The 243,793-nt window shown below is 40.1% G+C and overlaps 9 protein-coding genes and 1 long non-coding RNA gene across 30 annotated transcripts; 7 read left to right on the top strand and 3 right to left on the bottom strand.

Annotated features, from left to right (window-relative positions):
* Positions 1-1,364: 1,364 nt before the first annotated feature.
* Positions 1,365-12,107, bottom strand: ing3 (inhibitor of growth family, member 3). Of its 2 annotated transcripts, none has more exons than XM_028451634.1 (12): positions 11,957-12,107; positions 11,753-11,824; positions 8,040-8,140; positions 7,711-7,776; positions 4,820-4,916; positions 4,669-4,740; positions 4,475-4,591; positions 3,697-3,863; positions 2,885-3,081; positions 2,634-2,811; positions 2,455-2,493; positions 1,365-1,683 (listed from the first exon to the last, which is right to left on the bottom strand). In XM_028451634.1, exons 1-12 carry the CDS (start codon positions 11,982-11,984, stop codon positions 1,567-1,569), a joined length of 1,251 nt encoding a protein of 416 aa, XP_028307435.1. In that variant the 5' UTR covers positions 11,985-12,107; the 3' UTR covers positions 1,365-1,566. The 2 variants fall into 2 exon arrangements, with proteins under 2 accessions (XP_028307435.1, XP_028307436.1); XM_028451635.1 differs by having other exon boundaries at positions 3,697-3,860.
* A 4,018-nt stretch (positions 12,108-16,125) lies between these two features.
* tspan12 (tetraspanin 12) lies at positions 16,126-32,720 on the top strand. Of its 5 annotated transcripts, XM_028451648.1 has the most exons (9): positions 16,359-16,482; positions 16,626-16,854; positions 18,330-18,412; positions 23,703-23,838; positions 28,847-28,912; positions 29,332-29,439; positions 30,665-30,808; positions 30,887-31,149; positions 32,609-32,720. In XM_028451648.1, exons 2-8 carry the CDS (start codon positions 16,789-16,791, stop codon positions 31,121-31,123), a joined length of 840 nt encoding a protein of 279 aa, XP_028307449.1. In that variant the 5' UTR covers positions 16,359-16,482; positions 16,626-16,788; the 3' UTR covers positions 31,124-31,149; positions 32,609-32,720. The 5 variants fall into 5 exon arrangements, with proteins under 5 accessions (XP_028307448.1, XP_028307449.1, XP_028307451.1 ...); XM_028451647.1 differs by lacking the exons at positions 16,359-16,482; positions 32,609-32,720 and adding an exon at positions 16,126-16,146 and having other exon boundaries at positions 30,887-32,322; XM_028451650.1 differs by lacking the exon at positions 32,609-32,720 and having other exon boundaries at positions 18,371-18,412; positions 30,887-32,322.
* On the top strand, positions 32,683-53,172 carry ncaph2 (non-SMC condensin II complex, subunit H2). 7 transcript variants are annotated; one of them, XM_028451629.1, is made up of 22 exons: positions 32,683-32,820; positions 32,903-32,938; positions 33,101-33,142; positions 35,276-35,394; positions 40,636-40,737; positions 40,829-40,890; positions 40,959-41,031; positions 42,385-42,441; positions 42,514-42,593; positions 42,712-42,866; positions 42,940-43,022; positions 43,093-43,176; positions 44,083-44,149; positions 44,214-44,315; positions 44,384-44,428; positions 44,730-44,800; positions 44,866-44,959; positions 45,018-45,098; positions 46,425-46,474; positions 46,547-46,648; positions 46,711-46,860; positions 52,982-53,172. In XM_028451629.1, the coding sequence occupies exons 4-22, from the start codon at positions 35,278-35,280 to the stop codon at positions 53,108-53,110; spliced, it is 1,704 nt and encodes a 567-aa protein (XP_028307430.1). In that variant the 5' UTR covers positions 32,683-32,820; positions 32,903-32,938; positions 33,101-33,142; positions 35,276-35,277; the 3' UTR covers positions 53,111-53,172. The 7 variants fall into 7 exon arrangements, with proteins under 7 accessions (XP_028307430.1, XP_028307425.1, XP_028307429.1 ...); XM_028451624.1 differs by having other exon boundaries at positions 32,903-33,010; positions 33,101-33,181; XM_028451625.1 differs by having other exon boundaries at positions 32,720-32,820; positions 32,888-33,010; positions 33,101-33,181.
* Positions 53,173-53,232: 60 nt separating this feature from the next.
* On the bottom strand, positions 53,233-56,194 carry sco2 (synthesis of cytochrome C oxidase 2). Of its 2 annotated transcripts, none has more exons than XM_028451652.1 (2): positions 56,152-56,194; positions 53,233-54,207 (listed from the first exon to the last, which is right to left on the bottom strand). In XM_028451652.1, the coding sequence occupies exon 2, from the start codon at positions 54,195-54,197 to the stop codon at positions 53,406-53,408; it is 792 nt and encodes a 263-aa protein (XP_028307453.1). In that variant the 5' UTR covers positions 54,198-54,207; positions 56,152-56,194; the 3' UTR covers positions 53,233-53,405. The 2 variants fall into 2 exon arrangements, with proteins under 2 accessions (XP_028307453.1, XP_028307452.1); XM_028451651.1 differs by having other exon boundaries at positions 56,019-56,152.
* Positions 56,195-58,406: 2,212 nt separating this feature from the next.
* ccdc136b (coiled-coil domain containing 136b) lies at positions 58,407-73,586 on the top strand. Of its 3 annotated transcripts, XM_028451640.1 has the most exons (10): positions 58,407-58,598; positions 59,228-59,399; positions 59,489-59,659; positions 59,795-59,869; positions 61,389-61,670; positions 61,741-61,828; positions 62,909-63,059; positions 63,167-63,280; positions 68,035-68,145; positions 70,160-73,586. In XM_028451640.1, exons 2-9 carry the CDS (start codon positions 59,348-59,350, stop codon positions 68,134-68,136), a joined length of 1,035 nt encoding a protein of 344 aa, XP_028307441.1. In that variant the 5' UTR covers positions 58,407-58,598; positions 59,228-59,347; the 3' UTR covers positions 68,137-68,145; positions 70,160-73,586. The 3 variants fall into 3 exon arrangements, with proteins under 3 accessions (XP_028307441.1, XP_028307442.1, XP_028307443.1); XM_028451641.1 differs by lacking the exon at positions 68,035-68,145; XM_028451642.1 differs by lacking the exons at positions 58,407-58,598; positions 59,228-59,399; positions 59,489-59,659; positions 59,795-59,869 and having other exon boundaries at positions 60,843-61,670.
* Positions 73,587-77,391: 3,805 nt separating this feature from the next.
* On the top strand, positions 77,392-137,558 carry flncb (filamin C, gamma b (actin binding protein 280)). Its single transcript, XM_028451584.1, has 47 exons — positions 77,392-77,917; positions 90,200-90,448; positions 91,917-92,014; positions 92,688-92,838; positions 98,682-98,800; positions 98,870-98,947; positions 99,195-99,357; positions 99,525-99,725; positions 99,795-99,932; positions 103,435-103,561; positions 104,312-104,448; positions 105,568-105,761; positions 106,003-106,116; positions 106,180-106,323; positions 107,398-107,521; positions 107,598-107,758; positions 107,841-107,931; positions 108,016-108,185; positions 108,354-108,471; positions 108,588-108,850; positions 108,925-109,522; positions 109,817-109,990; positions 110,798-110,960; positions 112,380-112,540; positions 112,621-112,788; positions 112,896-113,019; positions 113,094-113,250; positions 116,097-116,286; positions 116,361-116,384; positions 116,899-117,146; positions 117,271-117,370; positions 120,785-120,925; positions 121,215-121,343; positions 121,864-122,037; positions 124,441-124,602; positions 126,857-127,060; positions 127,129-127,281; positions 127,378-127,500; positions 127,691-127,945; positions 129,352-129,621; positions 129,841-129,978; positions 130,154-130,269; positions 130,481-130,613; positions 131,082-131,258; positions 131,338-131,556; positions 136,433-136,642; positions 136,730-137,558. Exons 1-47 carry the CDS (start codon positions 77,596-77,598, stop codon positions 136,915-136,917), a joined length of 8,061 nt encoding a protein of 2,686 aa, XP_028307385.1. The 5' UTR covers positions 77,392-77,595; the 3' UTR covers positions 136,918-137,558.
* A 1,887-nt stretch (positions 137,559-139,445) lies between these two features.
* On the top strand, positions 139,446-144,364 carry cradd (CARD and death domain containing adaptor protein). Its single transcript, XM_028451653.1, has 2 exons — positions 139,446-139,881; positions 142,975-144,364. Exons 1-2 carry the CDS (start codon positions 139,554-139,556, stop codon positions 143,274-143,276), a joined length of 630 nt encoding a protein of 209 aa, XP_028307454.1. The 5' UTR covers positions 139,446-139,553; the 3' UTR covers positions 143,277-144,364.
* Positions 144,365-148,690: 4,326 nt separating this feature from the next.
* Positions 148,691-191,206, top strand: ptpro (protein tyrosine phosphatase receptor type O). 5 transcript variants are annotated; one of them, XR_003674385.1, is made up of 27 exons: positions 148,691-148,981; positions 152,902-153,151; positions 159,096-159,251; positions 160,822-160,974; positions 161,806-162,267; positions 162,407-162,568; positions 162,633-162,829; positions 164,510-164,630; positions 168,119-168,312; positions 168,387-168,498; positions 170,826-170,986; positions 171,159-171,279; positions 172,801-172,922; positions 173,012-173,147; positions 177,151-177,271; positions 178,160-178,228; positions 181,507-181,590; positions 182,799-182,834; positions 183,513-183,594; positions 185,366-185,456; positions 185,550-185,626; positions 185,821-185,955; positions 187,048-187,170; positions 187,248-187,402; positions 188,360-188,495; positions 188,581-188,745; positions 190,549-191,206. XR_003674385.1 is itself a non-coding variant. In XM_028451595.1 (27 exons), exons 1-27 carry the CDS (start codon positions 148,931-148,933, stop codon positions 190,553-190,555), a joined length of 3,615 nt encoding a protein of 1,204 aa, XP_028307396.1. In that variant the 5' UTR covers positions 148,691-148,930; the 3' UTR covers positions 190,556-191,206. The 5 variants fall into 5 exon arrangements, 4 of the variants coding, with proteins under 4 accessions (XP_028307396.1, XP_028307397.1, XP_028307398.1 ...); XM_028451595.1 differs by having other exon boundaries at positions 188,581-188,681; XM_028451596.1 differs by having other exon boundaries at positions 188,581-188,700.
* An 8,073-nt stretch (positions 191,207-199,279) lies between these two features.
* On the bottom strand, positions 199,280-235,669 carry eps8a (EGFR pathway substrate 8a, signaling adaptor). 3 transcript variants are annotated; one of them, XM_028451620.1, is made up of 23 exons: positions 235,566-235,669; positions 217,331-217,387; positions 216,934-217,001; positions 216,114-216,181; positions 215,881-216,042; positions 215,530-215,679; positions 214,329-214,411; positions 214,126-214,244; positions 213,523-213,590; positions 213,214-213,340; positions 212,408-212,496; positions 212,171-212,245; positions 211,957-212,105; positions 210,089-210,251; positions 209,906-210,009; positions 209,212-209,317; positions 209,000-209,140; positions 207,925-207,960; positions 207,677-207,700; positions 207,435-207,597; positions 205,013-205,190; positions 203,184-203,316; positions 199,280-200,572 (listed from the first exon to the last, which is right to left on the bottom strand). In XM_028451620.1, the coding sequence occupies exons 2-23, from the start codon at positions 217,384-217,386 to the stop codon at positions 200,483-200,485; spliced, it is 2,352 nt and encodes a 783-aa protein (XP_028307421.1). In that variant the 5' UTR covers position 217,387; positions 235,566-235,669; the 3' UTR covers positions 199,280-200,482. The 3 variants fall into 3 exon arrangements, with proteins under 3 accessions (XP_028307421.1, XP_028307422.1, XP_028307423.1); XM_028451621.1 differs by having other exon boundaries at positions 209,906-210,006; XM_028451622.1 differs by lacking the exon at positions 207,925-207,960.
* LOC114466137 (uncharacterized) lies at positions 227,437-229,897 on the top strand. The gene is made up of 3 exons (XR_003674387.1): positions 227,437-227,448; positions 229,665-229,669; positions 229,789-229,897. It is a non-coding gene; the product is annotated as an uncharacterized LOC114466137 (long non-coding RNA).
* Positions 235,670-243,793: the final 8,124 nt, after the last annotated feature.

The raw sequence follows: 243,793 nt of genomic DNA, 5'->3' as shown, positions 1-243,793 counted from the left end.
CAGAGATCCCTCTGATCAAGAACTCTATTGGTGCTCGTATGTGAAAACCAGCCTCAGAAACCTTTGGGTTGTGTTTGAACAGTTAATTTTTTTGAAGGGTCTCTGTCGTCAACTGACCAAAAACAGGTTTTATCACCTTAGAAATATTTCTAAAGTAAGGAACTTGTTATCAAAATCAGATCTCGAATTGATCACTCACGCGCTCATATCATCTTGCATTGATTACTGTAATTCTGTTTTCACTTGTTTTAATAAGTCGATCCTAAACAGACTTCAGGTCGTACAGAATGCTGCTGCCAAACTTTTGACTGGTGCCCCCAGAACATCCCCCATTACCCTCATTCTTTCTACTCTGCACTGGCTTCCAGTCAAATTTCGAATACAGTATAAAATCTTAGTTCTGATTTTCCGAGCTTTACATGGTCAGGCCCCTCAATACAGTATATCACGGACTTCTTGTGCCCCCGATACACTTCAAGGCACAGCCTTCGGCCTTCAGACCAGGGTCTCCTAAATAACCCTAAAACTAACTTTAAAACCCAAGGAGACCTGGCGTTCCAGGCTGAAGGCCCCAGACTCTGGAATAACCTGCACCAGTCTCTCCGGGAGCTCAACTGTGTGGACATTTTTCAGAAACATTTGAAGACTTCACTCTTCAGAAAAGCTTTTAAATTCTTTTTTTATTATTTAATGATGCTGCTCCTGATGTTTTAATTTTTCCTGTTCTACACAGCACTTTGTGATTTTATCTGCAAATAGCACTTTATAAATAAATTACTTACTTATACATTATTTCTTATCAATATCATTGGCATGGTCACCTGATCTATAGTGTACTACGGTTCTTCTCAGTGTGGCGCGCCCACTGGTGGGGAATGGAGACACAACAGGTGCAGTGCTTATACAAACAGGATATTTTCAATTTCATTCCGATCACACCTAATCTTGTATAAGTTCAGTAGTTTTGGGGTGTACTTACACTGTAAATGCATTTCTTCATTGACAATAAAGATCATTAACACTAAAAACGTTTAAATAAAAAAAGTTGTTTGTCAGGATTATTTGGGGATCAATGGATGCAGGTGGGGTTTGAAAGTTGATCTTTGTTCAAAAAACAGAACTGAGAACTACTGGTGTACTAGCAGTCACTAGATAGATATCCGTGTGCGTAATATATATATATATATATATATACATATACACACACACATACATACAATTCGTTAATTCTGTCTGGAAGGAGCAATATTTCTGTTGTGTGATGTTCCAAAATCTTTTGTATTCTCACTTTGTTGATGATCAAATTTTGCACTTTATACATCATTGCTTCAGTAAATTGAAAACATTCAATAAAGAGATAGACATTTCTTGTTTAAAAAAAACCCCCAAAGATCTTTATTCACACACACACACAGACAGACAAACAGAAAATAATTGAGTCCACTGAGGTCAGCTGACCAATAGAGTCTGAATGCAGTGAGCCTGATCAGATCAATACTCAGGACCAGTGAGTATAGGTAAACAAGAGCCTAGTTACTGGTCCTCTTCAGCACCAGCTCTTCAGGTCTACTTATGACGGCTGCCGCGCCTCTTCATGGCAGCTGTGCACTGAGGACAGAACCACTTTCCTTTGGGAGCCTCGGTCAGACCAACACAGCCATAATGGAACCACTCGATGGGACACTGCACACACGCACGCACACACCTGATTATGTGTGTGTATCTAACAAATGCATACATATAAGGAACACACAATAAACACACAAACATTTGAACACAGCAGCATTGAATATAAACATGGTTAGAAACACACATTTACATATACACTACCGGTCAAAAGTTTTAAAACACCTTAATTTTCCAGTTATTTGTTGCATTTCAAGTCGTGCAAGTCCAATAAATAGCTTGAAATGGTACAAAGGTAAATACTGAACAGTCAGCGGTTAAAAAAAGGTTTGGTTTCCCAAAACTGAAAAATAATGTACATTTCAGAATTATACAAATAGGCCTTTTTCAGGGAACACAAAGTGGGTTAACAATTTAAAGCTGTTCTGCAGCAATGAAGGTGAATCAGCTTTGAAAGCTGGTGCTACTAATTCCTACAGGTGTTTCCTACAGGTGTTTCTTGGTTACCCCCCCCGTCTGTATAAAAGCAGTGTTGGAGCACAATGTGGTACCAGACCCTCATGAGCATCAGCTGAACAGTATTGTTCATGGATTCCATCATTTCTTTATCAACTCAAATTGCTTATTTGTTCTATGCTTTCATGTCAGAGTGCAATAACACAATAAACTGAATAATTTTCAGTAAAAAACTGGAAAAAGTGTGGTGTTCTAAAACTTTTCACCAGTAGTGGATATAAAATAAGGAACACACTAAAGTACACATTCATCTAGAATAGATAAATACAAACACATTGTTAAACAAGCATAATTAGAAAGATAAAAACTCACATCTGTGTTGTCACAGCCCACCATCTCACCGTAGGACACCTGCAGAATCAGAGAACTGATCAGTGACATCACAGACTTTTCATTGGTCATTCATCACGTCACACAAGTACAATTAAACATGAGTTCCAAAATACTGTGCAATGATACCATAATGTGCGTGTGTGTGTGTGTGTGTTGACCTGGTTACAGATGCAGTAGCGAGGCTCGTTGGGGTCATAGGTCCAGTCCACCTGACTGGCGGTCTCGGCCTCGGGCAGAGCCGCCTGCTGAGACAGTTCCTGAGCGAGAGCAGAGGAGGAAGAGCAGGACGAGAGTGAAGAGGATGACGATGATGAAGAGGAGGACTTGATGCTGCTCCTGGAACAGAGGAAGGGAAGTCAGACATGCAGGATAAAGACCACACACCAGGCAGGTTAGGGATTGGCCTCACTTGGACTTGCGTCCCCGGGAGTCAGAGGTGGTGCTGGGGGCGAGACTCTGGGTGAGGGTGGAAGCCAGAGCAGAGGAAGAGGAAGAGTATCCAGCACCGTCACGTGACAGAGAAAACTCTCTGCCCAGCTGGAAGTCGTTGTTCTTGATGGCTTCGTAGCTGGCCTTCAGGCTGGATGTCCGCCGGCCCTCCTTCATCTACACACAACAGCAGTCAGCACACATACAGGTAGGAGCGTGACAATATCTCCATACGGCGATATATCGTGATATTTTCTCGCACGATCAATTATCGTTATGCTCGCGCTATCGATTTATTCATTTATTTTTAAAAACCTTTTCTGCTTTTTCACTAACATGTGCAGGTACGTCTTCACAGAAATGTTGCTCCTGTTTGTTGAAGGAACCAATATTTTGTTTACTGGAATATTGCACTATAATGGTGTCACTGGTAAAAAAGACCCTATGATTTGTTTACAGAAAGCACTATTGGAGATACTTATTTGTTTACATTGGTATGTTGACACTATTTACAGAAATGTTGCACTAAAATAGTGTCACTGTTCATAGACACTTTCAATTTATTGTCTTTCAGAGATATCAAATAAAAATTTTATTTTTTCACTTAATCTTTTTTTTCTTGTTATGTCAGATTATCGCAGATTGATTTCTGATCAAAATATTGATAATCGCAGTATCATCATACAGTGAGATAATCGTTATTGTGAGCAGTGTATCGTGTATCGTATCGCATCGTGAGGTACCCACCCCTACATACAGGACGTCCATTCATCCATGAGGACTCACACCCACCTGAGCTGTAGCTTGAACTGCTTGTACTGCTGCCATGGTGATGGCCCCCGCCCCCGCCCCAGGGCCAGCAGGAAGTGAGCTCAGGTTGTAGGAGGCCAGGGGCTGAGATGAGTTCATGCTGTACACGCTGTTTGAGGCCGAGGACGTGGTGTTAGCCCGGCAACCTGCTGGAGATGGACGGGGAGGAACAAAGCTAGGAATGAATGCAGATCAGTGCTGTGTGTGTTCAGGGTAAATAACTATTTATTTGGCTATGTCGCCTTATTTTATTTATTTAAAAGTGAGGAAGAGGGTTATGGGGCCGAGTTAATTATGCAGCCACTCAACGACAACATCTGACAAGTTAAAATCTCACTTTTAACTTGTCCCTATTTACTTCTCCCTAGGGTTGGGTTTAATTACATTTTTTAAATTACAATTACATCTAATCATCCATGCTCAATTAGAATTCAATTATGAATATGGTGACATTTACAATTAAAATTACAGTTAATATTTTTCCCTTAAAAGTCAATTACAATTATGTTCTCAATTACTAAAGTTCAAATTCAATTAATTACAATTACTGAGCCTTTAATAAAAAGGTAAATGTAAAGTAAAACTTCCTTTGTGTGTGTTAGCTTTAGGATTCAGTTGTGACCCATGTCTTAAATCAGCTGTAAACACAAAAAATATCATCTCTCATCCAATATGTTTTTCATCTCTTGGTTACCTTGTTAGGCTTCCTAATGTATTCATACACACCTGGAGTCCAGTGTGTGTGATTACAGACAAATACCTGGCACATTCTCCTTGGAGGCGTCTGATGTGAGGGTTGACAGCAGCGCTTCAGACTTGAACTTTTTCTCTGGGACGTGTTCAGTGGCGTGGTGGGCGGGCACGCTATACTTCCTCTCTGTACACAATACGCACAACAACAGTTAGTGGCTCTGAGGAAGGCTGAGGTCAGGTGGAAGACGGCATGCAACATACTTTCTGTGGAGGCATGGGAGTGGACATGGTGGTTGTTGATTGGCTGAGATGGGCTATCCATCTCCAAAGAGCCTGGCAACAACAACAACAAAACAACAGTGTAAGCACAGCCTGTCAAAGACAGAAATACACATTAATCCTGGGCGCTTACGTCTCTCCAGGATCTCAGTGATGCCAGCATTGTCTGCCTCAAGCTCCATCTTGAATTTAGCAAGCTCCTGGTCCAGTTTGCGTAAGTGACGGTCCACCTGAAGACAAACGGACTGCTTTAGGATCTCCATATTGCATGAGAACAGAGAACTTTATTCCCAGAGAATATAATTTTTTTCCCTCAATATTGCGATTTAACATGCAATTATTTTTTTTCAATTGCCTCTTGTCATGTATTTTTCAACGAACAGAAGTAATAAATGAATCTGTTTCATATCAAATAATTTCAGATTTATTTAAACTTTAAATACATATGAACATTTTTAACAATATGGCACACAAAATAAATGAAAAATACAAAATAAATAGTTCTAAATTAAACACTATAAATGTATAAATAAAACAGTAAAAAATACCCTATAAATAACTTTTATATTAACAAAACACTAAACCAACTATCTAAACAATACAAATATTCAAATCAAGCATATCAAACAACTTAACAATGAAAAATTGTGTAAAAGAAGAATTAGTGAGCTGCTCCTCTGATGCTGTGGCTGCACTGGCTCGTGACAACGAGGCTAACAATGGTGATTTATCCATGTTTTGCCATTTTAACTCATAGCGTTTTAGCTGTAAGATAATATATGATCGCGAGTCTCTACTCAAACTAAACGTTGCCCGCAACCTCGGCACGGTAGCGGCCGATGTGCGATGAAACATACGCAGCCTCGGACTGCTACGCCGAGACAACCCAGCGTCCCATGGCGCAGCGGGTTTGCCTGCCACCACTCACCGCCACTGGAGCAGGCAGAGGTGGCGCGACAGATGGCAGAAGGGTGTCTACTAGGGATGGGCGATATGGACTAAAAAATTATCCCGATAATTTCGGGTATTTACCACGATAAATAAAAAACTATAAACAAATAAAACAACTCCTTACAAACACAAAAATCTTAATAAATCAACATTAGACACATTAAAAAAGGCTACAATAACTGCTGACTCAAAGAGCTCATGAGCTGATATTTTATGGTATGTATTTGTGCATGTGGGTCACTATTAGTGTTATTGTATGTAATTAATTTTTATTTCCTCACTTAAAATGAAATAATTTTCCTAAAAAAAAGCACATGAAAAGCAAAAATAACTCCATTAGTGTTTTTACTGCTGCTGAATCTTGTTTCATTTATCTTATGAGTTACATAAAGTTATGATTGATACATATAGCTCTGATTTCCTATAATTAAACCAGTATATCATACAGTATATTTAGGTGTAATAATCTCAATAGTTACATTAGTCTAATGGGACCAGCTTTGTCTGTGAACACGTGAAATATAATTAAAAAATATTGCGTTTCACAAATTGGGATGGATGAATAGTGACATTATTATTTATGCTAACATTTCACACAACGTGTGACATGTTTAGCTTTTATCCTTCCATACAAGTGTTAAATCTGACCATAAACAAATCGACTACTCTCTGTGGTTTTATGACAGTAAGCCGTGTTCTTTTTACTTGGTCTGTTCCTTATATGGATTGGTTAGCGTTAGCTCTTAGCCCAGTCCGTGTGTCGGTGAATTAGCTTAGCATAGTTAGCTTTAGTTGAGTTTCCAGTTCATAATTGTTGCTACAGGTTCATCTCTGTTCCGGAGTTTGTGGAACTTTGGGTGGATCTGACGGAGGAACTTGGATTGGTTCACTTTGTTGGATGGTTGTCTGGTTTTAACCAAGTAGCGGTGATGTATGATGTATTGCATGATGTATTGTATGATGTATTGCAGCGTGGCAGCATCAGGTAGCCATGACGAGCACCACTGTCTGTGTGTGTGTGAGGGCTGGGGGTGGGAGGGGTGGTGCCCACTGTGGAGGCTCTGCTGCGGAGCTGCTGTGAACAGCGCTCCGCTCCAAAGAATAATAAGTTGTCGAAAACAAACTTGTGGGCAATTTTGGACCCTGGCACAAGGTTTTTATGGGCATTCTTGGCTAAATTGAGGAACAAAAGGCCCGTGGCCCTCGCTAATTTCCAATATGGGCATTAATCTTTTCTATCGTGGGATGACATTCTTACCGCTGAGAATGTTTTTGACGATATATCGTGAACAACTGTATATCGCACATTTTTAGTGGCTGCCACGGAAGACTATCGGCTAGGCTAAAGGCTAAGCCGTGGAGAACCCCACTCGGCGCACACACACACACCTCATCTGCTTTTGCTTCTGCTGCGCTGGTTCTGCAGTGGCACACACTTTTCTGACTCAAAATCACAATAGCCGCCTGTTTTACTGTAATGTGCAGTTTTTTGGCTGAAAACAATGTGTAGATGGCGTCTACAGACACGTTTACTCATGAACTGAGGCAGAGAGGCAAGCACTGTCTACAGTAGCCCCTCCCATCAGTAAGCTCCACATGCGAGCTGGTGCTCAGCAGAAGTGAAATATACTATGTTAAATTAAAGTTTACACACAAACTGAGCTTCGTTTGGCACTTTTGTTATCAGATATCAACACAATGTTTTTTAATAGAATACGATTAAGGTAAAAATGTCAAAACTGGTGTTACACACCCTTTAAATGGTAAAACAGCAGGCTTCTGCCTGATTTATCACCAGTGACCAAGTGAGGCAAAACACCAACATATAAAGTACTGTTAACGTCACACCTGGCAAGTTTATACTGTAAGTCCTTAAAACCTGTCTATTGTTCCTTTCTCCTTTGCTCAAAGTATAGCTAGTATAGTAGAACTTAGTTATTATTTTCTTCTCAAAAACAGTTCTCTGTTCTTTTGAAGGATGTAGAAAGTTTAATAAAAACATGTCACCATGCGTGTGTATGTGTTTCAAACATCTCCTGTAAACAGTAATGTGACAAAGGAAGGAAGACTCACCAGGTCATAAATTTGATTGGCCAGCTGGACCTTCTCATCTGCATCTTCTAGAGCTTTGTAGTAATCCTAAAATAGGCAGATAGTCTAGTTCAGGGACAAACAGCTTCACTAATGTTCACATTGGCAGATTTAGCAAAAGGTAATGAACACACATTTCTAATCAAGTAACAAGCAAAGTGTTCAGTTAAAAAAAAAAAAAATCACTGAGGTCAATAATGAGGTGTTTTACACCATGATCAATGATTTCTCTTTAATGTTTACTTAGATTTTAGGCTCTAATGAGAGGCACATGCAGTAGAGATCAGTCTCATGTGCACATGTACACACACCTTCTTGATGCCCTCCATCTGTTCCTCTCTCCACTCAGGTTTGTTCTTTTTGGCATTGATGAAGAATTCAATAACCTTCTTCTCCAGTTGATCGGTAGCATCTGAAGCAGAAACAAGAAAGTCAACAAATGGAGATGTGAAAGGCTTGATGTGGGGGTGGGGGGTGTCAATAATTACCATTATAGTTCAAATACAATTCATCTGACTGAGCAAAGCCTGTTTCAGTCTGCAATAGTTAGGATATATAAATAAGTGATTTATTAAACCACAGTGCACTATTTTATTTAAATGGTGCCACATTTATTTTTTTTAAGACTTGTCACAAACACAAAGAGTACACCAGTACCGGGCGGGACATACACACAATGCACTTCCCTATCACTAATACATTACCCATAAGCCACCACGCTTAAAGGAGCAGGCTCAAGCACAGTTCACATCCACCCATATAGTGATTTCCACGAGTAGTATTTTCTCATTTTTAGTAATCCAGATCACCACCAAAATGTAATCACCTGTTCCTTGTCCCAATATCAACATTTCCTGAAAAATGTATCCAAATTCATTTATATCTTCTCACTTTATCTTGCTAACAGACAGACAAACGCAGGGTAAAACACAAGTACAATGACTCAAACAAATGTATTAGGTAGTACTTCAGCTGACTCGGCACATTGCCTGACGTTTTTGTTCTCTCTTTGTATGATTGGTTTTTGGCATGTTAACATCCACAGGCTTATTTAGAAGTAGAACAGGCAATGTCAACATCAAACATGTTCTAATGTTCTAATATATAGGAGTGTGACAATATCTCGATACAACGATATGTTTTGCCTAGCCAAATGATTTGTGTAGCTAAAAAACTACACAAATCATCACTGACTCCTAAATACAGAGCCCACCAGTGCCTGCTTAACTTTAATGTGCCTCTGAAACTCCATCCGTTTCTCGTGTAGAGCAGCTTCACCTGCTCAGTGTTAACATCTCATCAAAGATGGGAATAGTTTCATGAAACAAGTTCATTCAGCACTGATATGTGTCCATGTTTACAGAAAAGTTGATAATACTAGCACTGAAATTACTATTTTCTGCATTCATTTTGTTTTGAATGATTTTCAGTTAATTCGCGCAAACATCATTACCAATATTTTGTGAACCATTACCATCATTCATGTGAAATAAATTGACAATTTGTCATTCCTGTGAAATGAATTCAGTGCAGTAGATAAATTCTGAATTTCTTAAGTGACAGATATTGTGATGTATCGCGGATGAAATTTCCCGTGATATATCGATTATCGCTGTATCGTCGTAACGCGATACCGTTATCGCGGACAAAATAAATAAATAAATACCGTGACATATCGTATCATGAGGTATCTGGCAATACTGAGCGCTACTAATACACTAGTACAGGGATCTGCAACCTTTACTCTCAAAGGAGCCATTTTGCCTCATCTCACCTGGATTAAAGTCCTCCTGGAGCCAGAAAAAAAACCTTCTCAATGAAGACAATACAGTAAATGAAATTCTATACAGTTAAAATGACATAGAATAATGTTTGATTTCATGATTTGATTTATATTGATCATGTAAATGGCAACTTAAAAACAGACTAAAATAAAATGAAATAAATTAACATCAAGAAATAACAAAACAGTATCTTGCATCTTCAAATTCTTACACATCTCAGTTTACATGAACACAATGTTATATAAAGAAGATTATTTTTAGTTAATGTATTTAAAGGGCCACAAAAAGTAACTTGAAGTTTGATAACACATGATCATGTGATCAACACATTCTAATTTCTCATTTCTTGCCACACATAAAACATGCATATTTAACCTGCACATTGGTGGTTAAATGAATCTGTCCCCACACAATTAAAATCTCTATTTTCTTCCAGAATAGTGTTTTTGTTGGTTTAGTTATCTTACCAGTGATTTAAAACGTAAGGTTAGCCACAGGTGGAGGAAAGTTGATGGTCTGTAGATGTTGCAGGAAGTGAAGTAAGAAGGTGCTGAGTCATTGCACAATGTGATTTATTTTTAGGTTAACAAATTGTTACATCTTGATTTTATTTGTCATTAATCAATAATAGCCTCTGTTGGAAAATAACAACTCTTTATTTCAATAGGTTTTTTTTTTTTAAAGCTATAGGGAGCCATTGCAAAAGAGTCAAAGAGCCGCAGGTTGCAGACCCCTGCACTAGTATATACTAGTATCATTGTATCAATAAAACTGATGACATCATCAACAGTGATGTCAGAATTTGACAGAAGTTCTACAGTGTGGATGGGAAAATGAATGGGATATATATATATATATATATATATATACATTCTTTTGGTAGCCAGAACATCACCAAAATTGTATCACCTGTTCCTTGTCCCATTTATCAATTTTCCTGAAAATATCATCCAAATCCATTCATAACTTTTCAAGTTATCTTGCTAACGCTAAACGCAGGGTAAACCATAACCTTCTGCTCTGCTCTTGGCGGAGGTAATAAGAGAAAATCCAGGTTTTCTGAAATACAGCCCCACAAAATCTGTGTATCATTCGTTTTTCATTATGTAACAAAAACATGAAAAATGAAAAAACACTCATTATTTGATATTTGTTTCAAAACCAAAATGAAAATGGAAAACGCCTTGTTTTTCAAATTCAAGCTCTTTTGCTTCGGTACAGAAAACGAAAAACACCTTTATTCGTTTTCTCCATTATCGATTGGCCAAAGTACGTGACCCGGAAGTGAAGCATTACACATTCCGAGATTACTTTAACTCTGCAACATTTAGGAGTTTCTAAATCCCCCGAAATATCCGCGAGGAGGTTCTGTGCCGAACACCAGCTAAAGCGAAAAGGACACGTTTCGGATGCACAGTTGGAAGCAGCGATCTTGTCATGCCGAACTGCCATTAGCATAGCCGTTAGCGTCGGATGAGAGTACACTTCTGGGTCACGTACTTTGGCCAATCGGTAATGAAGAAAACGAAAAAAGGTGTTCGTTTTCCGTTTTCTGTACCCAAGCAAAAGAGCTTGAATTTGAAAAACAAGGAGTTTTCCGTTTTTCATTTTGGTTTTGGAAACAAACATCAAATAATGAGTGTTTTTTTTTCATTTTTCATGTTTTTGTTACATGATGAAAAACAAATGAACGAATGATACACGGATTCCACAACTTGGTCATGTGTGTATGTTTTTATACATTTTGTGTTACTTGACATTTGTTTATTTAGCAGTGGTGTGCCAGCATAACAGTTAAGGGAGCAGGCTCCTGGGTCATCACTGTAGGATGTCCCTTTACTTGCTCAACTGCTCATGTTGTACGTCGCTTTGAATAAAAGCATCTGTTAAATTTGTAATTTAATTCACTTACCTTCTGTACGTGTTTGTGATGCACAAAAAACATTTTGTTAAAATGTAATTGCTAAAAAAATTTTAAATTTCAATTTATTTATTCTTTATAGCATTAATATTAATTTATACAATTTTATTGCCTTGATTTTAGAGATTTAGTACACAATTATAGGCATAAATGCAATAACTGGCATAATAATTTATTTTTGTGTTTCGATTTTGTTTTCCTTGTATTCGGCCAATAATTTCCATTTCGGTGCATCTTTAGTTTTGGTGTATTTGTTACTGTTTGTTTCATCACTGCACCTGCAAGTACATGTGTGTTAGGGTATTTGTTGTTTACTGACTCTGCACTTGAAGGTCCATCTCCCTCATTTCCGTGAATCTGTCTCGGAGGTCCAGAGGCAGCTGCTCGATCACTGCAGAAGAAGAAGAAGCGGGCTAATGTTAGCAAGGCTAAGCTAAGCTAAGCTAACGGTGCCTAATGACTCAGTTCGGCCAAACTGCGAGGCTTCCACACAAACCCGTCGGCTCTACGGTATCATACTTACTCTCCAGGTAATCCTCGAGGTACAGCATCGTGACAAAATTCAACGTTTGAGCAGATTACAGACTAAAAACTATTGTGTCAATATGGCGCCTCTTCGGCGCTCCAACTCACAAACACACCCGACAGGATGACGTCAGTGATCACAACGTCGGCTGTTTCCAAGGGTCTGATTGGTTAAAATCTAAGTACAACTGTTTGTAGTTTAATTAATGCACAGGCACCACGGGAAATTGAGTTCACAGACGTAACTTTAATATGAGACGCAGTCATGACAGGGTATGATCTACTTGCCACATGGCAATAAATAACTTTATGTCAAAAAGCTTTTACAATGACTAAAAAGGGTATATGCATTATGAGAAAATAAATTTACCAATATAATCTATTAATCAATGTTTTCCTTACATTTTGGCTTATAACGTCATCAACATTTGATTTGTTATTAGCTGCGGTGACGAGAGGCTAACCAAGATCTGACATAGATTTTTTTCCCAAAGATAATGCAAATTACATAATACAAATATAATACTGTATAATACAAAAGTGATGCATTTCCCTTCAATTTCAAAGTTAAAATCAAATCTATTTAAAAAAAAATCTTCTTTATAATAAATTTTAAAAAAATCACTACATTACAATCTATAAACAAAAAACTGTAAAAAATAATACTTTTCTCCCATCAATTATATTTGGTGTCATAGTTTATTCCTGTTAAAAGTGAGTCGTTCCTCTCCACTGTGACTGAATCTCGCTCATGTGGAATTGTTGGGTTTGTTCTTAACAGTTATTTATTTAGTGACTAGTACTATGAGCTACAATTCAATTCAATTCAACTTTATTTGTATAGCACAATTTACAACAAAGTCATCTCAATGCGCTCATCGAAATATACTACAACATGGCTGCTGCTTGGTTCAAGGGTGTGCAACGTCAGATTTGTTTCGACTGCAATGATACCGTTAATGAATTATTTCTATAAATGCTTTACAAATTCCGCAAGCATTGTCCACCGGAGCCACCACAGTCATGTGCTCACCAGAGCCAATCATTGGAGAGCCCACCCCCACGCCAAACCTCCTGAGTCAGACGGACTCATTAATGATGTCATCAGTCCTACCTCCACAGTGATGATGTCATCAGTCCTACCTCCATAGTGATGATTTCATCAGTCCAACCTCTACAGTGACGATGTCATCAGTCCTAGCTCCACTGTGATGATGTCATCAGTCTTACCTCCACAGTGATGATATCATCAGTCCTACCTCTACATGTGATGTCATCAGTCCTACCTACACAGTGATGATGTCATCAGTTCTATCTCCACAGTGATGATATCATCAGTCCTACCTCTACATGTGATGTCATCAGTCCTACCTACACAGTGATGATGTCATCAGTTCTATCTCCACAGTGACGATATCATCAGTCCTACCTCTACATGTGATGTCATCAGTCCTACCTACACAGTGATGATGTCATCAGTTCTATCTCCACAGTGATGATGTCATCAGTCCTACCTCTACATGTGATATCATCAGTCCAACCTCTACATGTGATGATGTCATATACAGTATAACAACATAATAGTTATCACTCTACACATTTCACAACAAGCCTAAATGCCCCTAACGTCCCACCTTCAAACACAACCTCATTTGGCTATCCATGAAAAAACTTCCCACTTTTCTGTAGCAAAACATACTTTCTACGGGCACTGCACCAGTAATAATAATAATATTAGTAAGTCAAGTATACAAGTGTTGTTGTTGTTGTTCTGTTTTCCTTCTTTCTGCTAAAACTAATATATTTGGGTATGAAGTAGTGTTTATTGATCCTAGTCCAACTCTTGATATTTTAGTAAAACTATTTTAATTTTGCATAACATGTTGTAAACATGTAAGAGTTACTACCCTCTATCGGTTGAAACCTGGCTATTATAATCAAATTTTGCTATTGGCTGAGAATGGTGGTTTGTGACGTTTCATATGGCTTGTCACGTCACTGTTAGCCCCGCCCCTTCAATATAAACTATCACTGGCCTCTGGCACATGAATACATTATGTTTAAAAAAAAAACACACAATACCGATTAATATAAACATTAATATAGACACACACAGTTTGCTGAATGCTTGACTGTGGGTGTGTTACACACACACATCAACTAGAAACGTACGTACGCCACCTCGGGACTTGACGTGAAAGACCGATTTTACCGTGGATTATGACGTACACTTGTTTTTGGGCGTACGTACCTTTTGTACACGAGGCCCCAGTACTGTGAAGCTTGAAGCTGCTTGTCATGTTTATATTTGTATGCAGAACGAGTAGCTAGAAAATAAAGCTGAGTTATTTTAGAAACTCGTCTCTGATCATTCTACATGTGAGCACACAGATTTGAATAGTGTCGGGCTGTAAAAAGTTGGGGCTTAAAGAGCGATCGACCTCACTCGGATTCGGACGGGTTGGGGCCATGTTCTGTCATGCTCGGGCGAGATCGGGTCTATTTCTGTGAGCCCGATTAAAGCTCTAACCACAAGTACACAATTATGTTTTTTTGATGACCTGTTGAGAATATAATGGCCCCTAATTTACAGAGCCTTCTTTCTCAAAGTAGCATTTTGCTCCCTGCATTGTTGTGTTTCCCTAAAATCAGGCGAGGTGTCCCCGTGCAGTCCAGTTGGATAACGCGCGACACACAATGCGTTGTCCACTGACTCAGTGTCAGGTGTCGGCATCGGTCTGCAGTCTCTAAGCAAAAGCTTCACCTCTGAGCTGATGTTCACAGATTCAAAATAATACTTCTTGAATAATCTTGTTAGCTTCAACACTTACAATAACAAATCTTCTATTTTACAACGTAAAAAAAAAGGCAACCGATGATGGATCTTCCCTGCTTGAGTCATCGTTGTTGAACCAAGCTACGTACCAGAGTCATGCTAAGTCAGAAAGATACCCACAGACCCACACCAACACCCCACGATTAAAAGAAGAACAATCTACACTTTTTTTTTTCAGCCTTTAGAACTATCATCTAAAGTGTATTAATGTGATGGGTTGCGTATTCCTTTAAATTATCAGTCATTTAGTTATAAAATGTACGTTTGATCTGGTTTTAACCCTATTTTCTACTTTTTACATACATTTTGTTTTTTTGAATTCAAATTTTAAATGATCTTCACTTGTGCGTTGACAGCTAGATAAAAGTATAGGTTTACTAATGAGGTAGCAGAGTGTAGAATTATGGTAAAAGCTATACAGTTATCCAAATATAATATAACAGTGTGACCACATGTTGCTGTTTTGTCCTGAAGTACACTAAGAAGTCATAAAACTCAAAAACACCGGAGCCAGCACGTTCATGACATGGTGTCAGAAGTGGTCTTTCTAGACTGATATTCAGAGTTAAAGTCAAATTAATACATTAATTAATCAGGAATAATTCCAAGTGATTAATTTCAGAATAATGAAGTTGAAAAATTGCAGATCAGTGCTGGTCTTGACAGAAAATCCAGAGTCTGGCCAGCCTGAGACTGAGTAAAAATACTCTAGAGTCTAAGACAAGAGCAAGACCTATAAAATGTGGTCTTGAGACCAAAACCAGTCTTGAGTACTACAACACTAGCAACATCTGTATCAGTTGGGGGAGCATTGAGATTTTGAAACAACCAAAGATGAGCAAATAATAGACAGGATTGTCATGAGTTACAGACGGTGACATTGGAGGAGCCTGATTTAACCTTGAAAAAGGGCCATTTGTACTGTTTGCCAGTCAGAGCAAAATGCAGACAGAGAAGTAAGTGCTGTTACGTGTAAATCAAGCTTGTAGGAGCTGTTGCAACAAAAGACATGGAGTGATAGAAGTGGTGTGTGTTTTTTTCGGAGCTCTTACACAAAATGAGGAAAACTTATTAACAATATCTGCAATTCAGAATTTGCACAGGTGATATATCAGTGCTGTCAGAAAGTGTATCTAAGCCCACCACAATGCCCTCTGCTGAAAGCACAGGAGACCCAAGGCATCGATGAGTAGGATTATCGGTTGCTCGGGCCCCTGAATCCACCAGAGGGCCCCCAAGAGCATGAGATGTATGTTCTGTACATCCATCCATCTGACCTGCTTGCTTTTTTTTTCATGGTCCCAGGGGTCTACTGGTACCTATCCCAGATGTCATCGGGCACTAAGGCAGTGGTAAACACACACACACACACACACACACACACACACACACACACACACACACACACACACACACACACACACACACACACACGCACACACACACACACACACACACACACATGAAAAGAAAAAAAAAAGGTTTTCCAAAATGCAATTTTTTTGGTTCTTTTTTCCTTTCCCTCGAAAATCGTCTCGTATTGTTATCGTGAGCTCAGTATCGTCTAGACTTGTAAACTTTGTATATCGCCCCACCGCTAATTCACACGAAGGCTATATAAAGTAGATGGTGTGTGTGCGCGTGCGTGCGTGTGTGTGGAGGCGGTCTGAATCCTGTTCTCTACCTTGGTTAGTAACAGTGGGGTTTTTTTTGTTGTTCCAGTGTTTTGCTTAAAAAAATACATAAAAAAAAAAAAAATATATCTGCATCGTCAAATATTTAAAAAAAAAAGAAAAAGAAATTGCGTTTATTGCGTCATTGTGACCGATAGGGTGAAGGTGTTCAGCTCGGACAGCCCAACCACTCTCCCGGAGCCCCGCTGGGATCAGGCCGAGCCGCCGGTTCACCCCGGACGAAGGACCGAGTCCCGGTGACATGCTCCCCAGAAGCTGAACCCTGGTGACAGGCTGGTCTGTCCCACAGATCCAGGAGACATGAGCCGGAGGGACGCTGTCCGCTGTGCGCAAGGTCTGCTGTATTCTCTCAATGGAATGTTCTGGGTAAGAATACACATCACTTATAATCATTTGAAACATTTACATCTGAAAAGTTGACATTTAGTGATTTCTTTACACATCACATTTTACACAGCATCCGAACAGCCACACATCACCAAATGTTCACATCTAAATATCCACATAGAGCACATGTGTCAAACTCATGGCCCAGGGGCCAAATCCGGCCCTTTGGAGCATCCAATTCGGCCCGCAGGAGAAAGTCAAAATGACAGAAAAATCATGAATCATTCTATAAATCAGTGGTTCTCAAACTTTTTTTTTGGCTCAAGTGCCTCCTTTATGTTATTTCTGAATCTAAGTACCCCCTTTGTCCGACTACAGCATTTTATTTAGAATACTATGAAAAATAACAAAAAGCATAATGATGGAATGAATTAGTGATGACACATTTAAAGGGGACATATCATGCTAAATCCACTTTTTTAGCCCTTAAATGCATTTTGTTGTTTATTTAGAGTGTTTAGAAAAGTTCAAATTAGTCTCTTCAGGTGCTCCGTTGATATCTTTATATTCTGTTTTGGTCATATTTTTCAATCTGTTTCGATTTTTCGATTCTCTATTACGTTTTTTGAACAATAACGTCTCAGTATTTGCAGCGGAACTGCCAAATTAAGACATCGACTCCAGGCCCAACACTTAGAGCAATCCGCCATTTCTATTTCTCGCTTTTATTTTGTAGTCCAAGCTCCAGGATGCCGAAGTTACGAGAGGATAATATAAAATATAAAATGTTTGGTTGTTGGATGTAGTAACCCACACGCTTCATTACAACGTCTCCCAGCATCAGAACCTTTTCAAAGTGCCTGGTTGAGTTTTATTTTTCATGAAAATGTACCCACAACTGTGGGTAAGATCATTTTTGTGTGCGCGAAGCACTTCAAGGATGACTGCTTTGCCAGTATAAAGAAGGATTTTCCGAAAGACTTTGTCTGATTGAGGGTTCAATTCCTTCTATCTTTGGAGACGACGAACAGAGTACTTCGGTAAGCTGTAAATAACGCTAAAAAGTGTGATGATAAGACGTCCCTGTCATTGTTTTGTTAGCATTAGCAGTTGCACCGTCTTCATATGTTAGCACTGTGTGCTCGTTTTAGATCCTTGATGATATGGCCTACGTGATTTAATTTAAGTCTAAAGTTTTCATTGTTGTTGGGACTGATACCTGTCACTTATTGCTTGGATATTGTCAGTTTTTTTTACATACTTTGTATTCTATGTATACCTAGGAGTACAAACTAAGGCACAATCATGTTGACATTACTTGTTTTCCTGCAAAAAATCTGTGGCCTGCTCCGTGTTGGCCCCTGAACTAATGACATTGACACCCCTGAAATAGAGTATTCACACAATATCTAAACAACGGCCCATAAAACAAACTAAACACCTCAAACAGTTTGCAGTAACAGTTGTGTGTTTAAGTTATTATTTATGATTTGTGTGTGTGTGTTTGTGTGTAGTTAATGTCAGTGTGTGTTCTTGTTGTGGCGTCGTGGATCAGAGACTCCCTGAATGCTGTCCTCACACTGACTGCCCACACTAGGTGAGTCCACACACACACACACACACACACACACACACACACACACACACACACACACACACACACACACACACACACACACACACAATTATTGTGCAGAAGAGTAAAACCTGTAGTATTTACATACATATTTAGATCCCAATGCCCAGTAGTACAAAGAAAAGAGTGAACAGAGGGAGTAGATGTGTGCTTACAAGTGTCACAGAGCTTTTTGCTGGGAGCAAACATTTCTAAGTTATGTCACAATGAGAACTATCCCAAAGCCCCAGGCGTCCCTGTGTCCACAACAGATGTGTGTGTAAGAACCGTTCTTGGATGTCATTGCACCACCATGGACCCACCAGACCAGCCAGGTGGGTGGCCATAGAGGGGACCCGAGGTGGCTCCAACCACGCCCCCATACCCCAGACAACAAAGAGGCACCCACTCAAACCCCCAGCGCGCTTGTGCAAGCCCAGAGGACTAGAGATGTCACAATTACCCATTTTCACGATTAACTGTGCTATTTAATGTAATGATTAGGTAATTGTAACGTTTCGTAAATACCATCAATTTCCATAAAATATTATGCCTGAACTATATTTGTGTTACATCAGCACAACTTGTCCGGAATGAAAACAAAGTTACAAAACATTCACTTGTCACCACCTCTTGATGCTTCGTGCAGTTGCAGACATGCAACCGGTGATACTAAACTCAAAAATATCCGGAGATATTTCCAAGACATACTGGAGACAGAGTAAATTCTGCCCCGTACTGCATGCACAGGGTATAATATTACCAAGTGTATCATTGTACCATTTGTCAGAGCTACTAACTTTACCAGGGAGCAGATCATTATACCTGGTTATTGTTTTCCAGAGTTTTATTGGGCTTTTTTTTCCTGGCGATTAGTTCCTACTGCTCTGAAACACATGGATTTTTGTATTTTTGTTTTTCATTCATTTTGCATTATTATCATTTAAAAGGTTGCCTCATTCAGATGTATTATATGCATATGTTCATAACAGGAACTGTTCACAATAATAAAATAATATTTATTAACTTGTAAATATGCAGTAGGAACTACTCAACAATAAATAAAGCCCTATTGAACTCCGAAAAACAATAACTGAGAATAAATATTTGCTGTAAAGCTAATAGCTCTAACAACTGGTAAAATCATAAACTAGGTGATAATTCAGCCTATGCATGCAGTACGGGGCAGAATTTACTTTGTCTCCGGTAGCGTATGTCTCTGAAATGTTTCCAGGTTTTAGTATCTCCCAGTTTCACCCTCCCAAACAAGCTAGAGTATGGAAGAAGTAGAGCTCTTTCCTCTGAATAAACGGTTGAAGTTTGCCGTGTGGAATTGTAGCCTAAATGTTAAAAATGACTCAAAAAGTTACAGTGAAATCAGTCAATACATTAAAAATGTTACAGTGACCTGGCGTTGTACACCAGAGTAAAAGTAAAGGCTTGTAGTGACTGGGTTAAGTCATGTCAATGTTTACCTAACGTCACAATGAACAGGTAGAAAGTTGTTACTGAGTCATTTGCAATGAATTGTGTGCGACACTTCTCCGACATACAGTGCAATAAGACAAGTTAAGTACGTAATGTTACGTAAAGGCAAAAATGACTGTTTGACAGTTCTAGTTTTGCTGTTCATATGCAAACATGAATGAAACAGTTTGAGGTTCATTCCTTTTAAGTGGTCAAACAATTTCAGTGTCACTGCATTGGTCTGTATAAAAAAAGTCATTGGTCAGTTTAGGTCACGTGAATAAGACTAAACCATATCCTAAACCTAACCCTAAAAAATTTGGCGATATTATGTTATAACCTAACCCTAAGACACTACGTACATGTACTTCGGTAACAGACACTTTCTTTATTTATCCATCCATTTTCAGACCCGCTTGTTTCTGTTTTTCAGGGTCACGGGGACATTCATTTATTACTAATTTATTTTTGGCAATGTAATTTAAACATAAAATCAAAGTACTGTTTTTTTATCGCATATATGACATTCCCCTAGAGGATTAATATTTGGTCCAATAAACGCTTAAAATATTTGCATATAATCTTTTATTCAACTGAATGTTTTATATTGATTTATTTTTCTCTTTTCTTATTCACCCTCACCTTCAATGGGATTATTTTAGTTTTTCTTCTACTTTTTGGTTACTTCACATTGTTGATATATTATTTTCTTACGAGAGCATCCAAACATGGAAATTAATGAAAATTTAAGAAATATAAAAAGTGTTCATTTGATTTGACTTGTTCATGGTAGCGTGAAATAAATAAATGATTATATTGATTACATGATAATCATAAAATCATAATTACTTCTCAGACAATTATTGTACCAAGAAAATCTGTAATCGTGAAATCCCTTCCAATGATCCAGTGTGCCTAGCCACTACCCTGCTACCCACCCCCTCAGTCCCCTGCTCTGTGGGAGATGATATACTTATGGTGGCCTGTGATGTCATGACCCAGTAAGTTTGCCAGCTGATCCATCTTTGTGCTGGTCTGGTTTAGTGTACAGCAGCATAGTTACTTGCTTGCAGAGCTTTGGAAAACCTTGTGAAAGTATTCAATGCAGTCCGAACTCTGGAAATGTGTCAAAGCAGCTGGCCTTGTAAACATATACTAGTTCTATTCTTGAACTCACATGCCTGTCCCTGCCTGACGAGGAGCTCCAAAGAGCATCTTGGAATCACAGCGGTGGTTACTGGTCTGTGTCGCTTCCCCTGAGTAAAAACCAGTGAAAAGTGGCTGCAGAGTCTTCATTCCACCTCAGTAAATGCTCAGTCTATTTCTTGATGTGGATCAGTTGTGTCCTTGGATAAAAATACAAATAGTGTCATACCTGTAACCTTGCCCTCTGCAATGGTTGTAGAGGTTTCATTTTGTCCAGTTCGCTATCGCCAGGCACGACCAGGTCTTTTTCTCAGCACGTGTTCTCTAGTGCTCTGGCCCCTGTTTTGGCAGAGAAAGCGATTTGTATTTTGGACTTCCTCAGTGAAGAGCAGTTGGTCCGGGAAGATCTACCTGACTTCAGCCATGCCCTTCAGAGCTGCAACAGACGCCAACTTCATCCACTTTGCACTGTGTACCTGCTCAAACTCTGCGGCTGCTGACTTTCACCAAGGTTTTTCCCGCTTGTTAGCCTGTGAAGGAGTGGAGAACCTGCAAGTATCACTGTTGTAGCCACAGGGGAATGTCACAGCGCAACATCTGTATGTTTTGATCAATAAAATCCTTACGTCCGCACCTACATCCAGTCCCACCTTCAACAAGTGTTACCCAACACCATTTTTCACATGGTTTTTCACTGGCGTTTATTTATTTATCTGTCTGTTACTAAACAGATTTTGACAAAAATCTAACCAAAGGTAGACCATATGCCACAGAAGATTCCAGAAACTTTGCAGGGGATCAGTTTAAAATATTGAAATTTCCCTTTATCTCTCATCATTGGCAAAATGTAAAAAAAAAAAATAATATCTCGGTTCATATTTGACCGATCTCTATGAAATTTTGTTCAGTTATGTTGGGTAAGTTTCTCAATTACCTCATGAACTTTCAGCCCGACCGGATCTGGATTGGGCATTTTATCGCAGTTTGAAAAAAAAACTTTTGTTTGTGAAAACGAGTGTCATAAACCTTGGCTTTGAGCTAGATGACACCCTCACTTTTCATAGCCAGATCAGAGCTGTTGTCAAATCAAGGTTCTTTCATTTACGACAACTGGTCAAAATCAAACCACTGCTTGAGACAGTGGTCCATGCTTTTATTACCTCTCGACTGGACTACTCTAACTCACTCTATGTGGGGATTAGTAAATCCTCCATCTCTCGTCTTCAGATGGTACAGAACGCTGCTACGTGACTTTTAACTGGTACAAGAACATTTGAGAACATTTACCCTGTCCTGAGCACTCTACACTGGCTGCCAGTTCATTTTAGGATTGATTTTAAACTCCTTTTATTTGTTTTTAAATCATTGCATGGGCTTGCACCCAAATACCTGGCAGACCTTATTCACCTCTATGCCCCTGCTCGGTTACTTAGATCAGCTGACCAGTGACTGCTAAGGGTGCCTGACAGCAGGAAAATCTCAGAGGCGACCGAGCTTTTGCAGATGCGGGTCCGAAGCTGTGGAATGCACTGCCACTTCATATGAGAGAGGCTTCATCTCTGCCTGTTTTTCAATCTCTTTTAAAAATGCATCTTTTTACTTTGACGTATGGTTTTTGCGGCGTCTGCAGTGATGCGGAGTCTGCACCGGTCCGTCATTGTAAAAAGGGAGCTGAGCCAAAAAGCGAAGCTCTCGATTTACAGGTCGGTCTACGTTCCAACCCTCACCTATGGTTATGAGCTTTGGGTCATGACCGAAAGAACAACATCGCTGGTACAAGCGGCCGAAATGAGTTTCCTCCATAGGGTGGCTGGGCTCTCCCTTAGAGATAGGGTGAGAAGCTCAGTCATTCGGGATGGACTCAAAGTAGAGTCGCTGCTCCTCCGCATCGAGAAGAGCCAGATGAGGTGGCTCGGGCACCTAACTAGGATGCCCCCTGGACGCCTCCCTAGTGAGGCGTTCAGGGCACGTCCCTCCGGAAGGAGGCCCCGGGGAAGACCCAGGACATGCTGGAGAGACTATGTCTCTTGGCTGGCCTGGGAACGTCTCGGGGTCCCCCCGGAAGAGCTGGAGGAAGTGGCCGGGGAGAGGGAAGTCTGGGCCTCCCTACTGAGGATGCTGCCCCCACGACTCGGAAACGGCTAAGCGGAAGAAGATGGATGGATGGATGGATGGATGGATGGTTTTTGAATTGCATTGATTTCATGTACACTGTTATTTTATATTTAGTTTTGTTTTATTGTTTGTCTTATAGTGTATGCACTTTTGTCACTTTTGTACTGCTGTTTGTCCCCCTCTTCCTGGGTATCTAGATAGATAGTAGATAGATAGATACTGTTGATAGATACTGTAGATAGATAGATAGATAGATAGATAGATAGATAGATAGATAGATAGATTCTGTTGATAGATACTGTAGATAGATGATAGATAGATAGATATATATATATATATAGATAGATAGATTGATAGATACTGTTGATAGATAGACAGATAGGTCGATAGATAGATAGATAGATAGATAGATAGATACTGTAGATAGATAGATATATAGATAGATACTGTAGATAGATACTGTAGATAGATACTGTAGATAGATAGATATATAGATAGATCGATAGATAGATAGTGTATTCAGCCCTGCCCTCTCTTGCTACAGATTGGAGGAAGCTGCTGTTTGCTCCTACTCTCCGGCTGTTCATCCTGTGCTGATCTCTGCCTCCTGTGTCCTCATCGTCATCGCCGTGGTTGGATTCTGTGGTGCTCTGCGCTGTGACCCTCTGCTGCTCTCTTGGGTATCACGGCACACAAAACACAACACACAACTTCCTGTTTGAGACAGTCAGCTGCTAATTAGAAAAGAGACAATGGATTTTATTTATGTTTACAGGTGATTTATTTCCCCCCATTTGTGTTAATAGGTTATTAATATGCAGTTGTTTTCTGTAATGTTCATAGGCTATGTGTGTTATTTTTTTAATGATGTCCTGTTTGTATTGGCTGGACATTACTGGGACATTCTGAAGAGTTACAATAACGTAGTCTAGCTGTAACATATTGATTGGTGTTGGAGCATCAATTTGAGCTAAGATATTGCTGAAAGGGATGTCCCGATACAACTTTTTTATTTCCCATATGATACCGATATTGCAGCCTTGCGTATCGGCCGATACCGATATTGATCTGATATCAGCATAAATCATACATAGTATTTTTTTTCTGTCTTTTCTCTCTTTTATTTATTAAAAGAATAATAATGACTTATTTTTTAGTGTGGAATCTTAAAAAAGGCGTGATCAAGTGATGTTAGTCAAACAGAGAACAGTAGTAGAAACAGTAGGTATGAGAAAAACTGACCCATTTATTATTAATCATTGGTTACATAATTTTTAACCTTCAACATAATATCTACAGTATTCTACAATTGAATAACATAAGTAAAAAATGAATTGAAAAAAAAATTAAAAATTGGAAAATCTGGAAATTTGAATCCGATATCCGATATTTGTTTTCAGGATAATATTGGGACACCCGTAGTTCCTGATTTTAGAGATATATCCAAGGTGGAAAAGGGCAGTCCTTTAGCCTTGCAGGCAGTGGGTTTCTTTCATGTTCACAAGTAGGGTTTTTCGAAGGCTGCTTTCAAACAGTGATAACCACAGACTGGGCCGAATGGGCAGAGAACGGTTTATCACCTTGAGATTGCATGGTTTGAGTTCCCAGTGTAACTTTTTGAATTGCACCAATCCTTCTTTATAGTCTGAAGTGCTACAAGTTTGAAAAGCACTGCTTAAATACTACATTTTCATGGTTTCACTTTATTTAGGGGGTTCGATAACAAGGAAGGCTATAGCAGTAACTTAAAAAGGTAAGAAATGTTGAGGGTTTTAATATGAAACACTGTATTTCTCCTTATTTAAGCACTGGTTTCATTTTCATACAATTTTATAGAAAATATACCTTGTCTTATATACCGTATATCATAGAAATACCACTGATCATACATCAGATCTGCAACACTTAAAAACATTGGTCACAATGTTTCAGTGACAATAAATATTTAAAGATGGATAATTTAGTATTAAAACTTTATCAGCAGTATTTAACTTTACTAACTGCAAACTACATCATCTGTCATATACTATTTATCTATGCGAGTTTGGTTCCTGGAAAGTAAATCAGATTTTAGATGGAGCTCAATGGTGACGAGAGCTCCTGAGGGCCCCTCACACGGCTCATGCGGGCTTCCTGGTGACCATGGGCACCGTGTTGTTTACCCCTAGTCTAAACTGACAAGGAAACCCCTCTAAGTTACAAGAGCTACTTGTTTTTATTACACTATAACTAAAATTGCAGAGTGGATATGATTTTCAGTATTAAAAAGCCTCACCTCAGCGTGTCACAGAGCCATGTGTTTGATCAGCAGGAGAAGGGGAGCAGGGCTGCATTCGCCTGACATCTGTTCCCAAGTAAACATGGGTGACGGCATTTATTCATGAGGTGTTGGTTAATGTTCATGGGTGGTTGTTTGGGTTGATGTTCACTAGCATTCTTTTCTAAAAAAAAACACAGATGATGGTTTTATTTGTGTGGTTTTCGTGGATGTCTACAGGGAATGGTCTTCTTTGATGTTCACAAGTCATAGTTTTGTTGATGTTTAAAGGCGGGGATTATCTTTTATTTTCACAGACGATAGTTTTTGATAATATCCAAAAGTGTGTTTCGACGCATGGTGAATCACTTCTCAAGTGCTCTTACTGTTTTCTGGAGGCTAATGATTTCCAGTTATCTAATACCAAGAATGTTGGCAAATAAACCTTTTCTCTCACGGTTTATATGATGTTTATTTAAAGGAAAAGTTTGGAGAGCAAGGATTATTTGTTGGAATTTGTGACAGTACATGCCTATTAGTCTCTTATTTAGAATTCATCTAAAGTTGTTTCTTTATCTTACTTTTAAAATGCAATATAAAAGAAAAAATAGATAGTATTCAAAAGCAATGTCTTTCTGTCCCTGGTCAGGGTCAAAGGTCAACTTCTGTGTCAGGAGATCAAACTGTAAACATTGAAATGTGTGAGACACCTGCTGACACACGCACACACACATACACACACACACACACACACACACACACACACACACACACACACACACACACACACACACACACACACAGTGTAACCAGCCGCATTTGTGTGCAATTCAGTTTTAGTTTATTTTAGTGCCAGATACAAATAAGGTAATCTCATGGCACCTACAGACTTTGTAATAAAACAAAAACATTTCAACCTGTAGCAACATAATAACAATAATAATAATATTAATAATAATGACAATAGTAATAACTGGTGCCCTGTCCAGGGTGTACACCCGCTCAGCGCCCAATGAGAGCCGGAAATTGGCACAGCAGACCCCCGCGACCCTGATAAACGGGAATTAGCAGGTTTGAAGATGGATGGTTGGATGGATGATAATAATTTCCCTTTGACGTGACTCCTCATGTGGGAGCGCAGTCTGGTCCCGGGACACACAAGAAGCTAGTGTGAATGTGGGGTCTCCAGGCAGGATATCTGCATGTTATACCAGCACATACTGCAGATGTTTTAGGTGTTGAGCAGTCTTACAGTCATCTCACCACCCTGTCACCCAGGGGTGTACTGAGACAATAATTCAGCCCTGGCATTTCCCATTTTCTATCCAGACCAGCCCACTACATTATCAGTGGAGACCACGTAGAAGCCGTTATTACGGCTCTTTGGGCCAATACTACGAAGCTAGATTTCCTCTTATCGCACTAACTTCCTGGTTTAAATCAGTGTGTGCTGTGTTACGGAGCTGGATAACGCCTTACAGCGCTAAGTCACCATGGTAACTTAGACTGAAGGCCAAACCTGGTCGGTTTTGTTCTGGATCAGATCTGAGCGAGTACTAAAGCCCCGCCTCCTGACCAATCAGTTCTCTTTGAAAATGACCTGTCCAATCAATGGAGGATCATTGTCAACACGTCGCTGTGTGGATGTGACAGCTGACAGGAGAAAGAATATTGATCCTTTCATTTACCGATGACATCCTATAGGAAACATATAGATTTATATCTGATGATCTTTTAAATGCTCTCATTTGGAAATACAAAGTCGGACAAAGGGCGGAGCTACTTACTGTAACATTTCACAGCGGCGGAGCTATTAACTGTAACATAACACAGGGGGTGGAGCTAATAACTCTAACATAACACAAAGGGCGAAGCTATTAACTGTAACATAACATAAGGGGTGGAGCTAATAACTGTAACATAACACGAGGGGCGGTTCACTGACGGGGTTCAAAATTGCTGGAGATCATCTAGAGAAGTACATTACAATGTATCTATAGATTTTTGATAACTTGCATTTTGGCCAAAACCTTTTGAAAATTAAATTTTTTTGAAAATGCTCCCATTTGCACATACAAACTTTGATTTGCGTCAAATGTAAATCGGTTGTTAAACTCTTGGTCTAAACCAGTTCAATGTGGAAATACAGAAATTGTCACATTAGCGCCCCCTACAGAATGAAGACAATTTAATATGGGGGGTAAAAAAACTAAAATGTTTGTAATTTTTCACGAACTTCTGTTTTGGCCTCTCAATCAAAAAAGTAAATGAGATGCATGCTTTATTTTTCATTGTGTTATTCTGTATCGAGATACTCTCCATTTTGTGTTAATAGGAAATTGGCCAAATCTTGAGAATCTTCAGCTCAAACTTCAACACACTCCTACTGGAGCTACTATTACTAACACTACTACTACTACTACCAGTGACATGCCATGAGCACTAGGGTTGGGTAGGCACGTTGCAAATTGAGACCACCAATGACAATTCCATATGTTTCTGCTGGCTAGTGTTTATCTAACAAAATCAACATCGTAAAACACCATTAAAGAAACATAAACCATTATTCAATATAGCCTCCATACTCTCCCAACAAGATATATCTCATGACACAGCAGCGCATTCGTTGTTTGTGTTGGAAACACAGAGAGACGGAGAAAATGACAACAACAACAACTCAGAACAGCCTTGTATTTGTAGGGTAACTGGTTCAAATCCAACCTGGGTCATCACTGTGGGATATTAACCCTAACTGCTCATGTTGTACATCGCTTTGAATAAAATATTATAATTGTAATCTTGTACAAGAAGGTGAAATATTATAAAATGTGTACTCATCCCACATTAGTAGCCCTCAATGCATGAAATTTGTGTTTACAGTGGAGATCAAAACAAACTTTGGAGCTGCAATTTCAAACTTTACATCTTTTTTTCGAGGGAATGGATGGATGGATAGATGATCTTCAATTTATTGATCTATGAGGCCTACATTACGTCTTTATCTGGTAAAAAAAAAAAAAAAAATCATTGTCTCCAGTAGCTTTACATTTAAAGCTCATGTCTCATAAACATGATACATAAATATACAGTATCCCATGTTTATGAGACATTCAGTATCATAAACATCAACTCATTGTTACAGATCCAAGTTAACTGACCACTGTCAGATCCGTCCTTAGAGCTACCACACCAAACTAAGTTTACCTTGTTGTACTGGTGAAAAACATAGACATAAACTGTTCCCACTGACAATGACAGTTTGTGTACTACTTTTAAAAACAACATTTAGTTAAGTAATAGATTTCCTAAAGTCCTAAAACGTTTTATGTTGGCTAATGGCTTTTAAATGTAATTTATATTAGTTTATAAAACCATCATCCATTTGCTGGTGGCTCAGCCCCTCTTATGTGTTTGTCTGCTCTGTGTTTCAGTACCTGTGCAGCCTCCTGGTTCTGTTCTGTGTGGAGCTGTCTAGTGCTGTTTGGACCTACGACCAGGTGAGACACCTGCTTGCTGCTATTTGGTTGTGTGCCATTGTGTTGATCTGTTGTTGTTGTTCTTGTTTTGTTGTGTAGTTGTGTGGTGAGTTTTTAGTTGTTGTGGAATGTTCAGATATTCAGCTGCTCTACCAAGTCCAAGAATAGCCGGTAATGTAATGCTGAAGCAGATCACGTTACACACACACAGGTCCTAACAGTCCTGTGTGTGTGTGTGTGTGTGTGTGTGTGTGTGTGTGTCTCAGTTAAAAACTTAGGCCATAAATAGGTATAATTATTTGACTGGGAACTTCACTGCGCTGCCTGCATGGGGTTGTGGGTGATGTAGTCCAAGAACAGGCGACCCCCTGTACTGCAGTTAACTGGCTTTACTTCTGTGTGTGTTTGTGTTAACCTATCTTCCTATGTCTGTTGTCCAGCCGTCTGTGCATCGTTCTGATATGATCAGCCTGAAGAGTCGTATGCAGAACTATGGACTGCAGCATTATCAGTTCATCACACACAGCTGGGACAGATTCCAGACTCAGGTAACACACACACACACACACACACACACACACACACACACACTGGCTAGGGTTTTTTGTAAGTACATTGGTTGTGTTAACCAGGTAAAAAAGGCAATTAGACATGCTGTTCACATAGTTTATAAGTGTTCTGTTTAATGCTGTGAGGCAGTTGAACTTAAAAACGAATGGCTTTCCACTACTGGTTCTGAAGTCTGCGTTCCAGCAAAAAAAACTTTAAATCTAAAAATGGGATGGGTCTCACCATTAAGAGGGTGTCCCTGATTCATCTGACTCTAGGGTGATGGCTTCTCTGCTTTTGGCCTCCTCCACTATGTGTTCTGTAGAGACAAAAAGGTGATTAAGATTTACACAGGACAATAACACATGGATTCAGCCATATTGTTTAGAACAGGGGTCACCAACAAGGTGCTCGCGGGCACCAGCTAGCCCAGGGGTTCTCAACTGGTCTCACCCTGGGACCCAACATTTTTCCACAGCCATTAAATTGCAACCCACATTTTTCAAAAATTGCTGCTGAAAACAAACATTCTCTTTTTTAAAAACATAAATCTATATATTTTCCTGTGCAACATGCACTTCACAGCATGACTGTCAAAAGAAAAGTTTCTTTCAAAATAAAAGACAAGTCCAACATGAGAGACTTTAAGTATTTATTTATTTTTGACCAGCTGTTCGCGACCCATTTTTGGGTCCCGACCCACCAGTTGAGAATCACTGAGCTAGCACATATGAACCATATGAGGGGCCTTCAGGAGCTCTAGTCACCAATGAACTCCATCTAAAATCTGATGTACTTTCCAGGATTAAAACTCATAAAGATAAATACATATGACAGATGTAATTAGTACTTATTAGAGTTAAATACTGCTGCCCATGATGAAGTTTTAGTATTAAATTACCATCTTTAAATTTTAAATGTGTCAACGCTGCCAGCCTTGCAAACTATCTAAGACAAAAAAAAGCTAACGTGATTTAAAATAAAAATATATTCCAGTGTGTTGGAGCAAGAATACATTGAAAACATGAGGACCGACAGTGAGTTCCCTGTTCTGGAGGATTCTTCTCCAATCAACAGACTTTTTCCTCTCAATTGTCTCCTGTGCTGCTAATGTGGAAATGTTGGCTTTTTTATTTATGTTGTGTTTTTCCATAATATATATGCAATGACTATGTCATACAGGGTGCTATATAAATAAAATATAATTGTCTCTCTGTGTTCCAGTTTCAGTGTTGTGGTGTTATCTACTTCACTGATTGGCTGGAGATGACTGAGAGGGAGTGGCCTCCTGACTCTTGCTGCTCCAATCAATACTCAGGCTGTGCTCGCCACGCCCACTTCCATGACCTCAGCGACCTGTACCAGGAAGTAGGCCCTGCCCACTACATGTTAGTCCAATCATACAGAAACAGGAAGTGACCTCACACCTGCATCTGTGTCTTTCAGGGTTGTGGACCAAAGATCTATGCTTTTATTCGAGGTACCAGCTTGCTGCAGGTGCTGCGTTTCCTAGGCGTATCAGTGGGCGTGGCTCAAATCCTTGCTATGGCGCTTACACTCACACTGCTCTGGGCGCTTTACTATGACAGGAAGTCCTCACACCGTGGGATGGTGTGGGTGGGACCAAAGGATGAAGAGCAGAAGACTGGTGTGGGACAAACTCAGTTCAGAACTGACACCTAAGGGTTGGAATATCTACAGCAGTTTATGTACGAGGTTAAACTGTGCTGGGTCATGTGATCAACTGGTGTCTAATTAGTCTCTTTAAATAAATAGTTATACCTATAACTACTGTTAGAAACACTTCATAGGTAGGTACACATCAGGGAAGTTAGACACACACTTTGCACACACAGTTAATGCAGGAAGGGCAAAAACTTCACTTCACTTACTGCTGTAGAATGAGCCCTAACCACCATCTGACCATAATCATGTCAGGACAGTTTGAATCCTTATTTCTGCTGAGTACTGTAGAATTATTGTGGGACTTCAAACTGGATTTTGTTTTACTTATTCACATATCAAGGCACATCAATGCAACAATAAGAACTGTTACACAAAGCTCAGCAAAGTAGTTTTGCTGATAAAACACTACGTTCAAGTGAGAATGCTGAGTTAACATGCATAACTGTATATTTTATTCATATTTTACGTAATGCAATTTTTCTAATTCTGCTTGATGTTCATGATTGTATGATAAATCAAGAGAAAGTTTTAATGAAAGATGGGAATAAAGTAAGACTACAGATTAAATGGTCTTCATCTGTGTCACAGAGATGAAGAGACTGGTCTAATTCTAAATTTTATTCTATATATTTCAGAGACGTACAGCAAAGCATAAATTGAGTACAGAAGCTTTTATGATTCAGGGAGTTTTTTGTCCATATGTATATAAAATATTTATTTACCCATCATAATCAAGATATTTACCAGGAACTTTGATTCTTTATTCTTACAATTATACCAGTTAAAACATTGCTCAGCGAGTTGCACCATTCGTTTATAAACCACTGTTCCATTTGATCCCCGGTTTGAGGGAGGATACATAACTTATAGAAATGACAAAATCAACATAGATCACACAACTCTAGAGGGATTTAGATTGTTCATCAGTTTAAAGTGTGTTTTGTGACTTTTGGTAAAATTGGAAATTTTACAATAGGTATTGAGGTAATTTTGTGGTAAACGTGTGTTGGGTGACATTTTGCCATATGTTCAACAAATGTAGATAGCTTTTTAAACCAGTTTGATAAGAATAGATGCTTATTTTTGTGGACAGTGTGTAACAGTTATTCCACATTGGAGCGGAATCTGGAGTAAAGTTGTGTTGTATAATCTCCAATAAAAGAAAACTTGTTGGCTGTTGTCCAATTGATTCAAAATCAGATGGCACGGATTTACTTTTTTGACTTAAAGCTGCTGGAGACAGTTAAAAAAATAAATAAAAATCAGATGAAGATATAGTGAAGGCCTGATAGATCAATAAATCAAAGATCATTTGCTCGAAAAAGATGTAAAGGTGAAATTGTCCCATGAAAGTTTGTTTTGATCTCCACCAGACGTGAAAGTAACAGATTACAAGTACTCATGTTACTGTAATATAGCTGTTTTTTTTGGGGTACTTTTATTTTCTAAATCGGTAATTTTACTTGTACTTGAATGTCACAGGAGAGCACAGAGGTGGACCCAAAGGGGAGACGGAGACTGAGGAGTGAGATTGACAGAATGACCGGTTTATTGTAGGAGAGCACAGATAAAGATCCCGAGTGAAGCGATGTAAAAATAATCCTTGGGAAGAAGGAGCAAAGGTGCAGTGGCTAGCAGTGAGGACCAGGAGTTTGGGAAGCACTGGAAGGGAAGAGAAAGATATTCCGGTTAGGGTGAGAAATGAACTTGCACCGATCCAAATACAGAGAACTCAAGAGAGGCGGCCGATATACCACTCAGGTCACCCTCCTGCAGGTCATCACCTTCCTGAAGGTCATCACCCTCCTGCAGGTCATCACCCAGCTGCAGGTCATCACCCTCCTGAAGGTCATCACCCTCCTGAAGGTCATCACCCTGCTGCAGGTCATCACCCAGCTGCAGGTCATCACCCTCCTGAAGGTCATCACCCTGCTGCAGATCATCATCGTCCTGCAGGTCATCACCCTGCTGAAGGTCATCGCCCTGCTGGTGGTCATCATTGCTGATTCCAGGCAGATGTTTTGCAGCAGCCCCACCCCAGATCTTCACACTTAAGTATGTTTTCAAATGAGTAACTTGTTACATTTATACACCCAACCTTCACTGAGTACATTTTTTGTTGTTGTGATTGTTATTTCATTTCCATTTCATGACCTCACATTGAACATAATCCATATGTTTTTAGACGTTCCATCTCTGATCAACGCCCCCAGCCACTTTCTATGGTTCACATTGAAGTTTCTACCTATGTTATGTTGTTGCCCACATGGCACAGTTTTAGAGTTCATAAATGTATCTATAATTAGAGCCTGAGCATTTTTTTAATTTGTATTTTTTTTAATTGAATTCGTTTTGTTATTTTATTTAAGCAAGAATTGTACATTTTGACAAACCTTTTATTTTACACAGATGCCTTTGTGGAAAATAAATTATGTTATGTACGATTTGGTCTCTTCCTTTTTAAGTTTAAACAAGAGATGTTTAGTGTATGAAAGGGAACCGTGGCTAGATTTATTACCAAGAATAAACATAGGGGTGAAAGTAACTAGTAGCTTTTACTTTGAGTACTATTTAATTAAGTTACTTTTTATTTGTACTTGAGTATTTTATGTACTTCTACTAGAGTAGAATATATCAGTACTCTTCTTTACACCTCTGTTCATAACCACATAAGGCGCAGTTTGGTGTCTAAATGTGTGCTACATCGTAATGTACAGTCGGTGGCGCTATGTTTGAAAAGTTGCGGGTGGCCTCCAATAAACCAACGAAGAAGAAGAAAACGAAGCGCAAACAGGAAGTGAGGGGGAAGAACGACTGGGCGCGGGTATTTTGAGTGTTGTGCTAACAGCTAAATGCTAACGGTGAGTTTCAGAGTTTATCTTTCCTTTAAACTAATGCGGTTAGTAATCAAGATAAATGAGGTTAGTGAGGTTTTTTTAAACGCCACTTTTCTCAAAATATTAGTATTTATAGCTAAAAAAAGTCAGTTTACTTGTCATAACAAGAGTTATTTATTTTGTAAACTCCTCATTTAGACAGTGAGTTACTATTACTACTGAACACAGATGTAGCCTAACCCAGGAGATGCTGTAATCATATTCAGCGATAGAAACCTTTTCTCTAAAATTATTTATTTGTAATGATTTATAACACCTTTACACTGTGTGTATACAGAGGTGTAAAGAGTACTGATATATTCTACTCTAGTAGAAGTACTGTTACTTGATTGAAATGTACTCAAGTATAAGTAAGTCATACATAAAATACTCAAGTACAAATAAAAAGTAGCTCAATTAGATACTACTCAAAATAAAAGTTATAGTTACTTTCACCCCACGTTTATTTTTGGTAATGAATATTGGGCTGTGCCTATTCATACGGAAACGATGTGAATAGCCTGTCAGTTCCGTCAGTTTTATTTTAGCTCATATTTATTTTTTAGCTACCCTGCTAACCTTTTTATTTTAGCTGTAGCCTTAACCCAGGAAATATCCTAAAATGTTTATTTATTTATTTTCTGTATATGTATTTTTAAAGGTGAAATTTGCCGTGTTAAATATGTTCAAATGAAAAAATACATATGACAAAAGTGGGATTCGAACCCGTGTTAGTGGAAGGAAGGATCCTTGAGTGCAGCGCCCCCCACTCAGCCATCTTAGCACAGTGAAAAAATACAGGCACATTACACTTATGTAGAAAAGGTCCGGAAAACGTGCGTTTCCGTATCAATAGTACTGGGGGTTGTTGATACGTTTTTGTATCAATAGACACAATATCAATAGACAATTTGTAAATCTTGCTACGGTTCCTTTGCTTACAGTAGATATATTGTATAAAAAGAAAAAGACCAAATCTTGCACATTTGGAATTTGATTTATTGTCAGAAGTCCCTATCTGGTCTGATTGATTGATCGGGTCATTCTATCTAGTTGATCAGAGGGTTCTTGATATATTTTGACTTTGTATCAAACTTCAGTTCAGTGTGCAGCGTCGAGCTGAGAGTAAACTGTATTTTGTTCTAAGATGAACCATCTATTCACCTCTAAAGGTCAGATAATGTCTGGTTCAAACTAAACTTTGTGACATCACTGAGCTACAGCTGAACTGTGTATGTTGGTGTCATCATTCTCTGCTCTTCATCCCTCACAGTGATGATGATGATGGAGTCCACTGAAAGCAGGTTTGCTCACCTGCTGCAGCCAATCAGAGAGCTGACTAAGAACTGGGACATTGATGTGGCGTCAGAGCTAAACGACTACTTAGAGGAGGTGTGTGTATGTTGAACTTTTAGATTTGTATACTAACCTGTAGAGTGGACTCTATTTTAACAACTTGGATTATTAAATCTAGTTTTGTAGTCGTTGGGAACGTAGGGTAGTGAGAGAAATGCAGCATTTCACATTCCAAAATGCATTAGTTGTTGTTGTTGTGGTGTGTTCATATGTGTTTGTGTAAATTAGTATTTGCACTGATTTACATGATTATGATGAAATTATTTCAAATCAGGAAAAACGTCATCACGTGTAACTGTAACCAGATCAAATAAATGAGGCGTCAACAAAATGTTAATAATTTAATATAAAAACATATAATTTAAAGGGGCAAAGCCTGTAATACAGTTTTTATTAGGGGTGTCCCAATCAGATATTAGCCTGAAAACAAATATCGAATTCAAATTTCCGGATTTTCCGATTTCTTATTTTTTACAATTCATTTTTAATTAATTTTATTCAGTTGTAGAATACTGTAATAATAAATTAATTAATAATAAATGATCAGTTTTTCTCATACCTTCTGTTGCTGACTATTGTTCTCTGTTTGAGTAACGTCACTTAATCAATCCTTTTCTAAAATAAGTCATTATTATTTTTTTATTAAAGAAAAGAGAGATTAAAAAAAACTGATATCGGATCAAAATCGGTATTGGCCGATATGCAAGGCTGCAATATCGGTGTCATATCGGAAATGAAATAGTTGTATCGGGACATTCCTATTTCTTATGTACATACACTTCAGTGGTTCCCAACCAGGGGTAGGTGTACCCTTAGGGGTACTTCAACACACCTCAGGGGTACACAGAAACATTTGTACATTTATTTTTCTAAAATTCTGAGATAAATTTCCGCTTGCTCACAAATATTTTCCTCATCCATCAATAATACATTGTGGCACAACTCGAAAACAAAAATACATAAAAAAGGTGAAGATCAACACCTGAAATGGTCAAAACATCAGAAAAATATGAGTGAAGCTTTCAGACGAGCCTTCTGACACAAATTAACAAAATAAAGGGGTACTCGTCTTAAGACAGAAAAGAAAAGGGGTACATTGGACAAAAAGGTTGGGAAACACTGCACTAGAGTATATAATATAGTATTAATACACATTACTAATATTTATTATGATATAAAACCACACAATTTAAAATCTTGTAAAATGATCTATATAGACAACAATCACTGCTTTTGAAGTCATATTAACAATATTAAGTTGCACTATAATCATGTATATGAAGTTACTCGACACTTGTTTTTGTATTTGCTAATGCACTGCTAGTGTCACATATTGTTAAATATCACTCAATCATTTTTAAATGTGATGTTGACAGACATTCTGATTATTGCCATAGACAGAAGCTACTTCCCATGAGTGTTTAGTCCCTGGTAAAATGGTGGAGGAAGTGAAGCTGATCCTATGGGGTGATGTCCATTCTACAGTTTTTTTTCTATAGTTAATACTAGGGATGCACCAGGTTCGATAGCCCTATTTTTATTTTCAAACCAATGTAATAATGACACTTGAATATGAGGACTGCCCGGTACTTGCTTATCCTGAGATACTGGTGAGTTTACCTCCGTACTGAGATTATTCTATAATCTCTGTATGTGACTGCTACGTATTGAGATGTACCCATGCTGAAATTTCCATGCGTAATGTCATACAGAGATTGCTGTAGCGATTTTTAAAAAATGCTTAAAACATCACATCAGTCGACCAGTGATTAAAAAATTGACCAATGATAAAAAAAAAATATGATTGTTATGATCAGATTGCTAATTTATGTGAATACAACATCTTATATTGTAAAGTTCAATCAAGTTTTACTTCTAAAGCAATTTACAACAACCAAAATTGGCCAAAGCGCTGTACATGACTAAAAAATGAAATTTAAAAACAGCATAATATATAATTAAAAACAGACCATTATCACATTTAAAACAAGTGCCACAGAACTATGTACCAAACGCCTTTCTTGCTTTGCTTTGAACAAGGGCAGGTCTTTGATGGCACGTAACTCAAGCGGCAATGACTTCCAGAGTTTTGGACCTGCCACAGCAAAAGCACGACCACTCCACTGTTTGTAACGTGTAAAGTTAAATTAGGTTAACTGTTATTTATTGCAATGTATATTATAATCAAGTTTTTTTGGAGAATAAACTATTCCTATTTGTATTGAGATTGCTGCATGAGACACTATTACTTTACTCAAGTTGCTGACTGAGTTTGTCACTCACTCAGCATGGTGGAAGTAGCAAAAATCACAGCGGAACAAGCAAAAATTAATTTTTCGGTAGTGCTCATAATCGATCTCAGTATGAGGTAAACTCAGTACGTGACACCGGTACTTCTAGGACACACACAAGAAAAATGAAAGAGGCAAAATGTAATGTATTGGAAGATAGGTTTTATTTTTCTGCTCTGCTTGTTACAACAAATGTTGATATATTGGCTGAATACAATTTTAAAAATCACTATAAAACTGACATGGCAAGTTCAAGTGAGAAAGAAACATTGTCTGTGAAACTATTGCAGACAGAGTTTCCACCTTTAAATCTGAAATGTATTTGTAGAAAGCCCTTTGAGATGTATCATCTCCTTTTCGAGGGGAACCAAGTCCAAATCAAACCAAATAAACTTTGTCACTTTAGCTTTCTCATAAACAAAACATTTATCAAACTATTGCAGTGTCCATTTGAATCAAACAAAACCTCAATCCATCCAACTATTTGACACCGTCTCCCCCTGGCGGCCAATCCCGAAAAATACAACATGAACCAGTAAGAATCAGAATCAGAAATGCTTTATTTATCCCAGGGGGAAATGACTTGTGTTATAGAGGCTCAACAAATACAGAGAAAGAAAAAACGTACATATTTAAGTGAAAAACTGTTAATTATATAATGGTTAAGTACAAGTGCACACATTTTAATAGAAAAAAAAATAAGATTAATAATACAAATATTAGTGCAGTGTCGGCCCAATACCAGTATGGGTCCATAGATTTAGAGAGGGAGACCCTGGGACCCACATTTTGCCTCAGTGATCCAATCGCGACCCACTTTTTTTTTTTAAGTTCAACCAACCAAATTTAGTTTTTTTCAAAGATAGCTGTTGAAAACACGCGTATATAATCTTTTTAAAACATGAATCTATATATTTTGCTGTGCAACATGCTTTTCACAGCATGCCTGGCAAAGAAAAGTTTTTTTCAAAATAAGACAAGTCACACATGACAGACATTAGGTTTTTTTGAGAATCGCGGATATAGTATTTGGCCATTGCTCAGACTGGTCGAAAAAGGACACCACATTACTAACTACACATAGTGGCCATGTTCAAATCCATAACATTAAAGACAAAGTTTGTGCCAAATAACAATATATAAAGACTTGAATCATGGCAGTAAATGAAAGCCAAGTGTCTAATTACTTTGTTTATAGTATTAAGAGTGCAATATTTATTTGGCATGAAAAGCGGTGATGTTTACCATGTGACTGTAACTACATTTGTAATCAAAACAATGAAGTGTCACTTACAGGTTAATGAAGCGAGACTGTTCTATAGATCTATCAAAACGGACTATTTTAAAGTGCAATTCATGCAATGCAGAATTTATTCTGTGCTATATGTACTTGTAATGTAGTAACTACTATATTACTATATATGTCATGTTATAATACAATACATTAATAGTATTATATCATGTAATTAATTGCTATATTATTGTTAATATCATGGTTTATCCTCTATAATCGTGGGAGCTCATAAATCACCTTCCAATAGAGGCAGTTTTCCACGATTTGGAAATGATGTTGGTTGTAATGTTTAGATTAAAAAAAGGTTCGATCTGTAATATAATCAGAGTCTAGGTTTTCAGGCCTACGTAGCTTTCTAATATTAGTAACTTTTAGCAGTGGAGATAGGCTGAAGAATTTAGTTTCACTGTGTGCTCCATTGAAAAACCATTGATTATTAAAATCGAATTATGGACGCACCAAAATGAAAATTCTTGGCCAAAAACCAAAATGCTGAAAGAAGTAATGTAAATTATTAGTACCTTTGCATTTATGGCTATGAATGTGTACTAACCTCACTAAAATTGTATCAATTAATATAAATGCTTCAAATAATAAATAAATTACACAAGTGAAAATATTTATTTAGCACTGATATTCCATTAATGCACAATATAAAAATATATTCTTATATATTATTTATGTTCACATTAAATAATAATGCACAGACTTATAACTGACTAGACTGCTGAAAGATAGTCAATTTAAATAAGTTCTCTAATAAAGTGCACTGTATCAATGTAAAATACTAAAAAGATATAATTTACTCTAACTTTAAGAGCTTCACACATGTTTAGGAATTATATTTTAAATGCTCACACAATTAAGCCCCACAATCTCTTTCCAGGCTCATCCAAAATATGACCTTGATAAATTAATAAAATATATTAACTTAATTACAATGTTCCCCAATTTTGCATGTAATTGTCATTGACAATTTAATTGAATTGTCATGGCAATTACAAAGTCAATAATCAGAACTCAATTACAATTATATGGTAAAAATTAGTTCAATTAAAATTACATTTACTCTGTAATTGTAATTAATTATCAAGTATACAATTTTAATTGTAATGACCCCAAGTCTACCCATTGCAAATTGTAGGAGGGATTACAACAAAGTCCTGCACCCTGATTGGTTGTAATATTTCCTGGAATAGTTTTTCCCCGCCCCCTTATTAGCATAAAATACTGGCGACTCTTGTTGCTTCACAAGTAAAGTGTATACTCTCACACTGATATTTCAACTAATATTAAGTACATGTAGTGCAAATGTACAGCCACACTAAAGAAATGAGTCGTATGTTCCGCCCCTAATGAGAGAGAAAGCTGAGATCAGCATGTTATTGTGCTGCTGGTGATTATTAAAAGGGCCTTTGTGGCTTTTTCCATCAATAAGTATCACAATTTATTTTTTTTAAATATCAATATGATTATTTGTCCATATCAACAGGCCCTATGTTGTAATTCTCTACATTTCTTCCCTAAACAAACATTGGTAAACATTTGAATATTGACACACAGTTTTGGAATTTTTAGTTTTCCGTTCCGATAACTAATAATTTCAAACTTCTCTTGCTAATAAAATAATTAAAAAAAAATGTTTTTTTTTCCAATTTCTTACTTTAAAAATGATTGTGATTCTTGTCACAGCTAGATGAGATGTGCATCTCTTTGGATGGAGGAAGAACCAACCTGAACTTTGCTGAGGCTGCTTTGCTCATCCAGGGTTCCACTTGCATTTACAGTAAGAAAGTGAGTTTGACACTGTCTGTGAGCTCTGAACCTGTCTGTCTGTCTGTTTGTCTGTTCCATCTCTCACCTGTCTGTCTGCATATGTTCTCAGGTCGAGATGCTGCACAGTCTTGTCTATCAGACGCTTGACTACATCAATGAGAGGAACCAGAAGTAGGAGGCGGCTTACCATCAGGTGAACTCTGGTCTTTCTGTGTGTAATATTTGGCGTGTGCTTACAGGAAGAACAAACAGGCAGCGGTTACTAAGGACGATGAAGGTGCTGGCAGTTGTGATGATGAGGATGGCTCTGAGGTAATGACAAAGTGTTGGAGGAACAGGAAGTTAAAACGATTTGTTTTCTTTTGTAAGTTTTGGCACTGATGGCTGCACTAAAACACAGTTAATATGGGTTCATTAGTCATGTTGTTTCACCTTGCTTATATCAGCCCCCCAATGTCACAAAGATGACACCTGTACCATGAAGCTAGATTTCCTCTTATTGCATCAACCTCTGGGATTTAATTGGTGTCTGCTGTCCTACGAAGCTCGCTAACGTCGGAGCTAAATCACCATGGTAACTTAGGTTGAACGACTAACCTGGTCGGGACCAGGTTTTTTTCTGGCTAGGATCTGAGCAAATATGAAAGTCCCACCTCCTGACCAATCAATTCTCTTAGAAAATGACCTGTCCAATCAAAGGAGGATCGTTTTTCACATCAGATCCACACGTCGCTGTGGATCTGATGTGATGCTGACAGAGAGAGAATATTTATCCTTTCATTTACTGACGACATCCTGTAGGAAACATAGATTTTTTATCTGATTGCCTGGCCTACATTAGTCAGCTGATGAAGCCTGCATGCATTGGGCACTTTCAGACCGATAAATAAATTAATTCATTGTATTCTATGGTGACGCTGAGAGACTCAGTGCTGTAATATAGGCCCCAAAAGCCCACCAAGAACACAAAAAACACACAAAATGATAGAAATGTTTTTGATTAGAACATGAACTGAAAATACAAGGGTCAGTCTTGGTCCCACATCAGGAGGGAGATGACCAGAAATAATATAAACTATAGAAATAAATCTATTCAGGAGCCACTAAAGCAAAATGTGGTGATCAGACAAAGGCAAATGTATTTGTATAGCACATTTCATACACAAGGCAAATTAATGTGCTTTACATGATCAAAAAAAGCAACAGAAAACATTCAACGGCTTAAAATCAATAAGAACATTTAAAATCATCAGTGAAATCAAAGGGCAATACTTAGATTCAAGTTTGAGAACCACTGACATAGAATATCAACATGTGGTCATTTGATTCATAAAACTCACAGAGACACATTTCATACTGACATTTCAGAAATGTTCAGAGACCCTCCATTGTGCTACTGACAAAAACTTCAAAATAAGAGCCCTGTTTACAAAAGCGTTAAAAACTAATGGAAGACAAGAAGACATGCTTTTGTTTTGAAAGGGGGATGTTTGACTTTTAGCTTGAAGCCACTCGCAATGCTTCATGGGGTGGTTGAGTATGACTAGTGTGCCCACCATGCATACTTTCCTGATGTAGTATTCATATATGCTATTTCGAACACAATGTCTTTGTCCTGTTCTCATAAAGCATGCTGGGTAATGTAGTCCATCCTGTCTCCATCAGTTCACTCAGCTAGATTTGGACAAGCAGGACAAAAGTCAGGCGTCGAATATCATCACGGTGAGTGTGTTCTTCTCAGCCACAAAATCTATTGCATCTGATGTGTTTACACGTGCGCGCGTGTGTGTGTAGTCAGCCACTGTGACACCCCTTCCTCCTGAGAGTCTCATTCCACCTGAAACCCACGAGAAGTACAAACTGCCTATGATCAGGTCAGTGAAACAATTTGTGTTTCTCTCTGTCTGTGCATGTGTGACCATTGTGTGTGTGTGTGTGTGACCATTGTTTGCATGTGCATGACCGTTGTGTGTGTGTGTGTGTGTGTGTCAGTATCAAAGGAGACATCCCGTGCAGTCAGAAAGACTTCAGGATCAATCTCTTTGTTCCTCGTGAGGATCTCATCCTGCTTGCGGTCAGATCAGCTGATCTGCCCATGCTTCACCATCCTCATTCTTTTTCTGGAAACCAGATCCTTCAGCAGCAAGGTTTCTATCACATTTATGTTTTCAGACTCTGTGCTCCTGCATGTCTCTGAGCTTCACCCGGTCTCTCCTGCAGATGCTGATGCAGAAGAAGTTTTTGTTCCCATGGAGGAGAGCCACATGGAGCCGGAGGTGGACGAGCAGACCGAGCGACACCAGGTGATGGTCTCCTTTGCTCTCTGGCGTCTGTGATGTCATGCTCACACTCTCATGTCCCTCAATGTTTCAGGCTCCGACTGAGAGACGAATGATTCGAGAGCGACACATTGTTGAAGCAGACATGCAGAGACGTGAGGCCAAGGCTCCGCCTGCTGTAAGCACACACACTGGTGTGTCATAAAGACATGAGCCCTCATTTATCAACCTTGTGTGAAAACGGGTAAACATTTGGTCGTACGACATGACAAACGTCTGGTTTATGAAATGTTCGTATTTCCCATTTCACAATCCCAGCATATAAACAATGGAGTGTTGATAAATCCGGCCACTAAATTCAACTGTCATTTAACTTCTTATGCCCTTCTTTTTCGGTGGCCCCGCCCACTAAGGTCAAACAAGAAAAGAAACTTTTCCAAGATGAAAATCAGCATCTTCACAGCTGATGTGTAGCACAAAAAGATTGTCCAGCTTTTTGACAGTGAAAACACTGGAATTAAAGAAAATAATTTAAACGCTCTGTGGAAGAGGATCAGCTACTGAGCAGGTGACGTCTGCCCCCCTGTGTGTCTCCTGGAGACACACAGATATTTATATCTGCCTCAGTTTGCATGCATAAATTACCAATGGAAATACTTTAAAAAGCCTTAAAATGACTCAAATTAATAGAAATTTAGGGTAAAAGTTCACACTTCAAAGGGGGACGCAGCAGAAAGAAATTGAGATCCACTGCGTTGTACCAACAGTGCAACCAAAAATGGCTTTTCTCTTCTTTTTGTTGCTCTCCCAAACTCCTTTCCCTTGTATTAACGCCTCCATACACACCCAGGTGTAACACCGCTCTCCCTTTTTTAATGTTATGTATATAAGCCCAAGGAAGAGCTCGTAACGGTCACAGCTAAGCAAAGATGTACAAGTATGCATTCAGAGGATCATATTAGTGTCAGATGATGATTTGACCTTGTGTCCTTTGCAATTTGATTCAGAGCAGCTGTGCTGGTTCTTAACCGACTAGTCGAGACAAGGATGATGTGGATGACAAAGTGTTGCATTTATGTTCCAGCTGAGCGTGTGGAGGACGTTACTCGACCCGTATGAATCAGTGGGAGAGGACCGAGCCTTTAAGCCAGGTGAGCTCTTGGGGAATCCAACCTGTACCTCTCTGACTCAACTGAACTCTACCACTGTCTGTAGGAAAGTGTTACAAGGTTCCTGACGGGGTGGATGACGCAGGGAAGAGGAAACGGAGGCGAGGCGTTGGGCTGCAGGACTTCAGAGCATGGTTCACAGGAATCTGTAAGAACCCAAAGCGTTTGTGTGTGCACGAGCTCACGCGCTTGTGTCACTGATTCTTTGTGTTTTAGATGATCCTCCTGAGCCCAAGCTGAAGACTGGACCCATGTGCACTGGTAACATACTAGACAGTTTGATTTATTAGATCATTGTCATGTTATTGTGAACATTTTATTGACCCATTGTTTTCTAAAGTATCAGTAGTTCATAGATTATAAAGCATCATATTTCACATTTTTATGTTAAAAGGATTTGTAAATACATATCATTGATTTGATTTAAAACGTGAAATAATTAGAAGGGAAAAGAATATGTATTTTTTAAGTTATTGATTAGGAAAAATCCATGCCATTACATAGCTTACACACACCGCAGGAAGTGACTCTGCTCTAATTGATGGTACTTCTTGTCGGACAGAACTGAACTACATCTACTTGAGCAATCTGAAGGAACGTGTAAGGACACAGAGGAGGATCTGCAAGAGAGCGGTGAGTCGCCAAGCTGCTTCTGATTGGCCTACTTCTGTTATGTTACTGACAGCGTGTGATTGCAGGGTCCGCTAATATCTGAGGAAGAGCTGAAGAGGAGCTTCCTGCAGTCGGAGGAACAGGCGGAGCCTGAGGTGCTGAGGGACTGTGGTCTGCCTGGTAAGGACGGTTCCTGGTTTGAATGGTACTAGAATGCTGATTGTCACCGTCTGTGTAGATGATGACACATCTGATGGCGAGATGGAACCGTTCCCTGATGATGTTCCACTGATCGTTGAGGACAACTTCCTGCCAGCAGGTACAGAGACACTCATCAGTTTGTTTCAAGCAGGGGTGGGGAACTCTTTTCATATCAAGGGCCATTTAAAATGTTATATAGTCCTCCATGGGCCATACCATTATAAACACGTACCTAGAGATGCAAAATTAGATTAAGAACGTCATTAGGCACTAAGTGCTACTACTAATCCTCACGATGTCCACCACATTATGTCAACCTGCTGTGTGTGATTAAAGGCAGTTTTGCACATTCAATTAAATTAAATTCAACTTTATTTATAGAGCGCAAATTACAACAAAGTCATCTCAATGCGCTTAATAAAATATAAAGTTCATGGTCAGAAAGAAAGAAACCAACAAGAATTGCATTGTGGGATGTGGAGTCCCGTAGACAGATGGATGCATAGAATTGTTTTTACTTCATTCTTTCAGTCAGTGTTGGGCAAGTTACTCTAAAATTGTAATACATTATATATTACTAGTTACAGGCATAAAAACACAACATACAGTATTTGTATTGCAATATTACCATCTCCAAACTGTAACTGAATTACACTACTTTAAGTTACTTTTAGCTAATCTCACATTTATGTTAAGTGAAGCCATTATACCATTATACATATTCTCATTTAGCAATATAAACATACTGTATAATCAATGCTTTAAAAATGTGCAACCTTTGCTAAACAATGCCTAAACATAGGCTAGCAAAAACATACACTCGGAATACAATCTCCAATCAGTCATCATAAAAGAAATGACTGTAAATGTAAAATGTAACTGTAAATACATTTCTATCTAATATAAATAAGATGTAAAATACACCTTAGAGCTAAAAAGGCAATATACCAAATAACGTCAACCAAAACCTTATGTCTAAATAATAAAATAACTTGGGACCTGATTATAGCCAAATGGATATTATATCACAATACACTTTTGTTGACTTTTTTGTTTTGGTTTTCTTTTTGTTTTCATTGGACTATCAGTGAAATTCATTAAATTCTCCATGTAACTTGCGTTACCGAGATTTTAATGAGTACTATATTGCTGATTTTTGTTTCAGTAATGCCTTATATTACTGCATTGCTGAAAACAGGAATGTATTACTGTAACTTGTTTCTTTTGTAATGCGTTACTCCCAACACTGCTTACATGGTGATTTCTTGTGTTTGCCCTACAATTACTTCTTAAGTGACTTCCCAACACATTTCTGGTGTTTTCAGGGATTGAACGTTGTGGCAAAAAAATGTTTGGGGTTCACACTGAAAGATCCAAAGAAATCACGTAAGAATTAAGTAAAACTATTTAACTCTGTGTGCGTGTTTGTGTTGTGTGCGTACAGATAATCACAGAGATGACCTGAGCTATGAGGACCTGGTGAAGCTGCGTGTGGTAAGAACCAAAATCATATATCATGTGATTAGTGCGGCTGTGTGACTTCCCTCCCGTCTGTGGTGCGTTCAGGAACAGCTGATAGTGAACAGTCGTGGTTACACTCAGGAGACGACTCTGTCCAAGAGGGTCAAAGACTGGGAGGAGAAGATCCGCCCTGTCCTCACCATGAAGGTACCAACACTGCCTGCTACTTCTAGGGGCGGGGCCTGTCGCTGACTCCTGTCTGTTTATAGGAGCAGAGAACTGTGTTTGACATCCACGACTACAGTGAACGCATCGTGCTGGCTTTGGGCAAAGTTGGACATCAAAGGCCATTTTCATCCATTGTTCATGGACTGGACAACTATGAAGTCTGCAAATATTTGCTAGCATCACTGCAGTTGGTAAATACACACACACCTTGAATCTTCTCCATCATACATGTTACTGTTGGTCTAATAATGTTAAAAAAATATCTTTTTTTTTTATTAAATAAATGAAAAATTGCTATTATATATTTTATTATTATTATAAAAACAAAAAAATTATATATACAGTATATCTCAAAATAAATGGCACTTCTCCTTTAAGAATATTCTCATATTTGTAACTTTTGCGACTAGAGCTGTAACGATTCCCTCAGCTCCCGATACGATTCGATTCACGATACTGGGTTCACGATACGATTCTCTCATGATTTAGTTTACCAAATGGGACTGTATATAAATGACTGAAAAATATTCCTTTATTTTTTTTGGGAAAATACTATACTATTTTTCATTGTCAAAAGAATCCCTTGATAAACTATTCAAAACAATGCAATTTAACTAAAAATAAATTTTGAATGAAATAAATAAAGGAATAATACAAATGAAGAAGCTTATTATTTAAATTCTGGTTCTATAGTAAACAATACATAAGTTATTTTTCTTTTTAAAAGTGCAACTGAAAATGTATTTTGTGCCTTAACAATTGTACTTAAAAAAAAAAAAAGAAACAGTAATTTGACTGTAGTGATGTAGTGATGTAGTGATGCAAGATGGCGCCGCGGATGGCTGCTGTGGTGTGTTGGTGCGCACTTTTTTGTCTTGTTTTTGTTATAAAATCCGCAATTGGCTTCTCTTATTCAAGAGAAGAGCTCTTGAATGTCAGGGCAACAACCCCGAGAGATTTATTTCCCACTTTCATCGCTTCCTCTGTGGATTTACTGGACATTTTACTCAAAGGTGCGCTCACCTTTGCTCACGCAGTGAAGCGCCGGAGGAGAGGAAAAAGAGCTGGTGCGCCTCCGCCAGCGCGGCCGGCGCACACCGTTACCGGGGATATTCCTCTCTAACGTGCGCTCACTGTGTAACAAAGTGGACGAACTCCAGCTGCTGTTAGGTAGAAACAGAGACTTCTCCTCATCTTCTGTTCTGTGCTTCACGGAAACGTGGCTGTGTGGAGCGGTACCGGACTCTGCGCTGCAGCTGGCCGGCTTCCAACTTCACAGAGCGGACCGAGACGCGGAGCTCACCGGGAAGAAGAAAGGTGGAGGAATCTGCTTTTATGTTAACAGTAACTGGTGTAACGACGTGACAGTGATCCTCCAGCACTGCTCTCCTCACCTGGAATCCTTTATTATCAACAGCAAACCCTTCTATTCCCCCCGTGAGTTCGCTTCATTCATCCTGGTTGGTGTGTACATCCCACCATCAGCTGATGTGCGCGAGGCACAGCGCACACTCGCCGACCAGATCCTGTGCATGGAGCGGACCTACCCGGACTCTTTTATCATTGTGCTTGGTGACTTTAATAAAGGGGACCTCTCACACCAGCTCCCCAAATATAGACAATTAATTAAATGTCCGACCAGAGAGGAGAAGACACTGGATCACTGTTACACCACACTAAGCAGTGCTTATCACGCTGTTTCCCGTGCTGCACTGGGCCAATCGGACCATTTGATGGTCCATCTGATTCCTTCATACAGACAGAGGCTGAAGCTCTGTAAACCTGTGGTGAAGGAATCTAAACAATGGTCCAGTGAAGCAGTGGAGAAACTCCAGGAGTGTTTGGACTGGACTGACTGGGATGTTTTCAGGTCTGCGAACAGTTCTCTGGATGAGTTTACAGACGCTGTGACGTCCTACATCAGCTTCTGTGAGGACAGCTGCATTCCATCAAAGACCAGGGTGAGTTATAACAATGACAAACCCTGGTTCACAGCTAAGCTCAGAGGGCTGAGGGCAGACAAAGAGGTCGCTTTCAGGAGTGGAGACAGAGCCAGGTACAGAGAGTCGAAGTACACGTTTGAAAAGGAGGTGAGAAGAGCCAAACGTCTGTACTCAGAGAAGCTACAATATCAGTTCTCTGCAAATGACTCGGCTTCTGTCTGGAGAGGGCTCAGGCAAATTACAAACTACAAGCCCAGAGCCCCTGCTGCTGCTAATGACCTCTGCCTGGCCAACAGTCTGAATGAGTTCTATTGTAGATTTGACAGACAATGGGACAGACCTGACTCCAACCCCCCTCACACCTCTGACCAGCCTCACTCCAACACCTTCACCCCCCACATCAAAGCTACAGTTTCACCCCAGCTGCCTACGGAGGCTCTCTCCCCTATCTTCCCCCCCTCCTCCCCCCCTCCTACAGAGACACCTTTCTCCATCAAAGAGAGAGATGTGAATAGACTTTTCAGGAGACAAAACCCCCGTAAAGCTTGTGGACCGGACTCTGTCTCTCCCTCTACCTTGAAGCACTGTGCTGATCAGCTGTCTCCAGTGTTCACAGACATTTTTAACACCTCACTGGAGACATGCACCGTACCAGCCTGTTTTAAGGCCTCCACCATCGTTCCTGTCCCTAAAAAGCTGAGGATCACAGGACTTAATGACTACAGACCCATCGCTCTGACATCTGTGGTCATGAAGTCCTTTGAACGCCTCATGCTCTCCCACATCAAGGACATCACCGACCCCCACCTGGACCCCCTGCAGTTTGCCTATAGATCCAACAGGTCAGTAGACGATGCTGTAAACCTGGCTCTCCACTTCATCCTCCAGCACCTGGACTCCCCAGGCTCCTACGCCAGGATCCTGTTTGTGGACTTCAGCTCTGCTTTTAATACAATAATCCCAGCTCTCCTTCAGGACAAGCTTTCCCAGCTGAACGTGCCAGACTCCACCTGCAGGTGGATCACAGACTTCCTGTCTGACAGGAAGCAGCACGTGAAGCTGGGAAAAACCATCTCTGCTCCCCGTACCATCAGCACTGGATCTCCTCAGGGCTGTGTTCTTTCTCCTCTGCTCTTCTCCCTGTACACCAACAGCTGCACCTCCTCTCACCAGTCGGTCAAACTCCTGAAGTTTGCAGACGACACGACCATCATCGGTCTCATCGCTGATGGAGACGAGTCCGACTACAGGTGGGAGACAGACCGGCTGGTGTCCTGGTGCAGCCAGAACAACCTGGAGCTCAATGCTTTAAAGACAGTGGAGATGATAGCAGACTTCAGGAAGAACCCAGCCCCCCTCACCCCCCTCACCCTGGGAGACTCTACAGTGAGCTCTGTAGAGTACTTCTGCTTCCTGGGGACCATCATCACTCAGGACCTCAAGTGGGAGCTGAACATCAGCTCCCTTATCAAAAAAGCTCAGCAGAGGATGTACTTTCTGCGGCAGCTGAGGAAGTTCAGTCTGCCAACAAAGATGATGGTGAACTTCTACAGCTCCATCATCCAGTCCATCCTCTGCTCCTCCATCACCATCTGGTACGCTGCAGCTACGGCCAAGGACAAGGCCAGACTGCAGCGTATCATCCACTCTGCAGAGAAGGTCATCGGCTGCAATCTGCCCTCCCTCCAGGACCTGTACGCCTCCAGGATTTTGAGGCGTGCAGGAAAGATTGTGGCCGACCCCTCCCACCCCGGTCATAAACTGTTTCAATCTCTCCCTTCTGGAAGGAGGTTTCGGTCCATCAGGACCAGAACCTCCAGACACAAAAACAGCTTCTTTCCCTCTGCCACCATCCACATGAACACACCCCAAGTCCCCCACTGAACCCCCCCCCCCCACCCGATCACCACCTCCACCAGCTTGATACCTGCTGCACTGTATATATATATTTATATTTATCCTATTTATCCTTTATTCTCTATCTATCCTTTATTTATCCCTCATCCTTTATATTTATCATTATTATTATTATTATTATTGTTGCTGGGTTGTTCTTTGTTGTGTTGTTTTTATTTCTTTTATTTATTTCTTTTATTTCTTTTTGTTGCTTGTTTTTGTGCACCAACCACCAAGTCAAATTCCTTGTACTGTCCTCAAAACTGTACCTGGCAAATAAAACATTTCTGATTCTGATTCTGATTCTGATTTAGGACAGATATTTGTTTGAACCAGCAGAGGGCGCTGGTAACCCAGTGGTCGGTTTGCATGCAGATATTTTGCAGTGAAGAAGAGATGCTATGCTAGCAGACAGAGCTAATAGAAAAACGTGACTTTTACAGATATTCACGTAATATTACAGATATTCTTTCGGTGCTAAAGGGGTAATGAATCATTTATTAACATATTTAAGAGTAGAAGGCGGCCAGAAAGAAAGTATGAGCAGATTTCGCTCGCCGCCAACACTTCTGGGTAGTGCCCTCTGCTGGTTAAAAAAAGTACTGTGATTCAATTTTCACAGCATCGATGTGAATCGTTATACCTATGAATCAATTTTTAACTGCCTTACGATTAATCGTTACATCCCTATTTGCTACACATACTGTAGTCACGTGTTCCGATTTGTGTAAATTTGTATGTTGAAATGCCACTAGGGGGTGCAAAAACCAACGATAATGGCCACTGCTATGGTTTTAAACCGTACCTGTAGTGAATTTTACTTGCAGGCTCCATCAAAGATCATATATGATAGTAGAGGTTTTGTTAGGTTATATTATTTAAAAGTCCTTCTACAGCAGCAGGAAAAAAAATTCACTTTTGCACGTTTGCAGCTATTTTGCTTGGAAGAGTCACGTTGGCTGGAGTGACACAGTTTGTAACCAGACTAATTGATGGTTGCGGTTGCTCCGGGGAACTCAATCGGGCCAAAAAAAGCAGCGTTTCCACTCTGCATACAACACTATTTATTTCTGCATCTTTGTTGCGCTAAACTAAACATTTAATGCTCATGTCCGAGCACGGCCCATCCTTGTGTCAAATGATGTAGAATTAGGCTGGATATGACACAGGGTGACATGGTAGCTTCAGTAGGTGATGGTGGCTTACACAAGGTGTACTTACTTCAGTCATGTCAACCTCTAACAGTGCAGTAAACTAGTGTCTGAGTGACGTAAATATGGTACTGCTAAGTAGCAGCGAGTAGATTAGCCTGCTTTATGATATTTTAGCAACAGAGTGGGACCAAGGCCACACACATTCCACTTGCGATATATCGTACGATAGATGTTTATATATCGCACAGCAGGAGTATATACCAGGGTTGGGGTCAATTTAATTTTTCAGTTCCAATTACAATTCAATTACTATTAAAAGTGAACAGCATTTTTTCCAATTCCAATTATTTTGTATCTTCAGAAAGTCAATTACATTTACATTTTCAATTACTAAAGTTCAGTCATAATAAATCACAATTACTGAGCCTGAATTAAACAACCTAATCAAAGTAAACATTTCTGTTGTGTTAGCATCTCTCATGATAGCAGGCCCTAAATCAGCTGTAAAATAAATAAAATATCATCTACTTTATTTCCCATTAATTGTTAGGCTTCCTAATCAATGAAAATATAGGCTATAATATTTTTGGTGTGGACATCCGTGTCACGTGCAGGTGTAGATGCAGGGATGGAGGCGGAGCTGAGGTGTAATTAAAAAAAAAAATTTTTTTGTTTTTTGAGGCATGGTCAGACAAGCAGGGAGGCAGAGGTAATCAAAAACACAAACCAAGAACACAGAGCGAGGGTAAAACAAGAAGAATGTCCAAATGCAGAGGAAAAACCACTTGTCGAGCCAGGAATTACTGGCATGAAACCGAGCTCATACCACAAGTGAGAAACGTAGAATGTCCCAGCAGTGAACTGAGGCAAAGCCTCCCCATTTATACACAGATCAGTTAGTTCATTGATTGACAGCTGGTAACCAATCACCAGCAGCTGGTGCTCAGCAGGAGAAAGCTGCTGGGAGGGAGGCCAAGAGTTCCTGCCTGCCCTACAAAATAAAACTCCATCCTGACAATCTGAGCCTTTTTTGTGTCAGTATACCCCTCGATTTCAATTTATTATTTTTTAATGGTAAAATGTGGGAAAGCTTGATATGGAACATATTTTAATAATTACATACATGTGTGTAGAACTGTACATGGAACTGTAAAGCGGTTCAACATTTTAGTTTGGCGTAAATTTTTATACAAGTTTCATGGCAATTACATTTACAAAGTCAATTATATAAACTCAATTAGAATTTAATTACAACAGATTTTTAAAATTAATTATGATGCTTAATTGTAATTATTTATCAATTACTGCATCCCCTGCAGGCCAATGACTACACGGTGGAGGTTGATCAAGCACCTGGTTTGGAGAGCAGCCTGGACACTCTGAGTCTGACTCTGCTCAGCACACCAAGAGCCACAGACCGCTTCAAAGAGATGTTTGACACCATCTGACCAAGTGTCACCTCCACACAGTTTGTAATCTGATTTAATAAACTATTGTGAATACTCTGTCACCATGACTCTGTGTCTAATAATGAGGGTCACAGTTCTGACTGTCAGAGACGTACACGTGATGTCAACAGGTTGGTTTTATTTTACCCAAAAGGTGAACAATGCAGCATCCTGAGTACCTGAAGAACAACCACAACCTGTTTATTCCCTAACCTAATGGTGACGTTTGATCCAACAGGTCCAAACCAGACCTTAATCTTATTCTGGGTTAACCTGGACCAGGTCCTGGTCTGTTTCATTGCCTGGTGTAGGTCTGCATGTGGTTGCGGATGCTGTGAGCAATCTGGTCCTGGTTTTTTAAGCGGTTGTAGTAGTCCAGAAACAGTCCATCTGGGTTTATCAGGTAGATCAGAATGGTGTGGTCCACTATGTAGTCCCCATCATCGTCTTTAGCTCCTGCGCTGGCGTAGACCCGGTAATCCCGCCCAGCCTCTTTTATCTCCTCTGGCGTTCCTGTAAGACCAATGAGCCGGGGATGGAAGTCCTGGACGTACCTGGCTAGCGCGGGTACGTCGTCTCTGTCAGGGTCAACGGTGATGAAAAGCGGTTGGATTTTTGGTAGTGAGGCGTCGGCATCCAGTGCTGTGACTACGGCGCTGAGCTTCTCCAGCTCGTCGGGGCAGATGTCTGGACAGTGAGTGAAGCCAAAGTACAGAAGAACCCAGCGACCCAAGAAGTCCTGCTTGGAGCGGCGCTTCCCCGTGTGGTCCAGCAGGCTGAAGGTTCCCTGACCCAGTGCCACTTGCTTCAGCTGTTCTGTCCTTTGTTGCTGCCAACGCCGCTGCTTCTCCTTGTGCACCAACCAGAAAGCCCCCAGCATAGCTCCACCTACTGCTGCCGTTACCACCACACGCCTTTGTAGATTGAACCGGGTGCTGGGTTGGCCCGGGCCATCACACCAGGACCGAGTCTGTGTTCTCTGTTTGGGCCGTCCATGTAATAGAATCCGACAGTTGTGGGAGGAACCATATGCTCTCTGAATGTTTCCTATGCCTCGCAGAACACCCACAATGCACTGCACCAACATCTCCAATTCCCTGCAGATGGATAGAGACTTTACATTTCTTTTATTCATGCTTAAACAAAACAGGCAAAATAATTGAAACTGTAGATATGCAAAGAGGGCAAACAATGGAATGCATAGTGTGAAGAACATGTATATCTAATGCAGATACAACTACATAAAACAACTACTGTACATAATGACCCAGGACAGGATAAATGTGGAGAACTGACAATGATATCAAGGAGTAACGTAACCTGCTTGGAGATGAAGAAACACACAGATCAGAGCAGACAGTAGCTGAGTTTCCATTACAGATTTTCACAAAATAAAAGCAATATTTGTAAATGTCGACAAAGTATAAATGTGATTTCAATGTATTCCTTTATTGTTTTACGTCTAATGTGGCAGTAATCATTTTTAAGCCTAATACTAAGAAATGTCCCAGTCTCCTCTTCTGTTTACACAAACCGCGCCATATTTTCTCGGAGAGCAGTGGTCATGTTGTCGTGCCGCGTATTTGCGGAAAGTGTTTCCATAGCACTTTTGCGACAAATTTCAAAATCAAAACATAAAAACCTAAAATACCTCCTTGATAAAGCATAAAAAGCGATATGACGAGATTTTTTTCTTCAGAATTCTGGTGGTTCAATTCTATTTGTTTTAATGATTTTGATTTGGCACATTTCCAAAGGTAATGGAAACAGCTAGTGAAACACTTCACTGTGATAGGCAGAAAAGCTGCTTTTCACCAAGAACTTAAATACACTTTATTTTAATGAGATATTTAATTGGCAGTAGCTATCCGTACAGTTGCCTTATCAATATACCAACATTCTATCCATACGCAGCGCCCCTCAATGGCCAGTTTAGCTCACATGATGGGTCAGTCATTGGCCAGTTTAGGTCACGTGACTTAGACCAATCCTAACACTAAAAATTGTTGCGATAGGATTATAACCTAACCCTAAGACGCTACGTACGCGTACTTCGGTAAATGTACCAATAGCGCCGGTGATGTCTATATGGCAACCATACGAATAGACTCTTTCTATTTAACTGGACTCTTTCAGCAACTCAGTCAGTGATAGGACTGTACAATATTTAATGTACACACAAGTGGGATAAAGTTACACATTGTATTTTATATTGTGCATTGTTTGAATGTCAGTACTGAATATTTTCACTTTTTTAATTTGTTTAATCCTTGAAGCATTATTATTAGATATTAAAATACCTTATTTTAGTGAGGTTGGTACACAGTTTCTTCATTTTCAGCCAAGAGTTTTCATTTCGGTGGATCTCTAATTTTAATTTAACAATACTGATGAGCAGAGTTCAGTGTACAAACATCAAATAATTGATAAATGAACAGAATTTGAATAAATTACGGGTACTTCGAAACCAAAACTATCAGTAATGTCTATCGTTTTAGTGATAATCCTTTCCTGATAGAAAATTCATTAGCGGACAGATATAGTTAAATTTAAGAGATTACCAAAGATTGATCAGAAGGAATCAACAATTATTCTGATAATCAAATCAGGGTTTTTTTTTTTTAAAATGATTTGTTTTTTTGTTTCTATTTACAGAAGGATGTGTGAGATTTGCCATTGAGTCTCATATTATAATGGACATAATCTGTCAGTTATAGTTTTAAAACAATAATATTATTCCATCTTCTTGGAACAGAGCTCTAATCTGTCCATTTTGCGGCTGCGCAGTAAAGGCATAAAACGTCCTCATGAATAAAACGCGTCTGTTTGTAGCGTTATTAATATAAAACGTTTCTGAAGCAACACTAGCAGCTAAACATGTCCGTTCGCTGCAGTACCTGATACTCACCCGGAAGTACGGACGGAGCCGATCAATGTCTGTAGATACCAGCGGTCTGTCTACAGGACGGCTGCACACACGTGCTGACCAGACACCTACTGACCCATTGATATATAAATAAAAAAGTTATGTATGAACTGACCTCTACGGACTACAGACACGTGATCAAGCCCAACCACGTGACCGGAAGCAGGAAGCTTGACTTTTTTTTTTTTACTTGACAATTATTAACAAATGACAACCACGTCAACGAAATATACAAAAACGGATTTCAAATACAATATATAATACTGACATTTAAGAACCAGGTTAAAAATTCTAAAACCGAAATATATCAGATATATATATATATATATATATATATATATATATATATATATATATATATATATATATATATATATATATATATATATATATATATATATATGTAAAGCATACCCACAATTGTTTTTTGTAAAGGGTCATTTCAACAAATTGTAATTTTTTTAGTTTCGTCGGATGAATACTTTTTGGGATATGGCTAATTTAGTGAGGGGGGTATGTGTCCATTTTCATGCTTCCTTATTTTTCTTCCATTTTCAGCTTCCAATATCTCAGGAACTACATCATATAGGAAAGTTAATTTTCACCAAAAGTTAAATTCACCGGAAAGCAAAATTCACCAGTATGCTCCACGTACTCTCTCAGAATATACAAAAAGATCTGCTATATATACTATCTTCCTTCAACTAAACCATGACAAGATGGAGGTGATTGTCTTTGGTAACAAGGAAAAGAGGACTGCTGTCAGCAATTATCTTGAGTCTCGATCTTTAAAAGCTAAAGACCAAGTCAAAAACCTTGGTGTTCTGATTGAGTCAGATCTTACATTCAGCAGTCAGATCAAATCTATCACAAAAACATCTTCTACCACCTAAAGAACATCTCCAGAGTGAAAGGTTTAATGACTCAGAAAGATCAGGAGAAACTGGTCCATGCTTTTATCTCCAGCAGACTGGACTATTGTAATGGTCTTCTGACAGGAATCCCCCAAAAGAGCATCAAACAGCTACAGCTGGTTCAGAACGCTGCAGCTCAGGTCTTAACCAGAACAAAGAGGTCAGAGCACATTACTCCAGTTTTAAAGTCTTTACACTGGCTCCCAGTCAGCCTCAGAATAGACTTTAAAGTTCTGCTGCTGGTGTATAAATCTGTGAATGGGTTTGGTCCAGAATACATCAGTGAGATGTTAGTCAGGTATGAACCCAGCAGGTCTCTCAGATCTATGGACACAGTTCAGATAGTGGAGCCCAGAGCTCACAGTAAACATGGTGATGCTGCTTTTAGTTGTTATGCTGCAAAGAAGTGGAACAAACTGCAGCAGAGCTGAAGTCAGCATCACGTGAACATTTTTAAATCAAAGTTAAAGACACTTTTTTCTCTACTGCATATGATTGAGAGAGAGATTTTTGGTCATGTTGTTGAGGTAATGTTTGTTGATGATTTGAAATGTTTTTTGCTGCTGATTTTAATTTTGTTATTATTTTTAGGCTGTTGAATGTTTTCTGTTGCACTCTTTAATCATGTAAAGCACATTAAGTTGCATTGTGTATGAAATGCACAATACAAATATTTTTGCCTTGCTTTGCCTTGCCTATCTGATGGACATGCCAGCCCTTCAAAATTAGAAAAAAATTTGTTTGGGTTTCGGGCTCGAACAGCTTTGAGCTTCGTACATAAACTGTTCAAATCACTAATGATTAGTCACATACAGTACATGCATTGGTTCTTGGGTGACAGTCTCTTGAAATCTGAAAAAATACTTATTTTAAAAAAAACTATTTTTATTTTCCCATAACTGCATGTGGGATTGTAAGAAAAAATGTGATCTCTGTTTTCATTTATAATATAAGGTTACTCTTCCTTGGGATGTTTAACACATTTTCTTTATGCTACTTCTTCATTTTTATTTAACTTTGAGTTATTTCACCAATCAGGAACATTAAAAAAACCTTTACATGAGGCCATTGTCGCTTGCCTCTGGGTCTCATAATTATTTATTGTTTATTAGTTTTCACTAGTAACATAAACAAATATATATATAAAAAAACAAACAAAAAAACATTGCATCAGAAAAACATTTATTATTTAAAACATAATATTTATTAAGAAACAATAGATGTTTATTATTAGAATAATCCATATTTATCTAAGCTGTAGTCATAATGTAATGGCTGATATTTGATCAGTCTATGTGTCTTGTGTGTCTATCACTGATTAATGTATGTTCCCTAGCAACGGCTAGCAGGAGACATAATGCAGTATTTATACAGTCAGAATGAGGTCTTGCGTGTGTGCGCTTGCGTGCGTACGTGTATGTGCGTGTGTGTTTGCTGACGTCACTGGTGCTGAGTGTCTGCAGTGAGTTGTCTCTGCATCAGGTCATCCGAGCGAAGCAGAGGGCGTGTGTGTGAGAGGAGAGAACAGCAGAGCCTCCATCAGAGGAGCGAGAAGCATCCTTAAAGAGACAGCACCTCCATCATCTTCATCATCTCTATCCCTCCGTGTCCAGCCAGGAGACCCTAAGCCTTCTGTGGTTTGTATAAGGTGTGATGATTCCAGCCTGTTGTTGTTGTTTACACTTAGCAGCTGGCCTCCTTGTTTGTGTTGTTAGCTCTGAGTGGCTCTTGAGTGACTGAATAAAGCACACAGTTTCTGACAGGCTTACACAGTGGAGACTGCTGTCACTGCAGCACAAAGTGACACGAGGAAGGTTCTCATTTGGATGGTCTAAGCGTGATTCTCTCAGAATCAGGTCGTAGATTCTCAGCAGTGAACAGTGACAGCGTCTATCCATCCGCTCAGTCCTGACTTAGACCTTTATATGATGACGTGTTTTCCCTGTTTGATGATTGTCCTCTGTGCTTTCAACGCAGCGTGTTTGACTTTCATCCAAAATATGCTCTGATGTCTGATCTGCCTGAAGTGGATATGATTTTAACTCCTCCTCCTGTGTTTGCACTCCTCCCCTTATTGCACTGATGCAGAATCGTTCACATCACCTTCAAATTTAACTCATCACTATGTCTGACTCTGTCTACGTCACTACACTGCAGGTTTATAATCTGTGTGTGTGTGTGTGTGTGTGTGTGTGTGTGTGTGTGTGTGTGTGTGTGTGTGTGTGTGTGTGTGTGTGTGTGTGTGTGTGTGTGTGACCTCCCCATCTCTAATCTTAGGTCTGCTGCACAATGATCAGACCTTAGTGTGACTTCCAGCCAGGACGTTGAGCAGCTCCCTGTACACACACACACACACACACACACACACACACACACACACACACACAGACCTAAAGCATGGACGGACTGAGGTTGCCCCCCCTCATTGAGGAGGTCCTGGACTCTTCAGGTCTGTGATTCTCAGACTTTAGCCATAAGTGATCTCAGTGATAATGAAGGGTGTAATGACACTAACCTTTGACCTCTGACATTCCACAGATGAGCTAAAGGATTTGGACCCCCCTTTCCGTACAGTTAAAGACAGGAAGGATCCACTGTTTGTTCCAGAGGAGGAGAAAGCAGAGGTTCAGCTGTTGCAGCTTTTGGAGGAACTGAGGGAGAGCAGAGAGGAGTCCAGGAGACAACAGCAGAGCTTCATGGAACTGCAGGGTGAGGAGGTCAGAGGTCACAGGAAGACTGCAGGAGTCCCATCTACTGACTCTGATCAACAGCAGCGGAAAAGAAGAGCTTTCCTCTACCTGTAAATCCTCATCTGACCTCTGCGTTTCCTCCTCATGTTCTCAGGTCTCCTGGAGGAGGAACGTCTGACCTCTGCTGAGCAGGCAGAGAATTTCAGCAGGCAGATCCACAAACTTCAAGGTTCTGGTTGCATCACGTCATCAATTAAAGTTCATCACATCCGGCCTGTACCACAAAGCCTGTTAACTATATCCTAGATTTATCTCTGTTAGCGGGCTTCATCTAACCAAACATTCTCCGTCAGAGATCAGCTGGACTACGAAGCAGGATATGAACTTGGTAACTTAAGCGAGTTGATTTCAGACAGGCTGCATACACGCTCCTGTGACAGGGGTGGAGATTGCAGCGTCAGACCAACCACAAACACGGAAAAACTGCGCAGAGCAATTTATGTCACAATTGAGGAATAATTGTTTTAAAATATGAAGAATTAAAATCCATAATTCAGACCAAAGACAACAGTGTTGCTGCAGAAAAAGCAGGAACTAAGGAACACGGTCAGGATGTTGCTGACACTGTTAATGCGTAAAAGCATGAGATTATACAATATTAATCCATTGGATGATAAATTAACAGCGCTCTGATCAGCAGTGTCACTTTATTACATCACAGACGTGTTTCCAGTTACATAGTCCTCTTCAATTTATCACACACACACTGGGATGAGAGAGCATTGTTTGAGTGTCTTCCTGCTGATGCTGTCAGTGTTACTATAGCTGCGCATATGTACGAATAAATGAAAGAATGAATGATCAGGACGGCTCATTCCTGGGTAGTGCTGACTGGTGGGGCCTGGAAGTCAGTGGTCCCCGCTCAGAGACAGAGTCCCATCAATGGGCCCAGGGACATCTCTGGTGCCCCTGGGCCATGCAGGGTGTCTCATTCCTGGGTTGAGTACTGGCTGGTGGGGCCTAGAAGTCAGTAGTCTGTCCGTATCATTTATCTACAGCTGACTGTAGATCAGTCCATCAGATGTAAATCTATACCTTTCCTAAAAGATGTCATCGGTAAATGAAAAGATTGCATTTATCCATCATTAATCTTTCTTTTCTAAACGCAGCTGCTAGATCTGCACCAACCAGGATCTTCTATCAATGGGCAGGTCATTTTCCAAGAGAACTGATTGGTCAGAAAGCGGGACTTTTGTACTCGCTCAGATCTTATCCTCCTCATAACGTGGTCCTGACCAGGTTATGCTTTCAGCCTAAGTTACCACAGTGATTTAGCCCGGTAATAAGTTATCCAGCGTCGTAGTATAGGACACACCTTTTAAATCTTGGAAGTTAGAGCAAGGAAATCCAAATTCGTTGTACAGGCCCATTATTAGTGAAAGTTAATAAACGAGACGTGTGTAGTTTTTAGTGCTGGTCCGAAGCCTAAGGTCGAAAGTTATGTCAGGAATTGAATCTTACAGTGGCCCTGAAGTGCACAAGCACGAATGCAAAAGAGAGAACGCACACACAAAAAAAAAGCAAAAAACAAACACAAACATACAAAAAAGAAACCGGTAGAGGTAGGCTGGGGGTAACATGAGACATTGCTTATCTGTGGATGAAGAATATTGCCAGATTAGAATTTAGTTATACAAAAAGTCTTTACTTCTATGAATCACTAGTAAAGTACCTCCTTCCTGTGTCAGGTGAGCTGCGGTGCGTTCAGGAGCAGTTGGACACTGTGCAATGTGAGAAGGACCAAGAACTAGAGGAGGCTCAGCAAGAAGTGCTTCTTCTAAATCAGGAAGTGGAGGAAGCTTCCTGTGACGTGGCCTCACTGCAGGAAGAGCTGTGTCGTCTAAGGGCCGGGCAGGAAGTGACATCTCTGAGGGTGGAGCTTCAGCAAGTACTGAAAACTACGGCCGAGTATCAACAGGAACTGTCATCACTGAGGGCGGAACTTAGTTTGAAAAAGACTGCAGAGCAAGGTAAGTCTGTCTGACTGACTAACTACTGTATGATTGACTGACTGCCTCGTTATGGTATCTACTTGTCCAGGTGATGAGACTCACCTTCAGGAGTTCACTGCTCTGACCCCTGACTTATCACAGCTCAGTACTGAGGAGGAGAACCTGCAACCTGAGCAGTGAGTAGTCCAATTAGCTGTCAGTGTCTGCGGTGTCTGTCTGTAAACAGGACTGACAGTCTGTACCTCAAGTCAAGGTCAAGTCAAAAGTCTCTATTTGTCTCTGATTGGAAGGAATTGGATACAAAGGACAGTGCTTCACAGAGCAGAAGAAGCACATAGGTCCATAAATAAAAGGGTTCTAAAGTAAGGTCCATTTTAAACGTCAGTTGATTTTGTTAAAGTCTGGTCCTTAGAATCTTCACATTCCTCCCGTGGCGTAGGTCTTCTTATCTTGGGGGAAGAGTTCCTATGATTGTATAAGAGCAGGAATTGGTGATGGGTACGATGGGTTTTCGGTTCACATAACAGGTCCGTGAGTAGAGATACATTATGATAAAGTCTTGACATTTTTATGACTTAAAGCTGCTGAATCATAATCATTTTGATTATGAAAACAATATTGTTTTTTATCTGATAAAGACATAGTACATCGTGCATGCCTCATAGATCAATAAATGATTTGTTTTGTTAGTGCCCAAAAACTCTGCCAAAGTGACTTCCAAACACATTTCTGGTGTTTTCACGGAATTAAAGTTGCCGCAAAACAATAACGGATGTTTATTTTGGGGCTTACACGGAAAGATCCGAAGCTGGCCAAAATTGAATGTCTAGCAGCATGAGGTGATATCACAGGAAATACTGTGAACAAACGAGAAGAGAAATGGTATAAAGGCCAATCCCTGTTCTCCTTGTCTGGCAAAGAAACACAAGAAATCACGCTATGAATGAAGTAATAACACTTCTATGCATCTGTCAACGGGACTCCACAACAATGTAATGCCCGAAACCAAGACATTGTCAATAAGAGAGTGTTTCCAGGGATCGAAACAAACTTTTGAGTGGTAATTTAAAAAGTTACCATCTCTATCAGCTTCATTTGAATAAGGATGAATGAAAAACTTTTAATGATTGTAGATTCTTGGAGCAGTGCATGTGATAGATAAGTGAATGTTGTTTGTTAGGACAAAACCATGGTGTGCCCCTGATACTACTGGCTAACACCAGTCTTTATCTCAAGTGTTCTCTGTCTGCGAACAGGACTGACGGTCTGTACCTGGCGGTCAGTGGACAGACAGAACCTTATATCAGTGTTTCTGAGTGCGAAGCAGAGCTGCAGGAGCAAGAGATTAGTACACTGAAAGTGAAGCTGAGACGAGCAGAAGAGAAGATCCAAAGGGTCGAGCACATGGTGAGGAGCCCTTCAGCTTTGAATGATGTGAAAGAGATAGGCCTCTCTAAGCTGCTTTGGTGGTGATCAAGTGAGCTATAGTTGATATGGACTGTGTTGTCTTTCAGTGTGATGGTCTTAGGAGACAACTGTCCGACCTACAGACCCTGTACGACAGCAGTCAGCAGGAGAGGGCAGAGCTTCAACAGGAGCTGCAGAGGCAGATTGGTCCCAAGACACAGGTAAGGGCTTAGGTGTCAGTGTAAACCCCACCGAGGCCGTCACAATGTGTGAACCACAGACGGGAGTAATAATATTAATAATAATGGCTTGGATTTATATAGCGCTCAAAGCGCGTACAGAAACCATTATTCATTCACACCAGTCACTCACATCAGTCATACTGGTGGTGGTAAGCTACAATGTAGCCACAGCTGCCTTGGGGCAGACTGACATAAGCGTGATTGCCATTTCGTGCCTACAGCCCCTCTGGTGACCACCAACATCCATGCACAATTTATACCCATTCATTTAGGGCAATGTGGGTAAAGTGCCTTGCCCAAGGACACAACAACAATGACTGGGCTAGAGTGGGATCCCAACCCCCAACCCTTTGGTCAATGGACGACACACTCTACCAGCAACTAAATCAAACTTAGCTAAATTGTGTAAAGATAGATCTTCACCTGTTAAAAAGCATAGTTTTGGTACAGAGTGAGTTGCTGCTGAGGATTGGTTCAGACTAGAGCATTCTGAATTGCTGCTTTTGTTCAGACTTCAGAGAACCCTGGGTTCTGGTCTTCAGTTCTGGATGTATTTGACATTTGTAGAACCTTCAGCAAAGACCACAGGAAAACAAATCAGGTTTGGACTAGTATTTCCCTTAGGTCACAAGTGAAAGACCAGGGCATCTCCTAATTCTGACCCAGAGGTCAATCTGATCTTGGCTTTGTGGACCTGAACCTTGTATACTTGTCTTGAATTCAGACTAGAAACCTCCTGGTCCAGGACTTTGGAATAGAAAACATATTTTTATTTGTCATTCAAAACATACATATTCCAATATGCAATATAAAAGAAATGTTATTGCATTTAGCTTGAGGATCCAGAGAAGCGCACAAAAGAAAGAAAATGAATAATATATACAGTGGTGTGAAAAAGTATTTGCCCCCTTCCTAATTTCTGACTTTTTTTTGCATGTTTTTCACAATTAAATGTTTCAGATCATCAAACAAATTTAAATATTAGTCAAAGATAACACAGGTAAACACAAAATGCAGTTTTTAAATGAAGGGTTTATTAATAGGGAAGAAAAAAATCCAAAGCTACATGGCCCTGTGTGAAAAAGTGTTTGCCCCAAAACCTATTAACTGGTTGGGCCACCCTTAGCAGCAACTACTGCAATCAAGCATTTGCGATAACTTGCAATGAGTCTTTTACGACGCTGTGGAGGAATTTTGGCCCACTCATTTTTGCAGAATTGTTGTAATACAGCCACATTGGAGGGTTTTCAAGAATAAACCACCTTTTTAAGGTCATGCCACAGCATCCAGTAGGATTGAGGTCAGGACTTTGACTTGGCCACTCCAAAGTCTTCAATTTGTTTTTCTTCAGCCATTCAGAGGTGGACATGCTGGTGTGTTTTGGATCATTGTCCTGCTGTAGAACCCAAGTTCGCTTCAGCTTGAGGTCATGAACAGATGGCCGGACATTTTCCTTCAGGATTTTTTGATAGACAGCGGAATTCATGCTTCAATTTATCACAGCAAGTCTTCCAGATCCTGAAGCAGCAAAACAGCCCCAGACCATCACACTATAACCTCCATATTTTACTGTTGTTATGATGTTCTTTTTCTGAAATGCGGTGTTACTTTTACAACAGATTCATTTGGACATAGACCCACAGAATATTTTCTTAAAAGTCTTGGGGATCATTAAGATGTTTTCTGGCAAAAATGTGACATGCCTTAATGTTCTTTTTGCTTAGCAGTGGTTTTTGTCTTAGAATTCTGCCATGCAGGCCATTTTTGTCCAGTCTCTTTCTCATGATGGAGTCATAAACACTGTTCTTTGGGGAATTCCACTCCTTGGACATTCACCTCTGTTCTGTGTTTTCACCATTTGTAGTTTGTGGTTCACAGGAGTCCCAAAGCTTTAGAAATTGCATTATAACCTTTTCCAGACTGATAGATTTCAATTCTCCAATTTTCTCATTTGTTCCTGAGTGTCTTTTTAAGTGATTTCTAGATTAAGAACAGGTGTGCAGTAATCAGGCCTGGGCGTGGCTTACATAAAATCAACTCAGGGGTAATCAACCACAGTTATGTTTTAACAGGAGCTGGGGGCAAACACTTTTTCACACAGGGCCATGTAGCTTTGGATTTTTTTCTTCCTCAATAATTATAACCCTTCATTTAAAAACTGCATTTTGTGTTTACTTGTTTTATCTTTGACTAATGTTTAAATTTGTTTGATGATCTGAAACATTCAAGTGTGGAAAACATGCAAAAAAGGAAAAAATCAGGAAGGGGGCAAATACTTTTTTACACAACTGTATATACAGAAAGTTTGCGTCATAAATAAGTATTTTACGGAAATCTTTCTGGCGGAATATAATAGTCCTAATTGCACTTTACCTAATAGGGCATTTTTTGACTCAATAAAAGTTGTTTGTAGCCTTCATTGTAAGTTTAAGAGCCTGATGGCCTGTGGCAGTGACGTGCTGTGACCACTAGGGTTGGGTAGGCACGTTGCAAATCGAGACCACCAATGACAATTTCATATGTTTCTGCTGGCAAGTGTTAATTCAATTCAAATCAACTTTATTTATATAAAGCAATTTCCAACAAAGTCATCTCAATGCGCTTATCAAAATATAAAATTAATAATAAGAAAGAAAAAACCCAACAAGATCCACATGAACAAGTATTCCATCTAAGAAAATCAACATCATAAACACCATTAAAGAAACATAAACAATTATTTAATATAGCCTCCATACTGTCCCAACAAGATATATCTCATGAACAGCTCATGAACAACTCAGAACATCCTCAGTGAGGACCATCCACAAAGCCAATCCTTCCTTTTGTACCATTCACTGGAGAAAGTATGAAACATTTTCTGACCTCACCTTTGCTGAAGCTCTGGTAGCTCAGGTGTTGGTCTCCCATCTTTTAAAAGCTGTCATTTTTCCTTAAAAAAAAAGTTTCTCTATCATCTCTCGCGCTGTCATCCTGACTGTAGCGTTATCCCGCCCACTAGCAAGAGAACGTAGTAGCAGTGGTCACGTGATATCAATTCACTAATGTACTGTGAACTTATGTATAGCCTTTAGCATTGCGCGGTAACATCCAAAGGCAGCGTAGAGAGCTGCCTTTGGACGCAAATGGTTGTCATCTTGGGGAATTGACTGCACATGCGCAAACACGTAAAACCACGCAATGAGAACGGAGGCAGAGGAGCAACGTGCCTTTGGGAGGGGGCGTGGCCTCCCTCTGCCTTACATCAGAGTGAGATTGTGCAGCTGTTCCAGGAAATAGCGCTGTTTAGTAATTTGGGCAATGAAACGCACAAAATGCGGACACTTTCAAACTTATAGGTACTATAGGCTATTGGAAATGGAAAAATAAATAATTTATAATTATATTATAATCAAAACAAATAATCAAAATATCAATTTACCCTTGAGTAGGCACTGTCTACCTTGTCTACCCTGACGGCACATCACTGGCCTGTGGAATGAAACAGATTGGGTAGTTCTGGTTCTCATGCTGCAGAACGTCTTCCGAGAGGGCAACAGGTTGAATAGTTTGTGGAGGGAATGAGTGGAGTCCTTTGTAATATTCCAGGCTCTGTTTAGACAGTGTCAGCAGTGTCCTCGATCACCACTTTCCGCAGTGGCTTCCTACCTTGGAGTTGCTGAACCAGAAGGTGATGCAGCTACTCAGAATGCTCTCCATCTTTTCTCAGTAGAAATGGTGAGGACACAAGGGGAAAGGTGGGCTCACCTGATCTAGGAAGTGCAGACTGTTGGGCACACTTGACTATAGATGAAGGGTGTAATGTCCAGTCCACATTGTTTGCTAACTACACCCCAAGAAATTTGGTGCCATATTCCACTACCACAGCCCTGTTCTCCTTGGCCTAAGAGACATTTTGGATCAGATTATTTCCACTGCACCAGTCCACCAACCTCTTCACCTCCTCCCTGTAGGAGAGATCTTTATTCTCCCTGATAAGGCCAACCACTGTTGTATCGTATGCATTCTTTATGATTTGGTTAGAAAAAGACTCTGTGCTGTAGCACAGCCCCGAGGGGAGCCAATGAAGACGGAGAGGCGATTTACCACTCTTGGTTTTTCAGTGAGGAAATCCAGCGGCCAGTTGCACATAGGGGTGCTAATTGCAAATGTTGAAGTCAACAAACAGCATTCCTATAGATGAGTTCTTCTCCTCGAGATGGGACAGGCTTAAGTGAAGAGCCGAGGAAATGGCGTCTTCTGTAGAGTGGTTGTGCCGGTAAGCGAACTGGAGCAGGTTAAATCTAGGGGGCAGTGCTGAAACGATGTGGTCCCTTGAAACACTTCAACATTATTGGGGTCATTGAGGCATGTAATGGTGGATTTTTTTGGGCACTGATATAATTGTAGTGGACTTCAAACATGATGGAAAAACAACTTGCTCCAGCGAGATATCAAAGATGTCCGTCAGCACGGATTCCAGCTGGTCAGCACGTTCCCTGAGTAATTTTCCAGGGGTGTTATCCCGGCCTACCGAAGTGTTAACCTTCCTCAAGGTTTTTCTGACATCAAAAACGCTGAGCTTCAGTGTCTCCTTTTCCGTGGTTATTTTTTTTTTTTATTGTAGGAGGGTTGTTGGTGGTTGCAAATCTGCAGAAGAATGTATTTATTATTTCATCGTCTGTTTTATTATTGTCATAGCTCCCATGATTGGAGTTTCTTCTCCAACACTCCTCCCTCTGTATCCTTCCCAGAGCCGCCCTCCATGTGAGCCCCCCGTGGTCTCCGCCTCCTTCATAGGATTGATTGTAATAGTGGCCTTGATATGGTGCTGGTGGGAGGAGTTAGCATCCTAAGTGGACCAGGTATGGCCACACCTTTTTCACTTCCTGATGATGCAGCTTCAGTTTGTTTGAAAGATGAAAGTCTGAGTTTGCCAAAGTGAGCAAATAGAGCTGATTTCTGTGCTGTGATTCGTCACAGTTTTTACAAGATTACGTCTTCACTTAGCAGACGCTTTTATCCAAAGCAACGTATAACGCAAGCAGCATTCCACAGTAATGACCCAGGTTAGATTTGAACCAGTGACCCTACGATAACAAGCCCGTTTCTTTAACCGTAACACCACCACTCTAGTTCTCCCATGAAATGAGCCCTGCTGTATTTGTATGCAGATTATTCAGTGCTAGCTCTGCATGCTAACGTCTAAAACATTTGTTGTGACTATTGTAAAGACTACCTCTGATGGTTTTATACGGTGGCTGGGAAGTGTCAGGTGAATGCATTTACAGAAATGAACACGAATGCAAACAGGTCACAACACGAATGCAAACAGGTCACAACACGAATGCAAACAGGTCACAACACGAATGCAAACAGGTCACAACACGAATGCAAACAGGTCACAACACGAATGCAAACCGGCCACAACGGAAGTGTTTCCGACGGACCGGTATTACAGTTGGACAGTCGGACGGGTATTATGATATGATAGCCTGATATGAAAAATATAAGAGTATCCTAATCAACTTTCACTTACTTTCATACGCGTTTCGATGTCTTCTTCTTGTTCTTAACTGTTCTGGTGGTTTAAAAACATCCGCCAGAAACTTGTCCGTCTGTAATACCGGTCCGTCGGAAACACTTCCGTTGCGGAAACCCGGTGGCCGGGAAGTGTCAGGTGAATGCATTTAAAGAAATGAACACAAATGCAAACAGGTCACAACACGAATGCAAACAGGTCACAACACGAATGCAAACAGGTCACAACACGAATGCAAACAGGTCACAACATGAATGCAAACCGGCCACAACGGAAGTGTTTCCGACGGACCGGTATGACAGTCGGACAGTCGGACGGGTATTATGATATGATAGCCTGATATGAAAAATATAAGAGTATCCTAATCAACTTTCACTTACTTTCATACGCGTTTCGATGTCTTCTTCTTGTTCTTAACTGTTCTGGTGGGTTAAAAACATTCGCCAGAAACGTGTCCGTCTGTAATACCGGTCCGTCGGAAACACTTCCGTTGCGGAAACCCGGTGGCCGGGAAGTGTCAGGTGAATGCATTTAAAGAAATGAACACAAATGCAAAAAGGTCACAACACGAATGCAAAATGGCTACAACGGAAGTGTTTCCGACGGATCATATCATAATACCCGTCCGACTGTCCGACTGTAATACCGGTCCGTCGGAAACACTTCCGTTGTAGCCATTTTGCATTCGTGTTGTGACCTTTTTGCATTCGTGTTGTGACCTGTTTGCATTTGTGTTCATTTCTGTAAATGCATTCACCTGACACTTCCCAGCCACCGTAGTTTTAATGTGTGAAAGCATAAGAAAGCTTTTACTTCTGTCTCACAGAATGGGACTGAGATCAGGAGATGGATTTAATTATTAACACAACTAACCCTAACCCTAAAAATGTGACATTTAGATATAACTGAAATTTTCCACTGATGCTGATTGGTTGTCTCCCTGATGACAGAGGTTCAGGTTGCCTGATTTAGTTATTGGGATTTTCTTTAATGTTTGGTCATGATGGTTTAGACTGCTTAGGTTCTTGCTTCTCATCAGTTGTTTGGTTATTGTGGTTTTCGGCTATAGATGAGTATCATGTTGTGATTCACACTCATACCCCTCTTCCAGGCATAGACATAATATAACATTGGACCCTGTATTGACTGTGAAGAGATGTGCCTGAAGCACAACCAGAAAATGCATGCATGATAAAGAAATAATGATAATAATCAAATACTATTTATAGCCTATAATCAATTTTTTTTTTTTGAATGCAGACTTGTGTACACCTGCTGCTGCAGTCACTCTCCTTCCTGTAGCTGTCTGTTTTAACTGCATGCTTTTGTTTCTGCAGACGGACACTGAGGGCTGGAACTTGGCGGTAGCGGCTGTTGCTGTGGCAGCCATCGCTGTTCTCGTCGTTCCCAGTTTGACCAGAACCTGAAGATGTCAAGGAACGAATCATCAACTGACACGTCAGAGAGCAGGAGACGTTTGAGAGTCAATCAGATACAACTATCAAGACGTGGACACTGACCCACTAGGTGTGGTTTCTCAGATTTCCACCATAAAGATCCAGAGAGCAAGCATAGCACAGAACAGTTTTATACTGACCATATTGTGATTAACCTTCCAGTAATGTTCTGAAGTGAGACTGATGACACATGCCCAGAGCTGTTAAATTTTAGTGCTATAACAAAGTCTCCCATGAATCTAAATTTCTGTTCTAATAGCCTGTTTGAAGCTGCTTATCAGCTAAAACATTATGGCCACCTGCTTCACTGTGTACATGCTCAAGACCTGTGAAGGTGAGCTGTGCTATCTGTAGCAGATTCTGAATGCTCTGAGTATTCTCACACCTTATTATTGGAACCAGCGTCAACTCCTTAAGCAGCTTGTCTGTCAGAAAGAACCATAGGGCCAGCATTCACTACTCATGTGCCTTTGAGCCCTGTCCGTCCATGACCCCGACACCTGTTTAGTGCTCCTACTGATCAATGCAGACCAAGTGACCAAGAACAGAACCCATCGTAGATCCATGGTTCAAATACATACACATGTCCATTTTCATTCACTTTGAGGACAGCTTGATGAAGCAAAGTAGGTGGTAGAAAACACTTAGCCTGTTTACAGTGGAATTACCCACTTTAAGGGCAGCTAACGAGTATGACAACCTGTTCAATGAAGGGAATGTGAAGTTGATAAAAAAATAAGTTTGTTTTAGTCTTCATAGAGTAATTGAAAGTATTGAAAATAAGTCTTTAATTTAGACAACTTTTTGGTCATTCAGGGTACAGCAAGGATATACAGAATGAAAATTGATTGCACAGGATGTACTTATACTGTATGTCTATTAGTTGTCATGCATGGGGAAAAGAGAAAATTGGCGGTCTTGCACCAAATGCTTTAGAGTGAGAAGATGCCTTCTACAGCTTGCACTTAAACCTGATCCCAGAGTCTCTTTTAGGTAGAAACTCTACCTGGATGGAATCATAAAAGTAGGGGGCCACATGCCACAGCTAGAGCTTTGATTGGGCCAAAAAAATAAGACTCGAACCGTGCCTGACTCGTCCAACCCCAATGAAGCCGATATCTCTTTAAGTCCGTACCTGTTTCAACCCGACACTTTTCACATCTGTGCACACAAATGTAGAATGATCAGAGGCAAGTTTGTTTGCTAACTCAGCTTTATTTACTAGTCACTCATTCTGCATACAACTATAAACATGACAAGCAGCTTCATGTGCCGCTATATACAGTACTTACCGGTTTATGTCAATGTGGTAACACTGTTGTAACACACGCAACTCAGCAACCTGCTCTGTGACAGCACACAGCTCCAGAATAAGTCAGCATCCATTTGTACATCTCAATCTGGTGCTAATCGAAACACATCACCTGACCGTTCATTTACCGAGCTTCCACTGCCTCTTGTGGTACTTCTAAAGTAACATTGACCTTGGTTGCTGGCCCCAGAAGGAAGCTAAAAAACACAACATTAGGGTCAGGGCTACTCGTCAACCTAGATGTGAGTAACCAAAAATTTCCCCATTGTATAGGAAACTGGAGCTCCCACTGGATATGATTACGTGCTGGGTGTTTCCAGGGTTGATTCCGGGGTGATACCTTTGCTTTTCTCTCCGTCATCTTTCACCTGAATATATATGTTCTGTGTGGAGAAGGTGATTAGGATTCACACAGGCTGATAACATATGAAAGATTGATTAAATACCATTTGGACAGATGTTGATTTCATCAGGTTCCGGCCAGTCTTTTTTGCTCCAAGGAACAGGAATTTGCAGATCTTTGTACGTTGTAGCAACTTGCTTACAGAACCTTGTTTTACGGCCATAAGATGTTTTGCTTTAGAGGTATTGGCTAAGTCTCTGATGCACTCTCAGTCTTCCAGAACCCCACATGACAATCTCTGCCTGACCAGAAGCTCCAAAGGCTTGAGCATCATAGGTGTGATGCGTATCAGTGCTGGTCTCCCTCGCTTGCCCCAGGTAACAACCCTTGAAAAGAGCCTGCAGAGTTTCTGTTACAACTCACTGAGTACCCATTCTATTTCTGGTTTGAAGTAGATGTGTCCCTTGATGAAAATACAGATAGTGGCATACCCGCATACCTGTGTTGGCTATAGAATATAATTTATGTCAAAGCCACATTTGCCAAGCAGGACTAGGCCTCTGAGAACGTAGTCTCATCCAGTTCGTTGGTACTCTGGTCCCTCATTTGACCAAAGTCGAAAAAAAGTAGAAAGTAATGGAAATCTTGGTTATATTCAGTGAAGAGCAGTAGGAGTGGGATGTTCTACTTGACTTATCATGTCCCTTAGGATATGATATTTGATACTAACTTATTCCACTTTGCACTGTAACACTTCTGAAACGCTGTGGCTCTCTTCACCCACTCTTCATTTTCCAGGATCAAGCCCTCTGAGAGACTTGCTGACTTTTGCCAATGCATTTGGTGTGAGGACTTATAGCTCCACTGATTGGAGGTAGCTGTTCTTAAGTAGGCTCTGCTTGTGAAGCTACTTGTGCAAGGGGACACATTTTGAAAGGCTTGCTTATCCACGGGTGCCTCCTTATGCCGGGCATTCATTTGTCCTACTTTTGAGATACTCCAAGAATCCATCAATTTTCTGACCCGCTTGCTCCTTTTCAGGGTCGTGGGGGTCTGCTGGTGCCTTGTCCTGCTTTCTTTAGGGACTAGGTGATGGTACACCATAGACAGGGTGCCAGTCCATTGCAGGGCAACTATCACAAAGACAGACAACCAACCAAATTCCCATTCACTCCTAAGGGCAATCTAGAGACTCCAATAGACCTATCAGTCATGTATTTGGATTGTTGAAGGAAGCAGAAGTGCCAGGATAAAACACATGCAAGCACGGGGAGAACATGCAAACTCCACACATAAAGGACCCAAGTGTCCAGAACCTTCTTGTTGTGAGGCAGACGTGCTAACGGCTACGCCACCATGCACCCTATTTTCCATTTCATCGCTAGTTGTACACGAAGAATTGAAGAGGATTCCATATCTTGCTCTTGCTTTTCTAAAAACTGCCTATATTTAAACTTATTAATTGTTGTGTTGTCCTTTTTTTTTTTTTTTTTTTAATTCTAACTAATTGTTTGTGGGTTTGTGTACTTACTGCTGTCTGTCTTGGCCAGGTATCTCTTGAAAAAGAGATTTTTAATCTCAATGGGACTGGTTAAATAAAGGTTAAATGAAATTTAAAAAAAAAAAAAAGTAAATAAATAAACAATTAAATGGAATGAAAATAAAAACTTAACCAGTGAAAAATATATAAACTATCTTGAACGCCCTTTTTATTGGGGAGAGAATATAACATGAATGTAAGTGAGAAAAGTAACAAAAAAGTGCAATCAAAAGTAGAAAATCAACAGAAGCTAAGTTGCCAAATTGAGTTCAGTGATTTGGAAGAAGACAGTGTTGGCTTCAAAGGTGATGAAATTGATGAAAAGTGAAAGAAAAAAAGAAAGAAGTTGCTCATTTATGGACTTATTTATTGCCCTTTTTGTCAGTTTAAAGCGCGTGCTACATACCTGAGCTAACATCAGTAAGCTCTTGTAAAAAAAGATGTTTTTATTTAATACAGATGAGTTAATGTGTTAAGATGCTGCTTAAAGGGTATACTCTGCCTCATAACAGCTGCTGGATTTTGTCTGTGGAAAATATCAGATACTGAAACAAATAATTACTTTTTGGGGAATCAATATTTTCAGATAAACAAATTATATCATCACTCAAACATATCTACACTAAAACTGAAATATTTGAAGACTGACTCTGACTCTGTTGTACTTTTTATATACAAAGTGATTCCTAACTTATCTCTCAGACTCATATTATGGTATTGATTTGTTATATTTTTCAGTTCTTCCCGGCCGAAAAAATGTCGCTCAAGTCGCTGTTTTTATAGATGATTGTTCCCTAGTTGTTGTAATTCACACACAGTAAATAAAATGTGTGGCTGGAGTTGTGAGGCAGGCCAAAGCCTGAACTTCGATGTTAAACCTGACTTTGTTTAAATTTTGTTGTTAAAAAACAACACTAAATGTCTTTAATCTGACATTAATATTGTTTGTCTGTTTGTCTGTAAGTAGTTAACTACTTTGATTTTCATGTAACAAAACTAGAAATATTTGTCTAAGCTTTTCAAGTTGACAAACACTGTAAAATCTTACTACAAACTGTACAAATTCTTTATGAACTGACCGACACTGTGCAAACTTTGAACAAACTGAGCATTAACACTACACAAACTGTCTACGAATTGACTAACACTGTACAAACTCCTATGAGCTGTGTATGAACTCTACATCCGTGCGTTAGTACTGTGTGTTGCACTTTTACAAACAAAAAATTATCTTTGCATGAAAATCGTGGATTGGATGCAGCAGCATTATTTGAACTGTGCAATTTATGTGTTTTACTTCATGAGGTGATTTTTGTGTTTCTTCAAGGCTCATTATTAAATATTACAATAATACATTCTTTGAAATAATGTCAATATGAGTGAACATATGAATTAGCCGTAATAAATCACAATACAAATTCATGGTAATTTCATGAAATAATGTTAATTTCATATTACGTGTTTATTGAAAGAATTGACCAAAAGTTCCTGTCTGTGAGTTCCTTTGCTGTGAGCTGACTGTGTGGCTCTGGTGTTTCAATAAAGTTTATTTGATTTAAAAAGAAATAATAAAAATGGATGCATTAGTGCCTAAATGAGCTACACAGCAAGGATTCAGATAGTGTAGGACTGCTTTAGAGAGGAGAGGAATGAAGGTATGCATGAGTAGAACAGATTAGTCCTAAATGTTAGACATGCAGAGAACAGTGAGAAACAGGGGTTACACTTAAATAAAATAAAAATGCAACACTTTTGTCGCTGTCTAATCAGCATCTTGATAAGCCACACCTGTGGGGCAGATGAATTATCTCCATACATGCAAGAACATATCATGTAAAGGCAGTGGTAGGCAGTCAGGGCAAGCAAGGCCTTCTCTGTTGACCTAAACATGATCAGAATATACATTTCATTATATATATGATCGATGTCCGTCGGAAACACTTCCGTTGTAGGCCGGTTTGCATTCGTGTTGTGACCTTTTTGCATTTGTGTTTATTTCTTTAAATGCATTCACCTGACACTTCCTGGCCACCGGGTTTCCGCAACGGAAGTGTTTCCGACGGACCGGTATTACAGACGGACACGTTTCTGGCAGATGTTTTTAACCCACCAGAACAGTTAAGAACAAGAAGAAGACGTATGAAAGTAAGTGAAAGTTGATTAGGATACTCTTATATTTTTCACATCAGGCTATCATATCATAATACCCGTCCATCTGTAATACCGGTCCGTCGGAAACAATTCCGTTGTGTCCGGTTTGCATTCGTGTTGTGACCTGTTTGCATTTGTGTTCGTTTCTGTAAATGCATTCACCTGACACTTCCCAGCCACCGTAGGAAACCCACGCAGCACGGGGAGAACATGCAAACTCCACACAGAAAGGACTCAGGTGTCCACCCCAGGGCTTGAACCCAAAAACTTCTTGCTGTGAGGTGGACGTGCTAACCACTAAGCCACCGTGCGCCCTCATTTTACAACCGAATAAGCAAAATTAAAATACTTTGACTAAAATGTTAAAAGTTGTAATAGGATCAGTCAGCAGCACTACTTAAAACTCAAATACATATGTATTCAGCAGAAAAAAGTCTGGTGGGGGTTTAGTTACTCTTTAACTGAGGTGAAGGGGGGCCGTGGAGGGGCGGGGCCACAGGTCCATCCTGCTGCGTTGCTGTTGCGATTGGTTGATGATGTCTCTGTCAGTCCAGAGCTGCAGAACTGTTGTAACGACATGCATGTGGTCTAAAATAATGGCGTAAAAGTACATACAGTATACTTTCTCACAAATTTACTGGAGTAAGAGTAAAAGTATTCTGTAAAATAAAAGTACAATTTATCAAAAAAATAAATAAAATACTCAAGTACATGTAACGGAGTAAATGTAGCGCGTTATTACCCACCACTGCTTATAGGGCAAACCTTCAGTAGCTGAGAAAGCACCAGAGATGGTTCAGCAGAGCAAACTTTGACTTCATTATAATATTTGTCAATAAAAAATGCTGTTGTGGAGGAGTTTGAGTACCTGAATGTTCCTGGGAGCTATGTTGTCAGGCCTAATGCCCCCTGTAGGGTCTCCCATGGAAAATAAGTCCCAGGTGACAAGTTGGACTAAGAGTGGTTTAAAAAATAAATAAATAAATAATAATAATAATAATCTTGAAAAAAAAAAAAAAAAAGAGAGATTTATTTATTTATTTATTTTTAATAAAAAAGCTTAGAAATGAAAAAAGTGACTAAAAAAGAACAAAAACTCAAAATCCACAAAAACAAAAAGTATTCAAAAAAGACAAAAACACTAAATAAAAACAATGCATGCACATCCAGGACTTTGGTAACAACTACAGCAGAAATTAAATTAATTAAAACCGCAATGTGAGTTTTCTATAAAATTTTATGAAAATGAAACAATTAGGAGATAAATTAGGAGAAATAAAGTGTTTCATGCTGAAGCCTCAACAATTCCCACCTTTTTAATTAGTTTATCCTCTAATTAGAGTGAAATTGTGAAAATGTCGTATTTAGTTCTTTTCTTTGGACAGTACAGTATCTATGAAGTAGCTCATAGTTTCAGAAAGGTTGGTGCCACCTGCCTGAGAGGATCTAAAAGGTGCACCTATCTGAACCCACCCATGGAGAACTCTGGCGCCCCCCCGTGGCGAGCAGGGACCGCTGGTTGAAAGCAACCAGTGTGTAAATGAATGTGTATATTGATAAATGTGTGTATTATATTCATTTAACTGTTGGTCACTGAAGCACTCACAGGTGTGCTGCTTATTTATGTTTACAGTGTGTAATATTCAGCTACTTTTTATGAGTAGTAGCAGTACCCCGTCGCCCCGTCTCGTGCTATAAATACCCGAGGTGTCGCTGAGGCCACGCCCCCTGCCATTCTCCGTCCAATCAGCAGCGGTTATCGGTTCTTTATGGTCACACAGGCTACAGCGGAGTGACGCCTCATACCGACACACTGGACCGTTACTGGGACCGGACCGTAGACCAGGGCTGGGTTGTAGAACTAGACTGGGACTGACTTTGAACCGGGACTGAGCGCGTGCGCAAAGTCCGCCTGCTCCGACCTGCAGTGAGTTCGGCAGGCTGAGGAGGGAGGAAGGGTCAACCCAGCCATGGAGCAGCAGCTGTCTGAGGAGGAAGAGATGCCGCCCACCGAGAAGGACCTGGCTGAGGACGCTCCGTGGAAGAAGATCCAGCAGAACACGTTCACCAGGTGGACAAACGAGCACCTAAAGGCCGTCAACCGGAGGGTCGCGGACCTGCAAAGTGACCTGAGCGACGGCCTGAAGCTCATCGGCCTGCTGGAGGTGCTGAGTCAGAAGAAGATGTACCGAAAGTACCACCTACGGCCCAACTTTCGCCAGATGAAACTGGAGAACGTTTCAGTGGCTCTGGAGTTCCTGGAGAGAGAACACATCAGGCTGGTGTCCATCGGTGAGACAAACTACCACTAAAGTTAGAAACTACTTTGGTGCTAAACTATTTTAACCAAAACAAAAGTCTTTACAAACAATGGTGTTTAGTAGGGGTGGGACACAGAGTTTATTATACGATACGATATGTGATAAAGGGCTCGGGATAGGATACAGTGCTTTTTGAAAGGAAAAAAGAAAATATATGGAAAAATAAACATGCTTTTTAGGACTTTTACTCTTGAAATACTTCCATAATTACTCCGGGTATGACCTTTTTAAGTCATTAGTAATATCGAAAATAAAAAACAAACTTGTATCCTCTATGACAGTGGTTCTCAAACATTTTTGGCTCAAGTACCCCCTTTGTCTGACTATAAAACTATTTAAAAACCAGTTATAGAGCATAATGATGGTATGAACAAGTGAAAACACACATTTTAAAGAATCTCATTTAGTAAATAAGAGGAAATAAACAGTATTCAGTGCAGTGGTTTCCAACAATTTCTGGATTGTGACCCCATTTTGAAATAAAGAATTTCTGGCGACCACAAACACATTTTTTTTTTTCTAGAATTGCTTTTTGATCATGTTTGAGCTCAGATATTTAGCATTTTAGTCGAGCTCGATGTATATTTAACAAAGTAAAAGTATAGAATTATCGTTGTGTTGTGTGTTGTTCTAATTAAATAAATAAAATATTTTTTTCAGAAATTCCAGGAGACCCCACATGGGGTTCCGACCCCAAGTTTGAAAAACACTGATTGAGTGGCCCCTTAATAGATTTATTTCTATAGTTTTTATAATTTCTAGTCGTCTCACGTCTGGGGTGGGGCCAAGACTGTCACTTTTTTTAGTTCATTTTCCACTCCTTTTTCTTAAGTGCCCCCTGTAGTGCCATCACGTACCCCTGCCTAGGGGCACACGTACCCCCATTTGAGAAACACTGCTCTATGACCCATATTTTTAACATTTCCATATCTTGTCATACTTTACATCTTCCTCTCTTTAATGTTAACAGGAATGCAAATGTCCCAAAAGTTTTACCAAGTTTGTAAACAAGTTTCTTAAAGTTACTGAAATATATTTCAAAAAGTTATTTTCTAATAGTTACTGTACTATATAAAGTTAAGTAAAGTTAACTAAACGAATGTCATAAAGCTAGTGTAAGTAATTAAAAGTGGATTTTTATCAGTTGGTAGAAAATGATTTTAGTTGGTATTTTATTTATTTATTAAAGTTTATAACAGTTTTTAACACAAAGATCAATGTCTGGGCTGTGTGGTTGAGCTGCTCACTGACAGCAGCTGAAAATAGAGCAGGGTCAGCTCTACCTGAGCAGGGGCTGGGGGTGGGTGGGTGGGACCCGAGGGGACAAATAGTTTTACTGTTCATAGGACACTTTTTCAGATTATTGTCTTTCAGAGATATAAAATACAAATTATATTTTTTCCCTTAATCTTTTTTTTTCTTATGTCATAGATTAAAGCAGATTGATTTCTGACCAATATATCAATAATCACAGTATCGTCATATCGTGAGATAATCGTTATCGTGAGCGGTGTATCGCGTGTCGTATCGTGCGGTCCCCAAAGGTTCCCACCCCTAATATGCAATATAAAAAATGACAATACTGGCAAAAACAGCAGTTGGCAACCCCTGGCTCTAGAGCAGTGGTTCCCAAACTTTTCACAGTTCTGTTCCCCTTCAGACATTTACCCTTAAATCATGTACTGTACCCCCTACCGCTGCACATGCTGGGGTTTTCAACCTTGGGCTCGCCTGGAATTCAAATGAGGTCCCCTGAAATGTCTAGTAATTTATAGCAATCAAAAAAATTACTGATTAAAGATGTCTTTTTAAATAGTTATAAATATTTTTTTGTAAGTAATCTTAAACAGCTGTATTCTATGCTTTCACTTTCCTAAATATAAATTTAGTTCAAATAAAATGTCACTTTGTGCACTAATTCTGGCAACAACAAAACAAAACGATCAAAAGCTAATTCTTAAAAGAAAGAAAGCGCCAAAAAAACGTGTGGTATTAAAAAGAGGTCACAACCTAAAAAAGGTGGGGAACCACTGAATTTTAATGTCACATACAATGTAACCTTACAGTAAATTTTCTCTGAATTTTACCTATATAAATTGGTAAAGCAATGTCTTGTCATATTTGTACTTTTTTGTTGAGATTGAAATTACAAAATACACATTGGCTAACGTGTAATTTGTAGAGGTGTCCTGATCCAACATTGATATTGCATATTGGTCTGATATCAGCCAGAAAACCAATATCAGATTTTATCGGCCTGCATCTGAAATCACCGATATAAGCTCTCTGATAAAATATTCTGCTCCAGCTCTTCTATCCATAGGTGACTGTGGTTCACACTCCGACAAAGTAACCTACTGTTGCTGACTATTGTTCTCTGTTTGAGTAACATCACATGATCAAGCCTTTTCTAACATTACACACTACAAAATAACTCATAAAAGTAGGTATGATTTGTGCTGATATCGGATCAATATCTGTATATTTTTTATTCATGTACCCTCTATGACAATTTGCGTACCCCTGGGGGTACCCGTACCCCGCGTTGGAAACCCTTTCCACTCCCCTGTGGCTCAGTGACCAGTACGTTAAATCTACACACCTGTGACAGTTTTACTCAGACAACATGATTTACAGAAACAAATGGAAACAATGACACATAAAACATTCATTTGCAACATAGTTGTTATACTTTCAACATAAAACTCAATTGTGATCACAATTTAAAAGAAATAAAAAAAATACGTAATTCAAACTGGAAGTGTGAGTGATCTTGAACAAGTCATAGTGAATAAAAACACTTGTAAAAGTAGTTGCTAACCTGCTTTGAAGCGTGTGGAGGTAATGTGGTTGAAACTAACTAGAGAGTTGGTTTTTACCAAAAACAAATCCTTAAAAGTAACATAATAAATAAATAAATAATCCTTTCTGAGAGTTGGCATGTTTTAAAGTTCAAACTGTCAAACAGAGCTTAGAGCCAACATGGCTAAAGGAAATATACACAGTACAATTAGAATTCAGTGCAGGATCATTTGGTAAATGGTAAATGGACTTGATTTATATAGCACTTTATCACCACACTGAAGCAGTCTCAAAGCCCTTTACATATCAGCTCATTCACCCAATCACTCCCACATTCACACACCAGTGGGACAGGACTGCCATGCAAGGCGCTAGTCGACCACTGGGAGCAACTTAGGGTTCAGTGTCTTGCCCAAGGACACTTCGACACATAGTCAGGTACTGGGATCGAACCCCCAACCTATCGATCAGAAGACGACCCACTACCACCTGAGCCACGGTCGCCCGTAAACACGACCACAGATTAATAAATGTTATATATTTAATATATATAATCATTATATATATATATATAATCCAAATCACACAGTTGGTAATACATAAAAGAGTTTCAGTGTTCTGAATAAATGCTGGTATCAGCAGAAAAAAGGGTTTTTTCAATTGGCTGCGTCAGTAATTCACTGATTATTACAGTATATTACACATAAAATGTGATTACCGCTAATCATGATTTTTATCATTTATGATTATTAAGCGATTCTTAAATTTTGAAAAAATCAATTATTAGCTCATTTAAATTGTACTAAAAACTAGATGATTTCTGTTGCTCAAAAGAGAAGTCAAATAATTCAGCAGCTGACAGTGGTTAAGTGGCAATAATCAAAATCAAATCGATAATCAATAATCGAGATCAGTTTGTAATCAAATCGAGTCTTCTATGATAAATCAAATTAGGAAAATGGGCTGATTAACCACTCTTATGTAAAGACATTTACATTTAGATTTTTGACGCCCTTTCTAAATAAAAAAGAATGGCGATCATTAGGGGTGTCCCGAAACAACTTTTTCACTTCCGATACCAATATTGCAGCCTTGAGTATCGGCCAATACTGACATGTACCCGATACAATGAAAGTATGACTCGTGCATACTTTTATCACTCATTTTGTAGTGTGGAATGTTAGAAAAGATTTGATCAAGTGATGTTAGTCAAACACAGAACAATAGTAGAAACAGTAGGTATGAGAAAGACTGACCCATTTATTAATAATCAATTGGTTACATACATTTTAACCTTCAACATAATATCTGTAGTATTCTATAATTGAATAAATATAATATATATCAGAGATTTTAGATGCAGTCCGATAAAATTCGATATTAGTTTTCTGGCTGACATCGGATCTATATCGGATATCAATATCGGATTGGGACACCTCGCTATCATACTTATCTGACTGTTTGTATTCACAGAGGGAAAAATACCTATTGGTAGTAATGTAGAAAATAGGAGATCAAACATATCATTCTGCATTGTGATGCATCATGGAATCATGTTATACCATGAGATCAGTTAAGATGCACAGCTTCAGATCAGGCTAACACACAGGCTCAGCTTATCCTACTGCTCCTTCAGCTGTGTTTCAGCTGATTCCCCAATGTTTCTTACAGTTTTTAATTCAAAACCCAGTCCCCTAGAGCTGGGAGATATTGACCAAAATTCACATAATTTTTTCTCAAAATATTTTTAACTCAGTAAAGTCCAGAAACAGACAGAAAGACAATTCTGGGTTCAATTTGGTGATGTACAGGCACATTTATTAATAATCATAACAATAATTATAGTAATGCATTGGATTTTATATTTCGCTTTATCATAGACACTCAAAGTCGCTTTACAGAATTAAGGCATTATTTTTTCACTCCACACTTAGTGGTGGTAAGCTACTATTGTAGCCACAGCTGCCCTGGGGCAGACTGACAGAAGCGAGGCTGCCATAGTGCGCCATCGATCCCTCCGACCACCACCAACACTCACTCACACACTACATTCATACTGGGCAACGTGGGTGAAGTGCCTTGCCCAAGGACACAGTGACAATGGCTTGGCTCGAGCGGGATTCAAATCCCTTACCCTTCAGTTATTCGATGACCCACCCTACCACTGAGCCACCCCATATACTGCATCTCTATACAACTCTCCATATATTGCCCAGTCTTACTGGTTTGTGGTAAGTCCACTCTCTCTCCTCCTCACTGTTGTCATGGAGAGCGATCCCCGTGGCATCTCCTATGTAAACATTGCAGCTGTAGCTGCTCTGATGAACAAGAACTCACAATAACAGCATCATACTGCATTTTACCCATTTACTCCAATTACAAGCCCGCTTCCTTAACCACTAGGCCACCACTCCCAGTTGTCCTTAGTAATAAATAAAACTGTATTAAAGAAAATGTGAATACAATAGCAACTTTACGTCCCATCTGGCCAAACATGGCTGCTTCCAATTAAACATGTTTTTGGGGATAAATTTGTGCCAAAAGACATTTTAAGTGCTTGTGAGTGAACATATGTTGTTTATCAGTAATTAAATGAAACACATTTTATCTATTTTATATACAGTACATCACTAGTAGTACAGGCACCCTTTAATTACTGATGTTAGAGAAGTCCAGTGAGCAGGCTATCATAGTGAATTTAGTAAGAAATATCTCATTCCTGACCATAAAGGAATTTCATGATTAGTCTGAATTTAGAAATCAATTTATTAAATCACTTCCAGCTATAAAAAATTATACCATTCTTATTATTGACTTGTTGCAATGTCATTTATCTCGGTCATATATTGTCTAAGTGAAAGTTGTGTATACAAACAATGCATAGTTACTACTTAGCAAACAGATATGTTTCTGATAATAAATCATTCAGTTGTTCTATTTGATAAATGTACCAAATAACATCGACTTCATTATTTATTTAAGTTTCTCCTATAATTTAATTTCAAAGCTGCTGCAGCTTAATGAAATGAGACAACAAGTCTTGTCTCATCCCTTTGTTACTGGTGGAAAAGCCTACAGTATGTGTCTGATCAGTGAATCTGTGATCTACCTCGCAGCCTTCTAACGTGAAGTGGTGAACGCACGTCACACAATTATCCAAAACAGTGACAGCTGAGCTGACTTTAATAAAACAGAGAGAGCCAGGCACATGCATCATCCTGTTATCCTGGATGTACTAATTCCGCCTTTGTGAAATGTCACCGGAGCTTCTGCTATATCCAGTTCTTTGAATCTAGGGAGAAGACTGTGGGTCTGGGTCCAGAGAGGGTTATGGGTTGAGGAGAATCCGTGGCTGTGAAAAATCTCAGGTGATCCTGCTCTGATTCAGATTAAGCAGATAATATAATCTAGCCTCCTGCTCTGTTTTACAGATAGTCAGTGAAAGTTTCACCTGACCGACCATTGAGCTTTCAGATTTGTTATCTGGGGATCACGTCATTGTCTAACCCTGGCCTGGCTGGGCAATATAGACCAAATTAATATATCTGATTTTTTTTTTTCTCAAAATACCAAAAATTATTTAAAACCAGTTATTTTTTTTAATAAGGTCCTACCAGAAAGATGATAGATGTACTATAGTTAATAATCTATCACTAAATATTTTGGAAAAGAATCAGGAAACAAGGTCCTGGTTCTGTAATGGTTCAGTTGTGGTTCTGTAATGGTTCAGTCCTAGTTCTGTAATGGTTCAGTTGTGGTTCTGTAATGGTTCAGTCCTAGTTCTGTAATGGTTCAGTTCTGGTTCTGTAATGGTTCAGTCCTAGTTCTGTAATGGTTCAGTCCTGGTTCTGTAATGGTTCAGTCCTAGTTCTGTAATGGCTGAGTCCTGGTTCTGTAATGGTTCAGTCCTAGTTCTTAAATGGTTCAATCCTGGTTCTGTAATGGTTCAGTCCTAGTTCTGTATTGGTTCAGTTTTGGTTCTGTAATGGTTCAGTCCTAGTTCTGTATTGGTTCAGTTTTGGTTCTGTAATGGTTCAGTCCTAGTTCTGTAATGGTTCAGTTCTGGTTCTGTAATGGTTCAGTCCTAGTTCTGTAATGGCTGAGTCCTGGTTCTGTAATGGCTGAGTCCTGGTTCTGTAATGGTTCAGTCCTAGTTCTGTAATGGTTCAGTCCTAGTTCTGTAATGGTTCAGTCCTGGTTCTTAATGGCTGAGTCCTGGTTCTGTAATGGTTCAGTCCTAGTTCTGTAATGGTTCAGTTCTGGTTCTGTAATGGTTCAGTCCTAGTTCTGTAATGGTTCAGTCCTGGTTCTTAATGGCTGAGTCCTGGTTCTGTAATGGTTCACTCCTAGTTCTGTAATGGTTCAGTTCTGGTTCTGTAATGGTTCAGTCCTATTTCTGTAATGGTTCAGTCCTATTTCTGTAATGGTTCAGTTCTGTAATGGTTCAGTCCTGGTTCTGTAATGGCTGAGTCCTGGTTCTGTAATGGTTCACTCCTAGTTCTGTAATGGTTCAGTCCTAGTTCTGTAATGGTTCAGTTCTGGTTCTGTAATGGTTCATTCCTAGATCTGTAATGGTTCATTCCTAGATCTGTAATGGCTCAGTCCTAGTTCTGTAATGGTTCAGTTCTGGTTTGGTAGTGGATCTGTAATGTTTCAGTCAGCTCCCAGGAATGTCTGACACGCAGCTCTCGAGTTATTTCAGAAGCTGCGTCTTAGTTCCAGCCCTCAGCATTCAGAGGTGGACTCCTGGCTGGTTAGTTACCTGCTTCATGAGCTAGTTATTTATCTGGTTGACCTGGTTTATTAACCAAGCTGCTCAGTGTTGAAGCTCCAAACAGCTAGTCCTCACAGAGACAGACCCTGTGTCTCCAACTGCGTTCCTGTCTGAAGACATGACTCAGGCTCTGTGTCAGAGGTCAGTGTGAGGACAGCTGAGTCTGACAGGGAAACACGGCAGCTGTCAGTTCATCCATGTTTGGTATCTGAACACTAGACCTACTACAGAGTGAGATGGTTTTAGGACCTTTAGAGGCTCACATTTTCCATTTGAAAATTTCCCCTATTCAGTTTGAGTTTACTCATTTTCATGTCCCCTTTTTTGTTTTGTTTCTGTTTCATCAACTCTGACTAATCAAATGTCATTACTGGCTTTTAAACGTCCTGGAATTGAGTCAAACCTGCTGTATACACTTAGTTGAGTTAACTCTTCTTCCTCTTTACCTTTTTCTTGTTCGCTTCAGGGGCTGCACAGTGGATATGTAAGTGATTTAGTTTTAGTTTGGTATAGGTTTTTACGTCAGATGATCTGCCTGGCACAACCCTCTGCATTTGTCCAGGCTTGGGATCCAAATGGTATAAGTCTGCTTCCTTAACCATTAGACCGCTGCTCCTCCACAATGGTTAATTGAGATAGTTATTGATATTACAGGCCAGTGGTGGCCCAATGATTAAAGACGCACACTTTTAATTTATAATCGGAGAGTCATCACTATGGGATGTTGAGCAAGTCCCCTAACCGTAAATCCTATCTGCTCCCCGTCCATCATTAATGTATCCTCTGCCCTATATTTGTATATCCAATAACTGTATTTGTATATTGTACTGATTGATACTCTTTCAAGTTAGGGTTAGGGTTATGGTTAGGCAAGGCTCTCGCCATGAATCAAACAAACCAGCTTTGCTCCAACAGTGTAATAACTGTGATAAAAAGAAACTGCAAAATAAAAGTTTCAAGAAAGCAAAGGGGCACAATGAGATTTGACCCTCTCAGCTCCCGTAGCAGCTTACACAACATTTTGAATTTAAAGCAGCTTAGCCAATGGGCCTGTTTCACTAGAACTCCCACCTCTGTAATAAAGCAGGGAGCTCAGTTGTATCGCAGACACTTGTCTACTTCCTATTATTTGCCTTAAACCTAGTTTAACACACACTCTACAGAGCCGCTTCTCGACAACATGCAGGGTTTAAGGTGCATTCACACCGGACGCAACTTCAGTTACTCTGGTGACTAGATTACATTCAAAATCAATGTAAATGAAGCAACATCAAGCGACATCAAGCAACGCGACTCGCGAGATTCCAACGACTTTGTCACGCGTTCTAAATTGCTGGAAGCTGCTCAAAGTTGAAAAATTTGAACTTTTCAAGTGATTTCAAGTGACAACTTCCAGGCCGTCACTGTCTGTAGAGCCTGAGGCTGCAGTAGGAGGGCTGTACACTTCCTCAACTTACTGGGGCCGCTTGAGTGATGAAGCGATGGAGTGACCAAAAGTCACGACAATGTTCAAGCGATTCATCACGGGAGATTTAAGCGACTCTAGTCGCTGAAGTCGCGTTCTGTGAGCGAAGAGTGTGCACACCTGTGCGCATTTTGACAAATGTCTGCGATCCCGCAGAGCGCCCTGCTTGTACTTGGGCTGCCCTCCCCAAAGGTTCTCATCTCAATCAATGTTTCCAGGTGTCACCATTTGAAGCAATCATATAACTGCTGATTGATAATCATCATTAAATCATTTCTGTTAATTTCGGATCAATGAATGGTGCGGTGGAAAGAGAAGGAATGTTGCAGGTTTATAATATTGTCCATAAAACAAGTAAGGAAGAAATGAAAAACTTTTGTGACAGTAGCAGTTTGAATAGATTTGACAGCTTTGTGGGAGTCTCTTTTGCAATATTATTACTATTATAGATTATTACCGTATCCAAACTTTAAGTGCAATATAATGTTTCACCTTCCTAGGGAGCTGCACTTATTCCAGGTTCAGAAGCGTGTAGGAGGAAATGTGCTTAAGTTTATGGGAGATCAAGTGTAGTGACGCGTAAGGCCAGATATTTCTGGGAACAAGATAGTGATCTACTTGATAATAACAGAATTGTTCTAATTGTTATCCGCGAAGAGATTTGACAAAAGCTTTCAAAACTTTAATGTTTAAGAATTTTAAAAAAACAACTAGTGTGATTGGTGAATTTGTTTTCATTCTTTCTATTCGAAGCAAAACAGTCCCACACACTGGCCCTCATTTATCGATCGTTCGTACGTGCAGATTTTAGTATACGACGTGCGTTCGACCGTATTCATGCAAGCTTTGGTATTTATCAATTTTTGATGTGAGCGTACGCTACGATCAGATTTCATGTCAGGTCTGAGTTTGTATACGCAAATCTGATAGTGTGGACATGTGGTACAGCACCTGATTCATTAATTAATTCATTCATGCTTTTAAATGTAAATAGTTCCTTAAACTTTTACAAATGTGCTGCGGTATTTAATAATACCCCTTGAACCTTTTTTCACCATAGTCCATGGTTTTTTTTTTAACCAATTTGTCATGCCCGTTATTTGCCAGTTTAAACTAATTGTTCCAACTAGTTGTTATAACATTGACACTTTGAAGTCTTTTTATCACTTTTTCTGTCTGTTTTGGCCACTCTAATTTACAACTTTTACCCAATTTCTGTGGTTTTTAAAATCCCATTTGACCACCTTTTCCACCAGATTGTGAACAGATTGCAGGGTTCCTCCTTGTGTATGTTTCTTTTATGTGTTCATTTGTGTAAATGTTTTGTGTGTGTGTGTGTGTGTGTGTGTGTGTGTGTGTGTGTGTGTGTGTGTGTGTGTGTGTGTGTGTGTGTGTGTGTGTGTGTGTGTGTGTGTGTGTGTGTGTGTGTGTGTGTGTGTGTGTGTGTGTGTGTGTGTGTGTGTGTGATCTGCTGACTGTCACACTGCATTTTATCAAATAATGTTCATAATAAAGACTTTACAGTCACTGCTTCTAAACTCCAATCTCACATGATCGTGTCTGTGTCTGTGTCTGTGTGTATGTATGTACAGTGTGTGTGTCTGTACTGTGTGTGTGTCTGTGTGTGTATGTATGTACAGTGTGTGTGTCTGTGTGTCTGTACAGTGTGTGTGTGTCTGTGTGTGTGTATGTATGTACAGTGTGTGTGTGTGTATGTATGTACAGTCTGTGTGTATGTATGTACAGTGTGTGTGTGTGTGTGTGTCTGTGTATGTATGTACAGTGTGTGTCTGTGTGTCTGTACAGTGTGTGTGTGTGTGTGTCTGTGTGTGTGTGTATCTGTGTGTCTGTACAGTGTGTGTGTGTGTCTGTACAGTGTGTGTCTGTGTGTCTCAGCTGTTTTCACAGTTGTTGAGAAGCAGCTGGCAGAGCACAGGTGTGTGTGTGTGTGTGTGTGTGTGTGTGTGTGTGTTCTTCGCCCTCTCTGTTTCTGAGATGTCTCTCTGTTGTCAGAACTTGATTGTTTTCAGCAGGCTGTTGGTGATTGGTTACCATGGTGATAGGAGTGTGGTCTTTGTGGTGTGTGTTTGGGACAGTTTGTAGTGCAACTGTTAATAGTTCAAACAGAGTTAAAGCGTAAGTGTGTCTGAGCTTTAAGGTCAAAGGTCAGAGCTCTGAGAACATGAGCCTAGTTTCCTCTGTAGAGGCCCAGCTCAGGCTAATCTCTAACTTCAGAGCTTCCCAACAGTGATAGGAACATCTGAGGAGGAGGCCTGTCAAAACACAAGCTATTTAGTCAGAAACCAATCAAAAACCATCCCTAGTTTATTCAGAAACTGTTCCCAGACCAGTCAAGTCTCTTAACCTTTCTCAAATCAGTCAATGGTTAATCACTTACCAGTCAGTCTGGTTAAGTTTGTTATGTTTTTCTTGGAAGCTGGCAGAGGTGTACAGAGTACTGATATATCCTACTCAAGTAGAAGTACTGTTACTTCATTGAAATGAGTAAGTCATACATAAAATACTCAAGTACAAGTAAAAAGTAGCTCAATTAAATAGTACATATAGTAAAAGTTACTAATTACTTTCACTCCCCACAGATATTCTTGGTAATACATCTTGCCACGGTTCCCTTGCATACAGTAAACATCTCATGCATAAACTTCAAAAATTAGAGACCAGATCTTGTAAAATTGAAACTTCATTTAATTTCCACAAAGGCAACTGTATAAAATAAAAGGTTTGTGAAAATGTACAGTTCTTTTTAAAATAAAATGACACCAATGAATTCAATAAAAAATAAAATAAAATAATCTGACTAAGTATAGCTACATTTATGGACTCTAAAACTGAGAAAATAACCGGCATTTATTGCTGTTTGGTTGGCTATGATGTGATGCATTTGATTGTTTTCTGGTCAATCCATTTTTTATAGTTTCACAATGTCTGTTGATCATTTTAAAACAAAAATTATTAATTTACTCAGTAACGGTTGGGTGTAGAAACGTAACAAATAACTTTACTTCTTTTAAACGTACTTAAGTACAAGTAAAATTACTGATTTAGAAACATACTCAAAAAAAGTACGAGTACCCATAAAAGCTACTCAGTTACAGTAACGTGAGTACTTGTAATCTGTTACTTTCACCTGAAACTGGAGCTTGTATTTTAGGGAGATGTTTTAAAAAAATGAAGGTTTTTAACCCTCACAGACTCCAAAGCCATTGTCGATGGGAACCTGAAACTGATCCTGGGTCTGATCTGGACGCTGATCCTACACTACTCCATCTCTATGCCTATGTGGGGGGCTGAGGACGACGAGGACGCCAAGAAACTGACACCAAAACAGCGTCTACTGGGCTGGATCCAGAACAAGGTTCCTCAGCTACCCATCACTAACTTCCACCGTGACTGGAGGGACGGGAAGGCACTGGGAGCGCTCGTGGACAACTGTGCCCCTGGTAAAGTTTCATAACTTCCCTAAGTCTGTTGATCAATAGTAAAATCATTTTACTCCGTATAACAATATCAAAAGTCGTAAAGTCCCTTTGTCACTATTTTTCATGTCTTTGCTAATTGAAACTACACACCTTAAATAGTGCTTCCACCAGGCCCCAGACTGTCACCCCTAACTTTACCAGATCAGAATATAATGCTGTAACTTAGTGGAACAACACAGAGGCAGTCAGCTGCTCTCTCCAAGCTGTGAACTGATAGCTTTTAACGTTTTGATAAAGATTCGGCCAATTATGTAAACATGCATATGTTTAGTATATGAAATAACTTAGGCCCACTAATACAGGCTGTAATAAGCTCCCTTTATGTGTAAGTTGAAGATGTAGGTGTGAGTGAGGAAAAGGGATGCTAAAATTCTCACACTTGGTTAGCGTTCAAATCTGAAAAGGCACTGGTACAAAGGCAGGTTGAGCTGTTGGTGTATTAGTTAGTACAAATGGTGATCATTTTACCAGGTGACGCATCACCGCAGAACCATCTACAATCAATTGGCTGCAGGTTTCATGTAAAACGTGAGGGTAATTTGTCGATTGGTGGTAATTAAAGGTTTCAGAAAAAATTAAATTTTCCCCATTCAACATGTGGCTGAGTGTCAAAAGTGCCAAACATTTACAGTTCATTAAGAAACAGGGTTATTTTTATGCCAGTTATGCAAATTTGCCTCTTACAGACATTATTTCTTGTGTCGGCTTTGCACATTAATGGTGTTAATCTTTTTAGTTCTGTGCTTTTCTTTTGTTATGTCTAATACTAAAACAGTTACCCTCATTGGAAAAAGTATTGGGTGTTTGAATTAAATGTGTTTTCCCACAATTACCCACAAGCCTTATTGGCAGCCCCAGTTGGCCAGTTTTGGACCACAGATGTTTCACACCTCTATTGTAGAGCCTGAATTCCTCACATATGTCGATTGTCAGTAGGTGACACTGTAACAGTATCCTGTTTAGGGCTGGACGATATGGACCAAAACTCACATCTCAACGACGATTCAGGGTTAAATTTGCTGATGCAAAATGCCGCACAGGAACAATTATTGACAAACAGCTGCACAATATGTACCACTTTTGGCTTTTTCTCCTATAGAAGGACAGCATGTGTGAGTGACTTCTGTATTGTGGCTTGTTTAGGGGAAGGTGTGGGTTAGGACGCACTCAGAAATCCATCGAGCTGTAGCTTTTCATGTTGTTCTGAGAAGTAGTGAAAACAGCGACTCCTAAAATGAGTATTTTAAAACAAAATAAGTTTAAAAAAAAATATGTATATCAATATAAGAGATATTGTAATTATCTATATCACCAAAATGGGAAACTTGATATATCTTGAATATCGATATATATCACCCAGCACTAATCCAGTTCTGTGCTGGTTTCAGTTTAATGATACTAATGATCTGTCTCTCTGTGCTTCCTTCAGGTCTGTGTCCAGACTGGGAAACATGGGATCCCACTCAGCCGGTGGAAAATGCTCGGGAAGCCATGCAGCAGGCGGATGATTGGCTGGGAGTGCCTCAGGTAACACCCACCAACAGACTAAAGTCTCGCCATCAACCTATTTCCTGTGTTCCGACTCATGGCTGTCAGTGCTTTTAACGCATGCGCGTAGTCTACGTCACTGCCTTCACTCGCAATCTTTATGACAGAGCTCCTGGGACGTGATATTTTAATGTAAAGCGACCATACGATGTAGGTTGAATATTTTAATTGTGCACGTGTTGTGTCAAAACACAACACACAACATTGACAATAAAAAAACAAACAGAAAATAAGATAAAAAACAAAATAAATCGGAATTTACTCAAAACATGAATTTCTTTTTCTAGTTATGCTTTGAAAAGCATTTACAATATACAGCTGACATAACAAAATGTATATACTGTATATATATATATATATATATATATATATATTCTGTTTATGCAGCGTCCTATACAAAAATAATACATTTCTATTTTTTCTTAAATAGCAGGATTTCAACCTTTTAAAAATGTACAAGAACTGCCGTACAATAGGCCGACTGGATGTAGACGCGTTTTACGCATGCATTGAAAGGATCCGAAAGGATCAGCCCTGTGAAAGGATTTGCCGCTGACAATGAACCCTCACCTGATGAATGTCCATAGGGTTTGTTATGGGTTGCTGTTATGTTGCCATATTTTATTGTTTAGTTTGTGTTGCTGTTCTGCAGGTGATTGCTCCAGAGGAAATTGTCGACCCTAATGTGGATGAGCACTCGGTTATGACCTACTTATCCCAGTTCCCCAAAGCCAAATTAAAGCCTGGCGCTCCGCTGAGGACCAAGACTCTGCACCCAAAGCGGGCCAAAGCCTTTGGACTTGGTGAGTCTGCCCAAAGGGAGAGATTATATGATCTAAAGCAGTGTTTTGGGCCACGACACACCAGTGTGCTGTGAAATCCTGTCAGGTGTGCTGTGGGAACTTTCCCAATTTTATTAATTGGTCAACAAATGTTGAAAAAGATGGTCCAGCGGGGGCAATATGTACCACAGTAATATGCTGTCAGATGCGAGATTGCAGCTTATTTTGAGACAGACTTCATTTTATATCTACCTATAAAAGCAAGAAAGGTCTGCTTGCGTGGTGCGTTCGTGTTTGTGGAACGAATATCTCCCTGGCGCGGGGTCTGTTTGACCTGAAACTTTGTCGACTTCCAAATACCCCAAGTGTGTGCATGCATCATTTTGGAGTAATTTGGTAATTTCAAAACGTTTATTTAAATCTTTTTTTTTCGTCCAGACAGCACATTCATGTTTGCCCAGAAGTGAAACCTATTCAGCTTTTGACCTTAGTGTGAGGGGGCGCTAGCGCACCATTTATATCTATTTCACTGCACAGCTCAGAAGTTTCAAACAGTTACCGCGGGTCCGTTTTTTTTCTCTATACATGCATTTCAACAATCTGTGATGGAGTAGGTGCATGCGTTGCGGCTGACGAGCGTGCGTGTGCGTGAGAGAGAACCCACGGAGGACATGGGGAGAGTCCCACACGGCAACCAGGAGGAGGACAGGTAGCGAGTCTCACACAATAGTTATACAAAAAGTACACAAAACTACAACAGAAATGCACAAAAATATACAAAAAGGCTTTAAAAACACACAAAATGACTCCAAAAACCATATGTTACAGAAAAATACACCAATCGACAACAAAAATATGAAAATTACTCAAAATACACAAAACTAAATATTTATACAAAAAATGCACAAAAAGACAACAGAAAGATACGAAAATACACATAATACTCCAAAAAAAAAATTACAGAAAAACACATCAAACAGTCCCGTTGAATTAAACCAGGGAAATCGCACACGCTATTATATTTTGCACCCACAAATAAACACCTTCATAACACTACAGAGTACCGAGTATGTACACCTCTTTGTCCATCCAACCTTCAAACACATACTCATTTGGCCATAATTAACTTTACTTAAGCCCCCACTATATGAATACATACTTCCGACGGGCACTGTACTAGTTATAGTTAAACACAAGCAAAGCATGAATGCTTTAGGTGGTGTTTCAAGTAAACTAGTGCCTCATGTGAACAGATGTAGGTCTGATTCATCAAATAAACCACCTTAATCGATTTATAAAATGAGTCGAAGCAAATTATATGAGCCGATGAATTGTTTTTAGACCACCTGGTCTGGTTTTTGCTCTTTAAAGGGGACATATCATGGTTTTAAATCCTTCCTTTTTAGATATAAATCATACAGTTATGGTATATATATAAAGTGGAACTGCAATGCTTGGGTCTGAATTCCTCATTATTATAGCTCCACAGGCCCCTTTTCTACCCCTTTTCTGATGTGCTTCTGAGAGCAACTCGTTTTGGTGCTGTCTCTTTAAATGCAAATGAGACACTCCATACCCCGCCCCCTCTTCAGGTGACACTCAGTTCAACTCCACCCTGCTCGGCCATTTTTGTAGTTTGATAGAAGAGATACGGTTATGTAGCGGCACATAAAATTTTTATTCTGAGGTTATTTACAAAATGTCAACAAGAGAAGACTTGTCCATCCAGCCTTACATGTTCGAGCCAGAGTTTGACCCGGCGGAGCGAGATGAAAATGAAGATGATGACCCTGCAGAACCCTAACAAGTGAGCTATCACAAGCACCGAGCTAACGCTAGCGCCAAGCTAACGTCACGAAATGCATTTTAATACAGTCTTTTCAAAGACAAAAACGGCAAAATGAAATGACTAATGAAAACTTTAGACTTAAATTAAATCATGTAGTCCATATCATCAGGGATCTAAAACGAGCACACAGTGCTAACATATGAAGACGGTGCAACTGCTAATGCTAACAAAACAATGACAGGGGCGTCTTACCATCACACTTTTTAGCGTTATTTACAGCTTACCGAAGTGCTCTGTTTGTCGTCTCCAAAGATAGAAGGAATTGAACCCTCAATCAGACAAAGTCTTTCGGCAAATCCTTCTTTATACTGGCGGAGGTTGCTGAAGCAGTCATTCTTGAAGTGCTTCGCGCACACAAAAATGACCTTACCCACAGATGTGGGTACATTTCTGTGAAAAATAAACCTCAAGCAGGCACTTCGAAAAGGTTCTGATGCTGGGAGACGGTGTAATGAAGCGTGTGGGTTACTACATCCAGCAACTGAACATTTTGACTTATCCTCTCGTAACTTCGACATCCTTGAGCTTGGACTACAAAATAAAAGCGAGAAATAAAAATGGCGGATTGCTCGAAGTGTTGGACCTGGAGTTGATGTACTAATTTGGCAGTTCCGCTGCAAATACTGTGACGTTATTGTTAAAAAAACGTAATAGAGAATAGAAAAATATGAGCAAAACAGAATATAAAGATATCTACGGAGCACCTGAAGAGACTAATTTGATTTTTTCTGTACTTCTAAGCACTCTAAATATACAACAAAATGCATTTAAGGGCTAAAAAAGTGGATTTAGCATGATATGTCCCCTTTAATACACTGCGTTCTGCCCGCCCGGACTAGCTTTTAATGAGACACCGCTGTCCCACTTCCACTATATACGATACTTCTGCCCACTCTGTGGGCTGCCCCAGGCCTGCAAAATCTGGTGGAAAAAGGCAAAAATCAAAGTTTACTTTAAAAGAAAAAGAAAAAACTTAAATGTTGGATCATTATACGCTGAACAAAAAGGTAGCACTGTGCAGTGTGTTTAATGTAAAGCAGTTTTAGCATTTCATAGCAGCTCGACTGGAGGATCTATTAAACACAGCGGACTTATCAAAGAATGACCACAGGCCAGGTTTATTGTTTATCTTTGCAAAACACTTTTATTTTTAATTAAGACAGATAAACCTGTCAATACGGGTCTAAAACCATACTATTTTCATTTTAATTCCATATAAAACTAAAGCGACCATAAGTACAGACACAAATTCACCTGTACCTTCTTGTAATTTTAAACATTTTAAATTCATATGTTTTATATGTTGATATAGGATAATCAATAGAAACGGAAACAAAATGCATTAAAGGAGCATCGGGCAGGATTTGTGAGTGTTTTAATGCTAATGGATAATGAACCGTTCAAAACCAAAAAGAATGCTCGCACACATATTTCCCTATTGCCTTGAACATGCTGTGTGATGCATTATGTACTACAATTTGTGATCCAAATATGTTGTGTTGCGTTCATGCGTGTTCCAAAGCCGGCTTGGCTAATGGCTGCAGTTACCCTAACAGCCGTCGTGTCACTATTGAGTCCAATTTCAATAACCGCATAGAAATGAACAGCAATATTTAGCTTTGTATTTAGGGTGTTAATTGTTGTAAAATGTAATTTATTTTGCCTTACTTTTTAAGTTACCTCCTAAAATATAAAATGTTATTGTTTTTTGTTGAACTTTGAAGTGTTGTTTTGCATCAACTAGTACAGTGCCCGTCAGGAGTATGTATTCATATAGTGGTAGCTTAAGTAGGCCAAATGTGTATATGCGTTTGAAGGTTAGATGTACAAAGAGGTGTACATACTCTGGGTGCAAAGTAAAATAGCATGTGATTCTATGGGACATGCGTATGATAAATTAATAAATAAAGTTTGCACCAATGTTTGCTGGACTTACTGTGAACTTTTTGACCTAAAGAGTTGACCCATATGAGTTATTTTAACACTAGAAGTCCAATATACAGGCCAATATACAGCGCTTGACAGTATCAATGCTCCGAGCGGGGCATTTCTTGAAATACCGACTATGTAAGTTTGGAGAGTCGGACTATCTTTCACCAGGTCACGTGACCTGGAGAATGCCTGGAGAACGTTTCACTTTACAGCAGTCACGTGACCACAGGCTCGGATATATATAGTTCCCACGTGACGTCACAACATACAAACATTTCCCGACCCGGTGCCATTGCTGTGGGCAGCTGAAACGAGTTCTCTGTTTACAGCCAAAAGAGCATAATATGGTAGTTTTGTGTTGTGGTAATGGTGCACTAATTGCCGTGATAGTTCAGTTAAATGTGGATTCTTTTGTAAGGGAAGTCGGCAAGTCAGATCCGTAATTTCGGGATAAGGATTGTCTCTCAGGGCTGGGATCACGCCGTGGCTACAATCTATGGGCTTGAGGCGGGCCGAGCGCCGGGACTCCAGAGGGCGCCGGTAGCGGCTGCTCCTCCAGCCCATACTCCAGCCCACTGTAGCCGCGGCCCAACTGACTGTTCATTTTTGCAACAGTGCTGAAGCGCTTGTGGCCACTAGGGGCGCTTGCGTGAAAGTTACCAGTCTAGCGCCCTTAGTGGCCAAAAGTTACACAGTGTGCATTTAAGCAAATGGATAATAAATGTCCCGGAGCATCTCCCGTCCTTAGACTTTCCTTCAGCAAGGCAAAACTCAAAAAACCCAGTGGGAAAATAATTACACACAAACATGTCATGTACATCCAACATACTACCATAGAGAAGAGACACAGAAAACAGGCGTGTTTTACACCTAAGGTAGCCTCTCCATTTATCCAGGCTTGGGACTGTCACAAAGGAACACACTTAGTCTTTTTGTGGCTGGATTTGTTTTATACAGAGCAGCAGATTCTTCTCATATTCTGCCTGTGGCGCCAATGGAGCGCGCAATGTTACAGCCTCACGCGCTTCCCCACGTGCTTTTGTTTTGCTTTGCCTTATTTACGTAAGGTGCGCATCAGGCTTTAAACACGTGGTGAAAATATTAGCTTTTATAATGTTGTGTTGGCGGAGAAATGTGCATGTTTCGCTGTTCATTTTAAGCACAGCTGCTGCCTCCTCACCAGCTTCCGGTCTAACGCGTTGATTTAAAAATAAAATGAAAAAAAAAAACATTTTGAAACGTAATCACCAAAAAAGTCAAAAATAATGGATGCACACCCTCAGGCCATGCTCAAGCTGTGTACAACATTTCAGGTCGATCAGACACTGCGTCAGGGAGATATGCGCTCCACACACATGCACACAGACCTTCCTTGTATTTATAGATAGAATTGGATATTAATGCTTTGTTTATTGAAACACTGTCGTTGTGTTTATTTAAGCAATGATGCTTATTAGGCTTTTATTGAAGGAAGGTCATGTAATTTTTATTTGTTCGGTTCTTCTGTTTTTTGTGTGAAATAAGTACAAGAAGCATAAATACTGCAAAACGTGTGATTATTCTCTCACATGATTAATCGATTGAAAAATGAATGGATTAATTGATTACTTAAAGAATTGTTTACTGCTGCTGATATTGAATTTATGACCAACCAGGTCAGGTGTCAATGTAAGTTTCTAAAACCAGTACCAAAATTGCTGTCGTATTTATACCAATAAATAAGTCGGTTTGGGACTAGACGTCACTAGAGATACAGGTTTGGTTCATAACATAAATAGTGCTGGTTTAACATTGCAAAGTTTACGTTTACAATAATAACGTCTGTGTGGTTATCAGACAGAGGGCTGGTGGTAATGCCCGGCAGAGTGATTCCACTCATGTCTCAGCTGCAGGTGTTGGTATCAGCCTGCAGTTTCCAGGCAAAGATTCACCTCTTAGCTGATGTTCACAGATTCCATTTCCTCACATTGATATCTCATGATCACAGTCTCCACCTTTGTGTATTCAGTGTAACACAGACAACACACTACAGAGCTGTTTTCTTCATGAGAGTCCAATATAAATGCTTTGGTGCGTCTCTCAGGTGTTGAGCCTCGGGGTAATGTGGCTATGAAACCAGCTGAGTTTCTGGTGGAGACGGTAGAGGCCGGACTCGGGGAGGTTCTTGTTTATGTGGAGGACCCAGAGGGACACACAGAAGAGGTGAGACCACAGTGAATGTAATAAAAGAGAGTGATTGAAAAAAGCTCCAATGTTGGATGTCCTTAATAGGCTCGAGTCATCGCCAACAATGACAAAAACCGAACCTACTCTGTGGTCTATCTGCCTAAAGTGGAAGGTCTTCATAAGGTGAGAACATTTATTCTATTTACAATATATATATATATATATATATATATATATATATTTATTTATTTCTTTTTTAAATAACCTTTCAAATAATTGTCCTTTTGGCTGTTTATCATTATTCTGTATGAGCAAAAATTACTGCAGGATTTTCTAGTGTCTCCGTATGGCTGTAAACCAGCTGATAGTGGTGGTCTCATCAACTCTTCATATGTCCTGACTCCTGACTGTTTCTGTCCTGATGTTCCAGGTGAAGGTGCTGTTTGCTGGGCAGGACATTGATAGAAGTCCCTTCATGGTCAATGTATCAAAGGCAGTAGGCGACTCAAGCCGGGTTCAGGCTCGAGGACCAGGACTGCAGCCGACCGGGAATGTTGCCAACAAACCAACATACTTTGACATATACATCGCAGGTAACAAAAAGTAAAAGGTAACTGCCTGAAAATCAATGACTTTATGAAACATTTACTTTAAAAGTTACCAAACGGCTGTTTACAATGAAGACAACACCGTGGTGGAAATCAGAACATTGATTTTCACCACTGTTTACTGATCTTGCTGTTCTCCATTCATCCACCAGGAGCTGGGGCTGGAGATGTAGGTGTAATCATCGTGGACTCAAACGGGCGCAGAGACACAGTCGAGATTGTCTTGGAGAACAAGGGCGACAGTATTTTCAGGTGCACCTACATCCCTGTCTTGGAGGGAGCGCATGTAGTCTACGTGACTTTTGCTGGACAGCAGATTCCCAGAAGTCCTTTCACTGTCCACATCTCAGAGCGTACGTCACATGTCAGAGTCTGAGTGTGTTTCTTTGTGTGTGTTCTAAAGTTGTCCCTGACTCTTTCAGCCTGTAGTCCCACCTCCTGCCGGGCGTCTGGTCGAGGTTTGCAGCCTAAAGGTCTGAGAGTGAAGGAAGTGGCCGACTTCAACATTTACACCAAAGGAGGAGGAAGAGGAGAGCTGAGAGTGACTGTGAAGGGTCCGAGTATGTCACACACGAACATACATGCACTCATAAATGCAATGGCAAACATGTATAACTACTGTGAAATTAATATACTGGAACACATAATAGTACACAAAATGTACTGCTGCTGCTTTACTTGCATGGAACATTACATAAAAAACAGGAAGTTAAACCTCAGCCTTTCACAATATAAGATGTTTACTTCATGATTATTGTGGCTAATTACAATAAGTATGCTATTCAAGGTAGGGTAGGTAATTTCCTCCAGATACACTTTTTAAGTTTTTGGTTGAAATTGTCTTTATGTCCTGACGTAAATTAAGATCTTATGTGCTCTGAAAAAGAAATAAAGAAAATCTGTCATCTGTAGCAGCTGTAAACATGTAATAACTTCGACCAATTTATTTATTTTATTTATTTATTTATTCAGTTTATTTCTGACATGGTTGCATTCACAGAAAATTTACATCAAAGTTTGTCTCTCTGGTCAAACAGTCTGTGGTTGTTCTGAACACAATTTCATTTCTTTTTTTTTTTTTTTTTGTCCTTTTTTATGTAGGATGTATTCTCTGTAGTCAGTGTTGTCTTTTTTCATTCCTCTTCCTCTCCATCGTTGTTCAAAAGAAAAGTTCATCTTCTTTACCACTTGGGAATGTCTCTTTTGGACACACTGGTTCGTCTTGTTGTGATCTTCTGTTCGTGAAGATTGAGTCGATTGTGTTAATTGACCAGTTGATAAGTTCCATCTCGTTGATGTGTTGATCTCGTATTCGTGTAAGAATTTGTTCCGAGTTTTTTCTTTATATCTAGTCAAGTTTGCAGCTTGTTTTGTCTCTGCATCAAGGTTATTCCAGCTGATGATAGCTCTATTTACAGTGCTGTATTTTCCAATGTTAGATTTACCCCTTTCTTGTATAAACACATTACTATGTCTTCGGACATAAGCAGTGTGTTTGTATGTGAAACGTTTTTGTATTTGATATGGGAGTGTTTTAAGTGAGGCCCTAAATGCGAGAATTTGTGTGTTGTAGTGTATTATTTCTTACAGTTTTAGGTATTTGGCCTTTTCAAAAAGTTCGTTTGTGTGTGCGTTGTGTGGTGCTTTATATAGAATTCTAATTGCTTTTTTTAAAGTTTCAAGATACGTTTTGTAGGTGTTTCCCCAGATTTCTGAGCAGTAATTTAAATGTGACCCAATAAGGGAAGAATAGATTGTCTTCAGTGATGTGGTATGTAGTATTTGTTGTAATTTCCATAGGATGTAGCTGCTTTTGGCAACTTTGTTTTTAACTACTTGTATGTGCTTTTTCCAGGTCAGTTTCTCATCTATCCACACTCCTAGTGCTCTATATTCTTTTACTTGTTCAATTATGTCTGTGTCTAGTTTCAGTGTAATGTTTTCCATTATTTTTTTATTTCCAAAACTGATGAATTTTGTTTTGCTGACGTTTAGGGCTAGTTTATTTACATTGAGCCATGTTTGGATTTTTGATAGTTCCCCATTCGTCGTTTCTATTAGAGTTTTAATGTCTTTACCTGAACGTGTCTTTACCTGTACAAATGGTTGTGTCGTCTGCAAACAGCGTTAGTTTGAGGCAATTTGAGACTTTGAAAATGTCGTTTATATATGAAAAAACACTGTTCGTTTTTTATTAACCAATCACGTCTCCCTGTCTCCCTGCTCGTCCTCTACCCCTTGCGTGCACGAGCCCACACTCAAAGCACGTCACCGGTGACAGAGTTAAAACTGAGTTTTTAGTCACGTTTTTTAACATACTTGTACAGTGCTCGTCGAAAGAAGTATTCATATAGTGGAAGCTTAAGTAGAGTTGTCAATTATGGCCAAATGAGTATGTGTTTGAAGTTGGAATGTACAAAGAGGTGTACATACTTTGTACTCTGTAGTGATTTATTCATTCATCTATAATCAGCAGTTCAATATAGGTAAGTTTCACACAAAATGCCAGTTTTTGAGCTAAAAGCTGAGAAAAAAGTCACTGACTTTGAAGCAATCTTTTTTTTTGCTTTAAGGACACCTCAGCATTGGTTTCCTTCTACAAAACAACAAAAACAACACTGAGACTGAGCTTTTGATGGCTAAATTATTATTATTTTGCTATCTTGGGTCAGAGTTGTATGGTTCCCTTACAGTATGTTGGCCTTCCTCCAAGTCTCCCCCTCCCCTCAGTTTCCACACACGCAATTTCTTCCTCTTCCCGACATGCCGAGTTGACCTGTTTGGCCCTGTTTGTTGATTGTTTTCTCACGATCGCAACACACTCAGTAGTCCACTTAGGTCTACACATGCTCTGCTCGAGTGTGATACTGTCAATGGCTCTCTTTGTGCCATTTTCTCCCTGATCAACTCTTTTCCTCTTCCTCTGACCTCTGCTCATCACGACTAATCTCCCATCCAAAGGTGCACTGCTGTCACCTACATGGCACCAGTTGGTCACTACATCATAGTACAAGGCTGATATTCCTGAGAGAACTCTGCCACAGTGTCTTCTAGCAACCCCTGTTGAAAAACAAAATTGACAAATATTTACGTCAATGGCAGTGAGTGAGTTAACCATATTGTTGATGTTTAAGAAGAGTTTTTACTAAATGTGTTCAGAGTCATTTACCAGAACACTTTACTGGGGGTTTCCACTGGATATGTCTCCGCTGCGCCATGGCACCGATCCGGTTTTGCCACTCTGTCCGCCGTACGGTAATCCCCACCGGTTGCGTTTTGAGTGCGCCACGGTGCACTCAAAACGGTTGGACGACTGTGACATCACGAGACAGAGGGGTTCTCGCGATATTTATATAATCGCGTGAGAACGCAGTTAAAGGTCTGTGTTATAAACGCAACAATAAACAGATAAACAGGTCAGTGTTCCTAACGAAGGAGTAGAAGAAGGTTGGACTCTGGATTTGTCATAGCCACATTTTTTAGCAACAGCCAACAGAGAAGAGAAAAAAATGCACCAGTAAAACATGAACTAAATCAAAGTTGCTGCAGTTACAGTATGAGAGAAAACAATATAGTGAATGTGATTTTGTTTTTACACAATATGATGTTATGGTGATGTAGTTACCTGAAATGTAATCTGAAGTGTTTTATTTTGAAAAGTAACCCGATATTTTGTTGCGGAGTACGTATTTAATTTCCTGTTTAGCTTCATTTGCTCTGTGCTGAGAAATAGAAGCCCTGCGTATATCTGGTGGAGGGCACCGGCCTGCCGCAGCTGGGAAGGAGCAGACACGCATCGCAGCGGAGCTGGTGGAAATTAACACAGACTTAAGTGGAAACCTATCAGCTCTGGTGGCACGGCGGTGATGTAACGCAGCGGAGCCGCATCCAGTGGAAACTGGGGGTTACACAATTGGAAGAACTTTAACTAAATACCACCAATTTCTATAGGTCAACATATGTTAGATGTGTGTATTTGATGTAGACAGGTTTAATGTGTGGGTTAAAGAAGTGTGTTGAATGTGTGTGTTTGATTGGGGTGTTTATGTGTGTTTGAAACAGAACGACTGGAGGAGCCGGTGAAAGTGCTACAGAAGGACAACGATTTGTTTGAGTGTAACTATTACCCAGTCCACTCGGGTCAGTACCTGGTCACTATCACATGGGGAGGACACAACATCCCTCGCAGGTCAGCGCTCATGTCACACTCATCAGATCACATCTATCAGATCACATTTGTGATCACTATTTAGATATGTTCATCTGGATGTTAACTTCTAATTTCTGCAACTAGGCCAAAAACCTTGTGTTTTTTGTCACCCATAGTCAATATTCATTTACAAGAGAAACATCCATCCAACATCCAATATTATAGGGGTGACGTTCGTTGATAAGGATTTACAACAGAGTGGTTAAACATTTTTATTTTTGCGCTCAAGGAGGTGTGGTGCTTGACCAATGCAGAAGATGGTATTGTCCATGTAGATAGAATTTACTGTGAAAATTGGCAGGGGGGATGACCAAACAACACTGTTCAGTTTCACTTTACCCATACCGCACCAACCACAAGCTCCACAAGCAAGGCATTTTACAACATAAAATCAGCACTTTTAAAGACTGATGTCCACATTTTTAATGTTAATGCTAAATGCAACAACACACCCTCTATAGTGTGTCCACAAAGTCTCTTACACATTAGATCAGGCTAAGCTGGAGGGTGATACTAAAGATGCTGAGGTCTTCTCTCAAGAATACCAGAAGAACAGCTGAGGGGCAGAGCAGGCCAGGCGGAGGAAAGACAATTAACATATAGGAGAGGAAGCTACAGATGGAGCTACGTTTGTGCAAACATTGTAGATATAAAGGTCTGAAGGGTTGTTTTCTATTGAGCCCTTAGATACTCTCACTCCCTCACTCGAACCCCTCTGTTACTTTTCAGCCCGTTCGAGGTCATGGTGAGCGAGGAGGCAGGACCTCAGAAGGTGAGAGCCTGGGGTCCTGGGTTGGAGACTGGAACGGTCGGAAAAAGTGCAGACTTTGTGGTGGAAGCTATTGGAAGTGAAGTGGGAACTCTGGGTAAATGACAGCACACACACACACACTGTTTAAAATTGGAAATGCAAATTATAGTGTATAATGTTACACTTTAACCTACCAATGGCGAGATACAGCCTGCGGCCGAAGCACTGCAGTCTTCTCCAGTCATTTTGCGTCAATGCCTTCACCACATTTGTGTCATTGTTGGTGGAAATACAGACTTGGGATTCTTCCCTGAGGCCCTATGACACCAGCGCATCCTTTAATCCTTCTGCTATTGCCTCACCTGTATGGTCATCAGGGAAATGCAAAGTCCGCAAGCACCTGTTGGCCAGTTATGGAATGAATCGGGGGGTGATATAAGGCTTGTTTTTAAACCCGAACCACGTCAAATCACGGCTGTAGCGCTTTTTTTTGCCAATTCCTCCTTCTCCGCTGTTACTGTGCTTGCAGCCATTTTCACACAGAGGCAGGCGCAAAGACGCCATCGAAGGTATGATGGCAGAGCACAAATTTCTACCGTGGCTAAATTTATATAATTTCTACCGTCATACCGTGGAAACCGCGCAGCCTTATTTCAAACAACGAAATACAATTTAATCCCATGCTTTTAGCGCATATAATGCATCTGTGTCCGCTCAACCTTTGTTATTACACAGAGGGTTTCCCCAATGATCCTCCAGCTTTTTGTCTGTGAGGCTGAGCTCCGGTGCACTCTTTCCTCCACCTGTTGAACAGACGCTCTGCCTATGGAGAATGATACACATTTTCTCCTCTGCTTTTACGTCTGACCATTTCTTTTTCACCTCAGTCACAGTCAAGGCAACGCAACGCCTTTCTGGCATTCATAATGCGCACTGTCACCAAATTACGCTCTCCTGCGTGTGTCCACCTCAACTATTAATACCTCAACCTCGCATTGAATGAAATTTGTTTTATTTGCTCTTTTTCCCCTCGGTCCACTGTGAAATTTGTTTTAGTGAATATTGATTAAAGGCGTTCACCTGACCTTTTAAGGGCGGCGTAAGGTGTTTCCTCACGTGTGACAAATTTTGAGTTGATTGTGATTTAAAAATAGGCGTTGGACTAACGTGCACCTTCGTTTATAAGTCGTAATTGTTCTTGTTTGTTTTTTTTTTTTTTTATTGTATCGTAAAGGTTTCTCCATTGAGGGCCCGTCACAGGCCAAGATCGAGTGCGACGACAAAGGCGACGGATCATGTGACGTTCGATATTGGCCGACTGAACCTGGTGACTACGCTGTCCATGTCATCTGTGATGATGAGGACATCAAAGACAGTCCATTCATGGCTCACATTCTCCCTGCTACTCAAAACAGCTTTCCTGAGAAGGTCCAGGAGAAGTTACCCTGAAATTTGTTTTTCTACTTTTATTGTAGGATATTGCATTGAATACATGATTGAATGTAATTTTTTTTAGTTTTAGAAAAGAAAGTTACAGATTATAAAGACCCATAGATGTAAGCCTACTCTAAGAAAAGGCTGACATCCCTTTGCTTAACTTCTGCTTATTAACATTAAATGATTATTTGTAAATTATCTGCATTTTGCTAACATGTGATCTCGTCCTTAGGTGAGATGTTTTGGTCCTGGTCTAGAAGAGTTTGGTTGCATTGTCAACAAACCAGCTGAGTTCACCATTGACGCTGACAAAGCTGGTCAAGGAGAGCTGAAAATTTACGCTCAGGTAAGACAACGCTACACCCCTCAAACACTGCCAGAGGTTAAAAAGCACTTTTTGTGTTTTCAGGACGTAGACGGCTTCCCCATTGACATCCAGGTCAACGACAATGGAAACGGTTCCTTCTTCTGTGTTTACATTCCCTCCAAACCTGTCAAACACACCATCATCATCACCTGGGCCAAAGTCAACGTAGCTAGCAGCCCCTTCAGGGTAACCAACATCTTACATCACAGAAGGCTTGCTAAAGCTAACCCTACAGCAGCATGAACCTACAAAAACTAAGCCTACAGCAGCATGACCCTACAGAAGACTAAACCAACAGCAGCAAGAACCTACAAAGGACTAAACCTCCAGCAGCATGAACCTACTGTAACCTGAACCTCCAGCAGCATGAACCTATCATAAACTAACCCTACACCAGCATGAACGTACTTAAGACTACTTACACCAACATGGACTTACAAAAAGGACTAAACCTACAACATGTTTCTACTGTAAACCAAATCTACAGCAGCGTGAACCTACAGAAGACTGAACCTGAAGTAGTATAAACCTACAGAAAACGAAGCAGCTTAAACAGGACATGATTATACTGATATCACATCACAATTTGCGATGTATTTGGGCATGAATGCGAGTCATTTTGCTGTGTGTTGTAAAAAATGAGATACACTATTTTTTATAAGTTGCCTCATTGAATGAACATTTAATAATGATAATTGTGGAAAATGAAGATGACAAATCTTGAAAACATGTCAGTTAAACAACTAATCCGAGGTACGGACACAGGATGGACGATAATAATAGGCTTAAGTATCTGAATCAAGTAGGCTAATAATCAACATGCAGCACAAATACTGCTCTGCTGCAGGGTTGCCAGATCTGACTGACACAACGTGAAAAACAAAGCAAAATTTAAGCCAGTTACTGTTTATTATACATTGTTTCAATATACATGCATTTTATTGACTATAATAATTGTTGAAAATAAATGTGAAAATCAATGACTGCTATGCAGTCTTTCATGGTTTAAGTCTTCAAAAGACATAAACCTACAGCAGTAATGTTTGACTGTAAAGTAAACATACAGCAGCATGAACAAACAGAAGACTAAACATACAGCAGCAAGAAACAACAGAAGACTAAACCTACAGCAGTATGAACCTAAAGAAGACTAAAGCTACAGCAGCAGCACTAACAGCAGTGTTAAAGCTGGTCTGCCCCAACAGAATCCTCTTTCAGTGTTTTGTTGGTTGTTCTGATATCTTTGGCTGCCATCGTCAGGTGACGGTTGGCGAGGGCAGCCATCCAGAGAAGGTAAAGGTTTTTGGTCCTGGTGTGGAGAAGACTGGACTCAAAGCCAACGAGCCAACGTATTTCACAGTCGACTGCAGTGAAGCGGGACAGGGTGAGCCGCATGGTTGTGTTGGATTCAGTTAATCATTTCTGACGGCAGTAATATCAGAATTCATTTTTGCTTCCAGGTGACGTCAGCATTGGGATCAAGTGTGCTCCGGGTGTAGTCGCACCAGATGAGGCCGACATTGACTTTGACATTATTAAAAACGACAATGACACATTCACAGTGAAGTACACCCCCCAAGGGCCTGGCCAGTACACCATCATGGTGCTGTTTGCTGACCAGGTGAGAACGTCATTTGGTGAGCACCAGTCTCTTCATTATAGCAGGTCTCTAACAAACTGTTTTTGTGGGGGAAAATAAAAAGGAAATCCCCATCAGCCCTTTTAGAATAAAGGTTGATCCATCATATGATGCAGCTAAGGTCAGAGCAGAGGGACCTGGACTCAACTGGAATGGTAAGATGTTTTGGTTCAAAATATAATGTCTGAGCTGTTATGTGTTAACGTTTTGTGCGTGTGTGTTTCTCTGTGTTGGTACAGGTGTGGAGATGGGTAAACCCACTCACTTCACTATCTACACAAAGGGAGCCGGCAAAGCCACACCTCAGGTCCAGTTTACTGGAACCACACAGCAAGACCCGGTTCGAGACTTTGAGATAATTGACAACCACAACTACTCTTACACTGTCCGCTACACAGCCATACAGCAGGTAACATGACAACCACATCTACCATCACACTGTACAGTAGGTAACGCTAGAATCACATTCACCATCAAAATGCATTGCAGGGAACATGTAAACCACTTTGACTGACACACCATGTCTGGTCAGTGCTGTGTGTTCACCTGTGTTGACTCCATGTTGTGTGTCTCTTAGGATAAACTTTCCATTACTGTGTGTCATGGTGGAGACCCTATCCCTAAGAGTCCGTTCAGCATTATGGTTGCCCCCCCTCTGGACCTGAATCATGTCTCAGTCCAGGGCCTAAGCAGCAGTGAGTTTATGTTACTATGGGCTAGTAGCTCATCTAAGTGGTTGATGATTTCTAAGCGAACTTCTATGTGACAAAGTGAACCCTTTTTATAATAATTTTTTGTCTTCTGATCGGAGCTGTGGATGTTGGAAAAGACCAGGAGTTTGTCATCAGTACTGTCGATGCCGGAGGTTTGGGCAAACTTTGTGTGAAAATCACCTCCCCCTCGGGTCGACCAATCCCCTGCAAGCTTGAGCCAGACGTTGCCAAAGAAATTCACTTGGTAAAATATATTCCTCCTGAGGAGGGTGCATACAGTGTGGACATCAGCTATGACGAGAACCCAGTTCCTGGGAGTCCCTTCAGTATGGAGGGCATAATGCCCCCTGACCCCTCCAAGGTAGTTTTACTCTAAATGATCAAAGCCTCCTGTCTGTTATTGGTATGCTTTTACTTTTTGATTCTCCCTCCCAGGTGCATGCATATGGTCCAGGTCTGCAAGCTGGTGTGGTGGGGAAACTAGCTCCCTTTGCCATTGACACAAAGGGTGCTGGTACTGGTGGTTTGGGTCTGACTGTGGAGGGCCCCTGCGAGGCTAAGATTGAGTGCCAGGACAATGGCGACGGTTCCTGCTCGGTGTCCTACTTACCCACTGAACCGGGAGAGTACACCATCAACATCCTGTTTGCAGACCAGCACATTCCCGGTTCACCTTTCAAATCCCTGGTCCATGCTGTGTTTGATTCGAGCAAAGTCACGGCTAGCGGTCCAGGCCTGGAGCGGGGGAAGGTTCATGAGGCCGGGTCCTTCACCGTGGACTGCTCCAAAGCTGGAGAGGCTGAACTCACCATTGAGATAATCTCAGACTCTGGTGCCAAAGCTCAAGTCCACCTTCAGAACAATGGTGATGGAACCTACTTCATCAGCTACATACCTCAGTCCGCAGGGATCTACACCATCACCATTAAGTACGGTGGCCGAGCTGTGCCTCAGTGCCCCATCCAACTCCATGTGGACCCGGCTGTTGATATCAGTGGGGTGAAGGTTTATGGACCAGGAGTGGAACCAAGGGGTGAGCACAATGGCTGTCCTGGACTCTGCACAACAAAACGAACACAGAGACTATCTGATGAAATAAGAAAAGATTATCTTTTATTGATCCCCACAGTGGAAATGCAGGTGTTGCAGCAGTACAAGGCACAGAATATAAATCAAAAAGATAAATAAATAGATACAGAGTACAGTAAATTGACTATCATACAAATAAAATAAAGTGACCAGATAAAGCGGCAGTTATGACAATAAAAAAATCTACCAAAAGTATGTCACACTGATCTATGTGTGCATCTGTTTTTCACTGTTGAAGGTGTCCTGAAGGAAGTGACCACACACTTTATTGTGGATTCATGTGCTCACTATTCGAGGGGTGGCCGACACATTAAAGCCAACATCTCCAATCCGTCTGGTGCCAGCACGGACACCTACATTAGGGACCTGGAGGACGGGACGTACAGAGTGGGCTACACGCCCTACGAGGAAGGTGAGGGGGGTTGGTTTGGAATGACAGCAGAGATGGTTAATATCTAGAGCACTAGCACAATGCCAGAAATTTGGACAGAAGAATTTTATGTAAATCTGTATTAAGTTGTACATTTTTTATGGTTCTCAGTCATCAGTGTCATGCTGATTTTGGTTGCTCAGTTGATAAAACTGGACTTGAAGTTTTACTTGAAGACATTTTATCTTTCTTCCGTGGTGAGCCATCTGAGGAGTGAACAGATGATTGGATTGATGATGGTGAATAGATTCTGTCACAAGGCCCGTCCCTTGTTCAAAGAGGGCTTTCTTTTCCCTTCTCTCAACTTTATCCTCTTTATCCTCAGTTTCCTTAGATGTAGGTGAAATGGTGGGTCCTGCCCTAAGGTGTGGTCTCTCCTGTGTTGGGCCATGTGTTGGTGTATTTGTTGTTTTGTTTCTCCAATGCACAGATCTGCACACAGTATACTGCAATGGACTGCATAGATCAAATTGTTGGTCTGTTGGTCTTGGTATTTTGTCCTAACTGTTACACCAGATTTTCACTGGATACGTAACTGCTCCGTGCTCCGCTGTACATCTGTGGCAAGGACTCAGTTGATTTTGCTTATTCACGCGTAATCAAGTCAGTTGTTTCAAATAAGTTAGTGAAGTTGACTGAGTCAGTAACCAAAGCAACAAGCATTAGGTCTTCACAGAGCAGATACACCTTGCTTTTTTTATTGTGTAAACTAGATTATAAGTACATGTATTTTCAGGTGGACTCTGCAGGCTTTGTGTGGAAATGTATACTTTACCTGTCCTCCTGCAGGTCTCCATCTGATTGAAGTCCTCTTTGATGATATATTGGTGCCTAAAAGTCCCTTCAAAGTTGCAGTGATCGAAGGCTGCGATCCGACTCGAGTCCGAGCCTTTGGTCCAGGCCTGGAAGGAGGACTGGTGAACAAGTCCAATTGCTTCATCGTAGAAACCAAGTAACTAGTGTTTTCATCCTAATAAGCTAAAGAGTCCTAACCTAAAGAAGTTTATGCTCATTAATGCAGCTTTTTCAGACATACACGCCTTTCTTTAATCGTGATACATTTACAGCTCAAGTTCAAACCTTTTTGTTTCTCAGTGCTCTGAATTGTTTTCCTAGTTGCATTAACTAATTCATTGCCAGCCATTTTCAGGATAGAGCCCCCCCTCACTGCCAGCTATTTTAGAGCATTTTGACTGATTTTTAAAGACCCACAGAATGTTTTGTACTATGACAATCTAAAATCTGATTCTGAGAGAATAGACTCTCTACTTTCACTAGAAATTTTTTTTTGTTTCTCACTTGTTTTGTTCTTCCGTAATCAGCAGTTGAATTTAGGTAGTTTCACACAAAATGGCAGTTTCTGAGCAAAAAGTTGAGAAAGAAGCCTTTTTCTGAAAAATCCTGTCAGTGACTTTGAAACAATTGTTTTTTTTTTTATTTAGTGACACCTCAACATTGGTTTCCTTCTATAAAACTACAAAAACAACACCGAGACCAGGCTTTTGATGGCAAAATTATTATTATTTTGCTATCTGGGTCAGAGCTGTATGGTTTTCTTACTGTATTTAGGCCTTCAAGTCTCTCCCCTCGTCAGTCCTCACACACAACTTCCTCCTCCTCCTGGACATGCCGAGTCTCACGGCTTGCCCCAGTTTGTTGATAGTTTTCTTTCACGATCGCAACACTCTCAGTAGTCCACGTAGGTCCACACATGCTCTGCGCGAGTGTGAGTTGCTGTGAGTTTCTGGTAGCTTCACAAACTTCCCTCATAGCGCCATTTTCTGCCTCGTCTCTAGCTTCTCTCTCCACAGCGATGGTGATAATCATGGCTAATCTCTCATCCAAAAGTGCACTGCTGCCACCTACATTGCACCAATTGGTCACTACGTCATAGTAGAAGTCTGATATTCATGGAAGAGCTCGTCACACCGTCTCCTAGCAACCCCGTTGAGAAACACAATTAACGTAAATATACGTAATTGGCAGCAAGCGTTTGGATTTGAAATGACGTATATTTACATCAATCGCAGTGAATGAATTAAGTGAATCTTACTAAACTCTTTTGCCAGGAAATTATATCAGTTGACAGTCTCTTGCAAAGTGTCCTTGTCATCCTGTGATGTAGGCTCTTTCCATGATTGAGAAGTGTAATTCACGATGCGTACGATTAGTCACACTTATTTAGGGATTAGACCGCCATAAGACATGTTAGTTTTACCCTATTTATGACGTGTTGTTGCAATATCAATGGCTTTGTAGAAGACAATTTCATGGATCCTTCTAGAACAATGACTGGTCTACTTTTTTGGTCTGCACTGCAGTTGTCGGTGCAGTTTACTCCTAATGTTAAAGTTTTCTGTCTGATCTGTAGGGGGGCTGGGACTGGAGGCCTGGGTCTTGCCATTGAAGGTCCATCAGAGGCCAAGATGTTGTGTAAGGATAACAAAGATGGCAGCTGCAGCGTGGAGTACATCCCTTTCACTCCCGGAGATTATGACGTTAACATCACATTTGGGGGCCGACCTATCCCAAGTGAGGACCTGCTGAGGCTTTGAGATTACACCTGCAGGTCTTTCTGCTCTGATCCCATTTTGCCTCCATTGACCTTACAGGAAGTCCGTTCCGTGTCCCAGTTCAAGAGCTGGTAGATCCAAGTAAAGTCTGCTGTACAGGTCCAGGTCTTGGAAGTGCCGTCAGGTGCGACATTCCTCAGACTTTTACTGTGGACAGCAGCAAAGCTGGCGTTGCTCCACTAGAAGTCCAGCTCTATGGGCCGACAGGTCAGCCTCTTGATTGTATTAATTATATCATTGTCACCTATACTCCTTAGAGACAGGATGTGTTTGTATTCAGGGTTTCATAGCAGACCTTTGTTTTTTCAATCCAGGAGTTTCCGAACCTGTCAGCATCATCAATAATGGACACGGTACTCACACGGTAAACTACACACCTTCCAGTGATGGTCCATACACAATCTGTGTCAAGTATGCAGAGCAGGAGGTTCCTCAAAGGTTGGTGTCTTTGTGGACCACAAGTATTGTTTTCTTTTATCTGACATCTGAACTTTCCATGTGTCTCTTTGCAGTCCGTTTAAGATCAAAGCATTGCCAACTTATGATGCCAGTAAAGTCAGAGCCAGCGGTCCAGGTCTGAATGCATCTGGAGTTCCTGCCAGTCTGCCAGTTGAATTCACCATTGATGCCCGAGATGCTGGAGAAGGACTGTTGATGGTCCAGATTGTAGTGAGTTTCACAGAACAGCAGACGTGAGAAACCTTGAAATTATCAGTTTTCTTCCCCAACATCTTTGTTACTTACGATAAACCCGGTTTATAGAGTGGCCGAGTTTTGCGGAGGACTTGGAACCTGACTGTGGGTTTCTATGCAAAGGGTTTTGATGTTAAACCTGTTTGAGGAGGTTTCGGTGCTCTGCTGCCTGCAGGGTCCCAATGGGTGCCAGCGTGAGGCCTCGCTCTCTGTGGAGGACTGGGGCTGGAGGGTCTGGCAGACTTACATAGTAAAGAAAACCATCCCCTTCCGTATTCTGAGGAGAGGCTTTGTAAGACTGCCACTCGTCACTGTCGTCATCATCTCTTACCCCTATCCCTTCCCGTCCTTGACTGTCCACCGCACCATCCCACCCCACAAGAACCCTTCTGTGGTGGTTTTACTGTATCAGCACGACATGCTCATTTTTAACACAGAGAGTTTTCCTTTTAAACGTGCTTCAATCATCTACATTTTCTCTGAAGTCTGTATGATATGACTGAAAAAGTTGAAAGGTTTGCTGCAGGTTTTCCACGTTTACTGACACTAACAGTAGATGGTTCCAAGTGCTGCACTAAAACCTCCATTTTTCACCTGTAGATTTTTCTGTGTGAGTTGACACAGTCACCGTTCTCCAACCATCTGCAGACATCCAAAAGCTTATGTCAAATCTTATTGCAAAACAATACAAGCTGATGCAGTCTTTAAATTTCACTATACTCTATGATAGACACTTTAGATTTTGTTCGTATTCAGTTGCACAAACTGACTGGGAAAGCTCGTAGAGAGAGTAGTAAAGATGGCACCTCTAATGGTTCAAACTCCCACTGGAGAAAATGGAAATTACTGCACTGATATACACATGAGGGTTATTCATGTTTAAATATTTGAATCTAACTTTTTTTTGGAAAGCAAACAAAAAAGTGAAAAATAAAGAACAAAACCAAAAACAGAAGCAAACTCTCTGCTGACGCTGAGGACACTTGGATGATGATGATTATTTTGCTCATATTTGTGTGGTTTTTAAATAGAATACTCTGTGCCCAGGTTTTCACCTTCAGTGGGTAGTGAACCTGTGAAGGATTCACTGGAAAGTGTTTCCTGTGTCTTGATCCTAGTCCCACTCTTCACATTTTAGTTAAAGTATTTAAATTTAACATTTTTAGTTGTGAAATGTCAGAGTGAATGCCCTCTATGAGTAGAATGCCGGCTATTGACATTGAATTTTACAGTTGGCTGAGATGGTTTTTGGTGATGTTTTTGGTTCCCAGTGTCATCACAGACCGTCACTTTTGGCCCCGCCCCTCCTATAAAGGCTGGTAAAAGGGACATGTGCTTCTTCAGTGAGCATTGATTGACATCTCCCTGTAAACTGCGTATAGCTGCGGTGATTGTTCTTGCTCTGTGCTTCTATAAACACCTGGTTCTGGCCTAATCAGATGGTTAATCAAGCTATATATGTATGTACAGCCACATCCTGTGTGTATCCCCATCTGTCTGTGTGTGTGCGCGGACCTGCGTTTACTTCTTGTCGCTGTGTGTCCATTTCACTGGTATAAGTGCGTGACGTGGTTTTTGGGGGCTCATTCCATGGAGACCAGGGTCTGTTTGCCTGTTCTGTGGGGTTGTCTGTATGGGGGGTGGATTGCTTCTAAATTCATGCACACCAGTTTAACGCACGCGTAACTGCCTGCCTAACTTTCACTAAACTTACCTTATTTAAGTAGTTGGGTGTAGTGGCAGGTGTGGCGTGAGTGAAGCTATAGCGATCAGGCGCACTTCACTATGTAGCACCATCTGCGTGACATGTAAACACTTAGAAAAAAAGGCGAGCAGGCGTACACACGTGTGCAAGTCAGTAAGTGTGTGTGAGTGTTGTATCCTGTCCAATCACAGTAACGATCTGACTCAGACGATCTGCAGACGTGTTAACACGTTAACACGTCTGCAAGCACACATGCAGACGTGACTTGTGCATTGTGCCCGTCTACCCATTTTAAGTCTATGGGAAACGTAGATCAGACGTGCAGGCGTAGGGTACGATAGACTGGTGCGCATGAATTTAGAAGCGATCCACCCCCCATAGTCTGTGCAAGGATGAGCGTCATGTTGGGTTTGTGTGTGCCTGTGATTGTAGTAGTTGAGCACATCTCAGCAGTGCACTCATTGTGCAACTTTGTGGGGCCGGCTGCCGTGACTGGGCGTGTCTTATCTGCTCCAGGAGCAACGCCCATAATCAATACATTTTTTGAATTCCCCCCCTAGTGCCCTAGTGGCAGGTCAGCAAAAACCTGGGGGTGTACTTACACTTTAAGGAAATGCTCGGACACTCAATGTCTCACTACTGCAAAGTGCAGCTCAGTTAAGCATGTTACTTCACTGCTTTGGACAGCAATCAATATGTCAATGTCTGTTTCAAAACCACATTATCTACAAAGATGAATCTTGATGATAGTCTTCAATCTCTGCGTGGATTAGCTGTATGTTTTGCCCTCTTATGGTTATGATTATAATGACTCCTGTATTTGAAAAAGTCAGATAAATCCTTGTTTTTGAGCTAGAAAACTGACAATGTCACAATTCCATAGTGGTAATAGATAGTAATGACTTCATCAGTGGAAGTTTGTAACATGTTAGAGAAAATAAAAACATGTTTTTTTCATAGCAGAATTTTTTTTGAGCAAATATATAACTTTTTGACGTAAACCTCAGTTTGACCATTTTGAACCCGTTGTTGGGATTATTGGTGGATGGTTGGAGATTGGCAGTTGTTTGTCTATTTATTAGCTTTAAACCTTCTAACTTCCAGTTTGTGTATCCAGGACCCAGAGGGAACACCCAAGAAGGCAAATATCCGGGACAATCATGATGGAACATATACAGTATCCTATGTCCCCGACATGACGGGGCGGTACACCATCACCATAAAATATGGAGGGGACGAGATCCCTTCCTCTCCTTACCGAATCTATGCGCTGCCTACAGGTGATGCCAGCAAGTGCCTCATCACAGGTAGGCTCCGCCCACTATTCTGATCACCAATCAGCATCCGGTGACTGTGTTTCACTGATTGTGTTTCTCGACAGTGTCAATCGGAGGACATGGAATGGGTAAGATCTTTTTTTTCTTCTCTTCCTTAAGTCAGTCCATATCACAGTTTCACAGTTTGTTTTGTAATTCAACGTATAATAGTCAAAGATAAGGAAATCAGTCTCAAAGGTGAAAAATATCTGAGGTCATTTGGTGGAGCAGGTAAACCTAAGGCATGAGTTTTATCAACAATATAGTCCAAACATTTCAAGCAAAAAAAAAAATCAACCATCTGTTGGCATAAGAATTCCCTCATTTCTCAACTCAACAATCAAACAGGACAGTGTCACAAGCTGTCAGAGGATGAATTTGATTCTGGTGTCCAAAAAGAAGGGTAAGACCAAAGCCATTTTGGTTGCAACGTTGGTTTAATGTGATGCTATTGATTAGAGGAGTGAAAACTGCTGTGCCAGCGTAGTGACCTAAGTGGTGAGAGTATTAGAGGGAGAACATTCATCATTCATACATTCATTGATATCAGAGACTATGAAGATAGATTATTTTGTCTTGCTCACGGAGCATCTATCCTATTAGGTTCGGGAATCAGACCAACCATTCAGATTGGGAAGGAGACTGTCATTACTGTAGATGCCAAAGCAGCCGGTAAAGGTAAAGTGACGTGTAGGGTGTCGACGCCTGATGGAGCGGAGCTGGACGTGGACGTTGTGGAAAATGCAGATGGAACCTTCGACATTTACTACACAGCACCCGAGCCTGGAAAGTACATCATCACCATCCGCTTCGGAGGCGAGAACATCCCAGACAGCCCCTTCCTTGTTCTGGTTAGTGTCCGCCTCCAGCAGGTGTGACGCATGGGGTAAGGGAGGGGGAAGGATTTTGGTTTGGTGATATACAAGCTTCATGACTTATTCTCATTGTGACACTCCACCCTTTGCTGTGCCTCAGGCCACAAATGATCCCATCAGCTCCGGGGAAGAAGCTGAGCCGTTGCTGCGTCCCTTCAGTCTGGTGATTCCTTTCATGGTGCAGAAAGGACAGATAACTGGTCAGAATGCTGCCTTTATCTTCTACTATTTACTACCTAAATGTTTGGTTTGGAATTGTGCTTTAGCTTTACTTTTTGTAAATGCCACGGGCACTGTAAATTTTCATCTGCTTCTTGGTTCACCACTTCCTTAGATATGCTCTTTTTTATATTAAGCTTTAGTTCACCCTAATGAAAAAAGGAAACAACCAGATGTGGCCAAAGTACACAAATCCATGATGAGGTATTTGTGGTAAAATGTCTCATGAAGGGTTAAGTACTGGCTCTTTATAGAAGTAAAAGTAAAGAGGTACATGAAAAATAATACTCAATTTAACAAGTACTGTTATCATACATTGATAACTTGGAAACACAAAAAATATTCACACCTTAGTCTTTTTTTGAAAAATATTAGTGCTTTTACACAAAAGTACAAAAAACAAAACTGGAGTCTATTATCACGGAAGCCCATTTTTAGACAGAATAACTCACAATTTGCTTGTGAGGCAGATTTTATGTTTGAACAAAATATGGTGAAAGGACTTTTTTTAATTGTATTAAAAAGTTAGACAAGTTCTCACATTTGTCTGATACAATCCTTTTTGTGACAATATAACTGTTCTTTGCTCGAGAAAATTGCAGTTCTCTCTCTAATCATTTTCACTAATTTAAGCAACAGTTGAACTTTCCAACAGGATATTTGTGACAGAAAACCCTCAAAAGTGTCACTTTCTAGATACCTATTGTTATCCTGCATGTTCTTCCTCCTTGATTCTTTCTTCTTTCAAGAAAATGTTTCTCTCCATCTGTGAAAGTCCATTCCCATGTCAGATTGCCTCAGCTGAAATAAGAGGCCAAAAGTCCTGATAGTGGAGTAAAAGCTTGTAAACATTAGAATGAAATTCAGTTTTAATACTAAAAAAACTTTGTGCAATGCAAAATTTAAAGTACATCACTGTTTTTCCAAAAACTGTAAAACTTTTAAACCTCCGACAATTTTTGCTTGATTGACCTTTCGCAAAATCCCCGCCCCCCTTATTTACTTTTGGGATGTCCATTATGTTCCTGGTCTCGTCTGTAATGGCTGGAAGAAGACTACCGGTGTGTGTTAGTGACTCTTTTTGGAGCAATACCTGCACGATATCCTCCAGATCCAGGCAAAAGGGGTTACAATATGCTGTGGAGGGATATATTCAACATATTAAAATAAACAATGAAGGGGAGATTACAACTATCAAAACAAAAACTTCCCGGACCAGTCATGCTCCTGCATTGCTGGGTAAGTTTTCTTATAATATATTGTTTGTATCCTCCTTAAACTATAAGAGCGTTGCCACAGCTAATGGGGATCTTAATAAAACAAACTGTTACATTAAGTAGCTAGCTGAACCCACAGGTGACCCAAGGCTAATAGGATAGCAGCTATAAACGCTGCTAAGCGGTAACAAAGCCTGTTAATATAGATTGGGAGACCTGTATGCTTCCGGAGGATGTTGACTGAAATATTGATAGTAATATGGTAATATGATAGTTACTAATAACTGTACCCCAGTTGTCGCTTCATTTCAACTAAATGCGCCAATAATATTACGTGAACACAAATAACCTAAATGTTTAATAAAAGAATGATGAATCAGCATTAAAGAAGCATGGACAATCGCCCGTTAAGGAGCGCATCTGTCTCTCACTCTGAGTGACAGCTGTCAAATCTGCCATGTTTCAGCACCACGGACAGCGCAAAAATAACCACTAATTTAGCCACTCATCACAAAAGGCACTAAACTTTCAAAACACAAAAACCCATAAATACAAAATAGTTACTTTTACAACAACAAGGCCATAACTCCTCTGATGATTCAGCAGCACAGCAGATAATGAAAATAAAACACGTGCTTACCATTTATTTTTAAAAAAAAGCAAAAAAAAATGTTTTTAGATATTTCACAGCTGAGGCCTGCCTTGTCTCGAACTTCAAATACTAACCGAATACAGGTATGAAGAACGGTGAAGAAACTATAGGGTGTCTCTTACACTACAAACGGGATTATACACGGGTGATTGTAGATATAATGTTAGATACTGTATAGGTTTTGGGTGTTTACAGGCATGTTGGGAAGGGGAGCACTGTGTGAATGAATGTATATGAATGCAAACTTGACATTTTGCATTTATATATGTGATTGTGTGTATATCTGATAAATATGTGTGCGTGTGAATATTGTATATGTGTATTGTATTGTATATGAGTATATATGCTTGTATATTTGTATATATAAGTCTTCTATATAAGATAATATTCTTACTGTTATATTTACTTATAAAATACAATTTTTTAATACAGACACAATTATCACATATAACTATTAAATATTAGAGAAAAGGTAGGATTTGATAAGTTTACTTCTTCCTACCCCTTTTCAGGTAATCAGATATGAGATATGTATGTATGTGTGTATTTATGTATGTTGATAAGTATGTGTGGGTCTAATTAAACATAGTTTATATATATTTGTATAACTATATTTTCACAAGATATAATTTATTTTATTTATTAACATCAAATGGTGTATATATTTTTGGATGTGTGTGGGTATATGAATATTTATGTTTATGTACTTTATGTGATTGTACAAAATATATTAAATGTCACATGCCTGAAAAAAAATAAAAAATAATGATAATAATAAGCCAGCTCCTCAATCCAAACTTCCCCAGTCTCAATGTCCATACCAGAACTTTCACCGTTGTCTCTTTCTCTTCTTTCTGTCCCCGAGTCCTCCTCATGTTCCATGGATAGTTCTCTTCCTGTGTCCTGTCATTTTATGTGCTACAGATGCTCCTACTCGCCACGCTAACTGCTGCTGTGCTGCTGCTCTCTTCTGCGATTTCCACAGAAACAACCTTGGACTTATTAACGTCAGGCTTAACTTCACTTTTTAGCTTAAAAAAGCTCTTTAAATTTAACTGCCTTTTTTTTTTGCCATTTTCTACTGCCTTCCATTTTTGCACAAAATCACACTTTAGATATAGCGTGGGCGTGGCCTGACTTCATATCCAAAATATAATACTTAAAAATGTAATCAAAACATCTGAAAGCAAATGAGGTACTGAAAAAAAAAAATTAGTTGCTGGATCCAATCAAATAAATGCCGGTCAAAATCTGGGAAAATTAAGGAAATTAAGCTTTGGTTAGAAGCAAAGATAATGTATCTAAACATGTCAGTAAAAGAAAGAAGTTATCAGAGTTACCTAAAAAACCTTCCTAAAACAAAAAGTTTTGTACTCAGCAATACTTTAACATATGACGGTGAAAAAAGGTTCTTACATACTTAAAACTCACTCATCAAGATTCATCTCAGTTATTTCTGTCTGAAGAAAACTCCTTGCATCACATGTAGGCTTGTTTTGTTTTACTATGTTTATTGTTTGCTCTAGGTAAAATCCGGATGCCGTCTGGTCGAACAGCTGAGCCTCACATCACCGACAACAAGGACGGCACTGTAACGGTTAAATATTCCCCAACAGAACGCGGTTTGCATGAAATGGATATCATGTATGACGGCAGCCACATTCTTGGTGTGTATCAATGTAGCTATACCTTCAACCTACCGCCACCCACCAACCAGTACATACAAGTTATATTTGCTAAAACAGTGGGGTGAAAGTTGCTCTAGTTGTATCTGTCATTGTGTGTTTTGGCCAGACACTTCACCCACATTGCCTCATATGAATGTGGTGTGTGAGTGTTGGTGGTTGTCAAAGGGGCCGATGGCAGCCTTTCCATTTGCTTTGTTTCTATCAAAATGAACATTGCAAAGTCTTTTTTGTCCTGGGCCAACATTTGTTAGTGTTTCATTGGTTACAGGTAGTCCTCTTCAGTTCTATGTTGACGCCATCAATAGTGGCCATGTGACGGCGTATGGATCTGGTTTGAGCCATGGCATCGTCAACACACCGGCAACTTTCACCATCGTCACTAAAGATGCTGGCGAAGGTACACGAAACACAAAAAGATGTGGATATTTATGAGGAACTGTACAAATGGAGGATCCTACATAGTTTACATGTACCAAACAAAAGCTATGGTGCCAAAATCCTTCTCTAAACAGGTCCAATCAAGATCAACTGGTTTTCAAGTTTTGTTGGTGATCTTTGTGGTCTGTAACAAGGACAGGTCTTGATCGCTAAAACAAGTGTGAGGGTGGATTGTGAATTTAGATGGGACAGATGTGGACACAGGTGTCAGAGCGGCCAAACTTTTCAATTTTTGCACCCACGTTCACAACAACCGGCCTGGGTCTCCGAATCCCAGACCGGTCAGTCCGTCCCAAACCCAGCAACCCTAAAGTTTCACACTGTCTCTACTCATTTATCCAAACCGCATAACACCAGGCGCTCCTCTCCCAACTGACGATCTTGGCTGCTCACTGCATATAAATACACAGGCAGAATAATTAACACACGCCCACAACTGCGTCAGTCATACATACATCCCACATTGTTTCTGTCTCCAGGTGGTTTGTCTCTGGCTGTTGAAGGTCCATCCAAAGCTGAAATTAGCTGCAAAGACAACAAAGATGGAACCTGCTCAGTGTCCTTCCTGCCGACCGCACCCGGAGACTACAACATCATTGTGAAGTTTGACGAGCAGCACATACCAGGAAGTCCCTTCACAGCACGGATCACAGGTACTGACCCCCTTCAGAACCAATCCTCTAACTGTCACAACTTGATCATAACATGCAATAATAATAATTATGGAACTGATGGTATCAAAACTAGTTCCACAGCCGCCATTCATTGATGGGCTGCACACAAAATGAGAGTTACCAACGTAACTACGGTTCTATGAACCTTGGATGACCGCCAGAGGTGGTGCTTCAAGCACTGGATGATACCGTCACGTGAAGACACAGGTTGAGTGTAATACCAACAAAGTCACGTGTGACACTGAGGAACCGGTAAGTCTATAACTTCCGGTTCCGTCCGAGGCACTGGCTCTTTAGAATCTACTCGCGAAACTGAGGATTCCGAATGACTGACTGCTCTGGCGGTCATCCAGGGTTCATAGAACCGTCATTAAATTCATAACTCTCATTATATTTCACCCTTCCTGACCGCCAGAGGTGGTGCTTCAAGCATTGGATGAATCATACCAACAAAGTCATGAGTGATCATCATCAACCACCTACCTGTTGTGTAGAGCAATGGGAGTGAACCATGCTCAGGGGATGTGGGACAGCAACGTTCATCCTATAAAATCTTGCAAATGTGTTTGGCGACTTCTATGATGCTACAATTTGCCTCTAGGGGCACCCCTTTCATAGCAGCCCATGACGTGGCTATGCTCCGCGTTGAATAGCTCCTCAATCTTTGTGGTGGGGAAATATGCATGGGTGATGGCATCAACAACCCAGTGGGAAAGTCTTTGTCTTTGTTTGGATAAGGCACGCCCCTTTCTGGGACCGTTGTGACAAACAGTTGGTCTGAACAGCGAAAGTTTGCTGTAGCTGTTGTATAGGTACTTTCAAGCTTTCAAGCTTGGTTTCTCATTACCCACTTCAACTGAGGGTGTAAATCATGCCAGTTGAATAGATTGGTTACTATGGGATCCTGATAAAACTTTGGACAGAAAGGCTGTATTCGGCTACAGAGTAACCCCAGACCCGTCTGGGTTCCACCTCAAGCATGACTCACTGACTGATAATGCATGGAACTCACTCACATGCTTAGCAGAGCTAATCGCCAGCAGGAAATCCACCTTTTTTGACACCCATGCCAACCCCACCTGCGACAAGGGCTCAAAGAGGGGAGAGCACAATCCCTCAAGAACTGAGGGCAGATCCCATGATGGAGCCTTAAAGCCCCTTTCAGAAAGAGTGACACCAGCTTATGAGCCCCCATGGTAGCACCTTCCACTCGCATATGCTGGGAGGATATTGCTGCCACATTCACTTTCAGTGTGGAAGGAGAACGCCCCTTCTCCAAGTGCGACTGAAGAAAATTCAGGATTACCGGAACAGAGAAGTGTGTAGGGTTCGCCCTATTTTTCATACCATACACCAGGCTGAGAACAGCCGCCACCTATTCTCATATTGCGTCCTTGTAGAAGGAGCCCTGGCGTTAAGGAGCTTATAGATTACAGAGTCTGAGCACTCACCTAGTAGCGGTTTGGGCCCTGTAGTGGTCAGACCCACAGCTGTAAGTGATTAGGTTTGGGATGCCAGATCAGACTTCTCTGTTGGGACAGGAGGTCTGGCTTGTTGGGTAGACTCCAAGGTGGAGCACAACAAAGCTGACATCGCAGGGGAAACAGAATCCTGCCTGGCCTGCTGGTATCCAGCCCCAGTGGACTGGTGTCCTCTGTCCAGGGAACCACAGGGAGCAAGAGAGATCTACCTTCGCCCTGCCATACAGGCCTCAGATATTGAGTACTCCCTCTGGGTGGAGCATTCATTCCCCCGATTGAGAACTGCTGCTGGATAGGAAGTCCGCAACCTGATTCATCCAACCCGGCAAGTACAACAAGCTGCCTTCACCTCCGCAAGGTGTGTACCAAACAACTTCCACACAGGAATGGTGCAATCCACCCCCCTACACCCAGGGGGGCCAAACTGTACTCACAACTTACCAGTGCGTCCTTGACCATTGCGGGAGTGAGTTACAGCTTACCAGGACAAGCCGCTGTAGCTCCTGGAGGGCAGAGACTCCGCTACTCCAACAGTAATATGTCACGGAGCTACCAACGAGCGGCTACAAGATAAACCATGAGCTTCCTTTTCAGCAAAGCCACCGACGCTCTCAAAACACAACTTGCGTACGCGAGAAGATTCAAGAGACAGTACCTCGAACAGAACCAGATAGTATTACCGGGTCCTCGGGCTCACAAGTGACTTTTTTGGCATTACACTCGACCTGCGTCTTTACAAGATGGTATCCAGTGCTTGAAGCACCACCTCTGGCAGTCAGAAAGGGTGAAATAGAACGTTATTAGGACTAGTTCAGGTTGCTTTATCATATGATACCAGCCTGACCTGCTTGGACGATTATTCTCACTGATGTTTACTAAAAGTAGTCTTTCTACTGTCCAGGTGAAGATTTTCTAAACATGACTCAGCTCAACGTTGGCACAGCGTCAGACGTGTCTTTGAAGATCACAGAGACCGACCTAACCAGTCTGATGGCGACCATCATGGCGCCGTCTGGACATGAGGAAGCATGTCTTCTGAAGAGGCTACCCAACAGGCACATTGGTTAGTGAGGAAGTTAGTGAGGAAATGCCTTTTAGTGTCACTGCCTCAATGAACCTCCTGCCTGATATAAAAGCCACAGAGCATTCAATAACTCCATCCTATTTGTTTTATAGATTGTCATAACAACCTAGGAGGTAATATTTTCACAGGTGTTTATTTGTTTCTTTGACCATGAGCAGAATTACGTCAAAAGTACTTTACAAATTTTGACAAAATTTTAGCCAATGATAGACCAAGGTTCCATTAAATTTTGGAGGGGATCCATATTAATATACTGAATCTGGATTAGTTTAAAAAGAAAAAAATCGAAAAATCCTGATAATTTATCATTTGTGAAATTTAAAAGATTCATATACTGGTTCGTAATAGATTGATCTTCATGAAATTTGACTCAGTTATGTTGCTTGGTTCCTGAGTTACCCCAGGACCTACTGTAATCAATATTAATGGTGATAGAAATTTCTTCCAAGCTTTTAAAGTGTGAATGGTGCTGGTACCATGATCAGGATCACTGATCAAGATAATATAATAATGATATTTGGCAGAGTGCTCTTTTTATATACTACGTCAGAAGTTTAGAAGCCATGGGTCAGGACCTCGACCCCAGTAAACCCATAAGCCTTGTGGATTAAAGATGGTTGCTCAGGAAATGATTGAACTGGATTGAGGATACACCAGGGAATGAAAAGGTGTTTGAAAGAAAAGAAGGTCAAAGGCCATGCATTGATAAAAAAAATAAAATAAAATCACCTGGGATTGAGTGAAGCACAGGAACTGGATGCACATCATAGCTTTTTATTGCAAATCATTACTAACACAAAATGGAAAATCAAGCAAAAAAATTACAACAGTGAAGCAAACATCGTAGGTTGAACCCACCAACCCCCTCAACCTGTAATTTAAAGGTGACTTTCCAGACATTGACCACTTGTAACTTCACCCAGTGCTGCTGACAAAAAGTTATAAGAAATGGTGAACACTGACCTGACCCACACTCTGGAGCAACTGTAAGGGACATTGGAAGGGAAGTTGGTGAGGGAACATTATCTACCACTATGGGATGGAATGTTTCAGAGTTCAAAAGGTGAAAGATGTAAATAGGCTGTAACTTCACTGGTTTCCTGGAGATAATTGGAAAATAAGCTTCAAGAGAGGTGACGACCAAGGAAATGTTAGGAAAAAAAGCCACTAAAGCAGAAAAGAAGCACCAATAATCTTCAATCTCTCCATAAAGCAGGGTACCTACGGAAAAACGGAAAGAAGAAAAACACACATATTTCATCTTCCTAACGAGTTGCCTCACCAAAGGTGGTGCTGTAAAAACTACTCAGGAGGGTCTGAAGCAGTTTTTAAAAATAACTTATTCTGACCAAAGAAGTTGGAAACATCTGGTCATTCAATTGGACATTCCACCAAATTATTCCCCCGTAAAATCTTTTTGAATCTGGCCCTCCAACCTGAAAAAGGTGCATGGAGAGCACAGTCCATGGGGCGAGAAATGTATCAGCCCCAGGGCCATATGTGTCCCTTCACATTCAATTCACGGGCAACAGCTCTGGTGGACATTCCTGCAGTCAGCATGCCAATTGCACGTTCCCTCAGACCTTACGACATCTGTGGCATTGTGCTGTGTGATTAAACTGAACATTTTTAGAGTGGCCTTTTATTGTGGCCAGCCTAAGGCACACCTGTGCAATAATCATGCTGTCTAATCAGCACCTTGATATGCCACACCTGTGAGGTGGGATGGATTATCTCTGCAAAGGAAAAGATTTAGACAGATTTGTGAACAATATTTGTAAGAAATATGTCTTTAGTGTATATAGAAAGTGTTTTAGAGTCTTTGAGTTCAGCTCACAAAAAATGAAAGCAAAACCAAAACTGTTGAGTTTATATTTTTGTTCAGTATACTTCACTACAGCAGAAATACCACGTAATCTCCAACACTGCTCTGCGTCTGAATTAATGAGTCACGTTTAAGCTGAAATAAGTTCCTAATAAATTAATTTAAGAAGTAAAAATATTTTGCTTGATTTATTGTTGTAGCTGCTACCTGTTTTTATTTGTTAATGGTAGATCACGAAGCAATACCAGTTCAGAACCACCCTAATAAAGTATGCACCACTTATACAGGTTTATGGTTCAGTTCAAAAGAACACAAAATCAAACCTTTCTCAAATTGTTTGGTTTTGTATCAGTAGATGATGCTTAAATACTCAGTTAGTTATATGAATAGCTTTGCTGTTCTCTGCAGGAATCTCCTTTACGCCAAAGGAAGTAGGCGAACACGTGGTGAGTGTGAAGAAGAGTGGTAAGCATGTGACCAACAGCCCCTTCAAGATTATGGTGGGTCAGTCTGAGATCGGAGATGCAGGACGGGTGAAGGTGTTTGGCCAGGGCCTGGTGGAGGGAAACACCTCAGAAATATTGGAATTCACAGTGGACACCAGGAGTGCAGGTCAGAATCTAAGCCTATTGTGACAGACAAACAGCTTGTCCTCAGTCTGACCTGTCTGTCTGCTGCAGGTTATGGAGGTCTTGGTCTGTCAATTGAGGGTCCAAGCAAAGTGGACATCAACTGTGAAGATGTGGATGACGGCACGTGTAAAGTCACCTACTGTCCCACTGAGCCTGGAAATTACATAATTAACATCAAGTTTGCTGACCAGCATGTCCCAGGTATGAGGTGCAGGGTCAAATGAGAGAACAGGTTGGTATCTGCTGCTACTCATGTTGATTAGTTTATTTTCTATGAAATATTCATTTGGAATTCAGGGAGTCCCTTCACAGTGAAGGTGTTTGGAGAGGGTCGCATGAAGGAGAGCATCACAAGGAAGCGTCAGGCACCGTCTATTGCATCCGTGGGCAGCACTTGTGACCTTAATCTCAAGATACCAGGTAAGCCTGTGGACAAGTGTTGCAAATTAGCACAGTTGCTAACACACTTAATACATCTGGGTTGTAACCAATTTAATTGTGATGTCCATATCAAATAAACAGATCATTTAAAACAATTAAAAAGTCCTGACATCAACTCCTCCATCAATGTTTGCCATCTCCTGCTGCTGACTTCCTTTGTGCCCATTAGGAAACTGGTTTCAGACAATATCTGCTCAGGAGCGTTTGTCTCGGACCTTCACACGCAGCAGCCACACCTACACTCGGACAGAGCGCACTGAGATCAGCAAAACTCAAGGAGGAGAGACCAAGAGGGAGGTACGAGTGGAGGAGAGCACGGAGGTAGGGGGCCACCCCTTCAGGGATGTCTTCGGAGACTTTCTGGGACGGGAGAGTCTTGGAGGCTTCAATGGGATTCCAGCTGGCCGGCCAACATTGCAAGATGGTGTGTATGGTGTTCACTGTAAACTGAGCTAAACATTTTATATCACACAGGCTCCACAAACACCCTGCACAGACACAGGAGAGCAGTCCATCCATCACTGACACAAACTGGACCTTTAGTTGTTTATCATCTATTATTGTAGCAGTCTGCTTGATGTTAGGTATACAAATAAAACCATATAGATTGAGTAGAGAGTGGTGGTTAAGGAAGCGGTCTAGTAATTGGAAGGTCACCAGTTTGAATCTCACCCAGGCCAACACTTTTGGGATGTTGAGCGAGTCAATCCAACTGCTATACATTATTATTATTAGAGAAAGACGAGCAGAAGGAGAGTGACATAATGATGACATTCTCTTGGATAAAAGACTTTGCAGTGCTAACTGTTGTAACTGCTTTAAAAAGCTCTTTCATTTGGTTTCCTGTCATTTCATTAGCAAGCTTCATATTCTATGACGCTTTAAATAGCAGACATTCAGTTACTACACATCAATAATAATTTATAAATCAATCAATCAAAAATTATTTGCTTGAGAAAAGAAAAAGATGTAAAAGGTTGAAATTGTGGTTCAAATGTTTGTTTTGATCTCCACTATAAATTTTCAGAAACGTTTCGGGCATTCTATTGTGGGATGTGGAATTCTGTAGACGCCTGCATAAAAGTGTTTTTTTTCTTCATTCTTACCATGATGTTTTGTGTTTCTTCACCACACAAGGAGGACGAAGTTTGGATTGACACAATTTTGTCCTAGTTTGTTCTTGGTATTGCCCCATGATATAACCTCACTCGCCAGATGTTCAATTTCGGCCGGATTTTAATCTGTCCATGTAAGCCTCAAAATCAACATCCGTCATTATTTTGCCATAAATTTCAGTCCATGAAAATAATGCGTTAGGAAGTCACTTTGGCAGTTTTGGGGGCATACCCAAGAATTCATTTACGGTAAGAATGAAGTAAAAACACTTTTATGCACCCGTCTACGGGACTCTACATTCCATAATGCAATGCACGAAACTTTCCCAACAATGTCATTAAACAGAGTTTTTACAGTGGAGATCAAAACAAACTTTTGAATGGCAATTTCAACCTGTTATATTTTTTTCAAGCAAATAATCTTTGATTTATTAATCTATGAAGCCTAGACTATGTCTTTATCTGATAAAAAATATATAATCTCCAACAGCTTTAAGAAAACACTACAAAGATGTGACCAACTGACCAAAGGCCACCTCATTTTATCTTAACTTTTCAAAATTCAATTAAAAGTTGGATTAAATAATTTGGACAAAATCTCAGAGCTGAATGTAACTCACTCAGTACCAGAGATGGTTCAAAAACTCTCCTTTAGAGATGTTGATATGTGTTGAAATGGATTCATGAGAAAAAAAACATTTGCGCTCTCCCACAGGGAAGACAGGTAACCAGGAAATGACAGCTCATGTGACAAGTCCCACTGGAAAAACAGCAGAAGCAGAGATCATTACTGGAGAGGACAGTACGTACAGTGTCCGCTTCGTCCCTCAGGAAATCGGCCCCCATGCTGTAAATGTTAAGTACGGAGGCCAGCATGTTCCTGGGAGCCCTTTCCAGTTCACAGTGGGACCACTGGGTGAAGGGGGGGCGCACAAGGTCCGGGCTGGGGGAACTGGACTGGACCAAGGCGTGGCCGGGATCCCTGGTGGGTTATCATAAAACTTCTGGCTTTCACCTGACAAGTTTTTGTTGAATATTATAACCCTGTACTTGATTTATGTTATCTTTTCATTGCTTTTTTTCAATTTTCCTTAGATCAATGTTGTAAATTACTTCTCTGATATGGTTTCTGAGGTTTTCAATGCTCTTCTGTTGCTCAGTTTTCAGGCTCAACCTCTTTCTGTTTTGTTTTGGGGTTTTTCAGCCGAGTTCAGTATCTGGACTCGAGAGGCCGGGGCTGGAGGTCTTTCAATCGCGGTGGAGGGACCTAGTAAGGCAGAGATCACTTTTGAGGATCGTAAAGATGGATCGTGTGGAGTCACTTATGTGGTGCAAGAACCTGGTGAGGTTTTAACATTTATTTCCTTTATCTTTTTCTTCTTTCAATATTGAACTAATATTGTTGCTGTTGTCCTGCAGAACAGTTTTACTGACAGCTGTTCCTGAGCTCTGCTTTGACAGCATTTCATAAGTGTGTTCTCAAGGTTTCACAGCAGCTCCTGAATGTTTCATTTCAGGTGAATACGAAGTTTCCATTAAGTTTAATGATGAGCACATACCGGACTCTCCCTTCATCGTTCCCATCACAAATCAGTGTACAGACGCTCATCGCCTGACCATCACCAGCCTGCAGGTCAGAGGAGCCTCTACCAAGTTTAACATTTAACCTAGACAAAGTCTGTTATGCAGACCTTTACCTAAGTTTATAAGATAGATCTTTACTATGTTAAACAGAGACACTAGAGGACTTTTGTTACACATCCCAAACAGGCCGAGACTGAGGTGTAGAAGAATAGAGTTTGAGCTCATTCACTAACTCCTGGCTCTGTCATCTGGTCCAACAGGATCAGAGTCTGAAGGTGGGTCAGGAGGCCTCATTTGCTGTGCAACTAAATGGCGCCCGAGGGCAGATTGATGCTAAGATCCACCGGCCATCAGGAGCCACCGAGGAATGTGTAGTCTCTGAGCTCGACACTGGTAAGACAGCATGCCAGGTCTGTTGGGTCTGTGGAGTCCCCCAGGGGTCTTGTTTGGGCCCATTTGGCGTTATGAAAAAAATCACAGGCATTTAAATCAGCTGATAGGACTTTAGTTAATTCAGAGTTGTAATGTTCTGGGTTAAAGTGGGTCTCTATAACTCATGTGTAGGGGAATCATTGATCCAAAAAAGAATGAAATAAATTTAACTGTCATCCAGAGAGCCTGAAAATATCTATTGGCAAAAACATTCAGGGAAATATTTAAATGTGAGACTGGAACGCTTAGAGCTGTTATTCCTGCTCAACATAATAATGAACCTACTAATGGCAATGAGACAGAGTTAATGATAGGAATACGGTAATTAGTTTTTTGTTAAATATAGGGACAGTTCTGGTACAAAGTGCAGACAAAAGAGTTGGTCTGGTTTGAGCATTGACTGGAGCTGGAGTCCCTGTGCCTTTACAGATAAGTACGCCATCAGCTTCATCCCGAAAGAGAATGGGATTCATTCCATTGGTGTCTGTTTCAACGGTAGCCACATCCCTGGCAGCCCCTTTAAGATTCAAATTGGAGAACCAGGTCAGGTTGGAGATCCAGGACTGGTTTCTGCTTTTGGGTTGGGCCTGGAAGGAGGAACCACAGGTACAATGGTCACATGATCAGTTGCTGGAGGAACAAATGAAACCTTCATGAATGTTTCCTGTTTCCTACTCTTGCCCAGGGGTGGCCTCAGAATTCATCGTCAACACGTGTGATGCTGGTCCTGGCGCTCTATCTGTGACCATTGATGGACCATCCAAGGTAAAGATGGATTGTCAGGAGTGTACTGAGGGCTACAAGGTCTCCTACACCCCCACGGCTCCTGGGAACTACTTGATCTCCGTCAAATATGGTGCTTCGCAGCACATCATGGGGAGCCCTTTCAAGGCAAAAGTGTCTGGTGAGAATGAGAATCCACAACATCAATAGTGACTCCTTCTGGTGTATAGACGTATTTCAATGTGGACAAACATGAGACGTGACTGATGTGCGCGCGCATATTAGGTGCAGAAACCATGTGCGTCCAATGTCAAATATCAGTTATTTATATTCACTATCAGTTGTTTACATATGTGATGCTTGAAAAATGGCAATGAATGCACTGCTGTCAAGGCTCAAGGTAGTTCAATGCATGTAGACAGCTTGTCACCTGAGGAAGCGGCTGCTTATTTATGGAAACTCTCTTTAAAGGGGACATATCATGGTTTTAAATCCTTCCTTTTTACATATAAATCATACAGTCGTGGTCTATATAAAGTGGAACTGCACTGCTTGGGTCTGAATTCCTCATTATTATAGCTCCACAGGCCCCTTTTCTACCCCTTTTCTGATGTGCTTCTAAGAGCAACTCGTTTTGGTGTGGTCTCTTTAAATGCAAATGAGACACTTCATACCCCGCCCCCTCTCCAGGTTCAACTCCACCCTGCTCGGCCATTTTTGTAGTTTGATAGAAGAGATATAGCTGTGTAGCGGCGCAGAAAAAGTTTATTCACACGTAATTTACAAGAAGGATTTCCCGAAAGACTTTATCTGATTGAGGGTTCAATTCCTTCTATCTTTGGAGACGACAAACAGAGCACTTCGGTAAGCTGTAAATAACACTAAAAAGTGTGATAAGACGTCCCTGTCATTGTTTTGTTAGCATTAGCAGTTGCACCGTCTTCATATGTTAGCGCTGTGTGCTCGTTTTAGATCCCTGATGATATGGCCTACGTGATTTAATTTAAGTCTAAAGTTTTCATTAGTCATTTCATTTTGCCGTTTTTGTCTTTGAAAAGACTATTAAAATGCATTTCGTGACGCTAGCTTGGCGCTAGCGTTAGCTCGGTGCTTGTGTTAGCTCACTTGTTAGGGTTCTGCAGGTTCATCATCTTCATTTTCATCTCGCTCCGCCGGGTCCGACTCTGGCTCAAACATGTAAGACTGGATGGACAAGTCTTCTGTTGTTGACATTTTGTAAATAATGTGTGAATAAAAAGTTTCTGCGCCGCTAGACAATCGTATCTCTTCTATCAAACTACAAAAATGGCCGAACAGGGTGGAGTTGAACCGAGCGTCACCTCTGCAACCTGGAGAGGGGGCGGGGTATGAAGTGTCTCATTTGCATTTAAAAAGACCGCACCAAAACGAGTTGCTCTCAGAAGCACATCAGAAAAGGGGCCTGTGGAGCTATAATAATGAGGAATTCAGACCCAAGCATTGCAGTTCCGCTTTATATAGACCACAACTGTATGATTTATATGTAAAAAGGAAGGATTTAAAAGCATGATATGTCTCCTTTAAAGGTCAGAATTTTAGAGGTGTTTCTGTACTTACCGAGCATCAGCCATCATTGCAGCGTGTGCCTGCACTCTGTTTCTAACACTGCTGTGTCAGGATGAATAAATCATGTGTTGAGCCAGGCAACCGTGCAAATGAATTTGTCCAGTGCACACAGTAGCTGTAATGGCTCACTAAAGGAACACATCTACAGCACTGCAGAATTGTGTAAATATTATGTGAATTTATAAGTCTGGTTTGCGATTACCGGTACATTAGACATATGAGATTAATCTGGCTTCGTTTCACCACCTCTGAGTCACCACACATCTTTCTGCCCATCTTTCAACCCTCGTGTTGTGTGTGTGTGTGTGTGTGTGTGTGTGTGTGTGTGTGTGTGTGTGTGTGTGTGTGTGTGTGTGTGTGTGTGTGTGTGTGTGTGTGTGTGTGTGTGTGTGTGTGTGTGTGTGTGTGTGTGTGTGTGTGTGTGTGTGTGTGTGTGTGTGTGTGTGTGTGTGTGTGTGCAAGGGTTATAAATGAGGCCTCAGTGTGTTTGAGTTTCCCTTTCAGTAAAACAAAGAGAGAGTGTTTTCACTCGGGTTAAACACCAAGCCAAGACAGACTCTACCAAATTTGGGGATATTTAATTCACATTAAATGAAAACACTGCTCTTGCTTAAACTACTAATCCACAACAGACTCTGCCAAAGCCAGCATTCTCTAAAATATCCTTCTGTCTAAACTTTACATTTACATTCTGTCGGATTAGCTTCATTCTTTTTGCTTTAGATTACGTTAAAACTCTGTGCTTTAATCATTTCATAGTATACTTGAATTACCTCTCTACTTCAGGTTTATTTCCGTGAAATATCGAGTCAGAGGATTCTGATGTTTCTGTTTTAAATCCTACTTCCCATGTGCAAGAAATCACCAAATTGTATTTAGGAGGTCTGTAAACGACTGCACATAGGATAGGAAGGAGGCGAGACAACTCAAAGACTGAGTTCAAAGCTTGCATATGACAAAAAGAGCGTTAACTGCTTGCACTTATACATTTGCTTATAAACAGTCGCAATTTCCTCCTCCACGCCCTGATTACCTTGAGGGATTGAAGAATGAACAAGCGGACTATAAAAGTTCAGAGAACACACTTGACTCACCAACATTTATCCAGGTTTCAGTCACACAGAAAATCCAATCCATGGGACGTGAAGAAGTCCTTGACAATAAAGGTTTTATTCCCAGGCGATGGAGCATTCACCACAGCTATTGTTCGGATCTTTGATTCAAGCCTTCCGAAAAGGCTTGCCAGGCAGCACACAATGTTAGGACTTGTGTTTGCATCTAACAGTCAGTGCAGGGAGCAAAAATGTTTGCTAAGCTAGATGCACGAAAAGGGTTTTGGCAGTGTGACTTAGCCCCAGAGTCCAGACCACTAGCGACGTTCATCACACACAGAGGATGCTACCACTTCAGAAAAGTTCCCTTTGGATTATCGAGTATACCAGAAGCCTACCAGAAACCTATGGACTCTATGTTATGTGGCATGCCTGGTACTGTTTCCTACATGGATGATGTGGTGGTATTCAGAGAAAACGAGGAGCAACTGGAACAGAGACCGAGACAAGTCTTCCAGAGATTCAATTCAACAGAGACAAGTGTATCTTTGGACTACAACAAATGGAGATACTGGGACATGTAATCACTGCTGAAGGAATCAAACCAGATCCAGGAAAGGTTGAGGCCGTCTACAAAGCACCCAGACCTGAGAACGTCCAGCTACTATGCTCATTCTTGGGCACCTGTGAATTTTTTATGAAATTCATACCAAACTACGTGAACTTGTCAGAACCACTATGGAAGATGACTTGAAAAGAGTGGACAAGTGAAACAGAGAGATCATTTCAAGAAATGAAAGCATTGGTGATTGAGCAAGGCCTGGTCTACTTTAAACTAGGTGCACCCACAGTAGTCATTAGTGATGCAAGCCCAGTAGGACTAGGTGCAGTTTTTCTATAGACCCTACTTGTGGGGAGGGACGTTTACTCACACATCCTTCATTTACATGTTCAACCCAGAGAAGGCAACACTGTCACCACCATGAATACAGATACTTGGCATGAGACTGCAAACATATGAATACAAGATAGAACACATTGTCGGAAAGTCCAACTTAGCGGACTCATATTCACGACTTCCTTTACCGGAGACAGAGAATAACGAGTATGTGGAAACATATGTAAACAGAGTTTTGTCAGTGACGATGCATGAGGTACAGGCCATGAGCCTTGAGGACATTAAACAGAAAATAACAGAGGATGACACACTGAAGCAACTAAAGACAATCGTGGAGACAGGAAAATGGCCAAATACGATTCCGGAGGAATTGGAGCCTTATGACGGATGTGCAGGAGAGTTATTCACCTGTGGTGGACTTGTGCTGAGAGGACACAGGATTGTACACTGAGGATTGGACACAAGACTCACCAAGGAGTGATCCGTACAAAGCAATATCTCAGGAGCAAATTCATCTTGCCCAAAATGGATAGATGTGGAGAGATTGATCAGAAACTGCTCCGCCTGTGTGCTCAACCAGCCACTACACGAAGATCAATTCCTTCAACCACTAGAACTACCACCGAGACCATGGACTAAGATAGGCATTGATCTGGTCGGTCCTATCCAAAACCAGTACATACTAACTGTGATAGACTACTATACAGTACTTCATTTCCAGAGGCTGAAGTTATTTCAGATATTTCGTCAGCCACTATAGTTACAGATCTAAGATATTTGCCAGATTTGGCTATCTCGTGGAGGCTGTTAAGGATAATGGTAGGCAGTTTGTGGGATGACTTGAAAGTAGAGGATGGATGGATCAAAAGGGATCAGGAATGTCAAACATCTTCACCACACACCTGTGGTAATGGACTTTGATGTTTCTGAGCTTTCATCAGGCTGCAACGGTCAAGTCAGCAATGACAGGAAATGTGCCGATTGCTAAGACTGCTCCAACTGTACCTGACCCACCTGTGTCTGAGGTAATCACTACCACCAGATACAGAGACTTGAAAAATAATAATAACAAGAGAGATTCCTTTGTTTATGTAAAATGGAAATGATAATGTTTAGATTTGTTGACAAGTTTTGTGGCATTTTCATTAGGATTTATTAGGAAGGAAGCTTTTATGTTACAGACAGCTTTTGTTCTAAAAAAAAAAAAAAAAAGAGGAAAATTTAGTATAGTTGATACTGAGATATCGCGAGAGTACCGAGAGCACAGTGAGAGGAAAAGAAATGAATATGGCTGCTGAACAGAAGTGTTATAAAGACAACATAAAAGGATTGTTCATTTAAACAACAAACAGGTGTGTTAATTGTGAGGCAGTGCTGAATAAAGACTTTGAACTGCAGTGGCATTCTCTTGTGTTTCTGATCAAACACTTTGCAGTAATATTCAGGCCCCCTGTAAATTCAGACGACTTACTCATCGTATTGTGCCTGTTGTCTTTCATTAGGTCCTCATCTATCCAGTGGTCACAGTCTACACGAAACGTCCTCAGTTCTTGTGGAAACTGTCACCAAGTCGTCCTCATCAGTGGGAGGAGCCTTCTCGTCTCTGCCCAAGTTCTCCTCAGATACCAGTAAAGTAGTGTCCCATGGGGCTGGACTGTACAAGGCCTTTATCGGACAGAAGAACACCTTCACGGTGGACTGCAGTAATGCCGGTGGGGACGGTGTCTACTCAAAGTACTATTTGTCAGATTGAAGAAAGTACAAGGTTTCTGTGATTGTCCCACCTCTGTCTCCTACAGGCACCAACATGCTGATGGTTGGCATACATGGGCCAAAGGCGCCATGCGAGGAGGTTTTTGTTAAACACATGGGCAACAGGATTTACAACGTCACCTACACCGTTAAAGAACAGGGAGAGTACATCCTCATCGTCAGGTGGGGTGACAACAACATCCCTGGAAGTCCTTTTAAAGTCAACGTCCAATAAAGCTCAGCTGTGGTTTCTCCACTTTAAGTCTTCGGATTATCCACTGAAACTGCTCACTGCCTCAACACTGCCAACGTTTACGAGATTTCCACACATTCATTTTGCTATTGTTATGAGGTTAGATTCCGCAATTGTTCCCTGGTTACCCAGGTTTAAAGTGAAGATGATCTTGACGTAGGTCTAAAGACGTTTGGTTTGATATCCAGCAGACGAAAGCACATGAATCTTGTTCAGTCTCATCAGCACAATCATTGTCAGCTCATTTTTCTTAGTGTATCATAAACTTTCTTCTTTCTCTTTACATCCAGATGATTAAAAAATTGTGTCCTCACTGGATGCACTATTATCCACATTCAACAAGAAAATATACTGAACTGCAGAAATGTACCTAAGTCCCCTCCCAGTCTGGCAACATCAAAAGGCTTCTTGATTAAACCAGTGGCTTAACATTTGAAACCAATTTTAATGTTGAAAAAAAGTTGACATTAATAACCAAATTGTTGCCATGTCTATGTTAGAAGTGTGCGTTTGCTCACTATGACCACTTTGGTGCAGATTCACAAGTTTGACAACCCCTGATTTAAAAAAGCAAACACTGTGTTGGACAAAAGTAAAGTATTAAATGATTTTTCTTTGTGTGATATCCGTGTGAATTACTATGTTGATTTCTTGAGTGGTTGAATTTACGAGATGCGCTGGGTTTCTGTTAAAGAAACTCAGTTGGTGGCCAATTTGCATCCTCAATGTTCAGGAAGTTTATTTCTGTGGATGAGGCAAGCTCCAGGTTTAATTTGCAAGCTGAGTTGGCCCACGAGCCATAGTTTGGACACCCTTGCCTAAAAAAGAAATTTGGCAACTTCGAGTGTTTGCTAAAAAAAAAAAGTTATTAATTTAAAGTTTACATTAATCTTCATCATTTATAAATAGTTTACTACATTTTTAACAATAGACCCGTGATAAGTTGTGTTAATCACAGAAACAGGATCTCAGCTGGTGATTTTAGCAGGGGAGGACATTTCAATAACAAAAAAAAAACACTAACAATGAAATTATAATTTCGGACTACTACATTTTCAAACACAATGAAACTAGCAAAAAATCCTACCTTAACAGAAATCTGGCAACAGACCTTGGTATTTCATCAAACCCAGCTTAGGGTTATGTTTAATATGGAAGTTTGGCTCAGTTAAACCAGTATGAAACTGGAACGGCTGTTTCATCAAAGAGAAAACACCTGACTTAAGTTGCCATGTGGTTTGTGGTAGGCCTGGTTCTTTAGAGAGCACTATTATTTAATCAAACTCCGCCCAGCGTGAAGAGCAGCAGTTCAGCCAAGCCAGCTGTCACTGTTAAAGCTGCAGAATGTAGAATCGTGAGACTTGTATAGAAAAAACCACGCTCCCCCTCCCCTCCCTGTTTTGAAACGTATCTTCATTCATCAGTTTCCTCGTTGCACACTGGCAACTTTTTTTCTCAGTAGAGACTAGTGACAAATGTAGGGACTTTATCGCGTGTTATTGGAGAGTTTTCGGATGTTTTAGAGACTCTGATATGAATGCACGTACAGTATCTCTCTGTAGTTACTGCCGCGAGCTGCTGTTTTCAGCTCGTCCCCCCACAAGCTCACAGAGATGGCTGTGGTCTCAGCTGCCACTCAGGACAGAGTGACAAACACCAGTCCGCATCCAGACTATAAAATGAATTCACCTTGGATAAGCTTCTCTTAGGTCTACACGTGATGTATCCCGTCTGTTATCCTTCTCCCTCTGAAGCCACTACGTATGTGGGGCAGACCCTGCACAGATCCGTTCTTACCCGAGTATGTTTATGTTTTTAATGTTGCTTCTCCACGTTGATCTTTCTTTTTCCTCTTTTTTGAATAAATTGTAAACACCACAAACAGCATCTGTGCTAATTAGATCTTTTCAATCAACCAAATTCTTATTCCAACATTGTCGGCAAAAACAACACAAAAGTACTTTAGTTGCTCTCAAATGTAGTGAAACAAAACCATTAGAAATGTATACATCAAGTATTTTTACTTTGTGATGCTGGTCATACCTCTTAAATGTATTTTATTGTGAGTTTTTAGCTTATAGCTGTGACTTTTGTATTTCATAATGATGTCTTGTTGTAGTGTAAATGGGCTTCCATAAAAAAAACAAAAACATTGTTTTCATTGACTGTAAAATAAGAGATAAAGTAAGCGCTGATAAATACGAGGCTGATCAGAAACAAGATCTTTATTACTCAGTGACTTTTCATAACACCTTAAAATTCGAAATGCTTCATTATTTCTGTACATTTTTTAAATGTTGGAAACATGTTGATTTTACATACTAAACATGTAAATATATGTTTCACCATAATAAGCAATGAACTATAGAAAACATTTATATGATTTTGTTTTTAACTGAACCTAATACTGTACACGAAAGCTGAATTCTGGTTTATTTGTTTGAAAATTCAGTCTTGACTTTCGTGTGGAACCTTAGTTCCACTTCTTTGTTCCCACCCGAACACAAAAACATTAGGCACGTGTCAAGCCTCATAACTAGAGGATTTCTGGGTGAACTGGTTAAAGGTTAACTAGTATCGGTAGCTGGTTGGGGGTTAACTCGGCTGTTAGGGCCGTAATGGACCTGGCGCACCGTGCGGTGCTGCGGCGCCTCCGCCTGGAACTGTCCGGGCAGCTCCTGGTCCTGGAGTCCATCGTTCCGCATCTCTTCCAGGAGGGAATCTTGTCCGAGGTCCACGTGCAAGACATCGAGTCCCGAACGTCGGACCAGAACCGAACCCTTTATCTGTTAGACCTGCTGCCGAAACGCGGGCCACGTGCCTTTGACGCCTTCCTCCGGGCTTTGGACGACTTCAGCTGGGTCCGAGAGCGGCTACTGCTGGAGCTGGAGAAGACCGAACCACAACAAGAACCAGGGTCAGGACTGGGGCCCAAACAGGGACCAGGTGAGCACGGACCTGGGGCTGGAGAAGAGAAGTGTCCAGTGGGTTAGTGTGAATCCTGCAGAGGACTAATATATCTACTCTACTAGAAATACTCTTACTAAAAGTTACTTTCACCTCTCATGTTTATTTATGGTAATAAATGTTGCCATGGTTACCTTACATACAGTAAACATCTCATGTAGAAACTTAAAAAGGACGAAACCACGATTTCAACTTATTTTTTCCCACAAAGGCATCTGTATAAAATAAAAAGTTTGTCAAAATGTACAATTCTTTTTAAAATAATAACACCAATGATTTCAATTCAAAATAAAAAAATTAAAAATCACAGGCTCTAAATATAGATACATTTATGAACTCTACTGGCATCAATGCTGTGCTGTTTTGGCACCGTGCCTTACGTTTAATGTGATTGGTCGGCTATGATAATAATAATGTAACCTTTATTGATCACCGTAGTGAAATTCTTCCCTGCATTTTTACCCATTTTCCCTGAGGGGTAGTGGTGGGCTGCCAACTGCTGGCACCCAGGGGACCAGATGGATTGGGATTAAGGGACTTGCTCAACATCCCACAGCATTGGCCCAGGGGACTCAAACCCACGATCCTCAGATTACAAACCTGCTGTCCTTAACCACTAGGCCACCATTCCCCTCTGTTCATCATTTTAAAACTAAAAATAATCATTTACTCAGTAACAGTTGGGTGTACAAATGTAACAAATGACATTACTTCTTTTAAAACGTACTTAAGTACAAGTGAAATGACTGCTTTAGAAATATACTCAAAAAAGTACAAGTACCCATTAAAGGAACTCAATTACAGTAACATAAGTACTTGTAATCCGTTACTTTCACCTCTGGACAGCTGTTCTTCTGGGGCAGTGATACAGATGAAGACTATGTCCCTCAGTAAGGTGGTGAGATGAAGCCTCTGAGGCATCAGATCATTGAGAAGAGGTTCATATGTTGATGTTTCACATACACATGAAACCACCAGGTGCGTGCTCACACCCAGCTGCATCTGCACGACTTCATTATGGACGAGCAACTCTGCCATAACTAAAAAATAAATGAATAAATAAGTACCTACAGATATATGCCATAAATAAATAAATAAACAAACAAATTAATAAATAAATTACTCAATACCAATATAGCACATAAATTGTATTCATTTATTGTTGTAATAATAACAAATGTATTATATTATTTATGCACGCCAAATGTTTTGCCTATTGGTTGATTGATGAGCCCAGCAATGACAAACAGAAGCCAGCACAGGCTGCTCTTCATCCACAACTTAAATGCTTAATTTTATTTTGTATTTCATTTTTTATACTGCAGCATTCTTTAACTTTATTTATTCTTTGAAGCGTTCATATTAATTTATGCAATTGCAATGTCTTAATTTTTGGTAAGGTTAGAACACAGTCACGGCCATAAATAGTACTAATAATTGGCATAATGATTTATTTTGGTTTTCGGCCTTGGTTTACTCATTTGTGGTTATTTTAATTTTCTGTGCAGTATTAATATGGACAGTAGGTTGGAGGCTCTGTCCAGTAATCTTTGAAAGTTAATGTAGAGGTAAATGAATGTGTCCTTGTTTTTTCACATGAACAAATAGTACCAACTACTTTATAATAGCTGGCACTAGATATCAAATATAATATATAAATGCTATAGGACGACACATATTTTTTATTCCTCCATGTGTGGCCCCCCAGGTTAGACGGGCTCTTTAGCATTTGCCTCTACCAGTGGTTCTCAAACTTTTCAGCCCGCGATCCCCAAAATAAAGGTCTCAGAGCGGGGACCCCCACTGTATCTGAAGGTGGTTGAACATAGACATGAACATTGAATAACAGTCACGTGGAGACAGGGCCATCTATAAAGGGGAGAGATTTTTGGGGGCCCATCGATAAAGCCAGTAAAACTATGGTCCATTGTTCTATGAAGAATCTGTGATAACCATATTTATTTATTCATCTGAATAATATCCACTGTTATCCAGGAAGTGTATTACTATTTGTGCCGTAGTATATAGTCATCTTAAAGGTGTATATCCTTGTTTTAATCGGAAGTGAAATGGGTCAAACTTAAACGTGACCAAAAATGGTGGAAAAGGTGGTGAAATGGGATTTTAAAAAACACAGAAAGTGGTTCAAACTTGCAAATTAGAGTGGCCAAAAACAGACAGAAATAGTGGTAAAAAGGGTTCAAACTTGTCACGTTGGCTTAAAAGTGGCAACAAAAAAAAAAAAGGAACAGTTAGTTTAACCTGGGAAATAATGGAATGGAGTTAAATTGTTAAGAATGAGCTTGAAATATGGTGAAAAGAGGTTGGGAAAGTGGTGGAAATGGTCAATAAGTGCCAAAAATGTGCAGAAAAGACATTGAAATTTTATGGAGAAGTGGTAGAAATGGGAGTAATGTATCAAAAATGCATTAAAAGGAGGGAAAATATGTTAAAAAAAAAAAAAAAAAAAAAAAAGGTGATGAAAATAGGTTAAAATATGATAAGTTTAGTGTAGATGCAGGAAAAGTGTAAAAATAAGTGGGCTCAAATTGTTCAAAACATATTCTGTTTCTTAAAGGCATCTGGCAACCACTTCCCAGTGTCTCTCGACCCCAAATGGGGTCCCTACCCCATGGTTGGAAACCTGTTGAGAACTGTGCCACTGGCTGATCCAGCACATACATACATCTAAACTCAGATAATTGGTTACTTTTGCTAAAGCTGTCTTTGTGCTATAATGACACAGAGACAATGAGGTCAATGAGGACTGGAAGCTCTCATATAATATATGGTCTCATAATTGACTTTAAATAAATGTTTAAATAATTTAGAAAACAAAACCAAGTCAATAAATCACTTTTTAAGAAGAGTTTTAATTGCGGTGGTCTTAAAATCTTGTTACTGACGTGTATAATATCAAGTGATCAGCTGTATCACCCACAATAAGAAGACATTTCAGGATTAAAAACAAGGATTTGATTGTGAAATATAAAGCACTGCTGGTCCATGTTACACTGTAAACTGGATCTAGTCCATGTTCTGGTCTGACTCTTGGTTCTTTGTACTTTGTAGACCATCACAGCCTCCCTCCATCCGTCCTTGTCAGGGTCCCCACAGACCGGGAACTGGCCCGGCTGGCTGCCCAGCTGGGTTCTCAGTGGGAGGTGGTCCTGCTGGATCTGGGTCTGTCGGTGGAGGACCTGTTCCGGTGTCGGTCAGACCACGCTCAGAGCTTACATGGGGCGGTGCTGGCCGGCCTGCTTCAGTGGAGACGGGCCCAAGGTCGTAGGGCGACCATCCAGCGACTGATGGAGAGTCTGAGCGCTGCAGACATTCATCATTCTGTCCTGGAGAACATTCTGACTGACCTTTGACCTCTGAGAGGACACAGACCCACTGAACAGAAACTAGAGAAAAGCTTGTGTTGTATATTATAATGCTGTAGCATCACTTTTAGATGTGATCATTCTCAGGACTCTAGTGAAGTTAATGAATTTTTAACGAAACACAGAAGATCTTGGTTTAAATTTAAATGTTTCGATTTGTGACCAAAGAACTTTACAACAATCACATTGTTAATGAAAGAGTCATTTTACTGTTCAAGTCCTTCAAATATTGGACTTATGAGGAAATATTCAGTCATGATGTCAGTCTGCAGGGCTTGCACGTATTCACAGATAAAAACATATATGATTTATACATAGTATTCATACGCAGCCTTAACAATCTTAAGTTTTAAAGTGACCGTCTGCATTTGAGGCTCAAAGGAATTGGTAATTATTAAGTATTTATTGCCATGTAATTAATTATTTTTAGAAAAGTTTTATTTATTTTCTACAAGGTATAACATGCATGTTAAATGAGTTTACACTTTTTCTCACTGTCATAATGAGTTGTGGAAAAGTCCCTCAACGTTTAGCTTTGATTGTTCGTTAATATGCACTACCAGTCAAACCTTAGGACACTCCTCATTTCATTAAAATTGGACGGTGTGTCCTAACTTTTGACCATTTATATCATTGCACACAGAGCATGTTCCATCTCTTCGTTGTCGTACACTGATTGTACACTGAATTTTATGACATTAATCATTACTTACAATCTGCTTACAAGCCAAACATCTGAAACATTACTATAGGTTTTACTTCATAATTCCTGTTTAAAGTCTTTTTCTCTTTTCTCTTTGTGTCATTCAAATGTGAATTTTACATCAGTTGAGGATTAAACTCACAATTTCTGGCTAAAGAGGTGAAGCTCCATCTCACCTCACTGTGTTAATTTTACATGTAATTGACTAAGCCAGTCAGCAGCTGTTAGCGTATATGAAGACTATGAAAACTACACAAATTTCATTCAGACAGCATGGAGATGGTAATGTGTATTTAACAATGATTATTGGCTCCATAAGTGAAAAAACTGATTTAAAAATGACATTTTTGCATTGACTCAAATTGTTAGTCTGAGAGAGAAATTCAAAATGCTGTAAAAAGTTTTGTTTTTGTGATAAATTTCTGATATTTTCCACAATGACTGCAAAATTTTTATTTTTTTCAAATAAATGTTGAAAATGTCAGCTGCAAATTTGGAGATATTTGAAAAAGTGTTTTCAAACAAGGCAGATGTTCCATTTTTAAATAAATCTTTGAAGAAAACACAGATGTGATTGTAGGGGAGTTGCATGTTAGAGCAGGTTTCAGTGATGGTAAAATGTTTTCTAAACTAGCACCAGATGTGTAATGTTTTTCTGACGATGGTTTAGTTAAATGTCTGATGGAGACTTAGGTCACACAGTGCTGAGATGTCTCAATGGCAGAAAACCAAAAAACTACTTTTGTGCTGACAAACAATAATGTATAAAATGTGGTTTTCTGGTTGTTTGTAAAGCTTCATATTGTGAACTCAGTGTGTCATCGTCCACCTTAACGTATAAAGTTTGGTAGTCTAAATCCCCCCATCAGTTTAGACAGCTCTAAGAGAGTTTTTTTTAAACTCAGGGATTTATCCAAAATAAATGTAGATTTTCTGCTATCTGTCTGACACATTGATCACATCAAATCTCTCTGTGTATTTACAAACATTAATAATGTCCCATATCAATCTATCATCTATCTCTATCATCTATCTATCTACAGTATCTATCTATCTATCTACCTATCTATTTATCCATCCATCCATCCCTCTCTCTCTATCTATCCATCTATCTACCTATCTCTATCTCTCTATCATCTATCTATCATCTCTCTATCTATCCATCCATCCATCCCTCTCTATCTATCTATATCTATCTACCTATCTCTATCTCTCTACCTATCTATCATCTATCTATCCATCCGCACATCCCTCTCTCTATCTATCTCTATCATCTATCTACCTGTCTATCATCTCTCTATCTATCCATCCCTCCCTCTCTCTCTATCTATCTACCTATCTATTTATCTACAGTATCTATCTACCCTCCGTACCTATCTATCTCTATCATCTATCTATCTACCTATCTATCTCTATCTATCTATCTATCTATCTACCTACCTACCTACCTATCTATCTATCTATCTATCTACCTATCTGTCTACCTATCTATCTACCTATCTATCTATCTATCTACCTACCTATCTATCTACCTATCTATCTACCTACCTATCTATCTATCTACCTATCTATCTATCTATCTATCTACCTATCTATCTATCTATCTACCTATCTATCTACCTATCTATCTCTATCATCTATCTATCTGTCTACCTATCTATCTCTATCATCTATCTATCTACCTATCTATCTATCTACCTATCTATCTCTATCATCTATCTATCTACCTATCTGTCTACCTATCTATCTCTATCATCTATCTATCTATCTATCTACCTATCTATCTACCTATCTGTCTACCTATCTATCTACCTATCTATCTCTATCATCTATCTATCTATCTACCTATCTATCTATCAACCTATCTATCTATCTATCTATGAGGGGACTGGACCACCAGTTTTTTATGTCAAGTTAAAATAATTTAAAACTTATATATTTGTGTGCGTTTCTCATTCGCTTTGGTTCATTTCTGACTGTCTTATTCTTTAGGATCTGCTATGACACTGACATGTTCAGTGACACAAATATTTACTTTTGAAGGATTTTGAACAAGAGAAAGATTTTGCATGTGATCCATGGTGTTTTGATATGAATTGTTTTGAGAAATGCACTTACTGTTGTGCAAATGGTGAGGATGATAAATATATAAGTGAGGAAAAAAACATACCTCAGAGAGAAAGGGACTTTCAGCAGTAGACGGACTGTGGAAGGCAGCAATTTTCAACCTTGGGGTCGGGACCCCATGTGGGGTCACCTGAAATGTCTAGTAATTCATAGTAAAAAAAATGATAATATTACTGATTTTTTAATTCTTTTTCTTTTTTCAAATTAAACAACACACAATCTGTATTCTATACTTTTGTTTTGTCAAATATAAATGTAGTTCTAATTTGATTGAAAAAGCATTGAAAAATAAATAAATAAATATCTGAGCTTGCATAACTTGTCACTAATCCTGGATACTCTGTATTTGTAATAATACAGTATATAAAAACATCATCAAAAACCAATTCTAGAAGGAAAAAAAAAAAAAAAAACGTCTTTAGGGTCACCATAAATTCTTGATCTCAAAATGTGGTCAAGATCCAAAAAAGGTTTGGAACCCGAACCACTGGTGTGAGGGTTTAATTCCCACCTGCAGCCACGACCTGGACAAATGTTCTTAAAAAGGTACACAGGAGGAGAACATGCAAACTCCATACAGCAGGGATGTCTAACTAATTTTGGTTCAAGGGCCAAAATCGAACTAGTTTGATCACAAGTGGGCCACAGATTTTAGGCGGGAAAACAAACAATTTCAACAATAATGTGCCCAAATTTGCACTTCCAGTTATAAATTAGACATTGAAGTCTGTGTCAAGCAGAAATAAACGAGTGTTATGAGTTTGTCACACCACAGAAACATGTCATTGACCACTGAACCAAATTTGAAAGATGAAAAAAATCGCTAAGTATATAAAATTACGTCTCAAATTCATGCAAAAACAAGCACTTCTCTCTGCTCTGAGACGCTGGGGGCGTGTCAGTTAGAGGCACTGGGACCACGCCCACACGTGGGAAGGGCCTATGTGTATAGGAGAGAGCAGTGTGAAAGTGGCTCCAGCGTTGATAGTGCTTCCAAAAGTGCTCGAATCGGGCCAAACGAGGTCTCAGCGGAACGTCGTCTCCGCCCGAGTCCGAATATGTGCATCTCTCCCGGGTAGAGTCAAAGCGCCCACTAGAGGCAAAAAACAAAATTGTGGTTTATAAAAGTGCTCATTTCATAAAAATGTGGCACCAGCGGACACGTTTCATTCCCCTGAGTCCAAATATGTGGTTTGTTTTCGGCTAGGGGCCGAATTATGCCTGCTGGAGGTCGTGGAAGTTTGGTGTGCTTCAGCAGCAGGGGCGAGTTTATGCTAATGAGGGCTCCGTTACGTAACACGGCACTGATTTCTGACCCGCCCATGAAATACTGAACACAGACATTGGAAACAGTGTTTGAAGCCTAGCTCCACAATTACATTATAAATGGTTGAATGGCTTCGTGCATGTTTTAAGGAATACATTTATGACCTATTTCATGTGTTTAGAAGAAAATGTCAGAATTTGCCCTACACGGTCTTTAAGTACAGAAACCATCAACAATGTCTAAGATTAAGTGACAGATACCTAAATGTCTTATTTTTTTTTACTAATTTTTATTTAATTTGGGGGGATTTTGTGGAACATTTTGAGAAAAATTGCAGGATTTTGAAAAGGTTTTTAGTTCTTTCAACAACAATTTATGACTGAATTATTATTATTATTATTATTATTATTATTATTATTATTATTATTATTATTATTTTGTCATTTTCACTTTGTCCAGCGGGCTGAATCAGATGCTCTGAAGGGCCGGATTTGGCACCCGGGCCTCGAGTTTGACACATGTGCCATACAGTAAGTGGCACTTGGCAGAAACAAAGACGAGTGGAGGTCAATTATAATTGTAATCACGTAATTGATAATTAATTACAATTATGGCATAATTATAATTGTAATTTAAAAGCTCTGTTGCTGTCGTAATTGTAATTAGATTGTAATTGAGTTCCGATAATTTACTTTGTAATTTTAATTGCCAGCAAATCTCTATAAACATTTAAATTATAATTTCATGCAAAACTAGGGAACCGTATTACATTTCTATGTACAGTTCTACACATATGTAGGTAACAATTATTAAAATGTGTTTTTTTATCAAACTTTCCAACATTTTACCATTAAAGAAACATGGAAATCAATGGGTAAACTGACACATAAAAAGCTCAGATGCTCACACCAAAAATATTAAAAACCTGTATTTTCATTGTTGAGGAAGAAAACCAATAAATATGAAATAAATGATAGATATTTGTTTTTAATGTATTTTACAGCTGATTTAGGACCCCTTATTATAATAGATGCTAACAGAAGACAAACTTTTATTTGGTTATTTTTTACAAGCTCAGTAATAGTAATTCATTGTAATTGAGAACATAATTGTAATTGACTTTCTGAGGATAAAAAATAATAATTGTAATTTAATTGTATTGGAAAAAATGCTGGCAACTATAATCTTAACTGAATTGTAATTGAACATGAGTAATTGAAAACGTAAATGTAACGGACCCCATCCCTGGATGCTGGTGGTGATGAAGATGATGAAGCTGAGGTCTTAGCGTGTCTGGGCGGGGCCTGGATCCGCAGAGCTCCGTCCCTCCTCCTGATCGTCTCCAGGCCGAGGAATGGACACCTCAGAGCGGGCTGCATCTCCACCAACACTGGGCCCCGGTTCGAGTCGGTGCTGGTAATGATGATGAGGAGGATGGTGATGAAGACGGCGAGGAAAAGGATTCTTTAGCGCGTCACAGAGCGCGTGCACGGCTCACACAATCTTAGCCTTTGTTTGGATGTGAACGTGCGGAGTGGAGCCGCCATGAAGCTCGAGCCTATGCTGCTGTGTTCCCTACTGCTGATCTACGGACCGGTCAGTGTGTGTGTGTGTGTGTGTGTGTGTGTGTGTGTGTGTGTGTGTGTGTGTGTGTGTGTGTGTGTGTGTGTGTGTGTGTGTAACTGTGTGTGTGTGTATGTGTGTGTGTGTGTGTGTGTGTGTGTGTGTGTCTGTGTGTGTGTGTGTGTGTGTGTGTATCTATGTGTGTGTGTCTATCTGTGTGTGTGTGTGTGTGTGTGTGTGTGTGTGTGTGTGTGTGTGTGTGTGTGTGTAACTGTGTAACTGTGTGTGTATCTATGTGTGTGTGTCTATCTGTGTGTGTGTGTGTGTGTGTGTGTGTAACTGTGTGTGTCTGTGTGTGTGTATGTGTCTATCTGTGGGTGTGTGTGTGTGTGTGTGTGTGTGTCTGTGTCTATCTGTTTATTTGTGTGTGTGTGTGCGTGTGTAACTGTGTGTGTTTATGTGTGTGTGTGTGTGTCTGTCTGTGTGTGTGTGTGTGTATGTAACTGCGTGTGTATCTGTGTATATCTGTTTATTTGTGTGTGTGTGTGTGTGTGTGTGTGTGTGTGTGTGTGTGTGTGTGTGTGTGTGTGTATGTAACTGCGTGTGTATCTGTGTATATCTGTTTATTTGTGTGTGTGTGTGTGTGTGTGTGTGTGTGTGTGTGTGTGTGTGTGTAGTGTAGAAAGTGGGTCAGTCTGCAGCATCTCTGTCACAGACACAAACAGAATGTGCTCAGGCTCCAGAACAGAGAAGTATATGTGAATAGACATAGACATATGAATGGATGGGTTATATTACACACACAGACATACTCAGACTTTATTACTATCAGCCCTGAGAATAGGTGGAAAGACAGGGTTGGGGTCAATTACAATTCAATTACGATTACAGTGACCTGCATTTTTTCCAAATTACAATTCAATTACATTTATTTACCCTCAGAAAGTCAATTACAATTACATTCTCAATTAATAAAGTTCAATTACAATTAATCACAATTGCTGTCTGAGCCTGAAATAAATAACCTAATAAAATGTAACCTTCCTCATGTGTTAGCTTTCTGTTAGCATCTCTTATGATGAACGGGTTCTAAATCAGCTGTAAAATACACTAAAAACAAATATCTCTCATATCATTTATTTCCTATCGATTGGTTGCTTTGTTAGGCTTCCTAATCAATGAAAATATAGGTTTTCATATTTTTTGTGTGGGCGTCAGAGACTTTTTTGTGTCACTTTACCCCTTAATTACATTTTTTTTTAAATAGTAAAATGTGAGAAAGCTTGTTCTGAAACATATTTTAATAATTGTTAATAACTACATATGTGTAGAACTGTGCATAGAATCGTATCATGGTTCCCCAGTTTAGCCTTCAATTATAATTGACAATTTTTATATAATTTTCCTGGCAATTACAATTACAAAGTCAATTATCTGAACTCAATTACAATTTGATTACGATTACAACAAAATTATAATTACACCATAATTGTATTTAATGAGGAAAGATGATTAGTATGAGCTCAGTTTGTAAATGTTAGATAATTATTAGGACAAATGCATGACAGACAGACAAGCAACACATTGTGTATTTTAGTGGCCTTAAAACAGACATAGGCTACTGGCGGCCCTGGGGCCCCTCCCTCTAATTTTAAGCAGCCCCTAAAGTAAATACACAAAATGACTTAAAAAAACCCTAGAAAATTACAGAAATATACACAAGAGCAGTGGTTCTCAAACCTTATTTGGCTCAAGTACCCCCTTTATCTTTTTTCTGAGTCCAAGTGCCCCTTGTCTTTGTTCTACTGCAACATTTTGCTCAGAAAACTATTTAAACAACTATAGAGAATAATGATGGAATGAACGAGTGGCAACACACATTTTATAGAATGCCATTTTGTAAAGAAGTGGAAAGAAACAGTATTTAGTGCAGTGGTTCCCAATGTTTATTGGATCATGACCCCATTTTGAGATCAAGAATTTCTGGCGACCTCAAAGACATTTTTTTTTTCTTCTAGAATTTGTTTTTATTCATGTTGTTTTTACTGCATTTTAGTTTAGCTAGATTTATATATCACAAAGTCAAAGTATAGAAATACAGTTGTTTAAGATTGTGTTGTTTTAATTAAAAATAAATAAATAATTTAAAAAAATCAAAACTAGATTTGGATTTTTCAGAAATTTCAGGCAACCCCATATCTGGTCCCGAACCCAAGGTTGAAAAACACACATTTAGTGCCTCTTGAATAGATATATTTTTATAGTTTTTATCATTTCTGGTCTTTTCCCTCCTGATGTAGGACCAAGAATGACACTTGATTTGTTAACGTTCCTCTCTCTCTCTCTCTCTCTCTCTCTCTCTTTCTCTTTCTCTCTCTCTCTCTCTCTCTCTCTCAAATACCGCCTATAGTGCCATCGCGTATCCACAGGGGTACACGTACCCCCATTTCAGAAACACTGCACTAGACAATATAAATACACAAAATAACTCCAAAAACTCACAAAACGGCAAAAAAAATCTGAGGAAAACAAGCTAAGTAGCTAAATGACTTCAAAAACACACAAAGTGACAGTAAAAACACAAGAAAACAACAGAAAGAACAAAATGAGAAAAAAAATACACAAACTGATCACAAAAAAACAAAACAAAACACAACAAAAAAAATACACCGAAAGCCCATGAAATGACAAAACAAACCCATCGTTCTTCCCCGTATAACGTAAAGGTCTTTATTCTAAATGCTGACATAAATGTTGATAATGTGGCCCTCACATCACTAAATCACATTTTTCTGGCCCCGCTGTGGTCAAGGTTTCTCACCTCTGCCTCAAAATATTGTTCAACAAACTGACAATTATCATATTAAACTATGTTTTATTTGTTAAATAACTGAAAATGAAAGCTACCTTGTTCAATATTAGGCATTACTTACATTTTCAGCATTGATCTTCTGTGTTTCAACTCCATGAATGTGATAATAAAGAGAAACACTTGGAACTATTCCTGATTAATGAATGTTCTAGTTTCACTTCAAACATGTAGTGTGAGCTCACTGATTGTTCTGACCTTATGTGTCAGATGTCTGCAAAAACTCAGACTTAAACTTACTTTAGGCCTCATTCACATGACAAATAAACATCTTATTTTCAGATATTTAAAAAAGTAAAAGCTACTGATAAAACTTTGGTATTATCTGTAGCTTTAAAATGCATTCAAAATGTCAAATATTGATGTTTTACAGGAATTTAGTTGAACAAGTTTGTCAAGATTTGACATTTTTGTATGTTGTGCTATGAAAGAGTTGCAGACACCTTGTTTATGTCTGTCAAATGTATTTAACAGAAAATGAACATTAAAGAGAAAATGCTCTTGAACTGTTCAACCATGTCACGCCTTTTAAAATACATTTTAATGGTGTTGGTCTGTCTATCGTCTGTGATTATCCCTGCGTTTTTATGTGTTTTTGTCAGTGATTTTTTTCCTCTGTGTGTGTGTGTGTGTGTGTAGGTGTGTGTGTCTATGATTTACTCTGTTTGTCTGTAAATGTCTGTCGTTGTCTTTCAGTCTTTGTCTGGTTCGTTATTTCACTTTGTCGTAAAAACCTTCCCAGTGTGTGATTCATGTGTGTCACCTGCGACAGCATCAGCATTCATTAAAGCTCTGGCTTGGTTTCCATGGTTACCCTGAACTCCTTCTATTCTTGTTGTCGTGGAGACGAGCAGGAGGGTGGTTTGTGTGTACAGTCTTCATTCCCTGTAACTGAGCCTCAGTGAAGCTCCGCCCCTTCAGTTAGCCAATAGGAAACAACACAGAGAGGAGAACCCATCACCTATTGATAGCAGTTAGTTTGATTATCTGAGTGAGTTTATCAATAGATGGATGGAGTGCGTGTGTGTGCGTCTGTTATATTCTGTGTAAGTTTGTCTCCTGACGTGACTCCTCCTCCCTGCAGGGCTCCTGGGCGTTCCAGGCCCACGTGGACAGTGAGGGAGTAATAATGGCGGTGCTGGACAGCTCCGACCTGCAGGAGAACGTGACGTGGTACGGTGTGCAGATCACCGGGGAGGCGGAGCCAGTCCGCCTTCCCTTTGGAAACATCAGCGAGCCTCTGTTGTTTAACTGCTCCACCCACGGTCAGCGCTACACTGTGGGACTACTACTGGGACAGGCCCCGCCCAGAAACACTGTCACTATCATTACCAGTAAGGAGAATCATTTATTTTAACACCAACCTACCAGTTTTAACTCCACCCACACTTCAGTCATCGAAGCCTATTTTTCATTTAACCCCTGCCTGATCTCAATTTGAGTTTTTGTCAAGCATTGCAGTTTAAACATGTGCTCTTGTTTAGATCGTCTATGCAGACATCATTTATAAAAAATAAAAAGCACTGACTCCTGTATTTTCTCCGTAGTTCATTCTTAAATAATGTTTTATAAATGCCAACTCTATTGCTTATTATAGCACTTTGGTGCATTCATTCATAATCATTTATGAATCACAGTAGCCATCTGTCAGCCCTGAGAATCGCCTAAGTCCTTTTTTTCTTCCTTTTCCGACTTTTTTCTGATGAGTTGACAAGTTTGGCCCAGCGTAGGGAAGCATCTTTATCAGATATTAATAATAATTTGATTGCTGCTGTATTCATAAACATTTCTCATGTTCATTGAGTGTAACTGTATTTACAGTAGGACCTTGGGCTTTGCCTGTTGACATACCATTTAATGTCTTCTGTAGCTTATTGAGTGTCAGCTGTGTTTAACAGATTCCTTTGTTCTAAAGTATTTTCCTTAATGCTCAGCTTGTTAAAAAAAGCCTCACTGTCTATTTTAGAGAAATCAGCTTTTGTTCTTGTTCTGAGGGATTTATCCCTGTTACGCTTTAGTTGATTAGTGAGGAAATTGACCCGATTCGTTGTCTTAAAGTGTCTTAGTTGAATAAGTGATGAATAACTGGGGCTTTATACATCTCACTAAGTTATGGAGTTATTCTATTTGTGGTTTCTGTTTCTTATTATATTATTTTACCACTTAGTACAGGGTTTCCTGCTTCCCACAGTAAGAAAGAATGTATACATTTGGAGAATTTTTAATTGTTTTTACATCTGTGAGATGCCATCCTGAAACACTTTTGGTGGAGCAAATTTTTCTGTAAATTATTTATTATTTGATGGATCTATTGACAAGTTTAAGACTGTATTGAAATCACTTCCAATGATAGTTGGGGGTGATTATTGTGTGCGCATGACCTGTTTTAGCTTGTGGGTGGAGTCCTAGGACCTGATTTATGCAAATGCAGTGGTGGACAAGAACAAAGCTAATTTCCTTAAAGGCACATCGTGGACTTTTTGACCTAAAGAGTTGATCTATATGAGTTATTTTAAATGATTCCTCAGGCCGATATACAGCGCTTGACAGTATCAATGCTCCGAGCATGGCTTCCCTCTTGAAATACCGACTATGTAAGTTTGGAGGAGACGGTCATGTGGCCTGGAGAATGCTTGGCGATCACTTTACGACAGTCACGTGACCACAGGCTCGGTTATATATAGTTCCCATGTGATGTCACAACATACGGGCATTTACCAATCCGGCGCCATTGCTGTGCGCAGCTGAAACAAGTTGGCTTTTGTTTACAGCCAAAAGAGCACAATATGGTAGTTTTGTGTTGGGTTGATGGTGTACTAATCGCCGTGATAGATCAGTTATGGTACGTTCACACCAAATGCGTTTCGGACGTCAAAATCGTGCCTCACGTGCATAGTTGAATGCTTGTACTCATTGAATACAGACGCTTGTCACCAGTGTCGAAGATGCTCGGGGCGCGCGTCCAGCGCGCCGAGGGGAGGGGCTTCTCTGTTGCCGATGGTGTTCATAGAATTGATGATATTGTGGCGATCAGTTACGTTCATAATTCACCCAGTGACTGTGAAGTGGTGGGGAACATTGTGTTGAGAAGGCTGTGTTTCTGGTCTGATGTTTTTTGGTGTGACTCAGTGTGTTCACTGTGATGTTAGAGGACTATAGTGTATGGTTGAATGGGGAATAAAGTTTGAACGCGCCGCCTTCGACTCCCGTTCATCGGTTCTACATTATTGAGCGAGTGGCTTGGCTTTATTCGCACCTCGGCGCCGTTTCTAGATTCACCAGAGCTACGTTCAGACGAGAGTTGCTTTCAGTGTTACATCCGTCTCTCCTATGGCCAGTTTGATGACATGCTCGCATCCCCTACCAGGACCCCAACTACAGGCGCTCTATTCCAGCAGAAGAGCGCCTGCCCATCTGTCTCCGCCTCCAGTTAGTGTTTTTTCTTCTTCTCATTATTCTGAATACGTCACGGTTGGGGAACGCTCCTGATTGGTCGACACGCCGTGATATGCCACAAAAGTTCAACAATCCCAACTCCAGCGTCGGCCGTGTTGAAGGCGCTGGACGCACATCAAAAGCGTCCACAGCGTGAAAAGCTTCAAAACGCACCGCTACAGTCTATGGGCTGGAGGAGCAGCTGCCAACGCCACACTTGGCGACGGGGGCCGATGACTGCGGCGAGGCCAGGGAGTAGGGGGGAGCGCCAGGACTCCGGCGGCGGGAAGAGGAGGGAGGCGGTGGTGGCTGCTTTTCCAGCACATAGACTGTAGCCGCGGCGCAAGGCCAGCCTCGCTTCGCACCCTAGCCCGACCGGCCTAGCCCTTAGAGCCAATCCTTATCCTGAAGTTACAGGTCAACTACTGTCTGCACACACAATCAAAACGCAAGGAAGGCTGGCCCGACTGACTGTTTGTTGATTTTTGCAGCAGTGTTGCGGCGCTTGTGGCCACTTGGGGCGCTTGCGTGAAAGTTACCGGTCTAGTGCCCCTATTGGCCAAAAGTTACACAGTGTGCCTTTAAGTAGTGTTTTTAAGTATCTGTACTTAACTTGAATATTCATTTTTGGGAATAATTCTTACTTTCACGCCACTACATTTGAAAGCTAAATATTGCACTTTATTTATTTATTTATTTGATAGGGACATTGCACATTAATGAACATCAGTGTAAAACAAATGTAAATATGCCGGATTATAGCTACAAAGCTAGGTTTCATCCGTAGTCCCTAGGTAGGCAAATACATAAGAAATGACAACATACTATAGAATACAACACAACACAACGTAACACAACACAACACAATACAGGCAGCACAGGGAAATGTTCAGAGTCTAGTGGTCACATGACTGGTTTCTTTTCAGCCGTAGTTTGATTTGGGTTTTAAAGCTGACCAGTGTAGGACTCTCCCGTATGTGCAGAGGGAGACTGTTCCAGATGTTAGTGGCCCTCACAGAGAGAGAGTTCTGTCCATGGGTAGTTCTTCTGAAGGGGACCTCACAGTCTCCTCTGGAGGAGGCCCTAGTTCTCAGACCACTTGAAGTCTTAGGTTTGAAAAAGGCAGACACAGGAGGTGGGGCTAATCCATGTAGCGCTTTGTAAATGAAGCATACATACTTAAAGTTGATAAAACGTTCAAAATTTAGAAGATTGTACGTGTTTAAAATATTGCATACATGAAATGAATTAGGTTTTTGGTAAAAAAACTTTAAGAGATTTTTTATACAAAGATTCAATTATTTTCAAATTGGTATCAGTGGTGAGAGACCAACTTGTGATGCAATATTCAATATGGGATAAAATCATTGAATGGAGAAACATTCTAGCTGCACTGTGTTAAAAAGGGTCTGATTTGTTTAAAATTTTTAAGGTGAAATTTAACAGTATTGGCAAGTTTTCTTATATGATTTTTGAAAGATAGAGTGGAGTCAAGTGTCAGACCAAGATACTTGAATTCTGTGATGAGTTGTAGTTCTTCTCCTCTCAAGAACACGCCGGAATTTTTCATCACTTTTGATTGCTTGGAGAACATCATACAGACCGTTTTTAGAATTTAGAAGCAAGCATGATTTACATAGCCAGTCATTTACTTGTTCCATGGCTGAGGTCAGAATAAAAGCTACCTCTTTAGGGCTCCTTGCATCGGTATAAATTACAGCGACATCTGCATACATTTGAAAATTCACATTATTACATGTTTTGGGAAGGTCATTTATGTACAGTGAGAATAATAGTGGACCAAGTATTGATCCTTGCGGCACACCGACTGAGACATCCAGGATCGATGACTTTACACTGTCAATATGTATACATTGTTTTCTTGAAGCTAAATATGATTTAATCCATTGAATTGCCTCTGGCGAGAAGTTGAAGTCTGTTAATTTTGTTAGCAAAATTTCATGGCTGACAGAGTCGAATGCCTTTTTAAGATCAAGGAACACTGCACCAACACAGGGGTATATATCCAACTTACTTTTTACATTTTCTATAAAAAAAGCTGTTTGCTGATTCAGTGGAATGTTTGCTCTAAAACCAAATTGCATGGCATGTAAGCCAGAGGGACTACTGTATAAATGTTCATTTATAATATTTGCTACCCATCTCTCAACAACCTTGGAAACAACTGGAAGTATACAGATTGGCCGATAATTGGATATATTCGTTCTGTCACCAGATTTAAAGATTGGGGTGACTGTGGCCAGTTTCCAGGACGATGGAACAACTCTCTGTTTAAGTGATAAATTAACCATGTGTGTTATTGGTGCAATAAAAGACTCTTTGCATAATTTTAGAAGATGAGTGTCCAGTCCATGAATGTCTTTGGCTTTTGAATTTTTTAGTGAACCAATAATTTTGGATACTTTATACTTTATACTTCACTACTTTGTTGTGGATGACGTCATTAATAAATACATCTACTAGACTTACTATTTATTTGTGTCATGTTGAGCCTGTTGAACAGCTCTTTATTAATTCTGTGAATAATGATGATGTAGTTTTATTAAACGCAAACCTAAATGCTATAATAGTTCACAGAGGTGTAAAGAGTGCTGATATATCCTACTCATGTAGAATACTGTTACTAGATTGAAATTGTACTCAAGTACGAGTACAAGTAAGTCATACATAACATACTCAAGTACAAGTAAATAATTCAATGAAAAAGTACTCAAAGTAAAAGTTACTAGTTACTTTCACCCTCCACATTTATTCTTGGTTATAAATCACGGTTCCCTTGCATACAGTAAACATCTCATGTATAAACTTCAAAAGGAAAAGACCAAATCTTTCACAATTTGAACTTTATTTATTTTCCACAAAGGCATCTGTGTAAAATGGAAGGTTTGTTCAAAATGTACAATTATTTTTTTCAAATAAAAAAACAAATGAATTCAATTCAAAATAAAAAAAACAATTATCAGGCTCTAAATATAGACACATTTATGAACTCTAAAACATGTGCCTTCATAAACTGTTTATAAAGAGACCACAAAACGGAAATAAAAAAAATAAACACAAAAAATGATCATTTACTCAGTAACGGTTGGGTGTAGAAATGTAACAAAGTGCTTTACATCTTTTAAAAGGTACTTAAGTACAAATAAAATTACTGTTTTAGAAATGTACTAAAAATGTACAAGTACCCATAAAAGCTACTCATTTACATTAACATTAGTACTTTCATGTTACTTTTACCTCTGGTAGTTCATGAAACACCACACAGTGTATTACTGTACTGTAAGCATGTAACAGATTGTGCATCAGTGTTTTTTTATTTGCAATTATGATGAGGATATTTTAATTACTTTCAATTCTTAAGTATTTTTTTTTTTTTCAAATACTTCATTACTTTCACTTCATAAGTAATATTTAGACTCAGATACTTTTAGTTGTATTTGAGTTGTTTTTGACAAGGAGTGTCTGTACTTTCACTCTAGATATGAGATTAACAACAGACAAATAGGTCACAAATGTTGACAATTTTTTGATTCATTCATTCAAAAAATGTTGAGTCACCAGAAAAAATCCATTCTATCCATTGCCTTTAATATGACCGACATCGCTTCCTCCAAAGAAAACTGCACCCATCTGTGCTAAAGCTGTAACAGTTAGTATTTACCTGCCTGGTAAATAACCACAAAAACAGACACAGCAATCGGTTCCGATTCAGTAAATCACATTTTGTCTCATCCTCCATTATTTTTCCTTCCTCTAGCGTGTGAGCACAAACACCATCTCCTGTGTTAGCAGAGCGCTGACTGCTGTTATCTGTCTCCTCAGAGCCACTTCCTGTTATCAGTGCTCAGATCTCTGACTACAGAGACGCTCCAGAGACTGGAGTGGTTTTCCAGCTCGACCTTCCGCTCCAAAACATCTTCAGCCGCGTCAACATCAGCTTCACAGAGGGGGCGGAGCCTCGTTCCATGCTCTACAAAGGTAGATGGAAAGGGTTGAGTATAATATTGGGCGGATATAGAGAATATGAAGTGCTGGGTAGTGTAAGAGAGAAATAGCTCCATAAGACAGGATACAAGCTGCTTCTCCTGAAAAAAAGAAGATTAATATAACATTAGAGTTGATTTTTAACGCCCAAGTAGGTGTTCACTTAATGATGTCTCTAAAGTTGCCTCAGTTTTTATTAAGGATGCACCGGAATGAAAAAACCAAGGCCGAAAACCGAAACAGAAATGATTATGGACAGGGTTCCTGTTTTAAAAGGCATTAAATTTATGAATCTAAAAATATTGCCTTAATTGTCATTAAAATGTCTTAAATCAGTGTTTCAAAAATCTTCAATTTTAACACATAATAAGTATGATTTTATGATTCTAATTAGTCTCACGTTTCAAACTAAATGGTAATATTTGTTTTCAAAAATATATATAATTTACCGTAACATCACGCCACCACAACAGCGGAACCAACTAGAAAACAGTGAAGAGTTTGCAGCAGATGGGTTTCATGCAACTTATTAGTACCATTTCATTTATGGCTCTGAATGTGTACTAACCTCACTAAAATTAAAACATTGAAATAGTATGAATTAATATCAATACTTCAAAGAATAAATCTATTCAAAAATAGGAAAATATTTATTTTGCACTGACATTCCAACAATGCACAATATAAAATAGAAAAAATAAAATGTACATGACCCCACTCATACATCATACATATTAATGTACAGGCCTTTAACTGACTGACCTGCTGAAAGAGAGTAAATATATGTTCTCTCATGAAAACACAAAGTGTAATAAAGTTCTTGGTGCTGTATTTAATATCTAAGCACACATCTCCAAGATTCACACTGTGTGATAAGATTGTGGCGTGCATCATTTCTAGTGCGCGCTGGTTTAGGGTTAGGGTTAGTTAAGATTAATCCCATCCAAGTAATGATCTTTATAATGCGGGCCAAGTACGGTTGCCAGGGGCGGACTGGCCATCTGGCACACCTCGCTTTTTTTTTTTTTTTTCTACGAGCAAGTGCAGGTAGCCATGGTAACAGGTGGCAAAAAATGGTCCAAAAGTGACAAAAACATAGCGAAAAAAAGAGTGAAAAGTGACTAAAATGGGCCAAAAGCAATCAAGAGTGGTAAAAAAAAAAAAGGTCAAATAAAGAGGAAACATTTTGTATTTAATGGCAAAAGTTAGCTTAAATGGGCAAAATGTGGCAAACAATAATGAAAAAGGGTAAAAATTTGGAACAAAAAGGGAACAAGTGGTATTTATCGGGAAAAGGTAGCATATTTGGATTAAAAGTGGCCAAAAAAAAAAATCAAAACATCCTGTTTCGGTCGGCTTTTTTTAGTTAGAAAAGTGTTTTCAGCCATCAAAAATGGCCTAAAAGTGCTTTTTCGGTTTTCGGCCAAAAAATCTCGGTGACCGGAATTTCTATGCATCACTACGTTTTATGTAAGTAGTTAACAGCCCATAATCAGGAAGTAGTGTTTCCATGAATACCGGTCCCTCTAATGCTCTGACAGCAGATATTTTCTGCATCCTGCAGATTTCCACGGAGGCCATACGGTGTTCAAGCACTGGTTACCAGGAGTGTGTTACCACAACATCACCTTCCAGCTGATCTCAGAGGTCAGCGCTGACCAGAGTGTGATGGTCAGCCGCAGTGACATCACACATATACCTTTACAGCACCGTACAGGTGAGCCCGGCCAGGTAGTCATAGAAACCATCAGTCCTCAGCAGGGTTGGGGTCAATTATAATTGTAATCACGTAGCTGATAATTAATTACAAATATGGCGTAATTATAATTGTAATTGTAACGGGAAAAAACTGTTGATGATGTAATTGTATATTAATTGTGATTGAGTTCAGATAGTTGACTATGTAATTGTAATTGGCATGGTTATTTTATAAAAACTGTCATTTACAATTTAATTAAACGCAAAACTGGGGAAACATGTTACAGTTCTATGGCTTACACATACGTAACTCACAATTATTGAAATATGTTTCATATCAAGTTTGCCAATCAGATCTCTTGAGGATTAATATACCATTACATAAATTGAAACTGAGGAGTTTACTGACAGAAAAAGATATTAATACCAATATTTTCACGGATAAGGAACCCTAACAAGGTAACCAAGAGATGAGAAATAGATTGGATGATAGATAATATTATTTAGTGTATTTTACAGCTTATTTATTAGAGGCTCAGTAATTGTGATTAATTGTAATTGAACTTTGGTAATTGAGAAAGTAATTGTAAATGACTTTCGGGGGAAATATTTAATTGTAATTGGGAAAAATGCTGGTCAATGTAATTGTAATTGAGTCATAATTGAACATGAATAATTGAAGATGTAATTGCAATAAAAAAATATATAATTGAACTCAACACTGGTCATCAGTGTATAGAACACAGATGTGTCACACCTGTGTGTGTTTTCTAAACTCTGTGTATACCTGTGTGTGTGTGTGTGTGTGTGTGTGTGTGTGTGTGTGTGTGTGTGTGTGTGTATCCATCAGTACCGTTACCACCATTCAGCCTCTCCCATAAGATTCTCCGTCTGAGCCCTGAAGCTGCCGAGGGTTCCAGCCCTTTCCATTTGGAGGACACTCACAGCCCCTCCCGTCAGGTGCGTGAGGTTTCGCCCATGAATGAGACAGGAAGCGCTCACGTGAATGACAGCTCGTCAGCTAACCTGACAGGAAGTGCTGCCAGCATGGGTGGGAACAGTAGCCGGATTGTGGAGGTGGAGCCTGACAGCTATTGGCCAGATACAACCATGGTGTCTCCCACTGACGACGATTTTATAAATGGCGTGTTGCCCGAGTACGAAGACGCCAATGAGCCTGGGTCATCCATGGGTTGGGCTGACCCCCCTGTCCTGCCCCCTCCGCTTCCCCCGCTCTTACTGGAGCTGCGTTGGCTGTCCCCTCCTCCTCCCACCAGCTATGATGGATTCAGGATCTACATCTACAGAGATGGTAATCACTGACACACACACTCTGGGCTAAGGAGACGGTAGGAGTTTGCTCTGCCAATCAGGAGACTCATTGGTTCTGCCATTTCGAATGTCTCAGTCCTTGGTTTTATTCAGGTACTGAACCTGCGTTTCCTTCTTAGGTAACCACACAGAATCAGCAACAGTGGACCAAAACACTCACGAATTCTTCTCAGAACTGATGGCGTCAGGAACATATCGAGTCCAGGTGAACACACTCAGTTCCTCTGGAGATTGCGACGCCCGAGAAAATAGTGCTGACTCCGGCTTCTTCTTCTACCTGGGTAAGACCTGCCAGGCAAAATGTACCGTTCACCTCATCCTGATGCATGTGTGTCTTTATCTCAGGACCCAGTGGTGAGGTGCTTGATGAGCTCCGGGAGTCTCCGAAGGCGGTGAGCGTCCGGCTGCTAGACTCCAGCACGGCTGCTGTCTCCTGGGGGCTATCTGCTCAAAGGCACAATGGCAGCATAGTGTCAGTGGTTTCAACCACTTGTCTGAGACCTAGTATGAGCCAGAGGATGGAGAGCAGCTACTGTAGCCAGGTAACACAACTTACCAAAACATTTACACAACGTTTCAGAGTGTTACACATGACAGCGACAAAATGTCAACATGGTACTTTATTATTTCTAAAATTGGGAAATTTGGTCCTTACAGCTGACAATAAAAGCTATAATAAATAGTACAAAAGCAACATGAAGAGATAAAAAATAATCATGAAAGGTATATATTATATATAGGGCTGTCACTTCAATGCATTCATTGCAATTAATTAATTACTGGAAAAAATAATGCACTAAAAAAAAACTGTTAATCACTTCTTTTTTTTCCACCCCAAACAGCGCAGAACCTTTCTCATTTGCGCGTTCCCAGTATACCCATAATACTGATGCATCAGCTACAATGGTAGAACCTGAGGAGAAGTCTTTGTGCGCATTAATTTTAGTTTAAAGAAAAAAACACACCCGATGGAAAACTAAAGCCCAGTTGTGTGCAAATTATGCAAGAAAGAGTAGGCTCTGCTAGCCTCTAGCCTTCCAGCTGAGCTTTTCCACCTCAATGCTAACTATGTAGCAGCTAGCACAGACAGCGATCCTACAAACGGTACATTAGACCGAGCAGACAGTGGCCCATACAATCTACTGTGGACGAGATGACAAGGTTCAGAGCCAAAATGAATAAATCCATAAGTGTCAAATGATAAAGTCAGTGGATAAATGATTGTAGTGTACAGTCGACCACTCTCGGTCGTAAAGGATTTGGGCGGGGCTACTACTACTACTAGAAGTGATTGCTTTATTTTGTGAACAATGTTATTTTAATGTGCTAATTTGCAGCGTTGTGATTGACGGATCCGTTTTATTTATTTTATATTATCTGAAGGAGAGAAAAAGCAACAAGTTTGGTGTTCAATAATAAAAGTGTTGTTAGTGTTTATGATGTGCTAACTTATAGCACTACATATGGACCTGATGTTTTATTTCATTTTTGTTTTCTATTATTTGTAGATTGACTTAAGTACATATCAATATTCCCCTTGATGGTCTAAACTAAAGGTGTCAGCAGCCCTTGGGTCTAGTCTCACATACAGAAGAATAGTCTGTTAAAAACAATAAATTACTTTATAAAGCCACTTTGTGATACATCAATCTGCCACAATGATATAATTTAAATGAAAATACCTCAAGTTGAGGTCGTTTCTCAGCAATTTTTATGTGAGATTAAAGAAGAGATTCATTAGATTAATTAATCACAGGTCATAATTGATTAATCGCACAATATTTTTAATCTATTGACAGCAATAATTATAGATTAGATGAGTGCTGAAAGGATAAACTCTTTCATTTTGCTGGAAGGTCAAGCATTGTCAGTTTTGGATTTGAATGTAGTGGAATCCTGTTGTCCAAAATGGAGTAAAGGAATAATCAATGTGATGGACTTGAGAGAAAAGTGTTTTTTTCCCAGTGTTAAACTGCACTCCCCATAGGGAATTCAGTCTCAGACCTGCCTTTTTCCCCTCACCCCCCCCCCCCTGTTTTTATCACACTTCTCATCTAAACAGTGTTAAATTCCTTGTACTGTTCTAAACTGTACCTGGAAAATAAAAACCTTTCTGATTCTGATTCTGATGTCAGAAGAATATTAAGTGATGTTTGTTCTATGAAGAACCTTAAATTGAGTTATTTGAAGTCTATAGCAGCCTCTCTGTCTAATTTTTCTAGGAGAACTCCACCAGTGACATCATCACCCACCTGACCCCGGGTGCCCAATACCGTGTGGTTGTCTATCACACCAACGGGCCCCTCATTAGTCCACCATCTGAGCCGGTCATTGTTGACATAGGTGAGGTTTGGTGTGTGTTTTTTCACAATTGTGTTGTTAGAACCAGGGTTGGGGTCAATTCTAATTGTAATCGCATCATTAGTAATTAAATACAATTATGATGTAATTGTAATTGAAAAAGTCTGTTGCTGTTGTAATCGTAATTTATTTGTAATTAAGTTCAGACAATTGACTTTGTAATTGTAATTAGCATGAACATTCTATAAAAATGTAATTAAATGCAAACATGTGGAGCTCCTATCAGGAGGTTCGATACCCCCATACTCCCGGAGGACCCCCCTCAGGAATCCCCGAGGGACACGGTCAAATGCCTTTTCCAGGTCCACAAAACACATGTGGACTGGTTGGGCAAATTCCCATGACCCCTCAAGGACCCTGCTGAGGGTGTAGAGCTGGTCCACAGTTCCACGGCCAGGACGAAAACCACATTGCTCCTCCTGAATCCGAGGTTCAACTATCCGGCGGACCCTCCTCTCCAGTACCCCTGAATAGACCTTACCGGGGAGGCTGAGAAGTGTGATCCCTCTATAATTGGAACACACCCTCCGGTCCCTCTTCTTAAAAAGGGGGACCACCACCCCGGTCTGCCAATCCAGAGGCACTGGATTGGCAGTATTGCATCACTGCTTTTTGCAGATGATGTGGTCCTGTTGGCTCCAACATACCGTGACCTTCAACTCTCACTGGATCGGTTCGCAGCCGAGTGTGAAGCGGCCGGAATGAGAATCAGCACCTCCAAATCCGAGTCCATGGTTCTCGACTGGAAAAAGGTGGAGTGCCTTCCCCTGGTTGGAGATGAGGTTCTGCACCAGGTGGAGGAGTTCAAGTACCTCGGGGTCTTGTTCACGAGTGAGGGAAGGATGGAGCGAGAGATCGACAGGCGGATTGGTGCGGCGTCTGCAGTGATGCAGAGTCTGCACCAGTCCGTCATTGTAAAAAGGGAGCTGAGCCAAAAAGCGAAGCTCTCGATTTACAGGTCGGTCTACGTTCCAACCCTCACCTATGGCCATGAACTTTGGGTCATGACCGAAAGAACAAGATCACGGGTACAAGCGGCAAAATGAGTTTCCTCCGTAGGGTGGCTGGGCTCTCCCTTAGAGATAGGGTGAGAAGTTCACTCATTCGGGAGGGGCTCAAAGTAGAGTCGCTGCTCCTCCGCATCGAGAAGAGCCAGATGAGGTGGCTCGGGCACCTAATTAGGATGCCCCCTGAACGCCTCCCGAGTGAGGCGTTCAGGGCACGTCCCTCCGGAAGGAGGCCCCGGGGAAGACCCAGGACACGCTGGAGAGTCTATGTCTCTCGGCTGGCCTGGGAACGTCTCGGGGTACCCCCGGAAGAGCTGGAGGAAGTGGCCGGGGAGAGGGAAGTCTGGGCCTCCCTACTGAGGATGCTGCCCCCGCGACCCGGAAACGGCTAAGCGGGAGAAGATGGATGGATGGATGGCATGTGGAGCTATGTTGCAGTCCTATGGCTTACACATACGTAAAATATGTTTCATATCATCTTCGTCTGTTCTCTTGAGGATAATTTTACCATTTAAAAAAACAATTAAATCAAGTCAAAGTCAAGTCAAAGTCAAAGTGTTTATTGTCATCTGTACAGTTAGAAACACGTTTCCCTGTACAATGAAATTCTTGCTTTGCCGACCGCCAGTGAATGCCTACGTAATAAAGGAATAAATAATAAAGGAATAAATCGAGATAAAAGAACTATAATAAATACAGTGGCATGCAACACTGTTATTCAACAAAACCTGAACATTAAATACAAAACACCTGTACAATTAAAAATACAAATATATTAGCTATACAGAGGAGAGGTGATATATGCAATGGTATGTGCATAAAAGCTGTTTCATAATAGAGAGACATGGTGTTAGCTGTGCATGGGCGCATCTAAAGTGCGAATGCAGGTGGTGTGCAAAGTACAGTGGAGAAGGGGGGGGGGGTGGGGGGGGGTGAATGAATAGTTCATTAGACTCCGATCACTCATTTAGGAGTCTAATGGCCGAGAGGAAGAAGGAGTTTTTGAGTCTGCTGGTCCTGCATTTCACACTTCTGTACCTCCGGCCTGAGGGTAGAAGTGTGAACAGTCCGTGTTGGGGGTGAGTGGAGTCCTTGATGATGGCGGCAGCTCTCCTGTGGACTCTGCGCTTGTAGATGCTCTGCAGAGAGGGCAGCGGAGACCTGGTGATCTTCGTAGCAGTCTTCACTACTCTCTGCAAGCGTTTGCGGTCCATGACAGTGGTGTTGCCGTACCACACGGTGATGCAGCTGGTCAGGATGGGCTCAACAATGCAGCTGTAGAAGTTGCTGAGGATCTTTGAGGACATCCCAAATTTCCTCAGCCTCCTCAGGAAGTACAGCCGCTGTTGAGCTTTCTTCACCAGCTGTGTGGTGTTGAGGGTCCAGGTGAGGTCGTCTCTGATGTGGACCCCAAGATATTTGAAACTGCTCACCCTTTCCACTTCCAGCTCCTGGATAGACAGTGGCTGATGAGGACGCCTCTCCTTCCTCATGTCCACTATCAGCTCCTTCGTCTTTTCCGTGTTGAGGGTGAGGTTGTTGTCTTCACACCACGTCACCAGACTGGTATAGAGACACAAACAAATGCTCTGACTCCCAGACCCAAAATATCTATACCTATTTTCATTGATTAGGAAGCCTAGTAAGGTATCCAAGAGATGAGAAACAAACTGGATGATAGATAATTTTTTGTGTATTTTACAGCTGATTTAAGACATGGGTCAAAACCGACCTATCAAAAGAGATGATAACAGAAAGCTAACACAAGAGGATACTACGTTTTATTTCAGGCTCAGTAATTGTGATTAATTGTAATTGAACTTTAGTAATTGAGAACGTAATTATAATTGACTTACAGAGGAAAAATAATAATTGTAATTTTATTTGTCATTGGAAACATATGTCGGCCACCATAATCGTAATTGAGTTGTAGATAAACATGGATAATTGAAGACGTAATTGTAATTGAAAAATGTAATTGACCCCAACCCACACTGCGGTGTGTCACAGGTGTGCGTTGTGTTAGAACCCACAGGTGTTCTGTGTGTCACAGGTGTGTGTTGTGTTCGAACCCACAGGTGTGCGTTGTGTTAGAACCCACAGGTGTGCTGTGTGTTGTGTTAGAACCCACAGGTGTGTGTTGTGTTAGAACCCACAGGTGTGCTGTGTGTCACAGGTGTGTGTTGTGTTACAACCCACAGGTGTGTGTTGTGTTAGAACCCACAGGTGTGTGTTGTGTTAGAGCCCACAGGTGTGTGTTGTGTTAGAACCCACAGGTGTGCTGTGTGTCACAGGTGTGTGTTGTGTTAGAACCCACAGGTGTGCTGTGTGTTGTGTTAGAACCCACAGGTGTGTGTTGTGTTAGAACCCACAGGTGTGCTGTGTGTCACAGGTGTGTGTTGTGTTAGAACCCACAGGTGTGCTGTGTGTTGTGTTAGAACCCACAGGTGTGTGTTGTGTTAGAACCCACAGGTGTGCGTCAGCTGTCCTTATCGGCTGTGAGTCCTACAGTGGTTCTTCTTAGCTGGCAACGTCCATATCACGTGACATTTAGGAAGTACGTTCTGCAGACCTACTTCTTCAACCCTGTCACGTTGGTCTCTGAGTGGACCACCTACTACGAGATTGCTGCCACCGCCTCTGTTATCGCCTCAGTGGTAGGGTGGGGCCTGGATTTGGGTGGTGGGGTGAGGAGTATCACCTGTGGTAATGAAACCGTTTACTGTTTCAGAGGGTCACTGACCTGCTTCCCGCCTGGTTCTATAACTTCCGTGTTGCCATGGTAACCTGGGGTGATCCTCCACTCAACTGCTGTGACAGCTCAACTGTGAGCATCGTCACAGGTAAGACCACAATATTTTACTCCTCAGCCACATTTAAAGGCAGTCCTGTTTACTACAGTAGGGGGAGTGGGGTAAGAAGAGTCATTATTCATATTTAGGATCACTACATCAATGCACTCATACAGTCACCATCTAATATATCTGCATACATTTCAGGATGTTGTGCCACGGTCATTAAATCGCGTTCCACTTTTTTTTTTAGAATTCAATCAACCAAATTTAGTTTTTAAAAAGATACACACACATATATAATATTTTTTAAACATAAATCTATACATTTTCCTTTGCAAAACTTTCTTGAAAAATAAAAGACAAGTCCAACATGAGACATTTTTGACCAGCTGTCCGCGACCCACCCAGTACAGGTCCGTGACCCACTTTTGGATCTGGACCCACCAGTTGAGAATCACTGTTATGCACAATTCAACAAGGAAGGCAGTGGCCATTGGTAAGAATGTGGACTCTGGTGTCCGCCATGATACATGTTGTTGGTTTTAAATAATATTTTCTTCGTAACATATCAATTGAGTTTAGATGTTCTTAGCTAGCTGGCTGGTTGGCAGTAATTCTGGGAGAGAACCTTGCATATTCAGATAGATCTCTATGTTCAATATCTCTTAGACTACCTGCTTGTTCTTCTCTGACCAGCTGTCCGACACAGAGATGTTGTTTCACTTTGTAAACTTGTAGGAATGTTCTCTGCATTTGAGGGTATTGAGCCCATGAAACTGGTCTGCAAGGTTGTTATTATGTTTGGTAAGTTCAGACTTAATGCATTGGGGAGAATCCTTTTAGCCTCTGCTACTCCATCATAGCCTGTTTTTTTCAAAGATATATTTTCTAGTCTGTCAATGTACCTCTTCAGTGTCATTCTGACTTTGTTTTGAATTCTTTGCTGCTGCTTGAATAGACTTTATTCTCTCACTTCACTGGTGGCTCTTTCAAGACCATCAGTGATGGCTCCTCTGCTTGTTCTGTATACACAAGGCACTATGTCCACTATGTAATCATACAAATGCAGAACCTTAATGTAATATTTAAAACATAATAGGCTACAGTCAAAATACACTTAAAGCTGCTCCGTCGTGGTAGTGGAGATTTTTATAGTGTTGTAGAGACTCTGACAAGAATGCACGTATCACTGAAGTTACTGTCCTGGCAGCCACTTTCAGACTGTAAAATGAATTCCTCTTGAATAAGCTTCTCTTAGGTTTACACACGATTTAGCCAATCTGTTCTCGCTCTTCCTCTGAATTCCGCTTGATTTGCCGTGTAACTGTTGTGCCTAACGCTGTTATGGGGACTACTACTGGAACGTCCGCAAATGCATGTTTACTACCGGTCTGTAAACGTGCCTGACTTCAGTTGAGCAGCCATTAGTAACGCCCAAAACAGCTCATAGAGCACACGTGTCGGTAGAAAGATCTCTGATTGGCTGACATCCAGCATCATGCTCCTGGATTACGAAACTTAATTTACAGGGCCATGAGAAGGAGAAGAGATTCACTGTCCACTCAGAACACTTTAGATTACAATACGCTCATAGATGATTATGGATTTTTGACTGAATTATGCCAAAAAAAAAACTTGCAAACTGCAGCTTTAATAAATGTATAGCGTATTTTACCCCAGAGCAACCATTCTGACTTTATTAGTCCGCACAGCTAAAATAGTGCACTTTTATGCTTGGTTTATTACCTCATGTTGTAGTTCATAGATACCTCAATTGATGTATGAAACAAATTTAAAATGATCTATTTTAATCAAAACACAATTCTCATGAAAGTTATGATCGACATCATTCACTTTCAATCGTGAAAAATGCTAATTTGGAAATAAATGTCTAATCACTTTACCCATGTGGTTCTTACCTTCACAGACTCCAGAAATAATGTCTTCCTCCTAAATACGTGGTCAAATTATCAATGTTTTTTACCGTTTCCGAGCAACAAGGGGTGGCTCAACGTACTCCACACTCCTCTAATGTTAGTTTGTTGTAACAGGCCTTTGTGTCCATCTCTCCTACTATAGTGTCCACCTGGCCATTTAATAATAATAATAATAATAATAATAATAATAATAATAATAATAATACATTTTATTTGTAATGCACTTTACATTTGACACCAAATCTCAAAGTGTTTCATTGGACGACAGAATTAAAACAATACCACACAACATATTATAAAAAGACAGGACTGAAAAACAATCATTAGCTGTTAAAAAAAGCTTGTGTAAGAAGGTGTGTTTTAAGTCCTTTCTTAAATGCATCCATGCATTTGTTCATGTCTCTCTTTGTCCATTTGTCCTCCTGTCTGTCCATACAGCTCCAGAGGCTCCTCATGTCTCAGCGGTTGATTACTCACAGGGCGTTCTTTTTGTGCGTTGGACGTATGGCGAGATTTTTGTTGACCTGTCCCACTCCAAGATGCTTCACTGGCAGGTGGAGGCTATAGGTCGAAGGAGCAGTAGAGTCTTCTCTAAAGATGTGAGTTCCTTCCTGTTCCTCAGGTTCAGATATCGTCCTGTCTGTCAGGCGTTCCTGTACATTTTCATGCGGGAGCCTTTACATAATATGTATTTATGTATTTGTTTATTGGTTCATGGGTTTGGATGAGAGCAGCTGAATGGTTGTTTACTGATTGTTTATTGTCTGTCAGGTGACTCGTAATGTGATGAGGGCCAGCCTTCCTCTGCCTCCAGGAGACATCTACAACCTGACAGTGACAGCGTGCACCGAACGCAGCAGAAACAGCTCAAACCCTCGCATCATTAAACTGGGTGAGACACATACACACACATGCAGGAACAGGTATACAGTAAAAAATAAACTACAATGTTTTATTCAATTAAATTCAACTTTGTTTATATAACGCCAATTAGGGGTGTGTGTTACCTGGCATCTGGTGATACGATTCATATCCCGATGCATACATTGTAGGTCATGATACGATATGATACGATATATCCCGATAGTATAAGGCGATTATTCCGATTTTTTATATATATTTATATATATATATATATATATATGACTTTTAAGAAACAACTAATCTGTAAATGTGTACACCTTCATGAGAACATTATGTATGAAATATATTTTATTGGCATATTGGCTTTAACATGCCATGTGCCAACAACTTTAAATAAAAAAACAACATACAATCTGCCTGTGGCTTTTAAACCAACATGACTTTAGTGCAACTTAACTGAGGTATATGTCTAGAACAATAAATAAATGCAGAAAGTTAGTACTTTCTTTTTAGATTTTATTGAAAAAACACAAGCTGGTCAACCAGGTTTTAGCACTTCTTTCTGCAGTTACAATGACTCCTGTTGTGGGAAAGACTTTCCTGGTTAAATAAAGGTTTAAAAAAAAAAAAAAAAATATATATATATATATATATATTTTTTTTTTTTTTTTTTTTTTTTTAATAAAAAAAAAATTGATATGGCTGCATTTAGAATTGATCTAAGAATTGTGCGACGTAATATCGTGATAGATCACCGAATCGTTTTTTTCAACACCCCTGGTGCCAATTAATACAACAATAAGTCATCATAGCTTTCATCTCAAAGTACAGTGTTTCAATGAAAAGACCCAACATTTCCACATGAGCAGGCATCAGCGATGTTGGAAACTCTGAAAGAAACCTCCAGCAGAACCAGGCTCAGTGGTGGCAGTCTTCTGCTGGGTTATTACCTTTTATCAAAAGTGCTTTGTTATAAAAATAGGACATAACAGATGTGCTTTTGATGAGTTTTACCACTTTTGTAAACCCCCACTTTGTCTTAAAAACTGTGATGTTATAAACATTGTATTTCAAGTTGTGCCACTCCCACTTCTTAAGAACTTCAGACTCAGCTCTCAAACAATTTACACTTTACGTACGTCTTCACAGCTTCCACATCTCCCAGCTCCGAGGCTCTTTTTTGTGCAGCTGCTTTACTTGCATGCAGGCATTGGAAAATGTATATTAATATTATAATTATAAGCTTCTAAAACTGTGTTAGACAGTCAAAGACAGGCTTTCTTACACTAAGAACTTCTCACAGCCTCTTGTTATTAGTGCGGTATTTGATGATTTGGAAAAAATGCCATAGTGTGGATTATTAAGTACCAGGAATGTTCAAGATAAACACATTTTGTAAAGGGACTACAATTAAATCTGTGTGTGTGATCTGAATAATGGGATTGTCTACCAATAATGGTATCACTATCAGCCTGTAATCTGATTATAAAGTACCCATAACCACATTACTATCATACCATTTGCTTTAATCTCATTCAAACACCCTCAGAGCCAGCCCCGCCACGCTCACTGTACGTCGTCAACGCCACGTCGTCCTCGGTCACTCTGCTGTGGAGTGAAGAGGGCGTGGTCGACTACTACCAGGTGGTCTGTAGAGGCAAGGAATTGAAGGTACTGACAAATGAGAAGGATGACGATGACGTTGATGGTGTTGGTGGTGGTGGATGTAATGATGGTGTTCTTGTTGACTTCTTATGCAGCGTGAGCCTCAAACTTCAGCATCGCACATCTTCACAGTCTCTGGTTTGATGCCAGCATCGAGCTACAACTGCAGTGTGACCAGCTTCAGCTTCAGCTCAGCCAGCAAGACGGTGCACATCATGGTCAGCACAGCAGGTACGATTGAATATAAGCAACAAGTGTATTGATAATACATGCTACTAACATCACATTTCAAAATAAAAAAAACATACTGTAACAATATTAATGAAATGTGGAAGAGGGGACAACTTTAGATACAGCCTACCAACACATTGGCCCTCATTTATCAACCGTTCATACGTTCTGATCTGAACGACGTGCGTTCAACCAAATTCACGCAAACTTCGCTATTTATCAATTATGACGTGCTCATACGCTACTACAGATCTCAAGTCAGGTCTGAGCTCGTGTACACAAATCTGAGTGTGTGGATTTGTGATGTAGCAGCAAAATCTGAGTCTGAAAATAATATATTAAACAAACCTCAGCTGTCATTTGAGCAAAAGCAGACACCAGTGACGTGCCGTGAGCACTAGCGTTGGGTAGGCAGGGCCTTGTAAATCGAGACTACCAATGTCAACACCAATGACAGTTTCATATGTTTCTGCTGGCGAGTGTTAATCTAACAAAATAAACGTCGTAAAACACCATTAAAGAAACGTAAACAATTATTCAATATGGCCTCCATACTCTCCCAACAAAATGCATCTCATGACACAGCAGAGCATTCGTTGTTTGTGTTGGAAACACAGAAACACGGAGAAAATGACAACAACTCAGAACAGCCTCAGTGAGGAGCAAACACATATAAACACACTATGGGGCCAGAGGCACAGCAGCAAAGTGCTTTTGAAAGAGGGTGTGGCCTCCTTCTGGCTCCTCCTCCTACCTTACAGCGGAGTGAGACTGCAGCATCTCTGCCGTACCAGGAAATACGTAGCGATGTTTAGTCATTTGGGCCATGAAAAGCACAAAATGCTGACACTTTCAAACTTGTAGGTACTGTAGGTTATTGGAAATTGAAAAATAAATCATTTAGAATTATATTATCATAAACAAATAATCAGAATATAAATTCACCCTTTGGTAGGCACTGCCTACCTTGCCTACCCTGACTGCACATCACTGGCAGACACACATTTAAAACAGATAAAAGCAGATTATTAAACAAAATAAATTGAATTTCCAAAAAGCACACTTTATTACTGATGCCACTTTTTTATTTTTCGTTCCACGGGATGCCTGATACCTGGTAAACTGTCCAAACTGGAGCGTATGGTTCAACAGTGTGCACACACACACACACACACACACGGGAGTGCAGCACCGCTTCTGCTCTGTAATGGACTGGGGGAATGCTGCTGTACCCCAGAGAAAGTGTGTGACATTATTTTCAGGCTGATCAGTAAACTTTCAACAGCATTGCATTTTTTTAATGTGCCAGCCTGTGGAGTAAAGCTCACAAACTTGTCTATCAAAGCCTTCACTGGGATCTAATATGGAGAAAACAAGACCTCATTCCTGATTTTAAAATGTAAAGTAAACCTTAAAGTTTTACAAATGTGCTGTAGGATTTAATCAGTAATGTGATGAATTATAGTTGAAATTGCTGAAAGCATAATAAACATATAAAAGGGACAATATTTTTAAGGCTTTTTTTAATGGATTCGTTGATTTCTTTTAGTGTTATTTATTGCCTTGGTGTGCGGACAGTTGAAGCTGATATAAATGTCATATTTCCTTGTATCTCACCAGGATCTCTGCTGTGAGGTTTATGGGCAGTGCGCACACGGGGGGACATGGCACCTTCACAGAGTGTTTTTCTGAGCTCCTTTTTACGGTGGCCGACAGGGGCAAACTTGCAGCAAACCGCATAATGCTTCAAACACAGGAATGCTGCAAAACCATACCTTTAAGTCCAGCTTTCACACTGTCAAAAAGCACATCTTTGTTTTGCTCCATCTCAGATGTGAGGATTTCCTTTGTTTTCTTGCCGGTGTTATTGTTTGACCTCAGTGGGCGGGGCCTCCGAACCAGAAAGATTTGATGGCGTAACAACTTAATGATGATCCGAATTCAGCCGCTGTATTTATAAACATCTGATCATTGGTATGCTGGGATTGGTCAGATACGAATGTTTCATCACACGTTGGTCCTGTCGTACGACCAAATGTGCACTCAGATTGGCACCCGTTTTCACGCAAGGTTGATAAATGAGAGCCAATGTGACAGAGACAGACGGGGGATACGCACGTGATGATCACTCCCACACATGCCCGATATCAGACGCTCTCATCCACCACCTTAATTTACACACACACACACACACACACACACACACAATAACTCAACCTAACTGAGGAGGAAGAGAGAGGCAGACAGCCAACTAAGTAAGTCAATTTTATTTATAAAGTGCTTTGCACAGATAAAAATCACAAAGTGCTGTACAAAACATTGGTGAATTAAAACAACAGGAGCAACATCATAAAAGGGATAATATAAGTAAAAAAAATCCATTAACCAAAAGCTTTTCTGAAAAGCAAAGTCTTCAAATGCTTTTTAAAATAGTCCACACAGTCAAGCCAATGGAGGGACTGGAACATCAGATCTCCCCGGGTTTTAAAATTAGTTTTGAGGATCTTTAGGATCGAAGGGTGGGCCCTGAGGTGTAGGGGCCCAACAAATCAGCAATATACTGAGGGGCCTGACCATGCAACGCACGGAGAGTTAGGACAAATATTTCAAACTCGATGCAAAATTTGACTGGAAGCCAATGAAGACTTGATATAATGGGGGTAATGTGGGCTATTCTGGGTGCACCGGTCAAAAGTCTGGCAGCAGCATTTTGTACAATCTGAAGTCTGTTTAGAGTCAAGTTGTTGAAACAAGTGAAAACAGAATTACAATAATCAATGCGAAACAAGATGAACGTGTGGATGATCATTTCGAGATCCAATTTAGACAACAATTTCCTCACTTTAGAAATATTTCTCAGGTGATAAAACCTGTTTTTGGTCAGTTGACGACAGTGAACCTCCAAAGACAATAACTGATCAAACACAACCCAAAGGTTTCTGAGGCTGGTTTTCACAGAGGAGCCCAGAGCACCAAGGGAGTTCTTGAGGGGGATCTTTTTATTGGGAGCAATGATCAGAGTTTCCATTTTGTTAGAATTTATCTGAAGGTAATTCAAAGACAACCAGTTTTTGATGCAAGATACACATTCCAAGAATACAGATAAAAAGTGAAACTCTGAGTCATTGAAGGAGGAGTACAACTGAATATCATCTGCATAAAAATGATAAGACACATTTTCAAAACCTTGGATCAACCGACCAGGAGGCATCAGGTACAACAAAAACAAAACAGGCCCCAGAACAGAGCCCTGGGCAACTCCACATGACAGGTTGGACACATGAGACATTACATTGTTGATAGCAACATTAAAAGTGTTTAAATTTATTTATGAAGAAAACCACTGGAGAACAGCCCCAGAAAACCCCTTCTCAGATTTGAGTTGATCAAACAATATAACCTGATCTACAGTGTCAAAGGCAGATGTCAAATCAAGTAAAACCAAAACTGTGTAGCGACCAGAGTCAGCTGCCATCATCACGTCACTGGAAACTTTCACAACAGCAGTTTCAGTGGAGTAGATTGCCCTAAAGCCAGATTGACTAATACACAGTTAAAGTTGGCACATTGACGCATACATCTTGATGTGCACAATAACGTACATAAGATGAGTAACCCTCTGAGTAGACCAGAATCATCAGCTTTTTATAGAAGCACAGGGCCACAAATAACACAGCAGGGGAAAGTAGTCCATTTGGAGCTGTTCAGATCATTGTTGCTCCACATAGACTTAATAAAATATGCCAAATTGAAATACTTTGTATTTAAGGAATCTATCACTAACATTACTTCACACCTAAGTATCTATTCAGCAGTAAGTTAAAACAACTCTAGGGTTTTTTGGGTGTACTTACACATTAATTATCAAAGGCTTGAAGTGACACAATATTACTCTGTGTGTGTGTGTGTGTGTGTGTGTGTGTGTGTGTGTGTGTGTGTGTGTGTGTGTGTGTGTGTGTGTGTGTGTGTGTGTGTGTGTGTGTGTGTGTGCGTGTGTGTGTAGATAAGCAGGTGAACAGTAGTGTAGCTGCTCTCTGGGCTCTGGCCGTCCTCAGCTTTCTCTTGCTCAGCGTTCTCGTCCTGTTCCTGCTCATTCTCAGAAAGAAACACCTGCAGATCTCCAGGTAAAACAACACACACACACTACAGTAACACAAAACACACACACAACGGTAACAAAAAAACAACACTCACCTAAAAATAACACAACACAACAGGGTTGGGGTCAATTACACTTTTCAGTTCAATTACATTTGAATTATGATCACAGTGACCAGCATTTTTTCCAATTACAGTTAAATTACAATTATTATTTACCCAATTACAATTATGTTCTCAATCACTACAGTTCAATTACAATTAATCACAATTACTGAGCATTAAATAAATAACCTAATAAAATTGAACCCTCCTCTTGTGTTAGCTTACTGTTTGCATCTCTAATGATAACAGGTCCTAAATCAGCTATAAAATACATTAAAAACAAACATTTATTGTCTAATTTCTTTCCTATCTATTGGTTACCTTTTTATTCTTCCTAATCAATATTAATAGGTATAATATAGGTTTTAATAGTTTTGGTGTGGGCATCTGAGCCTTTTTATTCTGCTTGTCAGTATACCCCTAGATTTCAATTTTTTTTTTTAAATTTCAAAATGTGCGATAGCCTGATATGAAACATATTTTAATAACTGTTAACTCCATATGTGTAGAACTGTATGTAGAACTGTAACATGGTTCCCTAGTTTAGAGTTAAATTATAATTGACAATTTTTTATAGAGTTTTCATGACAATTACAATTACGAAGTCAATTATCTAAACTCGATTACAATTTCATTACGAGTACGACAGCAACATGAATTACATTGAAATTACAATTGGAATTACACCATAATCAATTACGTGATTACAAATATAATTTACCCCAACCCTGCAACACAATAATGTGCCACATCTAGAACATCATTGTACATGTGATACGACAACACTGGATTTTTTTCTGTTTTTTTAGGGAATGTGGAGCTGAAACCTTCGTTAACTTTTCCTCACTGGAACGTGATGGGAAGCTTCCCTATAACTGGTATGACTCTAGCTGGTACAACTGTAAATGGTTCAATCATAACTGGTACGACTAACTTGTTTGAGTAGAACTTGTGCAACTCTAAATGATATGACTGTAGCTGGTAAGACTGTAACTGGTCTGTATGGTTCCCATAAGTCACTGAGGCAGATCAGGTTCCAGCTGGTCTGAGGTTCAGGTTAACAGTGAAGATGATAAAGACCATATTTAGAATGAGATTGACCATTAAATATCTGGACTTGGTTTAATCAGAGAATGAAAAAGATGATAAAGGCGTATGGTCAGTGTGGTCATGTGATTAATATATCAGCTGAAAGACGGTCAGTGAAGGCGGAGCTTCTGCTTCCATCTATAAACATCTCCATCAGTGTCTCCTTCACTGTGAAGCTTTGGCTGTGCTCAGTGAGCCTTCAGGTCTGGCTATGTTTGAGTTGACTTTAACGGGATATCCTCATCCAGGTTTAATCTAGCTACTTTAGACTTAGTTACCTTTTTAGGGATTTTGTGATGTATCTATAGTTCAGGGTCACATCTTCATTTTAATAAAGGAAAGGATTTCTTGTGTTTCTTCGCCAGACAAAATGACTTGACACCATTTTTGTTCTAGTTTGTTCAGCGTGATATCACTTCGCTCTCCATTTCGGCCAGATTCTGATCTTTCCGTGTAAGCCCCAAAATAAACATCCACCATTGTTTTGCCACAATTTCCAGTCCATGGAAACACCAGAAATGGGTTAACGTCACTTTGGTAGAGTTTTGAAGGGCAAACGCAAAAACACAGTAAGAACTAGAAAAGCACTCAGAGAGCGCAGACCTCCGCCAAGCAGCTCAAACTCAGCTAACACGCTGCGGTCACGGTAGCATGGCAAACTCAGGATTACCTGACTACCTGTCAACATTGAGCTGTGTTACAATGACTACCTGTCAAAATTCAGCTGTTGACTCTGAGAGAACCTCTGACATTGTCAACAAGAAGTTTCACAGTGTGGATGGGAAAATTAATGATATATATATATATTTTTTTTTAATTTTATTTTGGTAGCCAGAAAATCACCAAAATGTAATCACCTGTTCCTTGTCCCTTTTATCATTTTTATGAAAATTTCATCCAAATCTGTTCATAGCTTTTTAAGTTATCTTGCTAACACACTGACAGACTGACTGACAGATAAACAGAGGGTAAAACATAACATTCCGCTCTGTGCTTCACACTTGGCTGAGGTAATGAAATAATAACACTTCTATGCATCCGTCTACAGAAGTGGTTCTCAAACGTTTTTGGCTCAAGTACCCCCTTTTTCTTATTTTTGAATCCAAGTACCCCCTTTGTCTGACTACAACATTTTGCTTACCACATTTTGATATCAAGAATTGCTGGTGACATCAAAGACATTTTTTTCCAGAATTAGTTTTTGATCATTTTTTAGCTCAGATTTTTTAAATTTCTCTTACTGCATTGTAGTTGAACTAAATTTATATTTCACGAAGTGAAAGTATAGAAAAACAGTTTTTTATGATGGTGTATTGTGTTGATCTTATATCTATAAAAGCAAGGAATCTCTGTCTGTCTGTCTGTGTGTCTGTTCCTCAAATATCTCTGCGAATCAGGCTTAGATTGACCTGAGACTTTCAACATGGCTGCTGCTTGGTTCAAGGGTGTGCAACGTTGGATTTGTTTGATCTGCAATGATACCATTCATGAAGTATTTCATTAAATTATCTTAAATGAGGCATTGCAGAGCAGCTCAATGTTGACAAGTAGTCATGGTAACTCAGGATAAGTTAGAACAGCTCAATGTTGACAGGGAGTCATAATAACTCGCATAAGTTGAAAACTGTGTAGGATCTACAGGAGTGACTAAAGTGGGTCTAATATCCTAAAAAAACACCCCGTAAATATTGACCAGCAGATGTCCTCAGGAAGCAACGTTTGTAACTGAGGTGAATAATAATAATAAAAAAATAGTGTGTGTGTGTGTGCGTGTGTGTGATTCAGAATTAAATTTGCATTAGGAATTGAATGTGTACAAGGTCAGTTTACAAGGATTTAACTTTTATTCTGAATTAAAGAGGAATTAAACCTCCCATGTAAACCATCCATGAAAAAGCTACTTAACCTCCCACTTTTCTATAGCAAGACATACTTCCTACGTGCACTGCACTAGTTTAAATTACTAAAAAGTGTCAAAAACCTATCTTAATTTCTCAGAAATTTCAGGCGACCTCAATTAAACTCCTGGCTACCCTACACGGGGTCCTAACCCCAAGGTTGAAAAACACTGATTTAGATGCTCTTTAATAGATTAATTTCTATAGTTTTCATCATTTAGACTGACACTTTATTTGTTAATTCACTCTCTCTCTCAAGTACCCCCAGTAGTGCCATCGCGTACCCCTAGAGGTACACGTTCCCCCGTTTGAGAAACACTGGTCTACAGGACTCCACATCTCACAATGGAAAGCGCAATTTTTTTCCGACACTGTCGATGAAAGCATGTTTGCAGTGGAGATCAAAACACATTTTTTAGTGGCAATTTTTTAACCCTTTACATTTTTTTCCACGCAAATGACCGTCAATTTATAGATGTTCATCTCCAGCAGGTTTAAAGCAATGAAGGGAATCTTCTTAAAGTGACTTATGCATTGATCAGGAAAATTCACGCAGGATCAGATTGTAGGTTGTTGGAGAAGGACAGTGAGAGTGAAGGGCATTTAAATGGTAAATGGACTAGATTTATATAGCGCTTTAGCACCACACTGAAGCAGTCCCAAAGCGCTTTACATATCAGCTCATTCACCCAATCACTCTCACATTCACACACCAGTGGGACAGGACTGCCATGCAAGGTGCTAGTCAACCACTGGGAGCAACTTAGGGTTCAGTGTCTTGCCCAAGGACACTTCGACACATAGTCAGGTACTGGGATCGAACCCCCAACCTCTCGATCTCGACCTGAGCCACGGTCGCCCCTTGGCTCAGGGGCGACCGGGGACTGACCCTAAAGGGTCAGTGATGTAAAAGGCTCTGTGTTTAGGTTGTGGGGGTTGGGCAGTGAGGACATAAGTTTATGGTGGAGGTCCTTGGATGCTGTGGAAATGGTTGTGTGCTCATCACTAATGTGATGCTGTGTGCCTCTGTACTAATGCAGCTCCATGTTTGTTGTTGCCCCCTGGCGTGTGTGTGGGTGTCTGTGTGTATGTATGTTTGTGTGTACCTGTCTGTCTGTGTGTGCGTGTGTGCGTGTGTGTGTGTGTGTGTGTGTGTGTGTTATGACCAGGCGAAGGAGCCTCTTTGCCTTCCTCACCCTGCTGCCATCCTGCCTTTGGACTGACTATCTTTTGGCTTTTTATATTAATCCGTGGTAAGTAATCAGTTCTCAGGATTACTGCTGACCTCTGCCTGTTTCATCAGCTCTTTCTGCTGAGTCATGGTTTCTTGCTGAACACAGTCAGTTGAATGTTGGAATGACTAGACTTCTTTTAGCTACACTAATGATTTGATTTCCTTTATCTCAGATCATTGACTTGATGCTTGGTGTTTTACTCTTTTCTGAACCTCAGTTCTTGCTCAAGTAATCTTGGGTTGGGTTACCCTCCCCTATGCAAACTTTTAAAATGAGTCACAAAAGAATTATTGAGTGCAGATCAGATGCTGTGAAAAATCAAACCTGACTTCACACGGCTAATCTAGACTGAGGATAGCATCCGTTGCAGTCTATGGACTCTTTATAGTGATTCAGGGTTATTTTTTCAGGCTCAGGTTATTGCTCCAATAATTCCTGCACGGTTCATTTTAAATATATGTTAAGTTTTCATTTATTAAAACAAGGTTTTTCAAGAAATGTTATCTCCTGACATGTTTTTACTGTGAACTGCCAATCTTCCTCAGAGGTGATTGCTTTGATGTATCCCCTACGAGTTCTCTCGTAGGAAACATCAAAGCATTTTCTAATGGAGATCAAATTTTGTGAAAAACCTTGTCTAATAAACCTTAACATATAATGCTCCAATAGTTCACAGGAAACAAAGGCTCACAGCTTGAGCTTCTGCAGGGTCTTCAACTCACACTGCGCTAATGTGCTCCTTTCTGTTAGCTTGTTGCTAACTCTGCATTTTTGTTGGCATGCTGCATGTTAGCATGATGCTTGAATTCAAAATGCATGGTGTTTGCATGTTCTCTGACTCTTTAAACACAAACCCGGTCCTGTTTGTTTTTCTTTCTTTCTGCTCAATGTGCCCTCCTCTGATTGGGTAAATATTTTAGATTCTGTGGTATTTTTAGTAACAAGAGCTAATTAAACAATAAAGGTACAAAAATGCCCTAATGAAATCAGATTATGGAAACAAATAGTTTCCGTATGAGCAAGAATGTAATTATTGAAATTCAAAAATTTTCATTGTTCTTATATTTTATATGCATGTCTTTTCTTCCAGCAAAAAGTGTTGTTGTGTATTGCAGTACCATTAGTCCTTTGAAACCGGAACATCCCAGAATAATTTCTTTAGACATCGTATAACGTTTTTGTTTACAGCATCATTTTTCTAAAATGATTTTCTTTTTGGTTTTTAGGAGTAAGATGGCATTGAAGAAGCGGAAACTTAGCAGGTAACTCAAAGACCATATTAAGTGCAAACCATTAAAAATCAAACTGATTTTATCTACTCACTGGATTTAAAGCAGTCTGTGTGTAACTATTTAGATATTCAGTATCACTATCTATTAAAAACTGTCCAGCTAAACTCTAATGTCCCATTTTCTCTGTCTTTGCTTTTCTTTAAATTTCAATGTCTGATATTGTTTTTCCTGTTATTACCTCCACCAAGCACAAAGCGTAGAGCGGTAAGGTTATGTATTACCCTCTGTTTATCTGTCAATCTGTCAGTCAGTCTGTTAGCAAGATAACGGATTTGGATGAAATTTGATAAATGGGACAAGGAACTCGATTACATTTTGGTGATGTTCTGGCTACCAAGAAAATATATAGATATATATCCCATTTATTTTCCCATCCACACTGTGGAACTTCTTGTTGATGATGTCAATGTTGACACTAGGTAGTCATGGTTACACAACTCAATAATGACAGGTAGTCACGGTAATCCTGAGTTTACCATTTTACTGTGACCGGAGCGTGTTAGCTGAGCTTGAGCTGCTTGGCGGAGGTCTGCGCTCTCTGAGTTCTTTTCTGGTTTCATTTGTTTTCATTCTCCTGTATTTTTGTTTGGCGTTGCAATGTTTTTTTTCAACTTATGGTTGTTGTTTGTCTTTTCTGTTTTTTTTCAGCCCTGTGCAGCTCAATGACTTTGATGTGTACTTCAAAGAGATGAGCAAAGACTCGGCATACAAGTTCTCACTGCAGTTTGAGGTACAATTGCGGGATCAGACTATGTTCAGACCCTGTTCCAAGAGGCTGAATTTAAAAAAATCATGTGTATGTTTAGCCTAAGATAGTAAAACGTTACATATTATTAAGATGGCTCAGGATAATTATGAAGCAGTTGCTAAATCACAACTTGTTCTGTTAATAGAAACCTACTCTGACAGGATATGTTCTTGTTAGGGATGCACCAAAAATTTGGCCATCAAAAATTTTCAGAAACAGACTGTTGTAATGACACTAGGAAACCCACGACCAGCGCACAGTGTCTGGATACGAGCCAACGTGTCCGTGGACGTATCTCAACATATCTGATTACTGAAGCCTCTTCTAAGCAGAGGTTGAGACAGAGCACGGAGCGAAAACTATGTATTTTCATTAGAGAACACATTTAATTGTACTATCTTTCAGCAGTTTTGTGAGTTATAGGCCTGTACATTTTTATCCCCCACCACAGAGTGTGGAATGGGGATATAGGTTTGAGCTCCGTCTGTCCGAGTTAATGGGGACAGCTTTTCTCAGAAACCATTTAAGATAGGATAACCAAATTTGGTGTGTGGCTTCAGGGTATCAGTACCTTGATGGAGTTCAAAAATTAGAATTGCGCAAATATTTTTTTTTGGAGTTATTGCCTTTGTGCCGTTTTTTTTTACTCTGTTCGAGGTATCTTCAATGGGGGCAGCTTTTCTTAGACACCGTTTAGGATAGTTAGTCATCTTATATTCTGATGTCATAATATTTTCTTATGTATACATCTAAGTTCTTAGATTTAGGACATTTAGGTAAAGGTTGTGAGTTGTAATGACAGCTAATCTGGCGGGGATGTTGATGACTATGTCTTCTTGTTATTTAATGTAATCATGAGTGGAGTCAAGTTAAACATTTTGTATTGTATTTTATATTATTTATTGTTTAATTAAAATTTTTATACTGTTGCATTGTCTTCATTTTAGTGTGGTTAGTACACAGTCACAGTAATAAATGAAATGGTACTAATAACTAGCATAATAATTTCTTTCAGTGTTTTGGTATTTTCTGTTTCAGCCAGGAATTTTTAATTTGGTGCATCTCTACAATACAATTAAAATCATTTGTTCGAAGAAAGATGTAAAAGGTTGAAATTGCTGCTTCAAAGTTCCTTTGATCTCCACTGTAAACACTGTGTTTAATGTTTATTGACATTATTGGAAAGGTTTTGCTCATTGCATTGCGAGATGGGGAGTCCCATACATTGGACACAGAGAAGTACTTTTACTCAATTCCTTTACACTGTTTCCAGTATTCCCTGTGATATCACCTCACTCTGCAAGACATTCAGTTTCGGCCGGATTCGGATCGTTCCGTGTAAGCCCAAAAATTAACATCCGTCATTGTTTTGCAACAATTTTCAGTCCATGAAAACACTTGAAATGTGTTGGGTCGTCACTTTGGCAGAGTTTTCATGGTAAGAATGAAGTAAAACTATGAATGATTCAACAGGACTCCACTTCCCACAATGCAATGCACGGAATTTCCATCTATGTCTGTAAGAGAGAGTTTATAGTGGATAAAAAAACAAAAACTTTCAAGCTGTAATTTCAGCCTTTTACATCTTTATTTTGTCTGATTTATATATTAAACTATGAGGTCTACATTGTCTTTATCTGTTAAAAAAGAGGAACTTTCACTCTGCCAACACATGGAGCAACTGGAAAGAAGAATTGCAGGGACTGCACAATGTAACACCCAGGTCTTGGTCCTGATCTGCTCTGTCTTTCAGGAGCTGAGGACAGTTGGTCTGGATATTTCCCATGATGCAGCTGACCTGCCCATCAACAGACCCAAGAACAGATATACCAACATCCTCCCCTGTAAGTCACACCAACAGAAATGACCTTGACCCCGCCCCAACTGTCCTGACACACTTATTTTAGATGTTAAAACTTGTATGTCTTCCTTCTTAGACGACTTCAGTCGCGTCAAGTTGATCTCGATGCACAATGATGAGGGTACAGACTACATAAACGCCAACTACATCCCTGTGAGTGTTCAAATATACGCTTGTACACACTATGAAGAAAAATCACAAATGAGCATAATAACTCACACTGGACAAACACATTTATTGAAAGTTTGTATAATAAAATTTGTGGACAGCTGCTGTGTTGGAGTAAACAGGAGCTTTTTCAATAGTTAAATGTAATAAGTGCATTGATCACTGTGACCTTACCACAGGGATACAAACATGCCAAGGAGTACATTGCCACCCAGGGGCCCCTCCCTGAAACACGCAACGACTTCTGGAAGATGGTCCTGCAGACAAGGGCTGCAGTAATTGTCATGCTGACACAGTGCAACGAGCGGCGTAGGGTGAGAGTTGTCTCACAATCATCACTGTTACAGTGTTTGTTACTCTACAGTCCTCACAGTGTCCATGTTGTCTTCATGTTTTTAATTTTACACTGTTTGATTCTAATCTATAATGTCTTAATGTCTCACTTTTAATAATGGAAAGCACTGTGAGTTTCCTTATGTAGGGTTGGGGTCAGTTACATTTTTCACTTACAATTATGTTAACATTTACAATTCAATTGCAATTACAGTGACCAGCATTTTTTTCCCCAATTCCAATTACCGTATCATTCGGACTATAAGGCGCACTTAAAATCCTTTAATTTTCTCAAAAATGGACAGTGCGCCTTATGTATGAAATTAACTACTGTGCTTCAACATCCTCAACTGAAAAAGTGAGTGTGTTGTTCTGTATTTTATGTGTTAAACCTGAACAATGTTGAGAGTTATTGTTAATGAGTTGAATAAAGTTTGACTTATCTGACTATTTTATTTCGCTTAATGCATTTTAATAATAATAATAATAATAATAATAACAAACCGGTGCGCCTTATAGTCCGGTGCACCTTATGTATGAAAATAGACCCAGTCAGACCCATTCATTGATAGTGCGCCTTATAGTCCGAAAAATACGGTAAATTACTTTTATTTACCCTCAGAAAGTCAAATACAATTACGTTCTCACTTACAAAAGTTCAGTTACTATTAATCACAATTACTGAGCATAAAAAAAAGAACCCAATTAAGTTAACCTTCCTCTTGTGTTAGCTTTCTGTTAGCATCTCTAATGATAACGGGTCCCAAATCAGCGGTAAACTACACTAAAAACAAACATCTATCATCTAATGCCTCTCCTATGTATTGGTTCCCTTGTTAGGCTTCCTAATCAATAAAAATATAGGTTGTAATTAACTTTCTGAGAATAAAAAATAATTGTAATTTAATTTTAATTGGAAAAAATGCTGGTCACTGTAATTGTAATTGACTGTAATTGAACATAGGTAAATGAAGACGTAATTGTAACTGAAAAAAGTAATTTGCTACATAATAAAATGTATTTCTGCCTGTTTTGTCCTGCTCTATCTTTATGTCTCTCTGTCTGTCTCTCAGGTGAAGTGTGATCACTACTGGCCATACTCTGATGAGCCGGTGCTGTATGGAGAGATCAGTGTGGAGATGCTGTCAGAGTGTGAGTCTGCAGAATGGATCGTCCGTAACTTCAGACTGGGATACGTGAGTTCCTTCTTCCTGTCTTTGTTTGGTGAAGGTGTTGACGCCACACTCTGATGTTTGTGTTGTCTCCTCCACAGGCTGATGACAGCCTGGACGTCCTCCACCTGAACTACACCTCGTGGCCCGATCACGGCGTTCCTACCGTTAACGCGATCGAAAGCATCCTCCAGTTTGTGCACATCGTCCGTCAACAGGTCAGCAGGAGCAAGGAGCCCATCATCGTCCACTGCAGGTCAGCACCGCTCACATCCAGGAACATGCATCTAATGCAGGGGTGCCAAACTCAGTTTAGTTCAGGGAGCAGTTTGATTTCTAGTGGGCCACAGATTCTACGTGGAGAAAATGAGTAATTTCAATATTATTGTGCCTTAGTTTGTCCTTCAACGTATACATAAAATACAAAATATGTAAGAAACTGACCATATCAAACCAATAAGTGACCGATATCAGTCCCCACAGGGTCCTCACTTTAAATTTCCTAGATTTGTGACCAATTTATATTTAATTTAGAGAAATATTATGTCATAATTTAAGGAAAATGTATGGATTTTGTAAGAATTTTGAGGTTTTTTTTCAACTGTTTAACATAAGAAATGACTGCAAACGTTTGACATAAGCACCGGGAAAACTGTGAGAACCTGCTAATATTGTTGGGTTTCATTTGCACTTGTATGTATACATAAAATACAAAATATGAAAGAAACTATAGGTTATTTACATGCTGTGTAATAACTTGAGGAAAATTAAAAGATTTTGTCAGAATTTTGAGTATTTTCAACAGTTTAACATTAAAAGTGACTGCCATTGTGTGATATATCCATTATCCAAGCAAAAAGTGACAGATATCACTCCCTGCAAGATCTTCACTTAAATTTCCTTTATTTTTTGTGGAATAATTTGAGAAAAATCTCAGGATTTTGGAAAAATTGAGAGTTCTTTCAACAATTTGAGACTAAAAATGACAGCTATCTTCATATAAGCAATGGGAAAACTCAGCCTCTGCAAATATTGTTTCATTTACACAATGATTCATGTTTTTTCTGTCATTTGTACTTTCTCCTGCGGTCTGAATTAGATGCTCCAAAGGGCCGGATTAGGCTCCCAGGCCTTGAGTTTGACATGTGATCTAATATATCTGGGTCACATCTGGGGTGTATTAAGGACGTATCTGTGTGTTTGTGTGTGTCAGTGCTGGAGTGGGTCGAACTGGGACCTTCATTGCTTTGGACCGTCTGATGCAGCACATCAGGGAGCATGAGTTCATTGACATCCTGGGAATGGTTTCAGAGATGAGATCACACCGTCTGTCCATGGTTCAGACCGAGGTGACCAACACACACACACAACACAGACTGACACCCTGAAATTGTGTGTAGATTGCGTGACCTCTGTGGTTGTGTTGTTTTTTAGGAGCAGTATGTGTTCATCCATCAGTGTGTTCTACTGATGTGGCAGAAAAAGAAGCAACAGTCTATAACGTCCGACGTCATCTATGAGAACAGCAGCAAGACGTAAAGACCACAGAAAAGAGTCTGTACATGACGTCACACACTTTCCACAACACTCATCACAAATGTATGTTTTAGTTAGAACACACACATCAGCATGTGAGTGCAATGAGTCGAATGAACGCAATCAGTTTAGTAGGAATGAGTTAAATATTCAATGTATCCTCATTCTATCATTGATGATAATCGATGGACACATTTCCAATAATCCAATATTTGGTAAATTACATGGAATAGAAGGAACAAAACATGCGGAACACTGAAGTACTGGGTGCCAGGGTTGGGGTCAATTACATTTTTAAATTGCAATTATGTCTTTAATTATCCAAGTTCAATTACAACTCATTTATGATTACAGTGACCAGCATTTTAATCTGAATCAGATGTACTTTATTTATCCCAGGGGGAAATTACTTGCGTTACAGACGCTCAAGAAATATTACAGATAAAAAGAATAAACTTTAAAGAAAGAAAAAGAAGAAAAACGTACAAAATTAAGTTAAAGACTTAATTAAACAGGGATTAAATACAAGCGCACACAGTAAAAAATAAAATAAGATAATAATGATAATAATTGTAATCTACAAATATAATCCACCACAATCAAAGCTGACAGGTTACAGTGATGAATTTGTAAAGTTTGATCTCCACAGGCAGGAATGATTTCCTGTGGCATTCTGTTTCCCCTGAAAATTAATTACAATTACCTTCTCAATTACTAAAGTTCAAAGTCAATGAATCACAATTATCGAATCTCAAATAAATAACCCATAAAACGTAACCTTCCTCTCGTGTTAGCGTTCTGTTAGCATCTCTTATAATGGGTCATGGTAAAATATACAAAAGATATGATCTATCATTACGCTACCTTGTTATGCTTCCTTAAAATATTGGTATTAATGTCTTTGGTATGGGCGTCTGAGCCCTTTTTTTCTCAGTTTACGTCTCCAGTTAGATTTTTTTAAATGGTAGTGGGAAAAGTTTAAAGGAAACATATTTTAATAATTGTTAACTAAGTATGTGTAAGCCATAGAGCTGGAACATGGTTCCACAGGTTTGCGTTTCATAATTAATTAATGCGTTTTTATAGAATCTGAACTCAATTACAAATGAATTACAATCACAGTCACGACAGATTTTTTTCCAATTACGATTACAATTATAATCACGTCATAATTGTAATTAATTACTAATTACGTGATTACAATTATAATTGGCCCCACTCCCTATTGCATGCCATTACCACGACCCTTTTAGCAGGAGGTCATTATAAGGCAAACGTGGCCACATGGAAGATCTACCCAGTGCCGTTTGGATTAAAACATCATAATAGCTCAGTTTCAATACATTTGAAGATAGCAAAAAAATTAGAGATGCCTAAATAGCTAGTTATTACTAGTCTGAAGTTTTTTCAGGGCTGTATAGATATGATAGATAATAAATGCATTCATTGCATGATATCTATGGTCACACCTGCACCGGCTGTAAAGGAGTTTTTGTAGACGTAAACAGGAGTTCCGTGAATCAGTGATTGATTGCTCAACCTTGTGTACCGAAAGTGTATCTCCGTGTGGTGAAATTGAATTGCGTGCAGTGAATCGGAATTTTGAATATTGAATTTTTGGAAAGTGTTCAGATGAATTTTTTTCAACAGGAAAAATACAATTTCAAGTTACTAATTCAGTTTCAAAACAGTAAATTCAATTTCAAGTTGTGACTTTCAAATTCAATTTCTAATGGCACAAATCTCACCGCATAGTCCCAAAACATCACATGATATTGTTTAAACAAACATGTTTCTGTAAAACGAAGATTTCTGACCCTAAAGTGTTTAATCATCGCTTGCTCGTTTCTTTTTTTTGTCCCACAGGCAGTAAAGGCATCACTCCGCTGTGCTTTATCATCCTCGTCATCGTCATCCTTGCAGTCAGCTTCCGAACAACTCGTCAAGTCTGTCTTTACGTTGGCGGTCGGCCTGGGCGGAGCTTTTGCCTTAAGCTGCCTTTTGCTCCGCCCCCTGCACAACGCTGGTCTTTGTTGGGGGCTTTTGATCTCAGGAGATGTGGAAATGCCGATGAACGCACCTCTTCTTCTGATTTGTGAGCTCCTCTGAGGCGTTTGTCCTCCGTGTTCTTACAAATGTGTCAAACGGCTGACGCACAGCTGCACTCTAACAGGAGCAAGCACAAACAGCTCACTGTATGACACGCACAGCTGCTGCTTCATCTGGACCCAACCAAAAAATGTGCACACGATCACATGAACACAGAGTCCCTGTAGCCCTGAAACATTTCAGCGTGTGAGATTCACACTCCCGTTTGTCTCCTTTGTTAAAAAGCTGTTTGTGCTTCTTTAGCATTGACACTGACGATGTAGAAGAAGAAGAACGCTCCAATCAGAAGTGGTGGATGACAGAATTTTGCCACCCTTAAAGCTGATATCCAGAGTTTCTGAGAAATTTATGTTTATGTATGATTCTTTTGAAATGTGAAAAAATACCTAACTAGTCTTTTACTATGGTCTACTGTCGGTGGTCATTCATATACATTAATGTATATAAGTCCCTCCTTCGTCCTATAGACCCCTATAGAAAATGAAAAAAAGCGTTGTGATCGCCCAGCCAATAGGCTTCGACTTCCTGTAGTGGATACTGTCAATCAAAGTGAATGCGGAACTGTGCACGGAAACAAGGCAGCAAACAGGTAAAAATGATTTTGGCTCTTACCTCAGAAAATCCATCGCCAAAAGAATAACGATGACCCATAAACTTATATTAATGCGACCCGATGCGACCTTGTTATGTTCCGGGTTGCGCGTGCAGAAAAGTAGAGGCGTGGCTTCTGGTAAATTGGCAGAGGCTGGGGAGGAAGTGGAGCTGTTGAGGGCGGGACATCGAGACGTTTCTCAGAAACTCCCGATATCAGCTTGAATTTTTACTGGCTCTGATAATGAAACAGTTGAGTCATTTTTCTAACAACTTGTGTTTTAAACGCATTTGATGACTTTGAAGTTAATCTAACTTCAAAGTTACCCTGTTAGACTACAATTTCTCAACTTCATTCAAAGCAAAAATATAAACTCCTGGGAAGAAAAACTTTCTTCCGTTTTTGACCCTAAAAGGTTTATTAGTGCTCTAACAACAAAAACTGAATTCAATGTTTAAGTTGAGAAAAAAAATGTGGTTTTCATTTCATAAACAAATTTGTTGATTAACATAAAAGTTTATTAATCAAGCAAACATTTATTTAGACAGCATGTGTCAGCATATGTTGCAGTTGATCTACTAACCGGGCACACCAACGATTAGGTCTGTTAGATGGGCAAATTAACACCAGCATATAGTTGGTTTATTTAGCAGGTTCATCATATAACGCATACATTTAATAACAGTAATATCAACCGTAGTTAGGCTCTACTAGTACTCTATTTTGGAGTACATGTACTGAGAGGTTGGGGGAAAAGCAAATTCAGGTTTACCAATCGATACTTGATTTTCTTATAATTCCTCCTACTTCATTTGCACATTCTGCTTCACTAGTAGTACTAGTAAAGTGTACTTGTGCACTACTAGACCACAATTGAGTACATGTACCCCAAATTTGAGCACAAGTAGAACTTTATAGCTGCAATCACTGATATTAAATTTACGCTTCAACCACTTTTAATTGTTCATTTATCACATGCACGCAATGGGATTTACCAAACCTGGAGCTAATGGTGGAGCCGTTAGTGTGTAATATTTATTCAGCACATCTGACAGGCAGGTCTCAACTGTCACAGCTTTACACTCAGATGGCTTTGGTTATTCTCGGAGGAAGAGACGTAGGCAAAGTGAAAGGCGATTGAGAGAACATATCTTTTCTGCTTAATCAACATTGTTGAATCAAAAATAATGGAGAAATGTATCATTAGCTAAGCTTTCCTCTGTTTTTCTTCTTACATCTGTTCATTTTTTTCTTTTTCTCACACAGCTTCCCATATGGTGTCTCTTTCATTTTTTTTTTTTATTTTTTTTTTGCTATAATTCAAGAATATGTTTATTCATCTTTTCCACTTTTTCAATTCAATAGTTTATTTTGCACTTGCTGCCATTTTCCTCTTCCATGTTCTCCTTGTTGAACAACATAACGTGGACAAAACTCTTGTTTGAATAGTTCGCCACCACTTTTGCACCTGTTATCATCTGTGCAGGAAATCTTAGTAAATTAACAGCAACAGGTGAACAAACAACATGTGCAAACTACTTGCGTCCACAAACAAGCGCTTGTTTGGGAACATCTTGGCTTTTGTTGAAGAGTAATTTGTAGGCACGTCTTTAAACACAGTTTATTCATCCTGAATACCGTGAAGAGCCACCTTCACCACTGTTTCACTTGTTACTTTTATTTATAAAAGCAATGCTGTGCACAAATACAAAACTCTGACATCTGTAAAAACAAATGAAAGGATTGGTCATAGTGCTGAGTCAGCATCAGCTTTTGCTCATCCTTGTTGTACAAATGTGAAGTTTCGAGGTGCATTTTTTTTACCACTTGGAAAAATGATTGTTATAAACACTGAAACCTTTTCTCGTGCTTCTCGTTGGTCAGTCCAACCATTCGTCTCTGGTGCCATTGTGTGTGAATTGTGTCACTAATGTTTTGAAGTCAATGAGTTTTAATGTGTGTGTTGTTGGAAATAAAATGTTGCAGCAACTGTTTGTTGTTTCTTGAGTGACAATGATTTTTGGTGAGATTTATGATTCTTTCTTCACTGAAGTGTGAAAGCACAGTCAATGGGTGATATAGTGACTGTATTGATCTAGTATATGTTGAAGCAGACAAGTCTGACGTATCAGTCTGATTCGTCAAAGTAGAAAGTTAGAGCTGGAGTACCCAGAGAAAACCTTCACAAGCACAGGGAGAACATGCAAACTCCACACAGTAAAGACCCAAGTGTCCACACAACACTGATATGTCATTACTGAGCTCTCTCTCCTGGTCGGCTCTGGTCAGACTGCCCTATGCAGGCCAGATACCATCACACACACCAAGATCCCTGCCTGAGGAGACTCTATCAGCGACATACATAAACAGAGAGCATCTGAACAGCAGCAGATTCATACTCTCAGCTGGTTGGCCTCCGATACCCACTAACCCTTTGACATAATAAAACCAGTGTCTGCATAAGACCATTGTTGGAATATAATCTATTCTTATTCCAGTGTGTTCGTGAATAGGAAGGATCTCAGTTCAAATTCTTACTTGACCTTTTATTTTACCTGTTGTGCAGGAAGCAGTTCAATACGAGATCTCGGGCTCAACCACACCCTTCTAAGAAAAAGGCCCAACACCGAGTCTTGAGCAAAATCAAAGAGGAAGAGCCCCGACTTCATGTCCAGGGCTAATTTATACTTTTCACTTACGTCATCTGTTTCTCAGTCACTGTGATAGTGTGTAATCTGACTCCAATAACTAATAGACATAATGTCATGAGTCTGCTTAGTTAGTTATGGTTTACCTCCTTATTCACGCTCTGTTCCTTGATTTTGCCTGCTCCTGTCCATGTTTTCCTGCCTGCCCAGTTTTCCTGCTCTCCACAGCTGCTCCTCATTCCCTCGTCAAGTTGGAGGAGGTTACTTATACTCCCTCTGTTCTGTCAGTGTCTTGCTAGATGGTCAACCCGTTAAGATAGACTTCAAACTCCTAGAAAGTATTGAGAGTTCTGAGTGTGATTATTAAAGTGGGGTATTGAGAGTTCCTGTTTTTGATTATTAAGTGTGGAATCTGAGTTCTTTATTAAATAACAAATCCGAGTGGGGAATATTTCAGTTGTCTTCCTGGTTTTGTGCGGGGTCCGTTTATTCAATCTTATTTAGATATTTCAGTATCTGTCTACTCCTTCCTGCGTTGCATTTGAGTTGTTCTGTATACCTGTGATATATAAAGTGTGGTTGAACCATTATAATCTTTTCAACATGTTATTCAACGACATCACAATGTTACAGATGACATCTCAAGTAATTCAGAAAGTGAGTTTTTAACTGTTTACACAAAGGTTTCAATAATGCCATATATGGCATTGACCTTGACCATTCCAGGGAAAAAAGTAATATTTATTTATTTTATTTATTTATTCAGTTTATTTCCGACATGGTTACATTCATTTTTTTTTTTTTTTTTTTTGTACATGCCGAAAAAGGAGACAAGAGAAGCAGTTTGCTTATCTGGGTCCTGTCCCCTGTTTTACCATCGCAAATTTACATGGGTTTACATGTCTCTCTGGTCAAACATTCTTGAGTTGTTCTGAACAGTCCTTTTTTGTGTATTCTCATCTGTAGTCAGTGTTGTCTTGTTTTTATTCCTCCTCTCTATCGTTGTTCGTGTTGGCCTTGTTCCCTGCCAGACGTTGTTAGCATTCCTCCAGTTCAAGAATAGTTCCTCTTTCGAAGGTGTTTGGAAGGTTTTTCCCTTTTCATCCAAATATAATAGCTCAGAGTGGAAAATTACAACAAAATGTTGAAACAGGACACGTTTACCTGCTGCACTTGTCTTTGCTTTAAGCAATGATCATACGGTTAGATCAACACCCAATTGATTATTTAAAACCTTCACCATCAACCCTAAAATTTGAATCCGTCTCATCCATCCAAACCACCATAACACCCCAGAGCTTGAACCCAGGACCTTCTTGCTGTACTGCAGCCACTTTCATATGTTTGTAGAAATATACAATACAGTTTAAGTAACTTAACCATGTGCATTTTTTTTTTAAAAAAAAAATCCATTTTATCACCTAAAAAGACACAAAAATTACTCAATTGCCTGAACAGAGGCTGGAACACCATAGTGTTGTGTGTGCGTGGTTGTAGCTCCACGTGGGGATTGTGTGTGTGTGTGTATTACATCACAGATGTTACTGCAGCGCATCGCAGCTGTCAGACTGGGCGTGTCTTACTGCTACAGTAGTAATGCTCATAATCAATGCGGTTTTTAAATTCCCCCCCAGTGCAGAGACGTAACTATCAACGGTGTAACCGGGACGGTAAGGTAAGGTAAGGCTAAGTGGCTCGTATGAGAGGGGGAGGGCGGGAAAATGATCATTTGTTCAATTAATTTGACATTGGCAGCTGTCAGTCATGATGAGTCATTCAGCAAAAAAAAAAAAAAAAAAAAAAGTGGATGAGTCGAAACAAAAAAGAAATTAAAGGAGCAGGATAATGATACTAGGGCTAAAATTACTAAACTACACAAATACTTTACACAGAATATGCAGGCAGCAGCTAGCGATAGCTTAGCTAGCTTCACTGAAGCTCCGGCGGTATCATTGACCTTGATCCTAGCGCCGCATCCCACAGGATACTTCACCGCCATTGCAGCCTCAGAGGACGGAGTTGGCGGACTCTGATGTGCCCGGCACCTGTGGCCCTTATGCAGGGATTATTCAGACCAGCTCCACAGATTGAGGACAATATCATCTGTTTTTTCAAAGTGAACAGACACATGTTTTATTTGTTTATTGAGTTAGGGTTATAATCTCAGTACGGAGATAAACTCAGTACATGACACAGGTTCTGAAAGAACTTCTTGAGCGACCACAAGGTTCTGTAAAATACTTGAGTCCCGCTGTCCAAAACTAAATAATCTGAGAATGTTCATGGACATAATATTTTCATTTAAATGTTCACCTGCACTACTCACCAATGCACTACTATCTTATTATTATTATTGTATTTTTATTTCATTTCATTATCTTATTATTATTATTGCATTTTTATTTCATTTAATTATCTTATTATTATTATTGTATTTTTATTTCATTTCATTATCTTATTATTATTATTGTATTTTTATTTCATTTCATTATTATTATTATTATCTTGTTATTTTATTTAGTTTGCACATATTAGTCTAACTACTCTTTATATTTATGTTTATGCTTCTTTTTTTTAATTTATTTTTCTTTATTCTAGTTGATTATTATTTAATGTTTACACTATCAGAGAGAGCACAGTTCACCAAGACAAATTCCTCGTGTGTATTCAATACATTACTTGGTCAATAAAGTTGATTCTGATTCTGATCTACATTATTGCAAAACTGGTGCAGTGCGATATTCAAGAGTAAATAATCAGTGTTTCGTTTTTCTCTGTTATTATGGACACCGCTCAAGATATTTCCAAAAGACACCAGCTGAGTCAGGTTTGTAGGTATGCGACAATCCAAAGGGATGAAAACATCGCTACAGATATACAGAATAACAGATTTCAACAAGTGTCGGTGCGTAGGATATGACGACGTGTCTAACGTGAGTGGAGTATATTCAGGTGTGCAGGCCAGAATCACGGCGATGGAGCCGCTTGCCAAATATATGTAATGTGCTGCACACAACCAGAATCTGACACTGAGTGACTCTATCAAAAATATAGCAGAAATGCAACGATATTATTACGCTGTTGAGGGCCTTTATACTTTTTCCGGACAAAGTATTAAGAGATGGTCGCTTCCTTTCCGGTATAATTTCATCCAAAATCTCAGAGCATGGTAACTTTGCTCTAAAACGTCTCTGGTGGTCCTCAAGGTATGATGCCTGTGCTGCCCTGAGGGACCGTTATGCAGATGTATTGAAAGCTTTAACTAAAATTACCCTCATCAGCGAAAAAAAGATAGGAACGGGATGAAGCAACAGCTCTAAAAATAACAAATGGAAAAGTTCTGCTTTATTTTCCTGGTCGTACAGCAAACAAAAATACTGGAAAACGTGAATGCAGTGTCAAAGATGTTGCAGGCAGAAGATGTAGAGATCCAAAAAGCCGTCGGTCCTGTTGAAAACATAATTCAAACGCTCTCTGCATACCAACACGACTTTGAGCAGGTGAAGTGCACCGCTCAAAATGGGGAGCACAGAGCAAGTTCATGGAAATGCGCAAAAGAAGAGTGAAACGCCACTTTGACGAACTCTGTGAAGATGAAAGGCTTAATGATGGCGTAAGCTATTTCAGAATAACAGTCTTCACCAGTCTGGACATCATTACTAGGCAGCTTTCACAGAGGTTCATTTCTATGCGTGAAACTAACAAGGTATTCCAGCGCAATATGAGGCACTTCACCAGGACGCACAGCGCCTCGCGGACCACTACAGCAGGGATTTATCCTCAAGTTTCTCTGACCAACTCCTTGCATTTAGAGCCTGCTTTAAAGCTGAACTAAGTAACTTGCGCTTTGCGCTCCCCCTAAAGGTCCCTTTTGGTTATGTCACTGTTGTAAACACTCCGCACCCCCGAGGCAGCAGCTCCATCCTCCCGCTATAGTGAGATATGCAGCGGGAGGCATCCTAAACGTACCGGGTCAAAATTAAAGCGGTTTCCTTCTTGAATAAGCCTACATTCTTTCTGAGTGAACTCATCCTTTAGTAACTCCATAAGTTGATCATTTATACGTATGTGAAGTGATGAGCCAGCTGTCTCCCCTCATCCTGCTGCGCAGACATACACACACACACTTGTTCCCTGGTAATGACGTGGAGCAATGAAGTGATGGAGGGACCAAAAAGCACCACTGCGTTCAAGTGACTCATCACAGGCGATTGAAGTGACTGCAGTCACTACAGTTGCGTTCGGTGTGAACGCACCTTTAGTGTGTATTGGGCTGCCGTAAAGCAGTACGTCTTGCCACCGGGTCGGACATAGACATTATATATGTTGACACCTCACAATGTGCTGGAACGCATCAAATGTCGCCGCCGTATTGGAGAAGTCTCCTCACTCCACGCTAAGGCTGAATGATTAATCGCGGTTGCGATATTCTCGCAATATCATAAAACACAATTTTCTAATCGCAAAGGCTGCGATTTTTTTTGGACCGACAAGCTACATCCTTATCGGCCCTGTTACCGGTGTTTTTAAGGTGCCATTAATCCTTAAGCCTCAGACAAGCATCGCTACTGCCCTTTAAGAACCCACATGCGGAGCTGACTGATGGGAGGGGCTACTGTAGACAGCGCTCGCCTCTTCACCTCGCTTCATGAGTAGATGTGTCTGTTGAAGCTATTAACACATTTATTATTGTTTTCAGCCAAAAAAACTGCACACTACAGTAAAACACATGGCTTTTTAAGCAGCTATTGTGGTTTTGAGTCAGAAAAGTGTGTGATGCTGCAGAACCAGAGCAGCAGAAGCAGATGTGTGGTGTGTGTGTGTGCTGTGTATAGTTTTCCACGGCTTAGCCTTTAGCCGAGCCGATAGTCCTCCACGGCAGCCACGCTTCTGTCATCTGTCGCACCGCCTCAGTCTGCTCCAGTGGCGGCGAGTACTGGCAGGAAAACCCGCTGCTTCGTGGGCCGCTGTGTAGCAGTCGAAGGCTGCGTAGGTTTCCCCGCACATTGGCCGCTACCGTGCCTCAGCTGCCGGCAACGTTTAGTTCGAGTAGAGACTTGCGATCATATATTACCTTAGAGCTAAAACGCTGTGAGTTAAAATGGCAAAACATGGGAAGAGCAACATTGTTAGCCTCGTTGTCACGAGCCAGTGCAGCCGCAGCCATCAGAGGAGCAGCTCACTAATTCTTCTTTTACACAATTTTTCATTGTTAAGTTGTTTGATATGCTTGATTTGAATATTTGTATTGTTTAGATAGATGTTTAATTTATATATTTATAGGTTGTTTTTTGTCAGACATTACAATTGGTTTGATAATCCGGTACAAGTGTAACAAATATGAAAAAAAATAAATCAAATCTAAGGATTTTTCTGTCTGGCCCACCTAACATGAAACTGGGTGGAATGGGTCTCTGAAATGCAATGAGGTTAACACCACTGGACTAATGTTTGAGGTAATTTTCATTTTGAACAAAATCCAAGCCAAACGGGATCATCTAGTGAGCTGGATATGGTCACTGGGCCTTCAATTTGAAATCATTGGTTTTAAAGTAGAATGTTGAACAGAGCATTCAACAGCTCCCAGTTTCAGTACTGGTTCACTCTCACTGCTTTTAAGGCTAGACTTAAGACTTACTTGAAATGCTTTAACTCCATTTTCCACTCTCTCCCTAATTCTGTAGATGATGGGTAGGAGCTGACGGTAACCAATCTGTGGTTCCCAGTATAACCGACTCGGGATCAGCTTCCGTTGGAAGGTTTTGTTTAAAGGGACTGCTCATGTGAAAATGTTTCCTTTAGACAGAACTCTATATGCTGCAGTAAATATCATGAGAGTAAATTAAATCAACCACATACAGTTTGTTTTGTTACATTAGATTTGCTTCTGAAAAAACAACAACAGAGGAATGACAGCCAGTGTTTCTCCTACTCTAAATGCTCAGCATGTAGCAGCGTCATATAACAAATGTGAGACAACCGATGAAAATATGAGGCTAACTATCAGGGAGGAGCTCAAAGAGATATCTACAGGTCAGCGTGGACATTAATTTGTTCATTCTGATCATAAGTGCAAACTCCTTCAAATCTGCTTTGTGCAAAAATGTGTGTGTTTGATGTTCGTGTAGTGTCAGGAAAAACGTCAAGAACATCACATTCTCTTTTCCACCAGAAATGTCACAATGCTGCTCCGATGTCAAGCATTATGAGCAGAGCTTTGTTGATTCGAAAAGATTGGGACTTCCTGTTTCCAAATCCATCAAGAGTCTTTCAGTTTTCACGTCGTCTTGTTTGTTGACTTTCTGTTTTGTGTCTATGGAGACACTTTGAGGACCTCTTGTCGTTGGATGATCTCCACCCTGTGTGCGTGGTCAGTCGGTGTCTGAGAGGCAATATTGGACAGAAATGCAGAAGAAAAATCAGAAGATGTTCAGATCAGAGGAAGCTCTCATCAAGACTCGGCCTCCAGGGTGTTTTTATTGGCTGCTAGCTTCTGCTGTCTACGCCTCATGATCTCCTGCAGCTCATAGCCAGAGGTTTTCTGCAGAAACAACAAAAGAACCACAGAGGATGTCAGTTCAACCCCTAAGTTTACTGTTGTTAACACTGAAAAATTAAAGACAAAAAAATATTGAAGGTGCTCGAGACAATTTAAAAAAAAAATCAGATAAAGACATAGAGGCAAATTCACTAATAAATAAAGGGTGGTAAACCAGGTGCATCCCTAAATCCTTTGGTGGTGCTCTTTCCTCACCTGCTGTGGGAAATTAGCTAACATTGTAACTTTAAAACCTAATGTTATTTTCCCCCCAATTTAATGTGGCTGCTTCATCAGGTCCTGTAACTCAACAGAGTCTGTCATTCATTCAGCACCATTTTAAGATGATCTACTGAGCATCATCCAGCAGGTCTGAGCCTCTGAGTAGCGCTTTGTCACGCACACTCTCAGTTGCTTGGGAACCTTGTGCCATTGCGCAGCTGCTCAGCTGATTCTGGCCTGACACTCCTTGCCATCAACGCGACACAAGAGTTTGAGTCAAAACATGTGGAGGAAGACACAGCTCAGGAGCGTCCAGAGTGACATCCATGGATCTCCATGCGCAGCGACTCTCTGCACCGCAGCGTGCCACACTGGACTCCAGCTGTTTCTCTCCCTCGCTCACTTTACTCTGCATTTTCTTTCAGTGGCTGTTACTATTTACTATTGTTTTATTTAAATTATTTTCTCATACTAGAAAGGTTAACTGGGGCCTTTTTCCGTCTCTGCTGTGTATTGTCTCAACATTTACTGATCTCTGCGTGTGAGTTTGCACCTGCCTGTGAGTCGAACTATTTTCGGCAAATAAACAGTTCCACATTTGATGGATTGCATTGCGCCCACTGCATTAATTATTTTGCATTTCCCCCTCCCATTTTTTTGCTCTCCTTATGTGATTCGCCTACTTTACATATTCATCAGAGGGTAATGCTCTAAATGGATTGTGGCCACATTGTGAACACGCACAGTTCCCTGGGGTTTGCACTTTTATATTCATTTTGTAGCCTACATAAATGAACAAAGTCAGTGTATTCACCAAAATAAATGAGTGAATGTGCAGTTATATGCTCATAGCAGTGAGAGAACATGCACCTGCTGTTCCATTGGACTATCACTGGGAAATAGTATCTCCAAAGTAATGCAAGAGATTTAACGCCCTCTATTTATGATCACAGTAAATCTGCCTCTCTGTCTTTATCTGATAAAAAAAACTGATCATCTCCAGCAGCTTTTATATCTAAGTAATGTCTTCTATGTTCTGTAAACCAACTGCCTCTGGAGGAGGCGGGGTCTGGCAGCACAGGTAATAGCAGGTGTGGAGGGGCGGAGTCTATTAGCAAAGGGAACAACAGGACAGAGTTATGTAATTTAATGAAAGTGGAGAGCAGCAGGCAGAGTGATGCTGGGAAAGTGGCTTTAAGGAGGTATTACTAATACTGCCTTAAAACTCTGCTATGACAAACCTTGTTATGATGGCTGGAAAGTCCCAAACCAAAGCAGAGACCCAAGCAATTCTGATTCCTCCCATTAAGACTAATCTTACCTTCTGATATCAGACAGATGACATCCAGCTCACACATTATCTTTTCAAATTCTAGAAATATTTTCAAAAGTTCGTTTCAGATTGTGGACAGGATTACAGTAAGACATGGGGCAGGTCTGGGATTGAATCCAGCCAACAGAACTAAAGCTTGAATCATAATGACATGAAAACGATACCTGAATGAATGTGATGACCATGAAGTGAAAGGTTCAGGGAAAGGTCAGAAGAAAACCTGCAGAGGAAGATGGACACAAAACACCAAAGACCTCACACAGCCAGAAACACTGCAACATATCTGAAACTTCAAGCTGAATACCTGCAGTTTCCCAATACCAGCCATCAAACCTAAAATGATTTCAACAAGCAGAATATGTGTTTCTCTCCTGATGGTGACTAGATCATTCGAAGATAAGTAAACATTAGTTTTGTGTGAGTTTGGTTTAGCAGTGTGTGCAGACTTGATCTGAGCATGGGCGACTGTGGTTCAGATGGTAGCGGGATCATCTTCTGATCGAGAGGTTGGGGGTTAGATCCTATTGCTACATGTGTCTATGTGTCGAAGTGTCCTTGGACAAGACACTGAATCCTTGGGCAAGACAATGAACCCTAGGTTGCTCCCAATGGTTAACTACAGCCTTGCTTGGAAGCTCTGTCCCATTAGTGTGTGAGTGTGAATGGGTAAATGAGCTGGTGGTTATAAAGCACTATATAAATCTGACACAAGTTTGAAATAAAAGCAGCTCATCAGTAAATGTAATGTCTGTTTGCTAAGTTTTTTTCTCCACCAAGAACAGGAATCACAAGGTAACCCTAACCCTACCAGCTGTTGACAGACTAAAATATCTGTGATGTTCTGAGGTGGAACATTGATAACAGACTCAGTTCTCCTCAGTCCTTCATCTCCAGTCTGATACAGTTTAGGGTCAGAAAGTAAAATGAGAACAGCTCCAGGTCTTGATCTGAAGCTGAGATGAAGAAAAACTCCCTAAAGCCAGTGACACTGTACTGAACCCCAGTTCTTCACTCTTAGGTGCCCCAAATGAACCCAACCATCTTGTGAGAAACACCCACCTCGAGCGCAGCCTTTTGCACGGTCATCTGACTGAAGACTCGGGCCCCGTCGTCGGGACATACTGTCTTCAGCTCCTCTTTGTTCAGAGAGAAAAGCTGAGCACCAGTCAGAACACCCAGGCTGGAGATGGTTCTGTGAGGAAGAACAGAGAGCAGCAGAAGATTAGGAACGCCCTAACCATGGTCTGTTTACTGAGAGGAAACATGGAGGATATCTTTGATATGGGTTGGGTAAAGTTTTTCTGTCACCATTATTGATATGTAAATATGTATGTAAACCAACGATATGACTAAAGCCCAGAAACTGTGTCTAAGGGCCAGTGAAATTACAATGGATTTATAGACCCACAGTATACAGGCATACACACAATATCAGATAACAGCTAACCAAAACAATCAGGACCCTGCATGACAGACGCATTGCCAGAAACATAAAACAATGGGCTAAGTCTGACTCTCAAGGACACTGATCAGGTGGTCTCTTGCTTATCCACATCCACATCACATCGGAAAACACATTTCCAGAGAGAAAATCCCTGGAGGAGGAAGTCGTTATAAGCCACTTTTCTATGTCTTCTGATTTTCCGTTATTCTGGAAAACTTACAGGCAATTTTTAATTCACATACAGGCACTCTCTCTTTAGTTCAAATGTGGCCCCAACGTAACACTCATGTTTTGCGACAATATCATGTATAGACGCTATTTTTCATCGGAAAACTGGTAATTGAATGTATAGAAAATTTGACAAACAAACAAAAATGTCCAGTTCCACTCACAAATCTGTTCAAAATCTTGTGCTACAGGTAACATATCGAGTGGTGATCATGTTATCCTGTGATTGAAAATGCATGCAGAGCTCCAACTGAAGTGTGTTTTTAACTCATTGACTGCCATTGATGTCTAAAGACGTCATTTGGTTTAGTAACGTTGATTGGCAATAACGTCTATAGACGTCAATTGTGTTTTTCAGCTGGGTTTGCTACGAGAGTGTGACGAAGCTCTCCCGTAAATATCAGGCTTGTACAATGATGTAGTGACCAACTGGTGACATGTAGGTGGCAGCAGCACTCCTTTGGATGAGAGAAGTTGCATGTGTGGGAACAGAGGGGGGAGAAACTTGGAGGAAGGCCAAAATACATTAAGCAAACTATTCAACTTTGACCCAGATAGCAAAATAATAATAATTTTGCTACCAAAAGCCCGGTCTCAGTGTTGTTTTTGTAATTTTATAGAAGGAAGCCAATGTTGAAGTGTCCCTAAAGCAAAAAAAAAATTGCTTCTAATTCATTGACAGGTTTTTTTTTTTTACAAAAAAAAAAACGTTTTTCTCAGCGTTTTGTCACAAACTGCCAATTTGTGCGAAACTTGCCTCTATTCAACTGCTGATTACGAAAGAACGAAACAAGCTAGAAACATTTTTGATGAAAGTACAGAGTCTAATCTTTCAGACTGTCAGAGTACAACATATTCTGTGACTTTAAAAATCTCTCAAAATGCTCTAAAATGGCTGGCAGTGAATGAGTTAATGTGTTGTGATAAACTGTGGTTCAGATTATTATGACTGCATTCAAATGAAGGATAAAAAGTGTTTTAATGGACATTGTACGGGTTCTCAAAAGATGCTAAGATTTTAATGGTGCAGACCTAGCAGTAACCTCATATTGCATCATAATCCATTAAGTTTTGGCTCGAAAGCACTAAAGTTATTTCCTTAAAATTCTAACTTATGTTATGATGGACATAATATTTAGAAATACTTAGTGGAAGCACTATTTATTATGTATAGTTTCAATTAGTAACAACATGAAAAATGGTGATATAGACTCACACGGCACTGAAACCTTTGGCCTCCAGCCACGCTCTGACTTCATCAGGCGTGGAGTCGTACGTGATGCTTAGCGACGACACGCCTGCTGCTGGACCTTGAAACTTCTTCTGAGCACTTCGACCCAAAGTCAGTCTATGACTCAGCTCATCCTGGACCTGCTCAATGTTGGACTTTTTATCTGTAGAACCATTAGGAGAACCATCAGAAGAACACAAACACACCCACACACAGTGCCAGCCCTAAGCAATTTGCCTCTCTAGACGAGGTGGACTTTCGAAGTAAACAAATCATAGAGTGGTTAAAACCCTCCAGGTGGTGTTGGTGCATCCTCAGGCACTGCATAAAAGAAAATTTTACAGAAATGAGTAATAACACAACAAATTAGAACTATATTACAAATATTTGTCAAACAGATTCTATTGGTGCATTCTGGGGTCACATTGAAAAACCTGCCCATCCCCCCCAGAGAGCAGATATGGTCAAATTAGTGGGGGGCTAGTTTTTTTTAAAATTTTTTACAGTATTATTTTTAGAAGCTTTGTAATGTAGTGTAGTTAAATCAATGAAGCCTTGTTTTTCAATCTTAAAAAATAGTACCAACTACTTTTAATACAATTTTTTTTCTTCCTCATGGATGTGGCGCCCCCAAATGGACAGTGGCCTTAGTTGTTGCCTATACTGCCTTTGCTACGAGCCAGCCCTGTGTTATCACTAGTGTTGTGCTAGTTACTGAAAAAAAGTAACTCGTTACTGTTACTAGTTACTTCATCCACAAAGTAACTCAGTTACTATTTTAACTACTTACACCAAAAAGTAATGCGTTACTGGAAAAAGTACATTTTGAGTTACTTAGAATTAAAGAATGTATTATTTATTTTGTGTCATTTGTGTCCATAAAGCTTCATATCAGTGCTGTAATAATATAATAATCCACTGTTGATCAACTGCTATAAAACAACCATAAATGATGTGCATATAAAGCACAAAACAGCTGCTCCAAAATTAAAACAGTAATTTTTCAGCCTTAACACAGTAATGTAAAGTAAGCTGTGCATATTCCAGGTTCACATTCTGCTGTAAAAATGCTTATAAAAAATAAATGTGGAAAAACTAATTCACAGCATTTTTCTCAGCTACACAATGCTAAACATATCAGGCTAACGAGCTGCTGTTAGCAGTGACTCAGCAGTAGCGACAGGCTGCATATTTACAACATACCGTGCAATAGTTTGGCTGACCTGTCCCAGTCACAGTCCGTTAAAATCCAGCCGCAGCGTTAGCTTAGCTTCACTGATGCATCTTTTGGAGACAAAAATAATGTGCGTATTTCCATTCTGAGAAGCTTGTCCTGCTCCCGCATTGACTTGCCATGATTGGCGCACGTGATGTAAACAGAAACACGCTGACAATGCTTCGTCTTCTACTGTTTTACCGTGTTTGGCACGGCATCCCGTAAAAATATGTAGCGCCACTGTAAACAGGAAGTACACTGCAGCTTGCAAAGTAACGGACAAATGCACCATATTGTAACGGTAACGGCGTTATTTCTTTAGAAAAATATTGCGATACAGTACTAGTTACTATCAAAAGTGATGTTGGGGCGGTAACGCGTTACAACACTGGTCCTCACTCACACGCAAATACACACACAAAGTAAATACTTTGACCTTCTAGTTTGACATGTTTAATCTTCATTGTTTGGTGAAATATGAATTGTTAGCAGGGAACCGATTAGCAATTGGGCGGGCAGCCTTATTTGCCAGGAACATATTGTTATCCTGCATATTCTTTTTTCCTCTTTATTCAAGAAAATCCTACTACCCATGCGTGAAAAATCATCAAATTTTGCACAAAGTTCCAGTCCCATGCCAGATCGCCTCAGCTGGAAAACCAGGCCAATAGTCCTAAAAGTGGCATTATAGCAAGCTTCTAAATATAAAATAACATTTTGGAGTCATGGTAGTTTTATGCTGTCTGGAAAATAATATTTTTTATAGCATTTTGAATTGAGTCAATAAAAATGGCATTTTTTAACGTCAGTATTTCAATCATGGAGCAAATAAATCATAAAAAACACAAAAAGCACAGCTCCATGCTTTGTAGATGCAATTGAATTCATATTGAATTTTTGACAGCTGTTGGAAATCTGCCTTTAAATGCTAACAGCTGCTGTCTTACACACAGGTGACTGGCTTTCCATTTGTCAGTTAACTAATTAACTCATAGAGCATCATCTCTTGTACCAAAAATTATTAGTTCAAGCCTGATGTAAAATGCACATTGCAATGCCACCTTGTTCTTCTTCCTACACTCTACTTGTTGCTCAGAATTGCCTATATTTCCCTAAAATTGACTGGCCCTGACCACTGTCACGCAGCAACTTTAATTGTTCATTATGGTTCTGATTGGTAGGTAAACTGACCGCCTGCCTCTTTGGGGCTTCTGGACTCTTTTGTGGCGTCACTGGGCGTGATGGTCTCTGTGGTTCCTGATGATTTGGGGGTGTTGAGGCTGGGAGGAGGCAGGGGTGGACTGGAGGCCAGTGCCTGGCTGGGGGGCGTGGCTACATTCCTGGTGGTTTGTTTCTGCAGGAGAAGTGTCAGGGTTACGATGAGGGTGTCTCCTTACAGCAGTGAAAGATGAACCATGCTTTATCACACTCACCTCGTTCAGCTCTCCCAACAGCTGCTGCACTCGTCACATGAAGCACAGACAAAAATCATACAACACTGTTTGAAACATGATTTCAGAGCAGAGAGCATCTGAAAGAAAACACAGCCCACTCTTCTCTTCTTTAAATTTAATCTAAAACATGACACCAATAAATATTACATTTTTTGCTAGATGTCAAAAAATAAACCTACACACCAATGTGTGACAGAGGAAAAGCTGAAACACACACACTGTCCTACCTTAAACAGCTCAAACTCCTTCCTTGGCATCATCAGCTTTTTAGAGGGTGAAAGATGAGCAAGTGAGTGTTAGATGATGATGGTGATGAAGATAATGTCATAGAGGTTGATGGTGATTTATTAAGATTTCAGTGCAGAAATCTCAAGTAATTAGATTGGGAACCTTTATTGTCACACAGAGCAGCTCTTTAACTTTACAATCTTTGAGCCGTTGCTGCTTTAACCACGTTTCTCTCTCTCTGCACTGCTTTCTCCTCTTTCTCCCCATCTATTCTTTTCTCTCTGGGTGTCCTGGCGCTGGATTTGGCAGTCCCTGATCTATGGTTTATGGTTCAAGCAGTCCGTGTCTTTCTCTCTGTCCTATTCTGTGCTCTTCTTCCCGTCCATTAACCCTAACCAGCCCTACAGATAATGCCACCTCTGAGTCTGGGCCTGGAGGTTTTTCCCTGTTCAAAGGGAGTTTGCACCATTGCCTCTGCTGTTCATTGGTCTTTTTTATTAAAACATGTCTTTAACTCATTCAGTGCCATTGACGATAATTCGTCATTTCAAATCCGAACGCTCAGTGCCATTGACAATAAAACTCGTCAACTGTGTTTTATCACAGAGATTACTAGAAAACACCCTGGCGGAGGTCCCTCATCAATATCTAAGCTGTAGTGTGATGTAGTGACCAACTGGTGCCCTGAAGGTGGCAGCAGCGCACCTTTAGATGTAAGATTAGCCACTGATGCTACCATTAACTAATGAAAATGAAGCAGGGACAGGGGAGATTATGGCGCTATGAAGTGATATTGTGAAGTATCAGCTCACAGCACCACATACTAACACAGAACATGTGTGGACCTGAGTGAATTATTGATTATGTTGCGAACGTGAGATAAAAACGGCTGGCACTGAGGGGGGTAGAAAATCTGAAAATGGCTGGCACTGAATGAGTTAACTTTTATCTGATTAGTGCCATGAAATGTGTTATATTTGGTGTGATGGTGGTGGTGGTGGTGTCAGCTATGGTGATGGTAATGATGGTGGTGATGATGATGATAATGACGAGTGATTAAGTTCACTGGCTCACCTGGATGGTGTGGCTGTAAATGGGCTCTCCTCGAGCCGACACCTCCACGGCTCGGCTCACCTCCAGGATGTTGTTTGGCACATAACCAGAAACTCCACAGCCGTTACACACCTTCCACCACTGCTTCCTGCTGTCCAGCACCTGACAGACCGCAGCCAGGGATTAGAAACACATACACATACATACAAACACACAGAGACAAACAGACAGACCTCCAGGACTTCATCTCGAAGAACTGACAGCTCTGTGTTGTTTCGGGCCACAAAGTCGTATTTGGACTTGGCCAGCATTTTGTGGACCCGGCCTTCACCGACAAAACTTCAGAAACAAAAAAAGGTACATGATGAAGACTACTTCCTAATCCTCCATGATCAGATCAACAACTAAATAAGCCTCATCGACGTTAGGGCACGGTGGAGAAATGTTTCCACAGATGGAAAAGATTCGACTGAACACGGAGACAAAATGAGTTTAGATTTAGGCAGTGTTTACATCTCTGGCAGAAACAGGACGAGACACAGCGGAAGAAAAGAAAAAGGATCAAGTCCTAACATTTCTGGTCTTGTGGTTTCAAAGCACTGTGGGTGAAGCAAGGACAGGAAGACACTAAGACCTGCTGGTTCTTTCTCATTTGCAGAACATTTTTTAGCTTTAGTTTATCTCAAACCAACAGTTTGTTCCTCCATGGTTCTTCATTTTCTCTAATGTCTAGTAGTCTTTCTTTATCGTTAAACTGTTCAAACATTGCCTTAGTGCCTTGCTCCACAAAAAGATATTGCAATCCTGTGTGCTCATATGTAAAGAGAGATTGTTAGATTTCTCTCATTGAATTGGTTTTTCAGAGTAAAGTCCTTTCCTCCAAGTTCAATGGCTCTTTTAGCTGTCAATCATGTACTGTCCAGTTACCGGTCAGCACTGACGGCATTTTTTAGAAAAGCCATTGCAGAGTCCTGACCCAACCCAGGAGACGTGAAGGCATCAGCTGCTGGAAACCGCTGCAGCGCCTCCTGCTGTCAAGATAGAGAACACACTCACACATGGTTTTCAACAACAACACGGATGTGTGATGAGAACAACAGAGATTCTCACCTCTTGACTCAGGGGCAACTTGGGGTGAATGCAGTTCAGATTCTCAGACAGATGAAGCACATCATTATGACTCTGTGTTTCCGCCGTGAGTGAGGGCGGCTCCCAACCGTCACGAAACTTCAACTCACAGGGAGGGAAGTAGTGATCCTTTGGCCACTCCAACCTGAGGACAAGAAGAGAACATCAGAGAACAACACAGTGAGGAGAGGACGAAGGCACAAGCTGTTCTTTTAAAGAGAATAGTTAAATAGAAATAGACAGAACTAGAATATTTGCATTTCCTGAAAAAAACGCAGGTGCTGGCCCGTGTCGTACTGCATTAGCTTAGCTATAGCTAGCATTAGCATAAATTAACATTAGCTTGCATTAGCATTAACATTAACATTAACTAGGATTAACACAAACCCAGCATTAGCATTAACTTAGCATTAGCCTAACAATAGCATTAACCTAACATTAGCTAAACATTAACCTAACATTAACCTTGCAATAACACTAACTTAGCATTAACATTTGCCTAGCAATAACATTACCCTATCAATAGCATTTACCTAACAATAGCATTAACCTAGCTTTAGCACTAATCTATCAATAGCATTAACCTAGCATCACCACTAACCTAGCATTAGCATTAATCTAATAATAGCACTAACCTAGCATCAGCATTAGCCTACCAATGGCATTAACCTAACATTAGCACTAACCTAGCATTAGCATTAACCTAACAATTACATTAGCCTAGCATTAACAGTAACCTAGCATTAACAATAGCATTAACCTAATATTACCATTAACCTAACATTAGCCTAGCATTAACAGTAGCCTATCAATAACATTAACCTAGCATTAACCTAATATTACCATTAACCCAACATTAGCCTAGCATTAACAGTAGCCTATCAATAACATTAACCTAGCATTAACCTAATATTACCATTAAGCTAACATTAGCCTAGCATTAACAGTAGCCTATCATTAACATTAACCAAGCATTAACCTAATATTACCATTAACCTAACATTAGCCTAGCATTAACAGTAACCTAGCATTAACAATAGCATTAACCTAATATTATCATTAACCTAACATTAGCCTAGCATTAACAGTAGCCTATCAATAACATTAACCTAGCATTAACCTAATATTACCATTAACCTAACATTAGCCTAGCATTAACAGTAGCCTATCAATAACATTAACCTAGCATTAACCTAATATTACCATTAACCTAACATTAGCCTAGCATTAACAGTAGCCTATCAATAACATTAACCTAGCATTGACCTAATATTACCATTAACCTAACATTAGCCTAGCATTAACAGTAGCCTATCAATAACATTAACCTAGCATTAGCAATAGCATACAAGAACCTTGCAATAACATTAACCTAGCATTAGCTAAGCATTAACCTTTCAGTAGCTTAACATTAGCAATATGGTTGAAATAGGTTAAAAAGGTTGGATTTAGCTAAACATATTAAAGGTTGAATGGTTTGTAATTTGTAAGCAAAGATTTAAATTTAAGAAGCAGCTCCACTCTCGCTTAACAAGCTGTCCACAAAGTCAATGCACAAAAAATTTAGTAACTCAAAATTTTTAAAAAGTTACAAATGATAAAAGTACAAGCATAATTCTCGGGAACTTTCTGAACATTTTGATAGCTTATTTGTCAAAATATAAAAACTATGTAGGAGAAGTTAACTATCGTCAGAAGAGAAAATGAATAACAATACTAAGGATGCAGGAGGCATCTCACTAACTATTCAATAAATACTGAAAACCAATGCATGTAATCCTAACGTCAACGAGAGCATGTTGATTTCTTTTTTCTACTATTCCATTCATATCTATCACAACATGTCTGACCTGCTCTTGGTCCAGCCATCTCCCAGAGTTACCCATAGGTGGCGCTCCTCTGCAGAGCCTACACTATGCAGGAATTCAATGGCATCTCTGGAGAGCAGAGGAACGATGACACTCCGAGCCACATCCACGCTGCCAGATGATTGGATGACCTAAGAAGGAGAGCACTCATTGGTCAGCTCACACCAGGTGAGGTGGGTTAGATCACATAACTCACCATCCTGAGTGGAGTAAAGAGGAAGTGCAGTAGGTCCATGGCACTTGGATTCTGGATGTGGTTCTTCAGTCCAGCCTGTATGTCAGAAAACCAACATGTTGGTTATTTAGTCAATAAGCTATTGTGGCTAGATACTGGTTAACCTGAAGGTGTTGGTTAGTTTATTGTGAGTAGGTACGAGTTAACATAGGTTAGTGTTGATCAGTTAGGTGTTGGTGGATACTGATTAGCAGTTACCAGCTGGTTGAAGGCGTGTTTGAACTTCTGTAGGCAATCGATGAACTCATCAGCTGGAGGAGGTTTAGAGCGCAGTGTCAGGACGCCCTCTAGTGGACAAGAAACACAGCATTCTAAACTTTTAAGAGCCTTCCAGTTTCAAACATCTATTCATGTTCTATTAATGTATCTTCTATATTTTGTGTAAAGCAGCTGGAGGCTAAAAAAGTTATCAGATAAAGACATAGTGGGGGTCTCGTAGATCAATCAATCGAAGATCATTTGCTCGAAAAAACAAAGACACAAAATGTTGAAGATGCTGCTTGACAGTTTATTTTGATCTCCACTGTAAACACAGTCTTATTGACATTGTCGGAAAAGTTTTGCACATTGCATTGTGGGATGTGGACTCGCGTAGATGAATGCTAAGAAGTGTTCTTACTTCATTCTTACCGTGATTTCTTGTGACTTCCCAACATATTTCTGGGGTTTTCACCAACTGAAAGTTGTGGAAAAACAATGGCAGATATTTATTCCCGGGCTTACACGTGTAGTGAGGTGATATCACAGGGAAAACCGGGAACAAACTAGAACAAAAATGGTGTCAAGCAAATTATTGTCTTCCTTGTCTGGCAAGGTTTTTACGGTGGAAATCAAAGCAAACTTTCGAGGGGCAATTTAAACCTTTTACATATTTTTTTCCAAGCAAATGATCTTCAATTTCATTGATCTATTTAGGCCAAGATTGTGTCTTTATCTGATAAAAAAACATTTAATCAAGAACAGGTTTAAGAAGTCTTTAATGTAGTGTAAGAGCATTGCTGCACCTCCTGGTCCTCTCCTCCTGCCCTTCTTGTGTCTCTTTCTGGTGCTCAGCTCACTCTCAGCCTCAGCAGCTTTCTGCAGTTTGCCGATGAAGAACTCGATGTCATCCAGAAGGCGGTTTAGGATTTGCTGTGATGACAGAAATCCTTTGTGTTAACTTAGAGAGTAATGATCAGACAAGCCTTACATAAGAAGATTTTCCTGCTCATCCGCAGAACGATGATTAAAACGTCAGAGGATTAAATCTTGGATCTATTGTGCTGTAAAACTGGAGACCTTGGTCCAAACCTCAGCTTTAGAATCAGACTCACCACGTCTCTGTCCACACGGTCCGCCGTCATCTCCATCGGCTCCTCTAAGACTGGCCTCTGCCGCTCGTCTGCAAAAACAAAAAACATCAGGTCAATGATTATGGCAAAAAGAGATGTACTGTAAACAAGCTCACAGCTGTGCTGTGTTTGAACTAATGTTTCGCTGATACCGATACTAGTATCGGGAGGGGCCCCAATAAGGCTGGCATCGGTATCGGCAAGTACTAACTATTAACACGCCGATGCCATTTACAACATCAAACTCTTCTTCAAACAAAGCACCTTGTGTTTTTCTCTCTCCCGACTTATTGCTGCCCTGACTCCTGTTCACAGAAACACGTAGGGTTCTGTGTTCAGTGCATGCCATGGCAAGCTATATCATTTTCATGTAGCAATATCATTTTCATGTTGCCGAAAAACAAAAAAGAAGAAAAAAAAGTTGAAAAAAAAAACCAACACACATGAGAAACTGACAGCCATTTTAAACATTGCAGTATCGACATGGTATTGCTATTGGCATCAGGACAAAAAGTAAAAGGGTATCGGAACAACACTAGTTTGAACAACTGACTCTTTCTGATTCGTTTTAAGACAATCACTTACAGTCTTGTTGCTGGCTTGTCCAGGCTGACCAGGAAGCCACCTGTTTGGAAGATGGCGGGGGTTCGGGGGCGGGGTCAGTAGGGGGCGGAGGGATGGTAGTCTCGCTCTTTAGAATCATCCTGTGAACAGATAAGCAGGAGGACCCATCAGCCAATCAGCTGCCAGAGCCACAGATAGGCTTCAGCGATAAAAAAAGTTCGCACTTCAGCGTTTCTGGACGTTTCTTCACTTTTCCTCCTTTGGCATCAATCATGGCACTTTCAATGTCAGCGTGGATTAGTGACGCCTGAAAAAACAACAACAACAACAACATCACCAATAGCCTCCATCGCAACAGTAAACCCTGTTTAGACCAGTGGGCGTGCACTGGAGCTGTTCCCATTAAACATTGTTGAAGCCAAAATACGGAGCTGAGGGGAACTGCCATCTTGCAAATTTCACGTCATTTGGAGCCTGAGTCTGCGCAGTAGGGTCCGGTGGGAGGAACCCTGGTAACACGCCCCGCCCATTTAGCGTACTGCCCTGATGATTTACACAGCCCAGCTATGCCAAGAACTTAAGTATCTTTCCCACTGGGAATTCTACCATCTTGTTCAGATCATAGAAGTTATTACTAGTGCTAGTAGCGCAAAAAAGATGAAAAAACTGAGCGGAAAAGTGTACCGACTTTCCTTCACGACGTAACTGTTTATGCTATTCACCAAGAGAGCTACGCAAGACCCACGGCTCATGTTAGATTTGCTTCAGCTCCCACCCCTACAGAAGGGCAGCAGGTGTGGAGATGTAAGGCATGGGTCACAAACAGACAAGTTCTACACAACTAAAACAGCTTGGGGTCAAATTGACCAATATGTGCAATATGTGTTCAGCACATTGAAAGAATGTCATTTTGATGTATTTATGCTTAATCAATTGTACCCATTAAATTAGGCAAAGTCATTAATTCTGAAGCATAAAAACAAAAGTCAGCTATTAATTATTGAATGATAAATGTTGAATGGGGTAAAATTGAGCACAAGGAAAATAGGAGGGTTAAGATGAAACTAAACAATACAACACGATCACTACTTGAATGATAACATGTAGCGCGACCCTTTGTACGGAATTATGGGTAGAATTGGACATATTTGTCACACTTTCAAGATGTCCAAAGTGTGTAAATGTGTGATACTGTCCCAAAGGAATGAATGTGAAGCATTTATGTGTCATTTTGGGGCCCATTTTTAAATAGAGAGAGGAATATAGAAATTGGGTCAGACTGCTTTCTCCATTTTAAATCCTATTTTTTTCTGTCCGCTTTCCATGATTACTGCAAATCGGAGGTCCTATAAACATCCAGGTTATCTGCAGAATCCCATTGAATTAAAAATCAGGGTGTGTTAAATATGCCTCTGATTTACTCACTTTAATGTCATCGCACTGGAACAGGTGAAGGTCTGGTTTGTTCTGACCCGTCTCTTTGCACACCAAAGCCAAGATGGAATCGTAGCTGCAGGCGTTCATCACTGCTTGGCAGAGCTGGATGGAGGAAACTGGGAAGTTTTCCAGCTCATTCTGAAAGAACACGCCCAGGTAACACAACAGAACATCACTTCATGTTCACAGGTCAGAGGTCCTCCCACAGCATTCAGTATTGAATGCATACAGTGTGGACTGTTGGTGTCTGAGCTCAGCCAACACCAACAAGATCTGTGACGGACTGCTTTGTACACCAGTCAGCCGAGATAGAGATTTTCTTCGGTCTCCAGGTCTCACCTTGGTCTCCAGGTCCATGAGGCTGACCGTCTTCTGGTCCACCTGCAGCAGAAGCTCCTGAGTCCACACTTTTCCTTTGGCGTCCAGCAGACGCAGACGTCTGATCCCGTCCTCCACAGTCATCATCCCATCTTTACGCTCCAACACAAATGTGCTCAGATGCTAAATATTGCAGAAGACAAGGTTACTGACAACAAACAGGAAGTGTGTTGGGCTTGTGCACGGACACTGACCTCAACATGGTACTGCGAGGTTTCTGTCAGGCAGTCAATGCTGGTGTTGGTCTGATGTCGCCATTTATCTGACCGGGAAATTCGCACCTTTAAAACCTGACACTTCAATCCTCTAAGTATACCCACCACACTGATGTCCACGCCACCTCATACTCATTTCTCATTCCACTCACACATAGTCTAGCACCAGGTATTTCCATACAGGCAGACCTGCTAATTCTGTATCATGTTTTTCTGCAGTCTGTGCCTTCTCCTCGCCCTTCTCTCTCTTTTCTGTTTCAGATGTCTTGAAGCTGGAGCTGGCACTTCCTGATCTATGGTTCATAGCTCAACTAGTCTGGGACACTCATGTTCTATCTTTCCATCCTGTTCTGTTCTAGTCTTTGTGTCCACTAACCCCAACCAGTCGATGTTCTGCTGGACATTTCTTCCAGTTAAAAGGGAGTTTTTTCTCCCCACTGTAGCTGATGCATGTTCATGTGAATTTGTTGGGTTTTTTCTTCAGGATTTTATATTTTGATAAGAGCTACAATATGACTATTGTTGTAATTTGCGCTATATAAATAAAGATGAATTAAATTGAATTGAGTTAATCGTTACACACAATCAAATGTTTTTAAAGACTGCGTGCACCATCGGGTGCCCTACTCTAAATGCTCTGGAAGAAAACACATCAACACGTGTACACTCACAGTCTCAGGTTGACTCTTCTCTTTTATGTTTGGAGGATAAGCGGAGATAAGAAAAAAATTCATCCGGGAAAACTTCCAGGGGACAAGAAAACACACACAGATGCACACATGCACACACGCACACTCACCGTGCATAGCTTTGGCACTGGACCCGTGTTTGTTCTTTGGAGTTTCAGTCAGATGCAGGCTGTCACCGCTGACACACAAACCAGAGGAAAGTCAGCTGACATTAATCTGTTCCTAACCTGGTGTTAGGTGTGTGCGTGCTTGCATGTGTGTGCCTGTGTGTGTTAGTTATTTAACAGTGAAATAAAAACAGGTTAATTCTTTAAAATTGTATCTCTTATTTTTATATTATTTCACACAAAAAACTCTCATCTACAAAGGAGCTTCTTTCACCAATGGGATTCAGTGCAACTCCAAAGAGAGAAGCACATCATCACAAGAGGCAGTGAGAACTTCTTGGTGCTATTGGAGTATATCTTCTAACACAGTGTGGTTGAGATGATTCTTGTATGTACTCACTTCATGATGGAGTTGAACACAGCAGAAGAGATTAGTGCTGACTCAGCTCCGTCCATCCTTTAAACAAAAGACACAGACAGTAAAATAGTTACGGTAGTTGTCAGTTTTATTTTGTACATAAATTGTCCAAATGCTGATTTGGGCTTTGAAACACCTTTCTTTTTTTCCCCCCATCTTTTCCCACGATTCTTTGTTTAACTAAGAGTGATGTAATATTGGTCGACGTGACATTCAACAGGTTGCCTTGGGAACTGATTATACAATGTGTCTCTGATCCAGATTACATTAGGTCCTGTGTGGTAAAACACAGTTCTCTAGAAACTACCGAAACTGTTTGAGGATAATGTTTGGACCTAAACAAACAAACCCTCCTTTACAGAGTGCTCTGGTCTCCAACCACTGATACTACATTCTACAGGGAAACCATGACCACTGACTGTAGACTCCCTCAGAATAAATGCACCTTTGGATTGGCTAAACAGTTATTTGCAGTGTCCGATTGTGACTGGTTAAAGTTTAATGTCACCATGGATTTTTGATTGCAAATATTAAATGGTGATTGTGACTTTAAAGGGGACATATCATGGTTTTAAATCCTTCCTTTTTACATATAAATCATACAGTTGTGGTCTATATAAAGCGGAACTGCAATGCTTGGGTCTGAATTCTTCATTATTATAGCTCCACAGGCCCCTTTTCTACCCCTTTTCTGATGTGCTTCTGAGAGCAACTCCTTTTGGTGCGGTCTCTTTAAATGCAAATGAGACACTTCATACCCCGCCCCCTCTCGGTTCAACTCCACCCTGCTCGGCCATTTTTGTAGTTTGATAGAAGAGATATGGCTATGTAGCGACGCATAAACTTTTTATTCAGAGGTTATTTACAAAATGTCAACAACAGAAGACTTGTCCATCCAGCTTTACATGTTTGAGCCAGAGTCGGACCCGGCGGAGCGAGATGAAAATGAAGATGATGAACCTGCAGAACTCTAGCAAGTGAGCTAACACAAGCACCAAGCTAACACAAGCACCGAGCTAATGCTAGCGCCAAGCTAACGTCACGAAATTCATTTTAATAGTGTTTTTGGAGACAAAAATGGCAAAATGAAATGACTAATGAAAACTTTAGACTTAAATCAAATCACGTAGGCCATATCATCAAGGATCTAAAACGAGCACACAGCGCTAACCTATGAAGTCTGAAGACGGTGCAACTGCTAATGCTAACAAAACAATGACAGGGACGTCTTATCACACTTTTTAGCGTTATTTACAGCTTACCGAAGTGCTCTGTTCGTCGTCTCCAAAGATGGAAGGAATTGAACCCTCAATCAGACAAAGTCTTTCGGCAAATCCTTCTTTATACTGGCGGAGGTTGCTGAAGCAGTCATCCTTGAAGTGCTTCGCGCACACAAAAATAACCTTACCTACAGATGTGGGTACATTTCCGTGAAAAATAAAACTCAACCAGGCACTTCAAAAAGGTTCTGATGCTGGGAGACGGTGTAATGAAGCGTGTGGGTTACTACATCCAACAACTACAAAATAAAAGCGAGAAATAAAAATGGCGGATTGCTCAAAGTGTTGGGCCTGGAGTCGATGTCTTAATTTGGCAGTTCCGCTGCAAATACTGTGACGTAATAGTTCAAAAAACATAATAGAGAATAGAAAAATCGAAACAGTTTGAAAAATATGACCAAAACAGAATATAAAGATATCTACGGAGCACCTGAAGAGACTAATTTGATTTTTTCTGTACTGCTAAACACTCTAAATATACAACAAAATGCATTTAAGGGCTAAAAAAGTGGATTTTGCATGATATGTCCCCTTTAATGTTTTTGGTTGTTCCTCAGTGTCAATTCAAATAAACTACAGAGGTCACCATGGATGGAAGAGTCCTGAACACCTAGCCGTCATCATGGAAACAGACAGATAATAATACAGTATGTTTTTATTCTAATATATTTTTTCTAAAATATGACAATTGCTAAATTGTACAAATGTTACATGTTTTACGAATAGTTAAACGTAGTTAGTAGCTAGTAAATTAGGAGCATGATTCTTTCTATGAAAAGTAATGGAAATGAAGTAGTTGCATAAATTAGGAGAAATGAAGTGCTGCATATTGAAACTTAAACATCTTTTTTTTAAGTTACTGTTAGTTTTCACTCATTATCTTATCCTCAAATTAAAGTAATATAGTGGGATTGTATTGTATTTAAGAAGTGTTTATCAAACTAGTAGCCCTTCAGTACATTTGAAGTATAGCTCACTGTTCCAGAAAGTTTGTTGACCACTGCTTTATACAAATCCTATTTTTCAACTACTGACATTACATTGAGAAAAATCATTACATTAACAAAAAAATGAGAAGTTGCTTGTATAAAGTTATTATTTGCACTCGCCATTTGTTCAGTGATGACAGACTAAAAAAGATCAATACTTTTTGTAAACAATAAAACGAGCCAAAAGAAAAAATAGGCTACATTCTGAGCCTTTGTGTTTCCACTTCATTCACCAGGATTGAAGGTTGCAGAAGATGTGTCCAGAAGACGTTCAAACAAGGTAAGCATGAGAATAGCTTTCACAGACGTCACCATCTTGTTTTGGGGTTACAAATTCTTCCGCCTTTGTAACAGGAACGCTGATAACTCCACTGTGAAATCATCCCCTGCTCCAACTTCCAAGGTAAATGGAACGCAACATTCGAAACAGCTTTTTCTTGGGCCACATGGACAATTCTACGCAACTAGCAGAGTGATAGGAAGATGGAAAAAGGTGGAATTCTAATGTGCATTTTACATCAGCCGAGTGTCTCAAGATCTAGCACAAGAGACAATGATCTATGTCAGTGGTTCCCAAACTTTTTGCGCCCAAAGTACACCAAAGGACAAGTAAAAATCTGAAGGCACACATATTGTGAAAAATAGCCTTATAACACGTGTTATCACTCATATCATGTACAATGTGAAAAGTACAACTATATTAGTCATGAAATATTTCAAAAATAAAATTAGGTATAGAGTTTACCTCTGTATTATGAAATGAGTGCATACAAAGAAGTAAATTAAAAAAAATATATATTTTTTGTGCAGTTATATTGCAAAATGTATGGTTATCACAAAATCCCACGGCACACCCAGACTTGCCTCGCGGCACACCATTTGTGAACCACTGCTCTATGTCACTAAACTAACTGGCAAATGGAAATGTCACATCTAGCTTCACTAAGTGACTAAGCCAGTCACCTGTGTGCAAGATAGCAGCTGCTAGCGTTCAAAGACTTCAAAACGGCTGTCAGAAATAGGGTTAGGTCAAAAATTTGAACACACACAGAAACAAATTCCCAATACCGCCATGTTGTCTAGATGCAACAACTTATTCCAATTGACTCCAATTGTTAGCATAAGAAAAATTCCATCATCTACCACGATGCCAAACTTTTGTCATTTTTTAAAAATAACATCAAAAAATGTATTTATTTAAGAATTTTCAAGTATATGTTTATATTGCTGTTTACAGTTAAACATTTTTGATGCACTTTTGACTAAATTTTTTATAAATCAAAAATCTGTGGATTTTCTGTGTAGGACAGTCTGAAGATGTAGCATGTGGCTGTAGCAATAGGTTTAAAAATACAAAGCTTTCTTTAGTATTGGGATCACATTTTGGTGAAAATAGCAGATCTGTAGCACCTATGGTTGGTTTGTTGTGAGTTTTTAAAATGTTGAACTTTAGAGGCTTGCTCTAGCGCCACCTGGCAAATGGAAATGTCACATCTAGCTTCACTAAGTGACTAAGATCCTTCTGGGGAAAACCGAACCTGATAGGAAGAGATGGAATCCATCCTACTTTGGCGGGAGCATCTCTACTATCAGAAAACATGGCACAGTCACTGTTATGACATCTCATGAATGAGACCATGTTACAGAGGTGAAGTCCTCCACGCCCCTCTGCGCTTGCCTTAGGACAGTTTCCCTCCCATTGCTATTATGATAGCTGTGTTCATCACCATGACAACTGTTGTGATGGTGATGAATATTATTTTATGGAGACGGTGTCTGTCCCCCGACCAAAATTTCACAATGATTTTAACATAAAATCAAATAAAATTATAAAAATCTGAAAAAAATTAAAATCTCAAATCTAGAAACACCAAAACATAAAACCATTAGATGTGCTCTATTAAATATTAGATCACTGAGATCCAAATCTCTACTAGTAAATGACCTTATCTGAGAAAATAACTTTGATTTATTCTGTTTAACTGAAACATGGCTGTATCAAGATGAATATGTTAGTTTAAATGAAGCCAGTCCTCCCAGTCATTTAAATACTCATATGCCACGAGACATAGGCCGTGGAGGTGGTGTAGCAGCTATTTATCATTCCTCTCTCCTAATCTATCCTAAACCAAAGGCCAGTTACACTTCCTTTGAAAGCCTGGTTCTAAATTTATCTCATACCGAATCAAAAACCTGCCAGCCAGTCTTATTTGCGATAATTTACCGTCCTCCAGGCCCTTATTCTGAATTTCTATCAGAATTCTCTGAGTTTATATCAAACTTAGTCCTCAGTTCTGATAAAATACTGATAGTAGGAGATTTTAATATCCATGTTGACAAAGATAGTGATAGCCTGAGCTCAGCCTTTATGTCCCTTATAGACTCAGTTGGCTTTTTTCAAACTATTAATGAAGCTACTCATCATTTAAATCATACTCTTGATCTTGTTCTAACATATGGCCTTGATATTAATGAACTAAAAGTCTACCCTAAAAATCCTCTGCTATCAGATCACTTTTTAATATCTTTTAACATTATCCTAGAGGATCTCGCACTGTGCAATAAAATAGTTACGAGTAGAAATCTGTCCAATAGTGCTGTGGCTAAATTTAAAGAGGCCATTCCTGCTGCCTTAAACTCAGTGCACCATCCAATAAATAACTATGATATTAATTATAACCCCTCTCAACTGGATCTGCTTGTCGATAGCTCTGCTAGTCTACTAAAATCCACCTTGGACTCAATTGCCCCATTGAGGGAAAAAACTATTAAACGTCAGAGGAAAGCTCCGTGGTTTAGCTCTGAAACTCACACACTCAAACAAACAACCCGTAAATTAGAGAGAATGTGGCGCTCCAATAAAACAGAGGAGTCACGAATACTCTGGCAAGAAAGCCATAGTAAATACATGACAGCCTTACGACATAGTCGATCTACATACTACTCCTCACTAATTGAAGAAAATAAAAATAATCCGAGGTACCTTTTCAGCACTGTAGCCAGGCTAACACAAAGTCAGAGCTCTATTGAGCCCATGATTCCTCTAGCCCTCAGCTGTGAGGACTTTATGACATTTTTTAACGATAAAATTCATAAGATTAGAGATAAAAGTAGCCACTCCCTGCCTTCACCTGGGCCTGCTGTACCATTAAATGTAAATAGGCCTAACCTAAACTGTTTCACACATATAGGACTTCAGGAACTTAACTCTATTATTTCATCCTCCAAACCATCGACCTGCCTTTCAGATCCGATCCCAACTAAGCTGTTTAAAGAAGTTGTTCCCCTGGTCTGCCCATCTTTGTTGGAGACAATAAATATCTCCCTATCAATAGGCTACGTGCCACAGTCCTTTAAAGTAGCTGTAATCAAACCCCTTCTCAAAAAACCTACTCTTGATTCCAGCACTTTAGCAAACTACAGGCCTATATCTAATCTTCCTTTTATTTCAAAGATTCTTGAGAAAGTTGTGGCGGCTCAGCTCTGTGACTTCCTTCAAAACAACAACCTGTTCGAGGACTTCCAGTAAGGTTTTAGAGCTCAACACAGCACAGAGACTGCTTTAGTTAAAGTAACTAATGATCTACTCTGGGCTTCAGATGAAGGACGACTCTCAGTGCTGGTTTTATTAGATCTTAGTGCAGCTTTTGACACTATAGATCACTATATTTCATTATGGATGAAAAGGGAAAAAAAAAAACTTCTAAACAACTTCGAAAGAGGAACTATTCTTGAACTGGAGGAATGCTAACAACATCTGGCAGGGAACAAGGCCAACACGAACAACGATAGAGACGAAGAGGAATAAAAACAAGACAACACTGACTACAGATGAGAATACACAAGAAAGGACTGTTCAGAACAACTCAAGAATGTTTGACCAGAGAGACATGTAAACCCATGTAAATTTGCGATGGTAAAACAGGGGACCGGACCCAGATAAGCAAACTGCTTCTCTCGTCTCCTTTTTCGGCGTGTACAAAAAAATGTAAAAAAAAAAAAAGTGAATGTAACCATGTCGGAAATAAACTGAATAAATAAAATAAATAAAAAAAATAAATATCCTACTAGAGAGATTAGAGGAATTACTTGGAATCACAGGGACTGCCCTAAACTGGTTTAAGTCCTACCTATCTGATAGGTACCAGTTTGTATACGTGAATAATAGGTCTTCTGTGTATACTAAAGTAAGCTACGGGGTTCCTCAGGGCTCTGTGCTCGGTCCAATCCTCTTCTGTATCTATATGATCCCCCTTGGTAATGTTATGAGAAAATACTCTGTTAACTTTCACTGCTATGCTGATGATACCCAACTGTATGTATCAATGAAGCCAGGTGAGACAAATCAGCTATCTAAACTTGAGGCCTGTCTAAAGGACATTAGGGCCTGGATGGACCAAAATTTTCTTCTTCTTAACTCAGACAAGACTGAGGTCATTGTACTGGGCCCACGACACCTTAGAGAAACCTATGCTAGCCTAACTGCCCTAGATGGCATTACTCTGGCATGAAGCACAACTGTTAGAAACCTTGGGGTTCTATTTGATCAGGATTTATCCTTCAACTCTCACATAAAACAAACTTCAAGAACTGCCTTCTTTCATCTCCGTAACATTGCTAAAATCAGACCTATCCTGTCTCAGGGCGACGCTGAAAAGCTAGTCAATGCTTTTGTTACCTCTAGACTGAATTATTGTAATTCTCTTTTAGCAGGCTGCCCGAGCAAGTCGCTTAAGACACTTCAGCTGGTTCAAAATGTTGCAGCATGTGTACTGACTAAAACTAGGAGAAGAGATCACATTACTCCTGTATTAGCCTCTCTGCATTGGCTTCCCATAAAATATAGAATAGAATTCAAGATTCTTCTTCTCACTTATAAAGCCCTAAATGGACAGGCACCAGTCTATCTCAAGGAGCTTGTAGTGCCATACAATCCCCCCAGAACACTACCCTCTCAAAATGCTGGACTAATCGTTCCATTTGTCTCTAGAAGTAGTATAGGAGGAAGAGCTTTCAGTTATCAGGCCCCACTTCTCTGGAACCATCTACCAACCACAGTTCGGGGGGCAGACACCCTCTCTACCTTTAAGGTTAGGCTCAAAACATTCCTCTTTGGTAAAGCTTTTAGTTAGGAACCAGCTCATAGCTCATAGTTAAGATGCAATAGGCATAGACTGCCGGTGGGGGGGGGGGGGGGGGGGGGGGGGTCTGGCATGCTCGGTTGGAGAGAGGTTGGAGAGGGCGTTACGAGAGAGGTCATTTAGGTTAGAGAGGGTCCCATTCCTCTCTCAAACACTCCCTCTATGTCTGCTTCTTCCCTTGTGTGTTTGCTCCTGTACTCCTTCTGGCTTTTGTCTTGCAGGTCCGTGGGATCCTTAGTGTGGAGTTACAGAGTCTCAACAACTCTGTCTCCACCCTTTCCTCTGCACACACCCAACACAGCATAACGTGGATGGCTGTTCATCATAGGAATGGGATCCACACAAGGTTCCTGCTGCTTAACAGAAGGTTTTCCTTGCCGCCATGATGAATTCATGTTGGGTGTGGGATACATATGTATGTGTATATACGTATATATGCATATGTGTGTATCCATAAAATGAAGAGTCCGTCCTTAAGACTGCTCTACTGTAAAGTGTCTTGAGATACCATTGGTTATGATTTGGCGCTATACAAATAAAGATTGATTGATTGATTGATTGACCTTTAGGACAATTAGCCTGTTTTTGCAGCTGAGCCAATCTGGCATGGGACTGTACCTTTGTGCAGTTCCTTATCAGATGATGATGATAAATATGATGATGAAGGATAGCAATAGGTGTCTGGCGGCTTCCCGGCCCCGAATAATCTGGCTCAGAACTTTTGAAATCCACCATTATCTTCAGTGTTTTTAAGTAAAAGCCTCGGACTTATTTAAACTTGGTTACATTTATTTTAGCTTTTAGCTGTGGTGTGTTTTTCTTTTACATTGTTGTGATTTGTTTGTTGTTGTTTTTTATACTGAAATTAGCACAATTTTATTTATTTGTTGCTGTGATGCTAAATATGACCTGCTGTGATTCTCAGATCACACAGCTGACAATAATCCTATTATCCTCAGAGTGCTGAAGTCTGTTCTGTTCAGATTAGTACTGCTCAATACTGCAGAATACTGTACCATAGTAGTTCACAGTGTGTAGAGTACTATACATAGTGCTAACTACACAGTATACTGAGTACTCTAGGGGACAGTGGATGTTGTAATGAAGTAATGTAATGTACTGTACTGTAATGAAGCACATATTCACAGCATTTATTGATCCGACTCACAAACATTGAGTGACACACTTTCATGTGAGCGCTGAGCCAAACCATCAGAGGTCATTTCAAAGTAGTACAGGTTCACTTTGGTCTTCTTTACTCTTTGTTTTCAACCCTTTCATTAACTGGGATGTACATGTGGACAGTCACATGACACAAAGCAACACACAGCTTCTCAGAGAAAAGGAAAAAAAAAAAAAAACAAGAAAAGCTATGATGCTCCTCTCAGAGGACAACTCCCAGTCTCAGCACTGGTTTCCAGCGCTTTGTATAAGATTTTTCTCTTAAAGAAAGCACACAGGGCTGAATCAGGTAATACCCAGCCTTTTTCTAGTTATGCTGCTATAGGTTTAGGCTGCTGGGGAACTAAAACCTTTGCACATTTAAAATAATGTGGAGTAATGTAAAGCAGTGATTCTCAACTGGTGGGCCAGGACCCAAAAGTGGGTCAAGGATCTTTACTGAGTGAGTCGCGAATAGCTGGTAAAAAATAAATAAATACGTGGAGTCTCTCATGTTGGACTTGTTTTTTATTTTGAAAGAAACTTTTCTTTTGACAGGCATGCTGTGAAGTGCATGTTGCACAGGAAAATATATAGATTTATGTTTTAAAAAAAGAGAATGTCTGTTTTCAACAGCTATTTTTGAAAAACGTGGGTCGCGATTTGATGGCCGTGGGAAAATGTGGGTCCCAGGGTTAGACCAGTTAAGAACCCCTGATGTAAAGCTTTAGCCAGGGTTGGGGTCAATTATAATTGTAATTGCGTAATTGATAATAAATTACAATTACGGTGTAATTATATTTGTAATTGTGATTTTAAAAATCTGTTGCTGTCATAATAAAAATTAAATTGTAATTGAGTTAAGATAATTGACTTTATCTAAACTCATTTAATTGAATTTAATTTAATTAAATTAAAATTGTCATGAAAATTCTATGGTCAATTATAATTTAACGCAAAACTGTTGAACCATGTTACAGTTCTATGTACAGTTCTACACATATGTAGTTAACAAATATATTATAAAAAAAATTTATATCAAGCTTTCACACATTTAAACATTAAAAAAAAAATTGAAATCGAGGGGTATAAGCCTAACAAGGTAAACAATAGATAGGAAATAAATTATATAATAGATATGTTTTTAGTGTATTTTACAGTTGATTTAGGACCCGTTATCACAAGAGATGCTAACAGAAAGCTAACACAAGAGGAAGGTTAACTTTGATTAGGTTATTCATTTCAGGCCCAGTAATCGTGTCATTGTAATTGAATTTTAGTAATTGAGAACTTAATTGTAATTTACTTTCTCAGAATAAAAAAAAATTGCAATTTAATTGTATTGGAAAAAATGTCACTCTGATCTAAATTGAATTGTAATTGATCATAGGTAATTGTATGTAAAAAAAATGTAATTAACCCCAACCCTGGCTTTAGCCATGTGCATCTCTTTTCAATCCCCCTCCTCTACCTCTCTCTCTATCTGTAGGTGTCCTCCTGACTTTGGAGTTGATGGGTCCTGATCTGTAGTTCTCTGTTTAACCAGCTTGTGGTATGCTGATGTTCTAGATGGCTCTATCCAGGTTTGTCCTCTCCTTTCTTTAGGATGCTCTTCCCCACTGAGTGAGGATCTGATGGAAGTTTATTTCCATTTAAAACAACTTCTCCCTCTCTTTCATCTGTAATGCTGAGTACAGATCAGAACAATTGTTTAAACAAACAGAACATAAATCCCAGAACATATTTAAATTTGTTCACTGACTGACCGTGGCAGACTGAGTCGTCTTCTAATCAAAAGGTTGGGGGTTCAATCCCAGTGCTATACCGGTCTATGTGTCAAAGTGTCCTTTGGCAAGACACTGAACCTTAAGTTGCATGGCAGCACTGTCCAATTTGTGTGAAGAATGTGAAATTTTCAAGTCAATTTACCGTAGAACAAGCACCCGCTATAAGCAGTTCTTACCTGCCTCAGCAGTCCTCAGGTGAGTCTGAGATGAAATAAAGTTGGAAAGATTGAAAGAATGAAGAGCTGCTGCTCATGTGGCAGATTATCCACTTTCAGCAGGATTTACAGTCTGGACTAAGCTTCTAATTGATGACTAATGAAGGACAGGGGCGGGGCCTAAAGGTGACAGGTGGTTGAACGTCTTAAAGCTATCGGTTCACAGTTTACTGACGATGTGAGAGTGGTTTTGCTAGTCAGACACACTGCAGGAGAACAGAAAACTACTGTGACCTTAACACTGTTAGTCAGCTGTTACAGTAACACAAAATCAACATATGACTGAGACACACACAACACTGATGTTGCATAGCCATACATGCTGATGAATAGTTGACTAAACTGGCGTACCGTAGTTGAAGTAAAGATTGACAATGACTTGAGATATGATATGTGCAAAATGTTTTAGTGTCAATATTAAGTTTTTCTGCAACAAGCAGTGGCTGAAATAACAGGTAATTTCCTTTATATAATATTTAAAGAAGGTGTAACAAAAACGTTTTAAATAACAGCAAAGCATAACAACAGGTTACATGTATTCTGTTTTTATTTTTATTTTGCAGAAATGCTGTACTTGAATTAACTTAGCATCTGCATTGCTTCACCCCATGGAATTAAATTCAGAGGGTCCAGTTCTTCAAATTCTTATGCATCTCAGTTTACATGAACTCAATGTTATATAAAGAATATTTTTTTTAGTTAATGTATTTGAAAGGCTACAAAAAGTAACTTGAATTTGTTAACACATGATCATGTGATAAAAACATGCTAATTTCTCATTTCTTGCCAAATAAAAAACATGCATATTTAACCAGCACATTGGTGGTTAAATGAATCTGTTCCCACACGATTAAAATCTCTATTTTCTTCCAGAATAGTGTTTTTGTTGGTTTAGTTATTTACCAGGGATTTAAAACTTAAGGTTAGCCACAGGTGCAGGAAAGCTGATGGTCTGTAGTTACAGGAGGTGAAGTAGGAAGGTGGCCGAGTCATGCACATGATTTATTTTAGGTTAACAAATTGTTATATCTTTATTTCATTTGTCATTAATCATTGTTAAAAAATTGCTTTATTTTAATAGTTTTTTTTTAAAACTATAGGGAGCCATTGCATAAGAGTCAAAGAGCCACAATAGGCTCCAGAGCCACAGGTTGCAGACCCCTGCTCTGGGAGAACCACAGCTGAACATCTGGCCTGGCATCATAGTCCATCAGTTCTGGACCCTCCATGCTGACTCTGATGAGGTTCTCCTCCTTGGTGTGGAATCATGCACGCACTGTGGGTGTATGCCGCCGCTTGGCGCATTCCCGCCCCCACCCCTACCCAGGTCCAATAAACGCATCCCACATGCGCTCCATCACTATGCTCGGTAAGCTCAGCGCGCTCTACTCCGCCCCACGTCCTCTCGTCGTGCCCCCCATTCACTCTGTTGCTCCGCATGCCTGTCCCCGCTGTGTGTATGTCCCAGTGTCCGTGAAGGCAGCACGGACCGTGTCTCTCCTCAGTGTTGGTGACGCAGCAGCTGTGCGTTTGGGGACATGGCCGCTACGTACAACAGCACTGGCGAGAACGCTGATCACTATCGATTCTCTTTTGTAGGTTACCTGTAAATTTATCTATGTCCCCACGTCTCCGACTAGTGACACAGTCTTTGAAGAAAGCCATGAACACACTTATCCTAAATAGTGACAGCTGGATTGACTGAGCCACTGATTTTTAGCTGAACGGGTGATAGTGAAATAGAAAAAGTCTGTGGGGTCAGAGAGGCCTAAAGAAGGTCTGTTTTTTCCTAGCTCACATGTCAAACTCATGGCCCAGAGGCCAAATCCAGCCCATAGGAGCATCTAATTCATCCTGCAGGAGGAAGTAAAAATGACAGAGAAAACATTAATCATTTTATAAACGAAAGTCAGCAATATTTGCAGCAGCTCACAGTTTTACCAGTGCTTATATTGCATGATTGCAGTCATTTTTAATGCTTAAGAGTTGAAAAAACTAAAATTTATTACAAAATTCTTAAATTTCCTCAAATAAGACCTAATATTTCCCTTAATTAAATAGAAGTTGGTCACAAAATCTAGGAATTTTTTAGTAAAGATCCTGTTGGGACTGATATTTATCAGTTATTACTAGGATATTATCAGTTTCTTACATATTTTGTATTTTATGTATACCTAGAAATGCAAACTAGGGCACAATTATGTTGAAGTTACTAGTTTTCCCTGCATAAAATCTGTGGTCCACTTGAGATCAAACTGCACAGTATTTAGCCCCTGAACTAAAATGAGTTTGACACCCCATAGACTAGTTCAGCTTTTGTAAAATATCTCCTGATATTCCTGACCTGTGCAGGAACCAGCACAGCTCCACCCCTCAGCAGGGCTGAATGATGCCATGGTGTTTTAATTCTGAAAGAAACTCAACTCCTAAGATCCTGTTTCAATCCCATGATGCTTTTCTCAGATCACAGCGACACCTGGCAGGTAAGGTTACCCACCCCACCCCACCCCATGGGGGACCAGACAGCCCGTAATACCGGTATGCGGCGCGGGCAGAACCAAGAGGCTGGTGGTAATCAAAGGTTTTAAAAAATAATCATTTCAAACATTTCCATGATATTTTTCCTATAAAAAAAGTCACTGAAGGACAAAAGTGTCACGTAAGGAATGACCATTGTAAAGCATGTGCATTGTAATCTCGAATGATTTAAGTGTAAAGCTCCCAGATTCCAAAAAATGAACCTTGAAATGGAAAATTTGGGAAAATTTGAAATTGAAAATTGTAGGCCCTACAAGTTTAGCAAAACTAAGCGACAAATGACCCCTGATGTCACCAGCTCCAGGTGCACAATTAGCAAATGGTCTACCACTGATCTCACTTATACACCTGGATAGGAAGTGAAGCCACCAGCTGCCATACTGGTATACTGAAAATTCCTTGGATGGATAAACTATTATGTCTAGGCTTATGGCTGTGTGATGCCCAACGGTAGGGCAGAAACAATTCCTGGAATAATTCAAGTACCTCTATTATAAAAATTTATCGAAGAATTTCCGCCATCTGGAGGAATCATTTAATGAAATTTAATGAAAGCATAGTATTTCGCCCAGACTACTTTTAATGTGACACAACGCGCTGACGTCGCACACACAAAGTTAGAAAAATGGAGGGAGCAGATGCGTTTGTTTTTAGCTTATTATTTAGTTTGTTTTGTTTGCTTAGTTTGTTTTGTTTATTTTGTTTCTGTGTAACGTTAATGGTGTAGCTACGTGTAGCCCTCTGTGTCAACGCAGAACGCTACGCAACCTGATGCGCTCGAGCAGTAAACCTTTGCCCAAACCCAATCTGGCCCCAGGCTTATTTCATGTTTTTTTTAACACGGGCTCAGGCTGGGCCTGGACGCTGTGCAGTAAATGACGGTCAGGTGATTTGTGAAGACACACAAATGGATGCTGAAGAGGTGAATCAAAGGCTGGCCTCTGGCACATGAATCATTTGTGTCAAAAACCCAACAAATGACTCATTATGTGTGCTTTCACATATGTAGAAAGCAAGTCTCTTTGTTGTGTCTAATAAATAAAGTTCAGTTATTAAAGAAACTCACCTCGGATCATTCTTCATGTACGCGCAAGGATTTACATAATGTCTGGCTATAACGAGTTCAGGCTTCAAGAGAGATCAGCTTCACTCGGGTTTGAATGGGTTCAGGCCGTATTCTGTCATGCTCTGGCCAGGTCGGGTCAAATCTTTTGGCCTGATTAAGTAGTTCTATGAGAAAAACAAAACCCCTAGCTATGCATAAAGTAGGCTTTAAAGCCTGTCAGCACAGATCTATTCAGATCCTCAGCTCTTCATAGCAACTGTACTTGATCTGAGTTGTGGAGTACCCGCTTGGAGATATGGAGACGTGCACAATGCAGAAGGATGGTAAATGGTAAATGGACTTGATTTATATAGCGCTTTATCACCACACTGAAGCAGTCTCAAAGCGCTTTACAGCTCATTCACCCATTCACTCTCACATTCACACACCAGTGGGACAGGACTGCCATGCAAGGCGCTAGTCGACCACTGGGAGCAACTTTGGGTTCAGTGTCTTGCCCAAGGACACTTCGACACATAGTCAGGTACTGGGATTGAACCCCCAACCTCTCGATCAGAAGACGACCCTCTACCACCTGAGCCACGGTCGCCCGAGGAGATCAGAGCGATGACAGAGACTCAGCTCAGTGCTGAAGGTCGTGTTCTTATTGAGAAGAAGAACAGACTCCACCGTAATAAAGCACAAAAACTGCTCTTCATCAACAACTTAAAGCTGATATCTGGAGGATTGAAAAGAGAGAGAGAAAATCCCTCCCTGAACAGCTCTACTACCTCCCCCTGCCTCTGCCAATCTACCAGAAGCCACGCCTCTACTTTTGTGCACGTGCATCGTGGAACATAACAACAATGTTTAACACACAAAGACATGTATAGTCTTGTTTTTCACTAATAAAACACTTATGGTAGTTTGATTAAAACATGTTTATTACCTGTCCATGAGAAATGTTGACAAATCAGGGTCCGTTCAGAATCCTTTTAAAAGCCACAAGTTTGAAAAGCAGCTCAGAGATCAATTCTGTTGCGGTCATGAAAACATCTATCCGCAAGCTTTGTACCCAGACTTTTCTTTTTTTTTTTGTAGTAGAAGCTATGGAGTTTTGGAGCTCTCCTCCATGATGCTGTGCTGTTCAGAGTAATACCTATTTGCTGTTGTGACGCACAGCCTTGTTTTTGCGCACAGTTTACGCATGCACATTCACTTTATTGACAGTCTCCGCTACAGGAAGTCGAAGCCTATTGGCTGGGAGATCGTGGTGCAATTTGCAAGTTGTATAGGGGTCTATAGGACAAAGGCAGGACTTATATACATTGACATATGAATGACCACCAGCAATAGACCATAGTAAAAGACTAGTTTGGTATTCTTTCGCTTTTCAAAAGAATCCTACATAAACAGATTTCTCAGAAACTCTGGATATCAACTTTAAATGCACTTTGTATTTTATGAGAGAACAGAATTAATTTCACTATCTTCCAGCAGCCCAGTCAGTTATATGCCTGTACATGAGTGGGGGTCAAGTTAATCATTTTATTTTTAATCTTATTTCATATTGTGCATTGTTGGAATGTCAGTGCTAAATAAACATTATTTTCATTTATTTTTTAACTGTTTATGCTTTGAAGCATTAATAATAATTTATGCAATTGCATTTCTTTGGTAATAATTGGCATCATGTTTTCTTGCGGTGTTTTGGTTTTCAGCTTTAGTTTTCTCATTTTCGGTTTTGGACAAGAATTTTCATTTTGGTGCTCTCAAGAAACAATTGTTGCTTGCAATACTAGGCTTTGAATTTAATCATACTATCAATCCCCGATCTATGATGTATATGTTTATCTCCTACTACCTCTACCTTAGGCCTTAGAGAAGGTGCACTTGATTTGCTAACCCAGCTGTCAAAGAATGATATTTATCTACTATCTATCAATGTATCTATAATGCTAGAAACGTCTGCGCATGTGTGTGTGTAGAAAATTTGTCCTCGACGCAGTGTTTGTTAGACCTGAAACTTTATGAACAGCTTGCACATAGCCCGAGTGTGTGCATGTGTTTTTTTGGACTTATTTGGTCATTTCAAAACATTTATTTACATGTTTGTTTGACCGTTTGCTGTTTAGACCAGACCCGGAAGTTATTGGCGGGCAATGGCCGCAACTGTGGTGAAAGCAAAAAATGCTAATTTCTCCATGGATACGGCATTATAAACGCTGATATAGAGCCGTTTAGAGAGAGAGTTGTGACAACGGAAGAGATCACGAAAGTTTCAAATAGTTCCCGCGGGTCCATTTTTTTTTCTCTACACACGCATTTCAACAACCTTTGATGGAGTATGTGCATGCGCATGGCTAATGCAAGTGCGTGTGTGAGAGAGAACACACGGAGGAGATGGGGAGAGTCCCACATGGTAAGCAGGAGGACAAGTAGCAACACAACACACACACACACACACTTTCTGATAAAACTACACTAAATGAGTAGAATGAAACAAAAAACTAAATATTTATACAAAAAATACACAAAATGAAAACAGAAATGCACAAAATTACACCAAAAAATTCACAAAAATACACAAAATTACTCCAGAATCACACTACAATGGCAACAAAAACAATAATTATACAAAAAAATGCACAAAAAGACAACAGAAAGATACAAAAAAATTACACATCATGACTCCAAAAAAACATACATTACAGAAAAATACACCAAACAAAAACATAAAAACAAGTTTAAAAAAAAAACACATTTATCATGCGCATGTCCCATAGAGTTAAACCAGGGAAATCGCACACGTTAATTTACTTTGCACCCACAAACATACCCCTTTATAACACTACAGAGTACAGAGTATGTACACCTCTTCGTATATCCAACCTTCAAACACATACTCATTTGGCCATAATTGACAACTCTACTTAAGCTCCCACTATATGAATACATATTTCCAAACGGACACTGTACCAGTATTATTACTGTATTATTAATTACTATTTCGTATGTATGTTGTATTTATTTTGAGCGTCATAGCTAATTATTTTTTCTTTTCTGTTTTTACCAGGTCATGTCATGTCTGGGGCTCTTTAAAATAGAGACAAACTAAATCAGAAATGATTGACCTCTTATCAAGTGTTCAGTATACCAAGATGGCACTCTGTGACTGTGCATAGACTTGTTTACCAATATGTAACCCAGTGGTGACACATCAGAGAGGTCTATCAGCACAGAGCAGTGGTCCTTTGACCTTTTGGAACTCAGCACCTGACAGGTGAATAGAATCATATTAAATATAATGTAATATAATATAATATAATATAATATAATATAATATAATGTAATGTAATCACGTTAAACCACCAAACACGTGTACCCAACTAAACATGTTAATCATAACATGTGAGTAAAGTCCCATACTGTGTTCTTCACACATTTAAATTATGAACGTGTCTATTCGTACGGTTGCCGTACGGACTTAAATTATTGACCATACGAAACATAACACGCTCAAACAACATGTCAACATCAACAACAACAACAACAACAACAACAACAACAACAACAAGTGTTATCAGAAACACAGGCCGAACACAGACAATGAACAGCGTTATCTCTGACAGCCGGACACGCACACGCACACGCACAGTAATGTGTGCGCGTCAGAGCGAATAAACCATGAAATAATCAGCAGAAAGAACCTGAGCACAGAGGAGACGAAGAGAAGAGCAGCTTTCACAAGTTGCATTTAAGGATCTTCACACATTTTATAGATCTAGTTCTGAGTCGCATCATTGACATTATTCCTAAAAATCGGTTGTCATATTAAATATCCGTGAGACATTTGACAGTTTGACACAGTTTTTTTTTCCAACGGAGTCTGGTGTGAACCTGCACAGCCTCACAGATATGGCAGGTTTTCAGCTGACACGGTGCAGCCAAGCCAAAGTCCGTTCAAACTACCTAGAACTACTCCACTTCTCCTTTTCCTGTTTATAACGGGCCAAACACGTGCTGTCAGTTTGGTCTTCGTGTCAATAAAGTGGTTTTACCTGCAGCTTAAGCTCCAGTGGAAGGTCCGTGAGGAAGAAACCCATTGCTGTTGCCATAGCACGGACGGGTCCGCACACCACTGTGTCCGCGCGTGCAGTGTGTGTGGATGCTCGGAGGCGGGGCTTAACCAAATGAACACGCCCTAATAAGCCTTTTCACACTCTGGAACGGCGCATGCGCGATCTGGGTCGTGTGTGTGTGTGTGTGTGTGTGTGTGTGTGTGTGTGTGTGTGTGTGTGTGTGTGTGTGTGTGTGTGTGTGCGCGTGTGTGTGTGTGTGTGCGTGTGTGTGTGTGTGTGTGTGTCGACCTCCAACAGATGGCTGCCACCTCTGGACCTGGTTCTGCTGGAGATTTCTTCCTGTTAAAAGGAAGTTTTTTCTTCCCACTGTTGTTAAATGATTGTTCATGTAGATCTTGTTGGGTTTTTTTTCTTTCTTATTATGAATTTAATATTTTGATAAGCGCATTGAGATGACTTTGTTGTAATTTGCGCTATACAAATAAAGTTGAGTTGAATTGATGTTACACATATTTGGGTTTTCCGCTGATGTCACTTTCGACCGATCCGACCAAGTTTAAAAACTGATGGGAGCAGCTCAGCAGCAGTATGGAAGCAAGGCAGTCCCCTCGCTTCCACGGTTACCCCTGATGCACTATAACACAGACCACCTGGGTCTCCAGCAGGCGGAATTTGGACTCTACCCAGTATGATACTGCGGTAACGCCATCAACAGTTTAAAACTAGACTATCCGTTTATATTGCGTATTACGGTAAAGTCGCCAGAAGCCAAAAATTCATCAATATCAAATTGTATTCAGCCTGCACCATATTTTTGTTCTACAGACCCTCAGGTATATCTGTGACAATTCACTGTAGCATTTCTCATAATTATACAAAACACACCCAATACATACAGTACTGTACAGCAGTGTTTCCCAACCAGGGGTACGCGTACCCCTAGGGGTACGTGAGCACATTGCAGGGGGTACGTGGAAAAATTAAGAATTTATTTCCAAGATAAAAAAATAAATAAATATTCTCAGTCATTTTATAATTCCGTCAAAAACGGTCCGTGTGCGCTATGACTTGTTTCCCTGGGGAGAGAATAACCTGTGGCACAATCAAAACAGCGGAACCCTTTTTACCTGCAGCAGGTGTAGATATGGATAGATGGATGAAACGTCCTGTTGCTGTGGATACAGGAGGGGGAGAGGAGCCTGCCGACAAACGCAAGAAAGATGCCAAACCTAAACCAAGGCTGTATAGTGAAAACTATGTTTTATTTGGATTCACTTCTACGTCCGCGGACCCGCCACAGCCTCAGTGCTTCTTTTGCGGTGAAATCCTGGCAAATAACTCCATGAAGCCAGCCCATTTACAGCGACACCAGAGTACCAAACACTCGAAAAGTGTCGGTAAAACTGAGGAATTTTACAAACGTAAATTGTCGGAGTTTAAATCAAGACAGAATGTAATGATGAAGGCTACGAGTGTGTCAAACAAAGCACTGGAGGCATCTTACGCCGTATCCCTGCTCGTGGCGAAATCAAAAAAGCCTCACTCGATTGTTGAAGAGCTCATTCTCCCTGCAGCTGCGGCTATGGCTGAAATTATGATGGACAAGAAAGCAGCCGACACACTCAAGAAAATCCCCTTGTCGAACAACACCGTGTCCCGTCGGATTGATGATATGTCGGTGAATATTATTCAACAAGTAGTGAAAAAAATTAAAAAAGCCGGTCAGTTCGCTTTGCAGCTGGATGAAATGACAGATGTGAGCGGTGATGCTCAGCTCCTGGCCTTCGTTCGTTACAAAGATGTGTCGGACATAAATGAGCACATTTTATTTTGCAAAAAGCTCCCAGGAAAGACAACCGGGGAACAAATGTTCCAAATTATAGACATCTTTTTCAAAGAACACGATTTACAGTGGAAAACCTGCGGTCACATCTGTACTGATGGAGCTGCTGCGATGACGGGGAGTGTGAAGGGACTTTTCGGACACGTAAAAAAGGTAAATCCCGACATTAAATGGCTGCATTGTATTATTCACCGCGAGGCACTGGCAAGTAAGCGAATGAGCCCTGATTTAAGCAATGTTATGGATGATGCTGTGAAGGTGATTAATTTCATCCAATCCCGGCCACTGAATCACAGATTGTTTGAAACTCTTTGTGATGAGAGCGGTACAGAGCACGGACAGCTTTTGCTTCACACGGACGTCCGCTGGCTGTCCCGTGGGAAAACACTACTCAGACTTTATGAACTGCGCAGTGAAGTTTCTGTGTTTCTGACGCAGCATCAGCATCCTCTTGCTTTGGTGTTTGAGGATGCTGAGTGGGTGGGGCGCCTGGCGTATCTCGCCGATATATTTACCAAACTTAACGAGCTCAACCTATCGCTTCAGGGAAAGGAGTCACACATCCTTAAAATGTATGACAAAATTAAAGGATTCACAAAAAAGCTCAAACTATGGGAGAACAAATGTGATGATGGAGATGTCAGCTGTTTTCCACTACTTGATTCCCATCTTGCCACCACTGATGTTGCCAGGGGTCCAGTAGTCAAACTGGTGCAAGCACATCTGTCCAAACTTTGCATGGATTTCAACCAGTATTTTCAGGACATTGAAAAAAAGTCAGAAGAACTGCATTGGGTGAGGAACCCATTTATTGTGAGTGAGAGCTGCAGCAAACTTCCTGCAAGGCTGCAGGAGCATCTGATGGATTTATCATGTGATCAGGGTCTGAAAATGACCTATGATGAGAAGACATTGACTGAGTTCTGGTGTGATGTGGAGAAGGAGTATCCTGAGCTGGGAAAACATGCATTGATTGAACTTTTGCCTTTTGGTTCTACTTATATGTGTGAGGTGACATTCTCAGCTTTGACACACATTAAAACCAAGCAGAGGAACAGACTGGATGTGGAGAACAGCCTGGTAGCAGCTGTTTCCACACTGTCCCCAGAACTATCAAAGCTTATGAAAGACAAGCAAGCTCAAGTGTCTCATTAATTCCCAGATGAAGAAAAGAAAGTACAGCTGATACAGTGAGTTTAAATTACAGTTGTTCAGTGTTTTGTTTCTGATTTTTCAAGTTCAAATGAGACATGTTCAAAGAAGCTCGTTTTGTGGGAAATCTCATAAAAGTTATATATAACACATGCAGGTTAATTATATTTTTGGTATTTATTTATATTTTTTCTAATTTCAACTTTCTAGTTTTTCTTTAATAATAATGTATTAGTATTAATAATACAGTATTAATAATAAAAATGTTTATTATAATATTATTTCTTATATTTATCATTTTTATTGCCCTGAAGGCAACACCATTTTATGTTCAATTTGAGTTGAATAAGATAATGCCTGAATATTATTTGTTCAATTTAAGAATAGGAAATAAAATGACGCTTTGAATATTCAGTTGTGTTGTGTTCTACTTTTGAAGAATCATGCACACACATGAGTGAGGGGGTACTCATGGGATGACAAAACGGCTCAAGGGGTACACAAGACAAAAAAGGTTGGGAACCACTGCTGTACAGGGTTATGGTAAATGTTTTCAGCAAACTGCACCAGTTTCTTGTTTTGTTTAATTACGTAAAAATGCTGCAGTGAATCCAGTTGAAAATTGCCACAAATATACCTGATGCTCTGGAGAACAAGAATCTGGTGCAGTTTGCTGAAAACAATTAGATTTTCGATGAATTTTTGGCTTCTGACGACTTTACCGTAATACACAATGTAAACGGCTATTCTAGTTTTAAACTGCTGATGGCGTTACCGCAGTGGGAAACTTACACATATCTGAGCACTTTAGTAAAACCAATGAGAGAAGCAGCATCAAAGCGACAGACCTCTGTTTCCACATTCCTTCTCCCAAACCTTTAACTTGTGATTGTTATGTATTTTTTTTTACTGTATTTACCTTTATTGTTGTTTTTTGAGTTGTGTAATTCTTTTAACAACTGTAAAGTGTCTTTGAGTTTTTGAAAAGCACTTATAACTAAAATGTATCGTTATTATTGATGGGACAAGCGAGATTTCCGAGTGTGAAAAGGACAGTATGAGTTTTCAATTTGAAAAGGTACATTTACGAGGTCCACCATTCACTAACCAGGTCCATGATTATTTTTTATTTAGCTATTATTTGAATTAAATTTACAAATTTTAAGGAAGTGCAAAAAATGGACACGAAACAGGCCGATAAGTGAAACAGCACTGTTTAGCTGATTGGTTACTGTTTAAAAAGTCAGAAAAAACCTGAATTTTCAGCTCATGTGCAGCATTATCTTTAGCAGCTAAGTCGCCATTTCTGCTTTGGAGACCGATATCGTGTTTCCACAAAACATCTTTCAAGGAATCAATTCTCTAATGGTCAAAAATGATCTAAATCTCTTTCAGACTCATTGTCAGCCAAGGCGAGTTTATCCCTCTTGACCATTGAACTCACGCGCGAGAACTGAACGAGAGCGAAATTTCTGAGAGTGTGAAAGCTAATTACCTCTTCTGTAAAATAGAATCACTACGGCCTAATTAAATTATGAGGTTTATACCTCCCAATTTTAGAAAGTATCAGAGAACAAGTCATAATTGTGAGAATGAAAAGTCAGAATTGAAATCGTGCATGTGCACTAGAGTTCCGCTGACATAGTTGATGGACAGAGGAGCAAAGATATCTATCTAATATATGCTCAGTCGGCTTTCCATAAAGGATGTACTTTAGGATCTTTCTTTCAACCTTATAAAGGCAGAGGTTCGACTAGACGTGGACAACTGGTTTCATTTTATGAGGCCCCCAAAGTAAAATGCCCAAAATGACAAAAGAAAATACACGAAAAAAAAAGCAAGACTACATCACAACTACAAAGAACTACTACATTGCAGGAAATTACAGGTAACGACAAGAAACACAGAAAACACTCCAAAAACACACCAAACTACTACAAAAAATGAACAAAACAACAACAGTAATACACAAAATTACTCCAAATAACACAAAACAACAACAAAAAAACCCGAAATGACTCAAAAACGATACACAAAATTACAGGAAATGACAACAAAAGTACACAAAAAGACAAGTAAAACACAAAAAATTACTCTGCAAACCCACAGTACTAACAAAAATGCAAAATGATGTAAATACAAATAAATTACTCCAAGAAATGCAGAAAGACAACATAAATACACAATGACTCCAAAAAAACTTATGTTTATAAGAAATACACGAAAGGACAATCAAAACATACAAAATGCCTCATAACGAGCAAGACAACAACAAACATACACAGAATGACAGCATTGACAGGAAATGTGTTAATGCTGTCATACTGTGAGTGTTTGTTGTTGTCTTGCTCAAATTGGTTATTATTCTAAATGCTGACATGAATGTTGATAACGTGGCCCCCAGATCAAACAAACAAATTTTTGTGGCCCCCACTGTGATAGAAGTTGGGTTAGACTGTACTCAGCTTAATTTCTTGAGTGAAAGTTCAGAACTTCAGACACTGTCTAAAACTATTCTAATGCAAGTAAAAGTAACTCAGTCAAAATATGACTTAAATTGAGAAAAAACAAACATTCCTTTAAAGTCTTTTGATGCTAATGAAGTGTTCAAAACTTTAGGTTACTTTCATAACCCCGGTTCTATGAGTAATATGAGTGAGATGTCTCACTATGGGATGTGACCTCTGTCTACATTCCTCAGAAGCACTTTATTTCACTATGCCAATCCTGATTGGCCGGTGAAGCGTGACCCTCCCACCACCTATAAAAGGAGGACACGGACATGCAAATAACCAGTGAGGACCAGCTCACAGCCGCACAGACACTCCCCTGAACAAAGCCAGGATGTGGTGTTATGGCAATTATTATATTCATAATCATATCGTCAAATGTATGTTCATGTGTACAATTTGTCATGTTTTAATACATGATGACTCCATTACTCTTTGCACTTTTGAACAGCTGAGTCATGTTAGATTAAACAGTACAGATCGTATTGTATTCACAGTGAAACACAGAGTCTCTGCTCAAGGCCAAACTCAAACTCACATGCAGATATACACGCACACACACTATCAAGGACAGACAAGAGTGGCGCCAAACCTTCCTCATAATATACACATCTTCATCATCCTCAAATGTTTCCACTGTTGGGCATCTGACTCCCTCCTTCTCCTCACCTCAGGGTGGAACTCTTTCTGTTATCTGTATAAAAGCTTAAGCTGTGAAACTGTTAGTTAGAGTGAGTCTTGCCTTTTTGCTCTATCAGGAGCCTTTTGAACATCCTTGTTGGGGGGCTGCTTTTCATTCTTACAGGATGGAAGCTTCTTTTTTTACTCCTTTTTTTAGTTAATTTTATAATAAATCTTTTTTATAAAATCATCATGCTTTGACTGGACTCCATCATTCAACCAGAGCAATAAATCATGTTCCAAATGAGGCCAACCGCAAATTTGCCGTGACAGTGACAGTGGTAAGACCCTCAGTCAAGTGTGCACACAGACCCGTAGGCAGTTGGAGACTCTAACCTCACCACGTGAGGCATTAAAGTCCAGCAGGTTGATGGGAGAACATGAGCCCACCACCTTCGGCACAAAAGCCAGGTTGGGCCTAAGAATGATTCTCTTATCACCTGGGAAAAGTTGAACGCACGATGGGTGAACCGAGAGTGCATGAATGTCGCTGACCCTCTTGGCTGATGCCAGAGAAGGCAACAAGACAGCGTTAAAAGAGGCGAACTTCAGGTCCGTCTCACCCATTGGTTCGAACGGGAGACCCTTAAGTAACTCCAGAACCACGATTTCACAGTGGAAAAGTCTTTGTGTTTGTCAAAGTCATCTGTGCCGAGGGGAGTCCCCAAGTTGCCCAGGGAGAAGATCATTGCACACTGTGCATTTTCTACCCCGGCAAACAGGTCCACCTCTGCCCGTCCGTAATGGGCCCACAGCTGCGTAAACCGCCCTGGCGTTTGACGTACGCCACGGCTGTGGTGTTGTCCGTTTTCACCTTGATACGATGTCTCCTGAGAGATGGAAGGAAGTGGATCAGTGAGCGTAACACCGCGGCCTCTCACAGACCTGCCCTCGTGGATCCCACCCCAGCCTGATAAACAGGAGTCCATGGAGACCACCTTCCTGGCCATGTCAGGAAGCCGGGGGTACGCCAGTGCCTCAGCGCTGCACTCTGCCAGAATTAAAACTCTCCGTGCGCCATGACGCACAGGATTGAGCCCATTTGAGGCCACCCACAGCAGGAATTCTCTCGTGTGCAGGCTACCAAGCCGGATCACGAGGATGGCCGAAGCCATCAACCCGAGTAACCAAAGACACAACCCGAACCAAACAGACCTGTTCTGTCGGAACAGCGTAAGACACGCCCTGAATAACCTCACCCGCTCTACCGACAGGCGCGCAGTGAAGGTACAGAGCGCAGAGATAGGGCCAGAAAGACTATTTCCTGCATAGGGAACAACACTCTCTTCTCTGCATTCACCATGAATCCCAGATCGGACAGGTGATGCAGCAGAATACGCGTATGCATCCTGGCCTACGTCTCCGATGGAGCCAGGAGCAGCCAATCATCCAGATATGTGGCCAAGCGAATGCCCTGCCTCCTCAGTGGGGCAATCGCTGCATCCGTGCAGCGCACAAACACCCTTGGGCTCAAAGAGAGGCCGAACAGGAGTACGAGGTATTCGTAACATATCACCTGGAAAGCAAATCCTTGTTACTTTCTGTGAGGGGGATATATTGGAATGTGGAAATACGCATCTTTGAGGTTGACAGATGTGAACCAGTCGCTCTGTCGCACCAGACGCAAAAAAGAGGAATGCGTGAGCATCCTGAAAGTGTATTTCCTGAGGCCCCTGTTCAGGGCCTGTGAATCCAGGATAGGATGGATCCCGGTCCCCCCTCATTTGGGGACCAGAAAATACCTGGAATAGAACCCCTCCCAGGACCGAGCGGGAGGGATCATCGAGATAGCCCCCTTGCGCTATGCGTGCTGTGCTGCGTATGTAACAAGAGGGCCCACTTGCAGAGCGGTGGAGTCCCCTGTCGGTGGCCGACCGTCCATCAACAGAGGGACCTCTTGCACCGTGGAGGAGTCCCCTGTTGGTGGGACTGCGCCATACCCCCCAGAACGAGCCTACCCTGCTTGTTCCAGGGGACAAAGTGACAACGGGAGAGCCACTACACCCAACCAGAAGGGGGAC

Source organism: Gouania willdenowi, chromosome 6 (genome assembly GCF_900634775.1).
Source record: "Gouania willdenowi chromosome 6, fGouWil2.1, whole genome shotgun sequence".
In the NCBI taxonomy this organism is placed as follows: Eukaryota; Metazoa; Chordata; class Actinopteri; order Blenniiformes; family Gobiesocidae; genus Gouania; species Gouania willdenowi.
Note: the sequence above shows the minus strand (reverse complement) of the source record. Positions and strands in the feature narration are given on the sequence as shown.

Coding starts and splice junctions, on each gene's coding strand:
- flncb (XM_028451584.1), top strand. CDS start 77,596: ATGGAGCAGCAGCTGTCTGAGGAGGAAGAGATGCCGCCCACCGAGAAG. Junction 107,759..107,840: donor TGGTGCTGTTTGCTGACCAG/GTGAGAACGTCA, acceptor GAAAATAAAAAG/GAAATCCCCATCAGCCCTTT. Junction 116,287..116,360: donor CAGCAAGTGCCTCATCACAG/GTAGGCTCCGCC, acceptor GTTTCTCGACAG/TGTCAATCGGAGGACATGGA.
- sco2 (XM_028451652.1), bottom strand. CDS start 54,197: ATGTTGGTGCAGTGCATTGTGGGTGTTCTGCGAGGCATAGGAAACATT.
- tspan12 (XM_028451648.1), top strand. CDS start 16,789: ATGAGCCGGAGGGACGCTGTCCGCTGTGCGCAAGGTCTGCTGTATTCT. Junction 16,855..18,329: donor CTCTCAATGGAATGTTCTGG/GTAAGAATACAC, acceptor GTTTGTGTGTAG/TTAATGTCAGTGTGTGTTCT. Junction 23,839..28,846: donor ACCCTCTGCTGCTCTCTTGG/GTATCACGGCAC, acceptor TCTGTGTTTCAG/TACCTGTGCAGCCTCCTGGT.
- ptpro (XM_028451595.1), top strand. CDS start 148,931: ATGAAGCTCGAGCCTATGCTGCTGTGTTCCCTACTGCTGATCTACGGA. Junction 160,975..161,805: donor ACCTTTACAGCACCGTACAG/GTGAGCCCGGCC, acceptor TGTATCCATCAG/TACCGTTACCACCATTCAGC. Junction 170,987..171,158: donor GTAGAGTCTTCTCTAAAGAT/GTGAGTTCCTTC, acceptor ATTGTCTGTCAG/GTGACTCGTAATGTGATGAG.
- ccdc136b (XM_028451640.1), top strand. CDS start 59,348: ATGGACGGACTGAGGTTGCCCCCCCTCATTGAGGAGGTCCTGGACTCT. Junction 59,870..61,388: donor GCAGATCCACAAACTTCAAG/GTTCTGGTTGCA, acceptor TTCCTGTGTCAG/GTGAGCTGCGGTGCGTTCAG. Junction 63,281..68,034: donor AGATTGGTCCCAAGACACAG/GTAAGGGCTTAG, acceptor TATCCTTCCCAG/AGCCGCCCTCCATGTGAGCC.
- ncaph2 (XM_028451624.1), top strand. Junction 40,738..40,828: donor CTTGCATTTACAGTAAGAAA/GTGAGTTTGACA, acceptor ATATGTTCTCAG/GTCGAGATGCTGCACAGTCT. Junction 46,649..46,710: donor GCCCTGTCCTCACCATGAAG/GTACCAACACTG, acceptor GTCTGTTTATAG/GAGCAGAGAACTGTGTTTGA.
- eps8a (XM_028451620.1), bottom strand. CDS start 217,386: ATGGACGGAGCTGAGTCAGCACTAATCTCTTCTGCTGTGTTCAACTCC. Junction 209,141..209,211: donor TTCGAGATGAAGTCCTGGAG/GTCTGTCTGTTT, acceptor GCGGTCTGTCAG/GTGCTGGACAGCAGGAAGCA. Junction 207,961..208,999: donor TTTACAGCCACACCATCCAG/GTGAGCCAGTGA, acceptor CCCTCTAAAAAG/CTGATGATGCCAAGGAAGGA.
- ing3 (XM_028451634.1), bottom strand. CDS start 11,984: ATGCTGTACCTCGAGGATTACCTGGAGA. Junction 7,777..8,039: donor AGATGGAGGGCATCAAGAAG/GTGTGTGTACAT, acceptor TGCCTATTTTAG/GATTACTACAAAGCTCTAGA. Junction 3,082..3,696: donor CAGTTCAAGCTACAGCTCAG/GTGGGTGTGAGT, acceptor TGTTGTGTGTAG/ATGAAGGAGGGCCGGCGGAC.
- cradd (XM_028451653.1), top strand. CDS start 139,554: ATGGACCTGGCGCACCGTGCGGTGCTGCGGCGCCTCCGCCTGGAACTG. Junction 139,882..142,974: donor GGGGCCCAAACAGGGACCAG/GTGAGCACGGAC, acceptor TGTACTTTGTAG/ACCATCACAGCCTCCCTCCA.